Here is a 288,358-nt window from a genome sequence, read left to right on the forward strand (position 1 = left end):
ACATAAATTACATGACTGAGATTGGTAAACAAAAATTTCCTGTAAAGGAAACACATTTTTGCTTCTATTTATGTCCTCCTCCTCTCCTTCTTGCTCCATGACCTTATTTTATCACTTACTTCCTCTGCTAGAGTCTTCAAATCCTCCCTCAGATAGGATTCTGTCCTAACTCAGAAATGTGAGCATTTTGTATTCTTGTAATACTCTCTACCTATCATCTTGGAACTGCTTTCACTCCTCAGTCCAATGTCCCACTCTACTGAAATGTTTCTTATAAAGATTGTGGATGACTACTTAGCTGCCCAAACCAGTCTTTTCTTGTTCTTAATTTCACTTGCTCATGTGTTTGCACAAACATGAAGGAGCAGCATTTACTCCTTCAGTGATTTTAATGGTGTCCATCAAATGATGTCCATCCCTGTTCATCAATGCCTTCCAAGTCAGTTTCCAACTACCTAGCAGTTGGGCATACTACATGCATCTTACACGATTTATTACATTGATGTATATCTAAAAACGAACTCATAATCCTCCAGACTTATTCTGTTCCCTGGCTCAATTAATGATTAATATGCACTGAGCTTCTCAAGCAGGAAATCAATGCTATCTCATTAATTCTTCTATCTTTCCACTCATCCAATTGGCTACCATAATTCTTTTCTCCATCCACAATCCGCTGAATTAGACTAGGTCATTAGCATTCATATATATATATGAGTTTATTTGGGCCAAACTGAGGACATATGCTGGGGAGCATGGAGCATGATCTCAAATGCTCTTCATTAGCATTTCTTAACAAGAACCACCCATCATCAGTCCCCACTGCTATCTCTAGTCCATCTCCCCTAAGACCTGTTGTAGTTTTCACCACAGATAATAATTCTGATAAAATTTCACTTCTTGAAGCTTGTTTCCAAGTTACATCCAAACTCCTTAGCATATTGATGCAATGCCTTTCACAGTGTCTTCACCATAATCTCTCCAGCCTTATCTTCACGTGTTCCAGTCACATTGGACCACTTTTCATCTCCTAAGCAAACCAAGTTCATTTGAACATCATGACCTTAATGAAATTAAGGCACTGGGTTTTCTCTTTTCTAAATTTGTTACTTTCTTTTTTGTTTTAACACATTTTTATTGGTATCAGAGAGGAAGGGAGAGGGAGAGAGAGAGAGATAGAAGCATCAGTGATGAGAGAGAATCATTGATCAGCTGCCTCCTGCACAGCCCCTACTGGGGATCAAGCCCACAACACAGGCATGTGCCCTGACCAGGAATTAAACCGTGACCTCCTGGTTCATAGGTTGATACTCAACCACCTAGCCATGCTGGCCAGGCCTGGGTGTTCCCTTTATGTATGCTCAGTCACAAAGCACAAGGTCTGACAAATTGTCCATCCTCAATCAATGTTTGTCAAATGAATTAATCACGAATCCTAGAAGGTTGGTTCTTCAATAAGACACTATTAAAAAAGTAAAAGAATTATAAAAAATGCCTCCTTCAAAAAAATTACTCCTGGGGTGGTGAACACACAATACAATATGCAGATGATGTCTTATAGAACTATACCCCATATAATTTTATTAATCAATGTCACCCTAATGAATTCAATTTAAAAATTACTTTTTTTTAAAGACAGGGAAAGCAAAGAATTGCCTGCTGGCCTGCAGTTTCTGTCATTATCCTGTCCATTTTCAAATCTTACCCAATTCATGTCAAAAGAACAGCTGACAAACCTTTCCCCCATTTCTGTAATATCTTTACTAGGTTGAGAAATAAACTCATGAGATTACTGTAAACCTGAGCACCATACTTCAGTTTTTCCATAGATAATGACCACTACAGCATGAGCTGTACCTCATGAGAAAACCCTATGAAGGATGGTCGAAGTATATAGAGATTTAAGGTTAGCTAAACTGAGAGAAGACGGATCATATGAGTTCCCATATTTGCAAGTTAATTTAGAAACTATTCATATGGGGAAGGGAGAAAAAAAACCCGATCTCTTAAAATTTAAAAGGAAATTTTCACTCTCATGATCATAATGGAAATCCCCAAAATTCTCTGCAGCGTTGTCTTCTTCATCTCTGGTAACATAAAAACATCTGCCAAAAAATATTATGAAGAAGAAGTATTTGGTGTCATTGCCCAAACTTATAACTTGCAACAATCATGTCAGCCACATGAAAAAGCATCACTCCCATGAAGGGCTCTGATTTCTCCCCCTTCACATAACAAAAATTTCTAAACCTTTATTGCTGTGTCTTTCTCATTTCTGTACTCAGCGATATGGAGTTAATTGTGCCTCCTATGAGATGCTAATATGTTTATGGTATGTACCATTGTATAAAGACCAGATTCTCTAGGTAATCATATTAAATAGTATTAACAAGTATCAAGCATTCATTTATTTTTCAATAAATATGTACCAACCATTTATTTTGTGCTAGTGGTTGGCACTGGGATAGAAATATAGGAGATTCAGTTCCTGCCAGCAAAGAGTTTAGAGTCTAGTAGATAGGCTGACAAGTTAACATTGTGAAATATATATAACAGAAATAGCTCAGGATGCTGTGGGGTGGAGAGGAGTGAAACAAATGTCAGATCTTGGGGGTTTTAGGGAAGACTTCCTGAAAAAGGTCATTGCTGAGGCAAATACATTCAGCATATCCTATATAATAAAAAGGTAATATGCAAATCAACCAAACGGTGGAACTACCAGTCACTATGATGCACACTGACCTCCAGGGGGCAGATGCTTAACGCAGGAACTGCCCCCTGGTGGTCAGGGTGCTCCCACAGGGGGAGCTCCACTCAGCCACAAGCCAGGCTGATGGCTGGCAGGCCTAAGCCATCAATCGTACATCCCCTGAGGGCTCCTGGACTGCAAAAGGGTACAGGCTGGGCTGAGGGAACCCCAAACCCCTGCCCAGCACGATGTCGTGCACCAGGCCTCTAGTAGTTAATAAGCACCGGAGTGAAGCCCTGTCCAAGCCTGAAACATAGCAGAGAAGAAAGCAAAGCCCTGCCCTCGTGGAGCTCACATTCTAGAATACCCTGAAGAAAGTCTGACAGATGAACAACCGAAAAAGAAAATGAACAATTTATCTTTCAAGGTGAATTCTGTACAAGTGAGGATAACTGAGGCACCAGAAAAAATCTGGCTCACTGTGTCACCTCTGTTCTATTCAAAGCATGTCGGGGATTTCCTGCCTTTGTGAACAGAGGGGACTGCTTTCCATCCCTGGGAACAGAGCCCAGAATACATTCACAGCTCAGGGGTCCCTGCCATAATAAAGACACACACACACATGGGGTGGGCCATTCACATGGTGACAGATACCCAAAATCATGACATCTCTATTGTGGCAATGCCCCTTTCCCAAAAGCAGGAATATGCAGGAAAGAGATTCTATCTAACCTCTACCCTGCAAGAGCATATTTTAAGTGTATTCTGACCACAAAAGGGAGAGTAGAACTTATGCACATTACTTCTAAAGAGATGGTACACATTACTATGTTTGCCATTTTTTCGGAGCAATGGTTACACACATCCACTCATCAATTCGCTTGACTGTTTCTAAGGACTCAGAAAGAGGAGGATGCTGACATGCCACCTGGGTGGAATGATCCCGGCGACCCTGCCATTCACTGAACAGTATACTATTTTGATTTAACTCTAAATATATTGAACTGCAATAATCTCTCATTCACGTTAGTTCTCCTGTATTTGTTTGTTGTGCACAGCAGGGTTAACATCTGCCCGACCCACTCTGTGAAACAGGAAATACCACATGTCAACTCACTTTAGGTGAGTTAGATAAGGTGGGAGAGTCAAGTGAAGTGACTTAGGTTGACAGTCTCTATCCAGAATACGTGGCGTGCAAGGTCATCATGGGCACTGGTATCCAGCCAGCTGATAGGGGTAGAGAGAAAGTGAAGAAGGGATACACACTTATTCACCACCCACACTGGGTCCCGGGTTCGATTCCGGTCAAGGGCATGTACTTCGGTTGCAGGCTTCTCCCAGGCCCAGGCCCTGGTCTGTGAGTGTGCAGGAGGCAGCTAATCAACGTGTTTCTCTCACATCGATATTTCTCTCTGTCTCTCCCTCTCTCTTCCACTCTCTCTAAAAGTCAATGGAAAAATATCCTCGGGTGAGGATAAAACAACAACAATGAATTTGTACAGAAATGACATGACAAAGGAAAATGGTTTCAGGTTCCAAGGGGGAGTTGGGGGACTGGAAAGGTAAACAAATGGGGGGAAAACTAATGGAGCAAGGTTTGCAGATTCCTCTGGTGCCTGCTCTGGGCTAAGAGTCTAGAGCAATCTCCAGTAAAGGAAATATACATCCTACCTTTAAATATATATTTTATTGATTTTTCCAGAGAGGAAGGGAGAGGGATAGAGAGTTAGAAACATGGATGAGAGAGAAACATCGATCAGCTGCATCCTGCACACTCCCCACTGGGGATGTGCCCGCAACCAAGGTACATGCCCTTGACCAGAATTGAACCTGGGACCCTTGAGTTGAACCTGGGACCCTTGAGTCCGCAGGCTGATGCTCTATCCACTGAGCCAAACCAGTTAGGGCTACATCCTACCTTTAGACAGAAAGGCAGATAGAGAGAGCTCTTCCTGCTTTTGCTGCTTCTGAATTGCTTTCAGCTAAAAAAAAAAATTCTTATGTCCAAGTTGCATACTTTGGGGTGATATATTCTGGTTCCCTTCACCAGTGAGGTTGTTTTCCAGGGCTTTAACATTTCGTACCTATAAACTTTACTATTCCTCGGTGAGGGTGTTAATAAGGTCTAGGGTATGGAAAGCTTTTAGAAGAAGCTCTGTGCTTCTCAGGGCTGTTTGATACCATATGTACGTATATACAGTTATAGTTATGTCTTGTTTTTTAATATGTTTTTACTGGTTTTAGAGAGAGAGAGGATGAGAGAGGGAGAGAGAGGAACAGCATAGGCTGCCTCCCACTCGCCCTCTCCTGGGGATGGAGCAGAAACCTGGACATGTGCCCTGGCTGGGAATCCAATCAGGGACCTCTGGGTGCATGGGATGACGCTTAGCCACACTGGTCAGAGCTATCTACCTGTTTTAAATACATACATGTATACATACTTATTTTAAGCACCAAAATACCTATTGCCATTATAGTCACACAATTTTTGTAATTGTGTGAGAAGTGACGAGTCAATTTCATTACCTGGGAATTACATAGGCAACAGAAAGATATGATGAATGGGTGAATTCCATTTGATGTCATAATTCCCCTGCCTCAGGGAGGGTTTTTAAAATCAGGTGAGTCTAGTAGAGCAGGAAAAGAGAAATGCAAGGGGAGGAAAGGCAAGGGAAGAGTGGTTTTCAGAACACACAAACCACCGGCTAGTGTGGCTAAAGAGTTTGAGCGTTGACCCATGAACCCAGGTTCAATTCCCGGTTAGGGTACATGCCCGGGTTGCAACTCAATCTTTGGTGGGGGGCGGGCAGGAGACAGCTGATCCATGCCTCCCTCATGGAGGTTTCTATCTCTCTATCCCTCTCCCTTCCCCTCTCTCTACAAAAATCAATAAAGACATATTTAAAAATAATAATAATAAAGCACACAAACCTAGGTAGAGATGTACAATGAATCACCATGAACGACAGCTTTTGTGGTTTCTACGTTTATTTTTCAATTACAATTGACAATTGACATTCAATATTATTTTACATTATTTGCAAGTGTACAGCATAGTGGTTAGACACTTAATTTACAAAGTGACCCCCTCCGATTATTCTAATAGCCACCTGCCACCATACACAGTTATGAGCTCTTGTGATATTTTTTCTTTTTGTTGATTTTCCCCCAGCTTTTGTGATTTTTAAAAAGCCTTCATTTGAAGCTTCTGGTTTATTCAATATGGTGCCCACTCCCCCCACAGCCACAATGATCTCCTTAAATATGAGTCTGTCCATATTCCTACACTCTCCTCACTACCAAAAACCAAACCAAATAAAAAACAAAAACACAGCCCGACTGGCGTGGCTCAGTGGTTGAGTGTCGACCTATGAACCAGGAGGTCACGGTTCAATTCCCAGTCAGGGCAGGTGCCCAGGTTGAGAGCTCGATCCGTGGGGCTGCAGGAGGCAGCCGATCAATGATTCTCTCTCATCATTGATGTTTCTATCTCTCTCTCCCTCTCCCTTCCTCTCGGAAATCAATAAGATATATTGATTTATATTATTATAAATAAAAATATAGGGCTCTGCTGACATGGTCTCTTTGTCCACCTCTCCATTCCCCGCCTACACTTGAGTGTTTCTCTTTAGTTCCAGAAAAACAAGCACTTTCACACTTTGCATTTTCTCCTGTTTCTTTGGCCTGGAATGCTAGTCTCACCTTTCTTTGCCTGGAGAACAATCATTTACTCTCAAAAACTCTAATATCTGTCAGGAAACCTTCCCTGGTTCTTCATCGGAGCTCTGGCCCCTGCCTCTCATCTCTCTGCATATTTCTATTTTTTAAAATCATCTCCAATCTACTTAATATTCCATACAATTTTATTTTATTTTGAACGTCTGTTTTCTTAAACCTCACAGGACTAATCTTTGTATCCTGTCCCCTCGCAGGGTGGGGCGCCCGAGAAATGTTTATGCAGCTGAAAGGAACCCACGTTTGGTCGCCAATGACCCAGTGACCCAATGACCTCCACCCTGGGCTCAGAATCCCTAAACTACACTTCAGACTCTCCACGCTTGTAGGTGCCCGCAGGACACAAACCCCTATCGCCGGGTTTGACACGTCTGAAGTCACCATTACTCATCTAACTTAGGTCGCGGCTCCAAGCTGGGGCTCACCCTGGTCAGTGAGAGGAGAAAGGGAAATGTCCTTTTTGGGAAACCAATAGTCCAAGCCTGCGCAGGTTTAAAACAGAACCAGCCGCACCCTACTCCTACCTGCCCCACACCCTAGGTTTTCATGGGGACACCATCCAGGTGGGTGTCACTTCCGAGCCCCGTGGCCTGGCCAAGCCCTCACCCAGCCCTTAGCCTGGACCCAGCGGCAAGAGCAGGAGCCGGAGCAGGAGCAGGAGCTGGAGCAGCAGCGCGGCGGGATGGGGTGGGTGTCAGCGCGGGGGCTCCCCTCTCCCCAGCGGCGCGGGCGAGGCACCTGGGGTGGGGGAAGCCCAGGTGTTCCAGGCCTGGTACCCCGGAAGCCCCGAGGGAAGGAGGGGGCGGGAGGAGATCAGTTTCTCCGGAGTTGTGCAACCGCGGAGCAGAGAGCCGGACATTTCCGCCCGCGTCCCCCCGCGCAGCCCGCCCGCCCGCCCGCCCGCCTGCGCCGACCCCGCCGCCTCCGAACCAAAAGCGAAAGGAGCCGCGTCCCCGGAGTGGCGTCGGCGGGGAGGTCCGCGCGCTTCCAGTTCGGCGGGGCCGCCACTTTGTGACTTCACTCGCTTCGCAACAGGCCCGGGCCACTCGCGCCCCACCCACCCACCCCCCCGGCCCGCCGCTCGGCCGCCCGCAGCCGCCTCCGCTCTCCGCGCGTCCCTTCCCTCCGGCCTGGCCTGCCTCCCCGTCGCGGAGTCTCCCATCGCGCCGCCCGCGGCCGTCCGCACCGACCGCAAGGTGGCCGCCGCCTGGACGGCTGGCACGTGGCGCCCCCGCCCCCGGAGCAGCCCGACGCCCGGCCCGGCTGAGCGCAGCGCACCCCCGGCGGCGCGATGCCGCGCTTCCTAAGGGGAATGGCCTTCGTCCCCTTCCTCCTGGTGACCTGGTCATCCGCCGCCTTCATCATCTCCTACGTGGTCGCTGTGCTCTCCGGGCACGTCAACCCCTTCCTCCCCTACATCAGGTAGGATGGGCGGAGGGTGGACCCGGCAGAGGCGCCGCGGGGTGCCACTGATGCAGAGGCTGGCACCCGGACCCAGCGGGGCGTCTTTCCGCACCTAATGAATGGGATCTGACTACGAGGAGAGGAGAGGCTGCCCCCTGGCAGATGTGTGGAGGCAGGGGGCGCGCAGCTGAGCATCGGGAGGGGTTCGGGATAGACAGAACTTTCAGACTGGGGATGGGACAGAAATCTCAGGAAGACGCTTTTTTTTTCTTTCTTTTTTTTTTTTTGGCAACGATGGGATGGATGCCATGTATTGAGAGTGCAAGTTGGAGATCTAGGTGTGAGCTAAAACCGCTCGCATATTTCACTTCTGCTTCCCAGCATCCTCGTGAAGTGCATGTCTGGTTCATGTTTTCAAGAAAGGAAACTTAAGTTTAAGCAGATGTGGAAATACCATCAGTGTGACCCTGATGTCACCGCTGGGAAATCGGTGGAAGCAGAATTCACACCCAAATTGCGTCCCGTGCCCAAAGCAACACTCCGCGTCTTTGGGAGTTGGCTTAAGCTCTCCTGGATGGAGCTCGCCCAGACCCACCCCTCCCCTGGGTTCTGTGCCCCCAGAGTCAGAGCCCTCAAGCTGTTCAACAACTTGTGACATCTCCTGTGTTGTCATTATGCTGTTACATTTTTCTTGAGTTTTGGGCTCCACCTTTTTAAGGTCACTTCTTCATTGCCCAGGACACAGGTCCCGATTCTCTTCCTGTGACTCCCAACTCCGTGTCTTGTCCACAGCAGTCTTTATTAGAACGATTCATCTGTGTCCTTGAGGTGTGTGGCTTCTCTGGGTCTGTATTGGCCGGTGAGGGGATAATAAAGTTGGTGACACCGAAGTTTGTAGAGATGATACAGATTATAGGGGCTTTCCCTCCTGCAGCCCTCTGCCTCGTGCGCAACATTCTGTAATATATTCTTTGTGGGTGAGGAAGGGGAAATGAGGGTGAGGCAAGAGGAGACTAGGGTTTAGAGATGCAAGGAAGAGAGCATTAAGGAGATAGGGCAAATCTGCAGTCATTGGCGGGGAGGCGGGTGTTTGCCATACAGAAAGAGGCTCCATGCCTCAAGCAAACTTTCCCATCCTGCCTTGTGCCCCTGAAGAAACCTGGGCTTGGTGTCTCATCTCAGTCCCAAGTGCCACTGTCTTGCTCCTTAAAAAAGAAAAAAGTTTATTGATTTCAGAGAGAGGTAGGGTGAGAGAACATCAGTGATGAGAGAGAATCATTGATCAGCTGCCTCCTGCTCGCCCCACACTGGGGATCCAGCTGCAACCCGGGAATCAAATTGTGACCTTCTGGTTCATAGGTTGCCACTCAACCACTGAGCGGCGTGCCGGACTGTCTTAATTCCTCTTGATTCTGAAGCAGGATAGATCTTCTTAGACCCGTGTTAAAAGCTTTTCTCACTGCAATGGTTTGAGTGTGTGTGCGTTTTAAAATTTTTTAATAGGAATTATTTGAGCCAAACTGAAGACACGCTCGGGAGCAAGATCTCAAATGCTCCCCTCCCTGCAGTGCTGTGTGTGTCCCGGACCTGAAGGTCAGGGACAGATACACATTGGCCAGGCAGCCAGAGGCAGGGTTTGAGTCTTTGTAGACATGTCTGAAATAGTTGTGATTAATACCACCACAAGGTGAACTTGAAATGGAAGACGTTCAGAAATGGGGAAATGAGCTGACAAGACGAACCACTTGTGAGATGCTCAAATCACAGACGTGCCAGGAAAGAGGTTGTACATTTAATAAGGAAAAGAAGCCTTTAGGAAAAGCAGAATGACTGGAGAAAAAGGCATGAGATTGTTCCGTTTGTTGCCAGGAATCATCAGCCTACACACACATAGCAAACATGTGGATGGTTTGCCCACATGTGCCTGGGGCTTTTGGTTGTCTGATCTCTCTGCCTCCTAGAAAATCAAGTCATTGAGGAAAGGGCAAGATGTAGGTAAGAACTAGACATCAGGGCCTGATTGGGCATGCCTGAATGATCAGTTTTGTCCAGAAATGTTCAGCTTTGTCTTCTATGATTCATCTCTGCTGTCAATACCTCTTACTCTTCCTTACCCCCACTCCCTCCATTTCCTCCAACCGCACTGGCTTCTTTCCTGTGTCTTAAATGTGCCAGGCCTCCCCGTATCTAGTCATATTATTCACCATAGAACCTATCACCTTCTAACAAACTAGGTGATTTACTTATTATGTTGGTCACCTGTCTTTCCTCTGGAGTATCTATATCTATATATCTATATCTATACCTATATCTATATCTATATCTATATCTATATCTATCTATATCTATATCTATATCTATCTATATCTATATCTATATCTATATCTATATCTATTCTATATATATAAAAGGCTAATATGCTAAGTGTCTGTCTGACCGGTAGCTATGATGCGCACTGACCACCAGGGGGCAGATGCTCAACGCAGGAGCTGCCATGATGCGCACTGGCCATTTACAGAGAAATGGCATTGCAGACCTGGCACCCACAAAGCAACATTTGGCTTCCCCAAAGTGGGACACAGGCCCTGCCACCACCCCGGAGCAACAGCCCACCAAATCGCAGCCGACGCTGCCAAGACCCCATGGTGCAAAATTCGGTCCACAGCCCAGCCCTGCCCAGAAATGGTGGCTGTGAGCGCTGGGTAATGATGTCACATAGCAATGCCCGGCTTCCTCTCCCTAGCGACTAGCCTCCTTGCAGTTTCTTCAGCCCAGGAACACAACTTGCTGTATAGCCCGGTGGAAACATTTTACACTTTAACCAAATGTCTGTGAAGTGTTTTCCCATCCCTCATCTCATTTGATCCTCACAGAAGTCCTGGAGTAGGTAGATAGGAGACTCAGTGGAATCCTATTATCTTTTCATTAGCTGGAAAACGGAGATTTAGAAAGCCTAGAAACGACCCAACTGAAAAGAAGTAAGAAATTGTGGACCTTAAAAATAACTTCAGGTTTTCTCACTGTGCAGAATGTAGTCAAACACTGCTGCAGTTAAATATTTTACCCTTTGTTCTCCCTGCATGATCTACAGTAATAATCTGCTTTGTGTTGATATTTACTGCTGTGTTGCTGACAATTACCTGAAAGAGAAGTTGGGGTGTTTCACTGGGCTGGAAAAAGTTTAGCTAAATCAGAAAGCAGGTCTAATTAAGCAAGTTTATTCTATATATATATATAAAAGGCTAAGTTGACTCGTGCGTGCGTGATAGATATAAAGCTCTTGCTGGTGCCAATTGCATGCATGTGTTTCGATCTGTCATTGTCTATCGTGAATTTGGTTGACATTTCTATTATAGAGAAAGGGTGAATAGCATTATTAAAATATTTCTTCTAATTAATTTCCTTTCAATGTGCACGAATTTGTGCACCGGGCCACTAGTAAGATTCATGAAGGCTCTCAATTTTAGTTGAATTAATATTTCTCAGACACCCACTATGGATATTGTTATTCTTCCTCTAGGGCAGGACAGATAGCTTTAGGAGAGGCTTGATCAGGTAGGTCTTTGGTGGTTGGGATGCAGATAGTCCTTGATTGTGGGGTTATGTCCTGATTAACCTATCTTAAGTTGAAAATATCAACATAAAAAATGTTTAAACCTGTAGAGACTTTTCTTTTTTTAAATTTTTATCTTAAATTTTTTTAAAATTGTTTTTCTTGTGTTGTAGAGAATTTTAATGAGTTTATTTGAGCCAAACTTATGACATGTTCGGGGAGCAAGATCTTACTGCTCTTGAGAATAACAGTTTTGCAGTTTCTTTTATGCATTTGAAATTAAGGAATTTAGGAAGATTACATGGAGGTGGAAGGAAGTAACTCAGAGATTGGACAGTTAATAAGATAATGTGCTCTCTTGAGGGTTGATGCCCCCTTCAAGATGCATTGCTTCTGGTATTTCATTGGTGTGTTCATCTAGATGTGCAATGGACAGGGCTGGTTTAAAACCTTTTATTAAAGGAGTTCTATGCCTGGGGCATGACTGCCCATCATGACCTGCTCATTTAGGAATTTATGATCAGATCAGCTTGTGAGATTACTTTCCATAGAATTCCCCCTTTTTTTGGTCCAAAATATCTAAAGTTGGAAATGCATTTAGTGCACCTAACCTGCTGAACACAACAGCTTAGTCTAGCCTACCATAAATATGCTCAGAACACATACATTAATCTGTAGTTGGGCAAAACCATATAAAGTGTTGACTAGCTCATGTAATTTATTGAATACTGTACTGAAAGTGACAAACAATGGTTGTATGGGAACTCTCCATTGACCGTTAACACAGCTGAAAGCACACTGGGCCTGGAGAATGTTTGAAGCATTGAACTAAAACAAAGAATGCTGGCCACACGGTACACTGCAGAGTGTTGGTTGTTTACCCTCAGGATCCTGTGCCTGATGGGGAGTTGGGGCCCACCGCTGCTGTCCAGCATCACCAGCGTATCCTACTGAATGTTGCTAGCCTGGGAAAAGATAAAAATTTAAAATTTGAAGTACGTTTCCTGTTGAATGACTATTGCTTTTGCACCATGGTAAAGTAAAAAAAATATATATATATATACATTTTAAAAATCACAAATAGAACGATCATAAGTCGGGCACTAGCTGTATTTAAGATAGTCCTTTCACGTGATGACCAATGGATGTTCTGATTTTCTTCTTAACAATGTTAAACACTTTGTTCAGCCAATTGGATGTCTGATTATTTTTAAAACAATGTTGAACACTTTGAGTAAGACCCATTGCATTTTTAAACAAATATATTTTTATTGATTTCAAAGAGGAAGGGAGAGGGAGAGAGAGATAGCAGCATTAATGATGAGAGAGAATAATTGATTGGCTGCCTCCTGCAAGTCCCACACTGGGGATTGAACTATCAACTGGGTCATGTGTCCTGACTGGGAGTTGAACAGTGACCTCCTGGTTCATAGGTCGATACTCAACCATGCCAGCTGGGCAAGCAATTGTATTTTAATTAAGAGCCAGACCCTGGGAGGACCCCTATCCAGTATGACATTCAAACTGAGTTTCCTTATCATATATTGTCTTATTACATTGTTATTCTTCAGTATGTTGGATAAATGGACAAATAGGTCTTAGACATGTAGAAAGATGCTCAATCTCATGAATCAAATAAAAATTCAAATTCAAACTCACTGATACAATTTTTCATCTACTAGATTGGCAGAAACCCAAATGTGTGACACACTCTATTGGTGAGACTTTGGGGAAACAGGCTCTCACACTTTGCAGGTGGGAATGTAAATTGATTAAATCTCTAGAGAGGTATGTTGGCATTATTTATCAAAATGACAAAAATAGCATTACTCATAGCATTGCTTTTAATAACAAAAGGTTGGAAACCATACAAATAACCATGAGTAGAGGACTGGCTAAATAAATATACTTTATCCAAAGAAGATTTCAAGAAAAACTCTCTATATAGAATACTCTTTAAATTAATACATTGATATAGAAAAATCTATGATACATTGTTACATAGAAAAGCAAGATGCAAAACAAAATATGCTACCAATTAGTGGAGGTGGTGGGGCTTGAGGGGTAAAGGGTGGGGGTAATACACATTTATATTTGCTTACATAAAGAAACTAATGAAATGGTTTATCTGTGTATGATGGGCAGACTAGGTCATGGTCAAGAAGACCTTAGTGTATAAGAAATAAGGTGGAAATAAGACCTTTCTTCTTTTTAAAAAATTAACCTTTTTACTTTGTAATAATTGTTGATTTACATGCAGCTATATAAAGTAATAGAGAAAGAGCTTACATATCTTTTACCCAGTTTATCTCAAAGGTAACGTCTTGTAAACGTGGAACACCTTTTTGTATGTAGTTATTTTTTAGCCAAATGGATGGGTTTCTGGTCAGAAAATTAAAATAGAAATATGGGATTCAAACATCTACTACATTTAACAAGTTGCAATAGTACAGTGTGATATTTCTGGATTACGAGGCCATTAATGCAAGGATGTCAAAACCAAGGGCAAACAAAGGTCAACGTGGAAGGATTAGTTTAGATTTTTACAAGGTTACACCCACATTCTTGAGCACCATCAAGGTTAATTTGTTACAGTTTCTTATATTTCCTCTGTGACCAAATCCCCCTCAGGTTAGCATTGGATCACTAGTTACTTATCAACTCCTCTTAGCTTATAAGTTACTCTCTTTTACAACTTCTTTGGCTTGTGTCTCATGCTTCCAGAATGTTCTGTGGCCCTTGGTTTTGCCAATTCTGCATCCTTTTTTTAGCCTGCTCTCCCTTTTTGTCAGGTGCTGTTGGCTGTACCATATGTGGTCTTTGGTCACTCCCATTGTTCTTCCTCATGGCCACAAACACTGCTCAGTGACTAATGGCAGAAAACTGGGTCATCTAAAATTAAGCCACTTAAAAGGGGGAACAAAGTAAAAGAGGTTGAGCCCTTCACTTAGTTAACAAAATGTAGCTTATAATCACACTCTAGTGTGCTAATTCTTATAATGTACAAAATTCGTTATAATGAACGCTTCTTATAATGAACAAAAAAATGAAAATGCAAAATTCTTAAAATGAACAAAAATCTGAAAATAATTCAGGTGCTGATTTTTAAGGGAGGAGTACATAATTTTCCAAATACTGTCTTATGATTGCACGATACAAAGTCCTTGATTTCACATTTGTTTTTTGAAGGGGGATAGGAAGAGGGTCATTTCTGCAGAAGTGTTTTGACTTTTATTTTCCCAATGATAATTCTTACTCTTTGTATAAGGATATTGATCTTGTTTATTGTCTGTCTCTCACACAAAAGTTCCATGAGGGTAGAGATATAGGGTCTCTTCACTGCTGCCTCCCCAGCATTTACGACAGTGCTAGAAACATAGGGGATGCTTAGTAAATATTGACTGAACCCTAAGATCACTTACAACAGAAGGGCCAGTTTTATTTATGCCCATTTTATTAACCTTATCAGCTTCTCTTCAATTGTTAACAGATTCTGCCAGCATTCACTGTTGATTAACTTTGGTTGTGTTTCTCTCTCTTCTTCGACCCCATTTCTACTGACTTCATGAAATTCTCCATATTTTACAAGGTTAGCAACTTTGTAATCATTCTGACTATTTATTTATCAACTCCTCCAGATGATAAGCCACTCTCTTTTATATCCTCTACTTTGGCTGTGTCTCATGCTTCCAGAACATTCTGAGTCCCTTGACTTCTAAAGTTTTGCCAATTCTGCCGAAACCGGTTTGGCTCAGTGGATAGAGTGTCGGCCTTCGGACTCAAGGGTCCCAGGTTCGATTCCGGTCAAGGGCATGTACCTTGGTTGCGGGCACATCCCCAGCAGGGGGTGTGCAAGAGGCAGCTGATGGATGTTTCTCTCTCATCAATGTTTCTAACTCTCTATCCCTCTCTCTTCCCCTCTGTAAAAAATCAATAAAATATATTTTAAAAAAATAATAAAGTTTTGCCAATTCTGCATTCTGGTTGCTTTTGAGTAGCTTAGACTCACTTTTTGTCAAGTGCTGTTTGCTGGATTGAGTGTGGTCTTTGGTCACTTTCATTGTTCCTCCTCATGACCACAAGCCCTGCTCAGTGATTGGTGGCAGAAAACTGGCTCACCTAGTAAATATTCACAACATTTGGTAATCAAACTGAGAAGGAATAATACAGTGTGTTGGACAAAGGAGCTATTTAGAGCAGACAGCTTTGGTTAGAATATGAGTCTATCATGTGCCCCATCTATGGGACTTTGGACAAGTTACTTCTTTCTGCTTCCCTATGGTTTAAGAATAGCACCTCCCTCATGAGTTAACACATGAACCCACTTAGAACTCATTAACACCCTGGTCGAAGGACATAATAGCAATTGCTATTAGTATTATCAAGAGACAAGTCCACATTGGTCTAGATAGGTTGCTAGTGTTAATTAGGAAGGGATATTTGGTTGAGGGCTAAGTTTTATAAGTGATCGGTGTATTTGTGCACATAACAGAAACTTTCTTGACCAAACTCAACTTAATGAATTTGCTGGTTTAACTGATAACCTCATTCTCTGAGAAACACACTGACTAAAGCCAGTGGACCCTGAAAACCGAGCCCAGTGATGGCCACTCTGAGCTGCTTGCTTGCTTCTTTCACCTGTTTCTTTGTACCCTTACCAAACGCCAGCTGTGTTTGTTCCCAAAAGTGTTTATGCCAGTTGTGTTTTTTTATTGTAATGGTGTGCTTTAACTCAATATAAATGAATTGTTGGTCTGTAAATGCAAAAAGAGAATTGTAGTTTCTAAGAAAACTCGGTTGAGTGTTTTGGAAAGATCCAAAAGAGACGGTAGTTTGCTCAGTACTGTTTATGACAAATGTAAGGATTTATAAAAACTGTGAAAACAACAACACTAAACCCGGCCGGTGTTACTCAGTGGTTGAGTGTTGACCTATGAACCAGGAGGTCAGGAGGTCACGGTTAATTCCCGGTCAGTGCTCATGCGTGGATTGCGGGCTCAAGATCCCTAGTTAGTGAGTGTACAGGAGGCAGCCGATCAATGATTCTCTCTCATCATTGATGTTTCTATCTCTCTCCCTCTCCCTTTCTCTCTGAAATCAATTAAAAATAAATAAATAAATAAAAAACACAGAAAGGATTTTGCACTCAAATTGCTTCAAAAATGTCTTAAGATTTTTCTTCACTTTAAAGACACCCAAACAAAATGAGATGATTGGGAGTAGGTGTGGTATATATATCAGCAACACATACGTTGGATTTATACTCATGAAACAGTCTTGGCCTACATCAACAAATAGGCAAGTGAATGTATAATTCTGTGTTTGTGTTGGGTATGTATCCATTTACTTTTTGATGACTTCCTGATTAAACCAGCTTTTTGATTACTAACTACAATGAATTTCAGGCAACAGTGACCTTTGCTTTCCTGTTCAACCGTAGCAAGGGGTCCGGATAATAAACACCCAGAGAATGAGGTTTGTGTACAGAGAGCCATGTATTCTGATGTGATGTTAATGCCATACAGTGCAGCGATGATTATCCCCTAGTGTTTCTAAGCCACAATGTCATGAGGACAAAAAGGCAGGCCTGCCATTTAAAACATTTAGCTAAGGAAAGTATCATTCTTAAATGATAATTTATAGTTTATTATTTTCTTAAAGAAAACATGACCCAAATTATTTAATTCTAAGAAAAGTATAGCCTGGCCAGCATGGCTCAGTGGTTGAGTGTTGACCCATGAACCAGGAGGTCACAGTTCTATTTCCAGTCAGGGCACATGCCCAGGTTTTAGGCTCGATCCCCAGTAGGAGGCATGCAGGAGACAGCCGATCAATGATTCTCTGTCATCATTGAGTTTCTCTCTCTTTCCCTCTCTCTGAAATCAAGAAAAATGTATATATATATTTTTTAAAAAGAAAAGTATAATAACAAAATTGAAGATCCCAAACTTCTACAGCTTGAAAATTAATGGAGGTGATGGATGCAGCGTTTGGCTTCTAAACAAGCCAACAGTAAATTTACCCTCTGTTCACTTTTTTAATTTTCCATTGTCATTGATTACATTTCAGTTTCCCCTCACTACATTAAGTAGAATTGTGAACATTTTTTCTTCTGTTATTACGACTTTTAAAAAGGCATTAGGGTATTGCTTCAAAAGTCTTGACTGATTCGAGCTGACAAATTTAAATATAATGCCTCAAATTTAACTTAAAAAAAAGTTTTCACTTAATAGTCCTTTTAACCTGACAGTAATTGCATTTCGCTCCATCAAGAACATACATTGTAGAGTTATTGCACATGAGGACAACTTACTAATGGCTCCAGAAGGAAGAGCTGATGCCAAGCTGGTTGTAAATATATAATGCTGTAAACTCATATGGAAATATGAACATTATAAAAAGAAATGGAATAGGGCATGGCAGAGAAGAGTTCCTAAGTTGTGTCCATTGAAAGCAGACAGCTCTCGATGCATGGCCTGGCTTCCCCATTAACTAAAAATATCGGTGTGACCTTGAGCGAGTTACTCTTCTATAATAATAAGTACTTTCCTTATAATGTTGTAAAGGCTAGGTGAGATGTGCCTGGCTGAGTGTAAGCACTGAGGAAGTGTTAATTGTTTTTTCTTTTTTTACTGTTGGCAGCTGTAGTCCAAGTAGGATGGGTTTCTAGAGACTTCCCTCAAAAAACTTCACGAATTACCACCTTCCTCTTCATCACCACCCTGATCTCAGCCACTATCTCTTTACAAATTCTTACTCAAATCCAGTGAAATGTATTTATGCACCATCTTCCATATCTCTATCATAAAAACCCCGTGGTCATGATGCCGCCATGGCGGAATGACCAAAGACTGGTCACCAGGAGGCTGAGTGCAGGGGTGCAGGCAGGGATTGAAGCAGGCGCGGGTGGGCAGGGCTGTGAGTATGGCAGGGGGCGGGGCACGTGCAGGTGGGTGAGGCTGTGAGCAGGGTGAGGCGGGGTGGGTGGGCGGGGCCTCACGAATTCCTGTGCTGGGCTTTTAGTATATACATATATATGACTCTGTGCTAGGATTTGTGTGTAATAGCTATAATAATAAAAGTGTAATATGCTAATTTGACCAGACATTCTTCTAGATCAGTGGTCGGCAAACTCATTCGTCAACAGAGCCAAATAGCAACAGTACAACGATTGAAATTTCTCTTGAGAGCCAAATTTTTTAAACTTAAACTTCTTCTAACGCCACTTCTTCAAAATAGACTCGCCCAGGCTGTGGTATTTTGTGGAAGAGCCACACTCAAGGGGCCAAAGAGCCGCATGTGGCTCGCGAGCTGCAGTTTGCCGACCATGGTTTTGGATGAAGCTGGGGCTGCGAGGGAAGCCCAGGTCCAGGGTGCCAGAGGGAAGCCAGTGCCAACAGCCGGGGGAAGGAAGGCCTACTCTTGCATGAATTTCGTGCGTCGGGCCTCTAGTAAACTTTAAGGAGATATAATAAACAGTTCATAATGGCTGTTCAGAGGCAAAAAAGTAAAATAAAGGGTGGTGCCTCAAGCTTGCTCATTTATCATTCAGTCAGGTTACCCCATCCCCATCAAGCAACATGATGGCACTCCCTAATGGTCTCCCTGCTCTACTCGTACACTTGCCTCTCTATGGTCTTTTCGTTACATCCTTTAAAAACATCAACTTTGTAATCACTTCCCTGCTCTCAGCCCTCAACAGCTGCCCAGCATGCTGAGAATAGCATTCAGAGTCCTTACCACGACCACGACCCACGGCGGCTGTCTGTGACCCCCATTTGCACATATGCGTCCTTGCTCACTTCCCTCCAGCCACAACCACTTCCTTGCAGTTCCTCTAACATGTTGCCACCTGAAGACCTTAGACTTTGCTGCTCTCTCTGCTTTTAATTTTCCTGGCCCAATAGTCCTCTTCATTCAGACCACTATTCAAGTACCTTTCCCAGAATACCCAGTCTTAGTAGATGACTCACCCATCACCCTCGGTCTTCTTATCCAGTTTTTCTTTTCTTCACACTATTCCTCACTCTGAGACTATTTTTATTGTCCCCCCACAAGAGTATAAGTTCCACGGAAGAGCAGCTTTTTTTCTGTTTCATTTACAATTTTATTCTTCGTGCCTACAAAATTGCCTGCTAATATAGAAAGCAATCAGTAACTATGTGTTGGATCCACGAGCGCTTGAATTTTTTGTTAGATATTAAGTTTCTTGAAGATAGTAAATTATCTTTTCATCTTTGTAGCTCCATCAACTGGCACAGTTCCCAACACTTAGGTAGTGCTTAACAATTTTTACAAAATGTTGTATGAGTGAACCCAGAGGAAACTCAGATTGCTAGAAGGAAAATCGCATGTGGGCGGTGTGAGGAAAGAGGGAATGGTTTGCATTGATGAGTAGGACATTCTTTTTACGTTTAAAAATAGTTGGTATGGCTTTAGGGTGCCTCCCATTCTAGAATAATCATCTCCAAGTGAAGCTGCCAAAAAGTTAGTCCTAATAATAGGAAGTATTTAATAAAATGTAATGCCTTTTATTATCATACTCCTTTTAAATAATTTACTTATTGTGAAGATAAAGGAAGCAATGGTCTCCTTTTCTAGTGGTTTATTAAGTGTTTTTAGGTTCTAAGTCCTGATTAATCTACCAAGCAATGGACCTGACTAATCTTCCAAGCAAAATACCTCAGTCTGGGCATGCAGATAATTTTGCATCTTGTCATTTCAGTCTTCCCTAATAAACCATGACTCAAGCTTTGGAGTAATTGATCCCATGTGTCCAATGATTAAAAGAACAGCATTTGATCAGGCTTATAGTGTCAGACATGTTTTCTTTGTATTGTTTTCATTCCATTGCCCCCATCAAGTGATTATGCACTGGCTTAACACCATAAATTAGTTTGGAGAAGGATGTTAAACAAATAACTTGGAATTTTCCATGATGAACTTAACTTGTAGAAATGTAAACAAAGGAAATATAGAAGAAAACTAATTTCCTAGGCACAACTTACCGTAGAAACTACTGTGTACACATGACACCCTCAACAGCTGCTAAGCCACATGCAAATGAACACTAAGTTCCTAGCCCCGTTTTAATATTCAGGAAGTGCCTCATTTGCAAGATGACAAGTGAAGAGGTGGGTGGGGCTGGGACAGGGCTGGAAACCATATTGCCTAAGCCACATTGAGGGTGCAGCATGCTTCGCCAGCCGGCACCTATGGTTAACCGAAACTGGTACTCAGATGCCGTCATGCCTGCCCAGGCACTAACGAAGGGCTGCCAGGACATTGCCGTGCAGTTCATCTCCAACCTGGACATTGATGTGATCCTGGGTGGAGGCTGCAAGTATACATTTCCCACAGACCCCAGACCTTGAATACCCTGGTGATGCCAGACAGCAGAGTCAGGCTGGACAGACAGAACCTGGGTCAGGTGGCAGAGCTGGGACTCCAGAGGGGCTGGGACCTGGTGAGGCTGGGCCTTGGGCAAAGCTGAGACACCAGAGTGCCAGCTGCAGGGCAAGCTCTACTCTTCAAATATTGAGTGTTTACAAAGGCTTCTGCTTTCCGCACACACAGGCTGCTTGTGGAGTTCTTCAAACACTTTGAAGTGTGTCTTTTCAATGTGATCTGTCTTTCAATCCTTAATTTCAGAGTTGTTTTAAAACATGGGGACACTCAAGATGGGTACGAGTTGTTTCATGCTGGGAGTTCTTTTCCCATCAGTTTTCAACTGTTGCTTTACGTGGGCAGATTGACAATGTAAAAATTTAAACTTTGTCATTGATCAGTAGAAAAACAGAACCTTTTACCCAGCTGGTGTGGCTCAGTGATTGAGTGTTGACCCATGAACCAGGAGGTCACAGTTTGATTCCTGGTCAGGATTTGTGCAGGAGGCAGCTGATCAATGATTCTCTCTCATCATTGATGTTTCTATCTTTCTCTCCCTCTCCGTTCCTCTCTCTGAAATCAATAAAAACATATAAAACGAAAAAGAAAACAGAACCTGTTGCCCATGTTTTTCTTCCCTGTCAGGTGTGCATCTCCTAAACTCTGACAGTTCCCAAAGGACTTGCAACCACGGGAGCAATGGGCAGCAGCAGCTTGTCCTGATCTAAGCCCCGGAGCCTGTCTCCAAGGCCCCCTTCTCTCTGACTCTCCAGTGAGCGGACAGCAGTCCCACCTCGGCTCACTTTCCCATTGGTTTCTAGAGAGCCAAAGCAGCCCCGCCTAGGCTCTCTCCTGTTGCTTCTTTTATCCTAAGCCCTTTCTTGCTTCACTGTCCCTAGCTTCAATAAATGTCCTCTCAAAATCACCCGGAAAAAAGAAAAAAGCAAACAACTGCCAAACACTACTTTCCAGCTCATTTAATTACTGAATTGGTAGACTGCACCTGAAAAGTGTTTTGTAGAGATAATGTTCTTATTAAAATAATTTATCACAATTACTATACACTCTCAGTACACTATTGTTTCCATAAAGTAGTGATAGGTACCAATAATATTGCTCAGCTTTTCATCTTTATATTTTCAGCACTGTAAACTTGTGCATAAATCAAATTATTAAAAAATGTAATGTGTTTATGTGTATTTAATATCCCAATGGTAGATATTTCCCATGTGATTTTAGACCCATCATACCCACCCCTCCAAAATAGTTACATTCAGTTCTTCACTAAGAATGGACACATACCCATCAAGTCTATCGAGCTGGATTATTTCGGAAATACTACCACCATTCACTTTAAGTATTTCCTACCTTTTACAATTAAAAAAAAAATGGTAGAAAAAAAAGAATTTTAGATTTTTTCAGAGCCAAAATTAAAACACTTTAGAACAAAATCAGGACAAATCTTTGCAGTTCAAAGTGACTAAAGACCCAAAAGAAACACATAATGAAACCTGCCAGATCATGCCTATCCAGAGGTCTGAACTGAATTCCTTTTTAATAATTTGGATATTTCCTCTCTTTCTCAGTGATACAGGAACAACACCTCCAGAGAGTGGTATTTTTGGATTCATGATAAACTTCTCTGCATTTCTTGGTAAGTACACAAAAATTATTATAAATAAATGAAAAATTTGCAATCTCATGTGAAGGAAAATATGTTATTGACAATGTGTGTGTATATACTTTTTTATTGTTATTTTAAAACAGACTTTTTATTTTTAGAACACTTTTAGGCTCACAGCAAAATTAATCCAAAGGTGGAGATATCCCATATAGTGCCTGCTCCCAGTCTCCCCAATTACCAATTTTTTGATGAACCTACATTGACACAAAGTCCATAGTTTATATCAGGTTCATTCTTCGTATGTATCATTTTTAAAAGTACTGTACAACCTTTTTGCCTGGCCGCGGGGGCTCGATGGTTGAGCATCGACCTATGAACCAGGAGGCACGGTTGGATTCCTGGTTGGGGCACATGCCCAGGTTGCAGGCTCTGTCTCCGGTGTGGGGCATGCAAGAGGCAGCGGATCAATGATTCTCTCTCATCATTGATGTTTCTGTCTCTCTCTCCCTCTTGCTTCCTCTCTGAAATCAATAAAAATATATTTTAAAAAAGAAAAGCATTAAAAATAAATAAAGTACAACTGTTTTGCCTGTCCCTCTCTATTGGTCCAAGCAACTGGAATTTTGCTCTACTTTGAAAACTAATATGACTTGAACTCCAAAGTTATTTATGACCTCATAGAACTATTCTTCAGCTTTCTGGCAGTTTACCATGAGATTATGAAATGAATTTTAAATTTAATTCGATTTTTAAAATTGTGATTTACATACAATACATTTGTGTAAGCCAAAGACATCTAATATATAAACTAATGTTTCCAGAGCATGTTCTGAAGGCAGCTTCCATGAAAAGCAGCTGGGGTGCTGGTTAAAATGCAGGTTCCAGGGCCACACCACAGATGGACTCAATCAGCACCTCTGGGAGAACCAGCAGTTTAGGGGATTTGGATACTCCCTAAAGCTTGGGAACCACTGACGAAGGTGTTGTCTCACCTGTTAGAGAGAGGGGGGAGGGGAAGCAGGGCAGTTTGTCTCCAACTCAGGCATGATTTTCCTTTTCTTTTTTTTTAATTTAATAAATCTTTATTGTTCAGATTATTACAATTGTTCCTCTTTTTCCCCCCATAGCTCCCCTCCACCAGGTTCCTACCCCACCCTCTGCCCTTACCCCGCCCCTGTCCTCATCCACAGGTGTACGATTTTTGTTCAGTCTCTTCCCGCACCCCCGACTCCCCTTTTCCCCCAAGAATTGTCAGTCCACTCCCTTTCTATGCCCCTGATTCTATTATAGTCACCAGTTAATACTGTTCATCAGATTTTTTATTCCCTTGGTTTTTAGATTCACTTGTTGATAGATACATATTTGTTGTTCATAATTTTTATCTTTACCTTTTTCTTCTTCCTCTTCTTCTTAAAGAATACCTTTCAGCATTTCATATAATACTGGCTTGGCGGTGATGAACTCCTTTAGCTTTTTCTTATCTGTGAAGCTCTTTATCTGACCTTCAATTCTGAATGATAGCTTTGCTGGGTAGAGTAATCTTGGTTGTAGGTTCTTGCTATTCATCACTTTGAATATTTCTTGCCATTCCCGTCTGGCCTGCACAGTTTCTGTTGAGAAATCAGCTGACAATCGTATGGGTGCTCCCTTGTAGGTAACTATCTGATTTTCTCTTGCTGCTTTTAATATTCTCTCTTTGTCTTTTGCTCTTGGCATTTTAATTATGATGTGTATTGGTGTGGTCCTCTTTGGATTCCTTTAGTTTAGGATTCTGTGAGCTTCCTGGACTTATAAGTCTATTCTTTCACCAGGTGGGGGAAGTTTTCTGACACTATTTCTTCAAATAGGTTTTCAGTATCTTGCTCTCTCTCTTCTGGGACCCCCATAATTCTGATGTTGGTACGATTGAAGTTGTCCCAGAGGCTTCTTACACTATCTTCAACTTTTTGGATTCTTTTTTCTTTTTGCTTTTCCAGAGGAGTGTTTTTTGCATCTTGGTATTCCAAATCTTTGACTTGATTCTTACGATCCTCTAGTCTGCTTTTAGGTCTCTGTATAATATTTTTTATTTCAGTCAGTGTATGCTTAATTTCTAGTTGATTATTTTTCATATCCTCGAGGGTCTCGTTAAATTTATTGGCCTTTTCTAGGAAATTCTTGAAAAACCTTATAACCATGGTTTTGAACTCTATATCCAGTCTTTTGCTTTCCTCCATTTCCTTCAATTGTGGCCTGCCTCTTTGTCTACGCATTTTAGCTGCTTCCCTGGGTTGATGGAGTTGCTTTGTGTACCCGATGTCCTAGCAGGGCCCAGTAGCTCAGCCTCCCCAGTTACCTGTGGTGGACACTCTTGGTGCACCCCTTTGTGGGCTATGTGTGCAGTCTTGTTGTAGTTAAGCCTTGATTGTTGTTGGTATCACTTGGGGGAGTTGACCTCCAGGCCAATTGGCTGTGAGGATCAGCAGTGTCTCCTCTGGGAGGGCTTCTGTGCTCAGCTTGGATGGGGCGGAGTCTCAGGGTGGAGCAGACAGACTTGGTTTCCCGTCAGCCCCACCCTAAGAGGGCCCTGTGTCTCAGTGCCCCGCGGCAATGGCTGCATGCACCTCTGAGAGAAGGCTGCTCTCAAGTTTCGCCCACTGCCAGACAGTCCAGTTTCTCCCCAAATGAGTCTGGTACCGAAAGTCTCACCCGGAGCTGGATTTCAGTACAGTGGGGAGGTTTTGCTTCCCTCCCGATGGAGAAAGCTAGCCACTGGGAGGGCTTCTGTGCTCAGTTTAGGTGGCATGGAGTCTCAGGGTGGAGCATACACCCTTGTTTCCTGTCAGCCCCGCCCTAAGAGGGCCCTGTGTCTCAGTGTCCCGTGGCAATGGCTGCACACACCTCTGAGAGAAGGCTGCTCTCGAGTTTCGCCCGCTGCCAGAGAGTCCGGTTTCTCCCCGAATGAGTCTGGTACCAAAAGTCTCACCCAGAGCTGGATTTCAGTGCAGTCGGGAGGTTTTGTTTTCCTCCCGCATGAGAAAGCTAGTTGCGTGTTAGCTGCCAGCCCTCTCCATGTGCTGCAAGTAAGCCAGCCACGTATTCAGCCGCCTGCCCTTTCCTCTCACACGGATCTCCGCACCTCCACAGCTCCTGAGTCTCAGTGTCCTTTTCTCTTTCCTTCTAGTTGTAGAATTTCCACTCAGCCAGCTTTCCGGTGGTTCTGGACAATGTCCGCTCTATCTTCCAGTTGCAGTTGTAAAATTGTTGTGCTGGGCAGCAGTATAGGTGTTTACCTTATGCCTCCATCTTGGTTTCTCCATGATTTTCCTTTTCAGTCCCACAAGTACCCCTGAGGGACAGTTGATAGGATACAACCCTCTCATGAGTAATTAATGTAATAATGGAAAAGCTCACTACTAGGGAGTGATCCTGGTCTGCTGATATAACACAGAGAGCTCTCTCTCTTAGTCCTTTTAAAAGCCCCCACCCTATGGAACAAGCAGGTGTTTGCCAGGGACACTTCTGTCCCTCTCTACTGGCACAGGTGGGAGGGGACAGAGGTTCTGGAAACTCTACCTAGTGACTTGGCACCTTTGGAATGTGTTCATCCTTGGCAGAGAGAAAGTTTCACCCCGTCACCCATTTGTGGTCTTCCCCACCCAAGGTTTTGGGGGTGAGCAAGGGGAGGTAGACGCAGTCCATCAATCTGAGTGCTCTCTTACACCATCCTTGCCCAGGGTCCCAGTTAAAAAGATAGGTTATTTTGTCACCAGCAAGTGATAAATATGATTTTTGCTTTTAGGCAAGGCAGAATCTGACACGAATGTCTTTGTTTAAAAGTTTATGGTAAATGATTAGCTTTTAGCCTGTTTTTATTTTTTTTAAATATATTTTTATTGATTTCTGAGAGGGAGGGAAAGGGAAAGATAGAAACATCAATAATGAGAGAGAATCATTGATCAGCTGCCCCATACCAGGATTGAGCCTGTAACCTGGGCATGTGCTCTGACTGGGAATCGAACCATGACCTTCTAGTTCATAGGTCGATGCTCAACCACTGAGCCATGCTGATCAGGCATGTTTTTAAAATTCAGCACAAATATTATGGCCATTACACTATTTCAGTACATAGAGATCTACTTTGTTCTTTTAACACATACATGATCTTGAACTCATGGATGTATTATAAATTATTTAGTCAGTCCCCTTTGTTAAATACTTAGGCTATTTCTGATTTTGGAATTTAAAATGCTAAAGTTAATATCCTTTTAAACATATCTTTGCATATATATATGTATATATATGTATATATATATATACATATATATATATATATGAGTTTCTCTATAAGATAAATTTATTGAGTTAAAGGGAATGAAGATCTAAAATTTTGATAGCTATCCATTTATTCAGCATTCCTGACTAAGTGCCGACTATGTGACAGGCTTGTGCTTAGTTCTTTAATCATCAAATTGACATATTTGAGTAGAAAATGAAAACTTCTACGTGATAAAAGATACAAGAAACAGAATTAAAGACAAACACAGAAGCAGAAGAAAACTTGTAATATTTATTAGAGCAGACAATAGACAAATGTACATAATGTATAAAAAGCAGCTACAGATTAAAAATGAATAGACCACACGGTTGGTGTGGCTCAGTGGTTGAGTGTCGACCTATGAACCAGGAGGTCACAGTTTGATTCCCAGTCAGGTCACATGCCTGGATTGTGGGCTCAGGCCCCAGTAGGGGGTGTGCAGGAGGCAGCCTATCAATGTTTCTCTCTCATTATTGATGTTTCTAACTTTTCCTTCTTCTCTGAAATATATATATATATATATTTTTTTTTTTAAATGAATAGATCAACTCAAGAGAAAATACAAAAAAATTGTAAACATGCAATTTTCATAAGAAGACATGCAAATGTCAGTAGGCATACTGAAATTTGCTCAATCTCACTATCAGAGAAATGCAAAGTAAACCAACAGGTGGCTATTTTTCAGTCATTAGATTTCCAACCATTAAAAAGGCACGAGCATACAGAATTGCTTTCAAGCTTTGCTCTGGGAGTATAAATCGCTACAGTCTCGGAACAATTTTGCGATACTTCTTGGCATTTTAGGCACAGTTTTTTGACCCAGTAATACCACTTCTAGGAATTTGTCTTTCAGAAGCACTGAAAGTGGGATAAAGACAAGGATGTTCATTGAACATTGCTTGGAATAGGAAATACACAGAAACGATGTAGAAATCTGTCATTAGGAGGAGAATGAAATAAATGTGGCATCTCACTATATACCAAGATGGGACCCTTAAACATGATGAGATAGACCTATTTGTACTGACATGGCAAGATCTCGATGGCACATTTTTAAGTGAAAAAAGGCAAGTCACAGAACAATATGTGCACAATAGCGTTTATGTGAAAAGAATAACAGCCAAGAGGGTGTGTGTGTGTGTGTGTGTGTGTGTGTGTGTCCCCACCACATTGTGGGGAGAGCAAGATGGGGTGAGGAAGGACAGGGGTGGGCATATCGGGAGACTATTGCAATTAGGAAAGTGAAAATACAAACTTTAAAAAAAGCAATACGAAATGTTTCTGTGTTTTTCCTTCAAAACGGTCAAATAAAAAAAATTCACTACTGTACCTTTCTTTCTCAGGTGCAGCCACAATGTACACAAGATACAAAATAGTGGAAAAGCAGAATCAGACCAGCTACTTCAGCACTCCTGTTTTTAACTTGGTGTCCTTAGTTCTGGGATTGGTGGGATGTATCGGAATGGGCATTGTTGCCAATTTTCAGGTATGACCTGAAGTTTTTTTGGTTATGGGGGTGATGGAGTTTGTGTGTCCGGAAGAGAGAAGCAAGAATACAAGAGTCAAGCTTGTGCTTGTATAGCTATCAACTAGTTGATGTGTTTATTAAAATGGGTTAATTTGCTTTTTAGAAACAAATACCATTTAAAACACAGTCCCATCTGGTGTTTGGGAGTGATGGGGGGCATGTGTGCATTAGTGAGAGAGAGAGAGAGACAGAGAGAGAGAGAGAGAGAGAGAGAGAGAGAGAGAGTGCTTTGAGCGAAGCTGTAGGCTTTGCATTGCTCCATGTTCTCAGTGATGTGGTTGATGTGTTGGGAGAATGACTTCAGCCACTGTGATGACTTCACTGTGTGTGAAAACATTTGTGTATGAGTATGTGTGTGTCTGTGTGTGTGTACTGATTTTACAGTTTGAACCTCTCGTGTTAAAGTCAAACAACGGCACCTGATCTCTTCCTTTCCCAGAATAGGACATAGGTCCCTGGAAGTGAAATAATTTGCTCAGGGTTCCTTAGCTAATTAGTTGCCGAGCCAAAATGTAGCCCAGCTAGAGCCAGTTACCTTACATGACGACTACTGAGGAGTCTGCTTGATATAATCTTATGGTGTCAGGTGTTCGGAAAACACCCTACTTGTTTTCTAATTTGTGGATTCCTGTTCATTCTGAGATCTCTTTCAAGAAAACATGGGACCTACTTAGCTACAGAGACAATGTTTAATATTTTAAAAACATTTGTTGTGTTTAAATTAGTACTAATTATAATAGTACCCAGCCCCTAGAATTATTGCAAGGATTGGGTGAGATAATGTATGGTAACCAGTGGTCTGTACTTGGGGGTCATCATGGGTTCATCTTTACAGGCTAACACTAGGGTGGTCCTGCTCTCTCCATCACTGTTGTCTCCTGTGACAGCAGACAGGAAGTTATTCCAGGACTTTTGTTCAGCCCAGGGGTACTCCTTTGTTTAATTTACTTTACTTTATCATTATGATTATTTCTAATGTGTCATTTTTAAATGCATCTTTATTGTTGAAAGTATTACAGATGTCCCTCTTTTTTTCTCCCATTGACCCCCTCCTCTCCACATCCTTCCCCTCCCCAGGCCTTCTCCCGACTATTGTCCATGTCCATGGGTTATGCATATATGCATATAAGTTCTTTGGTTGATCTCTTCCTTCTGAGAATCCTCATGCTATTGCATGCTTCCATGTCATATTATTTTGTTCATTAGATTCCACATATGAGTGAGATCATGTGATGCTTGTCTTTCTCTGACTGGCTTATTTCATTCAGCATAATACTGTCCAGGTCTCTCCATGCTGTCGCAACAGTTAAGAGATTCTTCCCTTTTACAGCTGCAAAGTATTCCATTGAGTAAATGTGCTACAGCTTTTTTATCCACTCATCTACTGATGGGCACTTGGGCTGTTTCCAGATCTTAGCTGTTGTAGGTAATGCTGCTATGAACATAGGGGTGCATATATTCTTTCTGATATTGGTGTTTCAGGCTTCTCAGGATATATTCCTAGAAGTGTTATCATTGGGTCAAATGGCAGTTCCATTTTTAATTTTTTTGAGGGAACTCCACACTGTTTTCCGTAGTGGCTGTACCAGTCTGCATTCCCACCAGCAGTGTACTAGGGTTCCTTGATTATTAGAGGAAAGACTAGGTCTCTATGGTATAGAGCAGTGATTTTCAGCCTTTTTCATCTCATGGCACACAAACTAATTACTAAAATTCTTTTTGCCAATCTGATAAAAAAAAATAGGTATACTTTAGATTCATTCACATTGGATGACTATCATTGTGTTGGTTGTTAACTTTTTTAAAAATTTTACAATCTAAGGGAAAAGAAGTCAGTGCCCCTGACTAAATAGTCAGGTATTGCATGTTTTAAAAATTCTGTCATGGCACACCAGTTGAAAATAGCTGGTGTAGAGAGACAGAGAGAGAGGTGAGGGGGAAGAGAGAGAGCTCACTTTCCTATCTTATTTTCCCTCTGTGGTGAAATCAGACACTGCTGCAATGCATGGTTGCCCGTGACATTTCCCACATGGTAGAGACTCTGTGACATTTCCTTATGCTTTATGACCGTATTCATTTTGTTTCTCATAACATGTACTGGAAATTTTCTACGTGACATGACAGCATTCAGTGCTCTAACTCATACAATTCTAATGACAACTTTCGAAGATAGGTAGTATAGTTTTCCTCATTCTCAATGGCGAAGTGGAGGCCCAGAGAGGTGAATACTTACCCAAGATCATAGGAGTAGTAAAGGCAGAAGTGGCCCTTGCATCGAAGCAGTCTGTCCTGAACCTGTGGGAAAGAGGTAACCTCATTGCTACCAGGAGGAAACCTCTGGGAGAAAAAAGCATGTCAAGATTCACAGAGTTGCAGCATCAGAAAGCATGATGAGCCAAAACCGGTTTGGCTCAGTGGATGGAGCGTCGGCCTGCGGACTGAAGGGTCCCAGGTTCGATTCCGGTCAAGGGCATGTGCCTTGGTTGCGGGCACATCCCCGGTGGGGGGTGTGCAGGAGGCAGCTGATAGGTGTTTCTCTCTCATCGATATTTCTAGCTTTCTATCCCTCTCCCTTCCTCTCTGTAAACAATCAATAAAAAAAAAAAAAAAAGAAAGCATGATGAAAAAAAAAGGGGGCGGGGGGAGGGGAGACACCTGGAATGATATCCTTTGTCTAGTACGCGTGGATAGAAATTGTTCAGCAGGGAATAGTAGGCACTGTCTGATATCCTAATTACTTTATTCTCCAAATCATTCAACATTGTTAGTGATACACCTGTCGATTTTTAAGCCACAAAGGGCAGACTTTCAGAAGAAAACTTAGATGGTTAGATAATTGGACTCTTGGTTCTCTTAAAGGCTCCCATGACACGATTACATTTTCACAAAACCCAGAAATAGAATCGGTAACTTTCCTGAGAGCAAAGTGTTTGCCTTGTCATTGTTCCCATCTTGACAACTTCCTTGTTTGACATCCTGTAATTCATTTTCGGCAGGCCATGAGCAAACCAACTTGAGCTGTTACCTTGAGAAGAAGGAGAGATGTGAGGGCAGGAGAGAGCCTTGGTGGGATTTCCCTGAGTAGGAAGTAAATTGTGTTCATCTGAAGTTCACAGATAGCTCCCTTTCCTGGGCTGGTGGGTGGGATGGCTACGTTTAGGTATGTCCTCACCAGTTTCTGCCTCTGCTGTACTTTTCCTCGAGAAGTTTCCTTTTTGAAAAGTCATGTTTTCTAAGGTCGAACACTCTCAATATCCTAGTTTTCTCTCTTTTTACTCAGTTTTCAATTAACCAGAGAGTTTTGCAAAAGAGATCCCAAAAGAGCACCAGGTTTTCATCTTATCCTCAGTCCAAGATTCATGTCAGATCTAAGAATCATTTCCCTTCAAAAGGCATTTTTGATAAGCGAGTTTGTGCTCCACAGGCCAGATACAGCTCCGTGATCTGGAACTGTCAGGGTTAACGTGGGGCCTGTGCAGTTTGCAGATTAAGATCCTACAGGAGTGTTGACTTGGGTCTAGGCTGAGGAAGCAAATCCCCTGACAGTGCTGGTGGGAGGGAAAAAGTCCGTAAATTCAGAATGTTGACTTAGCGTGGAAAAAAAAAGTGGAGTGGAAAGAACCAGGATTCTCAGAAGATTATTCCTGGAAATGACTCAGCAGTAGATGCCTTGCTTTTTGTTTATTTTCCCTTGACCAAATGTGCCTAACTAACATTCAAGGGGTGAAAAGAACTTGTTTTTCTTAATTTTTTTGTTTGTTTGTTGTTTAATATTGTTTTCTCCCCAGTTTTGAGATATCATTGACATATTACATTGATATAGTGCAAGGTATATAACATAGTGATTCGATATATGTATACAGTATACTGTGCAATGATTAAACATAAGTTTAGTTAACATTTATCACCTCCCATAGTTACTTTTTTTCCGTGTGAGGAGCACTTTTAAGATTTACTCTCTCTGAAAAAAAATTTGCTATCTTAGCAATTTTTGAAAATACACCTTTATTCAATATAGTCACCATGCTGAACATTACATATAACTGAGACATTTTTCCTTTTATTTTTATTTTTTAAATTTATTTAAATATATTTTTATTGATTTCAGAGAGGAAGGGAGGGAGAGATTCAATGATTCAGTGAGATTCATTCAGAGATTCAGTGAGAGAGAATCATTGATTGGCTGCCCTCATATGTCCCCCACTAGGGATTGAGCCCACAACCAGGGCATGTGCCCTGACTGGGAATTGAACCATGACCTCCTGGTTCATAGGTCGATGCAGTATGTTTTTTTGTGTGAACAGTCTGGATGAAGAACACAGTGGGGCTATGGAAACCTGGGTGGTCAAAGAAAAGTCTGGAAAACAGGTGTGGACAATGAGTTGTGGCCAAAATCAGGCTTTCGTGGACAATACTTTAACTTGCCCCTTTGCAAAACTCAAAATTGTACGTTCAAGTAGGGACTCAGTCATTCAATCTAAATGTCATTGTTGTGCCGGAAGGTAGGTGCCCATTGAACATTTGAACACTTTAAGCTCCTTTCAAATGTTCAATGGGCACAGAGCTTAAAGTGAGCTCTTTGATGGCTCCCAATGACCACATTTGGGGTAACGCCAGGCTTTCTGCCTAGACTGGATATAGGGGCTGCCTTCCTGTTGAAATGACTGGGGGCCAGGGACTTGATTTGAAGTTGTCTTAGCATTGCAAGAGCAGTTTTTTTAGATTTGGGGTAGCTTGGGAGGGACAAATAGAGATTAGTGGGGAGCAGGGAGCCTAAAAACCCCAAGCACCCGTGGCACTTTTGCATACTTTTGTATGCAGTTTATCAAATAAGCTGCATTGCAGACCTGCAAGGCAGAAATTAATACACCCATTTTACAGATCAGAAATTGAGGTTTTAAACTAAGGTTCCAGTGGTGGAGTCAAGATTTTTTTACTCAGGTCAGCCAGACTCCACCGCCCACCATACCCCACTTTGCCCCTCTAAGGTAGACGTCACTCTGTCCTCATCCCACACGCCCAAGCTTGTGTGGAACATTTACTTCATTGTGCAGGGAGTCTTTTCTCTTGGTAATCTTGTTCAAGCAGCCACATTTTCTTTCTTTCTTTTTTAAAAAACAGATTTTTATTGATTTCAGAGAGGAAGAGAGAGGGAGAGAGAGAAACATCAACAATGAGAGAGAATCATTGATTGACTGCCTCCTGCAGGCCCCACACTAGGGATCGAGCCCGCAACCCAGGCATGTGCCCTGACCGGGAATCAAACCCAGGACCCTTCAGTCCACAAGCCAACGCTCTATCCACTGAGCCAAACCAGCGAGGACCTTCTTTTCCATTTGGGGTCATCTGTGACAGTGGATGGCTTCCGATAGCCCAGAGGGAGGAGGGAGTGCTCAGATCACGGTGTGGACAGACCCACTTGGAATAACATACATGTGTCTTTCTCCCTAGGAGTTAGCGGTCCCTGTGGTCCATGATGGCGGTGCCCTTCTGGCCTTTGTCTGCGGCGTGGTGTACACACTCCTGCAATCCATCATCTCCTACAAGTCATGTCCTCAGTGGAACACCCTCTCCACCTGCCGCGTACGGATGACCATCTCTTTCATTTCCTGCGCAGCTGTCATCCCCAGTATCCTTTTCACATCTGTCAGTGTCCTTACAAGCTTGACACCTTCCCCTGCCCGCCCCCCAGCAAAAAAGCATGAGAAAAGCAAAGGTTAACGGCCAAGTTTCCATATACTTCAGAAGAACCATTGGGAGAAACGTGTAAATCATTGAGAATATGTCTCAACTTGGTCAGCTTAGATAAAAACAATGTTGAGGGAAAAGAATGGTATGAAAGGAGGCTGGGAAGATGTCGGGAAATGTCAGTTTCTGTTTACTTTCCTTCCACCGGGGTCAGTTTTAACAGCCATGTAAAATATTTGTTTTTCTTTGGAGTACTTGGCTAAAGACATCAAATATTGACCTTGTACTTAAAGGAATAGCTCTGTGAAGTCCTAGGAGCTCAGACTCTTTCTTCTCAATGGCTGTAGGTGATTTGATGTTTTCATTTACTCATCCACATTAAGAGGTTTTTAAAAGCTTTTTATTATCTATTTCCAAGTCAATTAAAGTACAGGTAGCCTTTTCTTTTTACCACTGATTTTATTTTCAAAATTTTATCTCATTTTGTAATTCAACGTGAAAAGAAAAAAATCTATCAATCACATTTGTATGTTCTGATTTAGAGGAAATGAAAACGCTCTCTCTCTGTCTCTCTCTCTTTCTCGGCATTAAACAAAGAACATAAAAAAGCTGTGGTCTCCAAGGGGTGAAATATTTCCCATCTTTTGAAATACCATTTGCACTCCTATCGGAGAAAGCTGCAGAGTCATGAAAAAGGGTGATTATGTTACAGGAAAATGGGAACTATTCTGTTAGCCATGTTGTTCGTTTGGGTTGGCCTGTGGTATAAAGTGGGCAAGCTTGAGTGACAGTGTATCATGTGCTTCTGCTATTAAGCTCTGCATTGCTCTTTTGAGATAGAAGCTCTACAAAATGCGAAGTCTGTGCATGGTCTTGGGGTTTGTTTTGTTTTCATTTTGGGGAAGGAAATTTTTAATTACAAAATTTGTAAGCACAGAGGAAACAAATCTTACCAGTAGTATTGAGAAATTTAACGACAAAATATATACCCTGGTTCCTAAGGTAGTTCCTTCTCAGTTTTCTTGTTCTCTTTATGGATTGAAGACATTCATGCTTTCTCTTCAAATACATTTCCTTCAGACCTTTAGCCTGAAACCTTCCCTTGCTTTTAACTCTGGAGACAGATCTCTAAATATTAAAATCAGAGAGAGTTTTAGCACAATAATCATTTCAGGCCTCAGAGTTTCGAATTCTATGAGTTCCTGTTTCTAGAAGTTCTTAGCCATGCCAAGGGATTGCAGCCCCACACAGAAGCAGGGTATGTCCCTGTATCACGTGACCTTGAACAAATTCTTCATATAGAAAAGTCTTTGGCATTAAACATGGTATTTATATTCTCTTACAAAAATTTCAAAGCATCTTTAAAATGCCTTTGTTTCTCTTTACTGTAGTATTTCTGTGAAACGGCCTCATTTACCTACTGAAGAAACTGAGGCACATTAGAGTTAGGCTTCTAGGCCTTTCCTGGTGAACTCTGTCTTGCGCCAGCTTCTACAGCGTTACTTTCACAAAATAACAGCACAAGGTCCAGGTTCCCTTGCTTGAGACATGTGCTCTGAGAGTCACCAAGACTGCACTGCTTCCTGTCCTCTGCTTTTGCCCCCTGCCCTTCTCCTGGCTGAATACCACCCCCTCCACCTTGTCTTTCTGGCCAATATGGTAGCCACAGGCCATGTGTAGCTATTGTGAACTTGAAATGTGGCTAGTCTGTGTTGAGACAGGTTATGATGTAAACCATACCCCAGATTTCAACGACTTAAAAAAAAAAAAGAGTAAAATATCTCATTAATAATTATTTGTATTATTACACGTTGAACTGGTAATATTTTTTTTATCTATTGTGTTCAAGGAGCTATGTCATTAAAATTAAATTTCATTTGTTGTTTTTTAGTTTTCTTAAAATGTTGCTGTCAGCTCGAGAAACAATGCCAGAATGTTACTGGCAAATGGACCTCAGTTCAGCAACCTCAGTACTTGAGTTCTGGCTAATAAAGAATTCATAGCCAAGACTTAAATACAAGCAGAAGTTTATTTAGAAAGTCAAGAGGTAGAAGTGGAAGAAGTGAGCCAGCTGGGCTGCATGGGCTCAGAAACAAGCTACAGAGGCAGAGAACGCACCTTGGGGAAGGAGAGGGGGAAAGGCTCGGGTGTGTTCCCCAGAGAGCATGCACTGGGGAAAAAAGGGGGTGGGGAAAGGCCCTGATATGCTCAAGAAAGAGATAGAGAGAGGGAGGGAGGCTGGGTAAGAGGGAAGGAGAGAGAGTTGGGTCCTCCATCCAAGGGTTTTTATCCCCTCTTTAAAGGCAGGGATCTTAGGGGAGGTCCTAGGGAGGATCTCAATAGAATACTCATCAGCTTTTCCAGGTGTGTCCTTTCAGGGTCATGGTTGATAGGTGCCAGGGCAGGGGGTCAGTAGCCATCAAAGCTGGTCCTAATGTTAGCCATGCATTGCCCCTCCTGGCCTTACTGCTTTTCTGGGCCTGGAGCTGAGTCCTAGATGTTTTTTTCCAGTTTGACCAAAACTCTTGTCTCTGTGTTCAACACACCTGAGGCTGTGCTTCCAAAATCAGTTGATACGTGCCAGAACATCATTGTCCTGAGGACTTAATGCTTAAAGGAGTGGTTGTGCAAGGAGTCATATGAGACTATTCTCTGGCCCCCCTTGTTCCTCCTCTAAGTGTGTGTCGGGGTGGGGAGGGAAGGGGCGGTGGTCTGCCTCATGACTAGTGAGACCTGAAAGGCTCAATAGGGAAGGAAAGGTCACCCTGGGGTAAGGTCCCTGTTTTCCTAGTTTTGCTGGTTGCTAGGTACCCCGGGCTTTCTGCCCTGGTGACATTCCATACCTGGCCTATGGCTCCTAGTCTGCTCATGCCTGTCTGACTGCCTACTACACAGCAACTACAGTACATTTAACATTACACATGTGGCTGGCGTTGTATTTCTGTGGGGCAGCTCTGCTCTAGAGGGCTCCTCAAACTTCATAACTTAGAGTAAGTTCAACTCAGGGAAGGCCTCCCTGACTCCTCAATCCCCATTCCACTCTGAATTAATACTTTTCCCTCTGCCTTATCACAGTGCCCTGTTCTTGTCTGTCACGTGGCACAGCCCTGGGCTTCCTTCGACAAGACTGTGAGGTTTCTGGGAGTTGAGACCAAGTCCGTTTAGCCAGGGTTTCCCCCACCTCTTCCTTTTCCCCCTGCAGCATGGTACCTGGTGCCCAGAACAGGGAACTAAAAAACAAATAAATGAAAGAATTAAGAGACTTTAAAACTATTAGAAACAGAAGTATGGTCATAAAAGGGTTAGAGAATCTGCTATGCTTTATTTTAAAAAAACGGAGAAGTGTTCAGCATTGCAAACTATGGGGGTGGGGGTAGGGAGAGGAGGTGCTGACCCCGAATTTAGAGGAGGCTCTAAACTTGGCATTGAGGCAACACTTTGAATTTTTAACTTTTTAAGAGCATCTCAGTTCTCTCTCTTTTGCCTTAAAAGTTCAGTCAAATGAATGTCACTGCCTTTGTGCAGACCTTGCTGTCCACAGAGGGCAATGGACTCAGTGCCTGGCATTATTAGGTTGGCCCCAAGGTCAGGTGTAGGACATAACTCTTCGATTTTTAAAATACATTTTAATTTATTTCAGAGAGGAGGGGAGAGGGAGAGAGAGATAGAAACATTGATGATGAGAGAGAATCATTGATCAGCTGCCTCCTGCATGCCTCCTACTGGGATTAGCCCACAACCGGGACAAGTGCCCTGACCGGGAATTGAACTGTGACCTGCTGGTTCATCGGTGGATGCTCAACTACTGAGACATGCCAGCTGGGCATCTTGACCACTTTTTAATTATTGTTCAGTGTTATTAAATACACATAGTTGTATAACCATCACCACCATCCATTCCATAATTTTTTCATCTTGTAAAACAAAATCTACACTTATCCTACCTAATAATAGACAAATATGCAAATTGACCGTACCTTCGCTATGCCTGCGATTGGCCAGGAGGCGCCGGGGGGGCGGGACTTGGGGTGGCCTGGGTGGTCGATTGGGCCAGCGGGACGCTGAGCTCGCGTCACCAGCGGCAGCTCGAGCTCAGAGTCTGCGCCATGGCTGTGCTGCGGCACAGAAGGGGCCTCTGGGGCAGCGAGCTCACGTCCCACCGCGGACCATCAAAAGCGTGGGAGCTGGGTGCCTGTCCGCTCAGGCACCAGGCCTTTCAGAAGCCTTCGCTGCGCCGGAGGCTTCTGAAAGGCCTGGTGCACCAGCGGACAGGCACCCAGCTCCCCCGTGATCGAAAGCGAAAGCGTGTAGGGGACCCTACACGTGCATGATTCAATCATGCACTGGGCCTCTAGTCCTATATAATAAAATCCTAATATGCAAAGCAGAACAACCGGTTGCTATGATGCGCTCTGACCACCAGGGGGCAGATGCTCAACGCAGGAGCTGCCCCCTGGTGGCCAGTGTGCTCCCACAGGCACCGCTCATTACAGCCATGTTCATGGCAGCATTACTTATAATAGCTAAGGGCTCCAGAAGCCGGGTTCACAGCTGGCAAGTGCAGCAGTGGTGGCCATGGGAGCCTCTCCCACCTCCACTGTAGGTGGATGGTAAGGAACAAGGGGTCCCAGACTGTGAGAGCCCTGGACTGCAAGAGCCCTGGACTGCAAGAGGGATGTATCACTGCCTGATTAAGGCCGATTCCTGGCAGGCAGACATCCCCTGAGGGGTCCTGGACATCAAAAGGGTGAAGGCCGAGCTGAGGGGACTCCCCCAACCCCCGTGCACGAATGTCATGCATTTGGGCCTCTAGTTAAACAATAATTCCCTATTGTCCCCTCTCCCCAGGGTTTGAAACCACTGTTCTAGTGTCTTTATGATTTTGACTACTTAAGTACCTCATAAAAGTGAAATCATATAGTACTTATGTTTTCTAACGGGCTTATTACACTTAGCTTAATGTCTTCAAGGTTTATCTATATTTAACATATTGCAGGATGTCCTTCCTGAATAATATTCCATTGTATGTATATAGCACATTTTGCTTATCCATTCATCTGTCACCAGACACTTGGGTTGCTTCCAAGGTTTAGCTATTATAAGTAATGCTGCCATGAACATGGCTGTACAAATATCTCTTTAAAACTCTACTTTCAATTATTTGGGGTGTATACCCCAAAGTGGAACTGCTGTGTCATATCGTAATTCTATTTTTAATTTTTTGAGGAATCTCTGTACTGTTTTCCACAGTGGCTGCCCCATTTTACATTCCCACCAACAGTGCACAAGGGTTCCAACTTCTCCACATCTGCACCAACAGTTGTTTTCACAACCTAATGGGTGTGAGGTGAAACATGTTTAACACTGTGTAATTATACTATTAGAAGAATAATCTAGTCTTAACATTAAAGGACCTATTTTCTTCAGTACTTTCCTTAACACTCTCCTTTTTTTAGTGATTACCTGTGCTTCACTGATTTCCATAACCAAGCTGGAGTGGAATCCACAAGAAAAGGTAAAATTCAAGCCATTTTCAATATGAATGTCAAGACTGGTGGTATGAGACTGTGGCTGTGTGAAGCCTTCTTAGAAAGAAAGGATCACTGCCATTTCTTAGAACAAGTTGCAAAATATGAAGGAAGTAACTTACTGTCCAACTATTTGGCAATTCATGGATTGTAATTAGCTATTGGAGTAATCCCAAATGATTCCTGGGATTATTTTAAAAATTAAAAAAAATCTTTATTGTTGAGAGTATTACAGATGTCCCCATTTCCCCCCACTGTCCCCCTCCACCCGGTTCCCACCCTGCTTCAGGCCTTCATCACCCTACTATCTGTGTGCATAGGTAATGCAAAAGATCTTTGGGTAATCTCTTCCCACCACCCCCCCTTGCCTCTGAGGGAAGTAAATTGAAAGAATATTATTGGATGAACATTAGTTAGAAGAAATGCCTGGGATGGATTGAAGAGGAGGGAGCCCAGAGTTAGGATGACAGAGAAGGCAGTTCAGATTTCAAATCAAGATCAGCCTAGATTGATTGGGAGTAATAGGGGGAAAATATTTGACGAGCACTGGCACGTGACTAACATGAGAATGAAAGAACATGATGAATCAAAGAGGACTTCTTGGGCGAACCAAAGAATTTGTTCCCATGAACAGAGAGAGATAAGATCCCTGAGAGGATAGATTATTTCCTGGGGGACGTGGATGGATTTGGTTTCAGAATTGTTGAATTTGGGGCTATAATAAAACATCAAGGAGAAATGTCCAGTTGAACACATGGGACTGGACCTCTGGTGGGATTGAGAGCCATCAGAGCATAGGGTGGAGTGAGTGGTCATTTCCAGACCAAAGATCACAACACCCAGGACTGAATGTTCAGATGTGAGATGGACTTGTGCCATTAGATACTTACAGCGGTGGTTCATCTCGATGCCATATGGAGAATGAATGACACCCTGGAGAGAAGAGTTGGTGAAAGAATAGCAGGAGTGGGTGTTTGTTTTTTTGGTCTCTTTTAGGAACATTTTTTCAAGGGAGAGGTGGAGTTACTGATGTTATCCAAAATGCAGTTTCAGTTAGGAATGCTGGAGTTAAAAGCCAATTGCAGGAGGTTAAAAAAATGGTGAGAGGAGTCTTTCCTTTATCCAGCTGTCTGTGAACATTTAGAGGTGAGAGGGAGAGGAGAAATGAGATGATGAAGGCTATAGGGGAGAGCGTGGTCAGAGGATTCTGGCATACAATGGGAGTCTGCAGGAGATAGGGAAAGACTGAAGGTGCTGAGGAAGAGAATGATTCAGAAAAGTTTTATAAAACACTAGAGGCCCAGTGCATGGATTCATGCACTGGTGGGGTTCCTTGACCTGGCCTGTGCCCTCTCACAATCTTGCACCCCTCAGGAGATGTCGGACTGCCGGTTTCAGCCCTATTCCCACAGGCCAGGCTGAGGGACCCCACCGGTGCACGAATCCGTGCATCAGGCCTCTAGTATGCATATAAGATCTTTGGTTAAATTCTTCCTCCCCCGCCCTCTCCCTCCCACCCCCCCGCTCTGAGATTCATCAGTCTGTTCCATGTTTCCATGCTTGTGTGTTGAGCATCTGCCCCCTGGTGGTCAGTGGGCATTATAGCTACCTGTCAAAAGGTTGCTTAGGCATATGTATATATAGATTGCTTCCTGAGAGTGAGACCTCACAGCAGAGCAGCCTCAGGTGTACTTTACTTTTCAACCACTCGGGGGAGACCTTCCCCCACAAATCAAACAAAAATCAGCTGCTGGGAAGGGTTCATCAAAGCATATCCCCAGGCTGTTTAAAAAGCCTTTTTATTTTTCAATTCTTATTTAATCTTAAAAATGTTAAAAGTACCTGTTTTTATATTCACTCCATAAATTACCATGCCACTCTTAGATTGCCTTCTGTTCACAATATCAATAAATGAAAAGAAAGTCCTTTGCATTAATTCACTGAATGGAATAAGCATTTGGGTACTGCCTCAAATGAATGTGTACTGCTTTAGGGTTTTCATAATGCAGACTTGTGAGTTGACTAACTTGGTGGGGAGAGTGAGAATTAGAATGGCATGGTCTCATTTTATGGAGCAAGGAAATTAGAGCTTTGCCTGTACTCACACATGGGTAGTGGAGTCTGGACTTCTGGTTCAGCATACTTTCATTAACATCATTATAAAGAAATTTCTGCCAAAATTTTATAAGCCATCTTTATTGTCCCGGGATGATAAGGGCATGAGGCAGATCCCCTGGTTCTGTCACCAAAAGGGGGCAACTTCTGTTCTCTACCCCCTAGTGTGAGGTGGTCAGGTTCTCCCCAATGCGACCTGGATAAGGAGAGTGGGTGGATGGAGATGTCCTGGAAGGGGGAGTGTAAGGAGAGGTGTCTGAGATTTTGATGTTCCTCAATTAATCTTTGCGGATGAAAACTGGATCAAAGAAAGCTGTCATCATGGAACTGACTTGCAATCCAGTACCATTTGTTTATTCACATTTTTAATCTATAGCAGAAAGCAAAGTAGGGGGAGGGAGGTAAAATAACAAAAACCAACAGGTCATGGTTTGAAATCAGACTGATTTGGCAAATGGGCAACGTCAAAATGCAGGTGTTAGTTTTTACTTAGACGGAGTTTAAAAATGCTTTTTAAAAAGTTTCCATCATTTCAAAATCAGGAGATCACACACACACACACACACACACACACACACACACACACACTTCTGTTTTCACTTTTTACAAGCAACCCTGGTGTCATATTTTCCCATTTGGTGAAAATGGAATTGAGCTGGTAAGCATGGGCTTCCTCCCCACTTCCCTCTCTCTTTGCAACTATCAGTTCCATTGATTTTTATTAATCTCCTGGCTTCCATAGGCAGCTGACCTTGGGACCCAGTGAAAGCCATTCTCATTCTTGCTGCTCATTCTCTCCTTCCTGCTCCCAAGAAGATAGTGACTGTGTACAGATGTCTCATTAGCATTTGCCTTGTTGCTATGCTTACATATAATATTAAGCTGAACTATTTTCTGAACTGACATTTTCTGTAGCCCCAGAGAGCACAAAACCCGGTGGTGACAGTTAGCCAATTTCCTCTCGATACATACACTTCGTCTTTGGAAAACTTGGGGATTCCCAGCCTCTGGAGAGCAAGTCCTGCTCCGCATGGGAAGTTCTGCCTTCTGTGGAGTCCACACTGCCTTCCCAGTCCTAGCCATATTTTGGCCCTTCTTTTGCTTTTTGAAACTCTATAAACAAGCCTTTTTTTAAAAAAACAAACAAAAACATTTTTATTGATTTCAGAGAGAAAGGGAGAGGGAGAGAGAGATAGAAACATCAACGATGAGAGAGAATCATTGATCGGCTGCCTCCTGCACACCTTACACTGGGGATGGAGCCCGAAACACAGGCATGTGCTCTGACTAGGAATCGAACCTTGACCTCCTATTTCATAGGTTGACATTCAACCACTGAGCCACGCCTGCCAGGCTATAGACAAGTCTTAAAGCCTGAGCATAGAAGAGGGAGAAAGTACTTTGGGAATTATTGCACCCACGTTCTAACTGGGCAGGCGCCCTGTCATTCACCTGCACAACCTTGCTGCTATATTTGCTCCAGGGGTTGACTGATGCTCCCGGACAGCCTCCTCTGCTCGGAAATGCATCCTTTAGGCTAAATTGTGTTTCTTTCCCATTGCTGTTAGGATTATGCATATCACGTGGTGAGTGCGATCTGTGAATGGACAGTGGCCTTCGGTTTTATTTTTTACTTCCTAACGTTCATCCATGATTTCCAGGTAGGTATTTATCAATTTCAGTGTTATAAATTGCTGACAATTAGGATGGGAAAAATCCATAGAAAATTTCTTGCATAAAAAATAAGAGCATGATTTACCTTTCTTTTTATTATTACGTGTTTGGAAAAAATATGTATTGTGCAACTTAGTCTATTCCCGAAGGCATGCGGCTTTAACAGCTCTCCCAAACAATGAAGTTTCCAGTGTCCTCTGCCATTTGATGTTTATAGTTATACATCCTGATCTTTTTTTAGGTCTCATTTACTGGTTCCAAATGATATGTCTTTTTATGTTGTTTTATTTTATTTTTTATTGTTGACACTATTACAGATGTCCCACATTTTCCCCCTTTTTGCCCACCACCACCCATCCCCCACCCCTGGAGATACGTCTTTTTATTTCTTTAAATACTTTATTTATTGATTATTGATTTGAGAGAGAGAGAGAGAGAGAGAGAGAGAGAGAGAGAGAGGAGAGAGAGATAGAAACATCTATTTGTTGTTCCACTTGTTTATGCATTCATTAGTTGATTCTTGTATGTGCCTTAACCAGGGATCAAACCCACAACCTTGGTGTGTTGAGACACTGCTCTAACTAACTGAGCTACCCAGCCAAGGCCATATGTCTTTTGAAAAAATAAAAGTATGTTGTTGAAAAATGTCCCCAAGGCAGAGAGAAGGTGGAACCTTATTAGATTTGGCCACAGATAAAAACCTTACATTTTGAAACAAATGAGTTGGGACTAGCTAAAAATATATAGAAAGCCAAGAAACTTCTTGAGGACTCAACTCAAGCTTAGCAGCAGTCTTAATGAGGTCATGTCTTTGGGGCTGCACAGCTTTGGGGACTTGAATAGCTGGTACTGGACTTGCTGAACTTCTTTTAAACCTTTCTTTGCTTTTTTAATAGAGTGTCACCCTGAGGATATCCACAGAACTTAATAATGACATCTGAAGAAAGAGGAATGATATCTTACTCGTGGCAAGTCGCAGGCAGTTTCTAGACGTGGCACGGGGGACTGATCGGGTATGAATGCTGCCCTGTAGCGGGCAGGCATCGGTGGCACATCCAGGACTTGAATTTCACAAAGGCTTCCCAATAGTTGTCCTATTTCTAAAGGAATGTTTTCCTAAAGAATGTAGAGCACTTACGACATAGCAATGTTTTTATAATTTTCTAAACTGGTACTTTTTTTTATATTCACAAGTTCATTACACGAAAGATAAGGTGTTACGGAAAATGGAGAGCTCTTATTTTTGTACAGGTTCTGTTTTGTTGTTTCTTTGTGTGTGAGTGATTTCTGGAAATACACTAAATGAGGAATTTATTAACAAGTAACCTTGGGATATTTTGAGAATAAACTGTATAATTTCACATGAGGGCATTTGTACAATTCAATTGATAGTGATCATCAAGATTTAGTTAATAAAATAACACTAGCTATGACACTGATTTTTAAATGAACTAAATAAGCAAAATGCTTCTATCAAAAAGCCTTAATACCACCATACACATTAACGCTCCACAGCAGACCTCAGTTTTGAACTTCTGCCTTGCTCACTAGAGCCAGAGGCTTTTCCTTTGCTGCTGATTGGCAGTTTGTAATGTGCATACTTTAAAAAAAATACATTTTTTAAAAATTGATTTCAGAGAGAGGAAGGGAGAGGAAGAGAGGGATAGAAACATCAAAGATGAGTGAGAATCATTGACTGGCTGCCTCCTGCACATTCCCTATTGGGGGATTGAGCCTACAACCTTGGCATGTGCCTTGACAGGGAATTGAACTGTGACCTCCTGGTTCATGGGTCCATGCTCTGCCATGGCTAGGTGGGATGATTCAGCAGTGCTGGTTAGAAATCACAAACCTTTCAACAGCAGAGTAACATGGAGGTGAGCAGCTAAAGGGAAAACCTCCCCGGATTCGGGTTGAGCAAAGAGGGAAAGTGAGTCTCAGGGACATTCATGGAAGGCGGCATTATGGGAAGGAGACTTGCACTTAATACCAAACCTCTGCCAAGTTATGACAGACCCAGGAATGGTTATCAGGTCCCCGCTGTGGAGCACTGAGCGGATACACGGTTTGTCCCATGCTGTGGGTCCCCATGATCACCCTGGAACTGGAAGACTGATCAAAGCTATGTCGAGCAGTTGTTCTTCCGAAGGGAGGAGGAATGCCACCTGCCTTTACCATGGAAACTGTAGTTCATGGTTGGTCTCACTTTGGACAGACTTGTTATCAGCACCTCATTATGCATGGTCTTTCACTTTCCCACATCTCTCTGCGAGAGCAGATTGGGAGCTCCTTGAGGGCAGAGTATGTGCCTTACTCGTTATCCTTATAACTCCAGCATTTAACCAGGCACCTCCTGGTACACTGTAGGTGCTTAATAGTCAGTCGTTGACTGCATGAATGAATGAGTGAACACATAAAGGAATGACTAGGGATAGTTGTAGTGCTGCCTACTGAGATTTACTCTGTTCGCCAGTTAAGTGATGAATCGAGAGTTGTTGACTGCTTTTGTTTCATGTACTGTAAACATTTCAATTGTTTGGGCTTCTCTATTCTCTGACAACTTACTTCACGCTGGATAGTTATCACAGAAATTGTTACCTGGGCTAGACAAAATGGTATACCTGGCCTGGCCAACGAGAAGGCCAAAACTCACTCCAGACAGCCACTTTCTGCTGATCCCATACAACCTTTAAGCTTGGTCTGTTCCACATTTCGGTATTATTTTTCACTTCCAAGAACTTGCATTTCCTTGGACTTCATGGCGGAAAGAGTCAAATAAAATGAAGTATTTCTTTATTTTAGCAGTTTGTGTCTCTGTTAAATTATAATATGTCGCCTGGGTACAACAATGATAGGTATTTATCAGGGAAACAATTCTAGCGCTTTTGGATTTTATAAAGGTTTAATTTAAACCTTACATTTTCTTAATTTATGTAACATTGCATGAATGGTTTATCTTTGTAGAGATTCATTTTGTTATTTCATTTTTTTGAAGTTATGGTTCACATTTAATATTACTTTATATTAGTTTCAGATGTATGGTATAGTAGTTAGATAATGGTATAATTTACAAAGAGATCCCCTCAATCTTTCTAGTACCCACCTGGCACCTTTGTAGAGATTCTTGAACATTGGTATCAAGAATTTGCATCAGTCAAGACGTTCAGAGTTGAAATACAACTCAAATTCATTAAAGGAAAAGGGGGTATCTATTCACTCAAGTAACAGAGGTACAGAGATGGAACTGGCTCTAGGGATGGCTGGATTCAAAAGTGCCACCAGGACTCTCTTTATTTTCTCCTGTCAGCTCTGCTTTCCTCTCTGCTGGCATCATTCTCAGGCAGGCTTTCCTCTGGTCAGAGTGAGATGGTTTCTGGAAACCCCAGGCCTACAACCTGTCCAGTGGGAAGGGAGGACTTCTCAGTAGTTCCAACAATAGCTAGTGAGTTGAAACTCGTTGTCTGCGATTGGCTAGCTTGGGTGACATGCCCATCCAGTAGCCCTGGAAGGCAGGATGCTCTGATTAGTCATACCTGGGTCACATGTCCACCTCTGGAGCAGGAAGGAGCCAATATCCACCCAAACTACTAAACTGATGGTGGGTGAAAGTTGTTTCTCAGAAGAAAGGGTTGAGAAATGGATCTTGGACAAACACAAAGCAAGATCCTATTGTGAAATTAAAGTCCCCTCGCCCCACCCCCATATGCCAGAAAAGTCAACCTAACTTCTTTCAAAGTAAACCGAAGTGTACTTGCTGACAACCTTTTCAGGTTGAAAGAAAAAATGTAAGCCATGTTGGTAATAAGCATGCCTTCAGCTAACTTCAAAGTTATGTTTGCACTTTTTCAAGCCTCTGTGTTCTTACTTAACCTCTGTGTACTTGGTTAGGCAATTATCACATGTTTCGCCCTAGCTGGTTTGACTCAGAGGCTAGAGCATCAGCCTGGGGACTGAAGGATCCCGGGTTCGATTCCAGTTAAGGGCACATGCCCAGGTTGCGTTCTCAGATCCCCAGCAGGGGGTGTGTAAGAGGCAGCCGATCAATGATTCTCTATCATCATTGATGTTTCTATCTTTCTCCCCTTCTCCCTTCCTTTTTGAAATCAAAATAAAAATATATTTTTAAAATTATCACATGTTTCAGATGAGGACGGCAAAGAGAAGTTCAAGGACCTGCAAGAGATTCTACTGCCAGATGGCAACAGATTCCAGTTGGGAATCCATTTCCCCCTAATTTCTAATCAAGTGGGTCTTTTTTTTTTTTTTTTTTTTTTTTTACACACAAGAGGATTCCACAGAAATTGTATTTCATAAACCAAATTAAGTACATCAGTGTTGTGCTGTGTGTGGGATTCCACACATTCCTCACATGTGGCATTATCCCATGTTCCCATTTTTTACTCAGTTGGAGACATACTGGTCTGGTGTTTGGGTTTGGAATGAGGAAGGAGGAGTGTGAGGGAGATAAGTGGTATCCCATTCTCTCCCACCCTTGATTCTGGCAATCGGTGAGCCCAGCCGTCTCCCCACACACATACTCTTGGTCTGACTCTGAGTGCCCTGCATTTTCAAGGCCAGAGAATCATGTCTCTGTGTCCAGCCAGTTGCACAAGAAGCAGCCACAGCCTCAGCCCCAGCCCCAGAGAAGCTTCTGATTCGTCTGGGTCACCCTAGCAGACTCATCTTCTAAAAGGAAGGGCAGCAGGATGCCCAACTGATATTGGGTCTGGGGTGGGAGTGACCTCCAAAATTCAATGCTTGGAAAATGCTGAGAGAGATACCAACCATATGCAAACACAGTGCACTCCTGTTTTCCCAACTCACCGTACTGGGGTGTCAAGAAAATGTCTAGATAGTGAGTACTCAACTGCTGCCACTCACCACACTCTCTGAGCCATTGGTTCCTATTTAAAATGTTCAAATCAGTAATATTCACATGATTCAAAAAGTCAAAACAATATAAAAAGGGGTTCTGTGCAAAAGCCTTTGTATTTTTCTCTACCCACATTTATTCAACTCACTCCTCTCCTTGCAGATACCCACCTTTTATGAAAATACGAGCAGAAACACATTTTGAAATGTTTCCATTTGAACTTCTATCCCCAAAGTAGCATACTGTAGTTTTGAGCCTTCCTTTTTTTGACTAAGCAGTAGAACTTAGAGATGTCTCCTTGTCAATACACAGAAAGCTTTCTCATTTCTTGGTTCTATTTTACACATGTACCATATTCCACTGCAGGGCTGTGCCCTCATTTATTGAACAAGTGCTCTATTTGATGAACAATCTTGTGGTTTTCACACTTTTGCAATTACAAGTGGGTGACCTCATAGGTACATCATTGCACACACGCCCAAGGAAATCTGTGGGAGAAATTCCCATAAGGGGGAATGCTGGGACAAACGGGAACTGTATCTCTAATCTGACCAACACTGTCTATCATCTTGCCTTTAGAATCTTCTCACTTGAGTATTTTTTGTTTGAAAATCTTTCCAACTCTTTCACACTTTCTTCTAAACTGAGGATGCCAACTCTAAGTTCACTTTTCCTTGGTGACTCATTGATTCATCCACAGGCACAGCTGCGGGTTCGGTGGTAGACAGTGTAGGACAGAGGCCAGCTGACTTTGTCACTGCTCTAACCACACTCTCCCTCTCATCTCCCTTGATTTCAACACCTGGGGCAGGGAAGGCAAGGCTGTCTGCTTCCCCTTCTGCAGACAACAGAACCCTACTGTCTTCTATCTCCATCCTCTGGCTCCTCCTTTTCATGATTAAGAGCATCTCCAACTCCTGTGGGCTTTTCATTGTGAGCTCATGCTTTTGTCTCTACCTTTTCTCATCTTGTCCCTTTTCTACCCACTTTTTCTTTGGGGTATCTCTTTGAAGGGCTGCCACATCACTTACACCTCCTTATCTTTTTGAGAACATTGTGCTTTTATAGACATTAGTCATCAACCACGATATTCTCGAAAAGGGACTCATTCATTACAGGGCACTGGGGAGTCTACAGACCACTTGGCCCTCCCTGACCTTGTAGGTTGGTGGTCCATGCGGGATGATGCACTGAGTGGAGGACACCAGCAGTGCAGGGTACACAAAAAGAGAAAGAGAGGAAACTCCAGCTTTGAGAAACTTAAAAGATTTAGAAATCATAGATTTTAATTTTGCTTAAAAGTACCTTCTATGTAATTTTTTAAAAAATTAATAAACTTGACTTTTTACAGCAGTTTTGGTTCATGGCAAAACTGAGTGAAAAGTACAGCATTCTTTCACATTCCTCACCCTCTCACATTCACAGACTTCCCTACCAGAATGGTACATTTGCTATACTTGGTGAACCTACACATTATCATCCCTCATAGTCCATAGTTTACATTAGGGTTCACTCTTGGTATTGCACATTCTATGGAGTTGGACAACTATATAATGGCCTGCATCCATTATTGTAGTATAATACAGAGTATTTTCACTGCCCTAAAAATCCTTTTGTTGTTTTGAAAAAGAAAATGTTATTTGGAATTACCTATGGGATGGCATCCTATTTTTTTCCAGCACCAGGTATTCAAGGACTTTGGCTTAACCACCAAGGACATCTGTCTACCTGCTTGCATCATGTTCCATTAACAATGAGCACCTACCATACTGAAGGCACATTTTTATAATTAGCCTATTTTAGTAAAAATTAAGGTACAGTGAGGTTGTCACCAAGTTTCAAGTGATGGGACAAGACAAAATCCAGAGCTGTGTCTCCTACAGTCAACCTTTTCCAATAGGACAATGGGATTATCAACCATCATCATGTGATTATGAATTAATTTTCTGGGGTCATATAATACAAATCACTGAGGAGTGAAATTCCTACACTGGTAAGGTCAGAAAAATGAGTGAAATGTTTGGGTTGTTGCTTCAAAAGGGCAGACTCTGGTTGAATGCTGTGCATCTAAGACTTGGGGGCAGGAGGTAGGTAGTTGGTGTCAGGAGTAGAAATACAATAGAGCAGAGGGTGGGAGCGAGCTAGAAGGGGTCAATGGGGAAAAAAGGAGATATATGTAATATTTTCAACAATAAAGATTTTTAAAAAAGAGAGAAATATCATAGAGAGAGGGGGCTTGTATGCCACACCCAGTCTTTGGTGGGAGTTTGAGATTAGCTCTCCGGCACCCACACACGACCCCTGAGAAGGAGACTGGATGTCCAAGACTTCCATTGGGCAGTGAGATTGTGGGGTGAGGGCTTTCAGTAAGATTAAGGTTCTGGGCATCTTAGTGTCTTTTGCTTCTGGTTGGTGCAGTGAGACAAATGCCAGCCATCTTCTGTCTGGAAAGAAAGATCTGCTCTTTGCTCTCAAGGGGGGAATCATAGTGGGACTCAGAGGGAAGACATTTGGGCTGCTCCCAGGATGGTAAGATTCAAACTTGTAGATGTGTGGGTCTGGTGTGAGACACTGAGTTATGAGTCTCTAACAGCAGGGAGCAGAGAAAATCTCAGGACTCAGAGGAGTCCTGGGTTCCAGCTCTCCTGCTCAGCAGGCTCCTATTAGCACGGGTGATAGGAATGCCTGGAAGACAAATTTCACCTTCTTGAACAATCCTTTTGCTCTGGGTCAGCCCAGAGTAGCAAGTTCCGGGTACCACCCAAGACATCTGATTTAAGGCGAAGAGGGATGTATTTAGAATTGGCCAGTGCTTTGACAGCCACTAATATAACCTTTAACACAGGTATTAAAATGAATACTGAGCTCAGTTCAGTCTGTCATTTCCTCTTAATACTTGAAAAGCCACAGTGGTGTTTGAAAGCTCCCTCAAAAAGCTCTAGTGGGTGAATTTATTCTTCCGTTTGACTGCACTTGGAACCCTTAAGTAAGAGCCACCTTGTAATCGAAACTGGGAAAATCCCGGCTCTCTCTGGCCAAGAGAAGCAGCAAAGGTATGTTCTGAAGTTTATTAAATAATTACCTAGTTGTTGACATGTGGTGGGGGAGGGAAAAGCCGAGGTGCTGGCAAGTATGAAGAGAGATTAGTGAGAATTTGGGGTCATGTGGCTTATAAACCAGGTAGAACATTTTGATGTTCCCTGACCTTCAGCTCAGGTCAACCAGGAGATGTTCTTCTGCCTCAGTTAACCAGCCTGTGGTGTGGTACATCATTATTTTAGCTGTCAGATGGCCGCAGTCAACTGTGATCCTATTACTCCTAAGATACTCCAAAGTCCGCTAGCTGTTGGAAGCACACATACCAGTGACTTGGGGGTGAGAAAATGGGGACAGAAAAACCCAGAAGTAACTGGCCATGTTGACCTCCTACTTGAAGGGCAGGTTTCCTCATATAATACATTGCTCAGAGATTAATGCAATTCTGAGCTTCGGAGAAGGAGGATATTCTCAATTTGGTGATAACATCCATCAGTATTCCCAGATGTCAGCCATTTGTATCTCCTTTTTTTCTTCCTCGGAATTTTTGTCATGCTGTATATTGCAGCTTACTTGACACTTTTCCATGACTCCGTTTTAAACTTAAATGTTTTTAAAGAAAAACCTTTTCTCTCACTGCTCCTCCTCTTGGACTGCTTAGCTTGGGGGAATACCATCCACTGTGTCACCCAGGGCAGAAACTTGGGAGTCATAATCTAGACTCTTCATTCCCATCGCATGTTTCATAAACTTTATTTCCTGTGTACAGGGTAAACAGTAATGATCGTCTAAACCAGGGCATATGGGGGAATGAAAGGGGCACTATTCATAAGTGTACCCAGAGTAAACTGAGTTTGTCCGAAGCAAATAGGATTGTGTGGTCAGCCCTAGATGGGGTCTTGATTCCTCTTCCTCCTCTCCATTCCCACCCTCACTACCATAGGCCTTCATAATTTGCATGGACTAGTGCAGTAGCTCACAACTATTTCCTTGATTTCAGTCCTGGTCCTTTTCAATACATTGTACACCCTTCATACACATAGTTGATACATCACTCTCTTACTTAAAATCCTTCAGTGGCTACCCATGAATTGGGTTAAATTTTAGATTCCTTAGTGTAGCTTAGGAGGCCTTTCACAGATCTTGTTCCTTAAAAAATTTTTTTTCAGCATCTGTTGCTTCTTTTTTATTCATTTATTTAAAAATATGTTTTTATTGATTTAAGAGAGAGAGGAAGGGAAAGAGAGAGAGAAAAAAAGCATCAACGAGAGAGAAACATTGATTGGCTGCCTCCTTCATGCCCCCTACTGGGGATTGAGCCCACATGCCCTGACAGGAATCAAACCTGAGCACATGCCTTGACAGGGAATCAAACCTGCATCCTCTCAGCGCATGGTGCCTGCCTCATAGAATTGTCCTGAGGATTCACTGGAGCAATGCCCATAAAGTACTTGGGATGATGGGTTATTCTTATGCCCATGGAAGCTTGAAAAGCTTAACCTTAATGCAATGCCTGGCACAACCAGAGTTCAGCATTGTGTTTATTATTACCCTTTACACCTCCTGTTTGACTGCAACAGTGGTTTCAGCCATGGCTGCACATTTCAATCACATGGAGAGCTTGTAAAATGCTACTCCCTGGAGCAATTAAATCAATTTCAGGAAATGGGACAGAGATATAGTTCTAGATGATTCCGAAGTGCAGCCAAAGCTGAGGAGCTTTGTGCAATGGCACTGGTTCACAAATCTCAGTGAGCATCAGAATCACCTGGAGGGCTTGTTCAAACTATTCCCGGGGCCCACCTGGAGCCTCAAGTTCAGTAGATACAGAACAGCCCTCCTCTTTATTACTTTACTAGTAGCCCTTTGCAGGAAGATTCCTGCAATAAGGCTTCCTGCTGCACTCTCCCCCACCCCGCCTGCTTCTCTTCCTTCTCCCCCAGCCCGCCTGCTTCTCTTCCTTCTCCCCCACCCCGCTTGCTTGCTTCTCTGCAGCTTCGCTCCCTTCTGCAGCACTTGGCTTCTTTCTACACTGTCTTGATAGGCAAATTAACTGCCATCTTGGTTGGGTTAATTTGCATACTCGCCCTGATTGGCTGGTGGGTGTGGCTTGGGAGTAGCAAAGGTGCAGCCAATTTGCATATTACTCTTTTATTAGGTAGGATTCCATCTTCTATCTAGTGGCTCTTTCATTTTCTTTGCAATCTGCATTGGTCTACCCACTACATGAGCTCTTTTAGACTCATTACTCTACTGCAGGATTTTTTAAAAACATTTGCCAACAGCCTTCTTCAGGCCAATGGTCTAAAAATTCTCCAATCTATTACAGCTTCAGACAGTTTGCCATTTCTCAAAATTCTTTGAATTCAGAGCCTTTTCTTCTTTCCTTCTCCCTCCTCCATATGGAAGTAGGGGGATTCTCATGTGGGACTTCCATGACCATTTCATTGGGTCCCTGTATTTACCCCTTAAAAAGAACACAGTCATAGGAATGAGACAAACATTGGTTCATATCTTGTACTTGGGTGATTTGATCAAGCTCTGAATCTCATTGTCCTCACTGGTGAGTCTTGGGAGATGATAATGAAGCCCATATAAATAATGTATCCCTGACACACAACACTCAACTATTAGCTACTGTAGTGTTTCACCTTTAATAAGAACAAGGTGAAATCTTGACCTTGAAGAGAACTCCAGGAGTGGGAGTAACCCATGGGATGCAGAAGGCAGAACCAGAGATATCAAAAACACAGGAGAAAGGAATAAAGCCAGGATTTACCAAGAGGCAAGAAAATGGTCTCAATCAAGTATTTTCTAGGAGGCATGGGCAGACAGGGAGGTGAGAGATGGGGTCTGACCAAGGGAACCGACCAAGAGGTTCCATGACTGCATTAAAATGTGAGCCTACGGGCTGGTCTGTGCACAGGAAGGGTATTTTAACAGATGGGCTATGGAATGGCCCCAGAGGAAACCCACAAGGGGATTCAACCCCACCAGTGTGAAATTCAGTCCCTCTGGCAAGACACAAAGTGCGAAAGAACCTACTATAATTTGCACCATTTATTATAGTCATGTGCAAAACATGACCATGAGAGTTACACAGAGCTCTTGTTACAAGATAAGGTCTCTGCGTGCGGTTTCCCATCGATGATGTTATTCAGCAGGATGGCTCACATGCTGAAATTTGAAACTCCTTGGGTGAAGAATCCCTCGGCAGGCTGTACCAGATGTTGCTTGTGTAGCTCCTGGAGCCCAGAAAGATGAGTTAATCCTTGAAGGAAATTATTCTGAACTTGCATCAAACTCAGAGGCTTTGATCCAACAGCCCGTGGCAATAAAAAACAAGGCTATCAGAAGAGCTGTGGGTGGTAGTCCTGTCTCCGAGAAAGGACAGGGCCACTGGCCAAAGGCTGCATTCCAGAAGGCCTCCAGATGCAGAGCCTTGAGCAGGGGGCCTCCTTTAGTGCGATGTTGTGAAAACCCTGCACTTTAAACACATGCAGTCATAAACAAGAACATCCTCACCCTTCCAAGACCCTGCAGAAATATCACCCTCTCCAAGATGCTTCCCTGAATGTTCCAGGTCTCACTGACCCCCACTACCTTCTACCTTCTTTAATTTTCATCATCCATAGCACAACGCTTGCTACTTGTTGCATTTGTATATTTCTTTAGTTATAGGGTAAGTTCCTAGAGTTCTAAACCAAGTATATTTTATCGTTTTTGTATCTCTGAGTTCTTAACACTATAAGAAGCATCATGTGAGTCATCTTTTCATCCCTAACATCTAGCACAGTACCTGATACATAGCAGGCAGTCAATAAGTGAATAGGTGCTTATTAAGTGAATGAAATTATTGGCTGATGGCTGAATTGGATTGGCATGGAAAAAAAATATAAGGGAAGATGTAACAAGCATCCCTTGTTTCGCTTGCCCAGTACCTCACCCTCCTACTTCCTGAAGCTTCCTCTCCTGTGGCCCCACCTTCATGATTCCCACAGGGTGTTCCATGTTGTTTCATGATAGCTGGAGTTGACTTTCAATGAGTCCTTCACTGGGATTTTTGATTTGGAACCTGAGAGAGTGTTAAGATAGTCTCTTTCTAGAGGCCAAAACTAGATAGATATACTGGTAAATTTGGGAGGTATTGAACCCATGTTTTTCATCCCTTGGAGAAATCTGATCACTAGCTAGAATGAAGGATGAAACTAATGAAGAGAGTGACTGAAGGCACTGAGACAAGAAGAATCAGAGAATCCTGGGTGGTCCTCGATTTCCTGGCTTCAGGTATTCCCATGCCCCAGGCACATTCCTGCCTTTGGGTTTCAAGGATATCACATTATCTCTCTTTTGAAATATATATATATTTTATATTTATTTCAGAGAGAAAGGGAGAGGGAGAGAGATAGAAACATCAGTGATGAGAGAGAATCACTGATTGGATGCCCTCTGCACACCTCCTACTGGAGATTGATTCCACAACCTGGCTATGTGCCCTGACCAGGACTGGAACCATGATCTCCTTGTTTATAGAGTTTGATGCTCAACCACTGAGCCACACTGGCTGGGTACATTATCTCTCATAATAACCCCCTCTTTTGCATACATAAGTTTGAGTTAGGTCTCTGTCACTTGTAAACTCACAAGTTCTAAAGAATATAGAAATGCCTGCTTTGTGATAAATACCCAATAAAAAAGAATGGATGAATAAAATCTCCTTATGTCAAGTTATGAAGTTTGGCAAACTAATTTTGCAAAACATCCCATCTTTATTTGTGGTTTCAATAAATGCCTCTTTGATATTCCTCCCAGAGTTAGCACAGTGCTGATTATAGGGAAAGTACAAGGTATACATGCCGTTTCTGGTAGGTTGATTCTTCATTTTTCATTTTCAATGACTTTTTATCCATGTGTGTGAGAACCTCAGATGCTTGGCACTGCAATGCCATCTGTGCAGGACAGAAACCATCTGTGAGGACTTTCTAAAGGGCACATAGAGTGAGTGATAGTCTCTGAACAGCAGCCACAGATGGAACACAGAGGATGTCTCCATGGGCAGGGGCGCTGGGAAAATGCCTTCGAGTAGCTCCATGGCAGAGAAGATGGTAGTAGAGACTTACTGGTGTCCACATTTTCTGAAGTTCAAATCTAGGCACATGGCCGAGTGCATATGAGGAAATTTATGGGAACAGCGTATTTGATGTTGCGTGGCCAGCTCAGCATTTCTGTTTACCATGTTTGTGGAGCTAAGCTTTAGCATCAGACCTTTCTCTAGACAGGCTGGTCTACTTACCGCCACCCAAATAGACCATGTGGGTTTTATCCTTGACACATCTGCTCACAAAATTCCTGGTGCCAGACACCTCTCCCTCCCTTACTTCATTTATTTATTTATTTTAAAGAGAGGGTAGAAGCTCTCATTTAGAATTGAGTGTCAGATAAATAAGAAAAAACTAAAGGAGTTCATCACCACCAAACCAGTATTACATGAAATGTTGAAGGGGAGAAGGGAGAGAAGGAAGAGGAGGAGGAGGAGGAGGAGGAGGAGGAGGAGGAGGAGGAGGAGGAGATAAAAAAACAACAAAGTGGCAACAAATACATATCTATCAAGAAATTGAATCTAAAAATCAAAATAAATGAACAAGAAATCTAATGAACAAAATAAACTGGTTAATAAAATAGAACCAGAAGCATGGAAGCATGGAACAGACTAACAAATCTCAGAGGGAAGGGATTAACCAAAGATCTTACCTATGGACATAGACAGTAGGATGGTGAAGGCCTGAGGTGGGGCAGGAACTGGGTGGATGGGGACAATGGGGGGAAAAGGGAGACATCTGTAATACTCTCAACAATAAAGATTAAAACAAAAACAAAACACAAATATACTCAGCCAGATGAGGCAGACCCAGAACTTGACCTGTAAACCTTTGCTCTTACCCAATCTTGCCCTTCTATGTGTCATTCAACTAGCACAAAGCTGTGTGCATAACAAGTATTTGTTGAATTAAGGCTTTTTAGAAAACAATAAAGTTCTTCAGAAGATTCAGAGAGAAATTGAATTGAAAATACCAGGAGCACATTCTTCTTCCCAAAGAGTTGGAACATGCTTGACAGGGTTTTACCTCACTTTCCCAATATCCTTGGCTGAAGGCAATGTCATTCCCCACCCGAAAGGAAACACACTTTATGGAGACAGAAATGCTAAGGCTCAACTATAAGGGGAGGCATTCTGGTGAAGGAGTAGCTCTGGGAGCATTGGCGCCTCCGGACGGGTCTTCACAGTGGCTCTCCTAGTCACTGGCACCTCCCTGGGACTTACTGATTCTGTTAGCTCTTCCCCAGTGTGTTCTCTGAAATACTGGCTCTGCAAGAAGTTTGTGTAAAAAGTGGTTCTGTTGTCAAGTACTATTGAGAAATTGCGTTTCCGCTTGGGAGACACCCAACCCATATTAAAGGCTCTGAGAAGGCCAGCAAGAAAGAGCCTAATTATTTAACATTTACTTAATGCTTGTTTAACCCAGGATTTAGTACCTCATGTTGGTTTCACATAAATGCTAATATCTCTCAGAACCAATATCTACACTTAGGTTAAAAAAAAAAAAAGGCAATTGGCTAAATATTCTAAAGATTCTTCTAACATTCTGTATGAAATAATAATAATTCGATGACATAATAATGTAACTTGACTATAAACTGCTCCTATTGCACAAAAGGTGGAATCACTATTTTGAATTTCTGAGATTTCCTTGTCAGAAAAATGGAGAGGGTGTAAGATGACTTAGGTTTAGCCTTGTATGCAGCCCCGTGATTTTCCTAAAATGGACAATAGGGGGCACCCGTGGACTGCAGTAGGGCCATTCCTCCCCAAACTGGGCAAAAAAAGGGCAAACCCAAGTTGTAGAAACCAAAGCAATTCCTTTTCCAGCTGAATGGAAAGCTACTGAGAGCCAACTCCTCTCCCCTTTGGATCTCTCTCTCCCTCTTCCTTCTTTGGAGAAAAAATGAGAGAAAACCAGGATAGGTAACATAGCACTTTTGCCCTTTACCTTTATAGGCAGAAAATCATCGAAAGCAACTCTTTTAAACTGCTTCTCATTCGTTGTGTCCATGGTGGAAATTCTTATGGGACTCACTTCAGAGCCTACGAGTTGAAAAGGGAATTCTTTTTTCCTTCATCCATTCTCTTATTTTGAAGAAAAAAAATGCAAATGAAGAAAAGAACAAACTGCATTAGGATATAAGTTCTTTCCAATTTATATATTTTCTCTAAACCTTGGGTTTAGAGGATACAATAAGACTTTCTAAAGATGTGGCAGGCTATAAAAGGCTTGGGGGCAAAAGGACTATACATAAATTTTTCTCACTTATCACCTCTGACATTTTCATGGGAAGAAGCAAGGCAGACCTTCTATTCAAGCCAACTCAACATATTTGGGTGACTGCTTCTAAGGTGATATTGTCATTTTTTTCCTACATCCTCCCTCATTAACTCTCCCCTGCCCATCCCCCCAAAACTGTCCCTACACAGAACCTCTCACAAAGGAAAGAAATGTTATATAAACTTTAAAATATTTTTCTTCAAGAGAAAGTGTGAATAAGATTCAGGTGTATAATAAATATATATCTGTCAACAATTGAATCTACAAACAAAATGAACAAACTCAGAACAGAAACAAACTCAGAGACAGATGGGTAGGGGGTTGGGGGTCAGGGGAAAAGGTGAAGGGATTCAGAAGTACAAATTGGTTCTTACAGAGCACTCATGAGGATGTAAAGTACAGCATAGGGAATACTGTCAATAATATTCTAATAACTAGGCGTGGTGCTGGATGGGTGCTGGATTTATTGGGATGGTCACATATGAAGTTATGGGATGTCTGGTCACTGGAGTTGCTCAAGAAAAAAGACTCAGGTGTATAGTCCACAGAAACTAACAGAGGACAGAGAAACCATGTTCCTCTGATAGAAATTCTCTACATTGCAGACGCAGAGGAACTTTGAGCTTAGAGGGTCTTCAGTTTTCACCTAATCTTATCCTTCCACTGTGTCCATGAGGGCACAGGGGGTCCCAGGCCATGCAGGGAGGTACTAGCCTGGCCCATGCCTGAGCCTCTAGCTGCCTGCACATTCCGTTGACTAGCACTGGAGCTCGCTCAATAGAGATGTCAAGTGTTCATCTCCACAGACAGTAAGACTCACAAGCAATAGTCGCATCCCACACTGAGTGCACTCTGCGTGCAGCATCTGGTTTTTGACAATCCTATTCGTGTCCCATTGAGAACAGTGGAGAAAATGGAATGTGAGAGGGGGTGCTGGGCCAGCAAGCAAAGCCCAATTCATCTGCCTTATTTCTTTTTTTTTTTAATATATTTTTATTGATTTCAGAGAGGAAGGGAGAGGGTGAGAGAGATGGAAACATCAATGATGAGAGAGAATCGTCGATCGGCTGCCTCCTGCACACCCCCTACTGAGGATCAAGTCTGAAACCAGGGCATGTGCCCTCGACCAGAATCAAACACAGGATCCTTCAGTCCACAGGTGGATGCTCTATCCACTGAGCCAAACCAGCCAGAGCATCGGCTTGATTTCTGATCCATCTTGACCACTCACCTCTCTAAGAAAGTACTGCTGGGAAGAGCTGGGAAGCTAGAAATTAAGCCATTTAAGCCCTTTGGAAAGTTTCTAGTGCCTTTGAATTCCAGGAAGTGCTGAACCACAGAGTCACAGAAGAGAATAAGAGGGAAATACTCCTGAGAAAAGAATAAAATGACTATACAGGGGTGGGCAAAAGTAGATTTACAGTTGTGAGTACATGAAACAACTTATTCTTGTATTATTATTTATTGTATTATTTATTTGTATTATGTAAACCTACTTTTTCCCATCCCTGTATATTGAACACCTCCCATATTTTGGACCTTTCTTTCTTTCAGCCTCAAGTCACAAACACAAATAGGCCTTTTTTTTTTTTTTTTTTTTTTAGAGAGAGAGACAGAGGAAAGGAGAGAGATAGAGAGATAAGAACATCAATGGGAAAAACATCAATTGGCTGCTCCTTGCATACCTCTTACTGGGGATTGAGCCCATAACCCAGAATCAAATCAGTGACCTGTTGTTGGTTTATGGGTTGACGCTCAAACACTGAGCCACACCAGATGGGCTGTGATCTCTTTTTTATAGAAGTGGGGGAGGAGGACCAGAATAGTTACAGAGATGGACCCAAATCACTAAACTAGTAAGTTGGGATTTGCACTCAGGGCTGTTTTCACTGCTCATAACCATATAGCATGACGTCTTGTTCTTACTTGCTGTTTTCTACCATGGCGATGCTCAATTCATATCCTTTATGTGTGAAAGATATTTTTTCTATGCTTTCTTCAAATTTGCACAGATAACAATGTTCTACAGTCACAATTGTGTTTTACTTTCACAGTCATTAGAGTAAGCAAATTCTTGCTGGTATTTAACATACATCCCCCCAGATGAATAAGAGGCTCAGACCTGCCCTCGGGGAAGGTGGGAAATGGTCACACCACAGCAGCTTCCCAGCCCCAGTTCCAAACTGCTTCTGTTAAAAGAAGGGTCTATTCAGAACATGTATGCTGTCATGAGGCCTCATACCCATCCGGATCTCTACTCTGGGTCCTTCTTGAGGGAGCCTGGAACATCACTCAAAATCAAGCCTCATTATCCAGATTGAAATCATGATGGATCAAGGCTTTCTTTTCACCCCATTCCTGAGCTGAGCTCTGATCCAATCCCTTTTTCAACGTATATTCTAGGATACACACACACACACACACACACACACACACACATATAATCCTCACCTGAGGATATTCCTTCCATTGATTTTTAGAGAGAGTAGAAGGGAGGAAGGAGGGAGGGGGAGAGAGAGAGAAAGAGAGAGAGAGAGAAAAACATCAATGTGAGAGACATCGATTAGTTGCCTGCTACATGGGGATCAAACTTGCAACAGAGATATGTGCCCTTGACTGGAATCAAACCCATGATCCTTTGGTCCGAGGGCCAACACTCTAACCATTGAGCAAAACCAGCCAGGGCTAAGGCTAATATTTTATGTGATCAAATACAGGGCCTATCTACACCTGAGCCATCAGGAACCAGATAACAAAATATATTATATGGGGAATTTGGGCACCCTTTTTGATCCTTTACAAAAACACAAAACAAACAAACAAAAAAACACAGAAAACAAAAAACAAAACAAAACAAAACAAAAACAATGCAGCCTGGGAATCCCATTGCAAAAATGTGTGGGTGTACGACATGATAGAAAAATAGAACCTTGCAATACAACAACTTGCACTGAAGAGCAAGTAAAGGTTTTCAGAAAAATGTAAGGAATTTGGAGCTAAAAGATCTGGGTGTGACTCTTATCACAGCTTCTGACTAGCTGTGTGATCTTCAGCACATTACTTAACCTCTTTTTCTTAAATTCCATTTTCTTCTCTGTGGAATGCAAATAATAATCCATAACTCATCGAGTTGTTGAAAAGATTCATGCAAAGTGTTCCATAAAATTTTTAAAGATACTACTATTAGCACTATTGCTTTTGCTGCAACACTAAAAAATGTCTACCTCTGAGTTGAGAGAATAACCTCTAATGTTACTCCTTTTGGGCACACTTTTATTCTGGGTGTTTACTAAGTGCCACACTTTTATTCTGGGTGTTTACTAAGAGCTAATACACATGAAGCTTAAAACTTTACATGTTTTAAGCTTCATGTGTATTAGCTCCTTCTTAATCCTAGAAGGTTGATGATGTCTTTATTACCTTCATTTTTCAGTTGAGTTGGAGAAGTGAAGCAAATTACCAATAGCTATGAGCTCATCAGTGATTGAACCTATGCAATCTAATTCCACAATGCATGCTCCTAGGCACTAGATCAGTTAGGACTCATTTTGGAAGAGAGTAACAGAAATTCAAAATAACAGTGGCTTAAACTAGATAGAAGTTTATTTCTCTCTTATGTAAAAGCCCAGAAGTTTGATAGTTCAAGACTAGACATGAGGCTCGGCTCCACACAGTGCTCAGGGCTCCAGGCTCCTCCACTATTTTAGTGCTACCAATATGTAGTTTCATCCCTAATATCCAAAACAGTAGGTTCTAGAGCTTTAGGCATTGCATCTGTATACCACGCAGCAGGATGGAAGAAGGGACAGGACAGAAAGGGGCTACAACACATGTCAGTTTTTTATTGTGGACTGCTCCTGGATGTGACCATATGACATTTGTACTACATGCCATTGCTCATAATAGCAAGGGGAATGGGAAATGTAGTTGTTATTATGGATGGCTTTTTGACCAGTTAAAAATTGGAGGGTTTTTTACTAAAAGGAAGGGGAGAGATAGTCAGGGCTAGGGGACATAAGGAGGAGGAGGAGGAGGAGGAGGAGGAGGAGTGGGAGGTGAAGTTGGAGAGGTGGGCAGGACTGAGTGATGAGAACTTACCAAGACACTACAGCTCATCATTCTAATTTTGGGTTCATCTCCCATTTCAGCAGGGACCAAGGGGAGGCAGAGCTGTTCCCTACAAAAAACAGTATGGCCATCGACTGGCCCTCTGAAACCTTGTACTAGGCACTCCCAGAGTACAATGCAGGTGTCCACCTTGGTGGTGGACTTGAGGCTGGTTCCAGTCTGAGACCTATTAGCTCATGAAGTTAAAACAGAGGCTTGTGAGTGGCTTCTGAGTCTTGTCTCTAGAGAGTCCATAGAGAGGGTGTGGGGTGGGAGGATACCAGGACAGACCACAGGCTCTGAGTGGCCCTGACTGGCTTCTCTGGCCCTCCAGAGAGAGCCCGGATGCCACACACTGGAAAGTAACTCCATGGTTTCCAGAGCACTTCCCCATATGCTATTTTGCTTGAAACACACAATAAGATTGCAGCAGGGGTTGCTCTGCTTCCTATTTTGACAGTGAGGAAAATGAAGTCATTATTCCCCCATGATACTCAGGAGAATGAGGTGGGTTGTTTTTTTTAATGTCTTCACAAGAGTACCAGATGATTCTTATGTTCAAAATAACCTTGAGAAACACCATGCTCAGGGTGCTGAGTGATAAGGGAGGGGGGTGGGTGTCACGTCTAGAGTGGCAGTCAAATTAAATGCCACGGTGACTTAGAGTTACATCTTTCATCATTATCATTGTACTAGAGGCCCGGTGTACAAAATTAGTGCACAGGGGTGTGTGTCCCTCAGCCCAGCTTACACCCTCTCCCATCTGGGACCCCTTGAGGGATGTCCGACTGCCCATTTAGGCCCAATCCTGGGATCGGGCCTAAAGGGGCAGTCGGACATCCCTCTCACAATCCAGGACTGCTGGCTCCCAACTGCTCACCTGCCTGCCTTCCTGATTGCCCCTAACCGCTTCTGCCTGCCAGCCTGATCACCCCCTAACCACTCCCATGCCAGCCTGATTGATGTCTAACTGCTCCCCTGCCAGCCTGTTTGCCCCTAACTGTCCTCCCCTGCAGGCCTGGTCACCCCTAACTACCCTCCTCTGCAGGCCTGGTCCCCTCTAACTGCTCTCCCCTGCAGGCATGGGTCCCCCCCGCCAACTGCCCTTCCCTGCAGGCCTGGTTGCCCCCAACTTCGCTCCTCTGTCAGCCCGGTCACCCCCAACTGCCCTCCCTTGCAGGCCTGGTCCCTCCCAACTGCCCTCCCCTGCTGGCCATCTTGTGGCGGCCATCTTGTGTCCACATGGGGGCAGCCATCTTTGACCACATGGGGCAGCCATCTTGTGTGTTGGAGTGATGGTCAATTTGCATATTACTCTTTTATTAGATAGGATCACTACCTGGCACATTGTAGATACTCAATAAATATTCGGTGAAAGAATGAATGAAGACTTAGGTATTCAGCCTCCTCAGATCCCATTTCCTCTGGTGCCATGGAATAATCCTAGAATGGGCTCACATTATTATACACTTAGTATCAACAAGGTAGGGAATACATACTATTAAAACCCCCATATTTTAAAGAGAGAAACAGGTTAAATGACTTGCCCAAGATTACACCAATAGGAGCACTTGAACCAGGATTCAAACTCAGACTCTTAAATATTATACTCTGTTGTTTATCCAATAGAGAATAACTATTCAAGCAATGTCAGCAGATTTACCAGAACTCAAATCATTCCCCATGAAACAGAACAAATCTATTTCATAGGTATTTAATATGACAGTTAATACACAGATATGAGTATTGTCCCTCAATACCAGTGCTATAGAAAAGTTCCACTCTGCTTTGTAGATGATTTGCTCCTATTGAAGTGCCAAACTGGACTGGCAGAGAGGAATGTATATTGACTTTGAATGTTCACTTGTGAGCACACATCTGATTTTGTTAGTGGAGAAGAGGGCAATCATAGTGAACTCTTAGAAGCAGACATTCTTTTTTTTAATTTAATTTTATTGTTTAAGGTATTACAAATAGTAGTACATTTGTCTCCTTTTTCCCCCCTATTGACTCCCCCGGCCTCCTCTACCCCCAGCACTTGCCCTCACCACCCCCTGCTCCAGTGTCTTGCGTCTGTTGGTTGTGCTTATAAGCATGCATACAAGTCCTTCGATTGATCTCTTACCCCACCCCCACTCTCCCCTACCTTCCCACTGTAGTTTGACAGTCTGTTCGATGCTTCTTTGCCTCTATCTATTTTTGTTCAACAGTTTATAATGTTCTTTATTATCCATAAATGAGTGAGATCATGTGGTATTTACCTTTCACTGACTGGCTTATTTCACTTAGCATAATGCTATCCAGTTCCATCCATGCTGTTGCAAATGGTAAGAATTTCTTCTTTTTTACAGCAGCTTAATATTCCATTGTGTAGATGTACCACAGTTTTCTAATCCATTCATCTGCTGATGGGCATTTAGGCTGTTTCCAAATCTTAGCTATTGTAAATTGTGCTGCTATGCACATAGGGGTGCATATATCCTTTCTGGTTGGTGTTTCTGTTTTCTTGGAATACATTCCTAGAAGTGGGATTACTGGGTCAAATGGCAGTTCCATTTTTAATTTTTTTTTTTTGAGGAAATGCCATACTGTTTTCCACAGTGTCTGCACCAGTCTGCATTCCCACCAGCAGTGCAAGATGGTTCCTTTTTCTCTGCATCCTCTCCAGCACTTGTCATTTGTTGATTTGGTGATGATAGCCATTCTGACAGGTGTGAGATGGTACTTCATTGTCATTTTGATTTGCATTTCTCAGATGATTAGTGACTTTGAGCATGTTTTCATATGCCTCTTGGCTTTCTGAATGTCCTTTTTTGAAAAGTGTCTATTTAGGTCCTTTGCCCATTTTTTTATTGGGTTGTTTATCTTTCTTTTGTAAAGTTGTATGAGTTTTCTGTAAATTTTGGCGATTAAACCCTTATTGGAGATAACATTGATAAATATGTTCTCCCATGCAGTGGGCTTTCTTGTTGTTTTGTAGAAGCAGACATTCTTGACATGGAATCCTCGCCCTGTCTGTGAAGTTTATCATCCCTTAGGCTGGAGAGCAGGTTGTCAGTGTAGACCGTGACTTGTTTGACCAAGAAACTCCTGGACTCTTCTGTCCTTTCAAAAGAGCCATTGTTTCTTCAGGGCCTTTCGCTGAAGTTGAATGATAAGGAGAAGCAAGATTGCGTGAAGGAGTAACTACATCAAAAGGACCGCAAGTAGATGTGGAAGAGTAAAACAGCTCTGTAGAGAACAGCAAAGCCCCTCCCTTTTCCAGCAACAAATTGAAGATACAAGAGCTGACCCCTTTTCTGATCTATCTTCTCGGGAACCACTGCCCCTGTGTACTTACTGCTCTAGCTCTGGCATGTGTGGGGAAGGAAAATGGTTCCCATTCCCTTCTTTTGCTGACATTCTTTTATCATAATACAACCAGATTGCATAGGCAAATGTTGCCTCATAGCATGTTTAACTTTAGCAGCCTTCATGTGTTTTCTCCCAAGTTCTTAATTTGTCTTAGATGCCGGCCAGCTAGCCCCTGCACTGTCTGATCACTCTTACCTCAGGGAAGGTAGGCCTATGTGTAGTCAGTTAGTAGGTGTCATGAGAACTTTACCTTTCAGCTACTTTGCCTGAAAGAAGAGTAGAAGAGAGGTATATATGCTCCTTGGAGATAAGCAACCTGACTGGGTTTGGGAATCCACCCCATCACCCCAAGTGATGAGAACAGTTATTGATTCATTGACTGACTTAATCTACATCCCTGATATTTGGTGGAAATGAAGCTTTTTCAAAGAGCAAGGCATGAAAAAAAGTAGTGGAGGTGGGAGTATGAATACAGAGGGTCTTGGTAGTAAGTGTACATGAAGTGGTGTTCATGATCTGCCTCACTGCAAATGGATTGTTTTCTTGTTACAGTGGAAATATGACTTATGGTTTAATACTTGCATGATTTCTTAGACTTTTGCTATTTATATCACACTTCAAACAGTTATACTGCTTGTTTTCTGAGATATCTGCTCATACCATTGGGAAAAGCATTTTGCATTATACATAACCTCGTCTCGTCATATCCCCATCCTCCCTCCACATGCCACACTTAAGTTTTCTCAAGTTATAACTCTGTCAAGAAAAAGGAACTATTGGTCTGCATCTTGCCTTCCTGTGATATCACAGAACCTGATAGTGGCCAGCAACAGGTGGTTAAAGACACAAACCAGAGGGGACCTGTGCTCACTCCAGTGTCTCTGAGGTAGATGGACCTGAATAAGGTATGTTTATGTGTGCAAACTGGACCTTCAGGGCTGTACGAACTCAGGTGGTTTTCCCCTTCATGATGTTTTCCTGCACCCAGCTTGGACGGAGATGAGGCACTGAAGCACCAGCAGAGCTCCCCACCTTCACAATGCCCACACATTTATGGCTCCAGGTTTCCTTCCATCTAAGAGAGGGAAAAGGAACTGTGAAAGATATCTGGTATTGAGCTTCCTGCCAATGTTGTCCTGTCAGGCACTCAAGTTGGATTTAATTTAAAATAGAAAAATATAGAAACATTATGATATACACCCAGAGTGTTATGTAAGAATTCTTAACTGTTAATAATATCTGAAAGAAAAAGTCAACCTTAAGTTTGCAAAGAAATTAAAATATAAATAGTTTTCCCCATTAGATCAGCAAAAGAACTTTAAAGCTCATGCTCAATGGTGAGTAAGGGTGTAGTGAAATGGGTACTTACATACTTTCATTCGATATACAAATTGGTACAATCCTATTGGCTCAAAACTTGGTAAATAAAGGGCCTAAATTTTGACCCAGTAATTCTTCCACTAAACTTATATAATAAAAGCCTAATATGCAAATTGTCCCCTCAACTGGGAGTTCGACTGGGAGCTTGACCACTTGCTATGACCAGGGGGTGGTGCAGGTGAGCCAAGGTGGGTGTGAGTGGGGCCTGTTCGCCCCACTGATTGCCCCGCAGATGGTGACCAGCGGCAGCGGCAGGGCCACTGGCCGGCTCCCAGGCACTGAGGGAGCCAGGTGGGGACCTGATGACTCAGGCGGAGGGGGGTGTGCAGGGGCTTAAGGGCCCAGGAGCTTCCCAGGGCCCAGAGGTCAGCTGGGACCTACCCTTCCATGCCAGATGCTTGTGCTTCGATCACCGGCCAGGCCTAGGGACTGCACCCATGCATGAATTTTGTGCACCGGGCCTCTAGTCTATTTTAAGAAACTATAGGCTTGGTGCACACTCCTGCATTTAGCGTCTGCCCCCAGGTGATCAGAGTGCATCATAGCAACCAATTGTTCCCAGTCGTTCTGCTGTTAGGGTGGGGTCCCTTGGCCTGGCCAGTGATTGGGGCCGATAAGGGCTGGCTGAGGGAGGGACCACGGGAGGTTGGCTGTGGGAGCACACTGACCACCAGGGGGCAGCTCCTGCTTTGAGCATCTGCTCCCTGGTGGTCAGTGCACATCATAGCGACAGGTCGATTGGTCATTCGGTCTACTGGTCATAACAGTCACTTAGGCTTTATATATATAGATTAACAGAAATTTGGATAAAAATTTATACACAAATATGTTCATGGTAGAAAATTAATCAAACCTGAGGATGGGAGGTGGGAATCTCTGACCTGGAACTGATTGGTTAGAAGCCTTGGTGACAACCTGGACTTGTGATTAGCCTCTGAAGGTGGTGGTAAGGATTGTCTTGTAAAGCTGAACCCTTAACCTGTGAAATCTGATACTATCTCTGGTTTGATAATGTCCGAATTGAGTTGAATTGAGGGACAGTTAGCTGGTGTGACAGAATTGCCTGGTCTGGTGATACTCACTGGCACATCTGGTGTCAGAAGTGAGAGTGTGGTAGTGGTGTGAGAGTGAAGGGAGACACATGGGAGGGAGATGGAGTTTTTCTTACCCACAGAGCCTGGTGCAAGGGAAATAAGCCATTGTTGTTTCAAGTCTCTGAGATTGGGGGGTTTTGTTAACACAGCAAGCCTCACTAAGAAAATTCCTTTTTTACTTTACTTTTTTACTGAAAAATATGGTCTGCAGTGACTCATAAGTCACCAAGTGCTAAGTCCTGCCTGTAACAAATACTGCTTTCTTCTTCATCCCATAGCATTCTCTTTCTCACCCCCTTTCAATTATAATGTGGAATATTACAAAATCAGGTTGTCCCAATGTAAAACAGTTCACAGATCCAAACGCTGCACCAATCCCTTTATAAAGGCCATGTCCCCATTTTCTGGGAATGTTCCAGGGTTGTTACCAATTTAGATCTAAAGACAGGTTAATAAAACAAGCTCATCTCTTCTTCAGTAAGAGACGATTTTAGCACTGGTGGAGAGTATAGATGGTATGGTTCAGAATCACCAACCAGCATAAGTCCTTGTCATTCTGAATTTAAATATAATAGTTTCACCTAAAACCTGGCCAGATGTGTTCATAAACCATATGTAGAGGGGGTTGATAATTTATATACAATATACCTATTTCTTCAAAGAAAATGTAGCTTTCTTTCTTATTTTTTATACTAGAGGCCCGGTGCACGAACATTTGTGCACTCGAGGGGGGTGGGCATACCTCAGCCCAGCCTGCGTCCTCTCACAGTCTGGGACCCCTTGGGCGATGTCCACCTACCAGCAGGGAGTGGGCCTAAGCTGCAGTCGGACATCCTTAGCACTGCCGAGGAGGCGGGAGAGGCTCCTGCCACCGCTACTGCGCTGGCACCCATCAGCCAGGCTTGTGGCTGAGCAGAGCTCCCCCTGTGGGAATGCACTGACCACCAGGGGGCAGCTCCTGCATTGAGCATCTGCCCCCTGGTGGTCAGTGTGCATCATAGCAACCAGTCGTTCCCAGTCATTCTGCTGTTAGGGTCAATTTGCATATTACCCTTTTATTATATAGAATATTACTTAATCTTCCTTATGAGCCCCATCCTGCTGAGTAACAAGCACACTTACATTTAAGTATCTCAGTATTCCCTCCCTGTCTTGGCCTGCAGATGGCCTGTTAGTACCTGGGTTTGCTTATTGTGTTGCTGTGGAGGTAGGCAGGTGTTCTAGTGCCGTGCTGCTCCTTGGATTTTCACCATCTTTGAAGAGATGATTTCCCTGTGTACCTGGTCACTCCTCGGTCTACTGGCCCTTTGCGACATCTGTGACCAGAATACTCTAGGTCTTCTGTTTCTCAGTTCAGTCATGGCCTGGGGGCTTCTTAGTAAACCTGCCTCATCTCAGCTCTCCGGGGCTGTATATTTCTTTGACATATGGAGGTTTCCCATTTGGTTTCCAGCTCAGGTAGTCTGCCCTGTAGCCCACACTTTGGCAACACTCTGTTGAACTTGCCAGCAGCACCATAAACTGCCTTCTATGTCCTTCACTGGGCTCTTGGGGGACTTCTGGCCCATGGGAGCCAAGGACAGCTGGGTTTACCCATACCCAATGAGGCAGACCAGATTGGTAGAGGGGACACTCTGCTTCCTTGCCATTGCTGTTCTTGTGCATAAGAGGAAGTATATGAGCTAGACATCCTGCCCTTGGCTTTGGGTGAAGGTCATAGAAGGAAGTGGACAGTGGTCAAGGGGTCCTGTGGGCTCCTCAAACTGGAATGAGATGATCTCCTGCTTTTCCAAGATCTTGGGCCATGTTTGGGAGCATATTTACCATCTGTTTTTCATTTCCCCAGCATAGAATGTGGGAGGTCAGGATCACACAACATTTCCTTCTTATTCCCAAGATACCGCTGAACTCCCATCCTTGAATTTTTTGTTCTCATCCATGCTGACTTACTTGAATGGCTCCCAGCACACACCGTGCTGTTTCATACTTCTGAGCCTTTGCCTGTGTTGCCCTTCCAACATCCATTTCTTCTGAAAAAGCTTTTATTCATCCCCTAAGGCACTACCCTGGACTCTTCCTAGACGCTCACTCCCTCTTGGCACTTTGCATGATGCACTTCATCAAAAAGGTTGTTGTGTCTGTCTTCACCATGAGTATATAAGGAACTGAGGCCAGGGATCCCATCTGAGGCATCTTTGCTTTCCTGATGCCTGGCACAGAAAAAGCATTCAAAGAATGTTGGTTTAAAAAATTACACCTTGGGTAAAGGACACATGGTATCTGTCTGTTTTATTTCTTACAACTGCATGTGAATTTACAATGAACTAAAAATAAAAATATTTTATTTAAAAAAACCTCCTTAATGAATAAGGCCAATTATTCACTAAAGCTCCTTGGTTGCCCTGGTAGAAGACCAGAGCCCAAGGTAAGTTCAAGGCCTTTATGAATTTGCCAGACATAAAGGGGGGGTGGATGCTTTAAAGTGTTAGTCGTCGGGTACCCTGGACCTCACTTGCCCTTAGAAATATCAAGTTCTGAAAAGCTCTGAGAGACGTTGAAGTGCCTGCTAGCACAAACAAATTATATCAATTGTAAAAAAAGCACCCCTTCAAGCAGATGAATTGGGAAAGTGGCCTCCTGTAGCTTTGTAGGTAGAAAGTATCTGTGTGTGGAATGGAAGTATGACATCCCTTCCTCAGCTAAGAGAGTAGTGCAGGCCAGAGTTCAGCATCCTCTCTCGCTTCAGCCCTGCACCCATGTGAAAGTCTAACCTGGACACAGCAGCCCAGGCCTGAGTAATTCCCCAGGTTTGCCCTCTCACTTCAAAGAGCCAATGGCCATGTTTCCATCCACTCAGAGTGTCTGCTCATGTTGTAACGTCATTCCTGGGTGTAGCAAAAACTTAGCATTCTCTGTTAATTTTCTTAAAGAAATCAGTGTAGGTATGGCTCATTCTCCACAAAAATTAGTTTTCCTTTAGTGAATATCCCCTCCTCCTTTTGGGTTTGCTCCTAGTGGGAGTTCTTGTCAGATATACTTATTGGGGAGGGGGCGGGGGTTCTTGTTCCTTGGGGAAGGAAAGAAAGAATCCAGAAACAAGTTTGGCCTCTTTGTGAGTGGCCCTAGAACTTTGCTGATTGGACAGATGAACCCATGATAGTAAAGGTGCTAAGCTGCTGTCTGGAGTGGGGCACAGAAACATCCTGTCAGTCTCTTCTTGCCTTAGGTGCCTAGAAGTGTATTTACATCTATTATTGCCTTGGGTTTCTTTTCCACAAGCCTGTGAGCTCCTTGTGGACAGAGATCTTGAGATCACACTTGCGTGCTGGCTAATTTCTGGGGTCTGAGGCTGTCACACCGGGGCAGCACAGACATGCACCAGGGACATGCAGCAGAAAGTGAAGTATGGTTTATAGGGCAAGCTTCCGCACACAGAGGCAGCAGAGTGCATGGGTGCCCTGGGTTGCCACCACCTGACAGAGAGATGTGTATTTGACCAACCAGAGACAGCTGCAGAAGAAGGATCTTGTCCTGTACTACTCTACAGATTTATAGGGAAAGGATGGCAGAGAACATCTGGTATACTATAATACTGGAATTTCCTGATTTAGCGAGAGGTCTTGTTCAAAGATGGAACGAACATTCAGAGATCAGCTTCCGGAATCAGTCTGTACCTTCTTTGAGCTAACACAGACTTGCTCAGCCAGCCTCTTGCTAAGCTACCAAGAGGAAGGCTGGGATTGGTCTCTTCTCTGGCACCAAGTAGGTAACTGGACACTCAATGAGTGTTGGATGCATGGAACTATTATTATTAGGAGGAAACGCAAGTTTATTCCATTTAAATGTGATCTCCTCCCACACGCTACTAGCTCTAGGGGTAGCTGAGTTGGGGGGATACTTTCTGTGCCTGCCCACTTTATAGGGAAGGGAGTGCACAGGTTGTTTTTGCATCTAGATTCCTAGAATGGAAAGCAAGGGCACTTCTCTCTCCCGCTAGGTTGAGGTGGATCAGGTGTAGAGGGACCAGGTGGGCACAGCTTTCTGCCCCGCACCACAGCTTGGGCAGAGTAGCCTCCCTTGTGCCCAGGAGCATTCTGGAAGAGGTCCGGTTAGGTATGGCAACCCTGCCGTCTCCACCAAAACATCAGGGCCCATGGCAGCCATGTGCTGACTGTTGAGTGCTCTTTTGGGCTCCGGCATCCTTGAAGTTCTCGACCGGCTGTTCTGGGCTTAACATGGAGAAGATGAGGCTCCCACTGCAAATGAAGGGCAGAGGTTGGGGTAAGAGTCTGTGCCACGGGATGGCCGGCTTCCACGGTCGCAGCCACTGGTGGCAAGTCTCAGCGGGGCTGAGGGAGCATCGTCTTTTGGAGTCGGCGATGTCAGGGCTCAGGCAGTGTGAGAGATTCTCATCATAGTGGAGCTGGAGCTGCTGCATTTCCTTCCATGGGTAGTAGGAGGCACTGCAGCGTTAGAAGGCAGAGGATGAGCATTGGACAAGTTTCCACCCCCTCCCCACCATTCCCCCCAAATTGAAGAAACTCCCAGGGTGAGATGATCTGTGACCTCCGGGTGACGATTGGACCCATGAACTTGCCATGCCAAGGATGAGGAAACGTAGCCTTCTCTGCCTAGGGTCAGTGTAGCTCATCCACCACTACCACTGCTGCTGCCACTACTACTACTGGCTGTTCGCCAGGCACTCTGCTAAAAGCTGTAGGAGGATCTTTTTCACTTAACCCTCAAAATAGCCCCATGAGCTAAGTCCTACAGCAACTCAGGAATCTGAAGCTTAGGGAGGCTATGTAAATTGTTCAATATGAAATGGCTTGGAATGGTATAGCCTGGATCAGAACACAGTTCACAAACCTCAACATTATTCTGCATCTGCCTCAACTGTCTCCACAACAAGTCACCTGCTGATGCTGAGATGTCTTCCTTCAGAAAGCGCCACGTGGCAGGAGCTGTGTGTATCCTGTTCACCAGCGTGATCCCAAGGCCTAGGCCAGTGCTTGGCCCACAGCTGGTCCTAGATACCCATTTGTGGGGAAAAACAACAACAACAGGGATGTGGACGTAGCAGAGAACCAGCAGTTTGTCCTAAGCCTCTTCCTGAAGTGAGCTGAGTCATCTTCGTATACCAGGTCAAGGGAAGGAGGCCATGGACTGTAAGGCGGTTTGTGTTTTTAGTATTTCGAATTCAAAACAACCATTGTTTTATGATCAAAATGGATTATCCTGACATTCGATCACATCTTATCAGACTCTTCTGTATTTGAAATGTTGTTGGTACTATTACTTAATAAACTGGAGCAAACCATAAATTCCACTGGTCTACAGAGACTGCAGTTAGGTTCCCAGTACCAAAATGATTTTGATTATTGAGTTGGCATATACCCTTACACATTCCTAAATCAGTGGTTGGCAAGATTCTGAGAGAAAAAAGAAAAAACAGTGCGCACACACACATCTAGCAGCTTCAAAGCCTCTCACACATTAATGGATTCCTTATGGATTACATGTCTGTAATTATGAAAGAGGACAAAGAAATGGAAATAACCTTATTTCTTTAAACAAAAAAATAAAAAATAAAAATAAATATTCCTTTCAAAAGTCAATTTTTCAGAAGAGAGTAGGAAAAAAAAAAAAAAGAACTTAATTCTGTGTTTCAGCAACACAATAGGAAACCAGAATAAATGTAGGCAAGGCACCACATGAGGCCAATCACGGAGTGAGTTCACTCGCACTCCAATAGCAGACGAAGATGGAGAAAACAACCAGCAGAGAGCAGTCAGAGGGACAAGTCTAGCTCATAGTAATAGGGCTGAGCGTGGGGATGCAGGATGGGGGAAGGGGGGCCATTCTAGCACTCAAAACAACAGACTATTCCTATCATATTCCTAAAATCCGTATCGTGAAACTTGTTTATATTATCCTTAAATTAATTGTTCAATGTTCAAATTTCAGGGTCCTGGCCAACAACCCACCAACAATTTCCTTGTTCATAACATTTTCTTTTCTTGGTTCCTTGAAAAAATAACGAATGAGTTTCTCCAGTTATAAATCTGCTCTGAATGTCTTCTAATGTCACGGAAGCTGGGAGGTCATCTTGGGACACTGGGTGTAATTGGGGGGGGGGGGGGGAGGGGCGGAGATTAGGGCCCTTGGGCCAGGGACCAGGAGGTTTTGTGAATATGAGGCAACTTCTGATTCCATTAGCTGATGGTTGACTGACATTTTGGAACAAGATTTTGCAAGAGATGGGGGAAAGAAAAAGCAGGAGCATGGGAAGGAAGCACTAGGAGACTGAGAAGGCAGGAATGAGCTGAGTGCTCCCAGATCTGAGGAGGATTTTATTATTGTACACAGATCTGCAGTGAGCTTCCCGCCAGGATCTCAGAGGCCTGGCTTGAGGGGCCCAGGTTTTCTTATCAGCTTTGTGCTAACCTTACCAAGCAAACCGGCTCTGTGAGAGAATAGAAGTTGCATCTAGATTCCTAGAATGGAAACCAATGAAGCAGCCATATGTACAGGCATAAGGGGAGGTCCTCCCTGGAAGGCTAAAGGTGATATTTCAGACAAAAAAATCAAGGAAGTATAGTTGTACACACTTGGAAATTATTTCTCAGAGAAGTGATGTAAGCTAAAAATTACTAGTTTCATGAAAACGTTATCTAGATTCCTGGTGCTAGATTTGTAAAAAATTATGTGAAGGATTTGGGGGGGACGTTAGGTGTTCTTCAGTATTCCTATCAGAGGCAGAATATCGGTTGGGTTAAATAGGATCTGTCTAAATATGTAATTTCTCATGGAAAACAGTAATTACACTTTTAAAGATCTCAGGAAGCCCCTCTGTCTGAAATGTGTGGGTGTGTCCAGAAGGCAGCTGATCAATGGTGTTCTCTCATCATTGATGTTTCTATCTCTCCCTCCTTTTCCTTTCCTCTCTGAAATTAATAAAAATGTATTTGAAAAAATTCTGAGTACATCCATTAAAGCTGAGTTTTTTTTCCTTTGTGTGTGTGTGTGTGTGTGTGGTGAGGCAAGGTGAGGGTGGGGTAGGGTGGGTGAGACCCCCAACTTACAGGTGCTCTAAGCACACACTCAGCCTACCTGTTGGCTAATTCATGCCTGTGTGGGGGAGGTCACAGAGGCCTGGATTTGGCAGGAGAAGCTCGAGGGAGAGGCAGAATTTAGCCTGGTTCTGAATAAGAGAAGAGAAGGAGAAAGAGGAGGAAGGGAAAATGTGAAAAAGACATGGAGTTGGGAATGAGCGGAGGGCAGTAGCTAGGGGGATGGAGGAAGGGACCAGGCTGAAGTAAAAGGGTCTGGATTTGGAAATGGGAGAGCTGGATAGGAATTTCCTTGATGTTTGCAGCTAAATTGGCTTCCCATCTTCAGAGGTTTCCCAGAGTAGCACTGAGAACCAGATTACACAGAATGAGGATCCTCATGAAACCCAGGCCCAGCTGTGTAAACTCTGGCCTTGCTGAAGGCAGATGCCTGGAGAGCCCTGTTGGGGGCTGGGTGGAAGGATACTGTTTCCAGAGCTCCTGATGGCCAGTCCAAGGACATCCAGGTTAACTCCACTGTCTTACTCATTTCATTTGTAAAGGAATTGACGGGCATAAGAAAAAGCCAGTCATTATAACCCTTCTTATAGCACTTTCCAGAGACTCGTACAACCTACACCTCTCTTACCTTGCTCATTTATCCATTTATCGGGACTTCCTGGGGAAGGCAAGGACATGGGGACTCTTGGGAGCCATTCTGAGCAAACACCATCTCCAGATTATTTCCCAAGTAAGGTGGCTTCCATCATTTTCATTTGCAAAACCTTTTCTCTTTCTTCATTGGAAAGAAACCCAGCATAACTGTTGTAATTTTTTTTTCATGTAAATTACAAATATTTAGAGTCCCTGTCAAGGGAATGAAATAGAAGCAGATGTTTTCCCTTTTGCTGACCCCAAGTAATACCACATTAGAAAACAGAGTATTTTCAAGTTTCGTTAAAAATATTTCAAGGAAATAAACTTCTGTTGGATGCAAACAAGAACAGAATAGGACATTTTTAGTAGTAATATAGAATTCAGAGCTAAGGTGTCTGAGGTCCAGAGAGACTGAGTGACTTGTGTAAGGTCACAGAGGGAGTGTGCAGCCAAGTCAGAGTCTGAGCTTGGTTCTCTCAGGTCCCATCCAGCCTGTGTGCTTTCTAGAGACTCGGGTAGATTTGAGGCAGGATAGTAAGAAGCTAGGGAGGTTCCTTGACAAGTGGAGTAAGGGAAACTGAGACAAAATAATTAAACAAGGCCAAATAATCTGAGTAACTCACAGCCAGCTAATGAATCACAAGGTTTTATCTTCCCTAACCAAGGACACTTAGGAGCAAATGGTTAACAGATTCCAGGAAATCCTGGGACAGAATGGCCTCAGTTCCCGGTCTCTCTTCAATGACGTTCTTGATGACGTCCTTTAAAAATGAAACTAACCAGCCATGGCTGGTGTGGCTCAGTTGGTTGGGTGTCTTCCCATGCACCCAGAGTTCACAGGTTCAATTCTTGGTCAAGGGCACATGGCTGATTTCGGACTTAATCCCCAGTAGGGGGCATGCAGGAGGCAATCAATAGATGTTTCATTCTCACATCTGTGCTTCTCTCTCTCTCTCTCTCCCTCTTTCTCCTTGTCTCTCTCTAAAATCAATAAAAATAAAAACTAACCAGAAAATAACCACTGACCCCTCTATATGCACATTTTGATGAATCAACATAATGAAGGACACACCTAAAAAGTTAATGAATATTCTGTTAAGTCCCTTTCCTGACCTTCCCTAGCTTTCTGGCAGACCAAAGTGAGATTAAACGCCTCAAGACAAAGGAGCTATGGTATGCTCTTAAAAGAGCATGCACACGCCTTGTATCTTTGATGCTTTTTTCCTAAACTCTAAGGGACCCCATGAGATTTGAAACCAGGGGAGCAGTGGGCAGCAGCAGCTCAACCCAGGCTAACCCCCTGAACTTGTCTCTAAGGCCCACTTTTCTCTGACTTTTCCTCTCCTGTTGCTTCTTCTATCTCAAGCCCTCCCTTTGTTTCACTGTCCCCAGCTTTAATAAACATTCTCTCAAAAGCCACCTGGACTTGTGTTGTAAAATATTTCCTAAATGAAGTCAAGAACCCACCATGATCCCAGACCCCATCCGGTAAAAGATTGATTGCAAAGATAGCCACATTTCTTTTTATTTTTTAAAAATATTTTTTTTTATTGATTTCAGAGAGGAAGGGAGAGAAGAGAGATAGAAACATCAATGATGAGAGATAATCATTGATCGGCTGCCTCTGGCATGCCCCCTACTGGGGACTGAGGCTGCAACCCAGGCATGTGCCCTTGACCAGAATCAAACATGGGACCCTTCAATCCTCAGGCCGATGCTCCATCTACTGAGCCACACCCGCCAGGGTAAGATAGCCACATTTCTTCATGCCTCCTGTATCTACGTCCTTTGACAAATAACTTAGCATTCCCTCTCATCTGGAGGTAGACTATTTCCCCACAAAGGAGGAGAGAATTTTAAGGAGGGTGTGGTCAGAAGCACCAAATGCTGTGGAGACAGTGAGAATGAGGAGAACTAAGCAGAGGCTACTGAATTCGGTTTTAAAAGTTCTCCAGACATTTATAAGGAGAACAAAGGCATTCCAGAGAAAAGAGCCCATGTAGAAGCCCAGACTCCTGGAAAAGGCAGCTAGTAGACCAGCTAGCTGAGAGTTATGCTGAGACAGGGAGGTAGTGCATGAAAGGTGAAATTACTTTGTTGTTCAATAATGAAGGTTGTTGATCACCACACTGATATGGTTTTACTAAAAATTCACAGCAGGCACTGTTGACTCATACATACATTTTGTGTGTGTATCTGTGCATGTGTATGTGTGTATAATAGGCATGTTACATGCACGAGGAATAAGCCATAAAGTTGTTCATATAGTCAGGGATAAAGAGTTGCGATATAATTTCTAAAATTTAAAGATCCAGAGTTAGAAGAGGATCTTTCAATCCCAACCATTCATCTTACAATTGCTAACTCCATAAAGGTGAAATGACCCCCAAAGACCCAAAAAAGGTGAAATGACTTGTCTAAGACTACACAACTAGGAAATTGTCAAGCCAGGGCTTGAACCTTAATGTCCTGGATTTCTGGCCCAATGCTCTTACCACTTACTTTTCTCTAGTCAAAGCCTAAGCAGTTATTCCCTCATTGGCTGACCAGGAATACCCGAATTGCCACTGGATAGAGCTTCTTGAAGGTCTTAGTTCCAGGAGTGAAGACTTCCCAAGATTAGAGAACAGAGGTCAGTCTCTATTAAGGGACTCCCCAAAATAGTTAAAAATGTTTAATGCCAAATGCTTTACGTATATAATTCATTTACTCATTCACTTAAGTTTTTATGCATACCTACTGCATGCTAGGCATGTATGTGCTAGGATACAATAGTGAAAAGACAGACATGGTTCTTGACCTCATGGGACCTCTAGCCTTCCCCATAATAGGTATTTCACAAAATTTGTTTGTTTATTGCATCCATTTTATAGGTGGTAGAAAGCGCTCAAAGGATAACAATGATAGCTGCTGCCATATATTGACCACTTCCCCACACCAGGCGCTTTCCCAAGCACTCTCTAAGTTAATTTACACAACAGCGTATGAGATAGGCAATGAAGGCACAGGAAGCTGAAGTGACTGGTCCATGGTCACATAGGTAATAAGTGGCATAGCGAGGATTGGAACCAGGGCTGTCTGGTACCAGTGTTCGTGATTTTAACCACTACATTATACTGACCAGTTGGACTCCTGCTCTTAATCTCTCCACTGAAAGATGATGCATATTATGTCAAAACATTGCTAGCGAGAGATGAGACCCCGGGAAGCAAAAATTGCATTGCTTACAGACACATTCTGGGTTTTCAGCAGATGTATGTAGATAATATTAGTTACCTGAGTGATTATCATATGAGTACTGCTCCTGTGACCTGACATACAAGTAAAACACCCAACATAATGCTGACCCTTAGCAGGTCCTCAATTATAGTAGGCAAAAAGTAAGCAGTATGAATAAATTTATAAGTCAAGAAAAAAACCTAGAAATTATTGAGAAGTGGGAACTGCTAGTAGCAATATTGCTAGATTTTCATTTGGACCAAAACATGTTATTATGTTGTGAGTCTGGGTTTGCTTTATTTAAATATAGAAATAGCAAGAATCTACATACTAGTAACCTTTACATATCTGCTAGAAAGAGGGCAATTTGTGCAGAATTATATTTCAGCCACACAATTTATTGCCACTGGATAGAGCTTCTTGGAGGTGTCATATACTTTACCCATCTGTTTAAGCCATCATATCACAAGGCATGGACACACTCCTTGAGAATAAGAAACAGATTTGAACAATTTTCAGTTTCACATAAATTCTATTAAAGAAGAACAAAACTGCAATCGCAAAATTTCTCTCTTCCCACCATATGGGGTTGTTGTTTTTTTTTAGGTTTAATAATATTATAAATAAAGCAGCTTTGAGGCGAAATACAAAACAGTGAACAACAACTTAGGAACATTTTGAAGAAATCAGTATTATATCCTAGTGCTGCCCGGCTTTCAACATAAAAGTAAGATGGAAAACAGAGCGAGAACTCTCATTTATTCTATCAAGAAGGCATAAATAACTGACTCTGTATTCAGCCAACCTCTTACAGCTGTACACCAGCTCTCAACTATTAAAAAGATTCCTAAATTCCCAGGGAAACAAAAATCAATTTCAGCCATATAAGTCCGTACATAAATCTATTGTGCTTTATTCCAAATATTTTCTCATCAAGGAGTTTGGAACAAAAAATTTTTGCAAGAGAACATCTCCAGTTTACCCATCCTACCACTGTTATAAATATTTGAATGACTTCCAGTAACCTTGCTTAGAAAATCTCAATGTCTGTATAACATGCCAATGACAGCTCAGCAGTATGTCAATACATTTTGTTATTTGGCTAGAAAACCACTTATAGCAATATATTGGAATTCTGATTGCCACTATCATATATGACTAGTATATTTTGCTTTTGTCAAAGCACACTGATGGCTACTCTTGCCCTCTTGGCAAGGTACTCATTTCTGGGCTTACATTAAAAATCTATTTTATCTGTTAAAGCATAGAATGAGCTAAGTGATTACTATGTTAATCCCAAATCAATATGTGTAGGTCAGGCCTTGAAAGAATTCTAGTCACTGTAGCCCTTGTCCATACTTTAGATGGATAATAATGCTATTGGATTATTTTCCTTAAGGCTAATTTTACATATTTTGTTTGTTGGAATTATGATTTTTGGCATACTAACTATTGTTCACATTGTTCAAATAAAGAAATGAATTGATATAAATTTTCTGGGTTTGTAAGAATCTGTACTGGCCAACCAAAATATATATATTGACTAAAATTTGGAGATATAGAATAGAATGGAGATGTTTTTCTCAAACTTTGTGTGCATTAGAGTCTCTCGGAGAGCTAGTTAAAACAGAGTCCGCAGTCCCACAACCAGAGATTCTGATCCAGCAGGTCTGTGCAGAGACCAGGACTTTGATATCCAACAAGTTTCCAGGGAATGCTGGGTTGTCAGTTCAAGGACCACCTTTTGAGCAGCAGTGGAATAAAATGGAGTGGTCACTAGCAAAGACTAAAATCTTGCCATTTATAGACTTGGGGATTTGGAGTAATTTACTTAGCCTATTTTTTCCTTAAATTGATTTCAGAGAGGAAGGGAGAGGGAGAGAGAGATAGAAACATCAATGATGAGAGAGAATTATTGATCAGCTGCCTCCTGCATGCCCCAGCTTGGGGATTGAGCCTGCAACCCAGGCATGTGCCCTGATGGGGAATTGAACCATGACTTCCTAGTCCATAGGTCGATGCTCAACCACTGAGCCATGCTGACTGGGCTACCTAGCCCATTTTTAAGCCTTAGTTTCCTCATCTGCTCAATGGGGATTTTGTAAGGATTAGGTAAGTCTATAGGGCACTTGACACAGGGCTGGACAGATACCTGGTACATGCTCAATCATGATAGCTATGGTTACTAGATGGCTTCCCATCATGTCCTGGTGTCTTTGCCAAGTTATTTGTTAAGTATGTCTAGATAAGGAGTTCTCTGATCAGCAGCTACTCAGGACTTGAACTGCTCAGGTGGGCCCTAAAACAATTACATGTTTTGACCCTCGAGCCTTCTAACTAAACACCATACTAAACACTTTGATTCTCTGTCCTTTGGGTTATTTTTTCATTTCAATTGCTGTAGGTTCACAACTCCACAGTTATGTCTCCTTATGAGAGATCTTTTTAAAGAATAACATCAGTTTAGTTTCAAACTCAAACTCAAGTCTTTAGAGACTAATAACCTTCCTCTCCATATTTTACCATTAAAAGGTCTGGTGTTCTGCCAAAGCAACATATTCATAAATTTAAGCTTCAGATTTTCATTGTCATGTGAACGTTGAATTTGGCTCTCAAGTACATCAGGCAGCCAATTCAGCAGGATCCCTGTATTGGATTCACAATGAACACGCCTGTGAAAAAATTACTTTAAAATCCCTGATTTTGTGGTTTGCTTTTAATTTGTTAAAAAGGCATGATCCACCAGTTACAGAAATCTCAGCCAATTCAGGCTAAGTTAATTTTGAGAAATATATGATTTCACTTTAGTCAAATGTCAATAAATTATTTTGTCATGCACCCAATCACTTATTCAGTTGTCCATTTAGCACTAAGTCCCATTTCCATGGTAGGTGATGGCTGGGGAAAACATTTACCCCAACTTCCCAGACTTTACAGTCTGGTGAGAAAGGTAAAAAGCCCAGTTATTAAAACCTCATTTTCACAGTAGTTTGAACACTCTCCAGTCTTCACCAGTTAAAAAGCTGTAGAAAGTAAGCTCATTATTTGTGTTCATACCCAATTACTCAGCAATCTGTCAACAATCACTGAATGCTTCAAACACATCTACAGCACTGGGCAGTATCTTCTAGAATTAGGATTGTCCAGAGCTTCTAACTAAAGGAATACTTCACATTTCCCATGATTTCATTTGTAAAATGAACTTAGAGAAAGCAAATCAACTTTTGCTTTCTTGCAACTAGGTATTACACAAACTCTCTAGTAAAAAAAAAAAAATACATGATTGAAGGTACAGTACCAATCTGTACATCAGACTTGATTTCTTTGGCTTTTCTAAAGGTACAGGGATTTAAATTCACATGACCTGTTATGGACTGAATGTTTGTGTCCCCATTCTTAATCCCCCTTACCCTCACCCAATTCATAGTTTTAAGGCCTAACCCCCAATGTGATGTTATTTGGAGACAGGGTTTTGGGAAATCATTAGGTTTAGAAGAAGTCATGAGGGTGGGGCTGTATGCTGGCATTAGTGTCCTAGAAGAAGAGACACCATAGAGCTTGCTCTCTCTCCACCATGTGAAGACACAGCAAGAAAGCAGCTGTCTGCAAGACAGGAAATGGGCTCTTACGAGACACTGAATCAGCTGCTACCTGGATGTTGGACTCCCTAGCCTCCAGAACTGTGAGAATAAATTTCAGTTGTTTAAGTAGCCCAGTCTATGGTATTTTGTTATGGCAGCCTGAGCAGACTAAGCCATGACCTTAGAAAAATGTCAGGGGTTTCTATAAAACTATGAAAATTTGTATAAAAACTTATCTGTTATTATTCCCAAGCAGGGCCCCTCTGCCTCAGGCTGTAGTCTGACTCTTTGCTATGGCCTGCACACAATTTACTCTGTCTTGACCCTAGAATGCATTCCAATTTGTGCTATTTTCTTTACCCAAAATGCCCTCCCCAAATCTTTCACTTCTGGCTCAGAGGATCATCTCTAAGAAATCTTTTGTGATTAGTCCCTAGTCTGTTTCCAAAAAAATCCTCCATTGCAAAGTTTTTTACATCTCACTCTATTGTGTCCTTTAGTTGGTTCAAGAATATAGGTCATTTTTCCCCAGCTAGACCTTGAGTATCCCCAAGACAAGCTTAGGGTCTAGATTTTTCAAATATTTTGTGTCCTCCATTGGCCCTTTTAGAGTGTTGTACAAAATAAAATGGGGATGAAATTTACTGAATGAAAACTGAACTAGATGCTGAGAGCCAACAAATGTTCTGAGGCAAATGAATCAAGTAATGCAAGGAAGTCCAATCCAACTCTGGCTCCAGAGCCTGCGGGTCCGCGTGGGAGAGAGTTGTTCTGGATAAGTGAGTTTAATAGATGGCTGATGGTTTATTCCTTTAAACACCAAGAGTTTTAATTATCTTGGATGGAAACATTTCCAATATGTTAATCGTCCCTGCCTTCTAAAATAGTGCAGGATAAGCCTAATCCAGTGTGATGGCTGGGGTTGTCATTAAAAGCAGTATTATGCTATAACACTGAGAAGCCCTCCGGCCCCACGGAGGCATGCAGAACTGTTTGTCCCTATTCTAAATGGGTGCAGATTGCTGTGTTTTTAGTGTGTGTGTGTGTGTGTGTGTGTGTGTGTATGTGTGTGTGTGTGTGTGTGTGTGTAGCCTCTCTGGGGCCTCCCTGGCTGCTAGACTGTCAGTCTCACGGTTGCCTGTGTGACTGATTATGCCATTTCGACTCCCTGTTCCTAATTTTCTGCTTCTCATCTGAAATGAGTTTGGAAATCAAATGCCCCAAGCTCCCTGTGGTTGTTGTCATGCTTATTATTGTTAGACATGTGTGTGAACTGAGAGAGAGGGCTCTGTGTGAGGCTTGCCAGGGTCTCCATAGCTAAAGTGTGCAAAAGACAAACACATATATGTTGTGAGCTCCCAGAGCAGCTCCTCTGAAGACTTTTTCATTGACTTACTATTCTTACTCTTTGGGTCTGAAAACAAAACTTTCTGGAAGTATTTTTTTCAGATAAGTTAGGAATTCAGTCCTGGATTGTACAAGTAATCAAGTGCTAACAAAGTGCAAGACACATGCTAGGTGCTGTAGAATAGCCCTCTGAAATGGATGCTCTATGTCTGGCTGCTTACTGTTTTTTATATTGCACTAGCACATAGTAGGTACTCAATAAACAAGTGTTGAATCAATGAAATGAACTTTATAATCTGAGCAGAGATAAGGTATTGACACACATATACACCCAAATAAGCTAACAATGTAAACTATATTAAGGCTCATAACAGAAATACAAATAAAGTATGTACAAGAACCATAATATTATTTCTGCTAGAAAATCCAGAAGGACTTCATGGAAGACACTAGTTCAAATCCAGATTCTCCATGAGTATAAAATACACTCAAGACTCAATGAGTAAGAAAAAAATGTAAAGTATTTCATTAATATTTTTAATTGATTATGTATTAAAATGACAATATTTTAGATTTATTGGAGTAAATTAAATGTTGTTAAAATATATTTACATTTCACCCAGCCTGCGTGGCTCAGTGGCTGAGCGTCCACCTATGAACCAGGATCAATTCCCATCAGGGCACATGCCTGGGTTGGGGGCTCGATCCCCAATGTGGGGCGTGCAAGAGGCAACCGATCAATGTTTCTCTCTCATCATTGATGTTTCTATCTCTCTCCCTCTCCCTTCCTCTCTGAAATTAATAAAAATATATTTTTAAAAAATAAATAAATAAATTTACTTTTCAAATTTGACTCCTAGAAATTTAAAATAATTTATGTAGCTTATATTACCATTCTGTTGGACAGAACTACTATGAAAAGTTCATTGTTATTTTCTATCACAAAAATAAAATTGTCCTATCTCCTCTGATTTTTTTAAACCTTTTTCCTTGTAGGGAAATTGCCAATATGTGCATCAGGAATAAACTCAAAACCTGTAATAAGCAGGTTAATGCATACTGGTACTTGTCTACTGTACAGATTGTTTATTTGCCTTTCAATATTTCCATGGAGATTACTGTAACTGCAGGTTTGTGCTATGCAATTGGCATATTACAGAATTATTTAAATGAAAATTTTAAAGGGTTCATTATTTGGGGCGACTGAAAGACAAGAAATATGGGAGACCAAAAGTTTCATACCAATCACTTTCGTATCAGGGCAAGTGGTAGCCTGGGATGTTTAAATAGACCCAGCCTTTGTAAAGAAGAGGTTATAGCAAAATACTCCTCTCCTACAAAGAACTTGGAGTCAATATTCCTTTTAGAACATCGTTTAACAATCCCAATTTCTCAAAAACCAGAGTCCTTGAAGGATCATTTTGTTGTCAAGTGTTATGCCCAGAATTCGGGGTCCCCAAGAAAAACCACCAGGGAGCCAGATGAGTCCCAGGCAAAAGCAAAGAGTCTGTATTCAAGCTAGCTTGAGGTCAGTCCCACACTCGCGCACACACACAGGCGCAGTGGCGAGGTGGGGAGAGGAGGAGGAGCCTTGGGAGAACAAAGGCTTTAACGGGGGTCCAAAGCAGTGGGCGGGGGGAACGTTCGTGGCCCCGTTGATTGGTCAGGGGGCAGGGTCAGGGGTCTGGTTACACGGGGGGATGGGGGGTACTGTGCAGCTTGCCTAATTTGGACTGAGTCTACTTCTCTACATTCCTATTGGCAGGTTTATGCAACTGTTACATTCTCGCGGTTTTCTAAGAAAAAGGAGTCATATACATAGTTACACAGGATGGAGGGTACAGTACATTTTGTGCTGTCCTGCTCTGCCCTTTCATCAAGGACATTCCTGTATTCACCTGCAGGGTTTCCTTTTTCTTGTGGGCCAGTGGAAATTGTCACATTTGACCCTACTTCTGACCTTCAGCTTAATTTGCCTGAATGTTGCAGAGCCTTCCTACTTCACACCAACAACCCCCTATGATTCTACAAATTTGGTGTGTGATAGTGCTTAGCAGAATGTGAAAGAGCCCCAAGCGTTCCCCAGCCAACGGAACTGATTGTACAATGAAGATGAATTTCGGGAAGGATCTGAGACATTATGTATTTTACTAGTACTATGTTTTTGCAAGGCCCTTTGCGTTTGGAAGCAAGTAAGTTTGTTTTAAATAAAAGTGATCTCTCTTTTAACAAAATAAATAAAGGCAAAATTTTATTCACTGTCTTGGAAGTGTAAGTGAGCAACACTTCCCCCACCCTTCCCCAAAGTTAAATGATGACTGTGAAATCCACAGGGGAGAATTACAACCCCAGGCATGCCTGCCACACAGCGGGTCTGCTTTCCTTCAGTTTATGTATACAGACAGCCTGATAGTGTTCGGCAGACAGAGAACCTTTAGGGACAGAACAGGCAGTTCTGAAATACCTGTCACCAGCCCTCGTACAGCCGAGCAAGATGGAACTGGAAGGTTCTCACGTCAAGCCTTTAATATCCGTACAACAAAAATGACTTCATCCGTGCAATTAGTGAACAAGCTGTTCTCGGAGTTCCAGGAGGAGAAACTTATTTTGACTTTCATTTGTCCCATTTTTCCTGCGCACTGAATGTTGCAACCTTCTGTCAACTCCAATCTCTTGGCCTAGCAGTTACAGCCAACCTTAAAACATTCTGCCCTGAAACTGTTAGTACAAATAAAAGGAGGGAGAAATAAATTACACTCGGCCCTCCCACCCCCATGTCACATCCCCTTCTGCACCCCAGAAGGTCTGTGGTCAGAATGTGTCAGCACTTCTTCATCCATAAAATCAAACTAAATTTCTGTCTAATAAATTAACTTTACCAAGTCGTGTTTTACAACGATCACTGCTTTGTTTTCCTGTTGGGGCAGTGTATGCCGTAAAGTTTAAAACAACTACGTTCTTTTACTTAAAGGGAAGAACTCTGAGAGATCCCTTTCTTTCCCATTCAATTGTCTGAAGGGAGACGGTGGAAGAAAGTCACACGAGTCTAGAAATGTATGGATGGCAGGAGGCCAGTGTATATGAGAAACACACTGTGACTTGAGTATCTCATCTAGAAGAAAATGTTCAAGTATTAACATATTATATGCCAGGAAAAGCAGAAAATGGATTTTGTGTCTTCACTTTGTCTCTATGGTGAGCCCAAATAGGCAGAGCCATTGATCTTTTCCATCAAAATTTGAAAAGAAATATTCCCATTCTCCCAGGCCTAATCTATCTTGCTCGTAATAAGCCCTAGGAATCTGGGGACTGTTAGCAAAGTTGCTTAAGTGATGCAACTTCTTCCAGGACGCAAGCATTCCAGACTCATTATTCCAAAGTGAGAAATAGATGTAGAATTAGGGCAATAAGTGGGGAAACGCTCCCTCTCCAAGCTGTAGTAATAAGCCACGTACACTGTGGCTTAGCAGATGGCACCCTTACCCTACACCATATTCCACTTTAATTTGGGGAGAATATGTTACTTAAACAAATCGTTTTCACTTCACAAAGTGTTTCCATTTAATTCCACATCTGATTTGTAGAAAGTGTAAAAAAAATTTTTTTTTTTGCTTCTTGGTGCTGATATATGTAGTCCCACTCTTGTCACATAATTCCCTTTAAAAAAAAAAAGTCAATTTCAGAATTTTTAAGGCTTAAGAAGGAAATGCAAGTTAACGTATTAGCACAATTCCCCAGTTATAACAGCTTCATTTTCATTTCATAGATTGCCTTACATGAATATTTTTATAGTGAAAAGTCACGATTTTGCTATTGCGTGCCATGCATTGTGCTTTGACTCATATTTCTTCCCAGCTAATCAAAGGGTGTGAGGAGCCCACCCAGGCACTGCACAAAACGTAGAACGCTTCACAAATATGCGTGTCACCCTTGCACAGGGGCCATCCCAATCTTCTCTGTATCGTTCCAATCTTAGTATACAAGCTGCCGAAGCGACTATGTCATGCCATTTTTCAAAAGGCAAATGTGCTAATAGGGATGAAAGAATAGCAGCTACAGGGACAATGGGGGAAGCCCAAATGCCCACTATGGGCCAATACAGGTATCAGCTGAATTTCCATGGGCATACCTTCTAATTAAATTTAAGGGTCTCAAATTGAAGCACTGAACTTCCACTTCAGGTCATGATGGAGTAACAGGGACCACATTTACCACCCTCCTCCTTAAACAACTCAACAACTGGTCAAAAATCTGTGAAACTAATGTTCAGACATTGGAAAACAGGTAGTGCAGGATAGCGATCTCTGTAGAAAGTCGGGGGGGGGGGGGGGGAGCGGGGAATGGAGTGGGGGACCCAACGAGATGAGTGTGATGAATGCTCTAGTTTACACTCTGGTGAGTTTCTAGGCCACTGCAGAGTTAGGTGATCCCCCTGAGTTGAGACAGAGTTCAGAGTACAGAGATGCAAGGCAGCTAGACTTCTTGGGGCAGAGCACTGGAGAGAAGAAAGCTGCAGTGAGAGAGCTCCAATATCCACAGAAGGTCCCCTTAACTCTTGAGCTGAATAGTAATCAGTGCATGGGTTTAAGGAGACTATCAAGACAGAAGAAGCCACTGGAAAAGATTCGGTGGAGCAATCCTTGGAGCACACAAAGGGCTGGGAATCTTTTATATGCCTACTAACCAGAGTAGAAAGACTTCCTAACACATATGGAACTGTGGAGAGCCTTCAGAAGAGTATTGCCTCAATAGCAGGGTCAAATTAACTCTAGATTAAAGGCTGTTCTGCACCCACCAAACAACGTTTAAGAGCAAGCCTCAAAAACATCAAACTGTTCCCAAGTAATTTAATTGCATCCTATTGCAAAACTCCCAAATATTGAAAGCATTACAAACATGTCAGTACCCCCAAACTGTTAAACTTACAATGTCTGACAGTAAATTAAGTTACCACTGTAACTAATACAAAATAATATTGAATTCAGACTGTAATTGAAAAATAAAATTTAAAAATGAATTGCCAGGCATTCAAAGAAGCAGAAACATAAGATCAAAAATGAGGAGAAAATTTATAGAAACACTCAGAAATGACATAGATGATGAAATTAGTAAACAAAGACATTAAAACAACTATTTCAAATACATACCATATGTTCAAAGAGTTAGAGGAAAGCATGAGTATGACAAGGAGAGAAGTGGAAGATATCTAAAAAGACTCAAGTCAAACCTCTTCAGTGGAAAAGTGAACTGAATAGAGCTGAGATTAATAGCAGATTAGACATGGCAAGAAGAAAAGATTAGTGAATCTGAAGACTGTAATACTAAAATAAATAGTGAGCTATGGGACACTAGCAGCCTAACACATGTAATTGGAATTCCAGAAGGCGAGGAGAGGCAAGTTGAGAATAAAATATTTAACGAAACAATGGTTGAAATTTTTATTTATTTAACAAAATATTTATTAAGTATCTGTGTGTACCTGGCACTAGGACTATGATGGTAAGAAGTACCAATGCCCTCCCAGAGCTCAGGTCTGGTAGGAAAATCTAATTATCTAAAATGTGTGATAAGTTCAAGTGGCTGGTCCCTTACACGTGAAATACTCTTTGATGTTGGCTCCTGTGACACCATCCTTTTAAGGTCATATTCTCCTAATTCTGACCACATCTTTTTTTTATTATTATTGTTTGAAGTATTACAAATAGTGGTACCTATGTCTCCTTTTTTCCCCCATTGACCTCCCCCCTGGCCTCCCCTACCCCCCAGAACATGCCCTCACCTGCTCCCCCCCCCCCCAGTGTCTTGTATCCATTGGTTATGCTTATATGCATGCGTACAAGTCCTTCGGTTGACCACATCTTAATACTCATTATACTGGCCTGCTCTTCAACCTGTCCAAGGAGTTGTGTGTTTCCCCTCTGCTTACTTCCTTGGCCTTTACCCCAATCTATATCGCAAGTTTCCTTCATGAGCTCATCTATGTCCATGGTTTCATCTATCTACTCTGAGATGACACTTCCAAATATCTATCTTTAGACCTGATTTCCCCTCCCCCCCTAAATTCCAGACTTTCGTTATCTACTGAACAGTTTCACTTGGATGTCCACATGTGCTTCCAAGTAAACAAGTATCAAATGGAATTATTATTTATCCTAAACCTGTTCTCTTATGTACTCCTTAATTTAGTGAATGGTACCTAGTGATCATAACCTTAACCCTTGGCATCATGCTTGACTTCTCTCTCCTTCAAACCTCACATCTAGTTGGTCACCAAAATCTTGCCGATTTGCTCCCCAGCATTTTTCAAGTGGTGTCCTCTCTATCCCTAAAGCTTGTGCTTTAATTCAACTTTATAATTTCTCATTTGGAATAGTCATATCTCTCTGCTTCTGGTCTTGATTTCTTTCAATCAGGTCCTTACAGCAAAAAGTGATACATTTTTTAAAAATTTATTTAATCTTTATTGTTGAATGTACTTCATATGTCTCCTTCCCCCTCCACATTGATCCCTTCTAGTCCACCCGACCCCCCACCCCAGGCCTTCAACACCCTAAAAAATGATCTTTCTGAAGTAGAATCCGATTATGTTACTTTCATGTTTGCCTTTGGATAGTTCTGCATAGACTTTCAGATAAAATTCAAGCTCTTCATCATGCTCCACAATGCCCCAACCTGGCAGCCTCATCTCTCATTTCATATTGAATTACTCGGTTCCTCAGATGCCCCATGGTGTCTCATACATCATGGTATTTGCACACACTACTCTTTCTTGGTTTTGCTCCCTCCTACCAATAACTCTTTGTGGTATTCTTGAACACTCAGATTAGACATTGCCATATCTAAATAGCTTCCTTGACATTCACCTTCTCTAATCTGAAATTAGATGGCCCTCCTCATATTCATAAAATATTCCCTATATACTCGTTTGAAGCATTCATCTTGATTTTTTTTCAAATGTAAGGCTTAAGTATTTTTTAAAATACATTTTTATTGATTTCAGAGAGGAAGGGGAAGGGAGAAAGAGATAGAAATATCAATGATGAGAGAGAATCATTGATCGGCTGCCTCCTGCACATCCCCTTCCTGCAACCCAGGCATGTGCACTTGACCAGAATCGAACGTGGGACCCTTCAGTCTGCAGGCTGAAGCTCTCTCCACTGAGCCAAACTGGTTAAAGCTCATTTTTATTTTAAAAAAGTGTTTTTCTTTCTCATCACTAGATTGTGAATACCTCCCAATCTTCTCTATTATCTATCCTCCTTCCTTGCTTAATTTTTCTTTAAGCACTTATTGCTATCTGGCATACAATATATTTTACTTGTTAGTCTCTATCCCCCCAATAAAAATATAAGCTACATGAAGGTGGAGATTTTTGTCTGTTTTGTTCATTGCAATATCTTTGACACCTACAATAGAACCTGATACATAATAAACACTTAAAAGTCATCCTATCTAATAAAAGGGTAATATGCAAATTGACTGTCACTCCAACACACAAGATGGCCACCCCCATGTGGTCAAAGATGGCTGCCACAAGATGGCCAGCAGGGGAGGGCAGCTGTGGGCAATCAGGCCAGCAGGGGAGGGCAGTTGGGAGGGACCAGGCCTGCAAGGGAGGGCAGTTGGGGGCAATCAGGCCTGCAAGGGAGGGCAGTTTGGTGTGATCGGGCCAGCAGAGGAGGGCAGTTAGGGGGGACCTGGCCTCAGGGGAGGGCAGTTGGGGTAATCAGGCCTGCAAGGGAGGGCAGTTGTGGGGGGACCAGGTCGGCAGGGGAGAGCAGTTAGGAGTGACCAGGCCAGCAGGGGAGGGCAGTTAGGGGTGACTGGGCCAGCATGGGAGGACAGTTAGGGGCAACCAGGCCTGCAAGAGAGGGCAGTTGGGGGGGACCAGGCCTACAGGGGAGGCCAGTTGTGGGGTACCAGGCCTGCAGGGGAGGCCAGTTGGGAGGGACAAGGTTGGCAAGGAAGGGCAGTTAGGGGTAACCAGGCCAGCAGTGGAGGGCAGTTAGGGGCAATCGGACTAGCAAGGGAGCAGTTAGGTGTCGATCAGGCTGGCAGGGGAGTGGTTAGGGGGTGATCAGACTGGCAGGCAGAAGCAGTTAGGGGCAATCAGGCAGGTAGGCAGGCAAGCAGTTGGGAGCCAGCAGTCCTGGATTGTGAGAGGGCAGTCGGGCATTCCTCGAGGGGTCCCAGATTGGAGATGGTGCAGGCTGGGCTTTGGGAACCCCCTCCCAATCCCGCCGTGCACAAATTTCATGCACCGGGCCTCTAGTCCTATATAATAAAAGCCTAATATGCTAAGTGTCAGACCGTTTATTCAACTGTTTGACCAGTCACTATGACGTGCACTAACTACCAGGGGGCAGACACTCTGACTGGTAGGTTAGCTTTCTGCTGGGATCTGGCCAATCAGGACTGGGCGAGATGGGCCAGACATGCCCTGGAGCCCTCCTGCGGTCCCTCCCCAGCCCGATCATGCACCGGTGGGGTCCCTTGGCCTGGCCTGCACAGTCTCACAATCTGCAGGCCAGGCCGAGGGACCCCACTGGTGCACAAATCTGTGCACCAGGCCTCTAGTTCATTATATAAACAAATAAACCTTTGTCCAACATCTAGCACATGGTACTGGTTGTTAAACTCTATTGCAGCCTTGTTTGCTCATCTGAATCCCCTTCTAAGGAAGATCTCATGGAAACAATATTCCCTATTTAGTTTCTTAGGTTCTGGCATGATTTTAATAGGTTTTTTAAAAATTGTGGTAAAATATACATAACATAATTTAACATTTTAACCATTTTAAAGCATTAGGTACATTTGCATTGTTGTGCAATCACCACCACCATCCATCTCCAGAACTTTGTCATCTCCCTCAACTGAAACTCTGTACCCATTAAACACTAATTCCCTATTTCCCTCTCCTCCCAGCCGGTGGTAACTACCACTCTACTTTTTGTATCTGTGAATTTGACTACTCTAGATGCCTCATACAAGTAAAATCATATGACATTTGTCCTTTTGTGTATAGTTTATCAAGGTTCATCCATGTTGTAAGAATTTCCTTCTTTTTTAAGGCAAATATTCCATTGAAAGTATATTCTACATTTTGCTTATCAATTCATCCATGAATGGGCATTTGAGTTGTTTTTCAACCTTTGGGCTGTTGTGAATAATGTTTTCATTTCTTTTGGGTATATGCCCAGAGGTGGAACTGCTGGATCATATGGTAATTCTGTGCTTAGTATTTTTTTTTAGGAACTGCTGTGTTATTTTCCACAGCAGCTGCACAATTTTACATTTCTACCAGCAATGTATAAGGGTTCCAATTTCTCCACATTCTCAACAAGATTTTTTATCCATTGCTTTGCTTTGTTTGATAATAGCCATTCTAATGTGTGTGAGTGATAGCTAATTATGGTTTTGATTTCTATTTCCCTAATGATTCATGATGTTGGGTATCTTTTCATGTGCTTATTGGCCACTTATATATCTTCTTTGGAGAAATACCCATTCAAGTCCTGCACCCATTTTTTTAATTGAATTTATTGAGGTGACATTGGTTAATAAAATTATGTTTCAGGTGTCTAATTCTATAATAATATATCAACTGTGTATTGTATTGTGAGTTTACCATCCCAAGCCGTCTCCTTCCATCACTATTGTGCCCATTTTTTATTTGGGTTAGTTGTTTGTTTTGTTGAGTTCCAGGATTAAGTTTGATTATAAGTTTATAATTGAAGTTTAGTTTGGCTGGATATAAAATATTTAGCTTGCATTTTTTCTTTGCGTGTCTTAAATATGTTATGCCAGTCTTCTGCATAAACCATTGCTATAAAAAATTTTGATGATAATCTCATGTTATTTCATTTACAAGTGACTTGGTATTTTTGTTGTTGTTTTGACTAGAAGTCCAAAAGGTTTTTTTTCTTATTGCCCAATAGGCATAGTAAAATATGTCTTGATATTAGTTGTTCTGGGTTTATTTTTCAGATATATAGTGTGCTTTCTCAATATGTAATTTTAATATGCACTTTTTTATTTTAGGAAAGTTTTCTTGGATTGTACTTTTTGTATTTTGTTACATTGTATGATTTGCTTTTCTTTTTTTATGGACTCATATGTGGAATCTCCTTTGAGTCCACAGGAGATATATAAATAAATATATATATATATAAACGAGATATATAAATAAATCTCGTTTTATTTATATATATAAACTTTTCCTCAAATCCTCCACATTTTTGCTAGTGCTTGGTATAGTCAGCCTTTCTAGTTTTAGCCATTCTAGTAGGTGCATAGTAGTATCTGGTTGTGGTTTTAATTTGCATTTTCTTAATGACTAATGATGCTGTGCATTGCTTTGTATACTTGTCACCTGTATACCTTTTTTTTTTTGGAAATATCTGATCAAATTTTTGTCCATCTTTTTAAGTTGGATCTTTTGTTATTGAGTTTTGAGAGTTCTTTATATATTTCAGAGATAAGTCCTTTATCAGATGTATAATTTGCAAACGTTTTTCTCCCAGTCTATGGCATGCCTTTTCATGAACTTATTAGTATCTTTTGATGAAAAGTTTTTAATTTTGGTGTTTTTATTAATTTTTTTATGGATCATACATTTTGTATTGCATTTAAGAAATCTTTGCCTAACCTGAGGTCACAGAAATTTTCGCCTATATTCTTTTTCTAGAATTCTTGTAGTCTTAGGTTTTACATTTATATTTATGATATATTCTAAGTTAATTTTGTGTAATGTTCAAGGTATGGATTAAAGTTTATTTTTTTGACATATGAATAGCTGATTATTCCATAACCATCTGTTGAAATGCTGCCTTCTCCATTAACCTGCCTTTACATTTTAGTTGAAAATTAAAGACAAGTATATGTCAGTTTAATTCTGGACTCTCCATTCTGTTCCATTGACATGTTTGTCTATTTTTACACTAGTACTATACTTTCATTACTGTAGCTTCTAATAACTCTTGAAATCAAATAGTTTTAGTCCTCCAACTTTGTTCTTTTTCAGGGTTGTTTTGGCTATTTTAGCTAGGTTCTTTGAATTTCTATATGAATTTTAGAATCAGTTGGTCAACTTCTATTAAAAAAAATTCTGGAATTTTTATTGGATTGCATTTAATCTATATAAAAATTTGACAACTCGACATCTTAACAAAATACAACCTTTCTCCATTGCTTTGAGAAGGATAACTAATGGCAAGTTTCAGCTGAGAGAGAAAATATAGTCCTTGATTGGGGAAGAAATTTACTGAATTTTAGAAACTGGCAACAAGTGATTTTAGTGACCATCTTTTTGTTTATAAACCTTATCAACAAGAAAGGTAAAAGAGAATAATTTTGAAAAGACACCTTGGCACTGCTGCAGCAACTGCTGAAGGAAAGAACTGAACTGTGGGAATTTAAGTTCTTCACGACTCCTGGAAATCAAGCTTGTTTTTGTGAAGAACTTGATCAGAAACAAAAGTTTCCCTGAACATTATGTTGTCTGGGCGCTCTTCAAGAGCACATGGACACAATTTACTCTCTAACAGGAGCCACGTTCTGGTTCAGATATAAAAGTTTTGCAGAAGAACTCAGCGGGGTATGTGTAAAAGGAAACATTCAAAAATTGCATTATAATTGCAACAGACTATAAAGATATAGATTTAGTCATTGTTTATCCTTTGGTCATTCTTGGATGATTTTAAAAACTAAAAATTTTAATGAAAAAGTTCTGGAAATCTTGAGTGTGGCTTACCGTCCAACTTATCTTTATATCCAAGAAGAAAAATCATACATTTTAAATGATAGTAAGTCCAAGTCAACTTGGTATTGTAGAAGCAGCTCTGTTTGTGGCCAGTGCTTGTGGTGGTGGCCCTACAACACGTCCTCCGGGCCCACCTGGGGTTTCAGCCAGCACTGTAGTCGAGTCCCACTCAATCTCAGACTCACCTTTTGGTGACAGCAAACCCATCTCAAAGCAGTGCCCCATTTCTCCACTTTGGGACAAAGTGTCCTTTCAAAGGCCATGGGAACCCCCAGGCCTATGGTGCAAGTATATCACATAAATGATGAGGAGTAGCCTTCAACCAATGGGCCCAGGGCTAGTGGACAGAGGGTCCAGCCTGTAGTCCTTCTGGTAGACAATCCTGGGAGGCACTTGCTCATTTTCAAGGTGGTGCTATGGTCCTTGGACCACCTCCCAAGCTCCCCAATGGCAATCTGGATAAGACACCTTTGTATGGGTTTCCCCCTCTTACACTCTCTGTTCCCTTCCTTTTGCTTCCTGGGATCACCTCACAAATGACTTACATACACTCAAGTCCTTTTTCAGGGTCTACTTTCAGGTGGCCTAAACTAAAATGAGCACCATTAATCAAATGTATTTATGTATCTTTCCATGTAAGTGTAGGTGGTTCTTCATATCTGTAGATTCACCATTTGTGAATTCAACCAACAGTGAATTGAAAGTATTTTGTGAAAATGTTGCACTATTGCTGACATGTACTATGTAGTTAGGCTTATGATAGCTGCGTCTGTATTGAACATGTGTAGACTTCTTTTTCCTTGTCATTAGGCTCTAAACAACACAGTATAATAACCATTTACATAGCGTTTATATTGTATTAGGCATTTAAAGTAATCTAGATATGATTTAAAGTGTACAAAAGGATGTGTATAGGTTATTTGCAAATATTTTGTCATTTTATATGAGGGACTTGAGCATCCACAGATTTTGGTACCCATGGGGGTTCCCAGAACCAATTCCCCACAGATACCAAGAGTCAACTATATTTTACAGATTTTCTAGATTGTGTGCAAATAATTATTATTTGGTGAGGACATTTTAAACCTGTGCAAATTGAATATATTTTTTCTGTTTAGGCAATAAAAGAGCTGATGATAATGATGCTTGCTCACTATGAACCACATTGAAACTACCTTTGATTCAATTTCTATCTGATAACAAATATAATATGAATATCTAACTTTGATGGTATATGAACTTATGGCCAAGTGGCGAAAAACACTATAAGCTAATAAATACCACCAATAAGTTCTGTATCCATACTATATATGATATATAAGCTTTGATTTGTCACATAAAACTTCAATATTACTTTCTGCCAGAAATTTAGCAACTCTTATGATACAAATGCACATAATACTTTCATGCTAAAAGTCACAAAAACTGAATAATTCACTTAGCCAAATTCACTTTTTTTTGCAGTCTATTTTTGATCACTAATCTCACATTGATTTTATGTTAAATGCTCATGACATCTCTGCAATATTCCATCTTAGTATTGGTAGCACTAATTTAACTTTTTTAGGTTATTTTATTTTCCAGTTCAGGGCTCTTAATTGGTAACAAAATATACTGCCAGGTTATAAATGCTTTATTATTATTACAATTTTAGCACTGAGGAAGCTTGGTGGTGAATATCTGGCCATTTGATGTTGTTTTGACAAAGAGTTCAAGTTCAGACTCTCTGATAGAACGTGAAGTACGTCTACACGTGTTATCTGTAATTATCATCAAAGTTAATCTTAGTCACTAAAAGAGGATTCACTGTCTGAACTTTCTTCTGCATTTTTTTCACCTTCTCCATCAGGCACTGGAGCATCTGGCCTCCTGAAAGAGAAGGAAAACATTTTTAAAGGTTTTTCCAGTTGAAAAAAGCACTTACTCATTGTAAATTAGGTTCATCCTAGAATATTGCTGCTAATAAATCTGCCAAGTCTGCGTCTTTAACTGAGAGAGACTCCCACTCGCCACCGCAGCGCGCTCTCCCTGGCGTCTCCAGCATTGTGGGGATTAAGTGCCTTTCCTGTGTGGGCCGTGGCACTGTCTTCTCTTGCCAGTGCTTACAGAGTGTGCTGCTTCAGCACTTTATGCTTCTCATTGCCATGGAGATCAGCTATAGACAGAGATGCGATCAGGGGAGACTGGCAGGACCATTGCCACAGCCAGGCAGCCTCCAAGTGCCCTGAAGTACAGAGAAAGAAAAGCCAGCAGTGGAAAGAAAGGGAAAAATCTTCATGCTCAGGAAAGCTGCAGGGAGAAAGTTTTTAAGTGGAAGAGAGTTCAAGAGTGGCTATTCAGAAACACAGGCAATATAGAAAATCTGTGGGGGCAAAGGTTCTTCATTGTATTGAATGTTTTCACTTATGTGCAACATGGAGATGTGAGAATAAACTCCAACTCTGCAAGGCTGTGCTATAATAGAACAAAATAAAATTTAATACTGTCATTAAAACCGACAACTAGATAGGCTCCACCATGCTTGTCAGTAAACCATTCAGTTCACCTGGGAGCACTATCACTCAGCCTGTGTCCCTGCTACCAAGAAGGAGAATTAAGCGAGGAAAGTATACTTTTGGGGAAACTAAAAGAGAAAGGAGGAATAATACAGCTGCTCTGTCCTAATAATTAAAATCTACCACTTATGTCTCCCTCAGCCCCTTGATTCTTATTAAAGATTGGGAATACCAACAAATACAACTCTTCTTTGTCAGACATATAACTACTATGCATAGTTCATTATTTACTATTATTTACTCTTATTAAAAATTATGGTTGAGTTTTCTCTTATATTTTTAATATCATACCTGGCAAATTACAAAACAGAACAAGTACTGGCACTGCTTTCTAGTCGTCACATATAAACCCGCTCAATTTTAGATTATGCCTAAGAGGAAATCACATGCACTCAATACAGTACAACGTTAATGCTGGCCACAGAATTTCTAGGTGTTGACTGATGCTCTGTCTGCCTAAAATACTAACATGGGACCACAGTCTTCTTCACTACCCAAAGAAGCAAGAACTCTAGAAGCAGTGGGCGTGAATACCAGGCACATTTTCCCAGTAAGTTTCTCTTTGCTCTATAGTTGATTTCTTATTGTCTTCACTTTGTTTAAAATGGAAAAAATTGCCAGAGGGAATTATCTGATTACTAGAGGCCCAGTGCACGAAATTCGTGCACAGAGGGGGGTTGTCCCTCAGCCCAGCCTGTACCCTCTCCAATATGGGACCCCTAGAGGGATGTCCGACTGCCTGTTTAGGCCCGATCCCGGTGGGTGGGATCGGGCCTAAACGGGCAGTTGGACATCCCTCTCACAATCCAGGACTGCTGGCTCCCAACTGCTTGCCTGCCTGCCTTCCTGATTGCCCCTAACCGCTTCTGCCTGCCAGCCTGATCACCCCCTAACCACTCTGCTGCCAGCCTGTTTGCCCCCAACTTCCCTCCTCTGCCGGCCTGGTCACCCCTAACTGCAGGGTTGATCACCTCCAACTGCCCTCCCTTGCAGGCTTGGTGCCTCTCAACTGCCCTCCCTTGCAGGCCGGGTGCCTCCCAACTGCCCTCACCTGCTGGCCATCTTGTGGTGGCCATCTTGTGTCCACATGGGGGCAGGATCTTTGACCACATGGGGGCAGCTATATTGTGTGTTGCAGTGATGATCAATCTGCATATTACTCTTTTATTAGATAGGATAGAGGCCTGGTACAAGGGTGGGGGCCAGCTGGTTTGCCCTGAAGGGCGTCCTGGATCAGGTGGGGGTTCCCTTGGGGTGTGGGGCAGCCTGAGCGAGGGGCCTGTGGTGGTTTGCAGGCCGGCCACGCCCCCTGGCAACGCAAGCGGAGGCCCTGGTATCTGGAATTTATTTTCCTTCTACAATTGAAACTTTGTAGCCTGGAGCGGAGCCAAGCCTGGCGCTCCCTCCAAGGCCAGCAGCCATTTGTGTTGGGGTTATAATTGAAACTTTGTTGCCTTAAGCAGGTGGGCCCAGCCAGGGTGTGTGGAAAGGTTTGCTTCCCCTGTTGCCGGCGGCAACCCTGGCCTGCTCTCTCAAGCTCCATTCTGCCGCCATTTGTTTGAATTTGTTTACCTTCTATAATTGAAACTTTGTAGCTTGAGTGGAGCTTAGGCCTGGCAAGGGCAGGTGGAAAGCTTGGCTTCCTCTGTTACCTAGGAAACCTTGCTCTCTGTGGCTGTAGCCATCTTGGTTTGGGTTAATTTGCATACTCACTCTGATTGGATGGTGGGCATGGCTTGTGGGTGTGTCCGAGGTATGGTCAATTTGCATATTTGTTTATTATTAGATAGGATTACATCAAATTACATTAGTATCTATGGCAACTCAAACAAATAAAACAATGTACACAACTCCCCTAAAATAAATGCTGCTTAAGAGAACGGTAAAAGTAGCTTAGGCCTAGAAAAGAGTGAAACAATCAAATTAATTGATTTATGTGTGTAACCACTTTTTGATATATACATAATGCTGTATGGCATAGTGGTTACGAACAAAGACTATGAAGTCATACTGAATGAGTTCAAATCCCAGCTTTGCTACTTACTTGTTAGGCAACTTTGGGGAAGCTATTCAACCACTCTGTACCCAACTAACTGGATTGTTGTGTTATTAAAATAAATCACTAAATGTAAAGTATATTGAATAGTATCTGGCATATAGTAAGTATATTAAATGTTATTTTCTATTATTTTTATTATAGAATTATTATTATTCTAATCATTATCATGTGTCTACTATTTGCCAGGAACTCTGGTAGGTGCCAGAGATACAGAGATGAAAACCAAACAGTTCCTGCCCTGTATAAGCTGATATTTCCAGGGGGAGATAGAAATGCAATCAATTATTGTTATACGGTGTGATATACACAAACACAGTTGTATGAGCAACACGTGTGAAAAGAAAAGTAAATCACTCTACTAGGGTTGGTTAGAGAAAACTCCAGAGAGATAAAGACACTTGTGAAGGGTTTTAGGATGTGAGTAGGAGTTTGTCAGAAACAAAAAATGTGGGAATAAGTGGGGATGAGAATCTGAGTAAAGAGAAAAAATGGGTATGGTATGATGCTACATTAGGAAGCTGGAAGTCATTCAGTAGCTAGAGGGTAGGGTGTATTTCGATGCAAAAGTAGATGACATCAGATAATTTGGCAAGAGTAATAGGTGAAGGATGGGGAAAAGTTATATAAATAAGTTTTTGCTGCAATTGCACAATTTTGGGATTCTTACATAGTCCTTTATTTCACATTCACGTTGTTATATAATAATCACCACTATCTCCAGAACTCTCTTCATCCTGCAAAACTGAAACTCTATATTCATCCTATCTAATAAAGAAGGAACATGCTAACTGACCATCACACCTTCACAAAGATGGTGGCGCCCACAGCCAATGAGGGAATATGTTAGACTGCCATGCCCTCAAAGATGGCTGTGCCAAGAGCCACAAGATGGCGGTGCCATCCCCTCAGCCCTGCCAGGGTGGCAGGCACACAGCACAGCCAGGCCCACCCCCAGGCGGATCTGGCTGCTCCGCATGCCTGCCTCCGGAGTCCCCCAGTTCCCTCAGCCCCCCAGTCGCCCAAGACCGGCCTGAGGTACAGGCAAGACTCAGATGTCAGCTGCCCAGCCGCCCAGGGCCTCCTGAGGCTCAGGTAACCAGGGCCGGCCGAGGCTTGCACTGCCGGCAGTGGCAGCAGCAGAGGTTGATGGGGGCGTTGCCTTTCCCTGATCAACGGGTCGCCTCCCGCCCCTGAGGGCTCCTGGACTATGAGAGGGGCAGGCCAGGCTGAGGTATCCCCCCTCCAGTACATGAATTTTCATGCACCAGGCCTTTAGTTAAGTAATAACTCTCCTACACTCTTTCCCTCCAGGCTTTGGCAACTACTATTCTACCTTCTGTCTTTCAATTTGACTATTCTAAGTGGAATCATAAAGTGTTTGTCATTTTGTGACTGGCTTATTTCATTTATCATAACGGAAGGTTGATCTATGTTATAGCATGTATCAGAATTTCCTTCCTTTTTAAGGCTGAATAATACTCCATTGTGTGCACATAGTACATTTTGTTTAACCAAAATGGGCATTTGGGTTGTTTCCACCTTTGGGCTACTGTGAATAATGCTACTATGAACATGGGTATACAAATACAGGGTGGGGCAAAAGTAGGTTTAAGTTGTTCATATGGCAAATAATATAATAATCAATAAATAATAGTACAAGAATAAACTCTGTGTTTTACGTACTTACAACTGTAAACCTACTTTTGCCCCACCCGGTATATGTTTTGACTTCTTGCTTTCACTTTTGGGTATATGCTCAGAAGTGGAACTGCCAGATTACATGGTAATTCTAGGGTAAATTTTTTTGAGGCATTGCAAGACTGTTTTCCATAGTGGCTATATTATTTATACACAGTACATAAGTGTTTCCAATTTCTTCATTTCCTTGCCAAAACTTGTATTGTTTGTCTTCATTCATTTTTTAAAATTGAGATATAACTGATATATAACATTATATTAGTTTTAGGTATATAACACATTTTGTTATTTGTATATATTGTGAAACCATCACACATTAATTCTAGTTGACGTCCACCCCCATATAAAACTTCAAAAATTTTTTCTTTTTATGAGAACTTTAAAGATCTATTCCCGCCTGGCTGGTGTGTCTCAGTTGGTTGGGCTCTTTCACATATCTTTTTATTTCAGTGGCATTGGAAACTAATAGGACTGACTATTGGTTATATACAACTATTGTTATTTTTGAAAACTTGGATTTTTAAAGATAATCACTTAAAAATACCATTTATTTGGTAATTACCAGGCATTTACTTCAGTTTCATAGACTTCCTAAAATTCAGTGATAGACATTTTTCTAGGAAAACAGGCAGGCTCTCTTCTCCTTTAGCATGTTACACTGCTTTAGTTTAAAATTATGTCCTCTTAGCTACTGAAATTTTATACATAATCAAATAACAATGTATTTTCTGATCAGTATTTATTTCAGCTTTGCTCTTTGCTCAGTACAGACTATCTTGACTATTTTTTCTAACAGTTATATGAGTCTGTCTTACTATCTGAGGCTAATAAAAAAAGTGTAGTTTATATTTTAAAAGAAAACAGAATAATCTTTCACGGAAAGTTCTTGGCTGAGGCTTACTATGTACCTAAGATTCTAAATAAAAGTACACGCTTCACTTGGGTGGCACATTTTTCTCTTCTTCATCAGCCAAGAGCTTTCTTCCAGAGTGAGGCTCCTTAACTTTTAGGTAAACATGATCCCCCAAGCGCCAGAATTCCTCTTTAACAAGGCAGTTGATTCCACTTCTCATATCTGGCTAAGTGTCGTTGGAGCTGGTCTAGTAGTGGTGGTGACAGGTTATAGTGAGTCACCCCCACTCCAACCAGTGCCCCTTGTGACCAATGGCCTGGACTTATGAGGTAATGGGTCAGAATTCCGGCTCCAGGCTGTGGTTGAGGAGCAGCTTTCGTGTAAGACGATGTTTTAACTGTTACTGGAATTCTACCCTAAAATTTGGCACCGCTTTGCAACCAAATGTTTCTTAACATTTAAAGACAATGACATACCCTCAAATTTGCTAAGTGAGATATACCAAGGAAGGATTGGGGGTACTGGAAGTTCTCCCCTCGGTAGTCATCCATGAACTTCTTCGGGTAGTGATACCTAAATGGAATCTTGGAGAATATGAACTTAGCCAGGCCAATAAGATGGGGGAAGGAAGTTCCATGGAGAAGAAAGAAAACATTCAAAGACACCAAAAGGGAATAGGAAAATGATACAATCAGAGAAGAGCCAGTAGTGTGCTACAGCTACACGAGAGAGGTGGTGTAGAACAGTGGCCAGAAATGAAGCTCGAGCGAGAATCTGGGTCTTGATGACAAAAGCATTTAAATGTAATTCTAGTGTTAGACTACATGCTGAAGGTAATGGAGGGTCACAAAAGGATTTGAAGCAAGAATGAAATATTAACAGAAACACTCAAGCTTTAGTGACAGATTCAAAGAGAAATGGGAAACCAATCAGGAGCTACTATAATAATTCAAGTGAGAAATGATGAGAGTTTGAACTAAGCAGCGATGAGCACGGAGGAATGTGGTCAGATGTAAGGGATATTACAAATGAGTCTATCGTAGTGACTGACAGTCGGGGGTAGGGAAGAGGGCACAATCAAGGATGACTTTCAAGTTGCTACTGTGGGTAGCTGGTTAAGTAAAGGATTATGAAGGTTTAGTCTGGGCAAGGGATAACGTAAAGCCAATAGGAGGTAAAAGGAGTGGAGAGCCAGCATCTATTGATGCTTGTAGGGCTGCTAGTTTTCTATTTATTACATTTTCTCTAGAGAAAAAAAAAATCAGCCTTTTAAGTCATTTTAGCTTTCTACTGTATATTTCGTCTACTGTGTATTTCCAGAAGCAAAAAGGAGGCCATGGTCAATGTTGAATATATTTATAACATATATGTCAATGAGTACCAAAATGGATTGGACCCATACATTCAAGTCACATTCTAAAATATGTCACACAATCCATCTGCTTTTAAAGTGTGTGTCAGAAAGAATTTCCAGAACATATGCCATTGGCCTTCAGTTACTTGGAAATATACTAAATGTAGATACATGTTGGAAATCAGTTCTTGTAGACTTTTAAAAAATTCTTAAATTTCATATTTTGGTAGATAAAATATGAAAAAAGACTGTTTTATGGTGTTTCACATGCAAAATGAACAGTTTCTTGAAGGGCTGAGAGCCAAGAAAAATAACAAAGCAGTATATTGCTAGTAGAATACAAATGCCTGGAACACACAGCTAAATACATTTGGGTGGACCAAAATCCCAAACTGGAAAGACTTTTTACAAGTATCCAGATACTTGCAAAACAGACTACTTCTGAATAATCCATTAAGATATATATTTATCCAGGATGAGCTATGTAGCTAGGTTTGCTTGGATGAAATAAATTATTGACAAATTTCTGAGCCACATATTTACAGCATTTCTCAAAAATATTTTATAAAACTCACAAAAACTGATATCTAGGTTCCATAATAACCATTAATGTGGACCTAGAGTGACTTTACCCTATTTATTTCTCAATCTGGCTCAACTTAAGATCTTGGTAGAGTAAATTTCCTATATATTAAGGTATTAAACAAAAATCTGGTAGATAATTTAAAAAGAGAAAGAAAAAGGTAGCATGGAGAGAAAAACACCACTGCTTCTTGAGGACACTACTGTTGTGCAACAAAACTGCCATCAACTTCCATCTCTCTGGATACACAGACTCATCACTGATCTACTATAACTGCCCTTAAATGTGCAAAGGCTGGTTTTAACAGCATAGGATAGATTTTTCATTTTTGTAACACTATTTATGAATGTAGTTCCCTCAACTATAAAATACTGTATAGGAAAAATATATAGGGTTTGAAATCTTTTTATTATAACTGATAAATTCAACATCTCAGCGGTAATACCATATTAGAAGAATTACTTACTCGAGAAGATCTGGGTCTAGTCCTTCTGATATCATTTTGTTTCTTATTGCCATCACTGGGACACCCTAAGCAAAGGACACAATATAATAATTCAATGATTAAAAATGCCTCCTTCATAAAAACAGAAAAATAGACCAATGGATCGAACTGAGAGCCTAGAAATAAAGCCCAAGCATATATAGTCCACTAATATTTGACAAAGGGGCCAAGATTACTCAATAGAGAAAAGAAATTTTCTTCAATAAATGGTGCTGGGAAAATGGAGTATAAAAGAATGAAACTCAATATGAGGAGTCTTCAGAGTTATATCTCTCAGAGAAATGCTACAGATCTTGACAAATTAAGTTCAAATCATTGTTAACTATAATCCTCATTTCTAAAATAGGAAATATGCCCAGCCAGTGTGGCTCAGTGGTTGAGCATCTACCTATGAACCAGGAGGTCTCAGTTCGAGTCCCAATCAGGGCACATGCCTGCATTGTGGGCTCAATCCCCAGTGGGGGTGCCATGCAGGAGGCAGCTGATCAATGATTCTTTCTCATCATTGATATTTCTATTTCTCTCCCTCTCCCTTCCTTTCTAAAGTCAATAAAAATATATTTGAAAAAAATAAATAAAATAAGGAAATATATTAAAATTTTATGTTATTTTTTAAAATATATTTTATTGATTTTAGAGAGGAAGGGAGAGGGAGAGAAACATCAATGATGAGAGAGAATCACGGATTGGCTGCCTCTTGCATACCCCCTACTGGGGATCAAGCCCGCAACCCAGGCATGTGCCCTTAGCCGGAATCGAAGCCGGGACCCTTCAGTCTGTAGGCCGATGCTCTATCCATTGAGCCAAACCAGCTAGGGCTAAAATTTTAAATATTTACTTTTTTTTTTTTCATGTATAGGGCGTAATGTCACAGGAAGGTCATAGTATCCAGCCACCCGTGAGGAGTAAGCCCAAGTCACTGTTGGATGTGTTATACACAAAGCCATTCTTCAGGCACTCTGCTCTCTTTACACCCATTCATTATTTAGTTTAAAAAAAATGTCCAGAAAAGATGCCTTCTACAACCACCATCCCTTATTTTGGCTTTGGAGGAAGAGGAAGTCCACGTTCCCTACAGCTTGCTAGGCTAAAGGAGGATGGGAAAGCAAAGGCTTCCGTTCAGGTTTGCAGGTTTCCAGGAACACTCTCTCTCCTGAGTGGCAGCAAAGGCAAGGCTGTCATTTGTAGGCTCATTTACACATTTATATTCAGAACTCTTATGTTTAATTTTATAAATTAGTAAAAATTAATCTGTTAAGACTTGGCTAAAATGAACACCGAAATGCATCCTAAATATTAGATGGATGAAAATAAATAGCACCATCACAAAGTTATCTTCAAAAACATACTCCTGAAAGTAATACTGTTTCATGGGGGCAATCTTCAATTATTCTGCAAATGACAAAGAAGGCAGAAGATAAAACCCTGGGCTCCTTGTTTGCTTATGAAGTTTAACAATAAATGAAACACAGAAAAGTAAAAGTTGCTTAGGGGCATTCATTCCATGTTAACAGACTCTTACATTTGGGATACAGTAAGCATGAGAATAAAACTTGCACCATTTTTAAAATATAGGTGTCCCAAAAATGTGTACACACACTTTGAATAATTATAAAGGCAATGTTTATTAAAATACATTTTCAAAATTGAGCTGTTAAAATATACATTTTTTGGATACCCTATATGTTACCTGGAATTAAGAATTCTGAGATTTTTAAATAAAGTATGCCTAATAATCACTTGATAATAAAATTTATATAATAGTAGAGGAGAAAGCTGTCTACTTGAATGACAAGGGTGGGAATTTTATTTGATAATTACATGCCATTCAACTATTCAGTATAACAGAGAAAGTTAGAAGTTTGAAACAGTTCAAAGAAGAAAACACTGAAGTGCTAAGGAGAATAGGAAAAGAGAGCAGAGTTAACATCATACTTCTTTAAAAAGTTTCTGTTAACTACAGTTTGATGGTATAAGGTCTTTCTACAAATTCAACTGTGATTTACTTATTACTAGTGGCCTGGTGCATGAAATTCGTGCATGGGAGGGGTGTCCCTCAGCCTGGCCTGCACTCTCTCCATTCTGGGACATCCCTCTCACAATCCGGCACCACTGGCTTCTAAGTGCTCACCTGTCTGCCTACCTGATCGCCCCCCTAACCACTCTGCCTGCCAGCCTGCTAGCCCCCAATTGCCCCCCCCCACTGGCCTTCTTGCCCCAAACTGCCCCCCCTGCCACCCAACTGCCCCCCCCTGCCAGCCTGCTCACCCCCAACTGTCCCTCCTGTTGGCCTGATTGCCCCCAACTGCCTCTCCCTGCCTCCTGCTTGCCCCCAATTGCCCCCCCCACCAGCCTGCTCACCCTGCCAGCCTGCTTGCCCCCAACTGCCTCCTCCCCCCTGCTGGCCTGATCACCTCCAACTGCTTTCCCCTCCTGGCCTGATCGCCCCTAACCGCCTCTGCCTCGGCCCCGCCACCATGGCTTGGTCCAGAAGGACATCCAGAAGGTCTCCCGGTCTAATTAGCATATTACCCTTTTATCAGTATAGATACTTTAGCATAATCCACTGGAAAGCATTAGAAAGGTTATACAAAATTACGAAGCTGAGAAAACAGAAGGGAGAAGAAATGAGGTTGAAAAATCTTTCCTAAAATATAGCAAAGAAAGTGTGTGTAGGGTGGGATGAGGGGAGGTGGTAACTGGTAAGGGAGGAATAGGGAACAGGGAAGTTGGTGGAATTAACTAAGCTCCCCATTTTAACTTTAGTTTCATGGGATTGGTTATAGTATAAGAATAATAGCCCTAACCGGTTTGGCTCAATGGATAGAGCTTCAGCCTGCGGACTGAAGGGTCACAGGTTCGATTCCGGTCAAGGGCATGTACCTTAGTTGTGGGCACATCCTCAGTAGGTGGTGTGCAGGAGGCAGCTGATTGATGTTTCTCTCTCATTGATGTTTCTAATTCTCTATCCCTATCCCTTCCTCTCTGTAAAAAAAAAATCAATAAAATATATTTTAAAAAAAGAATAATAGTTTTACCCTTAGTTTCTCAATGCTAACTGCAGCAAAATAATACAAATATTACATTATCAAAATTTGGTGAGTCTTCAGTCGTTTCTGTATATGAATATTGATAAAAGAAAATACACATAACTTACCTTACCCTATTAGAGACTTTACCATTATCATCAGCTTAATACAAATATCACGAAGCTTGATAGAAAAATAATTTGGTATATTAGAGAGGATGCATTCCAAAGGGATTTGCTCCTGTTTCTAGTGATGTTGCTTAGAAAATTTGTTTTGCTGTATTCTTCCTTAGAGGTTAAGAAACAGTCTGGTTTGTTAAACATCAAAAAGAAGTGTCCAATTTCTGATCTCCAAGAGACAAGGCTACTGGTGGTCTAAGGAGGACACGACAGACCTCAAGACTAAAGTTTACTGAACTGTGGGATTTTTTTTGGCAAGTGATTGTGGCCGTTTGTCCAACCTAAGTAATGAAGAAGAGAGAAGGCAGCCATAAGTCCGATGTTCCAAAAATCACGTCTGTATTTGCGTCACTGGAGAAAGTGTGCAAAGAAGCCACAGTAATGAAATTATGAAGGCAACACTAATAGCTAAATTCTAGTTTCTTATATCACAGTAACTGTTTTGAGGTTACAGGACTGCCAATATTTACATTTATTTGTTACTGTGTTAATGAAATCCAAGCTACTAAATTCCTTTATAAGCCATTTTGAAATTTTCCCTAAAGTTTTAGAGTAGAAGGGGGAAAAACCCTCTTACTCAATCTAATAGTGATGATTTTCCTTTTGTAAAATAACAAAAAATGCTCCTTACATTTGAGTCTTTCCTCTCGGGTTATGAGCTTGAGTCACAACAATTCAGTTCTGAAAGATGGAAAATATGAAGTTTATGAAGGTTTTTCCCTACTTGGTAAATAGTAAAGAAAATATCTATTGAGTTGATAGGTGGGTAATACTTTTATTTTCAGGGAGAGGGAATGAGTAGGAGTTGAAAAGATGCTCTGGGTTGGAAAAAGGCAAGAAGTCCTCCAATCAGGCTCCTTTTATTTAAATTTTAACTTAGTGGAATGGACTCAATCATTTCTTTGCCTTCTGATTTTCAATAATGCTCTCTTTAAAATATCTATACTGCATTTTATGTGATATTTTATTTTTAAAATATGTTTTTATTGATATTTTTTAGAGAGAGAAGAAGGGTGAGAGATAGAAACATTGATGAGAGAGAAACACATCGATTGGCTGCCTCCTGCATGCCCCCTACTGAGGATCCAGCCAGCAAATCTGGCATATGCTCTGACTGGGAATTGAATTGGAAACCTCTTGGTTCATGGGTCAATGCTCAACCCATGGACTTACGTAATCTTTTAATAAGGTGTTATACGTAGGATAACATTTTCAGATGAACTATTCTATTTAACAGATAATAAATGTTTACTCAATAAACCATAACACAAAAGCAAGTGTATGCTTAATAATCTTTTCTCCTTCTAGAAGCTGTCTGTGAAGGGATACAAAATTAATTTAAATAAATCTCTTAATCACTGTTGAATGAATATCGCTATCTAAAAAACAGAAAGCTTTATTTTGAAAGACTACAGATTTAGAAAATGACAAACTCTAAAATTATCTCTGATACTGTTGCCTCCAAGGGTCATTAATTTGAACCTAAATATATGGGCAAAAAAGAAGCTCACAAATCTTGACTGGTTTCTATGGAACTAATAGTAAATTATTCCCTTTTCAGTGATTATTTCAACAGATCAGTTTCATAGGGAGAAAGAATTCTTCACTGGGCATCAGATATCCTTAAAGATGAAGGAATAAATCATGATAAAATGGATAAAAATTAGACCAGCCCTGACCAGGGCCTAAGGAAGTTGGTAAGGCAGTTATTGTTACTTTATCCAAAAATAAATTCATGTTAGCAGTTCCACCTGTGCCTTTTAGGCATGGGAACTAAGGGTAACCTAAATGCCTATCAAGAAAGCCATTAAAAATTATTTCAAAAAGTTGGAGATGCATTGGTATGCGACTCAAAATATAGCTGCATCAATTTCCCCATGTGACTGATTTTTCCCCTGGGTGTTCTTGTAACATGATAAATATTAGATGTTAAAGACCAAAAAATCACATGATGTGTTCTTTGCATTTTGTAGTTACTCAAGTTTTTAAAGAATTTCAAAGTAATTAGATGCTATGGAAGACCCATTTTCCTCCCTTCATTATAATATAAAAGCAACATCTAAAATTGAAAGACTTTCTTTGACAATCTAATTAATGCTATAGCTTCATTAGGAGTACTTTAGCTACATTATGGCTTTGGTAAGCCTCATTTCACTCAACTGATATTTGTTGTTGAAAATATGTGTTGATTAGAATTTTCTAAATTTAATTATTTATTTGTTTTCTAGGAATAGAAACTTTAAAAGAATTTTCATAGCAAATCATTTTGGAATTAGCTACGTGACTTAAAGTGTAATAAGTTCAAATGGTGTCTTACTCAGTTTTTGGAAACTCATTTTATATACACCTATTCAAGAGCATTTAAAGAAATATCTCCAAATACAGCAATAAAAGATAAGAATGAAATTCTTAATAATTAATTATAAAGATAATTTTACTGATTTAAACCAAAGAATATTCACGTTTGAACTAGTTTTTCAATATGGTAATGAGTTTGGTGTATTATGAATCACTCATTCAATGTCCTTAGGGATCATGAGTATCTATTTAAAGAGAGATGGCCAGAACTAGGCATTTCCTCTGGCTACAAAACCACAATAAAGGCCCTGAATCTGATAATGTGTCATCAGCACATGGTCTAACCAACTAACTGAATAAAAGTCATTTGTGTATTTGAACTAGGAAAAGAAAAAGAAAAGTTGGGATGCTGTATTATAATTATTCTGAAAACTCCAGTGAGTTGTACTAAGTTCTGGTGACATTTATTTAAATTGCAGCATTAAGGTAAATACAAAAGATGTAGATATCTTCAGGTAGAGGAATATATAATTTTCATTCATTTTCCCAATAAGATATTTTGAAATCTAATTCCTTTCAAAACATACAGTAAACACATTAGCATTTTCTCCAAATTGTAAAATAATCCTTATTACAAAATTACCTAACTTTCAAATGAAGTTTGTTCTTGCGTCTTACATTGCTGCAATCCATTCAAAGCACATTATCTTCCACACCAGTAGTGCACACCTTGTTATGAATGCTTACACTGAGATCCTTGTCCAAACAGGGTGCTAGAACTCCTTCCTCAAGCAAATGGTGTCTAAGACACGTCTTTCCTCCTGCAGTGAGTCTACTTCCTTTCTACAGCTCATTTGCTCCCTGGTCTTTACTTTTCCTTCCATTAACTACCACAATCTTAGCCAAACAAATTTATATTTATGGCGAAATTCACCATACTTCTAAAAAGAGTAAATGTAAGTAACTACGTAATTTACATTACTAATTTGGAAAAATTTTATGTGAAGTACCTTATTTCTGGCAGAGGTGGGCACTGAGAAATCAAAGTTGGGTAACTAAAACATTATGGTTGGATCAGAGTAAAAGAATTATACCACACATTTCGCAAAGGATAAAATCTGTCATTGTTAGTATATATCTTCAAAAGCTCCCTTATGAACCTTAACAGCAATGTTCCTTTTGTCACAACTTCTAAAGTAAGAGCTAAGAAGCTGTGTAAAGGAGTTGGAATGAAAGACCCAAGTCCAAAGTTAAAAATATTTTCGGGCTAAATGCTAATCTTTGTTGCTTCCCATTGTATATATCATTTAAAGGAAATCCCTATGAGCTTTAAAATGACATTAAACTTATCCTCTAAAAGTTCTTTCCCCTTGTTTGCTTGCTTATATTCCTTCCTTTTTTTTCTTTTGTGAGGAGAGATGTACAGAGGTGTGATGTTACAGTGAAAAGAAAGATGAAGTAAATTTGACATTTAGCAAAATAAATAAACTGAAATAATAAATTACATGTTTTGGCTTGAAAGGACTTTTTGACAAACTGTCCTATACATTATCTCCATTATTTTAATTATGACAAAAATATGATATAGAGAATATGTTCCTAAAGAAATATATTCTCTTCAAACATAATTTGATACTTAAAAAATTGATTTGACAAATTTAACACCCTAAATGAATTACCTTATCAATTATTTTTAAAAGATTATTTTGCATTCTCAATTTTATGTTTCACAACTCTCCTCTTTTAAATTATTTTTAAAATTTATTATTTTTAAATTAATTTTTAATTATCTGATATATTATTAAAAAACAAAGAATTCAAGGGTACAGTAGCTGAATATCCTTCTACGATTCTACTGGAGACTGACATCTGGGTACATCAGCTTGTTGGTGTGTGACAATTCTTCAGCTATGATTGAGAATTCCAAACCCTACTGAGTGAGCTTCACGATTCAAATAACATTTCTCCAGAAACTATAAGCACCATAAATAAAAATAGTTATGGTTAAATAACTAGATCCTGGAAACAAATTAATCACAAGTCAACACTTTCATGGTAGTTGAATGCCACCTGAGGATAACTATAATGAAAAATAAGTGATATCAGTATTAAAATATTCTGAGCCATATGATTATGGCAACAGTGGCAGAAATAGGTAAGAATCAAGGCAGGTACACACAATATTACCAAATGGATACTGATCACCATCTAACTTAGTACCTGCCCAGTACATGCTTCTCCTTCAGTGTTCTAACTTTATCATGCATTAGGAAACAAGAAATCTAAAACCCAAACTTAGCAATCACTGTTTACTGCTCTTGAAGCAAACATATATAAGAAAAATCAAATAGCAAAGAGTAATTTAAAAGCAAAACTCCTCAACATTAAACATGTACACAGTATGATTGGTTCTGAACTCCCTACCTTTCAAGGCAACTTGGGAAGGGTTCAAAGACAGACAGAATATTGAAAAGTAATAACTGGTAAAACTGGCGTAATTCTTCACACATGGCTTCCTTAGAAGCTAGTTCATTGACTTTAGCAGAGAATAAGTAATTTTGGTAATTCTTTGCCAACAGTACTAGAAAAAGTTACCTGTTTCTAGATTCTCCAGATGCTCAGGCCATGGCAAAGCACAGCTAACACCTGAGGGGCTCCTGACTGGTGGTCCACTGTCACAGCTTTCTGCCTCAGGAGAAATCTCTATCTAATCCTTGCATTTGATATAAGACAGAATGCCGAGGAAGGAGGTAACTGTGTTCACTTGAGTCCCATTTATCCCAACTCAAAGTTACTACTCATATAGTGTATCATTCTGCTAACCTTGGTTTCTTTCTTTTTAGTTGTGATCAAATGGACTGGCTGACCATTCAGTTGATGGGAAGAAGAAAATATTTTCCCTTTCCAATTTTCAAAGTTAGCTAAATTATACATTTAATTAGACAAATGTTCATTTGCATCTTTTCATTATCTACATTCACATGTAGATAGGAAAACAATCATTTTACATATGGCTTTTATCTTCAATGTGAAACACCACAAAAACTTGTCCCCCCAACCCTGAATGTACTAAAAGAAATACTGACCTTGATATTGATTAATCAATCTTTGATATTAAAAAGGAAACAAAACACATGTTGACATTATAATATCTAGGAGTTAAAAAATACAAAAAGAAATAACATATAGTTGTTACACTAAATCCATACCTGTGTTTTCCACAGCTATTACTATATATGAACCACTCTTTAAAAAATTTTATTGACTTTTAGAGAGAAGAAGGGAGAGAGAGGGAAGAAGGGGGGGGGAGAGAGAGAGAGAGAGAGAGAGAGAGAGAGAGACATTTGTTGTTCCACTTATTTATGCACTCATTGGTTGCTTCTTGTATATGTTCCTTGACCGAAGATCGAACCCACAATCTTGTTCTATCTGGACAACGCTCTAACCAACTGAGCTACTTGGCCAGGGCTGAACCACTTTGGACTAGACTGTTGATCAGTGATGGGGAACTTACCCTGGAGCTCTCTAGAGCTCCCAAACAAGATTTGAAATCCTTTAATTACTCTTACAAAAACTACACCTTATCTAAAGGGCACTCGACTTCATGCCTGATTAGTTTCACAAGGTCCAAGGTACATCACTTCTTGGTGGACATCTTTAATAATCAGCTGGAGACTCTTCCTCCTTAGGTAATGGAAGTCACATTTCCCCAGGCCAGCATGCCCTGCTGGCAACAGATGCATCAGAACCACCAGGACCAAGGAGATTATTCAATTCACATTTGGAGCCAGCCAAAGAAAACAGAGCTTTAAAAAAGCCTAAGTGTCCGAAGAGGCTGTTTTGGCAAATTTGGTTTAAAAAAATACAAGTCATTAGCTTCTTAATGTGGAAGTCGGACTTTTCCAATGCACAATTTATTGTTGGCAAAGGATTCACCAAGTCCTGCCAGTAAAAGGGGGAGAATTGTTGGAAAAGTGATCTATGTACACAATTCCAGTTAAGTTATAAAAGCAATATGTAATTTAGTAAAAGCTTGTGCTGCACTATTATGACAACAAGCATTAAATCAATTATCTGCCACATTTGGAACACAACAGTATTACTCACTCAAAAATCTTGTGTAAAACTTGCTTAAAAAGGAAAAAAAAATCAGAAAATGCCAGCAGGTGTTCCAGGAATATTCATTAATAATGAGATCCAAATCTGGATCAATTAAATAGAGGACAAATCTTGAGATATCATTTTATGTATGAAGAAACTGGTCTTAAAAGGTGACATGACCCAAACATGGCCACACGGGATTGTGTGACAAAGCTGAGAAACTGTATCATGTTGCATACCAGAAGCACAGAGTACAGATCTGGGTGTACTCTTTGACATCCAGATGTCTTACAAAAACAACTCCTTTCTGGAACTGCCCTCACTCATGCCTCACAGTGGGTGGTAATCCGAGAGTGACAGGAAAAGGTATGGAGACCAAAAAACAAGGTACTACTTATTTCTCTGTGAACTGGTACTGGTGACATTTGAAAAATTCTTCTGGCTTATGTCCAAAGGAGCTTATATTAATTAAGCAGTTTTAACAACTTAGGCTCTAAAATTGATTTGCAGGTTCTGTGAGAAATGAGGCGAAGCAAATGTAAAAGTAGGATATTCCAAGGAGATAGCTAGGCCCAGGAAAAGGCAGATTTTGTGGCAGCTCAGGAAGGAAGCCAAAAAGATTACAGTGCATTGAAGCCTGAAAGTTTAAAAAAAAAAAAATCTATATTTGTGATTTGTAGGACTTCCTATGTCTTGCTATATAAACTGAGTGACCACTACATGGGTGGTCAGCTAAACTTATATTAGCAGAAAAATTAAAATGGCTTGGAAACATTTGTCTACTCTCTGCCGTACTAGAGAGAATAAAGTGGTTCTAAACAAAAATTCAGAAAGGAAGCAAGAGAAGTCATCACAAGAAGGTTGAGGGTCTAGTGAGAATTAAGATGCTGAGTTAAAGAACATCACATTTTTGAAAAAGATAAACTCAGCTTAAGTGGAATGATAGGTGTAAGACTCTGGCTATGGAGCAATAACTCATTTTTAAATGATAAAAACATAGACAATTAAAAAAATGAAAGAAATCCCATTACTGTCTGTAGGAGGTAAGAGGACTTCTGGCACTGTTAACTCAATTTTGAGGGTATAGAAATATTGTTTTGGGGATCCTAGAATAGATTTTTATACTGTTGGTATATAGTGATTTTTATTCCCCAGAAAGACAGATGGTTTTTTTGGTTTATTTTTTAGACCATGCTAATGCTATCTTCCCTTTTGTTAATACAAGCAATCCCCTATCCAGATTGTAGGCTTCTAAAATTCAGCTTTGTTAACATGTAGTACTGTGTACAATGGGTGAGAAACTACTCAAGACCATACCAATAGACAAAGCACAACGCTTTGATGAGTTATGCAGATACTGGTCTTTCTCTACATTAATAACTAAAACAAAATTTTGAGTAGCAGGTAAGCTAGAGAAACTTTAGTCACCTTCTGAGGTCAAGAAAAGTTGGGTGTTTTAATAAAAATCTACACTCTTGTTGGGAAAGTGAAACACTTTCCAATATTGATAAGGCAATTTTTAATGAAGCTACCCTCTAGAATGAACTGGTATTAGGTTACTTCTTATAGGAAATGTTCACATTTGTTTTCGTTTCTATCTATAGCCTATTGAGCCCTGTTTGTTCTCAGTCACACTCAAGGAACTGAACCATCTTTGGAGAATGGACAATTGATTAGAAGACTAATACAGAAAACAGGAAGGCATTTCACCACCTGGAAGTACAGAGATACAAAGCTATCTAGGTTCTTCCCATGTCGGTGGCAGAAACTGAAGGGCTCAATGATATAGATTGCAATGGGTGATATTGTCATCTGTTCTTCTAGCTAGTTGCAGTTCTGTGAAGATATGGATATAGAAAACACTACTAACTATGCAGATGCTGTTGAAGAACAATATTTTTGATTATGACTTAAGTCAATAGAATGATTATACTCCTGGAAAAGTGCTAAGTTATTCAGAAGAACCCAAAGATGATGCTCAGCTAAACCCACCAGGGGGTTTAAATAGAAATCAAAGAGTAAAAAATCCTCAGGGCAGGAAACCTGAATAGACATTTTTCCAAGGAAGATATACAGACAGCCAACAGGCATATGAAAAGATGTTCAACATCACTAATTATTAGGGAAATGCAAATCAAAACCACAACAGGCCTCACACCTGCTAGAATGTCTATTATTAAAAAGACAAGAAATAAGAGTTAGAGAAGATGTTGAAAAGGAAACCCTCATACAGTGTTGGTGGGATTGTAAAATGGTAGAGCCATTATGAAAAACAGTATGGAGGTTCCTCAAAAAAATTAAAAATAAAAACTACCATATGATCCAGCAATTCCTTATCTGGGTATTTAATCCAGAAGAATATGAAAACACTAACTAAAAATATATATGTATCCCCATGTTTATTGCAGTATTATTTATAATAGCCAACATATGAAAACAAGCTAAGTGTCTATTGATGGATGAATGAATGAAAATGTGGCATATATACAATGGAATATTACTCAGTCATAAAAAAGGGTAAAATGCCATTTGTGACAACATAGAAAGATCTCGAGGGTATTATGCTAAGTGAAATAAGTCAAATGGAAAAGTACAAAAACTGTATGATTTCACTTATATGTGAAATATGAAACAAAAAAGTAGCATGAACTAACACAACAAAAATAAACTTATAAAGAAAATAGAAAGGTGATTGATTACCAGAGGCAAGGGATAGGGTGAGGGAGGGCAAAGAATATATGGTAACGGATGGAAACTAGACTTAAGGGGTGAACATGCAATAGAGTATAGACACAGAATAATAATGTTGTATACTTGAAATTTATATAATGTTTTTAACCAATGCTACCTCAGTAAAAAAATATAATTTTAAAAATCCTCAATTAATGACAGGAGGGGAAAAAAAAACAGTGGGAGAACTAGCAGGTAATTAAGAGGAGAGATACAAGGAAATCGAAAACAATAGCCTAAAGTAAAAGAGAGAGAGAGAGAGAGAGAGAGAGAGAGAGAGAGAGAGAGAGAGAATTTGTATAGAGCAAACATGAAATTTTAAAATAAGTAAACATCAGGGATTATTAATACTTAGTGGGATGAAATTAATAAATAAGAACTGGCAATTGAAAGGCATGTCTTACAACATTTTACAACAGAAGGAGAAAGATATATATCCAGATATATGGAAATTCTTGAGCATTGAATAAAGGAACCCCTAAGTGAAGCTAAAAAAGGCAATAGCTGTATTATCAGATGGAGCATTCTTTTTGGTCACTTGACCAGATGCAGGACTTAGATGAGGTTTTCTGAAACATGTTGCAAACAAGCAAAAGGACGAAATACAAACATGATGTAATGACAGTTTAATTTTGCTGAAATCAGAGCATCTGATGAATTCTTACATGCTGAATATTTTCTCCTTTAACAGATAGAGCGAGCATTGAGGGGGACTGATTTAACTATTTCATACTTATACTAGAGGCCCAGTACACGAATTCGTGCACGGGTGGGGTCCCTCTGGGTGGCCTGTGAAGATCAGGCCCCAGCTCCTGCCCCCAGCCTCGCAGCCCCGCAGCCCTGCAGCCCTGCCTGGCACCCTGCCTTGGCCTGGTACCACCCTCTCACCTGCTCCACCATCATGCCTGCTGACCAATCGGTCAGGGCCAGGTCCCCCTCCTGATTCCCTCAGTGCCTGGTACCAGGTGGTGGCTGCGCCCCCCGCCACCACTGCTGGTCACCATCCATGGGGCAATCAGCAGGGCAATTGGGCCCCCGCTCACACCCGCCTTGGCCGGGTGCCACCCGCTCACCTGCTCCACCACCCCACCATGGTCCCGCTTTCATCAGGGCCCATCAGGGCAGGCAGCACCTCTACTACTGCCTGCTGCCAGCGCCGTGTCGCCAATGCCCCGCCATGTTCCATGCCACCCAGTGTCAGTGCACGTCATAGTGAGCGGTTGAACTCCTGGTGTTCCAGTCAAACTCCCAGTCAAACAACCGTCCAAGGGGACAATTTGCATTATTAGGCTTTTATTATATAGGATTTGAACAAAGAGACAGAAGTGAATGATGATGCAGAAGTGACAGGAACTGTGGTAGTGACCATGTCCAGGAAAAACAATCAAGGACGTTGTCAAACGTGTAGCCTACACCTGTAATTGGACATTTCGACAGTCACTCATGGTATACTTAGGAAACAGAAGACATGGTAGATTTATAGATGGCTTAAGCAGAGCAATGATTGGTAGATTCATGTTAACCGTGAGGAAGTCCACTACTTGATCTATTTTTGCTTTGGTCCTACAGAACATTTTAGATCAATAGTTTGAAGAAATGGTAGCACTTCTATACATTTCCAGGTGACACAAAGCTAGAAAGGAGAGTTAACATGCAGGATAAAATAGTCCATTCAGTAAACATTGATGGAGCACCTTTATCGGCAAGGTGTTAAATTGAATACAAAGATCAAGACACAGCTCTTCCTCTCATGATTTCCTTTTTCAATAGGAGAGACAAAATATGTGTAAGTGATCACTGAACTAGGTATGAAGTGGCAAGTTTCACAAAAAATGTAGATATCGTGGTTAGACTGGTCAATGTTGGGAGATATTGCCTAAGTTTTATGTGTTGGTGGGTTAGGAATCTGGGAGGATTTAGTGGAAGTGTTCATAGGAATGTGTTAGATGAGCAGAATCTGGGCATGCAGTAATTAAGAGAAGGAGAATCTAGATTCAGAGGTGGAAAAGCATGGAGCATATATTGGGAAGGATTTGTGGTTTGGTATGAAGAATGGAATTCAGGACAGGGAGCGGTAGGAAACAAAAGTTGAGAAATATGATTCTGGGATCCAGGCTGGCACAATAAACTGAAAACAATAAAATGAAATTTAACTTGGATGAACTTGCAGTTTAAAGATGGCAGTGTAAAGATGTTGTTCCCCTTTCCTCTTGAAAATTACCCCCAAACAATGAGGCTCAAACTCCACTTTTAATGACGCAGAAGTATATATGAACCAAAATAACATGGAAATTAAAAGTAGGTAAAAGAATGATTGATGACTGTACAGATAGGCCAAGTTCACTTCCACAACCCTGGAAATGTTGGGGAATCAGAAATATCTGTATCAAAGGGGGAGAGGAGGCAAAGGACTGAAATCAGAAAAACTGGACTAAAAACAGGAAAAGTCTGAGGCAGGAGAAACTAACCCCCTGCCCATAATCAGTGACACCAAGCAAAAAAAATGGGCTGAAGCTAAAGTACTACCGAATTAAAAAAATAAAAGGAGTAATCATTTATTCTTTCTTAAATGTTTCTAAATAAAATTTATTTTAATGTTGTTATAATATAGGTTGGAATATTTTAAAATAGTTCTTAATGAGAAGGGCTTTCTTTTTTTTTTGGACATAGATATGCTCTGGCTTGAAGTCCCAACTTCAGAGATTTTAATTCAGTAGGGTAGGAACCAGGAACCTGTATTTTGACAGAGCTTGTCAATCTAAAAATCACTGAGCCATTGTAAAAAAGAAATCTATCTCCCATCAAAAGGTAAAATAGCCTAGAGAAAAACAGAGGCATTTTCATTTGTTGGTAAGCACTATGTGTCAGGTATTGTTCTAGGAACTGGGAACAGTGCAGTACCCCAAGTAATGCCCTACCCTCATGGAGTTTATATTCTTGTACAGTGACATACACAAACACAGTATGTAGGATATGTAGTATATGGCGGAACAACCAGAATGACCAGTCGACCAGTCGCTATGATGAGCACTGACCACCAGGGCGCAGATACCCAACGCAGGAGCTGGCCCCTGATGGTCAGTGCGTTACCACAGTGGGAGCGCCGCTCAGCTGACTGGGATGAGTGGCTGCTCCCGCTGTGAACCCCAGGCCAACTGGCAGGAACCCAGGCTGCAATCATTGCCTCCTCGCCCCAGGCTCCTCCTCCTCACTCCCTGCCGCCTCCTCCAGACGCCCGCAGGCCAAGCAACACCACTGCTGGGCTTGCAGAGCTGACCCGGGAGGCTGGGAGGCGGGTTCATGGCCACTGCAGGACTGAAGCCTACTCCGTAGCCTCTCAGTGCTATTGTCCCTGGGCCCAGCCCTGACCGGGTCCCCTGGAGAGGCGAGTGCTCCGGCTCCACAGAAGATGCAGGACCAGGGAGCAGCCGCTCAGAGGGCAGGTCCACAGCCACTTGGCAGAGCAGCACTCCCACAGAGGGCTGATCCCCACAGGCCATGCCCCGCACCAATGAACAAATCCTGTGCACAGGAAACTAAACTAAAGCTGAATAAATAGTCCACTTTCATTCCTCTATCAATACATCCAAGATTTGCAATAACTATGTAAAGCAAAAAATGATATAAATCTATATTAAACTGTTAGTTTGAAGTGTGAGATCAATTTTAATTAGAAAGACTTGACTTCTGGTTACTTTTTTTCAGTGTATTAATTGAACACAGGAAAGAAATAAGTAAGGGAGTAGAAAACTTTGGTAACTCGGTTTAGCAGTTGTTTAGGTTGAAAAATAACAATGAAACCTCTAGGGTCAAGAATTTCAAAAGAGGCTGCTAGACAGAGAAGACAGACCAAATCAGCTTACCACTTGAACCATTTTGAGATATCTGGCATATCTTGGATCCTTGGCTACAGTTAAGATATTTTCTGCTGTTACTTCACTTTCCTGTGGTCCAGATTCTTGTAAACTGTTCTGCTGTAGAGAGTATTGCGTGTAAATCTTTAGACAGTTCACAAAAGGGGTCCATCATGTTACTTAAAAGGGATGTTTCTTTTTATAATTCTAAAGCAATTAATATCAGAAAAAAATCATATTTATAAATTTAAATAGCAATAATTTAATTATAAGATATGTTTCTAAATATTTATAAACATTTAAATGATTTCAGAGGAAGCTATACTTAAAAACATTATATTGTTCCTTAAGAATGCAAATATATTTATGGAAATAAAAATATTAGAATTTTGCTTTACTTGTCTCCAGGGTGCTGATAAAAAAGATGAATTAAAGGTGGACATATTACTTTAATAAAACTTGTAATAAAACTATTTGATTTGTCTATTGTTCAACTCTAATGGACAATGAACTAATTTTCCAGGTATCTACCATCTACACAATTGAATTCTTCATTTACTAAACAATCTTTTTCTAAGTAGCTATAGCTATTCTAACATCTCAGAAAGCAATGCCTAGAGAATTTATGGAAGAAAAACCCACTTTTCAGACAAAAATTATCTGGTTTTGTGTATTCCAGCTACTGATGGAACTATTAATAGTAGCATTATTCACAAAGTGAAGATTAAAGACTAAATACTACTTACAGTGAAGAATACTGGGGAATGATCTTTTATCTTACGAGCAGTTCTCACAGTACTGTCTCCAGACAGCTACCCTGCCCTCTCTTAAGTGCAAAGGTAGGCCTGTCTCTATAAAGTTATGGATTTTTCTATCAACCTGAACATTTAAAGTAAGTTTCCTTTTATGAATTTTCACTCATTATCTGTATATCAGCATTAAGAGGAATTTCCTTAACAGTATGAAATCAATTTTACGTCTATGCTGAAATGTAGACAAATCAAGAAATACCTTTAAATATCCATAGTTTAAAAAATATGAATATGAATTATAAAGTAAGGTTCTTCCTCAGATAATTCAAATATAAATTAAATCTGTCAAAAAAACTGAAGTGACTAAGACATCCAAAAATCCCTCAGGTTTCTACTGTTATGTGACACCATTAAGTGCACAAAAAGGAGTGTGTGTGTGTGTGTGTGTGTGTGTGTGTATTTATTCATGTGTAAAATAAATATAAAAAGTCCAAAACATTTAATTAAATAAAAAATTCAAACAATACCCAAGTAAGTTCTTAAAAAATTATGAATAATAAACTCATACAATATTACAGCTGAATAAATGATAATTACATGCAGGCCCTCTGGATCTCAAAACTTAGCTGTTAACTTTTGCCTAATAATAAAAACCTCAACAAGGTTTAATTATGTCAGGTCTTACACCTTTCCTATTTGAATGACCCAATAAATTCTCTATCACATCTCTCAACTGTCCTTCATTTTATTCTCAATCCGCACAATTGGATGTTCTATTGTGAGCAATGATGAAATCCGTACATGAAATTAAAGTTGCATAAAAATCAGAATGCAAATCTTGGATCTTTGACTCATATAGAGATTGCAAGGAATGGATGATTAAGAAAAAGGCATGATCATCCTTTATCTGATAAGTGAGTTGATTGTAATGCCAATGGAAATTCCGTATTAAGCAATACTTAAGTCCATTTCAAAATATTTTACAAAAATATACCAATTAACAATGGAGACAAAATAAGTTGATTTGAATATTAAGAATATGATAAACAATTATATTACTAAACTAATCAACACACAACTTTACCACAATTTTTAAACTCAGGAGGCCATCAGAACTTCATAAATTCTCCAAATGAAATAGTATACAATTTAAAAATAAAATTGCCAGATAATATCAGGTTATTCTGAATTTTAGAAAATTTTGCTGTGATTACTCATAATAAATTTTTGAGACTTTAAATAGGCAAGAAAAATACAACTGCCTAAGTTTTAAAAGACATATAGGTGACATTCATAAAAACACTTGGAAAATTAATATTCAAAGTTACACAGATACCACTTAAAAATTTATAGGAACATATGACAGCTAGTATCCACTCTATTAGGTAGAGTGGAAACACTTTCTTAATATTTTTACATGTCATATTTTAGAAAAAGGGTGGTCCATATTTAATTGAAAGAACCTTGTAAAGTTAAACACCTGCATTTCCTCCTATATCATATATTCCAATGGCCTTTCATAATGGAATTTCCTATATTAATTAAATGGTTCTTAAATTTTCTAGTATCTAATTGTTAAGTAAATGGTTATCTAATTTATTCCAGACACCTATATCTAAATATATGGCTCCAGTTGAGCATCGACCTATGAACCAGGAAGTCACTGTTCAACTTCCGGTCATGGCATATGTCAAGGTTGTGGGCTTGATCCCCAATGTGAGGCATGCAGGAGGCAGCTGATCAATGATTCTCTCTCATCATTGATGTTTCTATCTCTCTCCCTCTTCCCTTCCTCTCTGAAATTAATAAAAATATTAAAAAATATAAATAAAAAATATATATATATATGCACACACATATATGGCTCCTTCTACAGTGCCTCATTCCACATGGGCTCAATATGTTTAAATGAATTCAACATAGTTGCTGGAGGCAGTGTAGTGTAGCAGGTAAGACCTAGGACTTTTGGCACCAGATGCCTGGGTTAAAATTCCAGCTCTTACACTTATTGTTTGATCCTTAGCAAGTTACTTATCCTCAGTATACTTTGACACATATGTAAAATAGAAGTGATCATATAGTATTTACTTTGTATAGTTGTTATGAGGATTAAATGAGTTAATTTATGAAAAGCACTTAGAAGTATGCTTGGCATCTTTTATGTGTTAGTCATTATCATCATGGTCAATACAATAATGATCTAAAAAAATCCTGTGAAAAGTACTTCCATGTACAAATGCAGAATTCCATATAGATAGGGAGTGTACTGTTCAGTATTACTTGGTAGACCACTACTTTAGTGATGACTTTATTTGGAATTTTAATACCTCACTGAGATACACTAGAGATTATTCTAAATCAATTTTTATTTCTTGAAATAAAAGTAATAAGGAATTTAAACTTATACAGAGGATAAATGGACATTACAGCATAAGAACAAAATGTAAAGTATGACCCTTACTATGTTACAGATCTGAACAAATCAAATCCAGAAACACATTTTTTTAGACATTTAGTATTTCTTATATCAGTATCTCTCAACTTTCAAGGACCTACAAACCACCTAGGGATCTTGTTAAAATGTAGATTCTGGCCTGGCCGGTGCTGCTCAGTGGTTGAGCATAGATCCATGAACCAGGAGGTCAATAGATCGATTCCTGGTCAGGGCACATGCCTGGATTGCAGGCTTCATCCCCAGTAGGGGGCATGAAGGAGGCAGCCTATCGATGATTCTCTCTCACCACTGATGTTTTCATCTCTCTTTCCTTCTCCCTTCCTCTCTCTGAAATCAATACAATATATTTTTTTAAAAAGCAGATTCTGAGTTAGTAAGTCTGGGGTGGAGCCTGAGATTTCTAATAAGCCCCCAGGTGATGACCACACTGCTGGTGCATGGAGCACACTCTGAGTAACAAGATGTTAGATAATACAGGGCAGTTACTGTCAATGATATTGTGCATGATAAAGGCATTGTGGCTCTGCAAGATGTCAGAACTTTTCAGAGATGCTCCAGGATTTACACAGAGGTGAAATGACAAGATGCCTGGGACTCACTACAGCAAGTAATATAGAGATGAAGGTTGGCCACAAAATCTTACCTGGTGGAATCTGAGTAATGGGCATTTGGATATTCCCTGTACTGTTCTATTATTGTGTATAGTTGAAAGCTTTTATAATAAAACATCTAAAAAGTAATTTTATAAAAACTTAGAAAAAATTTCCATCGTGAGCTTGAAGAAAATAATTATATTTAAGACTTTTCCTAGTCCTGTATAGATCAAAGAAAATATAAACGTCAGGAAGCCCTTCAAAATAACAAAACAGCTAAATTTTTTTCAAACTTCATTTTCTATCTTAAGGCTTTAAAATATTATTATTCAAAGCCTTACATGTTTAATTTCTTCCATCAAATCTGCTGCTTAGGTCTATCTGGTTCAACCAGAAAATCTGCTCATGTTTCTTGGAAGTTAATACTTACCTGTGATGGCTCTGAAGTGGTTTCATTTGTGACTCCAGTGACACTTACAGGGGAGACTTCAACTGTGACATCATCTAGGCCTGGGATAGATGACAACTGAGAAAAGAAAATTAATGTTGCTATATGAGGATAAAAATAGGTGCTTAAACATTGTAAGTTTCTAGGGGTGTGTTTTAAATAGCTGTTATGTTTTTTTAAGCCTATAGAAACAAGTTTATAAAATCTCATTTTTGGTGTTTGAAATTCGCCATACCCATAAACTACTTAAAACGGGAAGGGCAATCACAAATAAGATATTTTTGAACAATTTCTTACAAGTCTAATTTCGATTATAAACATTCTTTGCCCAGGAAGTACTGTGAAAATATATAAGAAATCCTAGTGTAAGTAATGAGAGCATGGGCTTTGGAGTCAAAGTGCCTGCATTTAGGTCACAAGCATGTGACGTTGTATAATCTTCATAGGCCTCACTTTTCTCACCTGTAGAGTGGGGATAAAAAAGTTTACCTCACAAAAATGTTGTTAAAAGATTACTACTAAACATACTTTGTAAAAACAAAGTACTATGTAGCACCTTTTTTTTTTTAATCCTCATCTGAGGATATTTTTTCAATTGATTTTATTGATTTTTTTAGAGAGAGTGGAAGAGAGGGAGTGGGAGGAGAGAAGAGAAACATCAATGTGAGAGAGACACATCAATTGGTTGCACCCCACACTTGCCCCAATGGAGGCTAGGGATCAAATCTGCAACCCAGGTATGTGCCCTTGACCCAGAATAGAACCAGAGACAGGTGTGTAGGCTGAAGCTCCAACCAGTTAGCCACATGGCCAGGGCTTTGTAGTACATTTTAAGTATCAATTACTTGAGAAATGACAAAACTCTTTTTTCTAAAGATATTTATTTATTATTATTTTTTAAAGACTTCCAAGACATACTGTTGTTGTTTTATAATTTGCTGATTTTAGAGAGAGGAAGAGAGAGAGGATATTGATTTGTTGTTCCATCCAATTGTGCATTCATTGGTTGATTCTCCCATGTGCCCAGACTAGTAATCTAAACAACTGAGCTACCTGGCTAAGGCTGACAAACCTTGTCATCACATTTTAATGTTTGACACAGTTCACTCTTTTCTTCTTTCTTTAAACATTTACCACTGAATGCTACTAAAATGTGTTTATTTTTCATGCACAAAAGATGGGTGTGCTGTCAGTGGTTGAGCATTTCAGGTTGGAGTTGCACAATTGATGCAAACCCTCTTTTCCGATTTCACCTTGATATCAATGATATACATTTGTCAGATGTTTGGCTAATTTTGGAGATTAACTCTATGACTATTGAAATAATTAAGGTTAACTTGTCCACATAGTAACTTAATTTATGACCTTGGACTCTAACTCAAGAATTCCCCAAACATTAAAACAAGACACATAACTATAATAAAGAATAATGAAAAAAAACCAATGTTAATAAAACCTGAAGCAGTGGTGTTTATTGGGAACTGTTGACTGATGACAGGACTTAGCACAGTGGCTATGGCCCAAATAGTTTCAAGAGGGTATGGCTGCTAGAATTTCTTGCACATATTCAAGGCCAGGTATCCTAAATTTTCTATGCTAAAGAAATGTTCTGAGAGAATTACAGTGGCTGAAGTCTATCAGGAGATGCAGAAAGTATAAACTAGACATCCTGATCCTTATGCTAAAGGTATTAGTCATTTTACTTCCTAATAAATATGTAATATTTCTTTTTCAGATTTTTTTGATAAGATGACAATAACGCAAAAATATACTTGTGTTTCCCTTACTTTACAAATAGAAAAAAAACCCACAAAATCTGCAAGGTTTCAAATCAAAACACCCTTCTATTTTTGCTAGTTATCTTTTGTAATTTCTGACATCAAAATGTATATTCTTCATTATGTATTTAATACATTTGTAAATAGAAAATAGCTGATATTTTCTCCAAATTTTGCTCTGGAGGCATCTCCAGATGTTTTATATAATATTTACTGTGTTATCAAATGATTACTATTAAGATAACTGAAAATTTTCCATCAAATGAAACAAATTATATAATAGCTCAATTTATTAACATGTTACACTATGCTTTTCACTACTAGAATGAGAGAAATCTCAATCCATGTGTACATTTATTTATTTTTTATATTTTTATTGATTTCAGAGAGGAAAGGAGAGGGAGAGATAGAAACATTAATGATGAGAGAGAATCATTGATTGGCTGCCTCCTGTAGGCCCCATACTGAGGATGGAGTCCACAACCCGGGCATGTGCCCTTGACAGGAATCAAACGTGGGACCCTTCAGTCCACAGGCTGACGCTCGATCCAATGAACCAAATCAGCTAGGGTCATGTGTACATTTAAATAGACTCAGGTTCATAATGAATTTCTTTTCCTTTTTAAATTATAATGAATTAAAAAAATTAAAAACACTGTATCACCTCAGGATGCAGGAGCTGTTTAATTCGTTATTAAGTGCAATTGAAGTATAACTGAGAAAGTTGATAAGTGTAAAGCAAAGTTTATCCCATAAATTATTCAAAAATACAAACCTTTGCATCTAAAATATTGAGAGTTGTTTCAATTTGTTGGATACGAAGAGAAAGGTCCGCCAGCTTCTGGAAAAGATTAGAAACAAAAGAATGAAGTCTGATTAAAATAAACTTACGGTTAACAAAGGGCAGATTGGAAAATAATAAAAATTATGGTTTAAGTATATAATTTTCTAATATACTACTCTCTCATTTACATGAGTAGGAATAGGAACTAAAGTAACTTATTATTTTCATTAGCATGCTTCACAATTATTTTATAAAACTGTTTCACAGATAAGAAGTTACATTTACAGCCTTATCAAACTCATTATCAGAGCTGCAATCAATACTGGGATCAGAATGTAAACTCCTCCCAGGACAGAGTTTCTGTTCACTGCTACACCCCCAGTGACCAGGATAGTACTTGATACTTAATAGGAGCCTAATAATTATTTGTTGATGAATGAAGAAATTCTTCACAGAAAACAGTAATGAAAAATTAACACAAGACAACCTGGAACAGTATCTGCCTTTATAAATTATTTTAACACGTAAGTATATACAATTAGTCCTAAATTCAAACTTTTCAAGTTTGAAAAGTAAAAGGAGATGAAATTGAAAGATGAGCAGTTCATGTTGAAAAAATACACACACCAGAGTTCTAAAAAGCAAAAGGAATCAATCTACCATCAAAATCCCAGATAAACTAGAACCATAGGCTTACTGTGCTCTAGTTACTCTGTACAATTAAATTATCTCTATCTATCTATCTATCTATCTATCTATCTATCTATCTATCTATCTATCTATCATCTATTACCACACAAAAGTAACATCATAAATTATGAACCGTAAGAATATTTACTTACAGTGCCCTAATCCTAAACATTATTATATTTAGTGACAGTGCAAGAGCAGTTTGCCAGTTTTCTAGTTGGCCAATACACAGCATTTTGACTGCTTTCTAGGATATTATCTCATAAGCAGATTTGGTCATTTCTCTCTTTCCATATTTAGAAAGAGAAAAACTGAAAGCCACCACAGAGTAGTTAGTGCTTTTTCACTTATTTTTAAGATGAGCATCTTGATATTTTTAAAGATATAATTCACAAATAAAACATCAAAATATAGTTTTAATGGCATTCAAAGCTAAATTTAACTTTGATTTCTAGGATTTGTTCACAGAAGGCTTTTATACAAAGGTAACACAGGTTTATAAAATACCGTATATATGAATTCCTCATCAAATTGTAAGTGTTTTCCTGAAAATCATGAAAATTACATTTTGGTCAATTTAATCAATCTTTTAATTCACTAGAGAAGCTTAGCAATTGCAGAAATCCTACAGCAAATGAATGGGTAAACTGAATGATAATTTCTGACTTTCACATATCATTTGAAATTTTACACCAAATGTATAAAGGAGGAACTATCAATATGACAATTTTCAGCTGAGAATAAATAGTAAGTCCTCAAACAAGTAAAATAATCTGAGCTCAAATACTGCAATTCCAGGTACTTTTTTTTTTCTAGGTACTTTTTTGAAAGAATTTTACATTGTTTTGAAAGAGTTTTACACTGTTAAAAGATGATACTAGCCCAGCCGGTGTGGCTCAGTGGTTGAGTGTCGACCTATGAACCAGGAGATCAGTTCAATAACTGGTCAGGGCACATGACGGGGTTTTGGGGAGTCGATAACCAGTAGTGTGTGTGCAGGAGGCAGCCGATCAATGATTCTCTCTCATCATTGATGTTCCTATTTCTTTCTCCTTCTCCCTTCCTCTCTGAAATCAATAAAAATATATTTTAAAAATACACAAAAAAGAAACATGATGCCATAGATGATGATGTGTCAATGTAGATTGTAACAAATGGGTTTTAACAAATTCCCCCCGCTGGTGGGGGATGCTGATTAGCAGGAAAGATTGTGCATGGAGGTCAGGGGTTAGCAAGTATATGGAAACTCAGTGCTTTCTGCTCAGTGTTTCTGTGAATCTAAAACTGCTCTAAAAAATAAAGCTTATTAATTAAAAAAGATGGAAATTACTGAATATTTCCTAGATAAGATTTTTCTTATTCAAAGCTAATCATCATCATAATAATAGAGGAATGTGCAAATTAGCTGGGAGGCTGTAACATCACGACTGAACAGCAGGGACTTGAGGCTGCATGGTGCCTGGCTGGGGCGAGGGACCTCAGGCTGAGTCCCCCGCCCGGTGGGGCTTGATGGGGGGCCTCAGGCCATGCCCTCCCTGTGCCCCAGTGCCGGGCTGGGAGACCTCAGGCCGCACCCCCTGCCTGGTGAGGCTTGACAGGGGACCTCAGGCCAAACCCACTCCCTGGCGCCAGGCTTGGGGACCCGAAGCTGCGCCCCCTGCCCAAAGGGGCTTGATGGGGGTGGGGCCAGCTGGGTCTGGGTCTCACCCAATGTGGATGGGACCGGCTGGGTCTGGGTCTCCTGCGTTTTTGAAGCACATGTGGGTGATGGGCGAGGCCTTGACTCTAGGTCCCATGGAGTACCCCAGACTCTGACAGCAGGGAGATTTTCATATACATTTTACTAATTTTCTTTCATCTCTGACACTTCTATTATAGAGAAAGGGCAAATAGCAATATTAAAATATTTCCTCTAATTAAGTCCCTTTTAATGTGCATGAATTTTGTGCATCGGGCCACTAGTAAATAATAAATTATTTTCTTGCTAAGACAAAGGATGCTACTGTGCTATAAACACCAGGGATCAAATTTTTCTGATCAAATTTCCTAAGACAGATGCTGTTTATTTGGAATTATTTAAAAATTGGTATTAAATTCTTTTCAAGGTTAGATCATAATATGAAACTGTCCTTCAATTAATACTCAATGATTCATATTTAAAAATCGATATTAAATTTTTTCAGGGTTAGATCATAAAACTAAATTGTCCTTCAATCAGTAGTCAGTCAGTGATTCATACCAGAGAGGCTAAGGATTGAAATTCAAGTCTTAGTAAAGAGGAAATGAGAATGAAAATGTTTATTTGTAAAATTACTTGTTGATAAGGAAGATTAAAGAGGCTTGGCCAAAAAAGTTATACAGTCGGCCCTCCATACCTGCAGGTTCTGCATCCTTGGATTCAAACAACCAAGAACAAAAATATTAAGGAGAACGTTATGTATTGCTGACATTTACTAAATAGATGGACTACAATGGTTGTGTCTGTACTAAATATGTACTGACTTTTTTTTTCTTGTCATTATTCCCTAAATAACACAGCACAACAATTATTTACGTAGTATTTACATTGTATTAGGTATTTTAAGTAATCTAGAAATGACTTGAAGTGTACAGGAGGATGTATGCAGATTATATGCAAATGCAACACCATCTATATATATATATAATAGCCTAAGTGACAGAATGACGGAACGACTGGTCACTATGACATGCACTGACCACCAGGGGGGCAGACACTCAATGCAGGTGCTGACCCCTGGTGGTCAGTGCGTTCCCACAGCCAACCTCCTGAGGCTCCTCACCCCGACTGGCCCCATGACCCCTCCCCTTGGCCGGCCAACCTCCCACGGTCCCTTCCTCTGGCCAGCCAACTTCCCGAGGCCCCGATCGGCCCGATTGCAGGCCAGGCTTGAGGGATCCCACCTGTGCACGAATTTGTGCACTGGGCCTCTAGTTTTACATAAAGGACTTGTGCATCCCCAGATATTAGTGTCTCTGCAGGTCCTAAAACCAATCTCCTGTGGATACTGAGGGATGACTTTTTTTGGATGCAGATTCATATGGTATATTAACCTTTGGCTTTAACACACATTTTACCTACTCTCATCTACTTTATCAAAACCTCACCAAACCCTACCTGCTTTGGCTCAGTGGATAGAGCACTGGAATGCGGACTGAAGGGTCCCAGGTTTGATTCTGGTCAAGGGCACATGCCGGGGTTGTGGACTCAATCCCCAGTAGGGGGCGTGCAGGAGGCAGTCGATCAATGATTCTCATCATTGATTCTATCTCTCTCTCCCTCTCCCTTTCTCTCCGAAATCAATAAAAATATATATTAAAATTAAAAAACCTCACCAAAATAAAATGATCTTTTATAAAAAAAAAAGACAAGATCATATGAATGATTTATTCATGCAAGACATGAAAGACACTGATCTAAACAACAATATATTTTAATTTATAATAACTTATCTAAACATCCTTGATATCTAATCTAATAACAACCATAATTGTGAAATACAGTAGTCCCCCTTTCTCTGTGGTTTTAGTTACCCAGGTCAACCATGGTCCGAAAATATTAAATGGTAAATTCCAGAAATGATTCATAAGTTTTAAATTGCATGCCATTTTGAATAGCATGATAGAATCTTGATTTATCACCCACCTATTTCTAAGGTAGTACATTTTATTAAAGTACAAAAGAAGATGAGAAGAAAAAATACGAAGTGAATAGTTAAACATGGAAACAAAAATAAAATCCCGTGGTGTTTTTCAGATTTGTAAAATACCTAATTCACTAAAAGAAAAACAGTATTTTAAAATAATGGATCTCTTGGCCTATCACACTGGACTGCACATGTCCTAGAAGCCAGAAAGAAAAGCAATTGCTTGTTTTATTAAGCTTCATCTGACACACAAGCCCATAAATTGTAAAGGCAGTTGTAAACGTGTAGCATTACAGAGGGTTATAAGCAAAACATTATTTGGTTGTAGATTAAGTCCAATGGTGGACTTAAAATTGGATGTAGAAGATAAGCACTATAGCCCTAGCTAGTTGGCTCAGTGGATAGAGCACTGGCCTGTGGATTGAAGGGTCCTGGGTGCGATTCCAGTTAAGGGCACGTACCTCGGTGGCAGGCTCCTCCCTGGTCTGAGCCCCCCTGGTTGGGGCTCATGCAGGAAGCAACCAATCGATGTGTTTCTCTCACATAAGGTATTTCTGTCTTTCCCTTTCCCTCTCACTCTCTCTAAAAATCAATGGAAAAATATCCTTGGGTGAGGATTAAAAAAAAAAAAAAGAAGATAAGCACTACAAAGTTTTTTAGATTATGTGAGAATTCTAAGCACTTCTGCCTATACTTAAGATTTTTTTTTTCTCTTTTTTTAATATAATTTTATTGATTTCAGAGAGGAAGGGAGAGAGGGAGAGATAGAAACATCAATGATGAGAGAGAATCATTGATAGGCTGTCTCCTGCATGCCCCCAGCTGGGGATCAAGCCCACAACCCCGGCATGTGCCCTTGGCCGGAATCGAACCTGGGACCCTTCAGTCCGCAGGCTGACGCTCTATCCACTGAGCCAAACCGGCTAGGGCTTAAGATTTTTTTTAAAAAAGCATTATAAATACTTAAAAATGATTAAAACCTCAGTGTTCTAGGCATGTTACAAGTCTGAGTCAAAATAACACATCTGACTGCTCTGTTTATTGGGTTCCTTTGACTTTAAAATTCACTATAAAAGGTTAAATTTCTGCTGAGTTTTATTTGCAATGTGCACAGAACTTGCACTGTGCCCCCTCCCCCATTTAAATCTGCAGTCTCAGTAAGATTTTGCTGATTAGGGCCAGAATAGAAATGCTTACTGGGGATCTGTGAAGGAAGAAGAGATGACCCTAAGTAACTCTGTAACTCTGATTCAACTACTTTCCTTTCTCCATCTTCTAACTTCTCTCCTACCCTGGTTCCAATCATTAGAGTTACAAAGTAGCCTGATATCCAGAAAGCTTTTTAAAAAATCAAGTTCTTCACTTTTTTCTTTATTAAAGAACTCTAAAGACCAGTATTAGTGATAAAGAGAGCCCCATCAATTTCTTTGAAATTTAATTTCAGGTTGAGTTTAGCAGTGAATGAAGTTGTCACAGTTTAGTTTAAACCGGATTATGTGAAAAACAAAAACAACAACGAAAATAACAGGTTCTCCCCTCTCTCTCAGTTCACTTCCAGTTAAAAAAATAAAACCCGAGGTTCACTTTTTCTGTGAAAGGAAACACAATCAATTGGTTCCTATTTCAGACTTTAATTAAACAAGGACTACAGACATAGTAGGTGCTTATTAACAATTTACAACATAATTCGAAAAAACCACATCAATCTTAATGTGGGAGAGAAAAGGGCACTTTATGTTTAAATACATATATTACATCTATTAAAAAGACATTATATCAAATGGACATGGCATAGCAAAAAAAGAGAATGCAAATCTAAACAGCTGTTAGAGTGTTGGCTGGTGCACTGAAGGGTCACAGGTTTGATTCGGGGCACGTGTGGTAGGCAAATAATCGATGAGCCTCTCTCACATCGATGTTCCTCTCTCTGTCTCTCTCTCTCTCTCTCTCTCTCTCTCTCTCTCTCTCTCTCTCTCTCTCTCTATATATATATATATATATATATATGTATATATATATATATATCTCTGTCTCTAAAAAAAAATCAATGGAAAAAATATCCTCAGGAGAGGGTTACCTAAATAAGTAAATAAATAAATAACTTTTGAAATAGCTATAAAGAGGACACCACAGTCTCACTTGACAGTGATGTAAACATACCTCTTATTCATTCCAGAAGGTGCAATATAACAGAATAGTGAGACATTTTTGCATTTTTCAGTTAATGGATCAGAGTTGGAATCCCAGCTCTGCCACTTTCTAGCTGTATGTGGGCAAATTAGAGCAGCGACTGCAGCTATAAATACTATGCACTCAAATATATGTTGAATGCGTGAATGGATGACTAAGCAAATGATTTAAACTTCTCTACATCTTTGTTTCTGTATTTCTAAAAGAGTGAAAACTGGACCTCTCCCAAAAGGCTGGGCTGTGATGATTAAATGCATGCAAAGCACTTAGTACAATGCCTAACACAGAACAAGCACACAATAAATATGAGTTATTGTCATCATACCAAGCAAACAGCCTACATATATATCCAAACTGCTGAAATATGGATTATATAACATGAGTTACTATCAACTTAGATGATCATCCATTAAGGAGAAAAAGGCAATATTTAAACTGCATGAGTTTTTGGTCTAGATTTTGTGTCTAGAGTTCAAGGAAGAACAAGGGACTATTGAAACAGTCAAAACAGTTGAGGGGAAGTTCAGAGAGGAACAGAAGGAAAGAAAAGAATGGATCATGAGGCTCTGATGACTAATAAGCAATCAATAAACAAGAGATGGTTATTGTATAAATAGCACTCACTCCTCAGTGAAAACCGTCAGGCACTACGAAGTTGAGGGGCTGTCCTTGGCCCAGAGAAGGCCAATCAAGTTGCTCTCATAGGTCTGTTTGTTGTTGTTTATTTTATTTTTTAACTGGTGACGAGAAATATGGGGATGGAGTATTTGCTCCTTTCTGCTAACAATCCTGGAATTATCTCTCTTCAGATACTTCACCTTACCTTGACATAAAAAAAAAATAAATAAATAAGGGACTAAACCTTCACCTTACCCTGACAAAAAAAAAAATAAGGGACTAAACCCTTTTAACCAATCAATGCTATATCCCATTTAGAGAGGCAACAGTGTAAGGTAAAGCTCAGGGAAGCAAGCACCTAGTCTTTGGGTGATAAAATATATTGACTTGAGCCCCTTAATCTATCAACAATCATTTCACTTCTTTTTGTCTTGGAGAGAAGACAGAAGGGATTTTGATAACTAGACAAAAACAGCAGCTGGAATCTATAAGTGAAAATAGTTTTCCTGTCTCCATGCAATTTTTATTAATAACACACCCAACAAAAACTCCACTTGCTAAGGTGATACCTTATATTAAATACAAGACAGAATGAACTGAATATTGTTTATTTAATTGGCTCACCTGTGAGTTATCAAATTTTACCCTTTTCTCCTTTTCTTAAACCCAATTTCAACCCATGTTTCTTCCCATTCTTTTTTTTTTTTTTTTTTTTGCCTTTATTTATTTATTTTGATGATTAATTTATTTTTTATTAAATTTATTGGGGTGACATTGGTTAATATGATCATATAGGTTTCAGGTGTGGGTTTCTATGTTACAGTATCTGTATATTGCACTGTGTGCCCACCATGCAAAGTCAGATCTTCTCCCTTCACCATATATTAGGTCCCCTTAACCCTCTCCCTCCCTCCCTCCCTCCCTCCCTCCCTCCCTCCCTCCGGGAAGCCTTTATTTTTCAAAGACAGGGATCCCTGGATCTAGCAACTAATCCTTAATTGGGTACTTAATCTTCACTTCACAAGTCATTTATTTGCAGACAGTATTTTTATTTCCATAATGAGATTTGATACAAAAGTTATGTTTTAGGCTACCTTCTTAACCATTTTGGGGGTCAAGGAATGTAAAATAATTTTAATGTAAACTGAAACAATGTGATGTAAATCTTTGGGGTAAGAGAAACAGCCAATTTTAAAATTAAAAAAAAAAAGCTTTCAACTGTGACGTTTTGGAATTCCTTTTGCTGTCTTTAATCACAGTAAGCCTTACTGAACTATTTCCCAAAGGCCTCTAGAAAATTCAGCAGGGAGAGGGGGTCCAGGATTGATGGAACAGAATCAAAGAGGACTTACAGAGTTTGCTAACATAATAACTGAGTGACCAGGTCATGTTATGTGAACAGACTATAATTCTCGTTTTATTCATTTGCTGCCTTCCAAAGGGCAAAGTGATTTCTAGGATCACAGGACCTACCTCCTCACAAACTGTAGAGAAGCGGTTGAGGAACTGTACAGTGTGCACCACAAACTGGTTTAGAAATGCCACCGTTCTTTTCTGTTGAATAGCTGGCACCTGCGTTATGTGAAAGAAAGACGTGATTGGTACAGGAGGAACGTACGCGGTGCAATCCCTTTGATGTTAGTGACAAGGGGGTGTTTTGCTGTGTGGTATGAGTCCCCTGAAGTCCTCGGAATGGCCCTCAACTTGTTTTCCTACCCCGTGGGGGTGGGGCGTCCCAAGACGACAGAGGCTACCGAAAAGTTTCAGAATGGGCTCTGGATTCGCAAGTACGAACTTGCCGGTGAGGACCACACACAGACACACACAGAAAACCTGGGGCCGAATTAAAGAGGCAGGGTGAGAGGTCACAACCGGCTCCTGTCGCCAGGGAGTCACCCTAGAGAAGGCAGACTCGTGACACGGGAAGCGAAGCGGGGAGAGGCACGCTAACCCCTTAAACAGCTCGGGAGGGGCCCCTTTCGAAGGTGAACAGTGGGACTCTCCCACCCGAGGACGGCAGAAGAGCAACCTGCGGGCAGGGACAGGGGGAGGCATGGGAGATGGGGTCTCCCTGAAAATCGGGCGTCCCTTTACCATCCTCCTCCCAGGTCACCGGAAGTCCAACTCCTTCTTTTACAAACCTTGGTCAGGTCAATGCCTGAACCCATGAGAGGAAGCCCGTCCTCATCCATCTCCTCAGCGGGCGGGGGACCCAGGCATCACCCACAAACCCCCCTAGATGTGGTCCATCCAACCCCGTAATAGTGTTAGAACGCCCCCCCCCCAGGCCCCGCCTCCCGGGCCCTTCCTTCCGGAAGGAAACGCCTTTGCACGCCAATCACTCAGCGGTTCTCGGAGAGCCCGCCCTCCCGCTTGGCATTCTGGGATTGGTAGTTCTAGTTCCAGATTGTAACGTCAATCCAGGGGTCGCGAGGTGGAGCGAGGCTGAGGTTCTAGCAGGAAAACCTTAAAAACGTGGCAAAAAGTATAAGTAAAAAATTGCGTCCGTTTGAGTTATCTCTGCCTAGTTCTGTTATCTAAGTAGCTCATTTGTTAATCAAATAGTCACTTGTTTATCAAGGAAAAATAGCGTTCAGTGTTGGCTTTGTCAGGGAACCATTATAGAGGCAGCTGCACCCCCTGATCCACGAGTGGCTCCACCAAGTTCCTTTACCAGGAAGCACACTCAGCATCTCAGCATCAGTGCACCACAGGATTTAACTAAAAGCGCATCTGGGCTTTAGCTCACGTATTTTGTGCATCCATTAGCAAGATATGTCGTAAGGTATCCAAAACCCTAAGCTCCTAAGGGTGTTAGCATAAAACTGGACATAATTAAGCATTTAGATCCTGTAAACAAAATAAAGACATTGTGCATGCACTAAATTTTGAGGGAGAAAGCTCAAAATGTTTTCCATATAAATTAATGGTAATTGCTTCTTCGTTTCACACCATTTCAGCCTATGAACGCTCTACTTTTGGATAGAGGAGGAAACTTGTAATAGGCTAGGGGATTGGTTGATTTGCATATAAAAACATGCTTCAAAGTAAGTTGTTTTATTACCTTTAGGCATCAGTTAGCCACAAATGTCAGAGCTTCAAGAATATAGAAAATAGCCCTAACCGGTTTGGCTCAGTGGATGGAGCGTCAGCCTGTGGACCAAAGGGTCCCAGGTTTGATTCCTGTCAAGGGCATGTACCTTGGTTGTGGGCACATCCCCCAATAGGGGGTGTGCAGGAGGCTGCTGATTGATGTTTCCCTCTCATCCATGTTTCTAGCTCTCTATCCCTCTCCCTTCCTCTCTGTAAAAATCAATAAAATTATATATATACTAGAAGCCCGGTGCACGAAATTCGTGCACGGCGGGGGGTTGTCCCTCAGCCCAACCTGTACCCTCTCCAATCTGGGACTCCTGGAGGGATGTCCGACTGCCCGTTTAGGCCCGATCCTGGTGGGATCGGGCCTAAACGGGCAGTTGGACATCCCTTTCACAATCCAGGACTGCTGGCTCCCAACTGCTTGCCTGCCTGCCTTCCTGATTGCCCCTAACCGCTTCTGCCTGCCAGCCTGATCACCCCCTAACCACTCCGCTGCCAGCCTGGTTGATGCTTAACTGCCCCCCTGCCAGCCTGTTTGCCCCCAACTTCCCTCCTCTGCCAGCCTGGTCACCCCGAACTGCCCTCTCCTGCAGGGTTGATCACCTCCAACTGCCCTACCTTGCAAGCCTGGTCCCTCTCAACTGCCCTCCCTTGCAGGCCTGGTCCCTCATAACTGCCCTCCCTTGCAGGCCAAGTGCCTCCCAACTGCCCTCTCCTGCTGGCCATCTTGTGGTGGCCATCTTGTGTCCACATGGGGGCAGGATCTTTGACCACATGGGGGCAGCTATATTGTGTGTTGCAGTGATGATCAATCTGCATATTACTCTTTTATTAGATAGGATAGAGGCCTGGTGCATGGGTGGGGGCCAGCTGGTTTGCCCTGAAGGGTGTCCCTAATCAGGGTGGGGTTCCCTTGGGGCGTGGGGCAGCCTGAGCGAGGGGCCTGTGGTGGTTTGCAGGCTGGCCACGCCCCCTGGCGACCCAAGAGGAGGCCCCGGTATCTGGAATTTATTTTCCTTCTACAATTGAAACTTTGTAGCCTTAAGCAGGTGAGCCCGGCCAGGGTGTGCAAGAAAGCTTTGCTTCCCCTGTTGCCAGCGGCAACCCTGGCCTGCTCTCTCAAGCTCCATTCTGCCGCCATTTGTTTGAATTTGTTTACCTTCTATAATTGAAACTTTGTAGCTTGAGTGGAGGCTTAGGCCTGGCAAGGGCAAGCAGAAACCTTGCTCTCTGTGGCTGTAGCCATCTTGATTTGGGTTAATTTGCATACTCGCTCTGATTGGATGGTGGGCGTGGCTTGTGGGTGTGTCAGAGATATGGTCAATTTGCATACTTGTCTATTATTAGATAGGATATATATATATAAATATATATATATATTTTTTTTTTAAAGAATATAGAAAATAGCCCTAGCTGGTTTGGTTCAATGGATAGAGTGTCCGCCTGTGGACTGAAGGGTCCTGGGTTTGATTCTGGTCAAGGGTACATGCCTGGGTGGCAGGGTCCATCCCAGTAGGAGGTGTGCAGGAGGGAGCCACTTGATGATTTTCATCATTGATGTTTCTCTCTCTCACTCTCCCTTCCTCTCTGAAATCAATAAAAATAGATTAAAAAAAGAATACAGAAAATAAATATCCTATATAATAAAATCCTAATATGCTAAGTATCCAGTGTTTCATTCAACCAATCAAAGCATAATATGCTAATGATATGCTAAGGACATTCAACTGCTCACTATGATGTTCACTGCTCTGACTGGTAGGTTAGCTTGCTGCGGGGTCTGGCTGATCTGGACTGAGAGAGATGGGCCAGACACACCCTGGAGCCCTCCTGCATTCCCTCCCCATCCTGGCCCGCACCCTCTCCCAACCCGGGACCCCTCCGGGGATGTCAGAGAGCCAGTTTCAGCCCGATCCTGCAGGCCAGGCCAAGGGACCCCACTGGTGCATGAATTCATGCAACGAGCCTCTAGTAGTCAATATAATGAGACCTGTAATGAATGGATGCTTAAAAGACAAATGCAAAATCTAAGAAAACACATAACACTCACCTTGCATATGTGGACTTTCAGGTAATGAGTTCAGTAAGGTACCTCTCTCCTGAGTCTAGGGTCTCAATTCAATTTCTCAAGAGGTGAGCACAAGGGAGGAGTAACTGCCTGGCTCTGTAAGAGGCAGAGGGCATTTGGGAGAACTAATCATTCCCCATCCAGACTCTCCATCAAACCTGTTTTAGTAACCCCAGAAAGACTCCACCCTCCCTTCAGAACTGATGCCCCAAGAAATCCAAGAGTCTTAACTTTCCTGTTAAGATGATGCCATTCTCTTTTAATCATTATACCAATCCTTGCTTTCATCACTCATTTGATACCTTGTACATGCTACCTCTATCTTGTGACCATGTGGTATTGCCAACTTCTTTGTAATTTCTTTAAATTCCCCAACAACATTATATAGCTGTGCTAGTTAGTAGCTGCCTATTTTTAAGTTAAGGATTTATTATGCAAGTGAAATACTTATCATAGAAAACAGAGTAAAGAAAAAAGTATAGGACCGTGGTTGGCAAACTGTGGCTTGCGAGCCACATGCCGCTCTTTGGCCCCTTGAGTGTGGCTCTTCCACAAAATACCACAGCCTGGGCGAGTCTATTTTGGAGAAGTGGCGTTAGAAGAAGTTTAAGTTTAAAACATTTGGCTCTCAAAAGAAATTTCAATCGTTGTACTGTTGATATTTGGCTCTGTTGACGAATGAGTTTGCTGACCACTGGTATAGGAGGAAAAAATGTCACAGTCACTCTTATTAGAAGTAACCATTGCCATTTTAATAGAGCCAAGTTATTTTATCTTGAATTCGCAATGTCAGATTTGTCCCCCATTGGTGTGGGTATGAATAAGGTAGGTTTGTCGTGAGTCTTTGCTTAGGTTTATATACTCTATAGCACTCTCCACAGAATAACCCTCTCCATATATTAAAAAATAATTTGCAGCAAATGATGCCACTATCAGCTGCTTCTAATTAACCTCCTCTGGCTGTTTCAGTAAATGACTCAGCACCTGGACTTCTTAAAGCGGTCAGGTTTTTTTGAATCACAACCACATAAAATCACTTAACACTACTTTGGAAGTTCAACATCAACATTTGGTCCTGTAGCCTTGTTTCTAGAGTCCAAAATGATCATGTTAGAACCTTTGCTATTACCCTTTTAAAAAATGTGCCAGGAGGTGTGAGCCAGTCAGTCTAGGAAAGTGGCTCACAATATTTTCCAGAAGCCCTTCATAGAAAAAAAAAAAAATTGAGGATCCCTAGATGATTGTGGTTGGATATTTAATATTCACTGAGCAAACACATACATTGTTGGGGATTTAAAATGGGAACATTAAATGGAAATGGTGAACTATATTGGGAAACCCATCTTTAAAGGCCCCAATTTTTAATTCAAAGATAGTATTTCATGTCCTTTTATTTTCCAGGCTAGGTTCTAGTAGTTTTCCTACCATACATCCTGCCTTAGAAAGTCTTTCCTCTTCTGTCACATAGGCAGGAATGGTTAACCGATTCTGGCTTTCATCTTGAACTCCAGAGCCAAACCTGGGGTCACATAATAGATACTCAGATGACAGGCACACCTTATATATCTGAGATTATATTATATATCTTGAGATTTAACCCTCTCAAGATTTCTGAATGAGATCTTCAAAATCCACTCTCTCTGAATTGGAGGAAAGGATTCTCTGGCAGATTAATTCTTCCTCCCGGGTAATGGTGTTTGGGAGGAGGAAGAGGCAGTTGGCAGGATGTCTGATGTCAATGTCTGCTAGGATCATGTAGGGAAGTTGGATTTTGGAGCTGGCTATATTATCTCAGGACTGCAGGAAATCATGGATTCAAAGGAAAAAGAGGATTTTGGTAGTGGTAAGATGTATATAATATTGAGAATCCCTTGCAATAATTCCACATTCTCCCAGTTATTTTCCCTCAATAGGTAGGAAGCAATGACCCAGGGTCTTGTAAAGATCATATACACATGTGAACACATCTTATTGTGGCAGGTGAGTGGAATGATGGGGAAAGAAATAGGTCAAAGTGAAAGAACTGCAGAATGGCTCCATGGTCTTGGGAGTTAAAGTATTTGTGGGGTAAGACCTCTGATGCAGCTGTATATAGTACCAGGTCGAGACTTGCTCACAAGCAGGCGCCAGGGAAATCTCGCTAGAACTCCACAGATTTCAATGAGGGATGCATGCACAGGTGTTCTCCTTGGTACAGGCTCTTTGGGGAAAGAGGCATTGTTAGACATTCACAACACAGCTTGAGGCTCCGGTGTCCAACTTTCAGGAGTACCAGCCCTACAGAACATTTGGCAAAGTATTCAAGATTCTAGAGAGTCTAAATCTTAATGAAAATAATGTTTGTTTATAGGCTAGAAACCAAAGTGAGCTATTATACAATAACTAGAGGCCTGGTGCATGAAATTCGTGCACTGGGGGGGGGGGTGTGTCCCTCAGCCCAGCCTGCACCCTCTCCAATCTGGGACCCCTTGGGTGATATCCAACTGCCGGTTTAGGCCCGATCCCTAGGACCACTGGTATAGGAGGAAAAACTGCCCTAGGATCGGGCCTAAACCGGCAGTCGGACAACCCTCTCACAATCCGGGACTGCTGGCTCCCAACCACTCGCCTGCCTGCCTGCCTGATTGCCCCTAACTGCTTCTGCCTGCTAGCCTGATCACCTCCTAAACTCTCCCCTGCCAGCCTGATTGACACCTAACTGCCCTCCCCTGCTGGCCTGGTCACCTCCAACTGCATTCCCCTGCAGGCCTGGTCACCCCCAACTGCCCTCCCCTGCAGGCCCAGTTGTCCCCAACTGTCCTCACCTGCAGATCTAGTCCCCCCCAACTTCCCTCCCCTGCAGGCCTGCACCCCCCAACTGCCCTCCCGGCAGCCTGGTCCCCGCAACTGCCCTCCCCTGCAGGCCTGGTCCCCCTCCCCCCAAACTGCCCTCCCCAGCAGGCCTGGTCCCCTGTAACTGCCCTCCCCTGTAGGCCTGGTTGCCCCCAACTGCCCTCCCCTGCAGGCCTGGTCCCCCCCAACTGCCCTCCCCTGCTGGCCTGATCACCCACAACTACCCTCCCCTGCAGGCCTGGTCCCCCCCAACTGCCCTCCCCTGCTGGCCTGATCGCCCACAACTACCCTCCCCTGCCAGCCATCTTTGACCACATGGGGGCGGTCATCTTGTGAGGGCGTGAGGGTCAATTTGCATATCACCTCTTTATTATATAGGATTACAATAAAATCTATTTGTAATGAACAAACACCTAGTTTTCGTTAGTACTCGTGGAAGAAAGAACTAGCAACTAGCAAGGAAACATTACATTAAGAAAAGATGTAGAAAGTTCTTTAAAAATAACTGATATTGGTCTGGTTTAATCTTAAGTGTTAATGAAGAAAGTCATTTCTTACAGTTACAGTCTAAGTAAAAATGAACCCAAATGAACTAAGCTGTTTAGACAGTCTATCTTCCTTATCTCAGTGGTATAATTTATCACTAGTTGCCTCTGGCTTACTTTAGGGGTTAGTTGTCTGGGCCTTATTTCCTTTATACACAGTCTCAAAAATAGAGATTTCCTAAAACAGTATTAGAAAGCTCTTACTAGAGATGGTTGCAGAGATAAACCTTAATTTCAGCCACAGTCTAATCTTGTCTGGATTTGGCTCAGTGATAGGACAACAGCTGTGTTTATAAAAAGATCAAAGTTTTGTGTTTAACCATCATTAGAAACAAAGAGACCAGCAACATTCATTGCCTTTTATTACAGAGGAAGGAAATAGGTACTCAACTCAATATAGCACTAAAATTGCAGTTGGTAGAAATGCTTATTTCATGTATCTTTAAATCTATTGGGTTTCTCAAATTGCTTGCAAAGGCTGAGAAACCTGGTGGCCTCCCCTTTAACTTACCATTGTTCAAATGAATTTTATGTTTATAATAGAGGCCTGGTGCATGAATTCGTGCATGGGTGGGGGCCAGGCCTGACGTGGGGAGGGGCCGTGGGAGGTTGGCCGGCAGGCCCCACCCCCGATGGGGGTGGGGAGGCTGATCGGGGCAGGGCTGGCCAGGGGGAGGGGCTCCGGTAGGTTGAGAGGTGCCTATTGGGGCCCTGATTGGGCCAGTTGGCCCCCCGCAGTGCACATCATAGGGACTGGTCATTCAGTCGTTCCGGTTGTTCCAGTCATTCCGTCATTCCGGTCGCTTGGCTTTTATATACACTGAGTGGCCAGATTATTATGTGTTCAGAGATCATAATAATCTGGCCAGTCTGTGTATATAGATAAGTGTTTCAAGCCCCTAAGTAGAGTATTCTTTAAAAATTAGTGGAGAAAGCAAATAGCTATATAACAAAGACATAAGTTAAACAGAAATAAGCTGATCCAGGGAAATTTCCAGGCAAATGTAACTTGGTCCTACATAAGGGCCACAATTGTTTTCACTAAGGTAGTTCAAAGAACAGCTGAAAAGGGCAGAAAGATTTAATGCTTTTGTATTTCCCATGAAGTCTGTGTCCACGCATGATGCAAAAGAAGTTGGTTATGTTAAGACTGAGTAATGGATATGTCATCCAATGTGTATTCCTTTTCTCTTCTGTGAAATGAGATCCTCAAAGCTGATATCCTAATTTTTTTGTTGTGTTACTGTGATTAGTTAACAAATGGTTGCCACACATTTCAAGTTATGTTAATAATAACAACAAAAGAAAAGGACCTATGTTTTAAAGGGCATATTTCTTTAAATGTGTAATTATAAATGCATGTTAGCTGTTTTGAAAACCTTTTCCAATGCCTGTTAAAAGAAATGTTTTTGAATGAGCAAGGTGTTAGATTAAAGAAACAGTGTTCTCTCTGTCCCTGTTGCTGAGCACACTGACAGCTTGATAACGATATGCTGGAACGGAATGCTGCTGCTGAGGACTTGACCAGCCACCTAAGAGGAATATGTGGAAATGGACCATCAGAATGGTCATTTTTACTTTGTAAATTTTACTTGGGTTCAGAACTAAGGTTATTACTGGTATGGCATAAAGTTGGGTTAAACTGAGTTTAACTTTTTGAGCTACAGAAAAACATGGGGAATAATCTGGACCAAATACTTTCTCTCCTCAGAAATTAGTTTTGGGCACAGTACTGTCTCATAACTTCCCAATCAGCATTTCTGGGATAATGTCAGATTTTGGACAATTACAAAAAACCAGACACAAATGTGCAAACCAGATTTCGATTTCTTCTCCACTGACGTGAGATTTAAAACAGTAACAGGAACATTTCTAAGTCAGTGTCATTATGTAGTCGCAAATTACCAAAGTAAGGAACAAATTGGAGTGCATGGGTGTGCAATTTTGTGTTTTGGCACAGGAGAGACACTGAAATATCCACAATGCACAAGCCAAATAATAAAAATAAAAAGGGGCTATGATTCCATCATTCTGAAAGTGTAGGATTTAGTTCTGACATCTTGGACATTTGTGATATCCTGACTTTTGCTTCAACAGTCCTTAAATAATACAAACTTTAGGACATAAGTACAACTTATTTTTTCTTTTCACAATGTTTGCAAGTGAAGCAATCCTGAGGAAAACTTAGTTTCAACAAGAGAAAAACCATCTTAGACGTATTTATAAACATGAAAAAACTAAAATTAAGTGGGACAGACACACACACACACACACACACACACACACACACACACACACACACAATCAGCTCTTATGTTATTTATCAGGAATTAGACATTATGACCAATAACTAATTCCAAATCATACATTTCTTCCTTAGTCTAATTTAAACACACTTTACTAAGAACAAAGTTTACTAAGGAAAAAGAATATCATTATACCATTTAAAGAATTGTACATACTAGTGTTTAACAACAAATTCGAAAACTGGAAAATGGTTGCAATATCCTATATACAAGATGTTTTCTTTTTAGAAAAGGTCCCAGTTCTGTCCTTAGTAGGTAAAATGTATACCACTTCTGGAACCTGGCGGTAAAGGCATTCCTCTCATTTCTCATAGCACCATATTAACTTACAAATGGAACACTGCCTGCCTCTCTTTGACATAACTGTACTTACACGACCACTATGACCTAGCAATGAGTAGTCCTACTGGAAATTTCATCAGACAATGTTTATATTTGGGTAAGCCCTTATTCTGAAGAATCCATATCCCAGCTACCAGGCCCAAAATACTCACCTCTCTAATCTCCATCCCTAAACATAACCCACTCAATTTCTAAGTCACCTTTTCTAAGTATAAGACAATTTTCAGCTACACTGGCCCCATTTATTATTTCAGGATGTATTCCTTATTTTTGTTAAATATTCTGAAATGACAAATTCTTACAAAATTTTTGGCCTATCCTGAAGCTTTTAAGGCTCTCTGTCCCATCACAGAGACTGTTAATGGGAATCATGTTAAAATTCACTGCCATTTTCCTTTGTAAGTTCAAAAGTTGCTTATAAGGGATAAAGAAAACTATTTCTATTATTTGGTAGTAATATTTTACTGTATTATGTAACTGACATGCAAATTGATATGCTATGTAATTTTTCATCTATACTTTAAAGCATATAACAGTTCATACCAAACATCTACATGATTACAAAACTGTATTGAAATTTTTAAAATACCTGTAACATTTACCTATCAAAAGATAATAATCTTGATTCCATAAGATACTTACTGTAAGAAATCATATAGAGAACTTGAGTAAAATATTTATTAGCATTATTAATTAAAATAAACTTAATTCCTCAAAAATGAGAACTATATATCTCTGAAATTAATTATTACCGCAATAAGTATTTTTATTCACCTTTACTCAATCCTCACAGTAACGTCATGAGATACTGATTCCTGTCTCTATTTTATAGGATGAAATGTAGCTTCAACTCACAGGTATGCAGTTTGTAGGAATTTATTTAATTCCATAGTGACTGAAGGCCAAATCCCAAGCTTGCACTCTTCTGATTACATCATAGTGTGTCACAAAAACATGGTGACTGCCTTACATAATACTGACTTCAATGAATTTTGAGATGGTGAATATAGTTCTTTTGCCACTAGATGTCATCTCAAAAACATTTCAATTACTATAAGAATGGTGAAAATTCATAAAAGGCAAAAGCTGTTAAAAATGATGTTATTTTTCAAGGTAAGCTTTATCCTATATACCAGATGTTCTAAGAATGTGGAGATGTATAGTCAAAAGCAATTTGCATATACTAAACGGTTGAGTAACATAATTGGTCACTATTTTAAGAAATTAATCATCTTTTTAATATTAAATTAAATAATAATCTTTAATAATTCCTGAAAAAGTCCTAAGATCCCTACAATATAACAGATTGCTAAGCAAATAAGCGAGCGCGCACACACAAACACACTCTCTTTCAACAGCTTCTAGAGTAACACTGAATGGAGATCCTTTTTTCCTTTTGTAAATATTTGTCACTGAGAATTAGAAAAGTAGCATATATTTAAAGTATAGAGGATAGGATATACTTTGGATAATCCTGTGATAAAATAAAAAGCATTATGTTTCCCTAGTCATTTCTTTTCTGGAACTTCTGAGTCAATTATATTCTTAAGAGTTGATTAAAATACATACACATACACATACACATACACATACACATACACACACACATACACACACAGAACGGAGTAGAAAAAAAATTTTTTAAACAACATTTTATTTAACAAAACAACTGGGATATTTCTAGAGCTTACAGTATATTTAATATAAAAATAAGGAATTCTCCAAAAATGCAAAACTTATGGATCCAAGCTAGACAAAAATTTATTTCACATTTCAGTTACCCAAAACAACAGCTTGTGGTCACCTCCAACTGCACATAGTGGGAGAGTTCTATGCCAGGAAAGGCCAGATCCAACGACTACTGAACCAAGGAGGATGGGCTATAAAATAAGTGAAGAATTAAAGAAGCTTACTAAATCATCAAAGTAAGTAAAAACTAACCTTCAGAAATAAAAAATACATTAATATATTGCCTTTATTTATAGCAGAATTAAAAAATATGCTTCCTCACAGGTGAAATATGAATTACTTGCTTGCAGCTGGCAGAAAGGAAGGATACAAATAATTTATGAATTACTGGTGCAACCCAGAGTCAAATATTTTTGCAGCCTAAACAAACAAACCAAGCAAGCAAAATTATTATATTTAAATGAAGGACAGCCATGGCCAGTGTGACTCAGTGCTTAGAGTGTCAGGTTTGATACACAGTCAAGGGTACACACCTGGGTTGCAGGTTCGATCCTCAGCCCCATTTGGGGCGTGTGCAGGAAGCAACGGATCAATATGTCTCTCTCACATCAATAGGTTGATTTTTCTCTCTCTCTCCACCCCCAATCACTTTCTCTCCCTTCCACTCTCTCTAAAAATCAATGAAAAAAGTATCCTCAGGTGAGGATTAAAAAAATAAATCAAGGATAAAATATAACAGAAGAAATAAAATGTTTCTTATAAGTATATAGACAAAACATCTATTACCACTAGTGATTTAAACATCAAAAAATGCCTTCTCTTTCCAATTTAAGCAGATGACATTCATAAATATCTTTAGATACACATTACAATTTTAGGGGCTATAAATGGAAAAGTAAAAAGCAAATTAAAAACCCATATGCACAAAACATCTACACATTACCTGAGGGTGTCCTAAATGATGAATTTGAAACTGGCTTGCCATTTTGCCAGGATAAACAGTGGTTGCAAACAAATTTTCATTAATTGTGGACCACCTAAGGAAAGAAAGAGTACAAATAATTTCAGTATTTTTCAGATAACCATAAACTTTTCTAAAACAGGTTATTTTTGTTGTTGTTGCACAAAACAATAATTTTATATCCCTGAATTTGCTAGTGGGGCTTTAAAATTAGACTAGAAATTCCAAGGAAGTTAACTATATGTTCTCATTCTGTAAATATTTATTAAGTGCTTATTGTGTGCTACTTTGTTACATTCCAAAGTTACACAAGGTTAGCAGTTCCTTTTCTATAACCAAAGGGCTAACAGTGTGGTAGGGGATATCAACAAGGTATCAGACAAATATAAAATATTTCACAGAAACACATTTAATGTTCTTATTGATAATTGTTATGAAATAGTGATAAGCTCACAAGTTTAAATTCCTGGGGCTGATACAAACACCTAGAATATTTAGATATTTAAATATTTAAGATTTAAGACATCCTACACATTGGAATATAATGAATCAATGAATCAACAAATGTTAATGGAGCTCCAGCAACATGCCCGACACTTTAATAAGTAAAGAAGATATGAGAAAAAAAGAAAAGATTCTCTGACCAAAAAGCAAACAGAAATTTGTGGCAGACACTGGCTGCTTGTCCAACAGCCCTTCTGACCTTTTCCATGCTAACTGAATTCCAAGTATCTTCTGGCAGTGTGTCCAACCCCAAGGGATGACACACAACTGGTTTCAGGCAAAGATAGCTATTCCCAATGAAAAGGGAGTGCTCTTCCTCTCCCCTTACTTTGGCCAACGATGAGGCTATGATGCCTGGAGCAATGGAGGTCATCTTGTGATTGTGAAGCAACAAGTCCAAAGCCTTGCCATGGAGGGTGGCAGAGGGAAAGGTCTGAACTCTTGATGACATTGCTGAGCTACTAAACCAATCATGACACTGCCTTCTCCAGACTTCTTGTTAAGTACTATATACTATTTGCTTACATCTCTGAACTCAGGATGCATCTCACAATCTATGACATTCTTACATTTAGTTGACTATAATCTTAGATTTGATGTCATATACATATAATACATGTTCTACTGGTTTTAGTCTCAGTAAATTTTCCTATTACTTGAAAATGAAAGAGCCATAAAGACTGTACTATACAATGGAATATTATGCAAAAAGGAATGAAAGACAAAGTAGACGTGAATGTTAATTTAAGCAACAGCAACAACAAAAAAGAGATAGAGAGCAAGTTGCTGACAGTGTCTAGCATTTTCTCATTTAGCACAAAAATGAAGTTTATTTGCAAAAATATGGTTCCACCTACATTTTATAGCTTGATCAGTACAAAAAATAAGGAAACATATGCTCCAGATTGTGGGGGTGGTATTCGTACAGTGGCAATGTGTCTTATAAAATTAAAAAACAACATTGAAAAATCACTCCCTCGCCTAACCCAAAAGACAAGAGCAAAAATTTAGTTAAGAAAGCAAAATAGCCATTTATAAAATTATCAGAGAAAAACAGACAACCCCCAAACAAGCAAACATAAACCCAGAGCAAAGAAGAGGATTGGGAAAGTATTCCAGATGGTGACACTGCGTGAACAAAAGTAACCAGACTCAAAAAATAAAATTGTAACTCCAACAAAAGTGGTACACTACCTAAATATGCAGGCTCGATCCATGTGGACAGGTCTCTTCACTTGAGGGTAACTAAAAGACAGTATTTTGGATTTTATGAATTATGTACTAGTCTTAAGTAGAACATAAATTACAGTTTAAAAGGTATTTTCTTTAAATTAAAAAATATATTTCTATTGATTTCAGAGAGATAGGGAGAGGAAGAAATAGAAACATCAATGATGAGAGAGAATCATAGATCGGTTGCCTCCTGCAGGCTCCCCATTGGGGTTCCAGCTCACAACACAGGCAAGTGTGTTGATCCAGAATCATACCATGACCTCCTGGTTCATAGGTTAATTCTCAACCACTGAGCCACACTGGCCAGGAGGTATTTTCTTTTTAAAAAACACAATGGCCAAGCCCTAGCTGGTTTGGCTAAGTGGTTAGAGCATAGGTCTGCGGACCGAAGGGTCCCGGGTTTGATTCTGGTCAAGGGCACATACCTTGGTTGCAAGCTCCTCCCTGGCCAGGCCCTGGTCAGGACTTGTGCAGGAGGCAACCAATCGATGTGTTTCTCTCACATGGATGTTTCTCTCTGTCTTTCTGTCTCTCTTCCACTCTCCCTAAAAATCAATGGAAAAATATCCTTGGTTGAGGATTAACAACAACAAAAATAATAATAATAAAAGATAACTTGTTTAAAAACAAAACAAAATACCACAATGGCCAATATACTTAAACTGTGACAAAATTCCAAATAAGCATCGGATTGAAATAGATGAAATATGATAAAGATATAAGCATGATGCAGAACCATTATAAAACACAATCATTCAACAGGGTCAATGTTTGTTTATTCAACGTAAGTAAACAATGCTCTAAGATTTCCTCCTTCACATTGATCTTTCTGGGTTGTGCTCAAAGTGAATCTGCAAAGCACTGATGCTCATCTTTGTTATCTAAACCCATACCTCTGGCCCTTTCAAAATAGACTTGCCTTAGCTCAACAGTGAGGGCCAGCGATATAAAAATGGCTCAGTGGATCATTAACAACGACTGATTTTTTAGTAAGTAATATATGTACTGAGAAAGTACCTGGATCGAGTAATATCCCAAATTAACCAATCATTCCCTGCAACAGCTCCAACTTTGAAGGTGTTTTTTAAACACCAGTGTGCTGACATTAATGGTATCTGTTCTGATTCAAGAGATAAAATAGCCTGTTGGGACATAAGATCATAAAATCGGATTGTTCCATTCTTCTCTGCAACCATCAGCTGTAAGACAGAAAAAATAAAAAAAATTCAACAACTTCCTTCACCAAATTTGAGAAGTAGGCAGAGATTCAATTCATGTAGTGAAATTTAAACATTTGCATATACATATTATAAATGGAAGATCAAATGCAAAGGATGCTTAAGGAACTGGCATCGGCTCTAAATAACTGAAGGATTAATTTTAAGAAGATGAATGTGGTAGCTTCTTAGATTCTAGGGAACAATAAAACAGAGTAATGCCCAAGAGAAGATACTGGCAAATGAGAGAACTCTTGTTGAATGGCTCCCATTTTCTCAATGAAGTAAGAGTTAAAGCCAAATGATACTTTTAGGATTTTAGAAAGCTCTATTTTGAATAGGTATTGATTATCACTGCAGTTAGATCAGATACTTTCTGTTTATACACTATGGCTCACAAGCATGGATTTAACTTTTGTTTTTAAACAAATATTGCTACTAGGCAATCTGGGCATCAGTTTTTAGAATTTGCCAAAGAGTAGGAAAAGTGTCTTCTGAATGAATGCCATTTAGAGATGATGGCTGTCAAATAAAAACTTAATTATACAGAACTTTTAAGGTATAGCTTTGTAGAGTAAATGTATTTGTGACAAACACATTTGTGACAAATACATTTGTCTCTGAGGTGGAAAAAAGTCATTGATTTTTCTCCTCTATGTGTGCAAGTATTACAGAGGTATATGTCTTTTCACCTTGATAAAAGAAAACTAAGTTATAAATAACAACCTTAAAAGATTCCTCAGGATGCCAGCACACACTCATTCCAGGGGAATTAAGAGCAAAATGAGATGTCTGTACTCCCTCCAAGTTCCAAATCCTAAGAAAAGAAAAGGAGTATAACTTTAAATATTTTTGATATATCACGAAAAAGTCACATACATTTTCTCATTAATTAATTTAACACCGTAATACCTGTAACCAAATTATTCGTATACTCCTTATTTTGTGGACAAAATCTTAAACTAATCAGGTTGCATTCCTGCATCAGTAGGCATTTCTCAAAGATGGCCTTGATTGATAGCTTCATTAAAGGTGAGTTGAAGGAAAAAACACTTGGTTCCTCCCACTCTCTTAATTTTTCCAAATCCATAGTAACAAGAACCAAGCTAATCACTGACATAGCTTTCTATTTCAATTTCTTTCCTATCCTGAGTAGAGATCAAAACTCAGAAATCTCACTTTGTTGTGAGAAGTGCTATCCCCAACCCAGACTGATAGTTTTCCAGCTCATTTTTCACACACAGCCACTATTATGTCTCCCTGGTACAGAGCGTGGCATAGAGTTAGCATGGCAGGAGACAGAAATTGGTGGGTGGTTGGCAAAGGGCTCACAGAATTCTGGTCCTTAAGAATTGAACTCACTCATTAGAATGCCTGGGACTTTTCCTTCTAGGTTTTAGAGTTCACACTTCATTAGGAATCATAAATAATTTCAACAAACTTAAAGAATATATCTTTAAAGTCTAGGCAAAAGTGTATTTCAGTGAAAGAAGACATATTCATTAAACAATGTAACTATTCTGTACCAAACCACTTTTCTTCCTTGGAGAAATTATAGGGTCTCCAATCTTGAAATATTATAGTAACATATAAACTAATATAAATATTTTTCAAAATGATTATTTACTTGATTAGGTAATTTAGAAGCATACTCTTTTCTCTTGCCAAATCAACACTTTATATCTGTATGTACTATATAAGCGAGAGAATTACAATTTAATTAAAGAGGTGAATCACATTTACCACGGGTTTCTGCAATTGTGTTTCACTCCTCTCAATGAAGAAGATAATTAATATGGCAGCTGAATATTTTTTCTCCTCCACTGCCTTTTGTATAATAAGTACTGGACTGGCATGTATTTTTATCATGATTGAAATAGTAGGAGTCTGTCTTGCAAATTCAGCGAGTCCCATGAGAAAATGATTTAAAGGCTCCATTCCTTTGATCTTATTCTAATATGTATTTGATTCTTGTTTGCAATTATATAAATTGAATACATACCAGAATATTTTCATGACTTTTTCCCTTTCAAATGAAGGAAACCAAAGAGACAGAAAATATGGATAAAGATATTTGATAAAAACAGGTCAATTAATGAAGTGTATTCCTGTACTAGAAATCAAATATTTTCACAGTATTTTGTCCTGAACAGAACCTGACACTTCTAAATAAAAACTGACTTAAAAATGAGGAGGATGATCCAGATTACTTTATAGGACTAGGATAAAATGATTTATGGTTTATAATTATACGCCTATTAAATAATTCTCAGTGGTTGCATACTCCAAGTACCAAATATTCACAACACAACGAATTGGGATGAAATGAGTTATCATAACCAAATTAGCTGCAGATGGTACACTTTAGGTTGTTAAGTCTTGTTTCCCTTTTTGATAGATTCCATAATTAAGCTCTTCTCAAATCCTTTTGTGGAGCTCAACACATTTTTCAGTGTCTTTACTACATGGCTCATCTAGTTAATAACAGTTCCATCATATAAAGTCAATTTCTCTTGTTTAAAATATTTTTACAGTACAGCATACATAATAAAAATACACAAATCTTAAGCATAAAATTCAAAGAACACACTCAAAGAAAACAGTACCCAACTTAAGAAACTGAGTATTTTCAGAACTCCAAAAGTCATCTTGCGCTTCCTTCCAGTCATATTTTCTTGCCCTCACCGAGGTATCACTATCCCGACTGTTAACACTATAGCTTACTTTTGCCTCTTTTGAAGATCATAAAAATGGAATCCTATGGTATGGATTTTCTTGGTCTGGTATCTTGTTTTCAACATTAGATTTTGTGATATTTACCCACAGTGCTGCAGGTTGTACTTTGTTCATTCTCAGTGCTGTATGTACTACCCCATTAACTAAATAAACTGCAATGTACTTATTCATACTACCATTGATAAACATTTGTTTCCAAATTTGGGTCATTATCAATAATGCTGCTATAAACCTTCTTGTATATCTTTTAGTGAAGACAGACACCCCTCTCCCCCTTTACACACAAAACACACACACCAACCCACTTTCTGGGTACATGCTCAGGCATGGAATTGCTGGGTAATAGCTTACAAATATGTTCAACTTAAGCAGGTATTGTCAAATAGGTTTCCAAACTGTCTTACCTCACTTTTTTTCTTTTCACATTTATTTATTAACTAGGAGCCCGTTGCACGAAGTTTCGTGCAATAGACTTTTCCTTCACCTGGCTGCCGGCACCAGTTATCCGCCAGCAGCAGTTTTCCTCTGGCCACCCGCCGATCAGAGCTCCGATCAGAGCGCCTCCTGCTAGCATGATCGGCCACCCCGAGAGGAACTCCGATCGGGTGGCGCTCCGATCGGGCGGGTGGCCAGAGGAAACTGCTGCTGGCGGAAAACTGGGGCCAGCAGCCACGCAATTGGCCACCCCGAGTTCCACCACCAGCGTCTTCCGCAGCGCCGGCCATTTAAGCCGGCAGAAGGAGCGGGGGTCGGGGACTACCGCCAGCCAATCGGCCACCCTGAGTCCTGCCCCCCGCACCTCCAGCCGGCCCAATCGTGGGTGTAGCGGAGTGATGGTAATTTGCATATTACCATTTTATTAGGTATGATGACCAACTGAAAAGGCCTACATTTTCTCTAACATGTTTTCTGACAAAAATAACCTGAAAACAACCATTTGTTGAATGACAAAAGGCACAACTTTTTAGTTGGTCTTATTTGTAAAGTAGATTTCTCAAAACACCCTTTTTTCCTTGCATTTTATGTTATTTTCATGTATCTATGTATGGATAGATTTGCATCCATTTAAAAACATAGTGAACACAATTTATACAGTAGGAGCTCTCTTAATTGAGCTCCTTCTGACACTCTTCCTTTGTCCCTCTGTAGAACTGAAGAGGAAAAGAGGCAATTTTCTTCTAATATTCTTGCACATGCATTTTGTAGGCTGACCAAGAGGGACTATGGGTTCATTGCTAGCAAACCAGTTTGTAAGTGATGTGAACCCATGTTTATTAATGTGATTAAGTAATATTATATAAGCTGACAGAATATGAATGTGAAAGAGCTATTTCAATGAAACTAAGTTGATGACAACTAATGGTATCTAAATTTAAAAAGCATTCATAAATTAGGCATGTATGACAGCCACAGAAGATTAAGCAATAAATATTATAAAAATCTAGATATATCTGAATTAAGACTGCTTAGCAAGTGTTTTCATTGTAGGCACTGTATCATGGGTGTGGATCATGTAAAAAGAGGTCCCTAACACTAGTCAATGGTCTCATAACTTAAGAAAAGAGAAAGCCTTGCCCTCCTGTCAAAAGGTTGGCAAAAATGACAAATTTTCATATGTATGTTGTATAAGAAAATAAGGTGGGTAGACAGTCCTTTAAAATGATTTCCTGAAAAAAAAGGAGGACCTATGTAATACCTTCAACAATAAAGATTAAAAAGCAAAAAAAAGCTGAAACTGGTTTGGCTCAGTGGATAGAGTGTCGGCCTGCGGACTGAAGGGTCCAGGTTCGATTCCGGTCAGGGGTGTGTATCTTTGTTGTGAGAACATCCCCAGTGGGGGGTGTGCAGAAGGCAGCTGGTCGATGTTTCTCTCTCATCGATGTTTCTAGCTCTCTGTCCCTCTCCCTTCCTCTCTGTAAAAAATCAATAAAATATATTTAAAAAGAAAAAGAAAAAAAGATCTCCTGAGTTTACTGACTCTTTTTATCTAAGGAACAACAGATTTAGACCATGTCAGATAAGAATTTCTAGTGTAATGGGGAAAAAAATCTGTAACTTTGGAAATTAATATTTTAATATTTCCAAGCATATTGTGAACACATCCTATCTAATAAAAAGGTAATATGCAAATTGACCATCACTCCATCACAAATATGGTGGCACCTGTAGCCACAAGATGGTGGCGCCCAGTCCTCTCAGCCCCGCTGGAGTCCCCAGTCCTAGGGGGGGCGGCCGCTGAGAGCGGGCTGCGTGAGCAGCCTGGTGGAATGCTTGCTTCGTTGCTGCACCTGGTCCCCTTGGAGCCGGAGCGGACAAGGACAGGGACAGGGGGGCCAGCCCGCAGCCTCCGTGGCCAAAAGCAGACCCGGAGAGGAGACGGCGGGGCCACCTCCTATAGAATCGGCGCGGCTCCCTCCTGCCTCCTGAGGAATTGGCGCAGGTCCCTCCCGGCTCCGGCGGAATGAACGCGGGTCCCTCCTGCCTCCCGTGGAAGCAGCAGGCGGCCTACTGCACGCGATACAGTTTATGTATAATAAATAAAATTACCTAAAAGTTAATTATCACCACAGAAACATAATTTTAAGAAAAGTGATACATTACAGAAGGAGAAAAGCTGTAAGGGTTCATAGCCTTAATACACACAATCAAATGCATGAAAAGACAACAGATCATTTATAAAAGTATAAAAATATAATATTACAAAGTTAAACTACCTTGATAAAAAAATCAGGAGCAATATGAAGGATATATATGTACCTACTTAAATGTTTGCAAGGGCAATTTCAAAGTAAAAACTTTCAAGATAAAGTTAATCTGCTGACATATTAATAAGCCAATAATATAAATTGAATCAAAGGGCATCACTCTTCAAGTAAAATAAAATGACACTTTTGAACCAATTTGACTATAACAAACATCTCCAACCCCTCACCACTCTGCAGTCCTAAGTAGAACTCTTAGATTTAGCTGTAAAATGTATGGATAAAGAGCTACGATTATGAATTACAATTACTTTACTTTTTGGTAGTTTATTGTTAAAATTATTTGGTAGTTTATTATTAAATCATTTCAGGTTGAGTACTTTTCAGCAGAACATTACATATTCCTACCATATATTATTTAAATGTAGTTGTCCCATTTAATTAATAAAAAGATCCCACAAACTGGCTGTTGTCATATTGAGAATATCCTAGATATTCTCCAGGGCCTTTTAAATTGAAAATTAGTAGAGGGAGATGTTCCTTCTGAGAATTCAAAGGGAAACTTCCTGGGTAATACTCTGTTCTTTTTATTTGTTTGTTCTCTATTTTTAATTGGCAGCTCATTGTCTGTTAGGAAGTTCATTGTATAAGGAAATTTCTGCTACCAAATGTTTATGACTAAGGACATAGACAAAAAAGGAATGGATGACATTAAATGACACATCTGTATCCATTTGGCCTTCTGTAACTGATAAAGCAAAAAATACAAACCACAAGACATGGCTGGATCACATGAACCTCTGCATTAATTAAATATGAAAGTAAGAACAAAAGTAATACCGAGATGTAATTATAAGGATGAGAAGGCACTTTACAATATTGATGGGTGTAGGAAAGGAAACTCCGACACTATAGACAAAAAACATTTTTCACTAAATTTGTGATAGCAAAATGAAGATTTCCCCCCTCTCATTTCCAAGTAATTAATCTCTAAGTTACTAATCATGCTATGGATGATTCAAAAAAGGAAAAGGTATGGTGTACTTTCTTAATCAGTGAGCATACAATTAGAAAAATAAACAAATTACAAAATAATTTGGTGTTAAAATAGCTGGCTTTAAGTGCAAAAGGAATTCAGAGGTGGGGGATTGAAAGCAAAAATCTAGAATAAATAAACGTTGTCATTATGTGGCTTAGACTATGAAAAACTTTGGTATCTAGGCAAAAAGCTTTACCACTGGAGGCAACAAAATGGCACAACTGTATGAAATAAGAATTTTGTAAAGAGTGCTTCAGTATGTCAGTGTTTGAAATATATTCAGAAATAAGAGTAGACTACCAGTAATTCTACTTTTTTTAATACTCCAGACTACTAACTTAGTAGTATTAATGTACTAGTAGTATTCATGATAAAAGAAATGGATTAACAGAAACTTTTACTGATTTAATATTTAGAAGATTTATAAGGGAGAAAATGAGAAATAACTGTATATATATTATCCTTCAATAATTAAAAGTGAGTCAATGATAGAGTCCATATCAAAGGCTGTTCATGTTTTGGAGGGGAGAGGAAGTGCCCTGATTCAAACATATGCTAATAAACAAATTTTACTATACAAAAAATAATTGACTACTGTATATCTTCATGAAGTCTTGGAGAGCTTAAAAAAAACTTATAGCTTACATGTTTGTTTTCTTGAAATTTGTAAACAAATTCTGCAGCAACTATTACAAGCTTATCACAGAGGTGAGAAACTACCTGAGGCCACCCCAGAGGAGAATTAACATCTTATTTAAATTACAGATAAACAGATTTTTAAAAATTTTATTTTTCAATTAAGGTTTACATTTAATATTATTCTGTGTACAGCACAGTAGCTAACGATATACTGTAGAGGGCTCCCTGGAAGGCACAGGGGCATTTCTTTAATTATTGTCAGCTGAACTCAGGGCGATAGGCAGAGCCACACCCTGGGAACATGCTTCCCCAAAAAGGCTGGACATGTTATCAGCTTGGCCTTCATTTCAGCCCAGGTGTCGTGACTTTGATATGTAAATCCAGTCAAGCACCAGGAATGCTAGGGCCTACTAAAGAATGCAAATAAGCTCCTTTGATCCTAAATTTTGGTGATACTTCCTGGTATTTGGGGATATATAAATAAATGAGCTGCATGGGCTCGGGGTCTCTCCATCAGAAGAGGGCAGCGTCCCACCCAGCTCCCAGCTTTATAAATCTATCTCTGCATCTTCTTTCTTTTCTTTTCTTTTCTTTTCTTTTCTTTTCTTTTCTTTTCTTTTCTTTTCTTTTCTTTTCTTTTCTTTTCTTTTCTTTCTTTCTTTCTTTCTTTCTTTCTTTCTTTCTTTCTTTCTTTCTTTCTTTCTTTCTTTCTTTCTTCTTTCTTTTCTTTTCTTTTCTTTTCTTCCTTCCTTCCTTCCTTCCTTCCTTCCTTCCTTCCTTCCTTCCTTCCTTCCTTCCTTCCTTCCTTCCTTCCCCCCCCCTCTCTCTCTCTTTCTTTCTCTTTCTCTCTCTCTCTCTCTCTCTCTCTCTCTCTCTCTCTCTCTCTCTCTCTCTCTCTCTCTCTTTCTTTCTTTCATTTCTCAATCCTTGGCGACCTCCACTCAGAACTGGTTTCATCTCTCTTTCCGTGCTGGACATGGAAAAGGGAGATCCCTGCCATATCTGGCCCCTGCCGCAATATACTTTACAAAGTGCTGATATTTCTAGTACCCACCTAGCACCATACATAGTTATTATAATACTGACTATATTTCCTAAGCTGTACTTTACATCCTGTGACTATTTTGTAACTACCAATCTGTATTTCTTGATCTCTTCACTTTTTTCACCTGGTCTCCCAACTCCCCTCCCCTCTGGCAACCATTAGGCCTCTGTATCTATGAGTCGAAAAGATTTTTGAAGGATAGGAATTGTGGAAAATTTTGTCACATTTAAAAATAAACCTCAACATTACACTCTCAACTGCAAAAAATACCATATGGTAGTTTTCAAACAGATATTATGTAATGATTTCATCTTCAAGAAATTCAGAGTAAAAGGACTTTTAACTAACATAAACTTTAATACAAATACCAGTAATACTACCCAGGAAAATTAGCATTTCATTATTTCTAAGAAAAATTTTGGTATATTTCACAACTTCAAATGTGACTCTTACCAGTCACATAAATGGATTTTCAAAATAACTCTAAAAATGTTTATGGATATTATTCTCATGTATATAATTCACTTACTGCAACCACATGAGGGCCCCATAAAGCAGGCTTAAAATACTGCAATCACTGATATGGTAATACTATAAGAAGTACTGGTTTTGTATTTCATCTACACAGGCACATGAGGGAGAACAAAGAGTTGAATATAAGAGAATGGTGTTCCAAGTACACCATTAGATAACATTTCAGAAAATTCTTTCATCACTTTATTACTTTTACTGTAGTATAATCTTTCACTAACATATGATTTCACTTCATAGAATTAAAATGTCTGCAAATGTGATCAACGGGTTTTAGTATAAATTTTGGATAGCTCTTATAAAGACATGGAATCCTTATGTTCCATTCACTAGAGGTAAATAATTACCAAACTCAACACAAACTATTTGATCTCATTCTTAAAGTTCTTAGAACTATGCAATGATTTTTAAAATGTTACAAAAATTGGAGGGAATTTTGGAAGACAGGCAGAGACTTTATTTCTGGAATTATTTAACCGTAACATTTAATGAATAATATAAATTCTGATTTCACTTTGTACCTAGAATTATTTAGGCACGGTTCATTTGGTTCTAAATGGGGATTAACCTCTGAAGGTATGCTTCATTGGCATATATTTAGAAGGCTTTCAATCTCCCTCTTTCTGTTCCCCACAAGTACTATTTTAAAATAAATCACATATTTTGTGATCCCAACTGGGGTGAGGGTGGGGAAAGAACATTCCATCTTAATTATGGATCTTGAAGACTCTTCAAATATACATGAACAGAGGTAATGTGGAAAGCATTAGGTGCACAGAGACAGTTGATAAACATTTTTTCCTCTTACAAAATTTTCAAAACCCATTACTATTGACTTAGCGAATATCTTAGGTAACTAAGCATTCCCTTATCTAGTGACTTGGTTATATTCCTAAAAAATAATCTTACTCTTTAATTTTTATATCCCACTCCTCCCATTCTTTTTAAAATGATGACAGCTAGAACATGACAACTACTAATATCCCATGTTTCATAGTCAAAGTGAACGGCACATTACTTGCCTCTATTATTTTCATCTTAAACTAAGAATTCCTTAGTTTCTAGAAGCCAATTTTCTTTCACCATAAATTTTATGTAATATTTTAAAAGATTATTGGTGGGGAGGAGTAGGAAAGGATTTACTTCTGACATTCTTTGTAGTTACAGTGAGTACTGGGTCTTCTATTTCTTTTGTATCCCCAGAGTACTAAATGTTGGCTATACTAAACATGTTTAATAATTACTTGTTGATCTGAATTGCTCTTACAGAACGGTACTGTTTTTAATATACAAGAACATCTGCCATTTGGCACTGACTGGGAATGAGATGTTCTGTATTAGTGAGTTTTTAAAATAATAAGTTTAACCCAATAAGTACTTAAAGCACCATTTTTACCTTCTTTGTAGGTAGGGGATAATAAATTTTTCTACATGAATATGCATATATTTGCTTTTCAGATATCATAACAACTTTAACTTTCTTTTTTATGATGCTAGGTCTTAATTATAAACACTAGTAGTTACATTTTCCTGTGCATATGCATACACATAAACAAATATTTATGTAGATATCTGTACACGTATGAATGCATATGTTCGTATTTGCATATGGTGGACATGATAAGGAACCATAAAAGAAATGGTGTAGAACCTGTGGTTGAATCGTTAGCAACTCCAACCTGTGACTTGGAATTTTTTCCCCAAACACACCTCCTGTCAGGTGCTTTGTTTGGTAACAGCATCCTTTTCCTAAAGACCTGCTAACAGACACAGAGCTGTATTCATTCCTTCACCCACTCACTGGTACCTACAAGAGCACTCTTCTAGGTGCTGTGATGACCCTGAAGTAGTAAAGCATGCCAACCACCTTGTTAGTGAAAAGACTAGAGCAGTCTACTCTAGAATAACTTTGCTCATCCTCGAGAAAAGTTTGTTTCTCTTTACTCTTCTTCCTCACCTGAGAACTGAATTAATGAAGTATGAAGAAGGAACATGATGCCTTCATTTCAAGAATTGGTACTAGAGTGTTTCAAAAATTATAAGTTCTTCACAAGTAGAAGGTAATACTTTGTAGACATGACTCTAAGGACAATTCTATCAATCTTATTAAGCCCTACATGATGTTCGATTTTGATTAGAACACACAGGTAATAGGAACATCTGCTTTTTCAGTAAAAGAAAAAGACTAAAGCTTCTTAAAGAACCTTCAAGGAGAAACAGTATAGTATGATATTTCAGAACCAGACTGCCTGGGATCCTCATCTGTAAAAATAATGAGAACCCACCATATAAGGTTTTTGAGGATTAATTTAATTCATATAAAACACTTAGAATAGTGCTTGGTCATGTACTACTATCTAAATCAATGATTCTCAACAGATGGTGGTTCCAACATGTACAGGGCATTTTTTATTGTTCTAATAATTGGGATGCTACAGGCATTTAGTGGAGAAACAGGGATGCTAGACATGCTACATTACTTGTGAATGTCCTAGTGAAATTTAGAAATAGCTCAAAAGGTGGGCACATTTCAAGATAGGAGTTATGTTTTTTGCAATCTTTGTTAGTACTCCATCCTATGGCATAATGGTGAATTTTGATAATATCTACTAGTATATGAACACTGGCTGATTTGTAGAGTACTATCCTTCCTATAATTTGTCATGTTATCTCTATTTTGATTAACATTATTTCCCTTTTTCACTTACCACATTTAGGCTTTTTTATGTTTTTATTGATTTTTAGAGAGAGGAAGGGAGAAGGGGAGACAGAAAAATTGATGAGAGGAACATCATTGATTGGCTGCCTCCTGCACGCCCCTCACTGGGGATCGAGCCTGCAACCTGGGCATGTGCCCCGACCGGGAATTGAACCAGTGACCTATTGGTTTCTGGGTCCACGCTCAACTGCTGAGCCACACTGGCCGGGCACCAAATTTAGTTTTTTTTGTTATTATGGACATGATTTTTTATCCTAATAACAAGTTCTACTCGGGGCTATGACATTGCAGAACTCCAGATGGCACTATTTACATTGTGTTCTGTGCAAACCATAGCCCTGGAATTATGCGACTTGGCAGCCTTGCTTCTGCCTTACATTTTTCTGTTATCTTATTTTTAGGATATTCTAATTTATTCATTGTAAAAGAGGACAAAGACTGTCTCACTATGCCTTATGTCTTCTTAGATATTTGAGTGTATATACATTGAGTGGCCAGATTATTATGATCTCTGAACGCATAATAATTTGGCCACTCAGTGTACTTATGTATAAGGGAAAGCTTGCAAATCGTGATATGTCAAGGGACCAGGAGATAGTGGCCCCCAGCCTCTGGCTAGTAAGTCCTCTGCTTCTTTCTAACTACCCACAATGCAGTTCTTATACATGGAAAAACCTTATTTTAAAATCCCAACTCTGTGGTCAGTCTACACTGAGTGGCCAGATTATTATGCGTTCAGAGATCATAATAACCTGGCCACTCAGTGTATAATATAGCTTAGTATTTAAGAAATTTTCTTCACTTATTTTACTCATTTATCTTACCATTTAAACCATTTTAAAATATATAATTTAGGGGCTCTTAACTTAGTTCCAGAACATCTTTATTATTCCAAAAGAAAACACCGTACCCACTTGGCAGTCACGCCTATTCTCTCCTCCCCCCTTTCCTGGCACCATTATCTGTTTTGTTGCTATGGATTTGCTTATTCTGCAAATTTTATATAAATGGAATCATAGAATATTTTATGTCTAGCTTCTTTAATGTTTTTAAGTTTTACCCATGTTGTAATAGGTATGTATGTATGTGTGTGTGTGTGTATATATATATATATATATATATATATATATATGTATGTATATGGACTCTTCAATCATTTTTATAGCTGAATAATATTTCAATGACATACCACATTTTGTTTATCCAGTTATTCACTGATGGACATTTGGGTGTTTCTACCTTTTGGCTATTGTGAATAGTACTGCTAAAAACATTCCTTTGTAAGTTTTTGTTTGAACATCTGTTTTTAATTCTTTTGGGTATGTACCTTTTCCTAGGAGTGGAATTGGTGGGCCACATGCTTAGGTTTTTGAGGAACTGCCAAACTGTTTACCACAGTGGCTACTTCCTGACCTTCAGTCTAGTTATTCTATTTAGCATGTCTTTTTTAAGCATTCTATCACCTGCATATAAAACTACTCCCAAGACGACACAGGCTGACTATGACTGGGTAAGGATTTCTCCACTAACATGCAGACTGAGACTGTAGGAGACATTACTTTATTTTGTTGTTGTCATTTTTGTTAATCCTCACCAGAGGATATTTTTTCCATTGATTTTTAGGGGGAGAGACAGAGAAACATCAATGTGAGAGACACACATTGATTGGTTGCCTTCTACATGTGCCTGACTGGGGCCAGGGATCAAGCTTGTAACCCAGGTATGGGATGACCGGAACCAAATCCGGGACCCTACACTGTGCAGGCTGACGCACCAACCACTGAGTCAAACCAGCTAGGGCAGGAGGCATTACTTTAGTGCAGTGTTAGGAATGATTCCTGGGATGAAAATGGCTATTTCCTCTGCCCAAATTGCACAGTTGCCATTTGGCTGGAGTTCTTTACTTGTAACTTGGCAGTTCTATACTTTGAGTTAGTGTAGACAGTTGTACTGAAACAATTTTCTATTGTAGTTTGTCCCATCAGAATACTTTCTTTCCTTTGTTACTGTCAGAGTGTATGATACTTCTCTTCCTTACTTTAAACTTCTTGACTTACTTGTATCTTCTATTTCTTTTAAAAATCTTAACTATATTGCTTACTTTTTAGCCCAAGAAGTTTGACTTTAATAGCCAATCAGGACTGTCCTTTACTTCTAGTTGGCAAACTAAGTTAATGAATTCTAAAACGATGTTATCACCACCAAATCTTAGTGGCTTACAAAAACCAAGCATAATTTCTTGCTCCTGGATCTGTGGGAAACTTTATTTCATAATACCAGAGGGGTCCATATCTGCTCCATGTGTTTCTCTTCTAGGGCCAGTAGCTACCTAGGACATGCTCATCTTATAGCAAAGAGAGAGGACAGGTCAAGACAAACCACATAAAACATCTGAAGTGTCTTCTTGTGTCAGACCTGCTAATATTACATTGGCCTAAACAAGTCACATGGGTAAACCCAATAGAATGGGAAAAATCTCCTCCTTCCATGGAGGCGGGAGAAAGTATTTGCAGAACAATAACACCATAAACCACAGCCCAGCAAAATAAGACAATTAGGGGCAAAATAGTGAGTTTTCAAAAAGTTAAATTTATTAAGTTTAACTTCACTTTGAAGTTAAGCCCTTTATCCTTTTTAAAGTAATAACGTTCTTTCTCTCATAAAATTATGGTAATTGAAGGCAGAAGAACTTTAAAAATTCTTATCACTTAACAAAATAAAAAGTTGGAAACCCTGTGTCAGTCCCCAAAAATTTTAGGACAATTTTACTAGTCCAAAAAAATCTCAAAGTCTACAAGAAAAAAAAAATTCACAGACCACTGAATGTAATCCCAGGTCTGTCTGGCTCTTATTCACTATTCGGAGACTACTCCTTGGCCTGCAAAGACACTCATTTTCTCCCTTCTCAGGTATCATTACCCCAAATGCTTGTGATTAGGAAAGTCTAGTTTTAGAGAACTAAAATGTCACTACTTATTTCTAGTGATCTAACTTTTATCTTAAAAATAGTTCTATTTACTCTTCAGGTCTATATATAAACTTGGTTTTGTAATACTTGGGGTCATGTACTAGTAAATCTTTCATTATCTCTGACGTGAAAATTTTAACAGGCAGAACATAAAGAATAATGGCCTATGACTCTAACTTTAAAAAGATGAGCTATTACAAAGATTAAAATTTAAAAAGTAGGTAGTGGCTTTATTTCCAATGTGAAAGGACACATATTTAATAGTTTTGACTGTGTACAAGTGTTTATAAATACTATTGATTTTGTCACAGCCTGATCAAATATTAAAACTATGCAAAACAGCAGTGCAGTGTGTTTTTCTTTTTCTCACAGTGCTGTTGAAAGAATGAAGCAATTGGCACTCCTGTAATGACTGATTCACTCATTTCACTCCTGCCTCCACAGCCTGTTTCCACCTCCTACTCTGGCTCTTCGTCTTTTTAACTTGTGGTATTCTCCAGCTTTAGGCATTATTAAAATGCTATAGCTACCTCATCTGTTCCAAACTGGAGTGGGATGGAAGACTGTGACACTGAAATGTGCTATATATACAGAAAAGCTTATAGAGAGACTTTCAAATTTGTCAAAACACTAATTTCCCATGAGTCTTGCTTTAGCGAATGAAATTCGCATTAAACAATGACTTACCAGATAGGATCTTTGAAATAATGTCCCAATATGGCAACTGCCTTTTATTATCCTACTGATCATGTCCATAATTGGAGAATTTGATCCTATATATTTAGATTTCATAAATGGTCAGATATAAAATAAGAGGGAGAGAGGCATCCATGAATCAGTAAGGGAAGTTTCCAAAACTGGGATGAGAACTTAACTCACCGGTTTTGAAACTCACATTTGTGTCATACTTACAATTTATTTAAATGAAGTATCTGTTTCTGGAGTATCTATAGAAGTTATATTTTCTCTAATTTTAAAAATGTATTTCTTATTAAAGTAAAAATTTTAAAATGTGCTTGTATCATAAGCAACATACCTGCAGGTATGATCATCACTCACACTTGCAATTCCGTGGCCTTCTTTGGGGTCAAACACCAAACCATTAATGAAATCTGAATGGCCCTCTAAAACCTGACATAAGGGGAAAAATTAATAAGAACACAGGAAAAAAATCTACACTATTCCTACCTAATATTTTTACTTCACTGCCTTAAAAGCTTTCACTGCATGCTTCTCTTTTCCATAAATATTTCTTAGCAATCTGCTATTTTTAAAGCATGATTTATACACCCACTTTTCTGAAGGTTTTTCTTGGAAAGAAGCTGATTATTCAACACACTGCTATTAGCTTAATCTTTCTTTTCTAGTATGCATTTCTTACAAAAACACTTTTTTTTTTTTTTTTTTACTGTACCTGTCCTCATATCACCTCCTTTCTCACTTATTACATAAAGTTTAAAAAAAAAATTAAAGCTGGAACTTTCTAGAGTCACTGAGTTAAGAGTCCCCCTCAACTATTTACTTCATACCTACTGCTCTGCACACCTGCTGCTGCCTAATAAACACATAGTATGAACTTCACCTTCTAAGGTCTTTATTCACTTGTTCAATGTGACTGCCAGCACTGGAGATAGCCATATTACTAGCCCACAATCACAACAACCCACAAATTTGTTTCTGGCTACAGAAGGAACAAAGGGGAAGGTGCAAGGTGGAAGACTATGTGAGCCAGTAAGTTTCAATATTTTAATGACTATTGTTCTTCCTTCCTCCATTCATTTCAAAAGCTCAAATTTGATCTTAGTTTGAAGATTAATAGAGTGCTTCTATTTTGAATTACTATTTAGAAATATATCATGAAGAAAAAATTTTGATTTAAATATTCTTGTGTAACTTTAACAAACTCAAATCCTCTAAACATTCTTCAAAGCTTATGCCACAGTGTACAAGACAAACTAAATTAATATTAAATTTTAATGTCTATTAATCCTAGTACATTAACTTTTTTTAATCCTCACCTCATCTGAAGGTATGTTTTTATTGATTTTTGAGAGAGGCAGAGAGAGAGGAAAGAGAGGCAGAGAGAGAGAGAAAGAGAGAGTGAGAGAGAGAGAGAGAGAGAGAGAGAGATCTATGTGAGAGAGAAACATTGATCGGTTGCCTCCCATATGTACCCTGACAGGGATCGATCCCAAAAACCAGGATGCTTCAATCAACTGGTCCATACCGGCCAGGGCCCACTTTTATTCGTGGTGAGAACATTTAAGATCTACCCTTAACAACTTTCAAGTATATAATACAGAATTGTTAACTGTACTCACCATGATATACACTAGTCCCCAGAAGTTATTCATCTTGTGATTTCTAGTCCCCAGAAGTTATTCCGCTTACGATTTGAAGTTTGTACCTTTTTGTCATCATGTCCACATTTCCCCTACTCCCCAGCCTGATTTTACTGCCATTCTACCCTCTGTTTCTATGAGTTAAGCTTTTTAAAATTCCACATTTAAGTGAGATCATGCATTACAGTTGACCCCTGAACAATGTGGAGGTTAGGAGTGCTAACCCCCTGAGCAGTCAAAAATCTTGACTCTCCAAAAACTTAACTACCTTCAGTATCTGTTGGGGGTTGGTTCCAGGACCCACTGTGGATACAAAAATCTGAAAATGCTCAAGTCCTCTATATAAAATTGTATAGGTCAGTGCAAATAGTTGGCCCTACACATCAGTGCACCCCCAACTGTGGAGTGAAAATAGTACAGGTATTTATTGACAAAAAGCCATGTATAGTGGATCTGTGCAGTTCAAACCTCTACAGTTCAAGGGTCAACTGTATTTGTCTTTCTCTGTCTAACTTATTTTAGAGAACTATTTCTTATAACAATAGAAAACACACATATAGGGCTTAGAGTGTACAAAGCAGTGTTCTAAGTGTTTTATACAAATTAGCCCATAATTCTATGAAGCAGATGCTATGATTATCCCTATTTTACAGATAAGGAAATAAGTACAGAGACTGGGAAGGTGACCAAAGTCATACTGTTATTAAAGTGGTAGAGTTGGGCTTCAAACTCAGGCGGTTTGGCCCTGTGTCTGTGCTCTTAACAAATTTGTAACCCTGCCTTGCACTATGCTCTAATGACTGTTTCTTTAAAGTTTGACTGGTACTCTATGTGTGTTCATGTCCATTATACTCCTACTATATACCAACTGTGAATTTTGAATTCTCCCTCATTTGTTGTGCCAACCTAATATTTTAATTTAATAAGTGATATCAGATTAATATTCTGCAGTCTTTACTAAGAACCTAGATACTTAGCCTAAAATAGAGTAAACGAGACCCTAAATCACATACTTTAAAGATGACCATAAAACGTCATCTTAAATTAGGATAAATCCAATTTAAAAAAGCAAGAAATGTTTTAAAATAAGCTATAAATTTAGAAATTATACTTGTCAAGCATACCTTGTATTCATTTTTATCTTGAAGATCTGACGTAAACAATCTAATTTTCATATCAGCAGCTGAAGTACAAAATCTGGAAGCAAAAGAAAAAACCAACAAACCCACTTTTAGCCGCTGTAAATGCACGTTCTCATCTGTGCTTTCCAAATTCCCTCCAGTTACCAAAGCTATATTCATGCTTTCTTTTGGGCAGAAGGGGTATGTTGTGACTCTGTTATAAAAAATGTTATACACGCCGAAACCGGTTTGGCTCTGTGGATAGAGCGTCGGCCTGCGGACTCAAGGGTCCCAGGTTTGATTCCGGTCAAGGGCATGTACCTTGGTTGTGGGCACAACCCCAGTAGGGGGTGTGCAAGAGGCAGCTGATCGATGTTTCTCTCTCATCGATGTTTCTGACTCTCTATCCCTCTCTCTTCCTCTCTGTAAAAAATCAATAAAATATATTTAAAAAAAAATGTTATACAGCCATTACTGAAAGCAGAAGGTGCTTACATTTAAGAAAACACAAAGTTTAGTATATTCTTGATTTGTCTTTTCAAAAACAAAAGGGTACAATTTTATTATAAATCAACATATCAATTTAACTTTTAACTTTTTCGTAAGAGAATAAAAAGATGTGATGTAAAAAGTATCCTCATTTTAGCTAGGTCAATATTAGACATTAAAAACACCAGTCCTTGGCTTCTTCAGTTATCAATAAGCCTTCTTACTTTTTCTAGTCCTCTAAATAAATTAAATCAGATGAAAGAAGATAAAAGCTGGAGTATTATTTATACTGACACTACACTAAGATTTTTTTTAGTAGTTCATCAATGCACAGTACACTAAAAAACAAAATCTAAGCAAAAACTATTTTTTAAACTAGTTTGCCTTTAACCCTAAAATTATTAGATTCTCAGCATGTCAGATTATGGCTAGGGGAAAAATAAAAATTATATATTTTAAAAAAGTTCATTTCTAATTGTTTTAGGTAAATGAGTATCAAACAGACCTAAATTTCTTTAGTTCTGACTACATTAAAGTTAAGCATTTTTTTCTCAGCTAATAAACTTATCCAACAACACTTAAATAAAATAAAAGCAAGGCTCCTAATGTGTTGGTACATTTGTGACCATCTCTTCTCAGTGATTGGGAGGGGCATACAGAGGACCTCAGTGATATGCAGGGTGGAACAAAAGTAGGTTTACAGTTGTGAGTATAGGAAACACAGAATTTATTCTTATAGTTTTATTTATTAATTATTGTATTGTTTTCCACCTAAAGAACTATAAACCTACTTTTGCCCCACCCTGCACATATCTCTTTTTGGCATGGATGCTATATTTCATATAAACAAATAGAAGGTAAGAAAAACTAAAAAACAAAACTTAATCTACCTAATTGTCCTTTTTTGAATTTGTCCCATTATTGTTTCAGATATTCCTTATTTCCCACACAGAGGAAACTCTAGAACAAATTTGCTACAACATTACTAATGGGAGGGTCTCTCCTAAAACAGGTTTTCTCATAGTTATGTCATAAAGAAATCACTGAAAAGCCTGTTCAAAATCTCATCTCTAAAACAGATAAAGGCTATTTCAGAAGGTTTTAAAAAGAAATATCTCATCAACTCCAAACCAGGATTATATGAAATGCTGAAGGGTATTCTTTAAGAAGAGGAAGAAGAAGAAAAAGGTAAAGATAATAATTATGAACAACAAAATGACAACAAATACATACCTACCAACAAGTGAATCTAAAAATCAAGTGAATAAAAAATCTGATGAACAGAATGGACTGATGAATATAATAGAATCAGGGACACAGAAAGGGAGTGGACTGACAATTCTCAGGGGGAAGGGAGTGTGAGGGGTGCGGGAAGAGATTGGACAAAAATCTTACACCTATGGATGAAGACAGTGGCAGGGGGTAAGGGCATGGGGTGGGGTGGGGAATCAGGTGGAGGGGAGCTATGGGGGAAAAAAAAGAGGAACACCTGTGATAATCTGAACAGTAAAGATTAATTAAAAAAAAAAAAAGAAATATCTCAAGCAAAACTATTTGTAAAGAAAGTATGCATGAGGCCAACTTCAGTAAAAACATAAGAAAAAAAAGTTATAGGAGTGAAAGTATCTTTACTTAATCCTATCTAATAAAGGGTAATATGCAAATTAACTGTCACTCTGTCACAAAGATGGCAGCGCTCATAACCACAAGATGGCGGCGCCAAGTCCTCTCAGCCCTGCAGGAGTCCCCCAGTCCCGGGGGGGCTGCCGCTGAGGCGGGCTGTGTGAGCGGCCTGGCGGAATGCTTGCTTCATCGCCATGGCAACGAGGCAAGTGTTCCGTGCCCAGCTCAGATGGGCCTCTGGCCAGGCCAGGGCACAGATGGGCCTCTGTGCAGCGGGCGCGAGAGCTATTGGCGCATGGATTCATGCGTAGGACTACTAGTAAAAAATAAATAAATAAAATAAACAAATCACAAAACTTTATGGTCAACTTTGTGTTGTTCCACTTTCCTCTAAATCTTTGCTGCTTTACTTTAAGCATGTTTAGGGCAATTATATCATTCTTTAAACCAGAAAACCTCAGAGAACTGAAGATGAACAGTTTACTATCCATCAAGTGGGTATGGAAAAAGAGAAAACGGAGGCATGGAGGGAGAGAACAGAATTTAAGGCAACTAAATGCTAAAGATAAAATATAAAATATTATGAAGAGATTCTAACTGTAGGATGACAGTTAATGATGATAAGAGAAATATAAAGTTATACCTCAGTCATCTTGATAGACTACTATTCAGTCAGGAAAAAAGACTACATATTGTGAAATGCCATGAAACAAATGTAAAGGAAAATAAGAAGTATAAAAACTTATATATACAGTTTAATCAGAATTGTATAAATTTACCAACAAAAATGGAAAGAGTATTAGGTGTATAGCTGGCATCTAAAAAAGCTTTTGTATATTCTAAACTTGACATAGTAAGTGTGTATTATTTTTATAATAAAAATACATAATTTATTTGAAAACAACAAAACTGTACTGTCAGCTTGCTCTAACAATATTGTTTTTAAAATTAATAGCTGGTTTAATATTTTGAATTTATAATTTATATTGGTACATTTCCAAAGTAGCTTTGAGGCAGCTAATAAAAAAGCAACAACAACAAAAAAGATGAAACAATACAGCAAATCCATTAAAAAAAGTACAGGAGAGCAGGTACCAAATAAAACCACCATGAGAAGATGGTTTCTATAGCTTTTAAAATCTCCTATCGAATGCAGAGACTGCTGACTGACTTTTTTTTAGCTCCAGGCTCTGAACATTTAGCACACTGGCTATTAACAATGACATATGTATGTTGACAAGAACTGTTATGTAGATTATTCAAAATTCAGGCAGCTAACACATGTAAAAGCTTCTAGAACAAATCATAGAACATGTTCACAGTCTTGTAGTAGGTGAAGATTCTGAAGGCAGGAAATAGAATGCACACTAAAAAGTGCTCAACATCATTAGTCATCAGGAAATGTCATTGTGGTACCAACCAGAATGTTAAAATAAAGACTGCCAACAATAAATGCTAGAGAGTAGGTAGAGCAATTGAACATCCTTAGATTACTGGTTGGAACATAAAATGATAGAACCATTATGGAAACTGGTACTTTCTTAAAATGTTAAATACACATCTCCCCTCTGAGTCAATAATTCTACCCCTTAGAGAAATGAAGCCTTTTATACAATAAAATCTCTATACGGAGATGCTCATAGCAGCTTTTGTCATAATAGCTAAAACTGCAAACTGTCTGATTTCCACTTATAGGAGAATGCATATAAATTGCAGTTTATACAATGTAAATGGAATACTCCTCAAAAATAAAAAAGAAATGAACCACTGGTATACACACTATGGATGAATCTCAAAAAAATTAAGCCAGACACAAAAAATATATTCTGAATGATTTCATTTATATGAAGTTCTAGAACAGACAGAACTAATCTCTGGTAATAGAAATTGGATCAATGGTTGCTTTGGCAGGGAATGGGGTGCAGAATTGACTGGGAAGGAGCACAAAGAATCTTTTGGGGTGGCAGAAATGCTAAGTGAGTGGGTTATACAAGTGTCTGCATTTGTCAACACTGATGAAACTGTACCCTTAAGAGTTGAGTTGTATGTACATTATCCCTTAACTTTAAAAAATTAGGTTAGCTCAGTAAACGCTAACTTGTGGATGTCTAAATACTGTTTACTAAAAGAAGACATACCTTTTAGATGTGGTATTTGTGGAAGCAAGGTTAGTGTTTTGTAACAAATCTTAAATACTGACATATTATGGCCCTTATGAAGAAGGTCTTAGCAGGCAGTGTTATGGTTTTTCTCAAAAAGCAATCGTTTTTTTTGTTTCTTTTTTCAAATGCCTCCACAGAAACTGAAGTGCAAAGATTAGATTAATTTTATGTATTGTTAAACATAAAAATGTGACCTTGAGCTATGTATAGGGCAGTAAGGTTGATTAATGACTCAATCAAATTTAGTTCTTTTAACGGACTTATACTTTCAATAAGTGGTCAACTTCGTGAAGAAGCTGTGAAGACAAAATGATTCAGATGAATCTCAGGTAGAGAGCTTTGTCATAAGCCCAGCTATGTACTCAAGCCATCATTGCCACGACTATATATTTAAACCACAAATTCAGACAAATAAGCCTAAATTATGAAATAATAGCACATGTTAAAATAGCTACTATCTAGAGCTGGAGAAAATGGAAATAGAGGAAAAAAGTCCTTAACGATCAAAGACCTCAGATCACTTAACACAAAGGACATTAGTAAATATTGCATTTAATAATAATTTTAAACTTACTTGATTACTGGAGGAAGTGAATCAAGTTTAGTCTCTGGGCTCCAAGCTATGCCACCAACCCTGATTCCATGGTGAATTGTTTGTAGTGTTTTATACTGAAGGCCTTCAAGGTCTGCTTCTTCCTCCTAAGCAAACACAGTCCATGTTATAATAAGTTATGAGAACAAACATAATAATCCATTTTGTGATAATAAAGAATTTACCAGGAGACTATGTACAATGAGTCCTCACTTAAAGTAATTGGTAGGTTTTGACTCTGGGCAAAATGATGTATAACAAAACCATTTTTTTTAGGGGCTAGTTAATATAAACAAGAGTTAAGTTCCTATGGCATATTTCTGGTCACAAAAACATCACCAAACTTCTAAATAAAGACCCAAACAACTTCTAATATTAAACACTGAAATGTGAGCTATACCTAATTGTAAGAGCCTAAAGTATTTACTATCTGGTTCTTTATAAAAAGTTTATTAACAAACTCTTTCCTGTAGTAAAATATGTGCTTTAGAGTAAAGAAAAATGACCCCAGAAGGAAGGCCTCAGATGTAAGGAACAATGAGTAAAAAAAATAAAAAGCAAACAGGTGAGTAAATTAAATAAATGTTAGCCACATAAAACAACATCAAATTTGTGGGTTAAATAAAAATAAAAATGATAGAGAGCTCAAATATGACAACAGTAGAAATCTGGAGAGGGTGATAACAGTTCATGTGTCAAAGGTCCTTGTGTTTTGTTTTTTTTAAAAATATATTTTTATTGATTTCAGAGAGGAAGGAGAGGGAAAAAGATAGAAACATCAATGATGAGAGAGAATCACTGATTGGCTGTTTCCTGCACGCCCCCCACTGGGGATCAGAATTGGGCCCACAACCCAGGCATGTGCCCCTACCGGAATCGAACCTAGGACCCCGTCAGTCTGCACTGCAGGCCAATGCCCTATCCACTGAGCCAAACCAGCCAGGGCAAAGGTCCTTGTTTTGTTCATAAAGTTAAAGATACTAATTTTGACTTTGTTTAAGTATGCATGTTAAAGTGTCTTTGGTAACCATTAAAAGAAGAAAAATGGCATGTAAAACAAACTACTAAGGAGAAAAAAATGAAAGGAGAGGGGAACAAAACACAGAAGACAAAAAAACCCCCACACATTCCAATGTTTTCAACAGTAAAAAACTAAAATAAAAGTAAACCAAATACCCAATAGAGAATAATTGTAGTATATTCATATTATAAAACACCATACAACAGTGAAAATAAGTGAAGTAAAAAATGGAGGAATCTAACAAATATATCAATAGCAACAAACTGGAGAACATAATACAGAATAATTTTATGGATACAGTTTAAAACATGAAAAAAATATTGATTTGCAACACCTATGGTAACTCTACAGAGAAAAATTCAGACATGGTTCTTGGGGGTGAGAAGGGCAATGAGGGCAGAATACCCAAGGGGCTTCAAAAGAATTGCTAATATTCCATTTCTTAAGCTAGGTATATAGGAATCTATTTTATTATTATTCTCTATACCATATATTGATAATATATATTTAAAAACACATTTTATAAGCTTAAAACATTGGGATTTTAAAAATAAACCATGGTTTTATTATTTAAATCAATACCCTAACTGCGTCTGAAGACAAAAACAGAATGTTTCTTTTTTTTTCTTTTCCTTTTTATATATATTTTCTATTGGTTTTTAGAGAGAGGGAAAGAGAGAAACACTGATGTGAGACTGAAACATGGATCTGTCTCCTTCACATCCCCTACCAGGGATCAAGCCCACAACCCAGGCATGTTCCCTGACCAGGAATTAAACCAGCAACCTTTTGATGCACGGGACAATGCCAAACTGAGCCACAATGGCCAGGGCAAAAGCAAAAATTTTCATGACAAAATTTTCCAAAGGAATCTTCTATGTTAAATGACTAGTTATCTTTTATAAAAGTTTATAGGATTATAAAATAGCAGGAAAAAATCTAGAGCAGGTGAAACTTGATATTTAATGGAATACATGTGTCTATATGGAAGGGAATTATATGAAGGCTTGTTCTAAGAATTCCATTCATCCTGAATCTAAATGCAAAGTTTTATAATGTGTACTTTAATTGAATCCCAGTGGATGTGTTGATTTTTCCAGGATAGCCTTTGAGATCTTAACGAAGTCATTTCACAAATACATTACACATCTCTTTCTCTACATAATTCAGATGTCCCTTGAAAATAAATTTAAATTTCAGATGAACTTAGAGTTAACAGCAAAAAGTTTTTCCATAAATGAAAAAAAAAAAGGATTAAAATGTATTTATCAAGGAAAGAAAAACACTGTCAAATTTTATTACTTTGTAATTTGTGTATATAACTGTATGGCTAACAGCCAGATATACCAAGGCAGCAACCACTAAGCAATTTTAAAATAAGGTTAGAAGCCTAATCATAGCTGACTTCATAGTTTGGGTTACATCTATTTTTCTACACTCGACAAATCAATCTTCTAAAAATGAAGTTTTTACCATCAAAACAGACATTATTTTGCTACTGTAACAATAGTGCTGACAATTAGGTCTTATAATTTGTTATCCAAAGTATATATGGAATTATTTGGTGGTCATGGGGATAAAGAAATCCCAGAAACTGTACAGTCTGAGCTTTATGTATTACCAGTGAAACCTTTTTTTCCTGGCAGCGATGTCTGCCATTGAGCCAACTAAAAGGCCAGAGTGTATGTGTGGTACAGGCAGAGACAAATGCTATTTTGGGTGTAGACAGTATTGTATAGGCAGGAAATTAAGATACTTTGTGGAAAACTTGCCATAATGCATATCATTATACAAGGCTCCAGCATATTTGAGGTTGGAGCCAAGCCAGGTTGATGAAAGGGCTATTCTAAGGATTTGAAATGGGCAAGCTTTCCTATCACACCCATTTAAGGCCAAGTATAGAATTTTAGTTAGAGGAGACAGTAAAGTTTACCTACTCTGCTTCTTTCACTGAATGCTTGAATCTCTAGTACATCATCTGAAAACACGAGTTTGCACAACCCTTTTCTGAACACTTTCAGTGAGAGGGAACTAGCTACTTCTTGGGGGGAGATTATTCCATTTAGGGTAAATCTAATGATTAGAAGAGTTCTCTCTAACATGAAACCAAAATCTTTTTACATGTAAATTCTACTCATGACTCCAAATTCTGCTTTCTGGAACTACACAGAGTAATAAATCTAATTCAGTGATGGCAAATACTTGGCCATAGCTGATTTTCCCTAAGGGGTACAGACTCAGAGAAGACCTGGCATCACTCTTAAATAGAATTGACAAATAACATAAAATACTTTTACCATTCTGAGTCTAATCCTCTTTTATGCAGTTTTAAATATTTGAATACCACTCTGAAATTTGTCTTTAAGTACATTATCTCCTTTAAATCTCAACACACTGCTGAGAACTGAAATAAACATTACTGCCACTTTATAGAGAATATAGAGCTATGCAGTCCAATATAGTAGCTATTAGCCACATGGGGCTTTTAAGCACTTGATATATGTATAGTACAAGCTGAGACGTGTACACTTTATAGAGTGCAAAATCCACACCAGATTTCAGAGTTAGTATAGAATATAAAATATCTCAATAATGTTTCATATTGGTTGTACATAAAATATTTTGGATATGCTAGGTAAAAAATTAATTTCATCTGCTTTTCACTTTTCATAATGTGGTTACTACATTTAAATTTATATTTGTGGCTCACATTATATTTCTATTGGACAGCACTGAATTAGCTCTCTTTGGCAGTTTAACCATTGCACTGATTCATGGTGAACATCCAGGTGATTAAAAACTGGAAGTCATAATTCTCCCTTTTAGCTCTAGTAATCTATCATATTAAGACTTTATATTCATCTTTATTAAATTTTAGCTTGTTCAACTTGACGCATTAATTACATATATTATATAATATTTGGATTCTGAGCAGAGTCTGACATATAGTATGTGCACAGACAGTACGTTAAATGAACTCTGCCATCCAAAACATTAGGTATCCTTCTCAGCTTCATGTTCTTGCTTGAGTCAGGTGTTCTCATCCAAGTCCCAGTAGAGGCCTTAATTCATTATTGATGACCCTTTGAATAGACTTAGAACCTTTCATGCTCCCTCTTCCGTCTACAAATAGGACTTTTATAGACGTTTTCTTATTATGCTGGTTTACATTTAAACATCTCCTTGAGGGCAGGGTCCTTGCTTTTTTAAACATGTATCACCAGTTCCCACACCAGATCTGCACTTCATAAATATTTGACAAATATATGACATCAGTCAATACTATCTTCAGCTTAAATTTCCATCTTTCAAAAGAACACTATCAGATTCTGAAAAATGCTTTGCTGAAATTCAAATTCACGATATTGATAGTGGTTTTTTTTTTACCAGTGTTAGAATAAGATTGCCTTTCTGATAGGAATGAGGAAATCTTTCAGTTTGATTTACCTTAGTTTTCTCTCAAGACAAGAGGGAGGCATGAAATTAGGTAGTATGGAACTTGAAGCTTCTAACATGAGAGACTAAGAACAATGTTTAATAGTGTTTCACTAGAAAAAAAACATAACTTCAAAGGGAAGCAATATACTTTCAACGTTTAGCAAAAGTTTACCAACATTAGCATAAGCTTTGTTATCAGTGAAATATCTTCATTGTCATTCACTGTAGTTTCACACACTAACCTGAAATGTACATGTGCCAATGACCACGTAATTATTGCCACCATATGCAATTAGGTTTCCCGAATCTCCACTGTCAAAGGGATTAAATTCTACCACATGCACATAATCTTCACAATCCACTGTGTAGGCTGCATTCCTTGTGGCATCTTGCTTCATCTTGTATGTCAAAGCTTGAGCAGTTGTAACAAGAAAGTAGCCTTCTACTGGACAAGGTCATGAAACTGTGAACTATAGCACAGACACAGTTAGATAGAAACGGTCAAAAATATTATTCACTTTCAGCAAATGTTCAAAATAAGAATGGAGTATTGCAAATGCCACAGACAGCAAAAAAATAAAAAAATTAAAGTACTTATTTAAATACTTTGTGAATGATACCAAGCAGCATGGATCACCATAATTTTTACATTATCTAAAAAATACAACCTTTGAAGAGGAAATCACTTTAGTAAATATATTTATAACGAATTAAAAATAGTTAACATTTACCCAGCACCTTTTTGCAGGTGCCATGTTAACCACTTTACTGACAATATAGCATCAAATATTCCTATAAACCTTAGAGGGAGGTACTGCCCATGGTCCCCATTTTACTGATGAGGAAATCAACACTTTAGGACTTTATAATTAGCTTGCCAAGGTCAGAAGATGAGCCAGAATTTGAAAACATGACTACGTGTTGGACACCGGAGCTAGAGAAGAAAAACACAGCTCAGGGCCACGAAGGAGCTCACAATCTGGGCCAGTTATGGTTCAGAGTGAAAAGTGCTGCACTATCAACAGATACAAAATACAGGATGTGGAAGGAGTGACAAAACGTGTGTCATAAACATAATATTCACATAACCTGCACAAAAACGTCAGCTAAGCTGTCGTGGTCCGGTATGCACTCCGGATGTAGCATTCCCAAAAGAGACATGGATTCTGTAGGATTTTTGTTTGTTTTTATTGGACGCAGGAGTTGCCCTGAAAACAGCTGGGCTGGATTACAAGTATATGAAATGCCCGATGAGGTCGTATTGAGAATCAGATGGGTCCCACCTCGGAAAGCCAATAAACTAGTAACCTCACAAGTGGGCATCTGGGGTTGGGCATTCAGCTTAAGGCGAGGCACAGAGGTGTGGGAAGGCAAAAGACTCGCGGTTAGGACACTCGGTCTAAAGTAGTGTCCAGTCTCACTTACATTATCGGGGTCTCACAGTGCACGGGGGGGGCCGGACGTGTGCCTGTAAATCTAGCACTCAGGGGAGGGAATAAGAGGCGCTCCTACTAAGTAAGAGCCCAGATGCCTCCCCCTGTCCCAGGCAGATCGCCCGAGACCCCGCTACCGCCTCCCCGAGCCCGAGGTCTGAGGGCACAGGGGTGGAGACCCGCCTGGGGACAGCAGGGCGGTCGGTTAGCAAAGCAGCGCGGCCCGCTGGGCTCCGTGGTACGCACCGGAGGGAACCGGGAATCGCCAGAGAAGAGTAAGTATCCGCGGAGGGCACTAGAGAGGCTCGCGTCGATTCTGCTTCCGGGTCAGAGGGCGGCAGCGGCGATTGGCTCGCAGACCCTCCCGCGAGATTTAAAATGTAACCCGCGACGACTCAAACAGCGGAGAGACTTTGCGGCTGGGAAGGTCCTCACTGCAGCTGGACCCGCACCTCCTGAGTCTCCCCTGAGCCAGGTGAGTCTGACCTCTTCTCCATCCACATGTCGCATGTTCAGTGGTGATTCAAGCCGCGGGTTTTACGGTGGCAGAAAAGCTCCGTGTGATCGTTTAAGTCCTTTGTGCGGTGGCTTCGTTCTGGAGCCAGGTTGGGTCTGGGTGTATTGAACAGAGTTCACAGGATCTAGCAGTGGGTGGGGCTGGAAGTCCGAGGCCCTTTGAGGGCTACTTAGGTTAGGCGAGAAAACAGGGTTCTAGTCCCCAAACCTACGCAGACCCCAGTTCTGCTGCGTTCGCCCTGTCCCTGTTATATCCTCCCGAGGAACTTTTTGGACCTGCATTCTGACAGCGATTGCAGCAACGACTGCCATTTTTTGAGCACCTACTAAGTGCCGGGCACCCAGTGAAGTATTTACTTGTCTCTCTAACGTCTCATAATCTTACGGGATAAGAGATACCCTCCCCGTTTTACGGATGAAGAAATATATGTTCACCAGATATTTTAATTACACAGCTAATACATGGGAGAGTCTGGATGTGGACCCTGATCTCTCTGACTCAAAAGTAGAGTTCTTTTAATCATCTCACACTGCCTCCCCAGTAACAGTTTCCTGTCTCACAGTGTTTGCTTCAGTGCGGCTTGGGATCCAGTTTTTCTTTTCTTTTTTTTTTTAAACAAGTGTTGATGATCTCTGCCACCTTCTACTACTGGTTTTGTGTAGTGCAGACTGACATTCAGAGTGCTTGCATATTCGTTGACTCCTCATGACTGGCTGGAAAATATTATTCCTGTTATCTGTTTGGTGATACCTCTACCTAGGCAGTCAGGTTAAAAGCTGCCTAGGCTCACACAGCTAGCTAGCTCCTGGGAGAGTTGAGACTAGATCAGGGTTGGCAAACCCATGGCACTGCCTGTTTTAGTGCATCCAGTTCCCAAGCTAAGAATGGATTTTACATGTTTAAATGGTTGCAGGGGGGAGGAATCATTAGAAGAATGTGTGAAAATTATATGAAATTCAAATTTCAATTTTTATTAAGTTTTAATGAAGCTCATTTGTTCATGGGTTGTCGGTGGTTATTTTCGCATGGCAAGGTCAGGTTGAGTAGTTGTGACAGACTGTATGGCTTGCACTCCTCAAATATTTGCTATTTAGTCCTTTCCAAAAAGTGTGCTGACCCCTAGATAAGATTGTTGGCTCTTATATGTACCAGGCATTGTTCTAAAAGCTTCACTTATATTTATCCTTTGCTTTTTATAAAACTCTATGAGATAGTGACTGTTATTATTTTCATTTTTCAGTGCAACGAAGCTGAGGCTGGGAGAGGTGACATAACTTGGCAAAGATCTCACAGCTAGCAAGTGGTGAAGCCAGGATTCAGAACAGTGTAATTTCAGATTCATCTTCATTCTAGCAATCGGAACTCAGTACCTTTAAATAACACTAGTAATTCACTACTAAAGGTTTCTTTCAGGAAAACTGATCATTACAGAAGCGTTAAGTCTTCACTTTCTTTTTTATTTCTTAAAGAGATGAGGTTGATATTTTTAAGAGAAATATAATTCTTAGTTATTTAATAGGATTTGTATTTAAGTAGACACTTTGTGCAGTCTTATACCTGTAAATTTAAGTCGTGTCACTGATTGTGTCTTTAAGTTATTATTTTGTAAATGGCATATGCCCATTTTCTTGATCATAGAAACCCAAGATACATAGTAAACATCTGAGATTTTGTTCCAAAATTCCAAATTCAGAAGGAACCTATGTGTTCAGCATAAACTATATTGTTGTACAAACAGTTTAAGCACAGTGAGCCACTCTTTCTAGAAACGCTCCTGAAATCTATGTTCCCAGATGCATTCAAGGCCCAGCCTTGTAAGCAGGGCTTCCAAAAGATAGTAATCAGGCCTGCTGTATTAACTCTTTTTCTTCACTGGCCTTTTGAGGTCTAGGCTTGGAACTCCCGCAGTGCCATTCTTGCTACATTCTATTGGTTAAATCAAGTCACAAGGCCAAGTGAGATTCAAAGGGGTGGAAAATAGACCATCTCTTTTGGGATAATATAATGATGAGAAGAAATTGGCTACCTTCCTCCCCAATCTACCACAGATATTACCATCTATCTTAAAACAAAATTTTTAAACAGTTAATTAGCTATGTGTCTGTAATTATAAGTTTGCAGAATTGGTGTATCTATTTTGTATGAATTTTCAGATTGAAGGTTGTATTTTGTTATTTCAAATGATTTGGCTTAAGAAAGCTAAAGGAGAGGAAAATATGATTGGGGAGAAATTGTTTTATTCTATTTTCCTAAGTTTAATGAAAAGCAATCTTTGTAAACATGAGATGACCTCTTGTTCATTACTTATTTTTCTCTAACTCTTGCTTGCCTTATACATGTTAAATATCAATTTCCAATTAAAATAAAGCTTTTTAATATTGCGTTCTGTCCTACTTTAGGAGGATGGCTGTGCTTCATCAGAAGTCTGTCTTGGATATGATTAAAGTGTTCAGAAGGAATTGGCACACTCTTTGTGACTCTGAGAGAACTACTATATGTGGTGCAGACTCCATGATCTTGGCATTGCAGCTTTCCATGGCAGAGAACAACAAACAGGTTAGTAGGCTATATTTAGGTTCACTTTTTTTTTTTTTAACAGTGAATTTTGGTTGCTGCTATTTGAATAAACTTCATTACATTAATTTCTTTGCAATAGATGACCTCCTATGATAATATCAATATACTCTTTCCACATAGGTATGCCTCTGCATACCTATGTCAGAAATTACTATTGGATTTTAAATTATTTGTTTCAAAATTAAGGCCTTTATATGTATAATTCAAAACAGGATATACACATTTGATGTTTAATTTGAAGTTTTAAGTTAAACATGCAACTGTTACGATTATTATGGTTAAAATTATTTTAATTTTATAAGACTTCCTTCCCTAAAAAGATCTGGAAGGCACACATAGTTAATGTTTATTTAAATATAACCAAAGTATTTTATGACTCATTTAAGATTTTGTAGTGTAGATTAATTGTTCCTAGACCAGGCTATGGATCAGAATCGTTTGGGAGGACTTTTGAAATATATTGACTCCTATGCCCCTATCTTGAAATTCTACTCTCTCAATCTGCACTGAGACACTGAAAATTGTTGTGTTGTTTTTTTTAAAAATCTCCCTGAAGTGATTATTACATAGTTGGCTTGGGCCAAACTACTATTTAACGTGAGCTCTACCTAGAGGGCTAGAGGTGCTCAGATGAGAGGTGAATGAATGTAGGCTGGAGTGGTAAAGAATTTTAGATAATATACTTAAAGCAGTGGAAATCTTTGGATGGGAAGGTTTTAAAGAAGGGATGAAGTAAGGGGAAAGTTCAGAAGAAGCATCCACAGGGAATCAAAATCATGAAGATGGTAAGGAGACTGTCTTCACTAGAGAAGAAGATTTTTGAAGAATGAAGTTGATTTCCATGGGTCTGATGGGCTAAATGATGGAATGACGTTCTGATGAATTATTTTAATCCTGTATGTCAGTAGTTCACGGAATTTTAGATTTCATATACCAGCAAAATTTCCAAAAGAATTAGACATTGACAGATTTGAACATTTCCCGTGTTGGGAAATAAGGCTATTAAGGAAAAATAATTAATAGAGCTATCATTTTGAAAAAGTAAGACTATTTTAACACCTAAAAATTAGAAATTGTATGATCTTAAAATAAGAGGTGGTCTTTCCTCTGCATGAATAGTTGGCAGTTTTGCATGTTTAAAGCAATGTACTTTAAGATAAATTTTGAACATAAAATATTTTTGACAAAATTCTTATGTAGATGTTCTTTCAACAAATACTGAGTTTTTGCTATGTGCTAGACATTATTCTGAGCATTAGGAATATAATATTGAAGGAAATCCCTGCTCTTATGGAAATAATTTTCTAGTCAGGAGAGATGACATAAGATATTTAGTGCTTTAAGTCATAATAAGTGCCACAGAAAAGAACAAAACAGAATTCCAAGTAAAGAGTGTATAGAGTTTGGGGTGGAGGAGTTCTTGCAATCTGAAATAGGATGGTCAAAGGAGGCCTCATTTAGAAGTTGCCATTTGAGCCAAGATTTGTTTTATTTATTTATTTATTTTTATTAAGGAATTATATGTGTACATATCTTACCATTCCCCCCCCCCCCATTCATGCCCTCACTCCCCAGAGTGAGCCAAGATTTGAATGAGTGAAAGGAGGAGTTAGTCATGGGGATTTAGGCGGGAAGGGACTACCAGGCAGAGGGAACAGCAGATGCAAGGGCCCTGAGGTGTGAATATGCTTGGCGTCTTCAAGGAACCACAGGGAGGCTGATTGCAGCTGTTTATATAAATGTTAATTTCTTCCCTCTCTTCCTTCTACAAATTCCCTCCCTCCCTCCCTCCCTCCCTCCCTCCCTCACTCCCTCCCTTCCTTCCTCCCTTCCTTCCTCCCTCCCTCCCTTTAAAATGCTTATGTAACCATTTAGATGTTCTTTTCTTAAACTGTTTATATCCTTTGCTTATTTTGCTGTTGAGTTGCTTTGATCACTTTCTTACTCTTTGAAAGAGTTCTGCATGTATTTTAGATACTCTTTGTTTTATACTTTGTTGCTATCCACAGCCTACCTTAATATTCATATTCTTAGTTTCAATGTTTGTATTATTACTCACTCAGTCACTGAAACTAGATGCCTAAGGGTCATCGTAGAGTCTCTTTGCTTCCCATTGCAGTCCATATTAAGTCTTGCTTGAGCATTAAAAAATAAAACACACGTCCTTTTTTAAAAATTCTTTATCGTTTAAAGTATTACATATGTCTCCTTTCCTCCCCCCCTCCCCCCATTGACCTCTCCCCGGCCACCCCCACCCCCTAGCACATGCCCTCACCCCCCCTAGTGTCTGGTCCATTGGTTATGCTCATATGCATGCATACAAGTCCTTTGGTTGATCTCTTATCCCCTTACCCTCGCCTTCCCTCTGAAAATTGGCAGTCTGTTTGATGCTTCTGTGTCTCTGCATCTATTTTTATCAGTTTATGTTGTTGATTATATTCCACAAATGAGTGAGATCATATGATATATATCTTTCTCCAACTGGCTTATTTCGCTTAGCATAATGCTGTCCATGTTCATCCATGCTGTTGCGAATGGTAAGAGTTCTTCCTTTTTTACAGCAGTGTAGTATTCCATTGTGTAGATGTACCACTGTTTTTTAATCCACTCATCTGCTGATGGGCACTTAGGCTGTTTCCAAGTCTTAGCTATTATGAATTGTGCTGCTATGAACCTAGGGGTGCATGTGTCCTCTCCGATTGGTGTTTCTGATTTCTTGGGATATATTTCTAGAAGTGGGATTACTGGGTCAAATGGAAGTTCCATTTTTAATTTTTTTGAGGAAACTCCACACTCTTTTCCACAGTGGCTGCACCAGTCTGCATTCTCACCAGTGGTGCACGAGGGTTCCCTTTTCTCTGCATCCTCACCAGCACTTGTCATTTGTTGATTTGTTGATGAAAGTCATCTGACAGGTGTGAGATGGTATCTCATTGTCGTTTTGATTTGCATTGTCCTTCTTTTATAATCTGAAGAAGTTGTTTTAAGATGGATAATAGATTCTGAGGATATTGTATACATGGAATGGGCTAGCTGACGGCTAAACCTTGGTGACCATACACTGGGAAATGAGGAGAGAGAGAAATTGAGACAATTATTAGGAATCACTGTTTAGTGATTGAGAGCTGTTGTTCTGGAATCAAACAGAGCATGTTCAAATCACCTCCTATTGTTTGTTTGCTTGTGTATAAATAATTGAGAAATAAATATATCAACAAGTTACATAAAATGTTGCCTGAAAAAAGTTTAGTTCTCATTGTAAAAATTTTGACATTAAAATATCCAATCCAAGTCAGTTTTTCTTCAGGACTTGGCTGTGTAGCATTCACTCAGGGTTTTTTCCTACTTGCTGATGCCCTACCTGCTAATTCACTTTATTACCTGTGAAAGTTCAGACTGTGGGTGGGAAAAGGGGGAGTGGTGAATTGCAACTGAGCTTTTCACAGTTTGTGTACATATGCATACGTGTGGAGATGATGGTTGCAGTTCTGTTTTACTTTAACTCTCTATGTAGAGACTTAGCTTAGGCATGCCTCACTGTGCTCAGACTTCCAAGGCACCCAGTATGAAACAACACACACATATGCCTACAGGTGCATTGGTAAGTAGCATACAGTAATAAAAGGGTGGAGTTGGTTGTATATATCCTTCAACTGTTTTTCACCCGGTGTTTGTGATCTACTTGTGGTTTTTAATTCTCTGAAGTTTGAATCCCTAAAGTATAATCCTTATAACTGAATTTGACTGCAGTGAAACTTTTGAATACCTAGCAGAATTGTTAGTCTGCCTATTGGCATGTTTGTTTTCTTAACTGCTTTAGTGGGGAAAAAGAAAAGGTATATTAAAATAATCTTTGAGTGTTAGGTTTTTGGCATGTTTTTAGAGAAGCAAGATTTTTTTTAGCTTAAATCCTGTAATACCTCTCTAGTAGTTTTATACTGCTAATGATTTACCTGTTTTAGATTCATTCACTATTGACTTCATTATGTGACAAATATATGACTTCATTAGGTTGCAAATAATATTTTAGCACAGCACCTGTGGTTGACTGACATTTGAAAATGACCTAACAGAGACATAACAAGGAGAAACAGAATTTAAAATTCTATATAATAAGTGTTCAGTCATCCAGTTGTCTGTTCATCCAATCAATAGCATAATAATATGCTAATGATATGTTAAGGCCGCTCAACTGCTCGCTATGACCTGCATTGACCACCAAGGGGCAGATAGTCGACTGGTCAACCAGTTGCTATGACATGCACTGACCACCAGGAGCCAGACAGTGGACGGGTTGACCAGTTGCTATGACGTGCACTGACCTCTAAGCAGCAGACACTCAAAGCAGGAGCTGCCCTCTGGTGGTTAGTGCGCTCCCACAGGGGGAGCGTTGCTCAGCCAGAAGCCAGGCTCATGCCTGGCAAGCTCAATGGCAGTGGCGGGAGCCTCTCCCGCCTCTGCAGCAGCACGAAGGATGTCCGACTGCCAACTTAGGCCCACTCCCCGAGGGCTCCCAGACTGTGAGAGGGCGCAGGCTGGGCTGAGGGATCCCCCCCCCCCCCCCGAGTGCACGAATTTTGTGCATTGGACCTCTAGTTGAATTATAATTATCTACCACTCCTCCCCCAGCAAACAAACTGACAGTTATTTTACTTGATAAAAAGAGAAGGGCAACTGCTATTTTTGATTACCTACCATTTATGAAGTGTTATTTAATCCGTACAATCTCATTTTATAACCAAGGAAATTGACTCAGAGTGATTTCGGTATCTTACCCAAGTTCACACAGCAAGGAAGGGAGAGGAAAGGAGAGATAGAAACATCAATGATGAGAAAGAATCATTGATCAGCTGCCTACTGTGGGCCCCCGACTGGGGATCAAGCTCGCAATTGCACGTGTGCCCTGACCAGGAATTGAACCATGACCTCCTTTTTCATAGGTCGATGCTCAACCACTGAGCCACCATGTTGGCTGGGCACCAACTAATGCTCTTAAGTAGACTTGCTATCTTTACTCTTTTGATAATAAGAATTCTAGCTAGTTAAAAATGTGAAGTTTATTTAAAATTTTGAATAATAAATAACTTTGATAAAATATATAAAGTATAAGTGCTCTGAAAAAGTGTAACTCTTGCTTTTTCTCATTTTATTCTTGTGAAATATAATCCTTCGGTTGTCCATCAAAGCATTGAACATTTTGAACTTACTTCAAATAGTAGCCAGTTGGCATGTTTTCCTAGCAAAACATTTTCTGATTTGACCACAGACTCTCTCTCAATCAGTTGTTACTCGTTTGAAAAATAGAATATCCTGTCATGGTGGGCACCTGATCCTGAAAACTGATATCTGGAGTGCAATTTTATTTGGATTTAAAATTTTTTTACAATCTCAGTATAAACACTTAATCTAGTCAGAGCCTTTTCTCAGAAGATCAAGAGTTTGCATAGTTTTCTTTTAGTTACAGTCAACAGAATGAGAATAAATTATATATTTACATTAAAGCAAAAACTTAATTTATTTTTACCCTGAAAGACGTTATGCCAAGATAGTTTTAAGTATTTTTAAAATAAAACAATTTAGTTTTAAATTAAATAAATGGATTTATTTAACTTAAATAGCATTTGGAGATTTAATCCTATCTAATAAAAGAGTAATATGCAAATTGACCATCACTCCAACACACAAGATGGCTGCCCCCATGTGGTCAAAGATGGCTGCCCCCATGTGGACACAAGATGGCCACCACAAGATGGCTAGCAGGGGAGGGCAGTTGGGAGGGACCAGGCCTGCAAGGGAGGGCAGTTGCGGGGGGACCAGGCCTGCAGGGGAGCGCAGTTGTAGGTAATCAGGTCAGCAGGGGAGGGCAGTTGGGAGGGATCAGGCCAGCAGGGGAGGGCAGTTGCGGGCGATCAAGCCAGCAGAGGAGGGAAGTTGTGAGGGACCAGGCCTGCAAGGGAGGGCAGTTGTGGGCGATCAAGCCTGCAGGGTAGGGCAGATAGGGGTGACCAGGCCGGCAGAGGAGGGAAGTTGGGGGCAACCGGGCCTGCAGGAAAGGGCAGTTGGGGGGGGGGACCCTGGCCTGCAGGGGAGGGCAGTTAGGGGTGACCAGGCCTGCAGGGGAGGACAGTTAGGGGCAATCAGGCTGGCAGGGGAGCAGTTAGGCATCCATCAGGCTGGCAGGGGAGTGGTTAGGGGGTGATCAGGCTGGCTGGCAGAAGCGGTTAGGGGCAATCAGGAAGGCAGGCATGCGAGCAGTTGGGAGCCAGCAGTCCTGGATTGTGAGAGGGATGTCCCAGATTGGAGAGGGTGCAGGCTGGGCTGAGGGACACACAGCCCCCGTGCACGAATTTTGTGCACCGGGCCTCTAGTAATATATAACCTTTGTAGGGTTTGGGAGTAAAGTATACAATTTTTGATTCAATGTTTGGATTTTGGATCTATGGTTTGAGAGTTAATGATCTTTTGTTTGTTCATTGAACTAATTTCATGAGATATAATTTTCATAACTATGATATAACAGGTCCCTAATCTAAGGACAATAAGGGTAATTTTCTTAATTGCTTTCATATGGATGAGTAGAGAGTTAATTATTATTATTATTTTTAAAAATATATTTTATTGAGTTTTTACAGAGAGGAAGGGAGAGGGATAGAGAGTTAGAAAATCGATGAGTGAGAAACATCGATCAGTTGCCTCCTGCATACCTCCTATTGGGGATGTGTCCGCAACCACGGTACATGCCCTTGACCAGAATCGAACCTGGGATCTTTCAGTCCGTAGGCCGACGCTTCTATCCACTGAGCCAAACCAGTTAGAACGAGAGTTAATTATTTTAAGGCAGGTTGTACACTTTGTCTTAAATTTGGATAGTAATTGGAAAATGTAACTGATCTTTATAAAACATATAAAGATAGATATTTGAAAGAGTCAGATATTTAGAAATAGTACTACATCATATGATTCTATTTGATTTCTTTCTGTTATTCTTCATTGCTAAATATGATGTTGCAATTTAGTTTCAGTAAATTGTAAGTTCTATTTAAATATTCACCCATCTTAAAATGCAATTAATGGAAAGATCTAGTTGTTAGTAGAAACTACTAATACATTAATGGAGCTAAACTGTAGAAGACAGCAACATTGATACATTTCACAAAACTACATAGAGATGCTTATACATATTTCTTATTCATGAAGCATTGAAAAGGAGCAGTTAGAATTTTTTACTGAATTGGAGTTTGGCATTTTGTGAAGGACACCATTATTAATATTGGGGGTATAAAGTGGGAGCAGAATGCAATCAATTGGAAAAACAAACAAACACCCCTTTAATATGCCCAATTTTGAACAATTTTACTTGATAAGTAACATCTGACAGCTTAGAGAAAGAAACCTGACTGACTTTTTAGCACTCATTTGCCTACAGTTTAGTGTGTCCCTGAGTAGGGAAGAATAAAAATCCTCCTTTGATCCAAAATTTTAGCACTGGTGTTTTGTTTTCTCTACAAGAATAATGAAATGAAACATAGTTTTTAAAAATTTAATCTTTCTGATCATATTTTAAGATTAACACTTGGAATAGTGTGTGTGGTATATGGGAATTCACTATGACATTGACAGTTTTTAAGTAAGAGATTAAAAAATATGTTAGCTAAAAGAATGAATAGGAACCAAATATTAACAGAATCGAATATTTCCCCAATCAATAGTACTTAGCTACAGCTCACTGCCCTCTTATCGCCCCTCTTTGAGTAGAAATTTAGTGAAGTTCAGGTGATAGACAATGTCTTTATACTGTATTTGCCAGTTTTGTCACATGAGAACTTGCCATAGTTGTTCATATTTTATAAAATCATAAAAATCTCTTTTTTAATATCTGGTTTTTAAATGATTTCATAGGTCAACTTGGATGTTCTCTTCAATTTCACAAGAATTTAATACTAAATTCAACCAACTTTATCTTTATTTTTGGCATTATCTTTTTCAGCACAGTGGAGAATTTACAGTTTCTCTCAGTGATGTCTTATTGACCTGGAAACACTTACTACAGGAGAAATTGAACTTACCAGTTGAAAATATGGAAGTGATTGGCCATTATGAGGACATTAGGAGGACTTACGATAATTTCTTAAAGAATAGTAATATGTTAGATCTGATCGATGTTTATAAAAAATGTAGTGCTTTGACTTCTAATGGTGAAAATAATGCCAACATATCCCCCGTAAGTATTTTTTAAAGCAGTTCTAGCCTAATCAAATTAAAATTTGACTAGGTTTATTTTTAATTCTGGTATTAGCATTTATAGTAACTTGATAATGCTTTTGCTTTTAAGATCATATTAAAAATTGAGAATTTAGCTACCTGAAACCTAGCTAGTCATTAGAAGAAAGGTTTTGATGGTAAACTTTGTTTCTTCATTGGAAGAAAGGTTTTGATGGTAAACTTTGTTGAACTTGGGTTATTATTATTTGGTTTAAAGGTAAGAATAGCTTCTTATTAGAGAAGGAAAATTTTAATAAAGAAATCAGTCCCAAATGCACGATTTCTTTTTTATTGATTGATTGATTTGAGAGAGAGAAAGGGAAAGAGAGAAGCAAGACTTTTCTTTCTTTTAAATTTTCTTCCATAAAAAATAAAATACTAAGATTAAATTTCCAAGGTCACCTTTTAACTCTGAACTGGAAAGTAATGGAAGCATTTTGTTCGGAAGTGTAATTCCATGTCTACATATTGTTGACTGCCAACAAAGGTTAGGTAGAATGCTGTATACTAGAACATCAGTGACGCTGGGTAGACCTAGGTGTGAAATTTTTTTTTTATAGTTGGCATATCATTATATTAGTAATGTCTTGTATTTCCTACAGAGTCAACTACGGGATTTTCTGTCTGGCAGAAAGTCCGCAGTAGATGATGAAACTGGTCTTTCTGTACCGACATCACCAATGAGTAAAGACAACCAGGATAATGAAAAGGTACTGATAAATTGTGAGTAAATTAAAGCAGGACATGATCCCCTTCAAATCACTATGAATTTGATTATATGTACAGTTACTATTTTTTTTTAAGTTTTATTTTGTTTAATAATACTGTTTGCAAAGAGTAATACATGGTTTTGGGCCAACGTAACAGGCACTGTACAAAAATAGGTATCACTCTAAGTATCAGAAAAATGGTTGAAGATCCAGATTGCCAGATTTCATTGAATCTTTATATAGTGTCTCTTGGTCATCGTGGGGGATTGGTTCCAGGACCCCCCTTGGACACCAAAATTCACGGATGCTTAATCCCTTATACAAAATAATGTATGTAGTATTTGCAAATAACCTACACACATCCTCCTATATACTTTAAGTCACCTCTAGATTACTTTAATCCCCAATACAATGTAAATGCTATGTAAATAGTTGTTAAAATGTGTTGTTCAGGGAAGAAAGATAAAAAAAATCCGTATACATTCAGTACAGATGCAGTCATCATAGGCCTCATAGTACATATCAGCAACAATATAACCTTTTAAAAATTTCAACTATTTTCCATCTGTAGTTGGTGGAATCCATAGATGTGGAACCTGTGGCTACCTAGAGCTGACTGTATTTGGTAAACGCCACATTACTGTTTTGTTTGGAAACAGTATTGTTGCTTCTTGGGAAGAAACGTACAACGGGAAAATCTGTTCTGCACCCTTTGCAGTAGAATAACTGCTGCATCATGAGTTCTGCTAGCAGAGTTTGTTATGCAAACACTTCACAGGAAAGTAGTGCAAAGTACAGGTTTGGTTTAATATAATTAAACCTGTTACCTTGGCCTAACTTAACTATATGAAAGGTAAGTTGCTGATGTCATGACACGTAATCCCTAAATGTCTTCAGCATATTATTTCCTGAAAATAAGGGTTTAACCACAATATTATTATCATATGTAAGAAAACTTAAGTATTCTCTGATATAATTTGGTATCTTCTCTATTCTCGTTTCTCTATTTGTCCCCTAAATGGGTTTTATGTTTCTTTAGACTCTTAACCTAGAAGAATTCCCCCCAGTCTTTTTTTACTTCTCATTTATCTGATTAACTCCTACTGGTATTATTTTATTTGTTTCTCTATTTCCAACAAACTGGAAGTTACACCTAAAAGCTTACTTAGATTGAGGTTTAACATTTCTTAACAAATACTTTATAACTGATGCTGAATATTTCATTTTATATCATATCAGGAGACGCAAACTCATGTTGTCTTGAAATGTCCAGTCTCTCCAGTATAAATAAGTGGTTTTCCCTTTGCTGTCAGCAAAGATCTGTGGGGTGATACTTGGGCACTGTGTAATATTCTGTTTCCCAACAAGCTTTCACCTGAATGGTTTTACGCATGCATTGATCGTGCTTGTCTAAGTCAATTATTTCTTTAGAGTTTGTAGAATGGTGAGTTTCTTAGTCTAGCATGTCTTTACATTAATTAGCTGTCATTTCTCAATAAAGAAGAACTTTATCTTATCAACTGGGTTGTATATCCTCTTTCGAAAAGTGTCTATTTAGATCCTTTGCCCATTTTTTTATTGGATCATTTATCTTCTTTTTGTTAAGTTGTACGAGTTCTCTGTAAATTTTTGAGATTAAACCCTTATCGGAATTATCATTGGCAAATATGTTCTCCTATGCAGTGAGCTTTCTTGTTGTTTTGTTGATGGTTTCTTTTGCTGTGCAGAAGCTTTTTATTTTGATGTAGTCCCATTTGTTTATTTTCTCCTTAGTCTCCATTGCCCTAGGAGCTGTGTTTATAAAGATATTGCTATGACATATTTCTGCTATTTTGCTGCCTATGGAGTCTTATAGGATTTTTATGGTTTCCCATCTTACATTCAAGTCCTTTAGCCATTTTGAGTTTGTTTTTGTGTATGGTGTAAGTTGGTGATCTAGTTTCATTCTTTTTGCATGTATCTGACCAAATTTCCTAGCACCATTTATTGAAGAGACTGTCTCGACTCCATTGTATACTCTTTCTTCCTTTGTCAAAAATTAATTGAGCATAATGGCTTGGGTCGATTTCTGGGTTCTCTGTTCATTCTGTTCCATTGGTCTTATATGTCTGTTCTTGTGCCAGTACCAGGCAGTTTTGAGAACCATGGCTTGATAGCTGGTAATGTGATACCTCCAACTTTATTCTTTCTCAGGATTGCTGTGGCTATTTGGGGTCTTTTTTTATTCCAGATGAATTTTTGGAGAGGTTGTTCTAAATCTTTGAAATATGCTGTTGGTATTTTAATGGGGATTGCATTGAATCTGTAGATTGCTTTGGGTAGTATGGACATTTTAATGATGCTGATTCTACCAATCCATGAACATGGTATGTTCTTCCATTTGTTTGTCTTCCTCTATCTCTTTTGTCAATGTCCTGTAGTTTTCCGAGTACAGATCTTTTACGTCCTTAGTTAAGGTATCTTAATTTCCTAGGTATCTTAATTTTTTTGTTTCAATGGAAAATGGGATTTTTTTTTTCCGATTCCCTTTCTGTGAGTTCATTATTGGTGTATAAAAAGGCCATAGATTTTTGGGTGTTAATATTGTATCTTGCTACATTGCCAAATTCATTTATTAGGTCTAGTAGTTTTTTTATGGAGTCTTTGGAGTTTTCTATGTATAGTATTATGTCATCTGCGAATAAGGACAGTTTTACTTCTTCTTTTCTAATTTGGATGCCTTTTGTTTCTTCTTCTTGTCTGATTGCTATGGCTAGCACTTCCAGAACTATATCAAGCAGGAGTGGTGAAAGTAGGCATCCCTGTCTTGTTCCTGTTCTTAGGGGAAATGCGTTTCATTTTGTCCATTGAGTATGATGTTGGCTGTAGGTTTGTCATATAAGGCTTTTATTATGTTGAGTTATGATCCCTCTATTCCCACTTTGCTGAGAGTTTTTATCAAGAAAGTGTGTTGGATTTTGTCAAATGCTTTTTCTGCATCGATTAATATGATTATGTGATTTTTGTCTCTCAGTTTGTTTATGTGATATATCACATTTATTGATTTGCGCATATTGTACCATCCTTGCATCCCTGGAATAAATCCCACTTGGTCATGGTGTATGATCTTTCTAATGTTATGCTGAATCTGATTTGCTAGAATTTTGTTGAGGTTTTTAGCATCTATGTTCATCAAGGATATTGGCCTGTAGTTCTCTTTTTATGTGGTGTCTTTATCTGGTTTTGGGATTAGGGCAGTGGTTGGCAAACTCATTAGTCAACAGAGCCAAATATCAACAGTACAACGATTGAAATTTCTTTTGAGAGCCAAATTTTTTAAACTTAAACTTCTTCTAACGCCACTTCTTCAAAATAGACTCGCCCAGGCCGTAGTATTTTGTGGAAGAGCCACACTCAAGGGGCCAAAGAGCCACATGTGGCTCGCGAGCCGCAGTTTGCTGACCATGCGATTAGGATAATGCTGACTTCATAGAAAGAGCTTGGAATTGTGCTTCCCTCTTGAATTTTTTGGGAATAGTCTGAGGAGGATAGGTTTTAGTTCTTCTTTGAATGCTTGGTAGAACTCCCCTGTAAAACCGTCTGGACCAGGGCTTTTGTTTGCTGGAAGATTTTTGATTACTGCTTCAATTTCTTCGGTAGTTATCAGTGTATTCACATTTTTTTTATTCTTCTTGATTGAGTTTTGGAAGCCTGTATTTTTCTAAGAATATGTCCATTTCTTCTAGGTTGTCCATTTTTTTGGAATAGACTTGTTGATAGTATTTTTTTCATAATCGTTTGTATTTCTGTGGGATCAGTTGTTACTTCACCTCTTTCATTTCTGATTTTGTTTATTTGGGTCCTCCTCTCTCTTTGCTTCTTGGTGAGCCTCGATAGAGGTTCATCAATCTTGTTTATCCTTTCAAATAACCAGCTCTTGGTTTTGTTGATCTTTTGTATTGTTTTTTTTTTCTGGTCTCTATGTCGTTTATATCTGCTCTGATCTTTATTATTTCCTTCCTTCTGCTTATGCTGGGCTTTTCTTGTTGCTCTCTTTCTAACTCTTTGAATTGTAGGGTTAGATAATTTATTACCATTTTTTCTTGTTTTTTGAGATAGGCCTGTAGAGCTATGAACTTCCCTCTCAAGACTGCTTTCACTGTGTCCCATAGATTTTGGATTGTTTTGTTTTCATTGTCATTTGTTGCCATGATGCTTTTTATTTCTTCTTTGATCTATTTGGTAACCCAATCATTGTTTAATAGCATGCTATTTAGTCTCCAGGTGTTGGATTGTTTTTATTGTAGTTGATTTCCAGTTTTATGCTGTTGTGATCTGAGAAGATGCTTGATATGATTTCTATCTTCTTGAATTTGAAGAGACTTTGCCTGTGTCCCAATATGTGGTCTATCTTTGAAAATGACCCATGTGCACTTGAGAAGAATATATATTCTGTGGCTTTGGGGTAAAATGTTCTAAAGATGTCAATTAATTCCATCTGATTTAGTGAGTCATTTGGGATTGATGTTTCTTTGCTGATTTTTTGTTTAGAGGATTTGTCCAGTGGTGTTAATGGGGTATTAAAGTGCCCTACTATGACTGTATTGCTGTCAGTCTCTCCCTTGATATCCTCCAGAAGTTTTTTTGTTTTTTGTTTTGTTTTTTGTATTTAGGTGCTTCTGTATTGGGTGCATATATGTTTACCAGAGTTATATCTTCTTGTTGAATTGCTCTGTTTAGTATTATGAAGTGGCCTTTCTTATCTCTTATTATGGCCTTCACTTTGAGTTCTAATTTGTCAGATATAAATATTGCTACCCCAGCTTTTTTTTCATTTCTATTCGCCTGAAAAACCTTTTTCCATCCCTTCACCATCAGTCTGTGTGATTCCTTTGTTCTGAGGTAGGTTTCCTGTAGACAGTAGATATATGGGTCATGTTTTCTTATCTACTCAGCTACTCTATGTCTTTTGATTTGGGGATTTAATCCATTTACATTTAAAGTTAATTATTGATAGGTACTTGTTTGTCATCATTTTTATTCTTTATACCTGAGTTCCTTGTTCCCTTCCTATTTATTCCTTTTACAGCAGACCCTTAGCATATCTTGCATTGCTGATTTGGTGTCATAAACTCCCTTAGTCCTTTTTTGTCTGTGAAGCTCCTGATTTTACCCTCAATTTTGATTGATAGCCTTGCTGGGTACAGTATTCTTGGGTTCAGACCCTTCCTTTGCATGACTTTGTATATTTCATTCCATTCCCTTCTGGCTTGATGTGTTTCTGTTGAGAAATCAGTTGCTAGTCTGATGGGGGAATCCTCTGTAAGTAACTTTTCATGTCTCTGGCAGCTTTTAAAATTCTTACTTTGTCGTTGGTGTTTGCCAATTTAATTATAATTAAATTGGCATTGATCTTTTCGGGTTCATCTTGTTTGGGACTCTGTGAGCTTCTTGGACTTGTGTGAGCTGTTTCTTCCCTATATTAGGAAGTTTTCTGTCATTATTTCTTCAAACAGGTTTTCTATTCCTTGCTCAGTTTCCTCTCCTTCTGGCACCCCTATTATTCCAATGTTGTTTCATTTTGTGTTATTCCAAAGTTCCCTTAGGCTCTCCTGTTTTTTAATTTTTTTTTCTAGATGCTGCTCTGCTTGTGTATTTTTTCCTACCTTGTCTTCTAGCTCACTGTTGCGGTCCTCCACTTCTTCTAGTCCACTGTTGTTGCTTTCTATGGAGTTCTTTCCACAGATTGCCTCACCAGCTGTGTTTAATTTGCCAATTCCGGGTGGATGTTATTCACTAATCCCAAAATAAAGTAAAGAAAAAATAAAATAAAACTTTAAAAAAAGGTAAAATAATAGTAGTAATAATAATTAAAAATATAATAAAAAAGGTAAAATCAGCCCTTGCTGGTTTGGCTCAGTGGATAGAGCATCGGCCTGCGGACTGAAGGGTCCTAGGTTTGATTCCGGCTGGGGGCACAAGCCTAGGTTGCAGGCTTGATCCCCAGTGGGTGGTGTGCAGGAGGCAACCGATCGGTGGTTCTCTCTCATCATTGATGTTTCCATCTCTCTAGCCATCTCCTTTCCTCTCTGAAGTCAATAAAAATGTATTTTAAAAAATAAAGGTAAAATCAAGTGAGAAAAATATTAGTTTCTTAAGTAAAAGATAAAAAAATAAAAATGTGAAATAGTGAAAGTTGTTCACTTCCTCTACTGTTCTGCTTGGCAGGTCTGTTTCCTGTCAGGTAATCAGCACAGTATTGAAGTTCCCTGCCATCCACCGCTCCTCTGTGTCATAAGCCACAACCCTGTTTTCAAGCAGGCAGGATCTCTTTGTTTCTCAGCCTGCCTATAGTTGTAGTTACACAAGGGTCAATTTCTGATACAACCCCTGGGTGGCAGTGTTTCTGTATTAATATCTGGGGCTAAAAGGCCCCTCTACCCAGTGTTTAGATGGCTTTCCCTGCAGCACTTAATACTGGGTTGGAGGTACGGACTGCCCCAGAGCTGGTTTTCCGTTTGTCTCTCCCCCACTCTGATCCCCAGATTCCACAAAAACAACTTTCCCATGCAGTCTCGGTGAGTGATTTTAATTGGAACATCCTATGTACTCGACTTTGCGATGAAAAGCAAGGATTTAAAAGAAAATAAAGAGCCAGAGGACATGTGCAGACTTGCATCTTTTTTTCTCTGGCTCTGCGCAGCCGGTATACTGGTAGAACTTCAGGCTGCCTTTCTGGGCCCGACCCTGCTGTGGGTTAATTTCTAGAGTCCCCTTCTGCCAGCAGCCCTGTGAACCCCTTTCCACATTCGAGGGCTACACTTATCCCGACAGCCGCAGATTTTGTGGGGCTCAGTTTTCCTCTGAGACTCGAGTTCCTGCTGCACACGTTTCACACGAATTTCTCCCTCTAGCCTGGATCCCAGATCTCACCTTTCTCTAGGCCAGTGGTTGGCAAACCACAGCTAGCAAGCCACATGCGGCTCTTTGGCCCCTTGAGTGTGGCTCTTCCACAAAATACCACGGCCTGTGTGAATCGATTTTGAAGAAGTGGTGTTAGAAGAAGTTTAAGTTTAAAAAATTTGACTCTCAAAAGAAATTTCAATCGTTGTACTGTTGATATTTGGCTCTGTTGACTAATGAGTTTGCCGACCACTGCTCTAGGCGATATCTGACCTTTCTGTCCACAGATTGCCTCACCAGCTGTGTTTAATTTGCCAATTCCGGGTGGATGTTATTCGTTTCAGCTGTTCTTTCTATCTGCTCTGTGAGAAGACACAGGGCTTGTCCAAGTATTTGTGATACTTTGTCTCCCCTTGGACAGACTTTTTAGGCTCCCGCAGTTGGGGAGGCTGGAGTCCCGGTGTTCCTGGGTTCACAGCTGAGGCAGCTGGTCCCTGGGTGTTGTGGTTGTAGGGTCCCGGGAGCTATCCGAGGTCTCCCTGGTTGAAGGTAAGGTGGGTTTCCGATCACAGCCACTTTCTCCTTCAAGATGGTACAGTCTCTGTGACAGAGCTGTCTGCTCCAGGAGAGATTTCAGCAGCAGTAAAGGCTGCCCAGCCATGGGAGCCCGGTCCGCCAGTCCCCAACAGTTCCTTGGAATATAGTTGTCCCTTACTCACAAATAGACACTCCCCGCACACTGCTGCACTCTCCTTTCATTCTGTCACTCCCACACTATCTTGCAGCCTGCTGTCCCAACGCCACCATCTTGGATCCAATTTGTGATTCATTTTAGTGATTTGTAACTATTTTCTCTTGCTTGAAATTAATGTTTAACTTACATCCTGCTTGTTTTTTTTCTCCTGCCCTAAATCATGACAAAACACTAAATTACCTGCCTTTTTTCTCAGTGTACTTATGGAGTACATTCATACATCAAGAGGGTAAATCCGTTACAGATGTGTTCTTTTTGATCTATCCTACAAGTTCTACAGGGCGGAAACAATAATTGTTATTGTGCCTTTTAATTAAAAGGAATGAACTAATTTGTACATGTAAAATGACCTAAGATAGGAGTTTTGGCTTATAGATATAAAACATTTTCTTAAAGGTATACCCATGAAAAAAGCTCTTAGTTTATAGAAACCAGTGAATCTTTGTTATAAGCATATAGTTTTCTCATTTAAAGAGCAATGATAGTTACACTGTATTAATCTTCTACTTTTTATTTTTTGTCTCCTTGGCTTGTATTTTCCAGGAGAATTTTATCTACCAGTTAGCTGATGGATTTGATTTTATGAAGACTATTAAAGTAGCAGCCATCCTCTAAGCCATTTTTCTGTTCCTTGCAAACTTCTAATTTTTCTTTTTTACAAAGTATTTTTGGAAGGCAATATATTGCTTTTAAAATTCCAAAGTAACTTTTTGGGCTGCAGTCTTGCAAAGATTTATTTTTATCACCAAATATGCTTACTAATACCACACAAGAGTCCTCGAATAGATGAATGAAATGAATTTGAGAAACAATGTTTTTGTTTCATTATTTTATTTTACTTCATTTTTTTTTTTAATGTACTAAACTATTGCTTTAGAAATTATGAAGTAATGAGGGAAAATACAATAAAGGCCCCAAAGGAAATAATCAATTAAATAAAAATTTTTACCAGCATATTAACTTAAGTCCACTTTTTGTGTGTGTGTGTATTTCATTATATGTGATTGATATTTGGCGAAGAAAGTAAACAACAAACAAAAACCCCCTGTATAAATTGTTAATCTTCTTAATTTAGAAGGACTGACTTCAAATTGAGATTCAATATCTGCATTTCAGTAATAATTAAAGGATGGGAAAAGGAACTTGGAATTTTCAGAAAGCTTAAAATTGTTCAACTTCTAAACAAACATTGCAAAATACTTTGTGGTATGGATAGAATCAGTTTATTAAACAAACAAACTGAACAGTATCTTTCTTTTCAGTGTCTTGGTAAAAGCTTCAACCTTGTGGATTTTTTCAATTTAGGCCCTTGCTTCTGGACATCATAACTGTATTTATGTGGAATGCTTTTTCAGACAGCCTCTTTAAAACCCACTTGCAAATACAAGCATAGGGAAACCATAACTGCCATGTTATCTGACCATAATGATAGGGACAGATTTCTAATTACATCCCTGAGTTAAAAGAAACACTCTAACTGTGAAGATGCCAAGATGTTTTCTCCTGATGTTTGCCTAGCATCAGAAGGACAAAATTTGCTAGACTTAAAGAGCAAGCTGTAGACGTGACAATTTAAGACCTGGTTTTGTACCCACTGAGGAGTAGATACATACATACTGGTAAGTCCCCATTATTTTGGCACAGTAGAAGCACAGTGGAATTAAATTGTAGTTTTACAAAATTAAAAGTGGGAAAAGTAAAAAAGTTTCTGACTACAATGTGAATATCACTGTTTTCTCTGACTTGATTTTTGCCAAATGTGTTCCTCTTCCCACTGTCAAAGGGATAAAGAAGATATACTGTATATTTTAGACATACTGTTGCACTGTGAAGTTAAAATAGAAATTTTTATATTATAGATTCACATGAAGTAATGTGATTTTCTATGAAAGTAAAGATGCCCTTTGAAATACAAGCAGAAAACTGTTATGCCTTAGTTTATAAAACTTTATGACAGATCTTAAAGATGATCTTAATTTAATTGTACTTACAAAGAACTTTTCTTTTTAAGGCAATGCAATAAAAACATATGAGCACTTATTTGATTCCACTGAAGTTTTTATCCATAGTTTCAATTTTGAATGATCTAAAAGGGCCAAATACATGTAATAATTTTTCTTTAATCATTGAACAAAAACTTATTAAGAACCTATTAACAAAAATGCATTAATTTCCTAATATAATGCCAATCATTCTTTTATACCTTATATCATTTGCTCTCATAGAACTCATAAAGTAGTAGAAATATTAAGAAAATAAAGTGTCAGAAAGTATTAAGATCTATAATTGACTGATATGCAGAGTTATAACAGGGTGGTAAGGAATATGTGAATGGCTGACTACTTTATCTTGGGAAATTAGGGAGTGTCTCTTCAAAGTTAATGAATATGCTAGTATCTTTAATATTTAAGAAAAAAGTCTCATAGAGTTAATATCCTGTTTTTAAAAATAAGTTTTGCTTAAATTATATTTTAAGTCCATATTTAAAGTAATCTTATCCTGTCTGTTGAAGGTTTTTAAACCTGACTGCCTCCGATGTTTCAAGAATTGTTTTTCACATGAAACTTAAATAATTCAAAAGGGTGCTATTTTTAAAAGTACTTTTAAGATACATATGAACTTGAGATGTCCATAATAATTATCTAAGAGACTTCCTAACAATTTGTAATTTTTTTTATTGCTACCTCTTTAACTCTCTTTATGCCCTATTTTATCATTTGACTGTGAAGGACAAGTACAGTATATATGAAAGAAATGATGCCCATATCTAGTGCTCTCAAATATTATGTATCTTGTGCTTGAATGTACTAGACTCTATAGCTTTGTTTTGGCCAGTTTACATCAACATCAACTATTTGCTATTATTTGCTTAGCATTTGGTTGAATCTTTTCATTTTAATACTTATTTGTTTATTTGGTATTGTCCAAGTCAGTATCTTAATAGTTCTCCAAAAGCTTAACCATATAATTCCAGCCCTTATATCTAGCCCTGAAAAGTACATAGGACCAAATAGTGCCAGTGATCCATGCCCTAGGCTACAGGAGGCTTCATTATTGGATATTGTATAGTGGCAAATATATGTGGGGGAATGAGATCAGGTCTTATCAGAAATGCAGAAATTTGGCTGTATCTTATATATCATTTTCTAACACCCATTTTCCAATAATTATGATAGTTGGTATTTACTCATAGCTTTTCATTGCAGCAAGTTGGTTTTATGAGCAAAGATATGTTAATTGTCCAACCCAAACTTTCAATTTACTTGGCAATTCTTTTTCCCAAAGATCTGAGTGAGATATTGTCATTGAATGATCATACATATTTTTACTACATATAAAAATTTATGGATTTAAAACAACTTCAATAAAGAAAATACTATTTTATTGTATAGGCGAAGTTACTGGCAAAGAAAATTATCTACTCATATTTGAATCTGCTAGTGAATTCAAAGAATGACCTGGCTCTGGCTCATATTCTCAATATTCCTGATAGAGGACTTGGAAGAGAAGCCTTCACTGATTTGAAACATGCTGCTCGAGAGAAACAGATGTCTATCTTTTTGGTAAGGATATGTTCCATTTTCAGGCTTTTTAAAATAAAGACTCTTTGAACAGTGGATCCATCTACCTTGATGTAGAATTCTTATAATTGTGATAAAATAACTTTTAAATTGTTACTTTATGTCCTACTCGGGGTGTTTTTGAAAATCCATAGTGTTTTTATGTTTTTGTCATATCTTTCCAATTTGGCAAGGAGAGTTTCTCTAGAAGGTGTTTTCCTACATGTATTCTTCAGAGTGCTAGCCAAAGGCAGAACACCCCTGTTACATGCTTTTTGAATTAACATTTCCAAGAGCAAACCATTTGGAAATAGTATATGTCTTTATTGGATATACATAAATTCATGTTTGTATTTAAAAATCTTTGGGAAGTCCTGCCATAAAGAAATTTTCAGTTAACCTTGTTATTTAATCTGTTGTTTTCTAAGTTATTTTACTGTGGTACTTTTCCTCAGATTATTGAAATTTCATAGTATTTGTCTTTCTAAGGGAACACTCTGGAAAATACTGCTTTATAATATTGTTTTGGCAGGGATACTTTTATGTTTAGTCATCATATGTGTATATTATTGTAAAGGCAAAGCCTCTTGAATTACACATGATCAAATAATCCTAGGATGTGAAACTAGATAGGACTTAATGATTAGTCTAAATCTTCAATTTGCATATCCAGAAGCTACAGCTTGGAAGAGTTGAATTAATTGCCCAATCAACATAGTTGACACTGAAAACCCCTTTGTTCTGTACAACAATTCCAGTAGCCAGTAGTCAGTCTATATAACAACATATTCATAAACCATTTATTTATAGTCAATGATATACTCTTATGAACATACTTAATTTGTCCCCTAACCTTTGCTGGCATGAATTCTGCATGGCACCTGTTTCTTTGATTACTTACTTCTGAATCACTGTGTGGTGTGAGTCACAAAAGCGCTTCACTTGTATAACCAGAATTATGTAAATATACCCAGCTTCATAGAGTAAATTATTGTTTTAGCTTACTAACCATTAAACATAACGATAATTTGTTTTAATTCATAGGTGGCCACATCATTTATTAGAACAATGGAGCTTGGAGGGAAAGGATATGCACCATCACCTTCTGATCCTTTAAGGACACATGTGAAAGGATTGTCTAATTTTATTAATTTCATTGACAAATTAGATGAGATTCTTGGAGAAATAGCAAATCCAAGGTAATGATTTTTTATAAATTATAAATGTGTGTTATTACTCCATCTTTAAAACTTCACAGAATCAGAGGTAGAGCTATTGAAATGATCAATCATCAGACCAAACAGTAGGGAGAAGAATAAATATTTAGATGAGTAAAATATAATCATGTGACCTTTCTCCCTAAAATTTTGCTTCTCTGTGATTACAAAATTTTTACCAAAGTCAAAAGACATGTTTAAATTAAATTTGTTTAGAGAAGAGTGTTTACCATTTGTCTTTATCTGAAAGAAACAGATTTTTGAGGCCTGGGAAAAAAACTAATAGATACTTTTTTTCAAAATTTCTTTTAAAAATAAATATATATTTTTAATGATTTCAGAGAAGGAAGGGAGTGGGAGAGAGATAGAAACATCAATGATGAGAGAGAATCATTGATTGGCTGCCTCCTGCATGCCCCCCCACTGAGGATTGAGCTCACAACCTGGGCATGTGCCCTGACTGGGAATTGAACCATGTTCATAGGTCGATGCTCAACCACTGAGCCAAGCCAGCCAGGCTCAACTTTTAACTTAGCAATAAAGGAATCCCATATCAAGAATGAATAAGAAAATTAATGAAGAGATATGAATTCTCTATTCTATTTTCCGTTAGTTTTTTTTTTTTGCATAAATTTTTTATTCATCTAAAATTTGTGTTTTTGTGATATTGGAAGTGAGAGTTTATTTTTATAACATTTTAGATTTATTTATAGATGTATTGGATGGTGAGTAATTTTTAGATTAATTTGGGGGAGGCAGAGGTGAATTGTTTATGCTAGCAATTGTGGTACTTCACTGTCAATTTGGTTGTTATGCCATTGCATAGTACTATTAGAAATAGCTGGTATTTATGGAATACTAGGAGCCCAGCGCACAATTCGAAATCCCACAGTGCTGCCCACCCTTGAGTTGCTGATCCAGCCCTGCCTCCCTCTCTGGCCCTTGAAGCAGCCGTGGCCACTGCTGATCAGTCCCTCCCCCAACACAGGCATGCGGAGGCCCCTGCCGCCCCTCCCCTGACTCTGTATGTGCAACCTATTCCTGTCTGGTTGACCTGTTATGGCGTCCCCGTTAATTAGCGTATTTTTCTATTATATGTGTGTGTGTGTGTGTGTGTGTGTGTGTGTGTGTGTGTGTGTGTATACACATATATATATGTATATATATATATATATATACATATATATATATATATATATATATATATAATTATGTGTTAGACATTGTACTTAGCTCTTTATGCTTTATGGGGATTATCATTTGATTACTACAACAATTTTCGGTGATAGATACTATATAGGTACCCAATTTAGAGAGGAAAAAACAGAAACACTGGGATTAAGTAATTTACCCTAATCACATGGTTATCAAGTAGCCAAACTGGGATCTGAACTTAGCCAGGTCTGACTCTGGAACCATTTTCTTAATCACCATATTTTATTCCAGAAACTTCTTTCCAGTTCAAGATTCTAGGAAGAATTGTTTTTTTATGATTTTATTCTGAATTGCATCCTTTTCTCTTTTCATATGGCTATCCATTACAAGGACGTAAATTTTTGGAAGAGGCTTTTGATATGACTTTTAGTCAATATCAGTGACATCATCTGAACTCCCAGATAATGTATGGCTGATCATTTCTTCTGAGTTAGCAGATAATTTTTAAAAATACTTTATTTTAAGCAAAGCAATATATGTATATTATGGTAAAGTTGGATAATACTACAGACCTGTAAACATCCAATTTTGTGTGTGTGTGTCTCTTTTATATTTATTAATTTAAATGACATTTTAATGCAGCTATTTTTGATTTTTCAGTTTAGATATTATGTATTAACTTTCTATCCTGGAAAATAAGAATTTGCAACCCACTCACCAACTTCCCAGCATTCCTTCCCACCAGACACACACACACACACACACACACACACACACACACACACACACTTTGCTTCCTTCCTCCTTTAAGTTGTCGTAATCTTTAGTCTCTTTTGAGTCCTCAAATTTGATAATTTTCTCTCTCTTTTCCCCATTCTAAATCTATATTTCAGTGAAATTCAAACCTCTTTCCTGAAATTCAAAAATATATCTTTACTTATATATGGGTTGTTACCTCAAAGGCAAGTCAAATTTAACATGTTCCAGATTAAATCTTCATCTTTCCTTGAAAACCTGCTTCTCCTTCTGGCTTGATGAAGCCTCTCTCCCTCCCGTCATCCAAACAGAAACCTGAAACATGTCTTAAACTCCTTTTTCTCCTTTCTCTTTCCCTTCAGTCACCAAGACCCATCAATGCTTCTTAATTAACTTTTTTTTTTTTTTATGTTCTTTCTGTAGCTACTACCTTAATTACATTGTTTATACTGCCTTTTTTCAGATTTTTATTCTTTCTTGTCTGGATTCCCCCCCCCCCCCCCTTATTTCTGACTTATTCATTCTACCTCCAATCTTGAGTTGCCCTATCCTGGTGTCCTCACTGCTGCCAGTGATCTTTCTGAAACAGCAAATGCTACTTCCATGATTAAATCCCTTTAAATATTCCAAATGAGGATAAAACTCCAGAAACATCAGTATGGTATACAAATTCTATGCACTCTTAACTCCTGCCTGCATATCACTCTGTGTCTCAATGTTAAAACTTAGAGATAAAAATGTATTTAACTCTTGTAACCGAGGTTAAGTTTGTACTACTTGTCTTATAATAGGGTGGTGGTGATAGGGAATCACAATAATCTTTGAGTCCAAAGCATGATGGGGAATAGGCTGACAGGGAAGAAATCCAAGAATCCATTATCACACTTACCTCCCCACGGCCATTTGGCCATGTTGGCTATAGTTTGGCTGCATTTCTGCCCTTTGCCAGTAGGTGCCACCATAAAATGCATACTGTACTTTCACCTAAAAAAAGAGGTTTCAGGTTTCATAGTTCAAATGTTTAAAATAGTAGTTCAAATGTTTAAAACTCCGTATTTCAAGTTTATTACACAATAAATCTTCAATGGCACACCTGAGTTATATATATTGGACTAAATGTTATGCATTAATAGAATATTAAATCTGGTTTAAATTTTCCAGTGCAGAATTTCATTTAAATATATTTCGGAAGCATTTTGATACATTTTATGTAGCACCTTTAATTATATTTAACTAGAGGCCCAGTGTACAAAATTTGTGCACTCGGGTCGGGGGAGGGGTGTCCCTCAGCCCGGCCTGCACCCTCTCACAGTCCTGGAGCCCTTTGGGGAATGTCTGACTGATGGCTTAGGCCTGCTCCCTGGGAGGAGCTGGCCTAAGCCATCAGTTGGACATCCTTAGCACTGTCACGGAGGCGGGAGAGGCTCCCACCACCGCCGCTGCACTCGCCAGCCGTGACCCCGGCTTCTGGCTGAGCGGTGCTCCCCCTGTGGAAGCACACTGACCACCAGGGGGCAGCTCCTGCATTGAGCATCTGCCCCCTGGTGGTTAGTGCGCGTCATAGTGACTGGTCATTTTGCTGTTCGGTCGATTTGTATATTAGCCTTTTAATAATATAGGTCTAGAGGCCCAGTGCACAAAATTCATCCACGTGTGGGGGGTGGGTTCCTCAGTCCTGCCTGCACCTACTCCAACCCATCCCTCTTCCAATTCGGGACTGCTAGCTCCTAACTGCTCACCTGTTTTCATGCCTGATTGCCCCTAACCACCTCTGCCTGCCAGCCTGATGCCCCTAACTGCTCCTCTGCCTGCTGGCCTGATCACCCCCTAACTGCCCTCCTCTGCCGGCCTGATCGCCCCTAACCTCCTCTGCCTGCCGGCCTGATCGCCCCCTAACTGCCCTCCCCTGCCGGCCTGATTGCCCCTAACTGCCTCTGCCTGCTGACTTGAATGCCCCTAACTGACTCTGCCTACTGGCCTGATTGTGATTGCCCCCTAACTGCTCCCCTGCTGGCCTGATTGCCCCTAACTGCTCCCCTGCTGGCCTGATGACCCCCTAACTGGCCCCCCTGCTGGCCTGATTGTCCCCTAACTGTCCCCCCGCCGGCCTGATTGCCACCTAACTGCCCCCCCCCCTGCTGACCTGATTGCTCTCTAACTGCTCCCCACTGCTGAATTGATCACCCCTTAACTGCTCCCTGTTGCTGGCCTGATTGCCCCTAACTGCCCTCCCCTGCTGGCCTGATCATCCCTAACTGCCCTCCCCTGCTGACCTGATCGCCCCCTAACTGCTCCCCCCTGCTGACCTGATCGCCCCCTAACTGCTCCCCCCTACTGGCCTGATCTCCCCCTAACTGCTCCCCATTGCCAGCCTGATCACCCCTAACTGCTTTTCCCTGCTGGCCTGATCGCCCCTAACCACTTCTGCCTCAGCCCCTGCCACCGTGGCTTTGTCCGGAAGGATGTCCAGAAGATTTCCAGTCTAATTAGCATATTACCCTTTTATTAGTATAGATTGTTATAGATATATTTTTTTAAATTCACACCCCAGGATATGTTTTTATTGATTTTGGAGAGAGAGGAAGGAAGAAAGAGAAACTTCTATGTGAGAGAAACAGTGATTGGATGAAACCCCCCAACCTAGTTATGTGCACTGACTGGGAATCCAACCCTCAACCTTGTGGTTTATGGGACAATGCTTCAACCAACTGAGCAACATGGCCAAGGCTGGAGTTATAATTTATTTTAGCAAATAGTTACCAAATTCATGAAGATGGTGAGGAAAAGCCAATCACTCTCTATGGTAGATAGTTGGCATTACCTTAAAGTATTACCTACCAATCATTGGTCTTTATTATTGCTTATTGTTCTCCTTCAGTCACTGTGTTTTGATACAAGCTTGGGGTTTAATGTGTTTTTTCTCACTAGTTTCATTTTTTTTCTCCTTCTGCTCCAGGGCTTTGATGTGATGCATTTAGTAGTCAGGAGCTGCAGTTTACCTTTCTCACCTAAATTCTATTAATGTTTATCCAGAATAGTCATAATGTGTCTTCTGGGAAGCCTTCCTGAGTACCTCCTTGTTCTCTGCCCTTCTCACTCAAGCTCTCTATTCCTTTAGTATCTCATATCGTATGATCAATTTTGACCTTTTAAAGAGAAAGGTTTTATTCATTTTGTATTTCTAGTGCCTAACACAATTGTCCTGATGTCATTTGAGTTAAAACTTCAGGAGTTTCTAGGCTTTAGAAGTAAGTGTTTGCACTAATAAGCCTCTGTACTATTGAGCAGATATTTGAAGAGTTAATGGTTGGCTAGTGCATAGTGAATGCATAGCAACAGACTAGTCATGACACTGGTGCTTGGTGTTTTTTGCCAGGGATCAAAATATTGACTTTGACAAGTGTCTTAAATAAAGGTTTTATAATTTTTTTCTAAATAAAATACAATCGGTGAATTATATTTTAAAATTTAGCATATTTGTTCTTGTGGATAGAACGAGAAAAGGGAGGCAAAGGTGACTTTACCTAGTATTTAAAGCTTTGTTTTTTGGTGTGGTGTTTTTTTTTTGGTTGTTGTTCTTATAATTGACTAAGATAATCTTTCATATTTTATTATCCTTTTGAATCTTTTCCAAAACGTTTCCATTAGAGATTACTTCCCAGAAAAAGCACAGAATGTTAATTGTGTATTCATTTTGGCTACATTTCATCCAGTTACTTCCATGCTTTTGATTGAAAATTAAGAAAACATTAGCTGCAAAAGAAAGTGCCGGTATGCTTAAAAGAATTCCTAGAGTCTATGATTACGGTTGTATGGCAGACTAGGTTGGCTGATTGACCCTTCCTTTCACAGTAATTAATAATGCTGGATAACATATTTTTTAAATGCTTCTTAAATACATTGATGAGCAGGCAAATGCAATGAAAAATGCAGACAAAAACTAGGGGAAGGAAGAAAGTCAGGAAGGGAAGCCAGCTTTTATTTTGAGACTATTTGCTGAATTTGGTGATTTGGAGAGTCTGTTCTTATAGCTACCAACGTCTGCGGGGACAGACGACAAAGTCGAAGGACTTCCCAAGGTGAGGAGCATCTTAGGACATACTCATCCTTCACGGCTACCCCTTCAGTGTAAAATGAATTAAGACTAAGGGTTTGAACTTGATAAAGGGTTTCTGTGAAAGCCTACTTGATGGTAAAATATTTTAGCATTATATTTAAGATTTAGAACAAGAGTTCTTGCTCTCATAATTTCTTTTTAACATAGTAGTAGATGCCCAAATCACTATAATAAGGCAAGAAAAAGAAAAAGGAGACATAACAATTGAGAAGGAATAAGTAAAACTCTAATTGATGATGATATGATTATATATGTAGAAAACTCCAAGAATCAGAAGAAAAATGATTAAAATTAATAGAATTTATCAGTGTTTCTGGGCACAAGGTTATTAAACAAATAGCAATCTTTCATATTTTATATCTTATACCATCACCAAATAGAAAATGTTAAAAAGTAGCATCAAAGAGCCCTAGCCAGTTTGGCTCAGTGGACAGAGTGTCGGCCTGCAGACTGAAGGGTCCCAGGTTTGATTCTGGTCAAGGGCATGGACCACGGTTGCAGGCTTAATGTGTGTGCGAAGGCAACCAATTGATCTGTCTCTTTCACATCAGTGTTTCTCATTTCCACTCTAAAAATCAATGGAAAAATACCCTTAGGTGAGGATTAACAACAACAACAAAAAAGTAGCATCAAAGATATAAAGTACATAGAATCTATAATAATAAAAGTGTAATATGCTAATTAGACTGGACTTCTTCTGGACGTCCTTCCTGACAAAGTCGGGGCTGGAGGGAAGCCAGCCGGGTCCTGGGTGCCTGCAGGCGGCCTGAGGAAAGTCAGCCCCGGTCCCAGGTGCCTCGGGGTGGCCGGAGGAGGGAAGCAGCCCAGGTCCCTGGTGCTTGCCGGTGACTGGAGGAGGGAAGCGCAGGTCCCAGATGCCGGAAGGAAGCTGGTGCTGGCAGCCAGGGGAAGGAAGGCCTACTCTTGCACAAATTTTCGTGCATCAGGCCTCTAGTAGGTCAAATAAAAGCCATACTAGCTTCTTCCCCCTTGGAAGGTTCAGGCACAATCTAAAAGTCAAACAGGGCTTTGTGACCTGACCTTGGTACTACTAGAGATTTTTGTCCTTAGAAAAACCCCATGCATTCTGCTTGCTTACCACTTATAGCTTCCAACTTTCCACTCCAACTCTTCTTTTTTCCTTTTTGTGGGGAGAGATTGGGTGGTACTTAGAGATTTCCTCCTATTCCTGCCAAGCTCAGTAATATGTTCCCCCAGAGTATCTAGAATCCAGTAGATGTCCCGTAAGTGCTTTTACATTGCAAATAATAATATGGATCATAGTTCAATATATATTTTTTATCTTAAGTATTAAAAACTTAAAATTGTTGTATGTCTTAGTGGTCAGTTTATTCAACAAACATATCAGTCATCTTCTCTGTGTGAGGAGTAAACTGGTAATATGAAGATTAGTAAAATACAGTTCCTTTTGCCCTGGCCAGGTGGCTCAGTTGGTTGGAGCATCATCCCATAAACCAAAGGGTGTGGGTTCGATTCCTGGTTGCCAGTCCGGTCTGGACGCATATGGGAGGTAACCCATCGATGTTTCCTTCTCACATGGATATTTCTCCTTCTCTCCCCCACCCCCTTTCTCTCTAAAATCAATAAAAATCCTTGGGTGAGGATTAAAAAAAAAAATACTGTTCCTTTCTCAAGGAGCTAATTTTTTCAAGCTTTTCCAAGCTTGTCATAAGAATCGCTTGTGGTACTTTTAAAACAATGCAACTATTTAAGTCCTTCTCTGGAGAGTGTGATTCAATAGGGTGGGATCTGGAATTGATCTTTTAACCTTTTGCACTTGGATGTCAAGTGTGACTCGACACGGTTAGCATCAGTAGCAGCTCGTATGTCGAATGTTTCAAAAAATATCACACCATGAAAAATTATAGAGATTAAAATTACTCTTTGAATGTATCAATAATTTGAAATATAAATAAATCCAAATAAATAAGTTTGTATGAAAAGAAACTCCAGTTTTTTATTCTACTGCCGTGCTTTGTAAAATCTGGGGTATTTAAAAAATTAAATCCCGAGTAGAATAAAGGAATCGAGAAAAAAGCGAGTGCAAAGGGTTAAACTAATGCTGAGTATTTTTCCTTTTTTTGGTGGGGGGAGAGTGGGTGGTACTTGGAGATTTGGGGGAACTGCAACCCAAATTTATTCAGGTTCAGGCTTAGTATAAAGAAACAATTGAGTTCAGGTTTTTTAAAACACTTATTTGTTGGCCATAGTTGGTCGAGTCTCTGGTTTGCTTTAGATGACCAGGCAAGTTTGGGAGACACTGGTCTAATGCAGTGGTCGGCAAACTCATTAGTCAACAGAGCCAAATATCAACAGTACAACGATTGAAATTTCTTTTGAGAGCCAAATTTTTTAAACTTAAACTTCTTCTAACGCCAATTCTTCAAAATAGACTCGCCCAGGCCGAGGTATTTTGTGGAAGAGCCACACACAAGGGGCCAAAGAGCCGCATGTGGCTCGTGAGCTGCAGTTTGCCGACCACGGGGCTAATGTACTATTGCATATTAAGTCTCTGTAATTTTTTTTCTAACTTCCCTTTTCTACTTGGACCAGCTATTTAAATATGAACAATTATATTTCCAATGATCATAAGGGAACCTGGCTTGTTTCTAAAACATAACGTCTGGCAGTGAGGCAGTGAGGATGAAAACTTTAATTCATAATTTCCTTTCTGGCACTATAAAATTCACGGAGAGGTTAAGCAGCTTACTCAAGATAGAAGGTGAGGGAGCTGCGATTTGTGCTCTGGTAGTCTGCCTCCACACTCAGACCACACCCCCTTCTCAACTGGCACAGTGCAGCCTTTGCCACCGAGATGGAGATCTCCCAACCTCAAAAAAAGCCCCCTTCTGTTGTTGACACCTGTAATTTTTTTCTTGTAATGGACCCAAATCCTTCCCTCTATACATTTCTCACATTGGTTTTAGGTCTGCTTTCTAGAGCAGGAACTGCAACCCAAATTTATTCTGGTTCAGGCTTAGTATAATGAAACCTGGGTTTAAAACACTTATCTGTGGGATGTAGTTGGTTTAGTCTCTGGTTTGCTTTAGGTCCATACTAACTAGCTTGCTTTCCTCTTTCATGTAATCACCCTTCTCATACTATAGTGCAATATTATGTGTTCCAGGTCAGTCTCCGTCCCCACCACCTCCTTCCTAGCCCAGAACAGTGCGTATTCTTGGATAAGCTACTTAACCATTTTGAGACCCAATTTTCTCATCTGTGATTTAAGGGTAATAATACTTACTGAATTGGTTTTAAGATTAAAGTGAGGTAGGATTCTAGGTATTCAGTGAAAGGCAGCTTTTGTTACCTTAGTTGTGTCGAAAGGTACGTATTTTAAGTATATTGTGTATATATAACTGCATTGGAATCAGTCATTATATATAACTAAATTATTTTCCTTTAGCTTTCAAATAAAGAAAGAAGTAACTTACCTTGTTGAAATGACTTTTTAATTTTGCTTCTAATGGTTCTCATCCTTTTCTCAAATGTGTTACTGTTTGATTTTTAAGAACAAAGCCATAATCTTTGAAAAGTGTTGATTAATTCTGAGAACTATATTGTCAAGCTTGTGTGCACATTGTCATTTCTAATACTATTATAAAGGCAATCTTATTCCCATTTTCAGCATTGCAGGGAGTCGGATACTCTCCGTGATAAAGATGCAGGTGACTAAAGGCCAGAACAACAGGGATCCTTTTTGTAAAGCAGTAGAGGAGGTTGCTCAGGATTTGGATTTGAGGATTAAAAGTATTATCAGTTCTCAAGAAGGAGACTTAGCTGTTAGCACCACTGACATCAGTCCTGCTCGGGTAATGAGCTTTTTATATTTTATTATCATTCTATATAAAACATCTCCTATTTGTTGTAAAAATGGTTTGCTATTGCTACTTAAGTCAGAAGAATGTGTTTCCTGTATTATGTTGTTGAAAATTTAAGTTCTCAATAGGATTATGTAGGATTATGTTGGAGTTGGGTAAATCATAATATCTTTGGACCAAATTGACTGTGTTTGTTAAAGTAGGGCATTGGATAATCTTCAGTATCCCTTGGAGCACTAGCAATTTATAATTCTTGATGGATACTAAGGTGTTCTGTCATATTTTTTAATAACTAGTCTTTGAAGCAATTATTTTCCCTTTGGTTTCTCTGCTTCTGACCTCAGCCCTAGGCACTTAATAGAAGAGCAACAAAAATGGTTTCTATTCAGTAGTTTATTTTTCTTTTATAGAATTTTTCTATTTCTGATTTCTTATTTTCTACCTCCATTGCAGCGTACTGTGAACATTCAGAATTTCTCATATACTTAGAAGTCTTTTAACAATATATTCCTAGGACATTCACCTCTTTCTTTTTTTTTTTTACATAGATTTTTGAACATTATGCAGTATTATAAGTATGGTATTATAGGAAAAATTTTTTACCTTGCTTTTAGCTCTAAAACACAATTCTGGAGTATGTGTTAAAATCCATTTGTTACAGTTTAATTATTCAAGTAACAAAAGCCACTTTTCATTAGTTGTGATTGTGACAGCTAGTGTATGAAAAAGGACTTTTGCTTATTTTTTATTACTTATTTTATTCACATCCCCTGGGGACTATTTTTAGATATTTCTCGATAACTGCCTGTTTTTAGATTAATTTGATGGGCGAGATTCTAAGTTGCTTTCCATATAGCCCATGTATATCAACAGTTCCTGTGACTGACTTGGCTCACATGACAGCCAGGTTATTACTATCAGTATAAATCAGGAATTGTCACAACTCAGATAATTAAGAGCATCTATCTCTCCTGTTTCTAGTCACAAGAAATAAAAATGCAAACAACCTGGTTCTTAATAGTATGTTTTTCACCAAATCAAAAATCTTTGAAAAATGTGATTCAGTAATTCTCCGTGAAGTTAATATTACACAATATGGACTTATCTGGTGCTGATGAAAAACATATTTGTTAAGCACTAGGTTGTGATAGATAATTGGTTAAAATTCCAGTGTAGGTGTATATTATAGCTCACCAAATCCTGAGCCTGCGTCAGCCAAGTAGAGAAAGGAGGCCAAGATCATGTTGGTGAAAGCTGAGGAGTGTCCCAGAAAGGGCAGCTTTGATATCGAGGTATAATGTCCAGCAACACTATTGGTTAGGCACTCTAAATACCCATGTTTTACCAATGATTTAACTGAAGCACATTAAGGTTCAGCAACTTTCCCAGACTTATACAGCACATACAACTAGTAAGTTAGTATCAAAATCAGATGGAAATGCCTTCAGAGTCTGTGCTTACATGTATTTATGTATAATTTTTTATCATATATTTTTGCTTATTCTTCTATCTGGTCATCACGTTTTTCCAGCTCTCCTCTCTTAATCTGCTTTTTCTTAATCTCCACTGCTACTATCTTCTTCAATTCTAAGCTGGACTATTGCAGTCTCTTAATTTGTTCTGTCCTCAGATTTAATAACATTCTTACCCTGGAATGTTTTACACATTGCCATCATTTTTCTAAAATCTAAATAGTATTGTTTTACTTCCTTGCTTAATAAACCAAGAGACTTTTAACAGACTGACTTATAACCTCTTTGCCTGATACACAAAGCTTTCCCAGGCTCATGTCAGGTAACTTCCTCTCTGTTACCCTGTTCTTCAGCCATATCATACTCCCCGGTCCCTGAAAATACCTTGCTCTCTCCTGTACCTTTGTGTCTCCTTCTCTATGAAGCCATTCTTGATTCCAGCGTAAATTGATCACTGCCTTTTGTGTGCTCCCAATGCACCATGTGTACCTTATGTTAGAAATAGCACTGAGCACTGTGAATGCAATTATTGCTTACTTATTTTATTAAGGAGAATGTGGGTTCCTAGTGGCAATGGTTTTACCTTGGTAGTCTTAGCTTCAAACACAGTGCTTGGGTCTTGGTATGTCCTGATCAGTGATTACTGAATGAATGAGAATCAACTAGTTTTTCATTTTTGCACTTGAGTAGATCTTTCTAGTCATTCGTGGGGTTGGTATTTAGATCACCAGAACCCCATCTCTCTTTGGTATAAGAGAGAAAAATATTGAGAAGTTAAATCCTGAGGGAGGTCGCATAGGAAGGTAGTAGCTAAATTTTCTGACTTAAAAGACTAATGTTACTTTGACTGGAACCTGTCTTTCTTTTTGATGATACTATTTTGTGTATTCTTTTGTGCTTCTGGAAGTTGATAAGATTGATTTTAATATGGCTTGAGGGAGAAATATTCTCATGCCTGAAAGCCACTTCTTATGGAGGATCTTTTCTTAAACAACAGAGCAGGAAGGAGAACCGTGGCGCATGAAATGGAAAAGTGACTGATTGACCCAGCCGGGATGATTATAATGTTTACTTAAAATTATTTTTTGTTCAAGCCAAAATCTTATGCCATAAACCATGGCACTGCATACTGTGGCAGAGATACCGTGAAACTTTTACTGGTTCTTTTGGATGAAGAAGCAGCCAGTGTTCCTACCAAAAACAAAGCAGAGCTTTTATATGACGATGAATACACCGTTGATCACAATGGAACTTCTATTCTTACACTTTTCAGGTAAGTCATGTGGAAGCTATATGTATGTGAATGTTAACTCTGAGGAGTTTTTGAAAAAGCACCTCATTGATTATAAAACAAATGCATGCTATGGTAGGAAACTTGGAGACTATGGATAAGTATGATTAGAGAAAACTACAGTTAGTTAAAAGGAGATTGAACACTTGAATGTGAAAGAGTTATATATACTAGTAAAAAGGTCTATTTTGTAAGAGTATGACAGGTGTTCTTTAATTTTTTTGTTTTTTGCTTTGGAAATATTTATTTGCTTTGCTATGTGTGTCAAGAACTTTGCTAAATATTTTCATTTATATTATCTCAGGCCTCATAACAACCTCTTTTAATAATATCCTCACTTTTTAAGTGAAGAATTAGAGGCTTGAGAGGTATGTTAACTCATTTGCCCAAGAGAGCTAAGTTAGCAAGCAGCAAAGGTGTCTTTCTCTGAAGCCTGGATTATTTGCTCCAAGGACTATGCTATTCTGTCTGAGAAAAAGAGAGAGCATAGCACCAAACTCCCATTGGAGTTGACATTTGCTGGTTCTTCCTCACATTGTGAAGAAAAATACTAAATTAGTGTTGGTATTTCATGCAAGACATTGATACTATCCAGTTTTGATAACCGTTAGGTCAAAATCCAGTAGGTTGATGATATTTTTAATTAATGCATGTTCATTTATAGAAACATTAAATATTTTAGAACAACCATTTTAAATTCTATTCTGTGCATTGTGGAGAATTTTTACAACGTCATCCTATTATTTGATCTTTTCTATTTTCTGTTTGAGCTACTTTTTAGAAATCTAATTTTAGTCTAAAATTGTTCATGCATATCCATGCATGATTGCTTCATGAAATCTCTCTCCTGTGCCTCACTGTCTTTTGTCTTTGAAGAGAAAGGTTAATGATGTATAATTCAGTTTTGTCCTATAACTCTTTTAAGTGTTGTCTTCTTCACCAGCTTCCCATGGTTATTCTTTACTATTGGGCATAATATAATTCTTTCACATTCTACCTTAGAAATGCCAAAATATTTTCCTAACAGTGGAAATTTATTTTATCCTTGATTTGCTTTTACCCTGTGTTAGAATCCCAGAAATGAGTATAAAGAAGATGAATCTTTGTTTTTTTTTCTCCTTTTTCCTTCTGTTTAACAAGGTTTACTTTTTAGGTAGAAATATAAATGATTTAAATTTTCTCTCATTCTACCATTTTCTATTTTGTGTTAATAGAATATTTTAAAACAATATTAATCCCACATCCATTTTAGACAAGTATTTTTATGTACTGAATCATGTAGCCAAACACATTTTAATTGTTTCCAATTACCTTGGCACTGCCGTTGTCCTTGTATGGACCGGTACCCTCCATGGTAAAGTAAATTTTTAATGGTCTCTGTTGAAATGATAAAATTATGGACAATGTGTATAAATATAAAGTCAATGTAAGGTTATAAACTAGACTTTCTTAGAATAAACTATCCTTCAGTCTTATATAATGGGATTTTGAGTCACAGGGGTTATGTCTCTGGCTCTGTGGAACCAAACAGGAACTTATTGGGGAATCCAGGTTTTTCTGGCTCCAAAGCTCCAGTATCTATTTCTCCATTGCGCTTTCTCTAACCCTTCTATTTATAAACTATGCTTTTCTCTTTTGAATTCCTCTGCTATGACACAGCCTTTTTCATTTTGAATTTTAGTTAGGTGGGTGTCTTTCTTTTTTTTTTTTTTTTTTTTACTCAGACTTCATGAGTCCTGAATTCAGGGCCAATGAATGAATAAACTTTCTATTCACAGGATGTTGTACAGTGGCTTACATATAGTAGAAGCTCAAATATCTAGTGACTGAATTAAGCAAATTATTAATATTTAGAACTGTCAGAATAGGGATACTGCTATTTTTATATAGTATTATAAACACTAGATTCAGTAGTCTTTTATTATGTAACTGCTTTTGGGTAGGAGAGGGTGAAAACTAGATTTTAAAAAGCTATTTTGGTTTATAAAATTTTGCTTTATTTGGACATAGATCTCCCATACAAGTGAATAATTCATTGGTGAAACCACTAAAAGAGCGCATCTATAAGTCAATGGAAGAGAAAAAAATGAAGGTACAATTTAATGTATTGTCATGAAAATGATAAAAATTGTTTTATTTTTAGAAGAAATATATGAAGTTGAACTGGGTATAGTCAATATACATTGTGCATGGAGCAATAGGAATTACGTGGAAAATGAGTTATGACAGTTTACATACAGAAACATTTATACAGTCTTGGCTAATCTGTCTCTGGCTTAATCATTTCATGGACCTAAAAAGGAAAGGAATAAGTAATGGCTACCATTGAGTGTTTAAGAAATATCTGCTCAGTGAATGAAGGAGAAAATAAAGGAATATGTTTTCTCATTTACATTTCTATATCCTAAACTGAATCCTGAGGCTGCATGATTTCAGTCTAAAGACATAATGGCAGAATATAATTAACTGTAGATTGTGACAAAGAGAACATTTGACATGGTATATTGACTAGAGCTGTTCTTTATATTTTCATTTGGTTTTCCCGTTCTCATTTGAAACATTTGTACCTATAAGTAGTCAATGATGTGTTTTCAAGAGTTTAAAAATTATTTTGGTCTTATTTTTCAAAATGAGACTCAATATTAACTCATTCGTTTATTCAACATACATTTATTGAATATCTACTATGTGCCAGGTAATCTTCTATGGTAGGGAATTCATTCATTTGTTTGACAAATTTTTCATGTAAAAGTTATAGTTATACTTAAACTGTCAAATAATTATTCATCTTGATACAACTTTGAGAACTCTAAATTGTATGTTCTTTATATTCTCATTTAGAAAGTTAGTTCCAATTAGCAAAGCTTTTAGTTTTCATCAATTTCATTTATATATCCCAACCCCATCTAGTTTATTTATATATATTAATAAATCTTATATTTCTATTGATTATTAGTAATTGCTAATAATTAATACTTGTGGAATGCATCATTGAGTTTTATGCAGTGTTTCTGTGAATAAAATTTGTCAACTCGTAATATTAACTGTAAGTAATGTAGTTAAGGCATGAGATTTTAAAAAACACACATTTATTCTTTAGACTTGATTAGAAATGTAACATATAAATTCTTTAGCTTTTTTCCTGCTATGGATACTGACAGACTTAATATTTTCATTTAAAGATCATTGAGATATTTTGTTAGAACTAAGAAAATCAAAATGAAAATATTTATCTGAAAAATGAAAAGGGTTTGTTTTTTGTTATAGAAATTGGTAAGTCAACTAATTACTATAAAATGCAGAGATAAATTTAATTTATAGAGAAATTTAGGAAATTTTGGGAGTAGAAGAGAGATTGTCTAATCCAGTCTCATTTACAAACGAGAAGACCAAAATCCTGAGAAAGGACCTTATTCCAGATCTTATAACTACCAGGATATATTCTATGCCAGTGTACAAAGCCATGGTTAAATACTAATGAGATTATAATTACATTGCTTTTGTAACTTAGTAGTGGAGCTGGCTTAGTCTACATAGCTCTGAATCTAAATGGCAATAGAGAATTGAAGGAATTGGTGTTTGTAATTATATTCGACAGTACAGTATTCTTTATACAAGCAAAGTGTGAAAATAATTGGTTTAGCCAGGTGTACAGCTGAACTATGGCCAGGTAGAGTACTTGTTGGAATAATAAAAAATATTGCTAATATTTACTACTAAGTAACTATGGAAAAGTAGTTTAATAGCTAATTACCTTATTATCCTGTTACTTTTGCTCTTTTGGCATACAATTTTTTTTTTAGTCATGGAAAGAATATATAATTTACACAAAATATAATTTATATAATTAACTGTCTTGGAAAGAGCACTCACTGCAAAGGTAGAAAATATTAGAGAACTTAGAATGTGGCTGTTGTAGATGATACTTGATTTTGAAATATCCATGTATTATAATAGAGCAAATTAACTTCTTTAATATTTTTGTTTCCTCATTCAAAAATAGAAATAGATACTCCTCTGAACATAAAATCCTATTAAATCCATTATGGAAAGTATTTATTAATATACTAATTTTAAGTCTTCAAGTCTTATGTCTTATTGTAGCTTATTAGGAAACTTGTCTAGTATGGGCAAACAAATTTTTCTATGAAGGAAATCAGAAGCTTCTTCCAGAACCTTTATGGTTTGGGTAGGAACCATTAGAGAATGTTTTCTCCCCATTTCCATACAATTTATATAAGTACCCTTAAACCTTTTAAAAAAATTAAATTTATTGGGTTGACATTGGTCAACATGAACATATAGGTTGCAGGTGTGGGTTTCTATGTTACAAGATCTGTGTATTGCACTGTGTGCCCACCACCCAAAGTCACATCTTCTCCTGTCACCATATATTAGGACCTCCTTCTCCCTCCACCCCCTATACCTTTTCATTAAAAAATTTTTCAAAAAGATACTTACCTCCTTATATCTCTGTAAACAAATTTGTTTCATTCCTTCCAGCTTGATGTAGCAGTATTTTCAACATCAGGCACAACTGAAAGGTCATATTTATGGGCCTTTTCCTTATTCTCCTATATTATACGTATGTCAGAATTATCATCAGTGTTAACTGACCTAATAACTTAAGTGAGCTGATCAGGAAAATATTGGATCTTTAAAACATGGAGTAATTGAGACAGTGGAAATTCGTACTTAGGTAGTGTGAAAAAAATTGACTGCTATAGTGGTACCTTTGTAAGCTGCCAGGCAGTCCAATACTCATGATGTTAGGAAATTCTTAATCAAATATCCAGGTTTAACCTTTAGGGTATTGAAAACTCACTGTTTATTCAAATTAAAATGGACTTAGTTCAACTCATAGAATTTCCCTTCTCTTAAAATGAGACTTAAAATGAGTACAGAATAGTAAAAACTAGCAAAAATATTCACCAAAAACAAACAACACAGAATAATGTAATTAGGTATAATAAACTTCAAAAATGATGGCCAAGGACAGAAACGGAAGATTTCAGAATGAAGAGGCACAGCATGACTTAATGACTTAATCTACTCTAGTATCCAAATATCATACTAGTGAGTTGACAAAATCCTGAGAATTCTAATACTAGAGGCCTGGTGCACGAAATTTGTGCTTGGCAGGGGGGGGGGGGTCCCCCCTCAGCCCAGCCTGCACCCTCTCCAATCCGGGACATCCCTCTCACAATCTGGGACCACTGGCTCCTAACTGCTCGTCTGCCTGCCTGCCTGATCTCCCCTAACTGCCCCCCTTGCCAGCCTGATCACCCTTAACCGCCTCTGCCTGCCAGCCTGATCACCCCCACCTGCTGCCCCCTGCCGGCCTGGTCACCCCATGCAGCCTGTTGTTCAGTTGTTTGGTTGTCCCTCACTAACCCCCCTGCTGTCCTGGTCGCCCCACGCAGCCTGCTGTTCAGTTGTTTGGTCGTCCTTCCACTAACCCCCCCTGCCAGCCTGTTGCCCCATGCAGCCTGCTGTTCGGTTGTCCGTCTGGTTGTTTCAGTCATGACGGCCCCTGGCTTTTTATATATTAGGATTTCCAGAATTGAGGAGCCAACTAAATGTGTGTATTCTTGTTTTTGTTTGTTTTTTTTCCTTTCTTGCCAGAGAAATAGTAGAAGTGGCAACTGCATTGTAATGTGGATAAACGTGGAAAAGGAACCCTGGGACTTACACACTTACTCTATTGTGACATACTGAATTAGGGAAATGATGCAAATAATCTCCTTCTATTTGAATGAGAAACAGTCCCTGAGCAGGAGCAAACCTTCTTAGAGTATATATAATATGTAACAAACTCTTAGAAGAGAGTGCAGAACCCGGAAATTTTTTTCAAATTGCGCATGTTCTCAGCTGAACCTGACTTATGCCTCTGCCATTGCTCTGGCTATAGAAATATGAGGGATAATAAAGTATGCAGCCTTCAAAATGTAACTGAAGAGAAAATAAAATGCTCTCGAATAAGGAGGGAACAGAATCAAGAAATCACTCCTAGACTTGGAGGCTTCTGTTTCTAACTAGGATATAATAGGTCATAGCAGAATGCCATTTCTACTGTAAAACAAAATAAAAGGCAGAAAAAATGGGGAAAATATATCTTAAAGACATAGACAAGCTATGTAACCAAAGCAGTTTAAATAAACTAAAAATTCTGAGGTGAGGCAGCCATCATCAGCTGATTCTTACCTGGGATTATTTGCCAGTGTGGGGAGTGACCCAAGGATTGGTATTGGCCCATATAAAGGAACTCTAGAGGAAGAGAGGAACCAACAAAGATCTTGGGTGTCTTGAGAGGTTGGCAACAATTTGGAAACTTCAGGAGCCCTGAAGTTTATTTTTACCTCCAACACATATGCCAAATTTCCGGAGCTGAGAGTAAGTCTAAGGAGCCTCAATCCAGCACACTGGCATTAGCTGTGATCTTGAGGCAGCTGGGAGACAGCACTCTGCTTGAGGAGCGGGACCTGCCTGAAACACATGGCCGTCTCCTCCGCAAGATACTCGCCACATTCGGACATGAAGTGAGATGGAAGGCCCAAGAGCACAGTGTAAAACTCTGAAGGACAGAGGCCCTAGACATACACAAGCCTCTCAGCTGAAAGCCTCAGAGGCCATTCCTGAGGAAGAAGAGCCAGAAATTGAATATGCATTATGACTTCTGCATCCCAGCTCTGACCCAGCTCAGTCCCTGACTACGTTCACGTGTCTGCCTAGCAGATGCAAGGAGCCTAGGCAGTTCCTTTACACACAATATCCAGCATTAACTAAAATCTTCTGGAAATGAAAAGAGGAAGGAAGATTTGTCTTTCAGTCAAGAGAAAAAACTAACAAATGATCCAGATATTAGAATTAGCAGACAAGGAATTAAAAACTTTTTAATATGTAAAAGATGGACAAAATGATGAGAAATTGGAAAGTCCCAACAGAGAATTAAAATCTATAAAACAGCCAAATTGTCATTTCAGAAGTATAAAGACATTGTCTAAGAACTCATTAGATAAGTTTAATAAATCGGACGTAGCATTGTAGCGCAAGTGGACTTAAAGATAAGTCACTAGAAAAACCTCCAAACTGAAGTAAAGGGAGAACACAGAATAAAAGAAGAAAAGGAGAAGAGAAGGACACAGAGAAAAAGTTTAACATTTCCCTATTTGGAGCCTCAGAACAAGAGGAGAAAGTAAGATGGGAACAATATTAGAAGATACAGTGATTGTAGTTTTAACCAAAGCTTGATTGATTTCACATCAGGTGATTGTTAGTAACAAGACATGGGGAACACATGTAAGGTTTCCTTTACTAATACAGAGTTGCATTTGGGTTCTAATATTATGGACCCAGCAAGCACAAATATCCCCGAGTACCTTGAGAATCCACTTGTAGCACACGAAAGTGCCACAGGACATGAATTGTAAAGTTTTTTCCTAGAGCAGGGCTTTTCATTAGAACTTTCTATGGAAATGTTCTGTATTTGTACTAACACTGTAGGTGGTAGCCACATTTGGCTACTGAGCACTTGAAACGTGGCTACTGCAACTGAGCAACTGGATATTTTAATTTTACTTAATTTAAATTAATTAGCTGCATGTAGCCAGCATATTAAACAACTACAGTTCTGGCAGATTAGAGATACCCACAAGTGCAATAACTAGAATCCCATAATAAGTAGAGGAAACGGTGTGCTAACCATGATAAATTATAATAAATAGGATTTAAATAGGCAGAGAGGATGGAAGAGAGCATTTTAGGCTGAGCAAACAACCTGATGAAAGTATTAGATTGTTTTATAGGTAAAAGACTGAGTATTGGGCAGTTGTAAAAAATACGTGAATAAATAATGTGGGACATGGTTAAGGAAAGTGTGGCTTTTGTGGTTTTAACGAACAGGTAATTTTTTAGGGCTTATTGTAAGGATATGTGCATGAGAACCAGAGAAAGGCAGAATATTTAAGAACTTGAAGGAACATTTGATGTAATGGAGCTACGGAATTCCACTGCACAGTTCTCTGTGCTTCTATGTGATTTAGCTTTTCTCTGCATGTATCCTTCTCTCTCGTTTCCATACCAGTGATTCCATTACTTTACTGAACAGAATAGAGTTTACTCTGTACAGATTTTTCTGTCTCAAAGCGTTTGTCCTCAGGGTGATTTAGCTATTCTTTTTAAAAAATTTATCTTTATTGATGGAAGAATTATAGATATTCCCTATTAAGCTATTTGCCAGTCTACTTCTCTCATTTCTCTATGTTTCCTTACTCTCTTTTAAAGAGTAGAATCTATTCTGTACATCTTTTTGTACCTCCACACTTTTGCTTACTCATGTGTCTGTTTCCTCATATCTTTCACTTGCGTACACCAGTTAGTTAGAAGTCTGTTTTAATTTTACTTAATTCATTTAACAAACATGCATTAAATTCTTTTTGAATACTAGGCTCCGTCCTAGACATTGGAGAAACATCGGTGAACAAAACTGACAAAAGCCCCTTATGGACAATTCTTCCCCAAATATTTGTGGGGCTGGAGTACAAGAATCTAAATGGAAGCCCCTGACCTACTCCTACACCCCTTCAACCTTGGTTCTGTTCCATCCTCTTAGGGACACTCCCTCAAGAGGTGTACATACCTCACTCCCCATTGCCCTTGCCATGAACAGTCAGCTCACGGGCCTAGAGGAAGAGGCTAGTGTCAATCCAGTGCCTAGGACAGTTTGAGCAGAGAATTCTGGGCCCCAGGTACTTGCAACAGGATCTAAAAGCAAGGAAGAATGTATTGACTACAGAAAAAACACATTTAGGACAGTGAAACAAGGAAGGGTATAGAAGAAGCAACAGCAGAGTCTACACTGGGCTGCTTTGGCTCACTGGGAAGTCAGAGAAAAGGGGGCCTTGGAGACAGGTTTGGGGGTTAACCCTGGATGAGCTGCTGCTGACCATTGCTCCCCTGCTTGCAAGTCTCAGGTCCCTGGAGTTGAGGAGATACGTGTCTTTGGGAGAAGAAGAGGGGAAGGGAATGGAGGGGCGTGCTCCCTGGAGGCGGAGCTCTGAGAGTGTGTTTCTTTGTATATGTTTTGGTTTTAAATAGGATGGTCAGTTGGGGTCTCTTTGAGAAGCATAGACTTTAAGGGAGTGAGCAGCATTTTTCATTAGAATGAAGATGGGATTTTTGTATTAGACTGAAATAGAAATTCAATTAGGAATTGAATTTGTTTTGGTTCACGTAATGAGTACCTACTAAGGGTCAAGTGTACTAGACATTTTATATCCTTCATCCTAATGAATCCGTGCTCAACTCTAGAAAGCATCATTTTCCAGACTCTACAGCTAGGAAGTAACAGAGGTTTGTATTCAAATGTAAGACTTCAGAGTTTATGCTATTTCTAAAAGGTAAATAAAGGCAGAGTAATTATAATAAGGACTCATACAAAGATAATGCTACTACTTAGGTAAAAAATATTATCTTTCTGCTATTTAGCAAAGTAAATGAAATTTCACTGAAGAATAAATGGATCATTTGATGTATTTATAAATTCATACAAGGGTTGCCACAAGGGTAGCAAATCTCTATTCTTTTAAAAATGTGATAATATAAGAACAAAAAGATAAATTCAGAGTATTTATTTTTAATTACATATTTAAGAGGTTGATTAGGAATAATTTTCTTCTCCAAATTTGTTGATGTATTTATCAGGATAACGGCTTAGAACTTTCCTTTTCTTAGTAATATTCTGAGAGTGTCTGCAACTTTTCAATATTTTGACTCACTTTAATTGGAGTCAGGCTTTCCTATGTGAAGTACTATTTTCCTCAAACTGGGAACCTACTAATAATTTCAATTTAAAAAGAGCTTGTGGCAAAAGGACTTTTCCAATTCTTGGCAAGTTTGAAGTTCATTGCAATTTTACTGTGGATAGAAAGCTTTCCAAAGGGGGGAAATCACTCTACAAAGGAAAACTTTCAATCCTTTTCTCTCATGTGACTGGAACATAAAATGATTTTAACAGCCATGTATGAATCTGGACATTATTCTTAGTTGTTTAGGACTTCAAAAGCACTTTCAAGAGAGAATTGTTTTGCTTATTTGTGATTCCAAATCAAATACACAGAGAGATTTGGAAGACGGGCAACAGGAAGTAATCTCAGTTCTATGTAGCCACTAATCTTGTGCACAAAAATTCAACTTTTATGAACAAAGGAAAAGCATTCTCTTTTAAGTTATAAATACAAGCCAATGTAGCTTATATTGTTTTAATAACTAAAATGAAAACGCTTATTGTAAGCTCATTTTTTGAGCTGCATTTCAAGAATCATTTTAGAGTTGACCTAATTCAACGAATTTCTCACTCTACTGTCTTCATATATGTTGTTACATTAATAACTGCATAGTCTCAACATAGATCTCTAATGTTTACATAGCCCTTTCATATATTTAACCATTTAACCTTTTGCACTCGGATGTCGAGTGTGACTTGACACGGTTAGCATTAGAATAAAGGAATCGAGAAAAAAGCAAGCGAGTGCAAAGGGTTAATCCTGGCCATTTTGTGAGATAAATTTTATTTCCACTTATATGTGGGTAAGTGAGAAGTTTAGAGCTTTACTGAGCATCATCTAGTTAATAAGTGATAGAGCCAGTGTTAGAAGCCAGGTGTTTTGACAGCAAATCTGGTGCCTTTCCTTTCACATCATTGCTTTGTGTGCTGATTTCTTAGCTGGACATTACATTGTTGGCTCCAATCAAGTTTGTGATAAATTAAAATCTCTAGATCTTTTTCATATGTTGTTTTTAAGTTAGGCTCTCCTCATCCTGTACATCTGTAATTGATATTTTGAACTTAAATACAGGACTTTGTTTATCCTCATTCATTTTCATCTTATTATTTTCTGCTTATGTTTCTAGCCATCTGAGATATTTTTTATCTTGATTTTGTTATCCAACTTATTTATTATTCCTTCCAGCTGTGTGTCAGCAGCAACTTTTATAAGTAGAATGTCTGATTATAGAAGCCATCCTAATCCTCTCTTTAATACACTATGTGCCTATCACTAGTTGGAAGTTAATAAGTACTAATTAATAAAAAAAGTTATTTTGTGTAGGGTAAGGAAAAGAAAACCTATATATATATCTTTTTTACCTAAGTATTTCAAGACTATTGTAGAACTATTGTGTTTCTCTCTTATGTTTTGACTAGAGGCCCAGTGCACGAAATTCATGCACGGGGGGTGGGGGCGGGTACACCCTCTCCAATCTGGAACCCCTCGAGGGATGTCCCACTGCCCGTTTAGGCCCAATCCCATCAGGCTCAGGCAGTCGGACATCCCTCTCACAATCCAGGACTGCTGGCTCCCAACTGCTTGCCTGCCTGCCTTCCTGATAGCCGATAACCGCTTTTGCCTGCCAGCCTGATCACCCCCTAACCACTCCCATGCCAGCCTGATTGATGTCTAACAAATGGTGGCAGAATGGAGCTTGAGAGAGCAGGCCAGGGTTGCCGCCGGCAACAGGGGAAGCAAAGCTTTCCGCATACCCTGGCCGGGCCCACCCGCTTAAGACAACAAAGTTTCAATTATAACCCCAACACGAATGGCTGCAGGCCTCAGAGGGAGCCCCAGGCTTGGCTCTGCTCCAGGCTACAAAGTTTCAATTGTAGAAGGAAAATAAATTCCAGATACCAGGGCCTCCACTTGGGTTGCCAGGGGGTGTGGCCGGCCTGCAAACCACCACAGGCCACTCACTCAGGCTGCCCCACACCCCAAGGGAACTCCACCCTGATCAGGGACACCCTTCAGGGCAAACCAGCTGGCCCCCACCCCTGTACCAGGCCTCTATCCTATCTAATAAAAGAGTACTATGCAGATTGACCATCACTGCAACACACAATATAGCTGCCCCCATATGGTCAAAGATCCTGCCCCCATGTGGACACAAGATGGCCACCACAAGATGGCCAGCAGGAGAGGGCAGTTGGGAGGCACCCGGCCTGCAAGGTAGGGCAGTTGAGAAGGACCAGACCTGCAAGGGAGGGCAGTTGGAGGTGATCAACCCTGCAGGAGAGGGCAGTTAGGGGTAACCAGGCCGGCAGAGGAGGGAAGTTGGGGGCAAACAGGCTGGCAGCAGAGTGGTTAGGGGGTGATCAGGCTGGCAGGCAGAAGCGGTTAGGGGCAATCAGGAAGGCAGGCAGGCAAGCACTTGGGAGCCAGCAGTCCTGGATTGTGAGAGGGATGTCCCAGATTTGGAGAGGGTGCAGGCTGGGCTGAGGAACAACCCCCCTCCGTGCACGAATTTCGTGCACCGGGCCTCTAGTGTTTATAATATTTTTCATGGTAAAAACAAAACAGTTGTTAAATATTTTTCTTTCATACCTGAATCCAGTCTCAGGATTTTAAGAATCGATTGCCTTGTAACTCTAGTTTTCTGAAATTGCCCTGATGTCACTAAGGTTCAAAAATTTCCTGAGGAAAGGAAATCTATTTATAATAAGGAGAGCTGTATTTACATAGTAAAGAAAGGTTTTTTTTTTTACTTAGATGGATGTTAAAAAGTAATAAAATTAAAAATAGCACAGTTTTCTAAAGAAATTTTTATTTGTGCTAAACTTGAGATTGAGAAAACATTGATTATACTAAATGATATAGTTATTGTATTTTTACTTAGAGTATTTTATGGGTGGTGCTGACTTTGTGGTGGGAGGTTAAAGTCCCCCCAAGCCACCCATCACTATCTGTGTACTATGGGAGTGACCCTAGCCAGCCACTTAGCACTCGTTTGCCTTCATGCACTTACTATACTCTGTAACTCTCTATAAGCAATACATTTATAATTCTCTATAAGCAATAACTCTGGTAAAATGAAAGAAAAGTTATGTAAAACAATAATGTCAACAGTTACTACTAGTTTTACAGATGGAAATTTTTAGATAACGTTATTATAATAATGATCTGATGTAATATAAAGTTTATTTTATTAGCAAAATTCACTTAATAGCTTTGTCAATTGCTTTAATTCTGTATTTATGGAATTAATAAAGTCCAGAAAGGGCTAGTTAAAACCTTCAGTTATATTTTTGGGCATCCCATGGTGGAAACTATGTAACAGTAGTTGCATTCATGTGGATTCATGAAGCTATGGGATTGTAGTTTCATTATTGAGCGTTCTATTTAACTTTAAAAAAATAGTTTTGGTCTTTTGCATTTTTACATTTAAAAATTTTTTGTATATTTTTGTGCTCAAATGGAAGGTACATTCCAATGTTCTAATTCTTAATTAGATATAATTTTTAGTGATCTAGGAAGTGGAGGTTCTCAGAGATATCATTAGAAAGATATAAAATTTGTCATGCTGAGAAAACTTGATTTTATGAAGCAACTGTACTGGAGACTATTCTGATTTCTTCTAATCTAAACCATAGTCAATGGATTTCACTGCCACTATCTTTGCAAACATCTCAGAGGGTTAATTCAGTGTTCTCTGAATATAAAAGCATAATCTAGAACTACTGAATATACAATATAAAGTTGTGCTGTTTTAGACTTTATGAACTATATCAATACATTTCCAAAAGTAATCTTCAGCATAATGTGATTATGCTTTGAAGTGTTAAAGTTCTCTTTCTTGAATCATTTATTTGAAATTTAATCTTTGTCTATTTCTGGAAAGGATTTGGGATTAATTTGGATTTGGAGCAGTCTCCTCATAATAACTGAGTGTCATTACACATTAGATGTGATTGTCGAAATTTGCTTTATCTGTATGAATTACTTTGTTCTGCAATTAATTTCTATCCCTAAAACAGCCACTGGTTTTATGTTTGCAGAATATATTTCCAAAACTACTCCCTTTGGCATCCTTTTCAGTGGTTAAGAATTAAATTTAGCTTTCTAATTTTCTCCTACTTGTAACATTTGAAGATAAATGTAAGAGTGTATTTTGAATATTCAACCATTAAATCACTTGGTCAGATTTTCCTAGAATGACATATATGAATCATCTTTCTTATTTTCTTAAATGTTCAAGAAATAATGCCTCTCAGTCACCATTTTGTTTTCTTTCAGTTTATTTCCTTGTTCAATTTCTATTTTTGTTTCTTTCATCCTTTCTTAGTTATCTTTTTATCTGAGCATCTCCCTTTCTTAATTTTTTGAGTTACATATAATGGTTTTTCCCGAAAGAGTTGTACTCTGTGTAATTCTTAGGATGAAGAACTTGTATTTATTTAGGATTATGTATATTATTATTAAATTTATCATAAAACTTTCTTTCCAAAGCAGCTCAGACACAGGAATATGTAAGAAAGGCCTCTGAAGGGTTTAAAATTGATCTTTCTAAATTGTTACAAAAGATATGAAATATCTATATATATATGTACTGGTATTACTAAAATGCATAAAAATGCTAGTTGTAACAATGAATGAATTTGTAAACTAAGAAATATCAGAGGTTAAAAGTTCTCAATGAATAATGGAATTTCTATGTGAAATTTTTATGATATCTTGATTACTATAGAGTGTATTCCTACCTAGAGGAAAAATAAATAAAAATAAGAATAAATTGTATATTTTCCTCTTTCTTCCCATTACCAGATGAAGCAAACCTTAATTAGATCCCAGTTTTCTTGTACCTATAAAGATGACTGCCTGATAAGCAGGAATACATGGAATAATGTTGATTCAGCATCAAAGCCATTGAATGTTCTTCACATGGAAAATGACCTTTCTGGTAATTGAACTTATTTGAGCAATTAAATAGCAGTTTAATTCCAGCATAGGGTTTTAACTTAAGTAAAACTAGATTTTTCCCCTCACAAAGTATAAAATGTGAAATGTAAAGATGTCTATTTTTAAAGACTTGGGCTTATTTAAAAAGTTAAATCTAAGTACAAATTTATAGACAGGAATAGGACACAGTTTGATTTAACTAAATGTATTTAAGAAATAACTCTTACATTTAAGGATTTAGTGTCATGAATTTAAACAAAGCAAATATGTTTGTAGGGATTAAAGTGATATGGTAAAATGAAAAATAATCTATAATAATAAAAACATAATATGTTAATTGGACCAGACGTCCTTCCGGACGACCTTCCAAATGAAGCTGGGGGGGGCGGGGGCTGAGGCAGAGGTGGGAGCTGAGCCCCTTGCATGAATTTCGTGCATCGGGCCTCTAGGCATAACTTACAGCATCATTTGATTATAAATCATAAATTTTTAATAATCTAGCCATTTTTAAAGTTTATTGTAAAATTCTCATGTGTAATAATACTAAATGTTATATAATTCCTTTCCTCTTTTCATCTTGTATAACAAAAGGTGTAAATTCATCTGTTGGAAGACCAACAATTGGAACAAATTCTGGAAATGTTCATCTGGACAGAAGTAAAAATGAAAAAGTAGAAAGAAAATCAAGTAGTCAGACAGGAAATAAAAGCTCAAAAAGGAAACAGGTGCATTTAGATGATGAAAACATTCTCTGTGATAATGGAAATGAACTACCCCAATATAAAAATGTTAAGATACCTAAGACATCAAATGATATGCAGAATAAATTGGATGGCAAACAAGCCAGAATAGGAAAAAGCAACAAGTATGCTGCCAAGGACAAATTGATTACTGGCCAGACAAAGTTAACTCAGTTTTTTAGACTATGAATTTGTCTTTTATGTACTTTAGATTCATGTCTGTATAAAACCATTCACCAAAGGCATGTACTTAATTTTTAAGAGATCAGGTGTAAATTATGATGCTTTATTATTATTTATTTTATTTTTATTGTTTAAAGTATTACATTTATCTCCTTTTCCCCCCATTGACCTCTCCCCAGACTCTCCCATCCCCTAGCACATGCCCTCACCCCGCTAGTGTCTATGTCCATTGGTTATGCTTATATGCATGCATACAAGTCCTTTGGCTGATCTCTGACCCCTTCCCCCATCCCCTGCTTTCTCTCTGAGGTTTGATGGTTGGTCTTTTCTTGATGCTTTATTACTTTGGTCTAGAGTGTATGAAGGTTAGTGTGTTAAGCATTGTTTAAAAAATACAACTAAGTCATAATTATGCAGAATATTCACAAAGTTTAATGTATAAATAAAGCATATCATTTAGGTTAATGATATCTCTTTATACTGCTTTCTTTTACAACAGACATTTAAAATAATATAAGTCATAGTAACATTAAGGGCTTTTCCCCCCACAGGCAATTAAATGATTTTGTTTTCTTCTGAAAAGATCATGTGGGCCAACAGGTATCAGACTTGCCAACATGGTCGATAGACTCTTCCCAGCATACACCTGATCACTGAAAGAAAAAAAAAAAGGTTTAAATTGTTTAAAGGACTATTACTATCACACAAAATTTATTAGAAATGAAAACAATGGATCTAATATAGCTAATTTGGAGTAAATAAAAATTATAATAACTAATTAAATGCTTTTTAATTCCATATATTTGACAGGGGTCACTTAATAGAAAAAGTGTGATTGAACCATGGTCTTATTTCATTTTGTTATCATTGGATCCAAATTCAGTTAAACTCAGAGTTCTATTTTATGGTACTAAGATTTAAAGAATTGAATTTTAAAGGACTACTCACTGTCAAAATCTCTCCTTCCTATAGGAAATTTAGCTGAGTTTTCTTCATCCCCAGTTTCTCTCTTTTCTTGTGTTGATTCAATATTCTGAACTCCATTCTCAGCTGGAAAAACTACAGATCCTTTTGGTGCAAGATCAGGTTTTATAGCCAGATTCAGTGGCAGACCATGATTCAAGAAATTATGTTTGGAGCCTGCGTTCTGTAAAGAAAAGATTGATTTGCATTTTTGCTGTCTTATTTGGAATGGTAATATAATACAGTTGCATAATATTCTTATTGATTAATTCAAAGATGACTGTTTCGACTTTTTAAAAATATCTCAGATATTTTTAAATGATGAGTTGTTGTCCAGTATGAAAGAACAACCTGGTATGTATGAAATTTCATCAGTTGTCCTAATGCATATTGTGGCTATTTGCATATACTTCTGTTTGTAAAAGCATCCATAAAGATCATTCAAATCATTCAACTTTCAAAGCATCCATAAAAATCATTCAAATAGTCATTGCAATAAAGGACTAGTCAGATTGCCACTTACCCTTGAATTTTTGTTTTCCTCATCATCCATGAAACCGCTCTCATCATTTTTATATTGTGGCAGGGAAGGAGCAATGACTGATTTCTCTGCAGTATCTTCCTTCTGAAAGGCTTTTCCCAGCCTAAATGTGTTAAATACCATATCATCTTCTAAATTTCTTATGGACTTGGATGCTGAAAGTAAAATGGCTTGAGAAAGCAAAGAAAAAGTTAGTATTAATGTGTAGGAAGAGAGATTCATTTTTGCCATTCTTAGTTCGATGTTTGCTTTGAGTCAAAGATGTGTAAAATGGAGAAAATTTTCTCCACCTGCTTCGTAAATGATTCCTACCTTTATATATTTTCCAGCCTGAATGGAAAGCACTTCAAAGACAGACTTTCATCACTTCAGAAATGACTCATCAGGTAGAGCTAACCTTTTGTTTAGCTGCTAATACCTACATTGTTTGGGTTTTAGTGGCATATTGTTTTGTTTTGAGTGGGAATTTTCTCAGAATCTGATTAAGATCCTCGGTAGAATGCTTTCTGCTGAGCAGATTATGGTCTCTTGAGAATGGGTGGTAATTAAGGAAGACCACAGGACATCAAGCTCTCCATACTCTTAGTGTTTTCTTCTGAATATATTCTGATTAAGATATTAAAACCAAAGTTATTTCACTCAATGATGATAAGAATAAAAGTTTTATTTACTTTTAATCCTGATTAAGTTGAAATAATCTTCAAAAAGGACTTTCTTTCATAAATGCTTGATATAGTAGTCTTTGTTGATTAAAGTGTATTTACCTCTCAGTATGAACAAAATCATTCATGCTATACCTAAAATTGACCTGTTAGGTGTGTTTTATCTTTGCATTTACAAAAGGATATTACTGGTGTTTACTAATGAATTTAGCAATTAAAGAATAAGCAGTTCATGAAGAGAATATTTATGTGTTTCTTAAATATTAATGTTGGATGATGAATGTATTGTACGATTTTTAATTAAACATTTCAGAGTTAATTTCTAATTTTGACCACAATGTGGTAGAGAATATATTCTTGAATATGTCTTCTGGCACTATTAGCAAGCATTTTTCTAGGATGTATTTCTAGGCATTAAATTGCCAGGTCATGGAGCATGTACATGTTCAGCTTTACTGATGCCAAAGTGTTTACAGAGGAGTAGCAACCAATTTAAGCCTCCACCAGCAGGCTATGCAAGTTCCCATCACTCCATGTCCTCGCCAATACTTGGGTATCTTATTTTGCTTTTAATTTGTATTTTCCTAATTACCAAAAAGGTTGAATATTTTTTTGTATGTTTATGAGCCATTTGTCTTTTCTCTTACATAAAATGCATTTTGGAAAAAAAAAAACTTGTCCATTTTCTGTTGAGTGCTTTGTCTTTTTCTTATTGATTCACGGGAGTTCTTTATGTAGGTATCCTGGATATTAATTCTTTGTTAGTTACATGTACCCTGATATCTTTAACATATTTCTATACATTCTAAAAGTTTAACTGCTTTTACTTTCACATTTAAATTCCTAATTTATCTGGAATTTTGTGTCTGACACAGGATATATAATTTTACTTTTTCTAAAAGTCCTTATACGTTTCTTGAATAATTCGTCCTGTTCCCTCTAATCTATAATGTCAGCTCTGCAGTATATCAGGCTTTTATACACAAGTGGGTCTCTTTCAGAACTCTTTATTCCACTGCCAAATCTAGTCTTAATAATTAAAACTTTAAAATAGTTTTCAATATCTGATAGGGCAAGTTTCTAAGCCCCCTACTCGCCCATCAGTTTTTCTTCTATAGCAGTTCTTTGGCTATTGTCCATTTCTTTTCCATATAAATCTTCATATCAGCTTTTCAAGTTCTGTGAGAAACCATGATGGGATTATGAAGGGAATTGCATTGGTTCTGTAAATTGATTTCAGAGGGGAATTAACATCCTTAGGATAATTTTCTTGTCCATGAACATGGTACTTTTCCATATTTATTTAGATCTTCATTAACCTTTTAATAAGATTTTTCTTCATAAAGGTTGTATTATATATCATTGGTTGAAAGAATTCCAATTCTTTTTTTAAAATATATTTTTATTGATTTCAGAGAGGAAGGGAGAGGGAGAGAGAGAGAAATATCAATGATAATAGAGAATCATTGATCGGCTGCCTCCTGCACACCCCCTAAGGGGGATTGAGCCTGCAATCCAGGTATGTGCTCTTGACTGGACTCAAACCCGAGACTCTACAGTCCGCAGGCCAGCACTCTATCCACTTAGTCAAACCAGGTAGGGTGAATTCTGATTCTTTATAGTTTAATTGTAATTAAGCTTTTTATTTTCAGTTATTACAAGTGGTATCTTGAAAAAGTTTACCTTTTCTAACATAATTGCTGATCTGTACACATGTAATTGATTTTTGTGTAGTGCTCTCTTTTTTATTAGTCTGTACAAGTTTGTTCTAATAAAATATTGACTACTTGTTACCATAAATTACCAAGATTTTTATTGCAACAGTATTTTTCCACACACATCAAAATTTAAAAGCAATATGTCTTTCTTAAATTGTCATTTAGTGTTTTGTATCCCAACCCTCAAAACACAGACATAGGTTTTTGAATATCAACAAGCCATTTATAGAAGTCATAAGATACAGCTATTAATAAACATTACACAGGGTACAATGGAGGTACCTGGGCAAACACCACCAACATTTATAGGAAAAGGTGTTGGTTTAAAAGTGTAAGTACTAACATGAGCCACATAAACACACTATTTATGTCTTTCCAAAACCAAAATGGGGAAAACCTTATTGCCATTCCGCCAAACACCACATAACTAAAAAGGCTGCATTAAAGGTCATGAATCCAACGTATATGTCACAGAATTAAAACTTCAGTTAAGCAACTGAGCTACTCATTGAAGTAAAAAGTAAGATCAAACTTCTTTAACATATCAATGCTATTTTAGAAGCATCTTCAGAACAGAGATTTAATTATAAATTGGCCTGGACTACATCCTATAAAGAGAATTTTGCTTAGTACCAAAAAAGAATCTATCAGCAAACATCCTAGCAAAGCTGTGGAATCATGTTCTTTGTTATTCTTGAAACTCACCAGGTTGGAGATCTGTAATCTCCCAGGGGTTCTAGGAGCTCTACATACCAATTAATTAAGAAGTTGATAGTATTTAAGCAAAAAGAAGACCAAAAGTAGACCTTGTTCTCACATATATTTGATAGGTGGATTCTTAAAAATCACACGATAAATGTAAATCATAAAACCAATTTTATGTTACATAAAAAACTAGACTGCAAACTGTGCATGCTTACCATAATATTTTACACTAGAGGCCCGGTGCACGAAATCCGTGCATGGGGGTGGGGCGGGGTGTCCCTCAGCCCAGCCTGCACCCTCTCCAATCTGGGACCTCTTGAGAGATGTCCGACCTCCCTTTTAAATGGGCAGTAGGACATCCCTCTCACAATCCAGGACTGCTGGCTCCCAACCACTCACCTGCCTTTGCCTGATTGCTCCTAACCGCTTCTGCCTGCCAGCTTGATCACCCCCTAACCACTCCCCTGCCAGCCTGATCGACGCCTAACTGCTCTCTGGCCGGGCCGATTGCCCCTAACTCTCCTTCATTTCTGTCCTGGTCACCCCTAACTGCCCTCCACTGCTGGCCCGGTTGCCCCTAACTTTCCTCCCCTGCAGTCCTGGTCTCCCCCAACTGCCCTCCTCTGCTGGCCTGGTCACCCCCAACTGCCCTCCTCTGCTGGCCTGGTCACCCCTAACTGGTGGTCAGTGCGCATCATAGCAACCAGTAGTTCTGGTCGTTCTGCCTTATGTTCCCTTAGGCTTTTATTATATAGATTATTATTTTCTCTTTGACCCATCAATTACTTAATTTAATCTTTTATGTTTTTTATTTTTAAAAGTTCTCATTGGTTCTTTTTCAGATGTGTCTGATCAATTATAGTTTTCTGTTTTTTTTTTTTAATTCAACACATTTTCAATCTTTTAAATCTATAAAATACTTATTTTTAAACATTTATTTTATATTTGTATCTAATTGTTCAGTATCTGCTGATTTTGCCTATCTGATTCTGCAGTTTGTTATTTCTACTGATCTCAGCTCATGGTGTCCTCATCATGTGTTCAGCAAATTTTTATTTTGTATGTATATTAAGTAAACTGTATCTTAAGGAATTCTTGAAATTCCTGTGTTTGCTTCTGCCAGGCACTGGGAGCAAGATCACTCCAGGGCTACTTTAAATTAAAATTAGAACTTTAGGCTTTTCAGGCCACAGTCAGTGCGTGCAAATACCAAACTTGGTGAGTATGCCTTTGTCATTAGGAATTCTCAGGACAATATATACCTTTTTCTCCCACTTGCCCCCTTCTTTCCAGAGCTATTCATTCCCACATAGGCATGTTTCCTTCGACTTGCTGGATTTTTTCTAGTTTACTTCCTTGTGAGGGTTCCCAGCATTATGTGAGAGTTTCTGATCTGATCTCTCATTTCACATGCTTTACCTTTTGTCCCAGTATATGTGGGTCATTAAAACCAGACACTAGGTCACCAGGAATTTATAGAATCTCTCAGAGCACATGCTGGTTCTAACCCTTGTTAACCCCTGTGAAATATCCTATTTTGTCTTTTCTAGCCTCCAATGGTTTTCTTTATTTTACCACCAATTCAGCCATACTCTCTATAAAAGATCTTTCATCTAGCATTTTAAAGTGTTGTTTACTGAGAGGTGTTCTCTGTACAGTTAGTCGGCCATGTTGCTGGAAATGGATATTTTAATTCATTCTTTAGGGAAAATTTTCTCTGTGAGGGAATTTGGACCCATTTGCACAAAATATATCTGTATTGCATATTAAATTATTTCCTTTAAAATTATATAGGGCTAATTTTTAAGTTCTGAAATGGCAGGTTAATACTCAAAGAATTCTTTAGAGAGGGGTGTAGTTAGCAGTTGATTCTCTTGGGGACTGTTTAAATCTTACTTGGCATATGTTTTCTGTGATTGACTTATAAGACTTAGAAATTCTCTGACATTTTTGTTCTTTGGGCTTTTTAAAATCCTTTTAATATTAGTTGTGCCCTGGTTTTTTTCCCAGGGTTTCAACCTGTTTTGGAGGTGGCCTTCTAATCTACAAAAGTCCTTGTCAGTGGTGACTTTTTTTCTTAGCTGCTGGTTTGAAACTATAATAAATATAAATAATTGTGTTATTTTATTTTAAATTTCTACTGGGTGAATTGTTTTGGCTGATCTTCAACCAAAATTTGGACCAAGTCCAAATCATTTTGACAGTTTAGAAAAGTTGGTTAATGTTTTCTTTTATTTTGCTTAAATTGTCATAGACTCTGAATATTATGAGGTTTTCCCATAATCATTTAATTATGGAGATAGTTTCCAGTTTTTTTTAATGATACTTTTTTTAAATTTTTGGTTACTCTGATGTGCAATGGAGCATAGATTTATTTTTCATTGATGCTGAAAATTGTGTCCCCAAGTGGTAGAAAGGAACTTTGAAGAAGAAAAACTATTGCCAGATGGGCTTGGGTGGTTCAGAAAACCTTGGAAAGGCAAAAGGTTTATATGAAATGTGATTTCCATTTTCTGAAGACCTACCACTAACATCTTATATTTGTAAATAACTTGATTGAAATTATCTTTCCTCCAATTAGCATATCTTTGGCCATGTAAATTTATGTAAATCAAACACTATTGGTCATTGTTTTCCTGAGAACACTGAATTTTAACCCATTGTCCACCATAAGCGTCTGTAGACACAAGCAGCGGACCTTCTCTATACGCCATTTGCATCTATAAAAATAAAAATGTTTTCCCTAAGTGGCAGCCCTGACCAACTTTAAAATCATTTTTATGCAAATTTTCAGCTGAAAATATTCAAGAGCACCTGTATTGTGAGTAATAGACTTATTTTTATAATTTTCATTGCAAATTGATTTTTAAAATTAAATTAAAAATATCATGGTGTATGGGGATGGTTTTCATTTTGGACTCATGGCAGTTTGCTGGGGCTGTCTGGCAGACCCTGAATGATGGATGAATGATTACTCTGACACGTGTTTCTATGAAAGAGAAGCTAAGGGGCTAGTTGGCAGAAGGAGCCAAAAAAGCCCAGATTGCCTGCCCCTTAGGTTGTTTTTATAACAACAGCATGAACTAAAATGAACCTCTAGATACAATCAGCAGAGTAAGCATCCTTCAGAAAGCACATGCATCCTTTAAGCAAGACTAAACATAAAGATTCTAGTAAATTTCCTTTTCCAAATTACTTTTGTGCTTGTTTATTTTGTAGCAACTTATTACAGCACATTTTTCTTGATTTCAGCATTTAAGGCATGAATAAAAATTGATGATCCATGAAAAAAAAAGATTCTAGTAAAACACCTGGGGGTTCAGACTTGTTTGGAAAAGTCAAGGTAGGGGCTGCCACCTTCAGCAAGGTTCTTCCAGAGGCCCCCTGACCTTTTGGAGAATACACCTTACAGACATTCCAACCAAGTCCCGTGCTTCCCCACAGCAGTTAACTGGATAAATGGCTAATTTTATGCACCTAAAAGCCAAGATTACTCACTTATATTATCAAAAGATGTAAGAAAATTTAGAATTCCTTCCCAAATGTATGCAGCGAGTAATCCATATACCTTCACCTAGATTCTACCTCTCATATTTTTCTACCCTTGTTTTTATTATCTATCATTCTGTTCTTTAATCATCAGATTCTTTTAATGCATTTCAAAATACATTACATATATCAGAATACTTTCCACTAAATACTTTAACATGTATATAATTAACCAGAATTTAATACGTTTATAATTTTTTCTTTTAAGGTAAAACTAACAAAAAAATAAAATGTATAAATCATAAATGTACATGTGCTGAGTTTTGACAAATGTCTACCTCTGTGATTCCTTTCAAGGTGAGACATTGCCATCACCCCAGAAAGTTATCTTTTGCCTCTTCATAGTTAGTTGCCATCACTCCCCCAAGAAGTAATAGGAAATCTAAACATTTCTTTACCTATTAAAGAAGTTAAATATGTAAGTTAAAACTTTTTGTCATAAAGAAAACTCTGGGCCCAAATGGCCTCATTGGTAATTTCCAAGGAGTAATACCAATCCTACAAAAACTGAGAAAATAGAAAAAAGAGGAAACAGTTTCTGTAGTAGCTCTGTAATGTATCAAGTTGCTTTGGCTGAATTACATTTTCCAAAATTTCCTTCTCTTTATCTGTATGTTTCTCACTCCTGGGGTAGGTGTGCGGGTGTTAGTTCTCAGATAAAGGGGATTAGCTATCCCTTCAGATATGAGTTTGTCTGCCCTCATTGACTTCAACTTGTGCTTGTCCTTACTCTTCCCTACTTTGCATCCATCTTTCCTTCCCAACTCCCTGCCTTGTGGACTCCAGCATCAGATGGAACAATCTTAGGGAGACTGATTACTTGGCTTACACAACTGCCTGTGATCAAATCCCATGACAAATAGTGTATATGTTTGTCTGTGTGTATATATATATATATATATGAGTGCTTCTGCTTCTCTGATTGCATTTAAAAAAAAGATTTTTTTATTGACTTTTTTAGAGAGAGAGAAACATTGATGTGAATGAAACACTGATTGGCTGCATCTCACATGCCTCCTACTGGGGAGGGAGCCCCCAACCCAGGCGCATGTGCCCTGACCGGGAATTAAACCAGCAACGTTTTGGTGTATGGGACAACACCCAATCAGCAGCCACACCGGCCAGGGCTCTGCCCCGTGGACTCCCTGCTGACCCCAGAAGCACAAGCTATAGCATGAAGGGTGTGTGTGTGTGTGTGTGTGTGTGTTGTGTGTGTGTGTGTTACACAGCATTATTGTAGCAGTAGATAACTGATACAAATGTCCTACATGCCTGTACCTCCCTCTTCACACTTCAGCCTTTCTGTTCCTGCAATATGCTAAGGTTATTTTTGGCTCCAGATCTTGGCCTTGTCCCTCTGTCAGGAGCATCTTTCTGTTACTTGTATGGAGCTCAAATGTCATGATTTCTGACTGTGCTTTTTCGATCGCACTGCCTAAAGAGCCCCCTTCCCAGTTATTCCCTAATCCATTTCACTCTTACTTTTCTTCACTGTGCTTTTTCTAAAATTCTTCTATTTGCATACATTTATTGTCCATTTTCCCCAATATCCATAATGGTAGGGTCTTTGTTTCCCTTTTTATCTCCGGCATCAAGAACAGAGTCTGGCACATAGTAGACTTTCAATACATAAGAGATAAATGTATGGATAATTTCTTGTTAATCAAGAGGACAGCACAAGGTATGATAGGTTTCAGAATATGATATAGAGCATTGTATTAATTTCCCAGGGCTGCTGTAACAGATTACTATAAACTCAATGGCATAAAATAACAGAAATGTATCTCTCACACTTCTGGAGGCCAGAAGCCTGAAATCCAGCCATAGACATGGCCACACATCCTTCAGAGTCCCGGGGAGAATTGTGATTCTCATTCTCTCTCTCTCTCTCTCTCTCTCTCTCTCTCTCTCTCTCTCTCTCTCTCTCTCTCTCTCTCTCTCCTCTCCCCACACCTTTGTCTTCACATAGTATTTCCTGAGTCTATCCTCTGTGTGTGTCCCTTATATCTCTGTCCCACCAGAATAACAGAATACCCTCTTCATCTCAAGATCTGCCATTTAGTCACATCTGCAAATAAGGTATCACTCACAGGTTACAGAGATTTGATGTGGATACTCGCGGGAGGGCAGGGGGGCTATTTGTTGGCCTGGTGATATCATCAGCTCTAGCATGTGGGAGGCAGAATAGCATAGTTTAGGAGCCTTTGCTGTGGAGCCCATGTCTGGGTTTGAATTGCTGTTTTGCCTCTTATGGTGTACACGTGGCCATGTTACTTAACTCTGTGCTGCTTCTCTCTCCTACAAAATGCAGAAAACAATAGTAGTTATTCCAAAAGGTTGTAAGAATGGGTATGTAAGCCCTCAGTAGTTCCTAGGACATAGTAAGTGTTCAATAAATATCATTACACTTGTCAAGCGACACTTACTGAGCAGTCCTATGTGCCAGGTTTTGTCCTAAGTACATTTCCTGCCTTAGCTGGTTTCATCTTCACAACAACCCTGTGATAGAGACTAAGCCACTTGTTGAAGGTCATATAGCTAACAAATGCTGGAGGTGAGGTTCAAACCCAGACATGCCATCTCAGGAGTCTGCACTCTCATCCACTTCATATTCAGCTTCTCTAAATGTTGCTGCTATTGTTTTAAAATAATTTCTGTGAGATTTATGTTGGCATATCCTGAAAAACCACAGGTTTCTGGGTCACATGTGGACCACACAGCACAAACCATGAATCTTTATAGCTTTGATTTAATTTGACCTCCTTTTGATAATAGTTGATTAGTCGAGACCTATTTGTGAAACGTTTTTACTGGGATAGAATGTGGAGACACCCACCCCCTCTTTATAGATTTAAGTATGTGGAATCAATTAGTTAGCCTCTTCTTTTTTTTTTACAAATTATTTTAATATAAACTTTATTTTTATTTTGGTGATCATTTTAGAAAAATATGATTTAACATTTTTGTTTAGCAATGAATGTTTTTTCAACTAATTTCCTGAAATATTGTACTCCTAAATCTTATTAAAGTGCCTTTGTTTACAAGAATTATATAATTCACTACTTCTCTTTTTTTTTTTTTTCTCCATTTATGGTTAGCCTCTTCTTGTTTCTCATCCTGCTCAATGCAGAATATACTTGACCTATGTCCATTGGAAACACCTGCTTATCGATTGTTTGTTGTTCCGGCAGGTACCCATGAGATCAGCTTTTGACAAGTTGTATATCTATACTAATAATAGAGAAATATGCAAACTATCCGTTACAGCATCACGTCATGACCGGATCAGCAGGCTGCATCCCCGCCCTCTGCTCAGGCAACTGCAAGGCCCAGGGTAGGATAGGATACAATAGGAGGGGATAAGAAAGGAGAGGGAGAGGAAGGCAGGCCTGCATGTAGATAGGCCGAGAGGAGAAACAAAAATACAGAAAGGGAACATGAAAAAGACACAGGAATGGAAAAGGGAAGGAAATGCAGGGCTGCACGTGGGAGGGAGTGGCGACTGTGGGAGGAGGGGAGCAGGTGCGCCAGGAGAGGGGTGGGGCAGGAGCCCCACCCAGATGTGGGAGGAGGGTGGTGGCCCCTGGCGTGGGCCATTGGTGGGGAGGCACCCACGGGTCCAGGATGGAGTGGTGGACGGTCCAAGGCCTTCTGGGCAGAGGCACTCCTGCTTTGCGGTGGTAGCTGTAGGCCCCGGCCACATGGGCCTCAGCCACCCTCGCTGGGTCAGGCATCCCGGGCAGGGAATGGAAGCAGGACAGCAGCAGGGAGGCCGGGGAAGGGGGGGCGGCGAACACCTGGCTGGGACTGAGCCCTGGGCTGGGAGTTAATGTCCCCTCCCCCTGAACAGAAGCTTTAAGAAGGGAGGGAGGGAAGACTTTATAAAGGAGTCAGTAGAGAGCAGAGTTAAAGAAGGAAAGAGGGTGTATGAGTAAACTGTAGGAGCTATAATGAAAATCAAGTATAGTTGTGTACTGGGGATAGATTTTTAAAAAGTAGGAGTCAGAAGAGAAAAAAGATGAATGAGAGTAAATAATTAGGCAGGCAGATAGACAGATAGATAGATAGATAGATAGATAGATAGATAGATAGATAGAAAACAGTGGTAGTAAGTAGAGAAGAATGTATGGGAAAGGTAGAATGAGAGAGAAAGAGGGAGGGAAGAAAAGTTTTAAAGAGGAGCTAGTAGAGCTTAAAAGGAGAATGGGAAGAAGGAAGAAATGAGGGAGGGAGTGAAGAAAAAAATTAAGGTGGGAAGGAAGGAAAAGGGGAGGGAGGTCAGGGGTAAAGATAAAGGAAAGAAGGAATGTGGGGAGGGAGGGAGGTTAGGAGAAAGATGGGAAGAAGAATGATGGAACAGAGTAGGAAATAAGGAGGAAAGAAAAGTTTATAAATGATGAATCAGTAGGAAAAAGTGTTACATAAAGGAGAGAGAAAAATTGTGTGAGAGGGAGAATCCATAAGGAAATCAAATACAATTGTGTGTGAAGGGGATAAGATTAAAAAAAAAAAAGAGTTAATAGGAGCGACCAGGTCAGCAGGGGAGGGCAATTCGGGGTGATCAGGCTGGCAAGGGAGGGCAGTTAGGGGGATCAGGCAGACAGGCACGCAGAGTGATTAGGGCAGGCAGGCAGGTGAGCGGTTAGGAGCCAGAGGTCCCGGATTACAAGAGGGATGTCCAACTGCCAGTTTAGGCCTGATCCTGCAGGGCTCCTGGATTGGAGAGGGTGCAGGTCGGGCTGAGCGAACCCCCACTCCATGCATGAATTTTGTGCACTGGGCCTCTAGTATTATATAATTGAATAACTGATTTTTTTCTTTTAAGTCCTTTGTAAGATTGAGAAATACCTGCTTCTAGTTGTTAGAATGTAAGCTAATTGAGAGCAGGGGATTTTGTCAGTTTTGTTCCTAATCGCCTCCCACTTCCCCCAACCCTCCCAAGTCTCTTTTTAATATGGTATCCAGAGTAGACCTTTCAAAACGAAAGTCAGATGATTTCCCTTGTTTATTTAGATGCTCCAAAGGTTTCCAGTTATTCCTAGAACCCACTTCAGGTCCTTAGTGAGAGTGGTTCCCAAGGCTCTCCTTGACTTTCTGACCTCTTCTGTGATCTTGAACTTGTCTCTCAGCTCCAGGCACATTGGCCTATTTGCTGTTCCTTTAACCTGCTGTTTCCTTGCCTGAAATTCTCTTTCCTCAGAGACCAGCCGGCTTGCTCCAAGGCTTGTCTCAAATGTCATCTTTTCAGTAAGGTCTTCCCTAGCCAGCTCTTTCCCTGTACGCCCTGCCCCTCTTCCCTGCTTTCTTTTTTTCTCCATAGAACTTAGGACCACTGGACATGCTATATATTTTACTTATTTCTTTGTTGACTGGCTGTCTCTATCTTCCAAACTATAGACTCCGTAAGGACAGAGATTTTATCCGTCCGTTCAATGCTGTATCCCTAGTGCTTTATATAGTATTTGGCATACAGAAAGCACTCAGTAAATGTATATTGAGTAGCTGAATGAATGTTCTGCAATATGACAGTCCAGTTAGCCACCCAGCACTGCTTGGGCTGGGATAGGGTCTGCCTATCACTCTTTTGGCGATATTGTTTTTATGGATTTATTTGTATTCTGAATGTTTGAATTTATAATCTTAACTTTTAATATTGTGTCCTTGAAATGCCTTTAGTTCTCTCTATAATTAAAGATGGCTAAACTCTCTCCTACTTCCCCCTCCTGCCCCCAACTACAACATGGTAAAGTGGAATTCCCAGGCAAACAACCTAGTAACCATCTTTCTTGGGATTTCCTTTAGTTGTGTATATTTTTTTGAGGCAGTGGAAGTGGGGGAAAGGAATACTTCAATGGAAAATCTTCAGTTAGGATTCCCCATTTCTTACTTCAAACTCCAAGAAATTCTGAACTGAAATTTTAATAGAAACCAAATGAGGCTACGTAGCATAAGACGAGGGTAGGATAATATAGCATGGTTGCACTGGGCGACCGTTTAAATGTTCAGTTGCCACATCCAGCGAGTAGCTAGCACATTGGACAGTCAGTTAGAACATTTTCATCATTGCAGAAAGTCCTACGGGTTGGCATTGCCCTAGACAGTGGGGACTGTGAAGGTCATCTAGACAATGAGACATAATTATTTTATATTTTGTCACCCGAGTGGGGGAAATGTAAGTATTTTGTCTTGTAATTCTCTTGTACCTTTAGTCATTCAACAAATATTCATTGTGTATCTAATTATATATGCCAGGCACTGTGCTGGGCACTGGGATTTGGTAGTGGACAAGTGAGCCTCAGGCTCTTCTATATGAAGCTTATATTCTAACTAGAGGCCCAGTGCACAGATTCATGCACCAATAAGGTCCTTCAGCCTGGCCTGTGCCCTCTCGCAATCAGGGGCCCCTCTGGGGATGTCGGACTGCCTATTTCGCCTGATCCCACAGGCCAGGCTGGGGAGGGGCCTGAGCCCGAGCCGGGCTCCGCGCTGCTCCCACTCATCCAAGCTCCAATGTGCCTGCCTCTGCCTCCGCTCCATAGCACTGCCGAGGAGGTGGGAGAGGCTTGCGCTGCCACAGCTGTGTTCACCAGTTGTGAGCCCAGCTTCTGGTGCCTGTCAGTCAGCTGAGCGGCACTCCTGCTGTGGGAGCACACTGACCACCAGGGGGCAGCTCCTGGGTTGAGTCTGCCCCCTGGTGGTCAGTGTGCTTCATAGTGACTGGTCAAACGATTGACTGGTCGAACGGTTGGCTGGTCACTTAGAGTTTTATATATATAGATTATATATATAGATGGGAGAGATAGTCATTAAATAGACAATCATACCCATAACTATAATCTGTATGTTGCTGGGTTTATAGTGGCTGTTTATTTATTCTTATTATTTATTTTTTAAAATAACTCTTTAAAAATATTTCTATTGATTTCAGAGAGGAAGGGAGAGACAGAGATAGAAACATCAATGATGAGAGAGAATCTTTGATCGGCTGCTTCCTGCACGCCCCCTACTGGGGATGGAGCCTGCAATCCTGGCATGTGCCCTTGACCAGAATTGAACCCGTGATGCTTCAGTCCATAGGCCAACGCTCTATCCACTGAGTCAAACCAGCTAGGGCTACAGTAGCTGTTTAAATGACTATTGATGAACTACTGTGCATTGTCCCACCAGCTCCTTAGATCCTGACAAATTGGAGTGACAAATAACCATCTAGTAATCATAGTTCAGGTCTACAGACAACATCAAAAGTTACATTGCAGTCAATACATTCAGTAATTATTCAGGCTATTTTCTGTATTTTTCTTATTTCTGATATAGAGCCAAGATTATATCAGTTGCCCTGTGGTTTAAAGCCACAGTTATTCTGGGAGTACACATTTGCCATTATTGAACAGTAGCTGATCCAAAAGAATTCCAGCCAAGGTCTTGCCAGTGATGGAAAGAAACGATGTGTCCTGGCAGTTGCCAAAAGTATATTTTTTCTTGTTGATGGCAATCATTGTGTCTTTGAAGCTCTTCATATGTTGTGGCATATATGAATATTCCCTATGGAGCAGAGGTCTTGCTATCTAACTCATTCAAACAGTACTTACCTCAGTATCATTGGCAGTTATGTAGTTGCCTACCTAATAAATGTTTTTGCTGCTGCTATTGCCAATTACATTCTATAAAAAGCCATTCTAGAAGATAAGCCATGAATATTGGCACTTAACCATTGCTTAGTATTTTAATTTCATTTTCCCCTTCAAATCATCAAATCTTGCTTATGCTGTTAAGCCCTAGCAACTTTTTACTTTAATACAGAAGTGGATATGAAGTGTAATTTCCACTTCTGAGAATTTTTTTTTCTTTTTAATTTTTGCAACTTCATTTCGACTTCTCTAAGGTGACATATCTGTGTTCTTTATTGTTGGGCACTGACACTGTGGATGCACATGATAATCAGAGAGATTATTGTAGTGGTTAATAATTAGCTGAGTAACAGAGATTCACAATAGAGGCACTTAAATAAATGGGAGGATTTAGTTTCTCTATGCAAAGAGGAGTTTGGGAATAATCAGATCAGGGCCAGTGTGGTGGCTCCACAGTGTCACCATAAACTGGGTTCTTTCTTTCTTCTTGGCCAAGCTTAGTACTAGATTTCATCCCTAAGGTCACCACGATAGTTGTTGCAACTCCAGTCATCACATCTGTATTTTGGGCTGGAAGGAGGTGGAGGGAAGAAAGGCAATATGGCACATATCAGTTAAAAGCTTCAAAAGGTATGTCTATTGCCCTAGCCAGTTTGGGTCAGTCAGCCTGTGGACTGAAGGGTCCCAGATTCGATTCTGGTCAAGGGCACATGCCCAGGTTGCAGGTTCGATCCCCAGTGGGGGTCATGCAGGTGGCAGCCAATGTTTCTATCTCTCTCTCCCTCTCCCTTCTTTTCTGAAATCAATAAAAATATTTCTAAAAAAGGTATGTCTGTTTACTCTTATACAATCACTCCTTATTACAAGGGAAGCTAGGAAGTAATTTTTAGTTACTTTCAGTTGGCACCCAAATGGTATTGAAATTCTATTAGTAAGGAACAAGGAGTATGGATAGCGTGTTGGAAACTTAAAGTCTTGCCCACTGCCTAGCAACTATTATTATTGGTGAACAGTGGGCAAGTGGAAAAACTGCTGTTTGCAGAGTGTGAAGCTGCTGCTGAGCCAGCTTTCATGAATGTGACTTCAATGTGGCTGTATGGAAAGCTAAGAAAATACACTTTCTATTTTTATAATGGAAAAACTGATTAATATAATGAAATATTTTGGGTAAATTTTGTTTGACTATAGCTAGTTATTTTTGTTGTTGTTAATCTGCACCTGAGGCTATTTTTTCCATTGATTTTTTTTAGAGAGTGGAAGGAAGGGAGAGGGAGAGAGAGAGAGAAACATTGATGTGGGAGAGAAACACCGATTGGTTGCTTCCTGCACATGCCCCAAACACAGCTGGAATCTGGAACCCAGGTACGTGTCCTTGACTGGGAATTAAACCCACGACCCCTTGGTGCACAGGCCAACCCTCTAACCACTGAGCAACACCAGCTAACCATGGCTATTTAAATATGTCCGGTGATCTGAAGTACTCATTCAAGAAAGAAAAATCAAGCACATAGAAGGCTTCCAATAAATCTTATTAAAATGAATCATATTGACCTATCTTTCTTCAGTAGAAGTCCTTCATGTGGTTTCCTTATTAATGCAGGATAATGTTATGTTAGTATGAATTATTTTATTTTTTATTTCAGAGAGGAAGGGAGAGGGAGAGAGAGAGATAGAAACATCAATGATGAAAGAGAATCACTCATTGGTTGCTTCCTGCATGCTCCCTACTGGAGATTGAGCACGCAATCCATACATGTGCCCTGACAGGGAATCGTACCGTGACCTCCTGGTTCATATGTTGACACTCAACTACTGAGCCACTGGGCTGGGCCCAAAATATGTACCTTTAACCATGTAAATCCAAATTGAGAAATCCTTTCTAATGAAATAATCGGAAAAAATGCTAAGATACATACACAATGTTGTTGTTTTTTAATTGGCACTTTTCTTTTTTAAAAAAATATTTTTATTGATTTCAGAGAGGAAGGGAGCATGGATTGATTGGCTGCTTCCTGCATGCCCCCCACTGAGGATTGAACCCGCATCCTGGGAATGTGCCCTTGACTAGAATCAAACCCAGAACCCTTCAATCCACAGGCTGACACTCTACCCACTGAGCCAAACTGGTTCAGCCAGCACAATGTTTTTTTGAATTAGAAACTGTTTAAATGACCATAAATACAGAATTGGCTAAACAAGTTATAATACAGCCATACTATGTGGACACTAAGAATGTTGATGTATATTTGTATACATGGAAATATGTTTTTAATATATTATTTAATGAAAAAAAGTTACTAAACCATTTTAGGATACCTTTTAAAAACACTAAGCATATATGTTTATTTGTAAGTATGTGTGTGGGTGTGTCTCAGAGATTACACAGCAAAATATCAACTGTTACTTCTGTGTGGTAGGATTATAGGTAGTTAAAATACACGTATTATTATTCTTTGTGCTCATCTGTAGTCTGAATTTTCTCTATTAAACTGTGTTATGGAAAAATGATGAAATAAGAACAAACCAATTCACTCCTACTGCTTTAATTATATCAGGATTCCTATGGGGGAATAGCCTTTAAAAATGATTTATAGCTTACATAGTTTATTTAACCCCGGCCATCCTGCTACTGATGCTCACTGATTCCATAGCTTCAGACTGAGACTACCTCCTGCTCCAATGCAGATTTTTATCTACTTCCTTGATTTTCAGCATTTTTGTTTTATCTGTGACTAGCAGTTTCCTTTTTGTCATGACCCGAGCACTCCCCACACCTGATGCTTGTCCCGTGGTCAGTGTTGTTTGCACATGTTCCCCTTCAGAGAGTTGTTAGGGGTAGTTATGACTGTTCCAGATATTACTGACAAAGATTTAAATATTGGTGGTGGGAGGGAGTTTAAGAGCCTGAATCCCATGAACCAGCCTGGCCTTACTTAATCTCTTCAGGTAAATATTCAGATTATGCTTGGTCATGGGGTTATGGGGGGTTCCCTTTGGAGAAGTAGCAAGCCTAGGTACCAATACTTCCAAGATAAGAATGTTCAGCAGAGCTTGTGGCGAATCTCATTCAGAATTTGGCTTGCTTGCAAATGATTCCTTTTACATTTCCTAAGAGACAGGCTTTGGCTGGGTCAATATGGTGTTTGTTTATTAAGCAAAAGTTTATGCCAGGCAACTTCAGATTGCATTTGACTTTGTATTTACCCACACTGGGATTTTGTATGAGCCACTTATCCATCGCAGTGATGAAAAATGAGGCAGTATTAGTGATGTGGTTGCATTTGCCCCTTTTCATCATTGATTTTGCTGGTCAATCTTTCCTGAAACACCCTCTTTACTGGGACCATCAATTCAGAACTCTGAAGCTCTCTGTTGATGGAGCTGGTCTCTGAGCTGGCGTCCATTCAACTAGGAATAGACTGCAGTACGCTCATTAAGAATGACACAGTTCTTGATTGTATGTCTGGTCCATGGCTTAGGTTGTCTTCACGCACACCAAATGGCTCTGCCATGAAATTTTCTTTCTCCTCTGTTCTTTGCTTCTTGTACTTCTTTTCCTCATCCAGTTCCACTCTGTTTTCATGGATCTGTAGAATTCAACGAATCTTCTAAGCCCACAGGCTAAAATCTGAACATCCCTCTCTCTTCCCTCCAGTTCCTTTTCCACAATGGCATTGAGGATGTTGCCATGTTTGTTTAATTCTACTTACTTATTATTGTGATGATAGGTTAACAGCTATTTTATTTCAATTCTTAACTAAAATTGCTGGGTTACTTTTTTCATTATGCTATGCTGTTTAGGAATACCACACTCCAGTTTTGCCACTGAATGTTTTAATTAAGCGATAGGAGTTAGGATACCAGAACGTAGGTAAAGCCTTTAGAGAATTTTAGAAAACAGTTCCAGAGTCCACCCTCTCAGAGTGTTCCTCTCGAGGCCCATCCTCTCTCCGTGCGGTCAGCTACCATGCTTGCAGGGCTGCTTCTCACACTGGCAACAAAGAGGTCAGTTTTTCCACTCTCTCTCCCAGAAAAGATCAGGAAGTGCAATAAAGTCCATGAAAATGTAAGCTTGAAGTTTAGAGAACTCAAAACAACCCAAACCCTCAAACATTCAGTTTGGTTTGAATCTTGGACAAAGGTTTGCTATGCAGCTAGTGGAGTCATTCCAGTTGAAGGACTATAGTAACTTCATTTCAGGGCTGGTGACGGGGAAATTAGGAAACCATAACTTGGATCTCATTTGAACAAAACCAAGAAACAAAAACACTTACTGGGGAATCTGCATGGGAAAGGGGGCCTACCTAGCCCCAATTGCTGCTATTTTACTGTGGCAGCTCCTCTTACTGTAGGAATGATGAAACCATTCTTTCCAATTCCTTTGTAGAGAGCTGACTTTTGAAAGTGATTGAGTTGCCTGCATCCAATTTATAAGCCTCCTGATGTGCACAACAGGGAAAGATCTTTCATAGGTGATTAAATCCAACAGGGTTGAGGCCTGTCAGAGTGATCTCCCTTGTGGTCAGCTTTCATTTCAAAAGTCATCCCAGGAGAACAACTGTAGCTCTTTACCTAGTTGACTTCTGAAACAAATTTTCCACTTCAAAGAGAGCCCAGTAATTTAGACCCTACCCTTCTTGGATACCATTTATTTGTTCCTGGGATAAGAATTCAATTTAATGACTATTTCTTGAGTGGCTTCATTATATCTGGCACAGGAGAATATATTCCAGGCAAGGGTATACTACACACACACACACACACACACACACACACACACACACACACACACAAGTTCCTCAAAGATCTTATGGACCATTCTACAAGCAACAACAAAATATCATAGAACAAAAACAAACACAAAAAAGACTCATTCTGAAATAATTTAGAAAACGTTAGTTAATTTCTATACATGCCCAATAGAGTCTCATCTCATTTACAGCTGTGCACTTATCAAATACTGCAGAGCAAAATAGGGTCAAGCCTCAGGCTCTGCAGATGTGGAGGTAGTCTGGAGGGGTAAAGAATCATAGGCCTGCTGAAGTTCTAAAGCAGATGGTCTCAAAGGATTTTCAAAAGATTTGGGGCCTCACAGCACTTGGAGATACTGAAAATTTAATAAAATATGCATTTGCTTATGTAGGTGGAGACTTTGGTTTTCTCCATAATAAAAGTGACTAAAATGACAAGGTTCCAGGTTATCAAATAGCATAAATGTTCCCCCAAAGTGTCCATATTCTTATCAAACTGGTTGGTTCTATTAATTGGGGATACTTTAAACTAATGTTTTAAGTTTGATTACATCAAACATTCACCATTCTTTTACATGATAGTTTCTGCTACTGCAAGGAGTCATGTTTACTGTGAAATTTGAACAAATGCACATGAAATCTGATATGAGTCATAAGCCAATGAACTGTGGTTATTGATATTTGTTGTAACTTAAATTTTTTTGCAATTTTTGTTAAATATTGTTCTAAATATGTCTTAAGACACTATCTACCTCCTTCCCTTTTTTATGCTTGTACTTTAGAACTACAGTTAACAGATGTGTGTTTTTTTAGAATATAAATCCAATTAACTTTCCAAATTTTGGAGATTTCCTACAACTATTTTTTGAACTAATTGATGTCCTAATGCTTGCAGTTAATAGTAGAACTATAGGAATATCACATTCTTTAGTAACTTAGAATTTAAATCTTTGGTTCTGAATATTTATTAGTTATTAATGGGCAACCCGTAAATAACTGTGTAGAGTCCTATACTTAAAGATTGAGCCAATGGTTGAAAGCCTATTAAGCAGCAGGAATAATCAGTTCTGAACAAGGAAGTATTCATTTCCAGATGGAGATGGTCAGAGGATTTGTGGGGGATGTGAGAGGTGTGTTGGCCTCTGAAGGGTTTACGAATTTGGAGAAGGGTGAGAAAGTTGTTTCAGATGTGTGGGATCAATGCATCTGAGACTGGAGAATACACAAATTGTACAGGGGACAGAGAGTTAATGTAGAAGAGTAGTGGAAACTAGAGCTTGAAAGATAGGATGAAACCAGACTTTGGAAGACTAAGCCAAGGAGTCTGGGCTTTCTCCTGTAGTTATAAGGAGCTGTTCTAAGTTTTTGATATGGGGAATGAAGTGGTGAAATAATGGTTTAGGAAGATAATACTGATAGAGGAAAAAGGGAGCATTTGAAGGCAGAACAATTGATTAGAAAACTTTTTCACCTCCCTAAAAAAGATGATGAAAGTCTAGTGTACAGTAGTGACTACAGTAATGGAAAGGAAAAAAAAAACCAGGAAGAGAAAGAGGAATTAATATAACCTTGAGATTATTAGATATGGGAAGTGAGGGGCATCTTAAGTTAACATCTTTTGGATGATGTATGATTTGGGACATGGGTGTGAGGGGAAATGCTTGCACAGCATCATCATAAAGGTGAAATCTGGATACTCAGGTTGGGGTTGGAGGAAAATAGTTCTATTTTAGATGAATTATCATATCATTTAAGAAGCAGTTGGAAATGCAGTACTCAATTTTATAAGAGAAGGAAAGGGAGAGAGGAAGGGAGTGAGAGAAAAAGTCAGGACTAATAATAAAGAGTTTGGGATCATTTGTATGTAAGTAATCTTTGAAGAGTTCAAATTGGGGAAATCAATAAGGTCACCAACGAGCTTAGGAATGGAAGACAAATATCTGAGATATGAGCTGTAAGGCACACTCACACCTAGGTGATAAAAGATGAAGAGAAGACAGTGAAGGAGACAAAAGAAAGCAGAGAAGAGAATGAGAATATGGTAGAATGACAGTATTAAAAAAAGTAGAGCATTATAAGAATGGTAGTGATTGGCAACATCTCATATTTCAGAGAGGCTATGGAGAACAGGAAAAGGAAAAGCCATTGATTTTGACAATCAGGCCAGCAGGGAAGGGCAGTTAGGGGATGGCAGTCTTTGGAGCCAGTTCCGAATAATTTTCATAAAGCAGGAAGAGCAGAATCAAATTATCCTATATAATAAAAAGGTAATGTGCAAATTGACCATCACTCCAACACACAAGATGATCACCTCCATGTAGTCAAAGATGGCCGCCACAAGATGGCCGGCAGGGGAGGGCAGTTGTGGGCAATCAGGCCAGCAGGGGAGGGCAGTTGGGAGTGGCCAAGCCTGCAGGGGAGGAAAGTTAGGGGCAATCGGGCCAGCAGGGGAAGGCAGTTAGGGAATGGCCAGGCTGGCAAGAGAAAGCAGTTGGGGACGACTAGGCCAGCAGGGGAGGCAGTTGGGGGTAACCAGGACTGCAGGGGAGGACAGTTAGAGGCAATGAGGCTGGCAGGGGAGGGCATTTAGGGGTAATTGGGCTGGCAGGGGAGCAGTTATACGTCAATCAGGCTGGCATGGTAGTGGTTAGGGGGTGATCAGGCTGGCAGGCAGGCAAATGGTTGGGAGCTAGCAGTCCTGGATTGTGAGAGGGATGTCCAACTTCCCATTTAGGCCTGATCCCACCAGGATCCCTTGAGGGGTCCCAGATTGGAGAGGGTGCAGACTGAGGGACACACCCCTTCTCCCCCTCCCCAGTGCATGAATTTCATGCACTGGGCCTCTAATGTGAGTAATAAGGAAGTAGTGGTACTAATAGAGGTAGCAGGTATATATTACCCCTATAAATAATTTGACTTGGGAAGAAAGGAGAAAAAATAACAGTAGCAAGATGAGTCCCAGGCCCTTCCCTTTTCTCACTCCATGTGCTCTCCCAAGACAGATCAATCTCTCTCATGTAGAATTACCATTTATATATCAGTGCCTTTTAGAATTATATCTCAAATCTTGACCTTGATTCCTAACTCCCTTATATTAATAACTCTATTTGGGTATGAAATAGGCACTTCAACTTTGACATCTAAAATTAAACTCATGATCTAGATCTACCTCACTTCCACCACTATAAAAACAAAGCAGAATACAAATAAACATGAGTAAACAATAGCCACATTTTCCAGTATTCTCAATTTCAGTAAATGATATGACACACTACTCAGTTGCTCAGGCTAGAAAACTTGGGGCCATTTTTGATACTTCTCTTTGTTCCTCTCATCTAATCCATTACCAACTCTATGGACATCTTTCTCTCTACTGCTATTGTCCACCCTAGCTGAAGCCACTGTCACCTCTGATGTCACTACCTGGACTACCTCAACAACTTTCCAAGTGGTCCCTTTGCATCTGCTCTTGCTCGCCATAGCAACTAGGATGATCCTTTAAATCTGCAAATCAGATTACTGTCACCCTCCAGTTGAACACCTTCCAATGGCCTTCTGTTTCCTTTAAGCCAAACATTTTTTTAAAAATATATTTTATTGATTTCTTACAGAGAGGAAGGGAGAGGGATAGAGAGTTAGAAACATCAATGAGAGAGAAACATTGATCAGCTGCCTCCTGCACACCCCCCACTGAGGATGTGCCCACAACCAATGTACATGCCCTTGACCGGAATCGAACCTGGGACCCTTCAGTCCGCAGGCCAATGCTCTATCCACTGAGCCAAACCGGCCAGGGCAAGCCAAACATTTTTGTTAGAATAGAACAACATACTCTGAATGGAGGAATTGGGGAACTTTTTGCTAAGACATGGGCCTATGAACCAGCCATAAGAGTTTGCAGGTAAAGAATAGTGTGTTAGGGTTGAGTAAGGGGTGAAGGTGGAAGAGGGTAATTTTGGTTTGGGGAATATGTGCCAAGGTAGGAAGTCAGTGTTTAGAAAAGGGTGACAACATTCAGAGTGGGTATTCTTAGATGTCAGAGGGTGAAGGGTAGATTCAATGAAGCCAGATTGAGAATGCCCTTTTGTGTTTGGAATTTATGGAGGTTTTAAAGCAAGGCGTGATGTAAAGAGCCAGGCTTTTTATTGGATGAATTTATGGCAGAGAGAAAGTGGACTGGAAAACATGAGTGTTTGAGTGCAGGGCTAGCAGTTTAGAGCCAGATGCAGTGACCCAAGAATGGTGACAGCGGCCTGCACAAAGTTCCTGGTGTTGGAGAGAAGAGGGATTCAAGACGTATTTTAGGGTAGAATCAGCACAAATGTCACACCATTTCAATTTCTGATCATGTCAGCTTCCACGGCATTTCTCTAATTTAGATGATTGACTTGAGTCTTACCAGCAGGGAGCAGACTGCTCCACAGTTTCTTGAGGACATAGCTATCTTCTTGGAAGATTAAGGATGTAGAGGGTGTTCTGAGTAGCATTTCTAGGCCCACCTTATCTTGGAAAATGGATATGTACAATCCTTTTGGAGGACGTTTCCAATCTTCTATAGTTGGTATCAAGGAAAAAAGTCTTTGAGTTCATGAAAGCTGTTTGGGATGAATTAATTACAGTTCCAAATGGCACATTCTCTTCTCTTCCCAAGGCTTCTCTATCAGGAGGAGCTTAAAAGCAGATTCATCATCAAATCTTTGTAGACCTTTGATTTTAAGAGCTTTGTAGACTAATGAGATGTGTGTGTGTGTGTGTGTGTGTGTGTGTGTGTGTGTGTGTGTGTGTGTGTTTTGGAAGTACAATAAACTTGTGGAAGGTTGGAGACATATAATGTGATTTAAGAAATTTTATGTTTCTACAAGGTATGAAGCATTATGGAGAAGAAGAATGGCTCAAGGAATGTACCAAAATTAATAAGGTACAATGTCTGTCTTCAAGGAAGGATATAGCTCAATAGGAGAGCCTGGAATGTGAACAAATAATCCATCTGAGCCCATTAAAAGAGTAGTACAGTAGAGGGAAGTATAGGATGAGTAAAATTCTGGTCTCAGATTACATCTATAATAATAAAAGCATAATATGCTAATTAGACAGGACAGCCAAACGACCTTCCGGATGTCCTCCCGGACATCCTTCCAAACGACCTTCCAGATGAAGCCGGGACTGCAAGGGCCAAGGCAAGCCACTGCGGCTGCGAGGGCCGAATCCCTTGCATGAATTTTGTGCATCGGGTCTCTAGTAATGTAATAACTGTCTTCTGGTATATGCTATTCCTAACTTCTGCCTGAACATGTGGATATTAGTGTCATTTGAGTCTTGGATCTAAAGTAATTGATTGACTTGTCTTTGACAAATATATCTCATTCATATCAATAATTAAATTTAGATCAAAGTATATTTTTTCATGCAAGAGATGCTAAAAGGACCGGCTCCTTGGAAAATGGTTTATTGGTTATAAATAGACACAGTCTAGATTTTGGCAAAATTGAGACGAAAACTTTTATCAAGTTATGTAATTGTGGCAACATATTGTCAACTGTTACACTAGTAGTCAAGTCATTAGAAAGTCACATCAACATTGTCAGTCTATCACTTAGCAGACAGGCATGCTGGCATAAACAAGTCACCAAGCTGTAGACTAAACTGAAGACCTATGAAAGAATGAATCTTTACAGCACATTCTATGGGCATTATTACACTTGTTATGTATATCATATCTGACTTTGGATGATTGTCATTTCCTGTGTTGAATTTAACCTAAAGGTGGCAAGATTAGGTTTCTAAATAGAGGGCAGTTACGTCATTCAAAGTGCTTGCTAACATATTCTTGTTCTATAATGCCACTCATTTGAAAAATAAGTGTTTTCTGGTGGTGAAAAGGTGTTCTTTCCTGTTTTGTCTTTGTACATTTTTTTCAACTTAACACATCAAATGATAGAAATTAGAATACCGAGGATAAACAGTCCTAGGTACTTTGAATAAACTTTCAGGTTTAAAGAGTGTAAGAAAGCTAATAAGCCACGAAGGTTATTTTTTGGTGGGCGTGGGGTGGGTTATCAACTTCAGCTGATTATGAACACCTTTGAAACATTTAATTATCTCATGTAGAGATAAATCTGTCTAAACTATGATAGAAGTTATCCCCAATTTGTGTCACCAGTTTTTGAGTAGGAGCAATGCTGCAAAGAACTTTCAAGATGTGTAGCTTGAATGAGAGCCTCGAAAAGTCTGAGGCACCCATGAGGTATGTTTCCATTGGCTCTAAGCCCCCGAAACTGGCCTAGACCCAGCGACTCTTTGTAGGCTAAGGCATTGTGCTTAAAGAATCAATGTTAAAATGAAGTAAATTATCTGGCAGGAGTACACATTAATATATTAGCTAACATTCAAGTGCTTAATTTGTGCCTGGCATTATGCTAAGCATGCTATATTGATTATCTTAGCTAATACTGAGAATAACCTTATTTGGTTGATACTATTGTACTTAATTGCTTTTAAGATACACCTTTTTCTCCCACATTTAAAAATATATATATTTTTACTGATTTTAGAGAGGAAGGGAGAGGGAGAGAGAGATAAAAACATCAATGATGAGAGAGAATCATCGATCGGCTGCCTCCTGTACAACCCCATTGAGGACAGAGTCCACAACCCAGGCATGCAACCCTGACTGGAATCAAACCTGGGACCTTTCAGTCTGCAGTCAGATGCTCCATCCACTGAGCCAAACCAGCCAAGGCTCTCCCACATTTTAACACTCTGAAATTGGGATGTACCTTACAATCAATAGTGTTTTACAAGCATAATTTAGAACATTCTTTTATTTCTTGGGGGGGCTTGTGAAATCATGTTGAAACTGTAAAAGGCATCACAGGTTAGATGAAATACAAGTTTAGACACCATCCCTTTATCCAGTCCTACCTACAAGGAACTGAGACATGAAGTTAAGAAAGCTATGCAAGGTCACAGAACCGGTAAGTATTTGAGCCAGGGTTTCACACGATTGTCTAACACAATCCAGGACCCATACAACCAGCACTCGGTGCTGCCTGCCGGTAATCTCACAGATTTGGTGTGTCTGAATAGCCACCCTCAGGAGTGGCATGCCTTGGAAAGTGCGGCTGGGAAGAAAGGGAATTTGCAAGGACCGCAGTGGACTGTTGAGTGAAGGGGCCCACCAGAAGATCCTTGGCAGCCAGGATACTCGTGAGCAAAATGAACTCTGAAAAGAGAAAAGCTATAGAAATATTGTGAAGCCCTGAAGGTGAAGGCCACCCACTGTACTGTTGTGTCCAGAGCTAGATGGGCATATGCAAAACTTCTAAACTTCTAATTGGGATGAAAAAAGAAAATCCTTATGTAGTAGGGAGAGCTATTATCTATACCTTTCCTATCTATCTATCATCTATCTGTCTATCTAGCTTCTATCTATCTATCTATCTATCTATCTATCTATCTATCTATCTATCTATCTATCTATCTATCTATCTATCTATCTATCTATCTATCTATCCATCCATCCATCCATCCAGGTATAGACATATTGAAAGAGATCTGTATCATGCTTTTTTAAAAGGGAACATTACATTATTAACATTTTTTATCCTACATTTAGATTTTAAAACTTTGTGTGCCCTGCTTTATTTTTTCATTTGCTTATTTTACTTTTTACAGTTTCATGTAAATGGAAGATTAATCATGTATTGAATAAATGAATAATAACTTTCTCTATTTACCACAAATCCTACACAGAATCTTGGAAGCAAATTGAGATTTAGAAGAAGAAAGCTTTTAAGTTTGTTGGGGAGGACCTCTTAAAGAGTTTTATCGGCTGCAGAAATAACAAAGAGCATTGAAACTTCTACTCCTGCTTGTCAAGAAATGAGGTGGGCAAATTAAAGTCAGTCAGGATCTGACACCGCTGTGCTGACTCCAACCGCACAGATGAGCCAAGGAAAAGAGAAGCCGGTGGAAACTCTGTCATTGCTCCCTGTCAGCCCCAGTGACCATTCACACAAGCACGACACGGACCAACACGCACGCACACACACATATATAAATTTTTGTATTTTCTTTCGCCTGTGTGTCTAGTCAGCTCAAATGGGTCGACTCGTGTTTTGGCTCAGATAGCCAAACCAGACTCTTTGGCTCAGCTCTACCTGCAAACTTTCTGGCCTGCTCGGGTATAGTGAAGTGGTTTGAGTTTCTCAGAACAAATAATTAGGCTCCAGGAGAAGGCCAAGGTTATACAAAACCTATTCGTTTCTGCCTCTGTGGGTTCCGTGACCCCATGAAAAGGAAAACAAAGTTAGATAAGGACAGTGCTCAGCTCCGTGGGCTCCAGGAGACTCTTCCTTTCAGTGTTATTAGAGCTTTTATTTAACTATTGTTCTATATTTGATAAGCTTAGGGATTAATATTTTTTAAATCAACCACAGATGATACCTTGGAATCAGAATTTAGTGTTGGTGTTGGTGTGGACCAGAAAGATCTTGTCTTTTTTATTTATTCTCACCCTTTGAGCTTCCAAGTTAATAAAGTTTTATTTACTTATTTATAATTTTTATTTCATTGATTTTTAGAGAGAGAAACATTGATTTGTCATTCCACTTATTTATGCATTCATTGGTTGATTCTTGTATGTGCCCTGACCAGGGATCGAATCCACAACCTTGGCATATCAGGACGATGCTCAAACCAACTGAGCTACCCGGCCAGAGTTAAGCTTTAAACTAGACATTTGAACATCATCTGTTCGAAGAGGCTGTGAATAGGATATTTACTTATTTTATTAAACTTACTCCATTTTTCTACATCTTTTATGTGTGTTTTTTTAAAACATTATTACTCCATAAAAATATCAGATTCTTTGGCTCAGCTCTTCCTGCAAACTTTCTGCCTTGCTTGGGTATAGTGAAGTGGTTTGAGTTTCTCAGAACAAATAATTAGGGAGATTGCTCAGCTACAATATAGACTAACTGAAGCACTGACCCTATAAAGTGAGTTTTGGTGACCTGGGGGCAAGAATGGGCCAAAAATAAGCATTTAAACCAATTTTTAAATGGTTTTGGTTTGTTTTATTAATCTTCACCCAAGAATATTTTTCCATTAATTTTTAGAGAGAGAGAGAAAGGAAGGGGGACAGACACACAGAGAAACATGGATGTGAGAGAAACACATAAATTGGTTGTCTCCTGCATGAGCCCCAAGACAGCAACTGAGGTACGTGCCCTTGATCAGAATTGAGCCCAGGACTCTCCAGTTCTTAGGCTGAGGCTCCACTGAGGGAAACCAGCTAGGGCAATTTTTAAATGGTTTTAAATGTAGCAGAACATAAATCTCACATTGTAGGCATTTTTCCTTGATCAGGAACATAATATCCAGAAATTCTTTTCTATTAATCATATTTAGGCCCTTTTCCAAATTATGAATAACCTTATTATGATTACTTACTAATGTGCACCCACTTGAATTACTTTCAATGAACTGCTCGCATGTCCATGTACCCAGAAGCAACCACTAACATGATTTTTATAGAAACGACAGATATTTACCTTCATAACAGAAGCACAGACTTGTCTGAAGCTCGAGGGAGGTGGGGAAGAAGGTAGGGAGCACCTTTGTCACACCCACGCTCAGAACTCATGTCTACAGGAAAGAAAACAGAATGAACTTTTGCAAATTTGGAGCTTTCCATTTCCTAAGGGGACCAGGGGAAGGGAGTGGTGAGACCAATCTCTTTTATCAGATGGTATTTTAGGATTCAGGGGTTTCAGTATCACCCTATGAGTTATTAATAGAAATTAAAGTTAGTTTGACCGCTGAGGTAGAAGAGTGGTGATTATAGGAGTAACTGCTCTATTATGGAATAAGCAGATGAGCTCTCAGGAGAGTAAAAATAATCCAAGGGTTATGTAAAAGTTAACTAGATAGCCATCATTCCTCTCTTACCCCAAATAAGTTTTTTTTTGTAGGATAATCATAATTCCTTAAATATGGTGGGAAATTGCTTTAAAACCAATTCTTAGGTTTTAGGTAGAAGAACTGGATAGATATGTTTATGTTTCATATCCTTTTCAAGATACACATCAAAGCTCCATCACCTGTTGAGGTTCTGTTTATCCTACTATTTGAATCTCTCCCTATTCTCTTAGTTTTGAAGATATTAATTCCATTTTAATCTAACATATTCTGGAGGTTGGAACTGAGAATGAAGAGAAAGAAGGTAACAAAATGTCAGATTAAAAATGTTTGGAAGTGGACATATTCCTTCATGGTACAAGGGCATGTAATAGCATTTAAATGGTGATTTAGTAAGTGTTGCATGTTTTATTTTTATTTTCTTGTTCTGACTTTTTTTTTTAATGCCAGAGTGTTTTTCTTTTGTTTTTTTGTTTGTTTTTTACTGTTTAAGGAATTTTTATTAAAGCAAGAATTTATAATCCAAATTACATTTCCTTGCTCAGTTATCAATTCTGTTATTTAAAACAGAAGTGACATTCTGAGCTATTCCACACTAAAGAGTTACACAATTAAAGAAAGGAATGCTTTAAATTTTTGTACTTTGCTGAAAATTCTTTTTCCCAGGATCTATAAAACATTAATTTGTTTTTATATTTTACTATCTTTTGTGTCTTGTTTTTGAATCAATCAGTAATCTAGGACTAGCATTTTGCTAGACCTGGCATTTGCTCGGTACATAAGGTCCAAAGTTTCCTTTCCTTTTTTTACTTATTTTATATTTTGTAATTCCCCCCCCCCCCCCGTAATATTGTTTTTCGATGTTTAGATGTTTTTTCTTTGGTGAAGCATGAGTTTCTTTTTGTGGTCCCTGATCAATTTTAAACAGTTGGAACACCGGTGGCACTGTTAACTACTTTCTGGGCAGCCTCTTTAGCTTAGTAAATGCCAGAGAGTTTTGCTTGCGTCCTTCAGTAACCAACTTGGTCTGATTCCCATGCGACAATGCAGTCATCAATCTGGGGTTTGTACTTTTTGTGGAACACTGAATTTTTACAGTTTGGCCAACGTCAGAAGGGCGATTCCATTGGAGCTGCAGCAACCTAGGTCATCAGCCTCATGAAGACAGCTTGGTTTTCTACTAGAAATAGATAGCTGAGGAGTCTGGAGATCCTGTCAATGAGTTCATTCTCCATAAATATAGACTAACTGAAGCACTCAAAATTATGAAAAGCTTCTGAAAGAGTTTGATTGCATGGCCTTCTTTCGACTTCTGTACAGCTTGGATGACTAAAGTTGTAGACCCTGAAGCTGATGGTGACAAAGAGGAGAGGCAGGATGACGTGAGAAGCGCAGAAATCTCCAGGGAAAGCAGCCTTATCAGTGTGGGTAAAAGACAAACTCAGCTCTCTTCACATTGTGCCAGAAAATGAGATGGTATATTGTAGAGGAGGCTGCAGAGCTATTCCCAGGCAACACTTTCCTATTTTCCCTCCCCCCATCACTGGGCAGGAAAGGTTGGGCCACAGAGGACAAAGAGGAGTTAGATGGAATTGAGTGGCCTCCAATGGCTCTACCATGGGCATTTTCAGCAAAGCCACGAGAGATAGGGGGAAATAAAATAATCATGCTGTTGGCTCTCCCAAGTCCCTCCACTCCCTCTGCTTTGTGCTTAGACTCTGTCTGCTAGTAATGTTTTGATATATGGCCTTCCAGACTTTCTCAATTATTTTATATGCTAACTTGAACTTTTCTTGTTTAATATTTCACTTGAAAAAAAAAAATTCCTTCTGCCTTTGCATTTCCCGCCTCCTCGCCCCCACTGAAAATGTTCTCCAATTGTTTTCTTTTGTCTCTCCTCCCCTGTCCTAATCCCATTCCCCTAAGGTAGCCTCTAGTAATGTTTTGATATAGAGCCTTCCAGACTTACTCAATTTTTTTCTATGCTAACTGGAATCACGGACTGTTTTCAATGGAAGGGATCTCAGAGATCATCTTTCCATCGCTCCCTACCCCCTCCCACTGTCCCCCCACTGCCAGCTTCCAGAAGATACATAGGCAGGCTAAATGCCCCACCTGAAATGGTACCTCAGCCAGTAATGGACAAAACAGGACTAGAACCCAGGTCTGTTCACTCCTAGTTAAGTGACCTTCCTGCGGTACCTCGCAATTTTATTTTCTGAGTCTGTTTCATGCTCTAAAGAAGTAGTTTCTGTAAGAAGGACTTAAGTGATCTATGGCTAGATTTTGTTTCTGAGGTGACTATTCTGTTTCAGATGTACAACTAGCAAGCAAGCAAACAAACAAACTTCTAACCAAATATACATGGCTATAATTCATTTATTTTTTTTTTCCTTTGGCCTCAGTGACTCTGGCCACACCCCTTATACTAAGACTGTCTTTAGATACATCATTCATACAGTTAACGATTACCTCTCTTTTCTCTTATTGGTCACTTGCTTTGAGCATAGATGTAGCTCTTCCTGCTTTCTTTTCAAGTGCTTTTAGAAAGATAAACCTTAAACCAGCCAGGCCATTCGACTTTCTGATTTTCTGGGTGTTCTAGGTGTTCCCCATAAAAATCGGAACTCTCTCAGTAACTCATACACCTCAGTAAATTCCAACCTTCCTTTAACTTCTAGTCTTGCCCTTTTCCTTTCAATTTTTAAACAGACCCCTCTCTAGGCTTTCAAAGCTCAATTTGAGTACATACATACATCCCATCTTATAGAAAGAAAGTGCACACTTCTACAAAATAACTAATAAAACCTGAGGGTCTCATTCTACCTCCACTCTTTTTCCACCCCAACCACTCTCAGATCATCTCACTCACCTGGCTCACCTGGAAGTCCTAGGATCACTGTTCCTCACATCAGGCCCACATCTTTGGTCTTTGTTTAAAGTCCATAATATCATCTTAGTTACAATAAACATGCTTACTTTAACTATAATCAGATTTCTGACAGAATTTATAGTGATTTGGGGTTATGGTATTTTTTTTTCTTTTCTTTTTTTTTTTCTTTTTTGCCAAGGATATAAACTGAACACATTTCAGTTCTGAAGGCAGAACACATGAAGGAGTGGATGCCAGAGAGGCCCACTTTGCAAATATATTGTGCAATGAACAGAGTACAAGTGAGCTCTTCTGAAGTTGATGGTGATGATTATTGTTTGGGAAATCTCTTTCTTTCACATAAGCCTCTGCCTTTGTTATTTCCCTTTGTGTGTGCTTGTGCCGGGATTGTGGGGATGTTAAACAAGCATCGTTTTGTTTGATGTGATTGTACAATAATGCTTTCATGTTTACCTTTCCTAACCACTTTAAGGATGGACTGTGTTTTACAACTGGGGCTGCTGCTGTTACTGATTCTGTAGCATTGCCTTCAGTTTGGGCACATGCCTCTGAAACCTTAATCACTAACAGATGCTGTTCTGAATCAAGAATTCCCCTCTCTGGCTACACAGCCTGAGCAATGGGCTGCTTAACTTGGATCCTACCGGCTTCTTGAAAAACTCCACAGGCTCCTTACTAGCACACGGGTAACATGTAGAAGATTGATATTTTCCAGGCCCAAACAGGACTTTGAAATAATACCTACCAGTTGTAGAGAGCTATTTATTTCCCCTCCTCCCACAAGTGTTCTCACACACATGATCTCATTTTATCCTTCAAATAGTCCTTGGAGTTGAGTCGGGAGAGCAGTGTTTTCCCCTAGGAACCCGAGGGCCAGAGATGTTAAGTAACTTGCTCAAGGTCACACAATTAGCCTTGACTCCTTGTCTCCTGTTCTTTCCACCAAATGACACCAATATTTACTTTGTTCCGGGTCGAAGTTGTCCAAAGTCTTTCCAGGTGCTGTATGAACCCAAACTATTATTCTTACAGCTTGGATTTAAATTAAATTTGTAATCGCTTTTAGTGTTTATTTTTTCTTCTAGTCTTAAAGTTGTAAGTCTAAGGCAGTGGTTATATGTGCCTAAAAGTTATTTGGGGAGGTTGTTCAGTAAATCAAAGGTATAGGCCCAAATTCAGCATTAAAACAACAACAACCCACCCATGTGATTCTGAATCAGGTGGTCTGTGTAAACACTCTTCTAAAAGTTAAAATAAACAAGGCACTTAAGATCTCTAACCATCAGCTCCCTCATTAAAAAACACACAAACACTCAAGACTAGAATTAATCATTAAAACATCTCCAAAAATTAACATGGATTCTAATCTAAATTTAACAGCTTGTATCATAATTCCTCCTATGGGAGAAACAGTATTTGTCTGGAAAAATACCTTGGAGGTAGAGAGTGAACCTCCAGGGTCTGGGTGTTTGCAGAGGGAGAGGAGTAAGACTAAATGAGAGTTTCTGCAAAGACATGAAGTGAGTATGTTAGGGACCAGTGAAGGAATCCCCAGTGGTGAGATGTCCAGAAAGGACCCTGAAGAAGAATGGTTGATGAGGAGTTTTAAGATATCTGCTCCGTGGTTCAGGCTATGATCCTTCCCTGTGGTCTCAATATAGTCAGTACAATCTATATTTTGTGTGAATGGAGGTTTTTCTCCTGGATTGACATAATGCAGAACTGAGTGGATGAGATCATAAGAACATAGGTCTTGGAAATGGCAGAAATCTTGGGTAGAACTTCAGATTTCTACACTCTATAACTGGAGACCTAAACCCATTTCACTTAGCAACCCATGGGACAGATGTGATCAGGTGACATTGGGGTTAATATATGATAGTGAGCAGGAAGACATTACAGAAAACATTATTTCTGAAATACTCTCATGGCTTTAGAAGTCCTGGGTAGGATGTGATTAGAGATCTCATAAGAAAGGTGTGCATCTAGAAAGTGAATGTGAACTAGGATGTTTCCAAATAAAGTAGGTGAAAGATGAAGAGCTTTGAGGTGCAATTCCAGCTGTGGCCTAGTTTGCAGAATAAGTTCTAGTGCCTTTGTTCCCTTTCCTATGCAGTACATAATGGTAGTTCACATGGTCTGTTGATACTTTTATGTATTTAACTTTTTTAATCTTTATTGTTGAGATTATTACAGATATCCCTCATTTTCCCCCCATTACCCTCCTGCACCCAGTTCCCGCCCACCCCAGGCCTTCGCCACCTTATTGTCTGTGTCCATAGGTAATGCATATCTATATATACAAAACTCTAATATGCAAATAGACCGAATGGTAGAACAACTGAACAACCAATCAACTGGTCATTATGATGTGTGCTGATCACCAGGGGTTGTGCGCAGAACATGGCGGGCATCAGCCGCAGTGGGATGGTGGAGCAGGTGAGCAGGGGTGCCAGACCAAGACGGGGCGCTGGTCGCCGTCATTGGGGCAAGCCTCTGGTGATTACTGAAAATTATTTGCGCCTGTGCACGGTGGTCCCGTCTGGCACTCACACCTGCTGCTGGCACTGGCCCAGCTCGCACCCGCTGCTGGTGCCAGAGCTGCTGCTTGCACCCGCTGCCGGCGCCTGGCGCTGGCCTCAATCGCTTGGCGCCATCAACAGGTGCAAGAGGCAAATGCCGGCACCAATCAACCTCAGGGCTTCTCCACCTCCCCCTGCTCCTGAGGGGCGATGGGGGCCATCAGCCGCCTCTTGCACCCACTGCCTGTGGGTGATGGCTCCACTTGCACCTGCAGCCAACGCCAGAGCTGTTGCTCATATGTGCTGCTGGTGCCAGTCCCAATCACTTGGCACCATCAGCAGGTGTGAGCAGTGGCTGCCGGCCCCGATTGCCTCTGAGGGCTTCTTCACCTCCCCCTGCTCCTGAGGGGTGGTGATTGGAGCAGCAGCTACCACTTGCACCTGCTGATGGTGCAGGCTCTGCTCGCACCTGCTGCTGGCACTGGCCCCAATGGCTCCACGCTGTCAGCGGGTACAAATGGGGCAGCACACTCAGCACAATGGAGCAGCAGTGGTGGGAGTGGGGCTGCAGGTAGATAGGGAACCAGTGGCCATGGCGGGAGGGGGTGGGTGGGGCTCAGAGGATGGGCCAAGACCCGCCCCTGTGCTTACCACAGCCTCGCAGCTCACAATTCCTTTCAAGGTGCATAGATTTGTGCACTGGGCCCTTAGTATGCATATAAAATCTTTGTTTAATCTCTTCCTGTCCCCCTTACCCTCCTTTCCTGTGAGGATGGTCAGTCTATTCCATCTCCATGCCTCTGATGCCATTTTATTCACCGGTTTATTCTGTTCATTAGATTTCTTATTCATTTATTTTGATTTATAGATTCCATAGTTGATAAGTATGTATTTGTTGCCATTTTGTTCTTCATATTTTTGAACTTCTTCTTCCTCTTCTTGAACTGCATAGTTTCTGTTGAGAAATCAGCTTACAGTCATATGGGTACTCCCTTGTAGATAACTAACTGCTTTTCTCTTGCTGCTTTTAAGAATCTCTCTTTGTCTTTTGCCCTTGGCATTTTAATTATGATGTGTCTTGGTGTGGTCCTCTTTGGGTTCCTCTTGTTTGGGACTCTATGATTCCTGGACTTGTGAATCTATTTGTTTCACCAGGTAGGGGAAGTTTTCTGTCATTATTTCTTCAAATAGGTTTTCAATGTCTTGCTCTCTCTCTTCTTCTGGCACCCCCATAATGCTAATGTTGGTACACTTGAAGTTGTCCCAGAGGCTCCTTACTATCTTCATATTTTTGGATTATTTTTTCTTTTTGCTCTACTGGTTTGGTGTTTTGTTTTGTTTTTTTTAAAATATTTTATTGATTTTTTACAGAGAGGAAGAGAGAGGGATAGAGAGTTAGAAACACCGATGAGAGAGAAACATCGACCAGCTGCCTCTTGCACACCCCCTACTGGGGATGTGCCCACAACCAAGGTACATGCCCTTGACCGGAATCGAACCTGGGACCTTTGAGTCCGCAGGCCGACGCTCTATCCACTGAGCCAAACCGGTTTCGGCAGGTTTGGTGTTTTTTGCTTCCTCATTTCATATTGCAGATTTGATTCTCAGAATTCTCTTCTCTACTATTGAATCCCTCTTTAATTCAGTTAGTGTATGCTTAATTTTTGACTGACACTTTTCCATTTTTTTTTTTTTTTACATTTCTAGAAATTCTTGAGTAACCTTATAACTGTGGTTTTGAACTCTATATCTAGTAATTTGCTTTCTTCCATTTCTTTTGCTTGTGACACGTTTCTTTGTCTCTGCATTTTGGCTGCTTCCCTGTGTTTGTTTCTATGTATTGGGTGAGAGCTGCTATGTCTCCTAGAGTGGCCTTGTGTAGTAGGTATTCTATAGGGCCCAGTGGTTCAGCCTCCCCCATTACCTGAGCTGGGAGCTCTAGGTGCACCCTATTGTGGGCTGTGAGCACAGTCTTGTTGTAGTTGAGACATGATTGCTGTTGGTGTCACTGGGAGGAACTGACCTCCAGGCCAATTGGTTGCGAGGACCAGCTGTGTCTACAATGGAAGAACTGCTGTACAAGAGACACCCCTATGGAGCAGGACTTGCTTCAGTGGGGTTTTGGTGCTCACTGAGTTTGCCCATTGAGTATGTCACTTATGGATGTGTAGAGTTGTAATATGGTATGGTCTGACAATGACCATTGGGCACACTGGCTCTTGGGTCTCCAGGGAGGTGCAGAGTCAGCCACTGTCTGGGGCCACTCAGCAGGAGCTACAGAGAGATCTGAAGATTCCTCCCTTTTGTATTGGGAGGAATACAAATGAGGCCCAGCTGTGAATCAAGGGAGGCTGGTGCTAGTGCCAGGTCTTGGGCCTTTTCTTGGTAGGTCTGGGGCTCCCTGACCCAGCTGCAGCTTGTTTGAAAGCTTTTAGCCTGAGCAACAGGCCATTCATAAGCAAAAACTGCTGCACACAGCTTGGGTGGGGTTGTAAATTGGATGAGGCGGAGTCTTAGGGAATCACCAGGGCAGAACAAACAGAAGTGGCTGCCAGTCAGCCCTGTGACCAGGGAGGTCCCAGCATAGGAGCTATGATCCCTTGCTAGCACCTCCATCTGGGAGAAAGCTGCCCCAGAGTTCCTGCCCCGAAGCCAGACAATCCAGTTCTTCCTTGTCTGTGTTTCCCAGAGCCTTACCCTGGTGCTGGAGCTCAGAGGAAGCAGGACCTTGTAAGTTCAGTTTGTGGTGCAGGCCTTTTTTTTTTTTTTTTAAGTTTAAATTCTTTATTGTTTAAAGTATTACATATGGCCCCTTCTCCCTGCCCCTCACCCCCGCCCCATTATGTGGTGCAGGCCTTTTAAGATGAACAGCTGAGTCTCCAGCAATCTCTGTTTCACTGAGCCCCAATCTGCACTGGTTTTTACAGCCCATAGTTCTTCCTGCCCATAGGGGCATTTTTTCCCAGCACTGGGACCCTGGGGTCTGGTGGGGGGCTGGGACCCCTTGCTCCTCTGGGTGGCCTCTGCAGAAAAGGTCTTCCTACTGATTAAAAAAAGTGGCACATGTGGGTGCGGGACCAGCCCCTTCAGTGCCTCCACACCTATTACAAGTCTAGTGTGCTTTCTTCTTTACTTCCCTAGTTGTAAGACTTCCATTCAACCACCTTTCCAATGGTTCTGGATGATGGTTGTTCTGTATTTTAGTTGTAATTTTGATATGGTTATGGGAGGCAGCAAATACAGGACTCTACCTACGCTGCCATCTTCAAATCCCTGTGGATGCTTTTAAATCCAGCAACCAGAGCCAAAACATTGAAACTTTTGTACATTTGGAAAAATTTGCCTCAAGATCTTGAGAAAGAGTTCTTGGTTTGAAGAGTAGAGGATGGGGAGGTGCAAGGCAGAGGGCAGACCCAGGCATTGCTTTTCAATTTAGCAAAGAACAGGCATTTTACATGAGTGCAGGGAACAACGATGTCCTCTTTTCACAGAAATATGGACCAGGTGTATGTAGTGTTAATGATGAAGCTGTGTCCTTATCTATGGTATGGATCTTTGAGAGTCCCAATCGTCTTCACAGTTCACGGGCTGAGATGATAGCAAGATTCAATGAGAACACTTGTATTGAATGGTTTCAATTCTCTCAGTAAAGAGAGGGAATTAACATCTGCTGAAAAATAAGAGTTGGGGTTATAGAAGTTTGTGGGATTTACAACAGAGGTCTGGACTAGTTCTGGGAGAATTAAGCTAGGGAGGCAATGATTAATTAACAGCAAGGCTGACTATGAGTGGAGAGGGCCAAAGAAACCCTACACAGTCTCATAAAAATTTCTCAAAAAGTCCACCTCCACCTCCTTCCTATCAGCAAAATTCAATTCCCTTTGAGAATACTGCTTAAGTGGGCTTTTCATGTTTTCCTTCCCTCAGCATCATGGAACCAGGAGGAGCAAGCAGAGAAAAGTCCATACTTTTCCAGCTTCCCTTTCATCATTTATTCTTGCCATCGACAAATAGTTGTTAAGCAACTTGCTAGTTTAGGTCCTCTGTTTTGTTGTTTCAGTATCCTGCCTCTTGATCAATTCAGTCCTTTGCCAGTGTGATCTCTCCTACCCTTTCCACCTTTTCAGGAGCCTTATCCCATCCAATGCCTCCTCTTTATCCTTGACCTTGAACTCTCTCGACTGGCTCTTTCACCTTCGTCTACTCATTTGCTCAGTTTGTCTCTAAAAAAATATCATCTTTAGACCTCCTACCTTGTTTTTCTTTGTAAATATCTTCAAATACTGTATTTCTCTTAAGACCTGCTTTCCCTGATCCTTCTCTCTTCTCTTCTACACTAAAACTAATGGGATCCTCTTTGGAGTCTTTTATTTCCCTGGGATTGATGTCTCATATTTCAAGTTCAGAGAACCACCAGGTTGTGACCATACCTTCTCCAGTAAAATACCAATGTATGAGTAACAAAGTACCATGTTAGGATGTAAAATGATTAAAATTTTATGTGCTGAATACCAGGAAATTCATATGGTTTTTAATAAGCAGTAAGCTTTATATTCCATGTGGTGCCTCTCTTAGCTCCAACATTCTGAGATTCATATAACACTTTTTTGACACTTCCTGAGATTTTCAAACTTCTCCAATACTGACAACCTTTCAGTTGTATTTGGAATACAAATCAAGACTTTTCCTGCTTAAAAAAAAAAGACTTTTCCTGCTTATCATTTTGGTAAAAATGTATTGCATTTTTATGAAGCAAGTGTTACATGTTTCTATATAAACTTGGGGTAGAAAACATATTGAAATATTCACACAGCTATGAAGTTTGGTTATTAAAATATAAGAAATATTTTATTAGGAACATTTAATAACTAGGGAGAGGTTCTGTAAAGCCACTTGGGTAGAGTAGCCTCATTGTTTGCTAATTTTATGTGCATCTCTAATCCTTATAAATGTTGTTAATGGATAAGGTTGTACCAATTTACCTGCCTACTAAGAATGTATGAGAATGGTTGTTTCTCCACACCTGCATGATGATAATGTTAGCAAACTTTCTCTTTGCCAATCTTAAAACTTAAAAAGTACTCCTGATTGCGGTTTAAATTTGTATTTTTTTAAAATTATGAGTGTAGTTTAAGATATTTTCATGTTTATTTAATCTGAAAATTTCTGTCTTTGCCTGGGATGTTCAGACAATTTATATTGAATGTAATATTGAAATGATTGCATTTGAATCTACGATTCTGCTTTTGTAGTCTATGTCCTATCTATTTGTTCATGTTTTCTCTTTTCCTGCATTCTTTAGATTGAGTATTTTTTGAATTCCATTATATCTCCATTATTGGCTTATTAGCCAAACCTCTTTCATTTGAAACATGGAACTTTAACTTATAACAAGTCCACTTTCAAATGACAGTAAATATCATATATCTGTCTTGCAGCATTGACTATTGTTGTGAAGTATGAGGCCAGTCTAATTTTCCCCCTTTGTGTTAGGTATGGGAAAGATACTATACCAAAGTACAAGATACAATCTATATATATAAAAAGCCAGCGACTGGAACGCCAGAATGACCAGTCGCTATGATGCCCACTGTGGCCGGCCAACCTCCTGCATCCCCTCCCCACCGCCAGTCTGGCCTCGATCAGCTCTCATTGAGGTGGGCCGGCCGGACCCCACCTGTGCACGAATTTGTGCACTGGGCCTCTAGTGATTTAAATAAGATTGAACGTTATCTCTCTCTCATATATCAGTCTGGCCTGTCTAAGTTATCAGAGCAGCTGCTGCTTAATGTCACCAGGGAACAATTTCTTCTGTCTGGTTGAGCCACCACCCCCTAGGACATTGTCCTCATCCCAGAATTGACGGTGGGATGCTAGCACATCTGCATTTCAGCTTGTGAAAGAGAAAAAGAGGCAAAACTCAGGGAAAGCAGTTTTTCTTTAAGTTGCAGATGACTTTCACTCTTCACTCTAGTGCATGTCCTGTTGTCCAGAACATATTCAGGTGGCCTCCCTAACTAACTGTAAAGAAAGCTGGGGACTACAGTGTCTAGCTGGGTGGTTACACAAACAGAAATAAGAGAAAGTTTAGAGGAAACAAGTAGGGGTCTGCCTCAAACTTGCAAGACAGTTAATCATTTTGCCTGATTGTCCCCAATTCTTTTGTTTTATTCATCTTTGAAGTCCAGTACCATAATTAGTATACATTTTAGTGTTGATCATATGGCACAAGCTTTTTTTGTATGATTTTCTATTTTAAGTTCTAAACTTAAGTCTTTTAGTTTTTCAAAATTATGCCTTTAAATTATTTTTTTCTCCTCTCTTGGTTTTATGGTGATCATTTTTTCCTTCACATCTATCATTTTTGCTTGCTTCTATCCCTTGGTGTGATTTCAGTGATGGCTCTTTGTGATGGTGAATGTGGCCGTGATTTCTTAGATGGATTTATTTTTTTTCCTTCTATTTATTTTTTAAGTCTGCCAGCTCATGTTTCATCCCCTCCTGTTCTCTGCTTTGAACTCTTTGATTCATTAGGTGCCTTATATTCCTGACCATGTATTTGATTTTTATCTGGTGTGGGTTCATTACCTGACACTTGTTTTTCCCACATTTTTCTTCCTTTTCCTAAAAAGTAACTTTGCATAGATACTTGGCTGGTTCTTTTTTGCTTATTATATTTGTGAGTGAGGTGAATCCTTCCAGTTATTTATGAGAGGTTCCTTCACAGGACAGACCAGAGCAGTGTTCCAGGCCAGAACTAACTTTTTTTGGCTCACAGCTAAGTTCCTTTATGGCTCAGTGATGTGTGTGCACATTCATTTTGCCCTAGTTCAAAGACATCATCGGCTTCTGGGTTGTTCATAATAAGGGCGAAGAATCCATTTCCTTTACCTTCCCCCATGGCATGTTGCTGCTGTCAAACATGTGTGTTTCCTTGTTCAGTCTCAGATCCACCTCCTTGCCTATTTTATGGGGCCTGGGGCAGCTCCCTCTGAAGACCCACACATCCTGTTCCTATTGTTCCAGACAACATGTGGTTTTGCCCCTCGTTTTGCCCACATATTTTGAATAATTGTGCTCTGCCTGATTTGCTTGAGATCTGCAGCCAGGAATGTCTCTCTAGGCGTTTCCCGTATCCCCGAATGACCTTCCCTGCATTTGGCAGCTGTTCCTCAAAGATTATAGTTCAGGGTTACAAGTGTCTCCTAGCTTCATCAAAAATCATTTCTCTCTTTTTCCCCATTATTGTTTCTATTTGATTTGTTAGAGAAACCTGAATAGACCCATCTTTTTTCTGGCTTTTCATAATCAGGTACTGTGAATGTCCATTTAGACAAATCCATTATTATTTTGTTAGGATTAATTCACTTAGGTGGTGTATTTATAAAATTTTAAGGTATCAATCTATTTTTTAAAAAGTTATAAATATACTCTTCTGTTAGTATGTGAAAGTTTCTATTTTCCTATACCCCTGCTAATACATACATATAGACCTTCGCCTATTTGCCATTCTATCATAGTATACCTCTTAAGTTGCACTTTTAATTATTAGGTGACAAATAGTTATATCCTCTTTTGAGAATTTTCCATTATTGTGTGTTAGTGATTTTTGTTTTCTCTTGATGCCTTTGTCAACTTTCTCTGGATTGATAGGAGCTTTTTCTTAAAGGTATATTGCATACATTTTTTCTCAGTATTGCACATTTTATTTTAATGTCTTTTATCAAATAAAAATATTTTTTATATCAAGTTTAATATATCCCCATATACCTTAGGTATCATTTTCTTTACTGCACCAAGATTTATGTATGTATCCCATTAGTGCTATAGATCTTATTTTTCTATTTGAATTATAATGTCTGGAATTTATTTTGAATATAGTATAAAGTATAATCTAGTTTATTTTTCCCATAATTGTTAGTAATGTGCTCCATCACCTTTTGTGGACTAACTTATTTTTTCCATTGATTTAAGATGCCACTGTTAACACATTAATTGTATGCTTATCCAGAAATTGTTCTAAACTCCAACTTTTATTCCATCGTTTGCTTGTGCTTTTTTATGGCAGTGCTACATATTTTAATTATCACTTTATATACTAACTAGAGGCCCAGTGCATGGATTCGTGCACCAGTGGGGTCCCTCAGCCTGGCCTGCGAGATCGGGCCGGAACCGGCTCTCTGACATCCCCCTGAGGGGTCCCAGATTGTGAGAGGGCGTAGGCCAGGCTGAGGGACCCCACCAGTGTACGATCGAGGCCGGGAAGGGACGCAGGAGGTTGGCCAGCCAGGGAGGGGCTGCGAGAGGGCTCCAGGGTATGTCCAGCCCCTGTCTCACTCAGTCTTGATCAGCCAGACCCCAGCAGCATGCTAACCTACTGGTCGAAGTGTATGCTCCCTGGTGGTCAGTGCACGTCATAGTGACTGGTTGACCGGTCGACTGTCTTTCTCCTGGTGGTCAGTGCACGTCATAGAGAGTGGTTGAGTGGCCTTAGCATATCATTAGCATATTATACTTTGATTGGTTGAACAGCTGACTGGTCGACCGGACACTTAGTATATTAGGCTTTTATTATATAGAATACATTGTATTTTCTAGTAAGTCAAAGAAGTATCATTACTATAGTTTTCAAAATCCCTTAGTTTCATGTATTATTCTTCCAGATGAACTTTAGAATCATTTGTTGAGTTTCCAAAAATAAATCCTCAAACCCACTGGGATTGCACTGAGTTTATTTATTTACTTGGGAAGAATTGACATCTTGATAATATTAAGTCTCCTTAGCCGGTAACATGATATAGTTCTCCATTTAGACAATTTTTCTTTTATGTCTTTCAATAACAATATTGTGGTTTTCTTCACAGAGATTCTGCATATTTCTCATTTTAACTCGTAGGTGATATATTTCTTTTGCTCTGAGAATGTAATTATTTTCTTATTCATTATTGCTGAATGTAGAAAATACTGAGCTTTATTTACTTTGTAATGACTATTCTACTTATTTTTCTTATAAATCCTAGTTGCTTTTCAGATTATTCTCTTGAGTTTTATTTCTAGACAATGAAGCCATCTACAAATAATGTTAGCTTTTCTTCCTCTTTTCCAATATTTGTACTTCTTACTTTGCTTTCTTACCCAATTGCATTGGCAAACTTTCCCAGAACAATGTTAATTATTATAGAGCTAGCAGGCATACTTTACTTGTTATTCATTATAATAGGAATGTATCTATAGTTTTGCTGTTAAAGTGGCTTTTTTTTTATAGACCATGCATATTTAGGTCAATTAAATTTCTTCCCCAATATAACAATCACTGTCTTTTAATTGGTGTGTGGGTCATTAGCATTAAAATAACTATTGATGGTTACATTTAGCATTTAGGACTGCCTTTATATTATTTGTGTTTTTGCTTGTCATCTCTGATTTTGTTCTTTTGTTTCTTTTTCCTACCTTCTTCTTCTTCTTTTTTTTTTTTTACTCTGTTGATTACTGAGGGTAATGTTAACATCTTAAGTTTTTCTTTTATTTATTTTGAAACTGCTATTGGCTGCACACACATTTTAGATTGCTATGTCTTCTTGGTGAAAACTACTGCATATATTATAAACCTCACAAAACACTAATGTGTTTGCTTTAAATAATTTTTTAAACAGAATTTAGAGTCCAGAAATAAGGCCACACCTTTATGGTCAATTAATATTTGACAAAGGAGTCAAGAACATACAATGGGGTAAAGACAGGCTATTCAATAGATGGTACTGGGAAAATTGGACAGATATGTACAAAAAAAATGAAACAAGAATAAACTCAAAAATGGATTAAAGACTTAAATATAATTATGGTTAGACTAGAAACCATAAAAATCCTAGAATAAAACAGGCAGTAAAATCTCATACATTTCTCATAGCAATATTTTTTCTGATATATCTCCTCAAGGGAAACAAAAGAAAAAATAAACGAATGGGACCACATTAAACTAAAAGTTTTTGCATGGCAAAGGAAACCATCAACAAAATGAAAAGACAGCCCTAGCTGGTTTGGCTCAGTGGATAGATTGTCAGCCTGCGGACTGAAGGGTCCCAGGTTCGATTCTGGTCAAGGGCACATGCCTGGGTTGTGGGCTTGATCCCCAGTAGGGGGGTATGCAGGAGGCAACCAATCAATGGTTCTCTTTCACCATTGATGTTTCTATCTCTCCCTCCCTCTCCTTCTCTCTGAAATTAATAAAAATATATTTAAAAAATGAAAAGACAACCTACTGAATGGTAGAACATATTCGCCAATGAAACATCTGATAAGGGATTAATTTCCAAAATTTCCAAAGAACTTACAAAACTCAACACCAAAAAAAAAAAACACACAAACAATCCAATTAAAAAAATGGGCAAAGGACCTGAATAGACACTTCTCTAAAGAGGACATACAGATGGCCAATAGACATATGAAAAGATGTTCAACATCACTAATCATCAGAGAAATACAAATTAAAACCTTATGCTTGTCAGAATGTCTATCATCAATAAATTAACACAACCAGTGTTGGCGAGGATGTGGAGAAACGGGAATCCTCATGCACTGTTGGTGGGAGGGCAGATTGGTGCAGTCACTGTGAAAAGCAATATGGAGTTACCTCAAAAATTAAAAATGGAACTGCTTCCTGACCCAGTGATTCCACTTCTGAGAATATACCCAAGGAAACCAAAACACTAATTCGAAAGAATACATGCACCCCTATGTTCATTGCAGCATTATTTACAATAGCCAAGATTTAGAAGTGGCCCAAGTGTCCATCAGTAGATGAGTGGATAAAAAAGTGGTGGTACATTTACAGAATGGAATACTACTCAAACATAAAAACAGGAAATCTTACCCTTTGTGGCAGCATGGATGGACAGAGAGGGTATTATCTAAGTGAAATAAGACAGTCAGAGAGAGACAAGTGCCATATGATTTCACTTACTAGTATATGTGGAATCAAATAAACAAAATTAACAAACAGAATAGAAACAGACTCATAGTTGCAGAGAACAGACTGACAGCTGTCAGAGGGAAAGGGGATTGGTGGGCTGGGTGGAAAAGGTGAAGGGATTAAGGAAAAAAAAATCATAGACACAGACAACAGTATGGTAATTACCAGAGGTAAAGGGAGTGAGGGCAGGGTGAAGAGGGTAAAGGGGGGATAAATGGTGATGGAAGGAGATTTGACTTAGGGTGGTGAACACATAATACAATATACAGATGATGTATTATAGAACTGTATACCTGAAAACTATATAATTTTATTAACCAATATCACACACAATAAATTCAAGAAAAAGTAAAAATAAAATTTAAAAAATAGGTTTTTAAAGAAATTAAGAGATGAGAAAGCTTTTGACATTGGCTCATATGTTTCTTGGCATTCTTCATTTATTATCCTTTATTATCCTTGTTATGGTTTTGTTAAATTAACATTTTTTTAAGTGGAGGACTGGATATAGAATGGTGAACTGTGGTTCAACAAAAGATCACAAGAGTATTTGAAACAGAAAGGTGGTTATTCACTGGTCCTCTGACTGAAAGTTATAGCATGCCTGGAGGGTCCACACAGGGCTCCTGAAATGAAAGAGATCTAAATTTTGTCTGATATTTCCCTCAGGCCTGAGGTGCAGGTCTACTATTTATGCATTCTCTCAGGTTCTGTTTATCTACATATATTTTTATTTTGCCTTCAATTTCAAGGCCTATTTTTTTTTCCTGAATATAGAATTCTAGGTTGATGTTTTTCTTCAGTGCTTTTCAAGATGTCATTTCATTCTCATCTGACTTGCCATTTTTCTGATGAGAGGTGAGCAGTCATTATTGTTCACTTATATGTGATATGTCTTTTTTCTCTGGTCCCCTTTTAAGATTTATCTTACTCTTTGGTTTCCAGAAATTTGACTATGATGTGCTTAGGTGTGGTTTTTTTCTTGTGTTTATCTGGCTGGAGTTAGTTGAATTTCTTGGAAAATTGTGGCTCTTCTTTCTTTAATTTTTTTTTTCTTTTTTGCTCCAGTATCCCTTTTCTCTCCTTCTAGAATTGCAATTTCATATTTGTTGGATAACTTGATATTGTTCCACAGGCCAATGAGGCTGCATTCATTTTTTTTCACACTGATTTTCTCCTTTGTGTGCTTTGGTTTAGATAGTTTCTTTTGTCCAATTTCTAAAACTTATCTTTTCTCTTGAAATATATAGTCTACAGTTAAGCCTAGTAGTGAATTTTTCATTTATAGATACTTTTTTTCTGTTCTAGAGTTTTCTCTTTCTTCTTCTTCTAATTTTCATTTGTCTTTTTAGAATCTGGATATATTCACTTAATAAAGCCCCTTTTCTCCTTAAATACTTGAATATATTTGTAACAGTTACTTTAAAGTCCTTATCAGTTAATTCTTACATTGGTGCCATCTCTAGGCTTCTACTGACTTTTTCCTCCTGGTTTTGGGTCTTCATACGTTTTTCCTACTTCTTCATAAGTTTAGTGACTTTTTATTGTATTCTGGACATGTATGATACAATGTTGTTTAAAATATGATAAGAGTATGTCTGAGATTATGTCTTCCATTACACTGATCATTGGAATTTTTCAAATACTGGGCACCTACTGACCTTGACACCAGCAGTTCCAGTGGAGTGGTGGGATGAAAGCCTGATTGGAGAGGATTCCAGTCAGAATGGGGGAGGACTGGAGACAGAGTATAGAGAACTTGTAAAATGAAGAATATGTAATAATTATGTGGAAAGGAATATAAGTATAGATATTAAGAAACATAATACAGCAATTATTTTTCAACTTGAATGTTTGCTAGTTTACTTGGAAACCACTGGACCTGTTTGGATGGAGAGGTAATTCCAGGTGTGTTCTGGCAAATGTTCAACAACTAGCTTTCTGAAAAGAAAAGGCCCAGATTTATAGCCTTTGCCAATTTCTATGACGTAAATACGCCTATCATGAGAGACTTCAAGCTACCAAATCATGTCACTTAACATAGAGTTGCAAAGAGATACACAGGAACCACTCTCAAGAGCTCAGTATATCAATGGGTGTCTGGTCATATTTTCTGATTTTTTAAATGATTAGTGGTCTGTTAAGATTTTTATTTTACTTATTCTCGAATTAATTTTAACAATGTACATTTTCTTGAAAAAGTATCCATTTCATTTAAGTTACCTTAAGTTGCCCAATGTGGCTCAGTGGTTGAGTGTCAACCTATGAACCAGGAGGTCACAGTTTGATTCCTGATCAGGGCATATGCCTGGGTTGCAAGTTCAATCCCCAGTGGGGAGCATGCAGGAGGCAGTCAATCAATGGTTCTCTTTCATTATTGACGTTTCTCTCTTTCTCTCTCCCTCTCTCTTCCTCTCTGAAATCAATAAGAATATTAAATAAAAGTTACCTTAAGTTGTTACCAACAATGGAAAATACATAATGAAGGCTGTGAATTACACAGGAATCACAAATAACACTTTTGTTTACACTCTTCTGTGAAAGTAAAGTAATTATAACATAGCATAGTATAAAAGATATTTTTGCTGAAAGCAGAAATATGACTGTTGACTTCGTCACTATTCTGTCAGAAACAAGCTACATGATATTCAAGAACTATGTCCAGTATACTGAACTGTCTTTTAATGTACTTATTCAAGATGTACGAACAAGATGAAATATGACCTTTTACATTAAAAAGGCTGCTTGAGCAGAAGAAAAACTAAGTTGAAAATGTAAAAAAACTTTGTTGCTCTACATTCTAGGAGAGTTCAAGTTTATCTTCTAATCTTCCTACTAACTTTTTCATTTGTTCTGTCATATTTTTAATTTGTAAGAATTTTTTTCTATCACCTTGTGTGTTTTTTTTTTTTTTTTTTATGAATACAGTATCTCATCTTATGTAAGATGTTGATTATATTTTTGAAATTTTCCTCTGTTTCCAGTATTGGCTCTTTTCCTCCAAGTGTCTTCTCTGCCTTTTGTTTGCTTTTATTCTTCTCTTTAGTATTATATTATTTCCTCAAATGTTTGGTGATCTTGTAGTCCCATTATATTTAAGAACTGAGAGACTCTGTATTGTGTTTGTTATGAGGGTTTTAAATGATGTACTTCATGGTTGGATAATATAAATGGGCCATCTTGAGGGATAATTCCAGATATATTGTGGTGGGCAAAAGTAGGGTTACAGTGGTAAGTATACAAAACACAGAGTTTATTTTTGTATTATTTACTTGTATTACAACTGTAAACCTGCTTTTGCCCACCCCTGTATTATACTAGTTATTAACACATAACACATCATTAACATATGACACCTGCAATTTTTATTTATTTTTTCCCTAGTGGGTCAATTTTTCCAGAGCAAAATTCTATAATCCCCTGCCTGAGAATGCAAAAGATTGGCTGCTTGTGTTCTGGGAACCAAGTTAAGAATAGGGGCTACCAAATAACATCATTTCAGTAAGCTCTTACTATTATTTTCCCTTTCTTTTAGTAACACATCTCACTCCAATTTTTAATGAGCCTTGTGTTCCTATGTCCAGGATCTACTTGGTTCAGTATGTAAGAAAAGAAAGCCTTGCCCTGACCGGTTTGGCTCACTGGATAGAGCGTCGGCCTGCGGACTGAAGGGTCCCGGGTTCAATTCCAGTCAAGGGCATGTACCTTGGTTGCGGGCACATCCCCAGTAGGGGGTGTGCAGGAGGCAGCTGATCGATGTTTCTCTCTCATCGATGTTTCCAACTCTCTATCCCTCTCCCTTCCTCTCTGTAAAAGATCAATAAAATATATATATATATAAAAAAGAAAGCCTTTATCTTTCTGCCAAAGTTGGGCAAGAGTTGTCATCCAGCTGGTGGTCCAGGAATCCTACTACTTCTTATTCGGACTTTTCCATCAGTTCACCCATATTTAGTTCCACTTACTTACTTTCTGGGATACCTGAGGTTTACTGAGGCTCTCTGGTATTCTACAGCCCATATCATTTTAGTTCTGAGCTTCCTTCATGGCCAGGTTGGTTTCAGCTTTCTCTGATCTGCTACTTAGTTCTACTCCTCATCTGCTTTCTTGTTTCCAAATTTGTGTTGCTTTCACCTCTGTTCTCTTTATACTTGTGAGTTCCTATCTTAAACTCCTGTAATGCCATTTTAGTGAGGTTTCCAGAAGAGTAAGTCAGGATTAACATTAAGTTTATTTCTCTAACTACATATTGACTAGTTTAAATTTGATTCTCACGTAGAACTACCTTCTCTCTTCCTTTCTCCTTGGATGATTTTGGATCTCTTTCAACATGTCTTTCGTAGTACAGAAAATTATATTGTCAATTTTCGCGTCTGTTCTTTTTTTTGAAGCTTCTTTCTTTAAGATCTGTCTCTGGGATTACCTTCTCTGTGAACCAAATCTGGCTTCCCCCAGCAGAGCCAATCTCTTCATTATCCACATTTCCATAGCATGTTGACTGATCCTCACATGTTTGGCCATGTAAATTTTATCCTGTATTCCTCTTCTGACTGTAAATTCCTTGAGACATAATTTATGCCATCAACATATGCCAGTGAAATAAGCCAGAGTGTGTTCTAGAGAATCAGATTTCTGATAAGATGAAGAGGTGAGAAGGAGAAATGAACAAAAAATTCATGAAAATGGAAAAATTTGTCATAGTCAATTGAGGACTTTCTAAGTCACAATCTAAGGTTTATCGAGAGGGAGCAAGGAAAGGAGGGTGCAAGAACATTTATCAGAGGTCAATGAGGGAAAGGTTTTTTACTAACTAAAAAGAACATGTAAATCGTGTTGTGAGGAAAAGCCAGTAAATTGTGTTAGGTGGGAAAACAGTCCTGTAAACACCACCAATGAATTCTTTGAATCATCCCATTCTAACCTAGTTACTAAAATAGCCTCAAAATGCATTCTGCATTTTACTGTCGCTTTTAAAAAGGGGGCCATGCTTTAACATGAGACCTGGTTAGCATTCAATAGTTACCTGGCATTGAGCATGACTCAGGATAAATGGATGGGAATTCCTGAATGGATGAAAGAATATGTTTGCCTTTCTATAACTATGGTGGGTGGTGGTTAGAGAAGGAAGCTTTGGGATGGTCTCTAGGATTTCTACCTTGGCTCATAGTGTTTGCAATGATGATTTTTTAAAATTTTAATTCAATTTATTGAGGTGACCTTGAGGTGCTTATATTTAAAGTATATGAGAGGATAGTTACATATAAAATTTCAATAACATTTTTTTGGACTAAATGAGATGAATTGACTATATCTACAGGCCTAAATTTCCCTCAAAAAAGGCCATTTTTCCCCTTTGATCTGTTAGCATCTCTTGATCTTTTCAGTGCCATGAATCATTTTGTCCATCTGGTGAAGCTTATGGAACCCTTATCAGAATAGTGTTTTTCGTTTTTTTTTTTTTTTTTTTTTTAAATTTTCACCTGAGGATATTTTTTCCCACTGATTTTTAAACAGAGTGAAAGGGAGAGGGAGAGACAGAGAGAAACACTGATGTGAGAGAGACACATCGATTGGTTGCCTCCTGCATGCCACCCGACCAGGGCCGGGAGCCTACAACTGAGGTACTTGCCCTTGACCAGAATCGAATTCAGGACTCTTTAGTCCGCAGGCCAACACTCTAGCCACTGAGCCAAACCAGCTATAGAAGAATAGTGTTTTTAAGTAAATAAAATAAAATATAGTTATGCACTGCATAATGACGTTTAGGTCAACTACGGATTGCACGTATGGCAGTCATCCCATAAGATTATAATGGAGCTGAATAATTCCTGTTGCTTCCCTCACTGACCTCTGAAAAATGCTCTTGAACCCTCCTTTCCTGTTGTTGCCATCATAAGGTAGTAGCTCAATGCATTACTCATGTGTCTGTGGTGATACTAGTGTAAACAAACCTACTTGCACTGGCAGTCATATAAAAGTATAGCACATACAATTATGTATAGTACATAATACTTGGTAATGATAACGACTGTTACTGGTTTGCATATTTACTATACTATATGTCATTATTTAGAGTGTAGTATTTCTACTTATAAAAATGTCTGCTGTAAATCAGTGCAGTATGCTATGTGATGCCAGCAGCAACCTTGTACAACTTGTGTTTACTACATATCTGGATTGCATCATTTTTTCTTGTGCTTGATTTAATCGCATGTTGTTTTGTTCATCATAGCCTCTAAGCATACGAAATTCACTGCTGATGTTGCCAGTCAGAGGCCACGTCGAGCAAATGACCTGGAAACAAAATTAAAAGTGATTAAGGGTTATGAAGTGCAAAATCAGTGATGGTTATTGCTTGCCAGTCAGGCATGTCCCATTCCACAAGAGCTATAATCTTGAAGTACAAGAACAAAGTGATGAAAAAAGAACAACAACAAAAAAGTACAAAGTGTTGGAAGTTGTTAAAGGATCTGCTTCATTGGCTGCAATGAGACTAACAAAAATTTGAGACGGGCCTATATCAGAGGGGGAGAAACTTTTTATGACCTGGATCAAAGACCAGATACAGAAGCATATCCCACTCAGTGTCATGTGGATCGTGGCCAAAGCAAAAATTAGTTTGCCATGTTGAAAGGAAAGGCTGGACCTGACTACTACGTGGAATTTATTGCTTTGAAGTCATGGACAAACCTCTTCCAGATGCCATTTATACACTCCTTGGTGACATCACCCCAAGCCCAAGCAAGGTTCTTAATGCAGTCACATATGTTATAACCCTTCCAGAATTACATCAGTGTCTTCTCAGTGTCTTCCTCAGTTACATCAGTAACCTGGGCAAATAAAGGTCCCCCTCAGGCAATAGGCCTTAAAAGTGGCTATGGGAAGTTTAAACAATCCAGGAATCACTATTTATTATGTAATGTGAAAGTGAGTGGTGAGTCTGCAAGTGCTGATGTGAAGGTAGCTTAAGAATTTTTGAAAACTATAAGCTGATTGTGTAGGAAATTTACTTGCCAGAGCAAATGTTTAATATGGATGAAACCTCCCTATTCTGGAAACAGATGCCTGAAAGGACTTTCATCCATAAGGAAGCCAAGTTAATGCCAAGTTTCAAGGCTTTTAAGGACAGGACAATGGTCTTGCTTGGGGCAATGTTGCAGGCTACAAAATGAAATGCTTTGTGATGTGGCACAGGGAGAATCCCAGGGCCTTCAAGCATATTGAGAAGCACAAACTGCCAGTGTACTACGGAGTCAATAGGAAGTCATGGATGACACAGCTCCTCCTCCAAGATGTCCTCCTGAATTGCTATGCCAGAGACATGGAGAAGTATTATTTGGGGAAGAGCATACCTTTCAAGACTTTGCTTATTGTTGATAATGCTCCTGGATATCCTCCCTTTATTGGTGATCTTTATCCCAATATCAAAGTGGTATTTCTCCTTCCTACACCCCCTCTTTGATCCAACGAATGGATCAAGGAGTTCATAGCCGCTTTTAAGGCCTATTACCTGAGGGGGACCTTTCTTTGCCCAGGTTAC

The 288,358-nt window shown here is 39.4% G+C and overlaps 5 protein-coding genes and 2 non-coding genes across 12 annotated transcripts; 2 read left to right on the plus strand and 5 right to left on the minus strand.

The window, feature by feature from the left end:
* Positions 1-7,494: 7,494 nt before the first annotated feature.
* On the plus strand, positions 7,495-44,583 carry DRAM1 (DNA damage regulated autophagy modulator 1). The gene is made up of 7 exons (XM_008144756.3): positions 7,495-7,846; positions 22,355-22,422; positions 28,033-28,175; positions 33,669-33,846; positions 39,362-39,420; positions 43,117-43,209; positions 44,119-44,583. Exons 1-7 carry the CDS (start codon positions 7,716-7,718, stop codon positions 44,161-44,163), a joined length of 717 nt encoding a protein of 238 aa, XP_008142978.1. The 5' UTR covers positions 7,495-7,715; the 3' UTR covers positions 44,164-44,583.
* A 43,614-nt stretch (positions 44,584-88,197) lies between these two features.
* Positions 88,198-88,302, minus strand: LOC114232709 (U6 spliceosomal RNA). Its single transcript, XR_003618801.2, has one exon. It is a non-coding gene; the product is annotated as a U6 spliceosomal RNA (small nuclear RNA).
* Positions 88,303-97,680: 9,378 nt separating this feature from the next.
* On the minus strand, positions 97,681-138,119 carry WASHC3 (WASH complex subunit 3). 4 transcript variants are annotated; one of them, XM_028150235.2, is made up of 7 exons: positions 137,978-138,118; positions 137,310-137,408; positions 128,665-128,727; positions 126,094-126,189; positions 121,873-121,983; positions 105,634-105,698; positions 97,681-97,934 (listed from the first exon to the last, which is right to left on the minus strand). In XM_028150235.2, exons 1-7 carry the CDS (start codon positions 138,026-138,028, stop codon positions 97,850-97,852), a joined length of 570 nt encoding a protein of 189 aa, XP_028006036.1. In that variant the 5' UTR covers positions 138,029-138,118; the 3' UTR covers positions 97,681-97,849. The 4 variants fall into 4 exon arrangements, with proteins under 4 accessions (XP_028006036.1, XP_028006035.1, XP_008142975.1 ...); XM_028150234.2 differs by having other exon boundaries at positions 121,873-121,980; positions 128,665-128,730; XM_008144753.3 differs by having other exon boundaries at positions 128,665-128,730; positions 137,978-138,117.
* LOC114232729 (small nucleolar RNA SNORA11) lies at positions 106,524-106,649 on the minus strand. The gene has a single exon (XR_003618817.1). It is a non-coding gene; the product is annotated as a small nucleolar RNA SNORA11 (small nucleolar RNA).
* Positions 138,120-148,764: 10,645 nt separating the features above from the next.
* On the minus strand, positions 148,765-181,550 carry NUP37 (nucleoporin 37). Of its 3 annotated transcripts, XM_054718544.1 has the most exons (11): positions 181,479-181,510; positions 180,884-181,022; positions 180,042-180,269; positions 175,323-175,447; positions 170,478-170,550; positions 168,048-168,142; positions 153,359-153,449; positions 152,433-152,614; positions 151,377-151,427; positions 149,661-149,754; positions 148,765-148,908 (listed from the first exon to the last, which is right to left on the minus strand). In XM_054718544.1, the coding sequence occupies exons 3-11, from the start codon at positions 180,195-180,197 to the stop codon at positions 148,795-148,797; spliced, it is 981 nt and encodes a 326-aa protein (XP_054574519.1). In that variant the 5' UTR covers positions 180,198-180,269; positions 180,884-181,022; positions 181,479-181,510; the 3' UTR covers positions 148,765-148,794. The 3 variants fall into 3 exon arrangements, with proteins under 3 accessions (XP_054574519.1, XP_008142977.2, XP_054574518.1); XM_008144755.3 differs by lacking the exon at positions 180,884-181,022 and having other exon boundaries at positions 181,479-181,550; XM_054718543.1 differs by lacking the exon at positions 181,479-181,510 and having other exon boundaries at positions 180,884-181,234.
* Positions 181,551-183,046: 1,496 nt separating this feature from the next.
* On the plus strand, positions 183,047-234,002 carry PARPBP (PARP1 binding protein). The gene is made up of 11 exons (XM_054718545.1): positions 183,047-183,075; positions 184,149-184,305; positions 192,314-192,547; positions 193,191-193,298; positions 204,327-204,497; positions 205,539-205,693; positions 215,392-215,575; positions 218,151-218,329; positions 220,358-220,439; positions 232,939-233,074; positions 233,665-234,002. The coding sequence occupies exons 2-11, from the start codon at positions 184,153-184,155 to the stop codon at positions 234,000-234,002; spliced, it is 1,740 nt and encodes a 579-aa protein (XP_054574520.1). The 5' UTR covers positions 183,047-183,075; positions 184,149-184,152.
* A 597-nt stretch (positions 234,003-234,599) lies between these two features.
* Positions 234,600-235,731, minus strand: PMCH (pro-melanin concentrating hormone). Its single transcript, XM_008144750.3, has 3 exons — positions 235,483-235,731; positions 234,945-235,143; positions 234,600-234,649 (listed from the first exon to the last, which is right to left on the minus strand). The coding sequence occupies exons 1-3, from the start codon at positions 235,729-235,731 to the stop codon at positions 234,600-234,602; spliced, it is 498 nt and encodes a 165-aa protein (XP_008142972.1).
* Between the last annotated feature and the right edge of the window lie 52,627 nt (positions 235,732-288,358).

This window comes from Eptesicus fuscus, chromosome 7 (assembly GCF_027574615.1).
Source record: "Eptesicus fuscus isolate TK198812 chromosome 7, DD_ASM_mEF_20220401, whole genome shotgun sequence".
Lineage (NCBI taxonomy): Eukaryota > Metazoa > Chordata > Mammalia > Chiroptera > Vespertilionidae > Eptesicus > Eptesicus fuscus.

What these genes read in the sequence shown, in the direction of transcription:
- DRAM1 (XM_008144756.3), top strand. Translation starts at nt 7,716, where the DNA reads ATGCCGCGCTTCCTAAGGGGAATGGCCTTCGTCCCCTTCCTCCTGGTG. An exon ending in CCCTTCCTCCCCTACATCAG is followed by an intron (nt 7,847 to 22,354) that starts GTAGGATGGGCG and finishes TCTCTTTCTCAG; the next exon opens with TGATACAGGAACAACACCTC. An exon ending in AGTGGAATCCACAAGAAAAG is followed by an intron (nt 39,421 to 43,116) that starts GTAAAATTCAAG and finishes CATTGCTGTTAG; the next exon opens with GATTATGCATATCACGTGGT.
- WASHC3 (XM_008144753.3), bottom strand. Translation starts at nt 138,028, where the DNA reads ATGGATGAGGACGGGCTTCCTCTCATGGGTTCAGGCATTGACCTGACC. An exon ending in CAGGCATTGACCTGACCAAG is followed by an intron (nt 137,409 to 137,977) that starts GTTTGTAAAAGA and finishes CACATAACGCAG; the next exon opens with GTGCCAGCTATTCAACAGAA. An exon ending in CCACTTCAGAGCCATCACAG is followed by an intron (nt 121,984 to 126,093) that starts GTAAGTATTAAC and finishes TACTCTCTACAG; the next exon opens with CAGAACAGTTTACAAGAATC.
- NUP37 (XM_008144755.3), bottom strand. Translation starts at nt 180,197, where the DNA reads ATGAAGCAAGATGCCACAAGGAATGCAGCCTACACAGTGGATTGTGAA. An exon ending in AAGATAAAAATGAATACAAG is followed by an intron (nt 168,143 to 170,477) that starts GTATGCTTGACA and finishes CCCTTATGTCAG; the next exon opens with GTTTTAGAGGGCCATTCAGA. An exon ending in TGGGATATTACTCGATCCAG is followed by an intron (nt 151,428 to 152,432) that starts GTACTTTCTCAG and finishes ACTGTCTTTTAG; the next exon opens with TTACCCTCAAGTGAAGAGAC.
- PARPBP (XM_054718545.1), top strand. Translation starts at nt 184,153, where the DNA reads ATGGCTGTGCTTCATCAGAAGTCTGTCTTGGATATGATTAAAGTGTTC. An exon ending in GGAGAAATAGCAAATCCAAG is followed by an intron (nt 205,694 to 215,391) that starts GTAATGATTTTT and finishes TCCCATTTTCAG; the next exon opens with CATTGCAGGGAGTCGGATAC. An exon ending in CTGACATCAGTCCTGCTCGG is followed by an intron (nt 215,576 to 218,150) that starts GTAATGAGCTTT and finishes TTTTTGTTCAAG; the next exon opens with CCAAAATCTTATGCCATAAA.
- PMCH (XM_008144750.3), bottom strand. Translation starts at nt 235,731, where the DNA reads ATGGCAAAAATGAATCTCTCTTCCTACACATTAATACTAACTTTTTCT. An exon ending in AGGAAAACAAAAATTCAAGG is followed by an intron (nt 235,144 to 235,482) that starts GTAAGTGGCAAT and finishes TTTTCTTTACAG; the next exon opens with AACGCAGGCTCCAAACATAA. An exon ending in AGGAAGGAGAGATTTTGACA is followed by an intron (nt 234,650 to 234,944) that starts GTGAGTAGTCCT and finishes TTTTTCTTTCAG; the next exon opens with TGATCAGGTGTATGCTGGGA.